This window comes from Rhinopithecus roxellana, chromosome 16 (assembly GCF_007565055.1).
Source record: "Rhinopithecus roxellana isolate Shanxi Qingling chromosome 16, ASM756505v1, whole genome shotgun sequence".
Classification (NCBI taxonomy): Eukaryota; Metazoa; Chordata; class Mammalia; order Primates; family Cercopithecidae; genus Rhinopithecus; species Rhinopithecus roxellana.
The window spans coordinates 15,366,363-15,625,150 of record NC_044564.1 but is presented as its reverse complement, the minus strand read 5'-3'; the positions used below and the strand labels follow the sequence as shown (position 1 = coordinate 15,625,150).

General features: G+C 46.9%; 4 protein-coding genes and 2 pseudogenes across 6 annotated transcripts; 4 read left to right on the top strand and 2 right to left on the bottom strand.

Moving 5' to 3' along the window:
• The first annotated feature begins 9,531 nt into the window (after positions 1-9,531).
• Positions 9,532-10,136, top strand: LOC104660550 (annotated as a pseudogene).
• A 12,188-nt stretch (positions 10,137-22,324) lies between these two features.
• PRDM12 (PR/SET domain 12) lies at positions 22,325-39,881 on the top strand. Its single transcript, XM_030920268.1, has 5 exons — positions 22,325-22,601; positions 24,352-24,542; positions 25,900-26,055; positions 35,464-35,575; positions 38,147-39,881. The coding sequence occupies exons 1-5, from the start codon at positions 22,379-22,381 to the stop codon at positions 38,557-38,559; spliced, it is 1,095 nt and encodes a 364-aa protein (XP_030776128.1). The 5' UTR covers positions 22,325-22,378; the 3' UTR covers positions 38,560-39,881.
• A 7,648-nt stretch (positions 39,882-47,529) lies between these two features.
• EXOSC2 (exosome component 2) lies at positions 47,530-59,157 on the top strand. The gene is made up of 9 exons (XM_010360951.2): positions 47,530-47,673; positions 49,796-49,897; positions 51,892-51,937; positions 52,475-52,564; positions 53,629-53,694; positions 55,123-55,191; positions 56,413-56,589; positions 57,329-57,457; positions 57,961-59,157. Exons 1-9 carry the CDS (start codon positions 47,552-47,554, stop codon positions 58,039-58,041), a joined length of 882 nt encoding a protein of 293 aa, XP_010359253.1. The 5' UTR covers positions 47,530-47,551; the 3' UTR covers positions 58,042-59,157.
• An 8,715-nt stretch (positions 59,158-67,872) lies between these two features.
• On the top strand, positions 67,873-248,251 carry ABL1 (ABL proto-oncogene 1, non-receptor tyrosine kinase). Of its 3 annotated transcripts, none has more exons than XM_010360952.2 (11): positions 67,873-69,493; positions 213,163-213,336; positions 213,902-214,197; positions 222,832-223,104; positions 232,758-232,842; positions 233,488-233,665; positions 235,491-235,675; positions 238,991-239,143; positions 240,654-240,743; positions 241,086-241,250; positions 244,531-248,251. In XM_010360952.2, exons 1-11 carry the CDS (start codon positions 69,358-69,360, stop codon positions 246,243-246,245), a joined length of 3,450 nt encoding a protein of 1,149 aa, XP_010359254.1. In that variant the 5' UTR covers positions 67,873-69,357; the 3' UTR covers positions 246,246-248,251. The 3 variants fall into 3 exon arrangements, with proteins under 3 accessions (XP_010359254.1, XP_030775419.1, XP_010359255.1); XM_030919559.1 differs by lacking the exon at positions 67,873-69,493 and adding an exon at positions 123,463-123,482; XM_010360953.2 differs by lacking the exon at positions 67,873-69,493 and adding an exon at positions 193,919-194,376.
• Positions 75,208-80,689, bottom strand: LOC115893983 (annotated as a pseudogene).
• A 5,060-nt stretch (positions 248,252-253,311) lies between the features above and the next one.
• QRFP (pyroglutamylated RFamide peptide) lies at positions 253,312-257,370 on the bottom strand. Its single transcript, XM_010360954.2, has 3 exons — positions 257,137-257,370; positions 256,257-256,541; positions 253,312-254,436 (listed from the first exon to the last, which is right to left on the bottom strand). Exon 3 carries the CDS (start codon positions 254,434-254,436, stop codon positions 254,026-254,028), a length of 411 nt encoding a protein of 136 aa, XP_010359256.1. The 5' UTR covers positions 256,257-256,541; positions 257,137-257,370; the 3' UTR covers positions 253,312-254,025.
• Between the last annotated feature and the right edge of the window lie 1,418 nt (positions 257,371-258,788).

The following is a 258,788-nucleotide window of genomic DNA, read 5'->3' as shown; positions in this document are numbered from 1 at the left end:
CTGTAATCCCAGTACTTTGAGAGACCAAGGCGGGAGGATCGCTTGAGCCAGGAGTTTGAGACCAGCCTGGGCAACGGAGTGAGACCCCACCTCAACAAAAAAAAAAAAAAAAAAAATTTTTTTTAATTAGCCAGCCATGATGGCGCACACCTGTAGTCCCAGCTACTTGGGAAGCCAAGGTGAGAGGATCCCTTGAGCCCAGGAAGTCGAGGCTGCAGTGAGCTGTCATCATGCCACTGCACTCCAGCCTGGGTGACAAAGCAAGACCCTGTCTCAAAAAACAAACCAAAAAAAAGCTGGGCGCAGTGGCTCACGCCTGTAATCCCAGCACTTTGGGAGACCAAGGTGGGTGGATCACCTAAGGTCAGGAGTGCGAGACCAGCCTGGTCAACATAGTGAAACCCCGTCTGTACCAAAAGTACAAAAAATCTGCCGGGTGTGGTGGCAGGCACCTGTAATCCCAGCTACTAGGGAGGCTGGGCAAAAGAATCACTTGAATCCAGGAGGCGGAGGCTGCAGTGAGCTGAGATCGCACCATTGCACTCCAGCCTGGGCAACAAGAGTAAAACTCTGTCTAAAAAAAAAAAAAAAATCTTGGCAACTAATAGTAATGATTGAGTCCAGGATTCTGACTGCTGCAGAGTGGCTTTGTCTGCTCCACTCTGAGTGCCCGGGACAGCCTGTGTGATGTGATAAAACGTCAGCTCAGCACTGACCCACTGGCTTCTCCTGGGTGCCCCAGAGGTCTCCAGGATATCACGAGCCCAGGGACCCTCACTGGTCCCCTGGAGTCAGATTAGCTAAGCGGCTGGGAAAGAACAATGCCCATGAGGCAGGTGAGCCAACTCTAAGAGCAGCCAGGACCATCCCCCAACCCCACTGCTGTGAGTAACCGATGTTTGGATGACAACTTGGTCCATGCATGGGTGGAGCAAGTTATTCAATACTGGCCCACAAGATGACATTTCAGGAATTCCTATTTCAAGCACATTTAAAAGGAGTCAAATCCTTGGGGTGTCTCTCTCTTTATCAGATTCTGTAACCTTGACTTCCCTGAGAAGCAACTGCCTTGGACCCTGACCAGGGACCAGGGCCCTCCAACCGTCCCAGCTGTCACTCACTGCCAACCATTCTGCTGAGCTCACAGCAAGCCCCAGAGATCCACACACCCTCCACTCACTAGGGTACAGTCAGGGTCTCCAGGCTGCAGCTCCGTGTTTCAGATAAAAGGACCAAAAACCAAAAAAAACAAGGTGAGCGGGTCGCAATGGCACCCACCTGTAATTCCAGCACTTTGGGAGGCCGAGGTGGATGGCTTGAGCTCAGGAGTCTGAGATCAGCCAGCCTGGGCAACATAGTAAAACCCCGTCTCTATAAAAAAATACAAAAACTACTGGGGCGTGGTGGCGCACATCTGTAGTCCCAGCTACTTGGGAGGCTTAGGTGGGAGGATCACTTGAGCCCCAGAGGTGAAGGTCGCAGTGAGCTGAAATCACGCCACTGCACTCCAGCCTGGGTGACAGAATGAGATCCTATCTCAAAATAATAATAATTAATTAATTAATTAGAAAAATAATTTTAGGGCCAGGTGCGGTGGTGGCTCATGCCTGTAATCTCAGCACTTCGGGAGGCCGAGGCCGGCAGATCACGAGGTCAGGAGTTCAAGACCAGCCTGGCCAACATGGTGAAACCCCGTCTCTACTAAAAATACAAAAATTAGCCACGTATGGTGGTGGGCACCTGTAATCCCATCTACTCGGGCAGCTGAGGCAGAGGAAGCTTAAACTCAGGAGGCCGAGGTTGCGGTGAGCTGAGATCACACCATTGCACTCCAGCCTGGGCGACAAAAACAAGATCCCGTCTCAAAAACAAAAAAGAAAGAAAAAGAATTTTAGGCCAGTAACAGCGGCTCATACCTGTATTCCAAGCACTTTGGGAAGCCAAGTTGGTTGGATCATTTGAACCCAAGAGTTCAAGACCAGCCTGGGCAACATAGCAAGACCCCATCTCTATTAGTAAAAAATAATTTTTTTTTTTTAAAAAAAGATTAGGTGGTGACATAAAGGGACAGTGGCTCTGTTTGTATACTTTTTTTTTTTAGACAGACTCTTGGTCTGTTGCCCAGGCTGCAGTACAGAGGCATGATCTCAGCTCACTGCAACCTCCACCTCCTGGGTTCAAGCAATTCTCCTGTCTCTGCCTCCCAAGTAGCTGGGACTACAGGTGCATGCCACCACGACCGGCTATGATTTTTTATTTTTAGTAGAGATGGGGTTTCACCATGTTGGCCAGGCTGGTCTCGAACTCCTGGTCTCAGATGATCTGCCTGCCTCGGCCTCCCAAAGTGCTGGGATTACAGGCGTGAGTCACTGCGCCCGGCCTTAAACATTTTAAAAAACAATTTGTAAGCATAATGTTTTTAAAAAACACCATGCACCACGCCCTCAAGTACATTATATGCTGCATTTTCTTTTTTCTTTCCTTTTTCTTTTTTTTAATTTTTATTTATTTATTTATTTTTTGAGATGGAGTCTCTCTCTGTCACTGAGGCTGGAGTGCCATGCCATGATCTCAGTTCACTGTAACTTCCATCTCCCAGGTTCAAGCAATTCTCCTGCCTCAGCCTCCTGAGTAGCTGGAATTACAGACACCCACCACCATACTGGGCTAAGTTTTATATTTTTGGTAGAGACAGGGTTGGCCAGGCTGGTCTCAAACTGGTTGGCCTTGAACTCCTGACCTCGAGTGATCCGCCTGCCTCAGCCTCGCAAAGTACTTTGATTACAAGCTTGAGTCACTGCGCCTGGCCAAAACTGCATTTTTTTTTTTTTTTTTTTTTTTTTTTTTTTTTTTTGAGACAGAGTCTCGCTCTGTTGCCCAGGCTGGAGTGCAGTGGCATAATCTCGGCTCACCGCAAGCTCCACCTCCTGGGTTCATGCCTTTCTCCTGACTCAGCCTCCCGAGTTGCTGGGAGTGTTACAGGCGCCCGCCACCACGCCCGGCTAATTTTTTGTATTTTTAGTAGAGACGGTGTTTCACCATGTTAGCCAGGATGGTCTCGATCTCCTGACCTCGTGATCCCCCCACCTTGGCCTCCCAAAAAAACTGTCTTAATTATTGTACCTTTACAGTAAGTCCTTCAGCTTTGTTGTTCTTCAAGATTGTCTTGGCTACTCCCAGCCCTTTGCATTTCTATACAAATTTTACAATCAGCTTGTTGATCTCCCAAATCCCATAAAAATATTTTAAATTTGCTGAGATTTTGACTGTGATTGCAATGAATCTATACATCAATTTGGGAAGAACTGTAAACCTAACAATGTTGAAGATTCTTTTGGACTTCCTATGTTAACAGTCAGATCATTTATGAATAATGATGGTGTTATTTTTTCCCTTCCCAATCCTTATGCCATTTGTTCTTTATATTGCTTGACTACACTGGCCAAGACCTCCAGTATCTTGTTGATTGAAATCCAACAGAGTCGTCATTCTGGTCTTGTTTGTAGCCTCAGAGTGTATGTTTAGCATACATTTTACCTGACACGGAGGTTTTCTTCTGTTTCTAGTTTGCCAAGAGTTTTGTCATGAATAGGTATTGAATTGTTTCAATGCTTTCCTCTGCATCTGTAGAGATCATCTATGATTTATCTCCTTTTTCACTTTAATATGATGAATTACACTGATTGATTTTCAAATGTTAAACCAGCCTTGCATTCCTAGAATAAACCTCATAATGGTTGTAATGGATTATCTATTTTATAGATAGATACATGGATAGATAGATAGATAGATGATAGGCAGATAGATAGATATAGTTGATATAGATATACATATTATATATATAATTGATTTGGTTTGCTAACTTTTTTATTAGGATTGTTGCATATACATTCATGAAAAGCATTGGTCTGTAAATTTATACCATATTTAATCAATTTATTCTCACACTGCCATAAAGAACTACCTGAGACTGGGTAATCTACGAAGAAAAGAGGTTTAATTGACTCACAGTTCTGCAGGCTATACAGGAAGCATGACTGGAAATCCTCAGGAAACTTATAATCATGGCGGAAGGCGAAGGGGAAGCAGACACATCTTAGCATAGCAGAGCAGGGGACAGAGAGCAAGGCATGAAGTGCCACACACTTCCTTTTTTTCTTTTCTTTTTTTTTTTTTTTGAGACGGAGTTTTGCTCTTGTTGCCCAGGCTGGAGTGCAGTGGCGCGATCTCGGCTCACTGCAACCTCTGCCTCCCAGGTTCAAGCATTTATCCTGCCTCAGCCTCCTGAGTAGCTGGGATTACAGGCATGTGCCACCACACCTGGCTAATTTTTGTATTTTTAGCAGAGACGGGGTTTCACCATGTTGGTCAGGCTGGTCTCCTGAACTCGTGATCTGCCTGCCACAGTCTCCCATAGTGCTGGGATTACATGTGTGAGTTACCGCGCCTGGCCCAAATGCCACACACTTTCAAACCATCAGCTATCATGAGAACTCACTCACTATGATGAGAATAGCAAGGGGGAAATCCGCCCCCATGATCCAGTCATCTCCCACCAGGCCCCTCCTCAAATTCAACATGAGATTTGGCCAGGACAAAAATCCAAACCATATCACCATTGAAGATGCCTAACAGGTCAACTTGTGCTACCACCTGAACTCATTTCTGGGCAGGTGTGTCTTCATTGCGAACATCCCCGTTGTGGAATGTTCTAACACTGGTCTTTGAAGTCATGCCTGTGGGCATCTGCTTTAGCGCCCTAAAGTTCATTTCTCAGTTCATTACGGAATTCCATGCTCAGATGCCAGGCAAGGTTCAGCAAATAAATCGTCTTGCCATGGCCAATGATGGTTCTTGTGCAGTTAAATCCACAACTAGGCCAGGTGCGGTGGCTCACACCTGTAATCCCAGCACATTGGAAGGTCGAGGTGGACGGATTACCTGAGGTCAGGAGTTCAAGACCAACCTGACCAACATGGTGAAACTCCATCTCTACTAAAATACAAAATTAGCCGGGTGTGGTGGCGCATGCCTGTAATCCCAGTTACTCAGGAGGTTGAGGTAGGAGAATCTCTTGAACCTGGGAGGCGGAAGTTGCGGTGAGCTGAGATCATGCCATTGGACTCCAGCCTGGGCATCAAGAACGAAACTCCATCTCAAAAAATAAAAATAAAAATAAAAAATAAAATAAAATCCTACTAATAGTGTTGAGTCACCAGCTATACCCAAGGCATTGTGCTCAGCCCTGGAGGATGGGGCATAAGTCACTTCTCCCTGCATGGAGCTTGTCTAGGAGAGGGACTTGTTTATATCTGGCAATGGTTAGTTAGCAATTCAACTTTATTTTTTTAATTTTATTTTTTTAGTGATCCTCCCACCTCAGCCTCCCAGTAGCTGGAACTACAAGTGTACCATACCCAGCTTTTTTTATTCTTTTTTTTTTTGTAGAGACGAGGTCTCGCCATGTTGCCCAAGCTAGTCTTGAACTCCTGGTCTTAAGGGATCTTCCCACCTTGGCCTCCAAAAGATCTGATATTACAGGTGTAAGCTACCACGCCCCGCCACGCCATTCAACTTTGAAACAAAAAAATTCCTCCTACACTTTCTCTTTGAATCTTCTGAACTTTTATTTTATTTTATTTTATTTTATTTTATTTTATTTTATATTTTATTTTAAAGTCTCACTCTGTCACCCAGGCTGGAGTGCAGTGGTGCGATCTTGGCTCACTGCAACCTCAGCCTCCTGGGTTCAAGCAATTCTCCTCTCTCAGCCTCCCGAGTAGCTGTGACTACAGGTGCGTGCCACCATATCCAGCCAATTTTGTATTTTTAGTAGAGACAGGGTTTCACCATGTTGGCCAGGATGGTCTCGATCTCTTGACCTCATGATCTTGATTCAAACAAATAAGCAGTTGTCAATGTCGACAGTTTTTGAACTGCTTACCTTGTTGTCTTGGAAACGCTGTAATAAAACTGGTTCAAGCTGGGCACAGTGGCTCAGACCTGTAATTCCAGCACTTTGGGAGGCTGAGGCAGGAGGATCATCTGAGGTCAGGAGTTTGAGATCAGCCTGGCCAACTTGGTGCAACCCTGTCTCTACTAAAAATACAGAAATTAGCAGGGTGTGAGGCCGGGCATGGTGGCTCACGCCTGTACTCCCAGCACTTTGGGAAGCAGAGGCAGGCAGATCACTTGAGGTCAGGAGTTCAAGATCAGGCTGGCCAACATGGTGAAACCTTGTCTATACTAAAAACACAAAAATTAGCTGGGCGTGGTGATGCATGCCTGTAATACCAGCTACTCAGGAGACTGTGGCAGGAGAATCAGTTGAACTGGGAAGGCAGAGTTTGCAGTGAGCCGAGATAGTGCCACTGCACTCCAGCCTGGCCAACAGAGTGAAACTCCGTCTCAAAAAACAAACAAACAAAAAAAACTACAAAAATTAGCCAGGCGTGGGGTCACACACCTGTAGTCCCAGCTACTCAGGAGGCTGAGGTGGGAGAATCACTCAAACCCAGGAGGTGGAGGTTGCAGTGAGCCGAAATCATACCACTGCACTCCAGTCTGGGTGACAAAGCAAGACTTCGTCTAAAAAAAAAAAACCAAAACCAGCATTCTCATTGTTGCCACTGATTGTGGCATATAGCAAATAAATCCTGTAGATGTGGACTTATAAATGTATTGCTATTTAGGCCAGCCACAGTGGCTCACACCTGTAATCCCAGCACTTTGGAAGGCCTAGGTGGGTGGATCATTTAAGGTCAGGAGTTCAAGATCAGCTTGGCCAATATGGTGAAACCTCCCCTCTAATAAAAACAAAAAAATTAGCCAGTTGTGGTGGCAGGTGCCTGTAGTCCCAGCCACTTGGGAGGCTGATGCAGGAGAATTGCTTGAACCAGGGAGGTACAGGTTGAGGTGAGCCAAGATCAGCACCACTGCACTCCAGCCTGGGGGACAGAGCGAGACTGTCCCCCCCCACAAAAAAAAAAAAAACCATATATATATATATACACACACACACAGACACATATATATATATATGTATTCATATATTTATCTATATATATATATTTGTATATTTATATATGGCTATTTAAATACTACTTGCTGGCCAGGCACAGTGGCTCACGCCTGAAATCCCAGCACTTTGGGAGGCCAAGGTGGGTGGATCACCTGAGGTCAAGAGTTCGAGACCAGCCTGGCCAACATGGTAAAACCTCATCTCTACTAAAAATACAAAAAAATTTAGCCGGGCATGGTGGCAGGTATCTCTAATCCCAGCTACTTGGAAGGATGAGGTAGAAGAATTGCTTGAACCCGGAAGGCGGAGGTTGCAGTAAGCCAAGATCGTGCCACTGCACTCCAGCCTGGTGACAGAGTGAGACTCCATCCAAAAAAAAAAAAAAAAAAGAAGAAGAGGCAATACATGCCACTTGCACTTGTATCCGTTTTCTATGGCTTTCTGCAGTTTGAATATGTTGTGTCTGGGTGTGAATTCTGTATGTGTTTGTTTTTTGTTTTGCTTGTGTATGTGTGTGTGTGTGTGTGTGTGTGTGTGTGTATGTGTGTCTTTCTATTTCTGGTATTTTTGTTGTGGTTATTTGTTGCTATTTATCCAGATTAGTGTTCTCTAAGTTTCCTGGATCTGTGGTTATCTGCCTGTCATTAATTTTTTTTTTTTTTTTTTTTTTTTTTTTTTTTTTTTTTTTGAGGCAGAGTCTTGCTCTGTCACCCAGGCTGTAGTGCAATGGGCAACATGGCGAAACCCCATCTCTACAAAAAGTACTACAAAATTAGCCTGGCATAGTGGTGCGTGCTTGCAGTCCCAAATACTTGGGAAGCTAAAGTAGAAGGATTGCTTGAGCCTGGGAGGCCAAGGTTGCAATGAGCCGAGATGGTGCCACTGTACTCCAGCCTTGGTGACACAGCAAGTACTAGTAAAAAACAAAAAACAAAAAACAAAAAACTTGAAAGTCGCCACTCTTATTATTTCATTATTAAAATTAAAAAAAAAAAAAAAAACTTGGACAAACTGAAAATCGATGAGTTTTCTCGCAGTTGAAACTTTTCTTGAAGTTCTCTGTGATTTCAGAGCCCTGAGTTTTCAAGGCAAAGCTCCACCCGAAGTCAGGAGAGACAGGAAAACCTGGAGAATCCCAGCGACATCTGCAGACCCGGAGCAGAAGCCACAGGAACCGGAACTGGGAACACAGATGGGAACTCGGATAAATTGCTAGAGGCTGAGTGTGGACTGGCATCAGAGGGACAAAATCCTCAAGTCTTCAGGCTAGGGGGTGCTCCACACTTTCATGGGTTTCCCTCCAGTAATCCCACTTGATTCTGTCGAAGATCCGGGGCCGGGAGCGGTGGCTCACGCCTGTAATCCCAGCACTTCAGGAGGCTGAGGCAAGTGAATCACGAGGTCAAGATACTGAGACCATCCTGGCCAACATGACGAAACCCCATCTCTACTAAAAATACAAAAATTAGCGGGGCGTGGTTGCGGATGCCTGAAGTCCCTGCTACTCGGGAGGCTGAGGCAGGAGAATCACTTGAACCCCGCAGGTAGAGCTTGCAGTGAGCCGAGATGGCGCCACTGCACTCTAGCCTGGCAACAGAGCTAGACTATCACAAAAAAAAAAAAAAAAAAAAAAAAAAAAAAAGATCCCACAGGCTCTGGCTGCGGTGGGGGTAGAGATCCTTGTGAAAACACTCAAAGCCTTCTAGCCAAGGCCCCATTCCAGGGGGAAGAGCTTTGCTTTGCCAGAGCCCATCCCAGGTAGGGGAAGGGAATACTCCTTCTAGCCCCCTCCATCCCCCTCCAGGCTTCGCAGAGAACAAGCACAGTGCGCAGGAGCCAGGTTGCAAGCAATTAGGTCGGGAAGGAACGTGAGCCAGAGAAGATAATAAGTAGCGGGGGAAAAGTGACGCCCCTGCCGGGATACTTGTGAATGTCGCAGCCCCAAGATCCAGGCCCAAGACAGGACTGACGACAGAATGTTCCCCCTCTCCCACACCTCACCACATCTACAAGCTGCGGTACAATCACGGGAGTCACAGGCGACAGAACTCAAGGCTCAGACCTCCCAAAGTCAGGAGGGAGACAACAATGAGGACAGTAGAAGACGTGGAGCCTCTGGCACCTGCAGCCGCAGCAAACACCTAACACCGCCCACCTCCTAGAAAGAGGATAATCTAGCCTGGGCCGGACGCAGTGGCTCACGCCTGTAATCTCAGCACTTTGGGAGGCTGAGGTGGGTGGTCGCTTGAGCCTAGGAGTTCGAGACCAGCCTTGGCAACGTGGCGAAACCCCATCTCTACAAAAACTACAAAAAAATTATCTGAGCTTGGTGGCACGTGCCTGTTGTCCCAGCTACTCGGGAGGCTGAGGTAGGAGGATCACCTGAGTCTGGGAGCTAGAGGCTACAGTGCCACTGCACCCCAGCCTGGGCAACACAGCAAGACCCTATCTCAAAAAATTTAAATAAATAAATATAAAATGCGATCGAGCGCTTTCCTTTCGCTGCTGCAGCCGCAGCCATGAGTATGCTCACACTTCAGAAGAGGCTCGTCTCTAGTGTCCTCTACTGTGGCAAGAAGAAGGTCTGGTTGGACCCAATGAGACCAATGAAATTGCCAATGCCAACTCCCGTGAATGCCAACTCCTGTCAGCAGATCCAGAAGCTGATCAAAGATGGGCCCACCATCCTCAAACCTGGGATGGTCCATTCCCGGGCTCGATGCCGGAAAAGCACCTTGACCCGCCGGCAGGGCAGGCACTTGGGCATAGGTAAGCGGAAGGGTACAGCCAATGCCTGAATGCCAGAGAAGGTCACATGGATGAGGAGAATGAGGGTTCTGCGTGCCGGCTGCTCAGAATCTAAGATTGATCGCCACGTGTATCACAGCCTGTACCTGAAGTTGAAAGGGAATGTGTTCACAAACCAGCGGATTCTCATGGAACAAGTCACAAGCTGAAGGCAGACAAGGCCCGCAAGAAGCCCCTGGCTGACCAGGCTGAGGCCCACAGGTCTAAGACCAAGGAAGCACACAAGGTGGTCCTTGAAGAACACCTCCAGACCAAGAAGAAGGAGATCATCAAGACTTTGTCCCAGGAGGAAAAGACCAAGAAATAAAAGCTCCCCCTTTGTACATACTGGCCTCCGTTATTATGTGGATCAGCCATTAAAATAAAACAAGCCTTTAAAATAAATAAATAAATAAATAAATAAATAAATAAATATAAAATGAAATAGACCCTCCTCACACTAAAGGCCTCTTGACCTTAGTTCCTGTCATCTGATACAGTATGTCTAGATTTCAACAAAAAATTTCAAGGCATGCCAAAAGGCAAGAAAAAAACACAATCTCAAGCCAGGCACCAAGGCTCACGCCTGTAATCCCACCACTTTGGGAGGCCAAGGTGGGCAGATCACTTAGCTCAGTAGTTCAAGACCAGCCTGGCCAACATGGTGAAACTCCGTCTCTACTAAAAATACAACAATTAGCCGGGTGTGGTGGTGGGGGCCTGTAATCCCAGCTACTCGGGAGGCTGAGGCAGGAGAATCACTTGAACACATGAGGCGGAGGTTGCGGTGAGACAAGATCACGCCATTGCATTCCAGCCTGGGCAATAAGAGCGAAACTCCATCTCAAAAAAAAAAAACAAAAACATGTTTTTGAAGCCTATCCTCCGCCATAAAAATCTGCAGCTGTGAAAATGCAGTTCTTCCCTCTGTGGTGGGGGGACTCTTAGCAGATGTGATGGCTCATGCCTGTAATCCCAGTACTTTGGGAGGCTGAAGCAGCAGGATCACTTGAGGCCAGGAGTTTGAGAGCAGCCTGAGTAAAACAGGGAGACCCCAATACTACAAAAATAGGTTTAAAAATTAGCTGGGTGTGGTGGCACGTACCTGTGATCACAGCTATTCAGGAGGCTGAGACTGGAAGATGACTTGGGCCCGGAAGGTCAAGGCTGCACTGAGCCATGATCACACCACTGCACTCTAGCCTGGGTGATAGAGCGAGACCCTGTCTTTAAAAAATCGTAAAGACAACGTAGTACCTATAGTTGATAATACCGTATTGTGTACTAAACAATTTAAGAGAGCAGATCTCAAGTGTTCTTACCAGCGTCCCACCACCAGCCACTGGCACACACACATGGGAGCTGGGGGAAGCTTTTGGAGGTGATGAATATGTTTATCACTGTGATTGTAGTGATGGTTTCAGGGCATATACATATGTTCAAACTCATCAAATTGTATACATTAGCTATGTGCAGCTTAATATATATTAATTATACCTCAATAAAGCGATTTTAAAAATAAAAATTAGGGCCAGGCACGGTGACTCACACCTGTAGTCCCAGCACTTTGGGAGGCCAAGGTGGTTGGATCACGAGGTCAGGAGATCGAGACCATCCTGGCTAACACGGTGAAACCCTGCCTCTACTAAAAATGCAAAATATTAGCCAGGCGTGGTGGCGGGTGCCTGTAGTCCCAGCTACTCGGAAGGCCGAGGCAGGAGAATGGCATGAACTCGGGAGGCAGAGCTTGCAGTGAGGCACGATCACACCACTATACTCCAGCCTGGGCAACAGAGCGAGACTCTGTCTCAAAAACATAAAAATAAAAATAAAAATAAAATAAAAATAAAAATAAAATAAAAATAAAAATAAAAATTAGACCGGGGCAGTGGCTTACACCTGTAATCCCAGCATTTTGGGAGGCCAAGGTGGGTTGATCACTTGAGGTCAGGAGTTCGAGACCAGCCTGGCCAACATAGCCAAACCCCATCACTACTAAAAATACAAAACTTAACCAGGCGGGGTGGCAGGTGCCTATAATCTCAGCTACTCAGGAGACTGAGGCAGGAGAATTGCTTGAACCCAGGAGGCAAAGGTTGCAGTGAGCTGAGATCATGCCACTATACTCCAGCCTAGGTGACAGAGCAAGACTCTCTTTCAAAAAAAAAAAAAAAAAAAAAAAGAAAGAAAGAAAGAAAGAAAAAAGAAAAGAAAAGAAAATTAAAATTATTTTTAAAAAAAACAAAAGCAAAAAGAAATTCCGGCCAGGTGCAGTGGCTCACGCCTGTAATCCCAGCACTTTGGGAGTCCGAGGTGGGAGGATCATCTGAGGTCAGGAGTTTGAGACCAGCCTGGCTAACAGGGTGAAACTCTGTCTCTACTAAAAATACAAAATTAGACAGGCATGGTAGTGCATGCCTGTAATCCTAGTTACTTGGGAGGCTGAGGCAGGAGAATTGCTTGAACCCGGGAGGCAGAGGTTGCAGTGAGTCGAGATCGCACCACTGCACTCCAGCTCAGGCAACAAAAGTGAAACTCTGTCTCAGAAAAGAAAAAGAAAAAAAGAAATCCCATGGGAAGGATTCTAAAATTCTGGCAAGCATCCCTCAGCATGGTGGGGGCACGGTCCACAGGCCCAGTTTGTGCAGGAAACAACACCTCATGGCCAAAACCCAGCTGGTTCTTCTTTGGCCTCTTGGTGCATGGACAGCAACAGCAAGGGACAAGTTCCCAGTAGCTGCTGGTGGAACTGACTCACCTTTAACTAAAGTCTCCAGTGACCAGGGGCTGCCAGGACTGGGCTGGCTGGGCACCGTATGACTCGCCCTTGCTCCATGCCCCCAGCTCCAGGTCCAGCTTGATGCATTGTGGGTGGGCATTAAATATTTGCATAATTAAAATAAATACATGATAAATCTGAGAGTCTGGTGTGTCCAGAAGGCTCTGGAATACTTGTGTCTTCTTGAACATTTAGAGCAGCAAAATTCCCTTTCGTTGTAACTACAAGTAATTGAACTGGTCTTCAAAGAAGTTTCTTCCCTAATTATCCAAGGTCTGACCCCAGACACAGAGGAGGGGGTAGGTGGGAAGGAGTTAAGGGGGTGGGGAAGGGAATCTAGAATTCCCTTCTAGACGTTCTAGAATCTAGAACATCTCCAGCCGGGCTCAGTGCCTCACGCCTGTAATCCCAGAACTTTGGGAGGCCGAGGTAGGTGGATCGCCTGAGTTCAGGAGTTGTAGACCAGCCTGGCCAACACGGTGAAACCCCGTCTCTACTAAAAATACAAAAATTAGCCAGTAGGTGTGCATCTGTAATCCCAGCGACTTGGGAGGCTGAGACAGGAGAATCGCTTGAACCTGGGAGGTGGAGGTTGCAGTCAGCTGAGGTTGCGCCACTGCACTCCAGCCTGGGCAACAGAGACTCCATCTCAAACAAACGAACAATAGAATTAAACATCTCTTTCCAGGCCAGTGTAACACACGTTTTCTGACATCTCAACAGTTCTGAGCATTGGACTCCCATGGGGGCAGAGGGATAAGCAGATAGGACCCCTAAGGGTTTTATTCTCTGGACTATGGAGAGATGGTGAAGGCTGAGGTCAACAGAGAGAGGAAGGGCACAGCCTTAGAGCGCATTTGAGACTCTCACCAAGCCTCAGTTTCCTCCTCTGTAAAAGTAGGCAAACACAGGGACACATCTCACAGAGTTGCTAGGAGCTGCCTACAGCCTCATGTGAATGTGCTGGACCCAATGCTTCACCCAGGAACAGAAAGGGTCTCGAGGATCAGGGCCGTTGGTGCTTTGCCCTCCATGCTGTTGACGGTTTGGGAGCTGGGGAGGTGGGGATGATATGGAAGGTGATGGGGAGGCACCTCACAGGGTAGACAGGTCAGAGGCTGGAGGGAGAGGCCAGGGGAGGCTGAGGCCCTGGCTTCAGGGAAGGGGAGGGAATGGAGTGTCTTCAGCAGGCCCAACCCACTGCAGCAGGTCCCTCCTGCTCCGATCTGGGGTCTGAGGACACGTCCTGCTGTTTGCGTCTACTTAGCCGGGAGCATTTATGACTGGGCTTCATCATCTCTTCCCACATCTTGACTGGGCCCCCGGGTTCTGAGGATCTGGGCTGCCCTGGCCTGTTGGCACTTTCTGGAGCTGCCATCTGCTTTGCTGGGATTCAGAGGCTCCCTCGTGCCACCCAGAGGAGGCAGGCAAGGCCAGAGCCTTTCACTGTACTTCCCTAATCTGTCCATGCCATTGTGGGTATGACATCTACCCTGTCATTCATTCACGGGCTGAGCATTCTCTGTGTGCCAGGCCCTGGTGCTGGCCCGGGAGACCAAGGAAGATTCAGACCAGATGCCTGTCCTCCAGAAGCCCCAGTCCTGACATGGGTCTGAAGGGACCACGGAGTTCATTTCTGCACACCTGGGCCTAGTTTCTGTTCAGTAAACAAAAGCTGCTCCCTGCCCACTGGAACAGGCTCTTGGGGTTGGCAGACAGCGCATGCGTCCCCCAAGTCATTGTTCCTCTGGCTTGGACAGCCCTAGCCAGGAGGTTGTAGTTAAAGTCCCAGCCTGGACTCAGGCTGCCTGGATTTCAGTTTCACCTCTCCTCTTTGCTTACTGTGTGTGACCAGGGGCATGTCAGTGACACTCTGTCCCTTCCTCCTCCCAGCCTCTAATGTGACGGCAGGACTGCAGCGGCCATTGTGTTGCCACGAGAACAGAAGGAACCTCAGGCCTCACATCCTTGAACTGCTGAGCCAAGGTCATAGACACACATCTACCTCTGTAAACTGTTAGGTGAAAAAGTAAATCTCTTGTGACAGCAGCCATCGGGGTCAGGTCCACTGTTGCTTGGGGCCAGAGGTGTTCCTGGATGAGACACTTAACTTCCCTGTGGCTCAGTTTCCCTTTCTGTGAGTTACAGATAATGACAGCAGCTACCTCAGTGTGCAGGGCTGAGGATGGATGGAGATACCCTAGGTGCCTAGTAATTTAATTGTTCATTATACGATGACTGTTGTTCTTCACTCCAGTCACTCTTTGTAAGAAAGGGCTCACAGACTCCTTGGTGTCCTGGTCAACTTTCTCAGCATGTGGTTTTGATTTCAGTATGTATTTACAGGTGATATTTGGTACCTACCTTTGTTCTTTTCATGTTTCCCAAAGCCATGTAGCCACGTGGTATTTGTTGCTGTTGTTTTTGTTGTTTTGTTTTTGAGACAGAATTTTGCTCTGTCGCCCACGCTGGAGTGCAGTGGTGTGATCTTGGCTCACTGCAGCCTCCGCCTCCCAGATTCAAGTGATTTTCCTGCCTCAGCCTCCCAAGTAGCTGGGACTACAGGTGGGTGCCACCACTCTTGGCTGATTTTTTGTATTTTTAGTAGAGACGGGGTTTTGCCATGTTGCCCACGCTGTTCTCAAACTTCTGTGCTCAGGCAATCCTGAACCCACCTCAGCTTTCTAAAGCGCTGGGATTATAGGCGTCAGCCACCACACGTGACCTACCATATGTTATTCTTTCTTTATTTATTTATTTTATTTTATTTATTTATTTTTTTTGAGACAGAGTCTCTCTCTGTCGCCAGGCTGGAGTGCAGTGGCGTGACCATGGCTCACTGTGACCGCCACCTCCCTGGTTCAAGTGATTCTCCTGCCTCAGCCTCCTGAGTAGCTGTGATTACAGGCATCCATCACCACGCCCGATTAATTTTTGTATTTTTAGTAGAGATGGGGTTTCGCCATGTTGGTCAGGCTTGTCTTGAACTCCTGACCTCGAGTGATTCACCTGCCTTGGCCTCCCAAAGTGCTGGGATTACAGGTGCAAGCCACTGTGCCCGGCCATATGTGATCCTTTAAATGTAATGAAGGTGCCCTCATTTTTTGTAAGTCAAGTGCATCCTCTCTCCTGCGAGCTTTTCATGCATCATCTTTGATCCTTTACAAAAACCTTCCCAGTGGAGGTTCTATTTTTATCTCCATTTTGCAGATGAACAAACTGAGGCTCACAGAGGACAAGTGGGTGCCTTGGCTCCTGGCCAGTAGTTGCTGGAACCAGACTTGGACCCATATCTGCAGGTCTCTGCAGCCCTGGGCGTTTCTTGATGGCCCCAGAGGACCTATTCACCTGGGGAGTGGTCTCTGGGGAGGGGACAGTAATAGGAATGCCAGTCACAAGCACCTTTTCACCATTCGCTTTGCAACTTGAGTGTGAGCTTATTCACCTGGCACATCAGGCATCACAAACAGGCCTGGTTATTGTTCCCACTCTACAAATGAGGTCATAGTCATTTCAGCAGGAGCCCTCAGAGAAAGCTGTCCAGAGAGGCCTCAGAGCCGCCAGGGCGACCTAGGAGAAGCTCTGGCCTACCAGGGTGCACTGCTTACAAGGTGGTCTGAGAAGGCAAGAACTGGGTCTGCCCTGGTCACTCGGTGCCCCCAGGGCCTTGTATGGGACCTGGTACACAGTAGGTGCTCAATAAATGTTTGTTGAACAACCTAATGATTCCCCTGAGGCAGGAGATGGTCTGGATGGCAGCAGGTGGCCTCAGGGAGCAGCAGTCAGGACACAGGCCCCTAACTCCAACCCCCTGTCTGCTCTGGGGCAATGCAGGGAGGACATTTCAGGTGGAATTGAGTGCAAGGTTCTGGAAGGCAGGAGGCTGCGGCAGGAGAGGTCGTGGAGGAAGGGCTGGGTGTGGCGTGGTAAGGGGCTCTGGCGGAAGAGGAGGCTGTGAATGGGTGGGGGAGGGCTCCTTCTGGCTACCCCTAGACCCACCAGAGGGGCAGGCAGCAGAGGAGGGTGAGCTGGAGGCCTGGAGGCCGGAGGGGCCAGGGAAGACGGACCGGGAGGGCATGATGCCTCTCCCAGACTCAAAACAGTCTGTCTTCTTCATCTGTTCCCTCCTGCTTTCCCCAGGACTCCTTTTGCCCCCACACCCCAGTCTCTCTGTAGCACCCTGTCGCTCCCTCTTGGTGGTCCAGCTCTTGAAAGCCTCTCCAGGCCTCGGGCTCTTTAGGAAGCCATGCCTCTCCCACTCTGCTTCCTTCATCTCGGCGTCTTTGTACCTCTGCGCCTCCGACTCGGCCTTTCATCTGCTCCCTCCACCCGGGTATCGCCTTGCCTCACTCTCCCCCCTCCAGTCTCACCCCCTCTGCTTCTAGAAGCCTGCGCCTCTGGCTTTCCCACCGCCCCTTCTCCTAGTGTCCCTGGCGTCTCTCCTGTCGGTCCCGCCGCCTTGATCGGCCTGGGCTGTGGTGCTGGTATCTCCGGCCTGGGGACCGGGGTGTGGGCGATGGAGGGGGGTTCGAGAGGCGCAAGTGAGGGGCTTCCCCCCTCCTCCGCCCCGGGGCGCCCGGGGAGACTCGCGCGCCAGTCACCTGCCAGTTGGGGCGCTGGCTTCGCGCCTATGCACTCCACGTGGGCGCCCCGTGGCGCGCCTTTGTCTCTACCGAGCCTCGAAGGCTAATTAGATTGGGCGGGGACGGAGGTGGGGTGGGAGACTGGGCCGCTGTCCCCATTCACCGCGCCGAGGCCGCCACTCCGCCGGCAGCCCCGCGCAGGCCCGGCCCCTAGTCACGTCTGTTGAAACCGTTCCTTCGGCCTCGCCCCCACCACCTCGGCAGCCCACCGGCACCTTTGTACGCGCCGACGGGGGCGCCCTGGAGCCCTGAACCGTCCTACGGGGAACAGGGGGTGGGGGGCGGGGAGCGGCGCGGGCCGCACGCGAGGAAGGAATTTCCTGGGCCACTGCGATAATGGGAACAAGAAAGATTGAGGCTCAGAAAGCCAGAGAGAGACGTGTGACAAGGAAGCGGAGAGGGTGTGAGAAGCTGGAGAGGGGGCCAGAGCGCCAGCGAAAGAGGGGAGCGCGGGGGAAGGAGGAAGAGAAGGAGAGGAGTAGAAGAGAGACGCGGCTGCTGGGCGCGCGACGGCAGCGGGCGGAGGAGGGGAGCGGACGAGAACCTGTGCGCGGGGGAAGCCAGGACGGAGGGCGGCACGTGCAGGGGAGGGTTGTCGAGTGGCTGCGCCCGGGCTGTGCCGAGGAGCCCGCGGGGGCGGCTGGACCGCGGGCCGCGGGACTCACGGACAGCGCGAGGCGGCACGGTGGCCCCTCTCCCTGTGCGGGGCTGGGGCGCGGAGGCTGGGCGGGGAGGGTGAGCGTCTGGGAGCGGCGCGGGCGCATTCTTCGCCTTTTCTTCCTCGGGCTCATTCCGGCCGATCGATACCTGCGCGGGACCTGCCCCCGCCGCTAATATCTTTTTAATGAGTTCGCCAGGCTTAAAGCGAGCGCGATCTGCCCTCCAGGGCGGATTTTCCCCCGGCAGATGTTTCGGGAGGAGGAGGCGCGAGGAGCTCCCGGGAGGGGGACAAATCTCTCCCTCCGAGGGGCCAGAACAGGAGACTTTCTTCTAAAGTTCAAAAGAAAGACGGGCTTTCACTCGGCCCCCAAAAATGTATTTCTCGGCGGACAATGGGCTTCTTTCTGCGCCTCTGAGAGCCGGCGGGGCGAGCGGGGCGGGGACCCGTGCGCTTTGGTCCGGCCTGACCGACTCGCACCCCCCACCCCCGCACCCAGGCAGGGGCCCCAGAGCTAGGGTGCAGGAGCCGCGAAGCCGGCAGCCCCTCCGAGCGTCCCCCTGAAGCGCACTGTCGCAACCTGGCCGTCCCGGAGCTGAGCCCCGGCGCACCGGCAAGAACGAAAGCGTCGTGCGGGCTGGGGCGCGGGGCCGGGGAAACCCTGGGCTGTCCCACACGCCCCCTGTCTCATAGGTGCCTCAGCCAGGCCGAAGGGACACGCGCTGGTGCCTCGAGGGGAGGCCGGACGGACCTCTGGGCTTGGGCCGCGGCCTCCTTCCCCTCGGCGCTCCGCCCTGCGCGAGGCAACAAGTAGAAATTAGCCGACCCTGGGTGGCTGCCGGGCCCTGAGCCTGTCTTGCCCGCCCCGGCCCGACCAGCCCTCCGGATCGCCCCTGCTCTTCTCCTCCACTTCCCCTTCAATGTCCCTCCGTGGGGCCGTCGGCCTGCGGCGGCTGCCCTCTCTCCATTCCCGTGGGCTCGGGGGAAGGGGGTACCCGGGCGGCGAGGATGACCTCCGAAGAGCCGCGGCAAATTGATTCGTTCCGCCCGGAGCCGGGGCCGCGTGAATGGGGGCCGGGGCGGCGGCGGCAGCGGCGGCGACGAGGATAAAGATGTTCTCCCTGAAAGGGGGAGGGGGCGCGGAGCGGGAAGCGGGGCCATTCACTCCTGGCCCGGCCCCTCGGGAAGCCGCGCCGAAGAAAGGGGGCCGAGGCCTATTCAAGTCCTACGAGCCGCCCACAATGGACCGATATACTGGGGGCCTCTCTATTAACGCCCATGAATATTAAAGAGATCGCCAAGTGGCGGCCAGCGGGCGAGGGGGGCGACAGTGCCTGCGAGCTCCGGCCCCGCCAAGGGAAAGGGGCTTTTGCGCGAGCACATTCCGCGCCGGGGCCCCGCGGAAAATGACAAAATGACAAAATGACATGGGTCATCCGCTGGGAAAGCCCGGACTGTTTCCCCTCGAAATCTCCTCCCGGGGAGACGCAAGCCCAGGGTCTTGCTCCCTATTTCAATGCACCTTGAGACTGGGCGCTACCAACAGGCTCCTTTTTCCCCGGGCGGGGGTCCAGGTGGGTTTGCGGCTAGAGCAGAAGCACAAAATGTGAGCACAGTGGAGGTCTGGGCGCACCAGCTGGGAGGCTGTTCTGGGCTCCGCTTCCGCCCCGCTCCCAGCACTGCTCCCCGGGTTTGACGGTCCGGAGGAGAGGAATGGGACTCCCTGGCAGCAGTCCGAGCCCGTGGTCACTGCGCCAGCGGAATCCAAGCCTCTGACTCTAAGCCGAGGTTCAGGACCCAAACGCTGCGCCCCAGCACGGAGGATGCACCCACCTGAGGGCTTCCCGCAGTGGGACGTGGCCCTGGAGAGGGCAAAATCCTAGGGATTGTCGTGGGGGAAAGTGATCTTACCCAAAGTGAGACCAAGCAAAGAAACCTCAGTTCACAAAGTCCAACTCAAACCATTGCACAGACAGGGACCCTGAGGCTCAGAGAGGAAAGGGGCAGTCCACCGGACACACAACACTCCTTATCCCCCTTTGGGTTGCTGGAGGAACTGAGGTCGCTGTCGGGGCTTGGGAGCTGCCGCAGCGCTTGGCTCCTGGCAGCGCTCCCCGAGGTCGTCTCCCTGGCTCCCAGCACTTTCTCCTCTCCACCTAGGTCTTCCTAGAAGCCAAGAAGTAGGCGCAGGTGAGGGTCCCCTGCAGGAGCCATCGGACTGCATACGTCCCCCTCAGACTCGAGCTCTGGCCAGGGAGCCGATGTGACCCGCCGGCTGCGTCGGAAAATGAGTGGAGGGTTCGGGGACCGTAACCCACCTCCCACCTCAGCAGGGCTGCCCTCTGCTGGCGCCCTGCCCAACCGTTCTGCCTTCTGCCAGGTGTTCCTTTCCCTGGGCGCCAGCCTCGGACGGACCCGGGCGCCGGGTCTGAAGGCCAGCTACCGCCGCCTTCCTCCCTTTGCGTGCCAACAGGGACGGGGGATGCCGGAGACTGCTGGCAGGAACTGGGGACCAGGGGTCTGGAGTCTGGCCGCCAGGTGTGAGGCCCTCTTAGCCAAGGCGCGTCCGGGTGGTGGAGGGGCCTCTATGCCAAGGGGCGTTAGGACAGGGTCTCGCTTATGGGAGGTCAGCTCGCTGTCCTTCCACCCAAGTCCTCCGCGCTGCGGAGAAGGTCTGGGGAGTCCACACCATCCAGCGGAGACTAACCCGCGAACCTGACCCACGCCGACAGGGTCCAGGCACCTCGGTTAGTGGCATCTGAAATTGTAGCCTTGTGGTGGGAGCCAGAAGTGCGGCAGGTGGAGTGAGCCCCCTCACCCAGCATGTCAGGGCCTGGGGTCCGAGGCTTGAGGCTGACGCTGGGGAGCGGAGAAACCTACAGGAAGCGGGGGCTTTCCGCCCGGCTCAGCAGCTCCCTGCTTCGGGAGAGGGGATCGCTGGGTTCCGAGGTGCCTCAAAACCGCTGCAAAGCAAGTCTACTCCTGGGGTGATGGGCAGGAGGAATAGAGGGGAGGAAGGGAAGAAGAGAGAGGCAGAGGAGAAAGAAAGAACTAGGAGGCAAGAAGGAAGGGGCGCCGCAACGCCACGGGCTTCCCGAAGTTGCAGCTCATCAAGGAGCCCCAAGGTCGAGTCGCAAGCCGAACCCGCACTGAGGCCTCTCGCGGAGCTGCCTGCAGTTTCGGAGGGACTTCGCTCTCAGGCACGCCTGCTCCCACGTAGGAAGGGTCTCGGGACCCCTTTCAATCCCCCTATATCCCGTAGGAAATTCTTTTCCCAGAGACAGGCTGCCAGTGCGATTCCCGTCCGCCCATCTCGACCCCGACCTGGCCCCGCAAGAGCCAGAAGCCTGACCGCCCACGAAGCTGTCTCAGGCCGGGACTAGCCCCAGCCCCGACGACGGCTGCAGCCCCGCCTCGGCAGCCCCGTGAGCCCTCGGAGGAGTTTCGCACCCGACTGCGCACAGGGAGCGAGTTAGTGAGGCCCGTTTGAAGCGAAGCGCCGGCTTCAGCAGCGCAGTCTGAGCAGGGGATCCGCGTGGCAACTGGGGCTGCGCGCGAGCTCGGGGCGACTGTGGTGGCCAGGGGAGTGCAGGGCCGGGGAGGGAAGGGGACGCGGGCCCTGGCCAGGGAGGGAGAGTTGTGCCGGGCTGGGCCGGCCGGCCGGGGCAACAGAGGAAAGGTGAACGCCGGCTTGGGCCAGGCAAGTGAGCGTGGATCCGGCCTGAGGGGAGCGCGGGGCCCGAAGCCAGGCGTCCCCTCTTGTCCAGCCCGTTCCCTGGAGTCCTGGCGAGCCTCGCCGCACCCCCTCCCCTGCTCCGTCCCCTCCTCTCCTCACAGCCGGCTGAGCCTCCCTCCCTGCTCGGCGCTTCCCACGGGGAGAGAAGAAAAAACAGGAGGGGGAAGGAAGGACCAGGAAGGGGAGGGAGGAGTGGAGGGGGACTGTTCGGAGCGGTCCGCGCGCCCCCGCCCCTCGCGCTCTCGCGACGAAGGCTCCTCAAGCCCGGCCTGGTACAACAAGTCTGTCCTCCGACGTCAGGGGGTCATTAATAACCAATTAGGAGGGTCACTGCGGCTCCTATAAAGGCGCTGAGATTTTGCCAAGGGGAAGACGGCCCCGGCCGAGTGTGCGAGAGGCTAGCGCGCGTCTGAGAGCCCCTTGCTGCCGCTTCCCTGCAACCACCCGCCTCTCTCCCACCCCGCACCCCCCGCACCCGCCTCCGCCTCCACCCGCGTCTCTCCACCCGCCGCGCCTCCTTTGCCATCTCTACAGATTTCACCATCTCTCTTCCTCTCTCCCCCTCGTTCACTTTCCTCCCAGTCGCCCCCTCACCTCCCGCTCCCTCCTGTGTCCTCCTCCTCTCTGTCCTCCCCCTGCTCTGGTTCCTTCTCCATCGCAGCCCTCTTCTCTCGCCCCTTGGGCTCCCCTCTCGCCCGCCCACCTCCCCCGTCGGCCCGGCCGTCCCCCGGTGCCGGGGAGCTCCGGGCCGCCCATGATGGGCTCCGTGCTCCCAGCTGAGGCCCTGGTGCTCAAGACCGGGCTGAAGGCGCCGGGACTGGCGCTGGCCGAGGTCATCACCTCCGACATTCTGCACAGCTTCCTGTATGGCCGCTGGCGCAACGTGCTCGGGGAGCAGCTCTTCGAGGACAAGAGCCACCACGCCAGCCCCAAGACGGCCTTCACCGCCGAGGTGCTGGCGCAGTCCTTCTCCGGCGGTGAGTCAAGCCGTCGGGGCCTGGCGCAATCCCTCCTCCGGGCGACCCCCATTCCCGTCCTGGCGATGCGCGAGACGCGGCTGGGATACCCGGCCTCTCTGCTCCTTGCGCCAACCTGGGCGCTCCCGGCGCTCCGTGCACCTTAGTTTCCCCATGGACCAAACAAGGACGCGAGCCACCAAGCCGAGGTGGGGCGCGGGGCAGCTCCGCAGTCCACACGGCTCAAGGACCGATCCCGGCGACCCCGTCGCTCGGCTCCCTCGCCCCCGCCGGCCCCTCCCTTCCCCTCCCGCGCTTGAGCTGGCGGGTTCCTGGCATTTAAAGCCTTACTAGGCGTGTAATAGCAGTTGACTCAAAAAGAAGGGGTTTTAAATTCATTTAGTTAACTTGGGCTTGACCCGCGAAAGTTCCCACTTAAACCAAGAACTTTAAAAGGCAGCCGGGGCTGGGGAGGGGGTGGAGGGAGGGCGGGCGGGGAGAAAAAGCCGCGGGGAGAGCGGGGGAGAGAAAGAGAGAGCGAGAAAAGTTTCTTTTCTTTAAGATGTCTCAAGTTCTTATTCCTCATTCATCAACCCGCAAACAATATCTTTCCCTGGCTCTGGCATCTCTGCGCGTCGCCCTCTTTTCCCCCTTTACGATTTCTGTTCCTCTCTTAATTTACCGTGAAGACTAATTCCACTTCCATTCACGCTATGTCAACCATCTAATCCCCCCTTTTTGTAAGGGGAATTCCTCGGCCCCTTTTAAACAAGTCCCCTCCGCATTGAGCTACAATTTACTGCTACAGCATTCTTCCAGGGCTAATGAATTTAGAATTAGCAATTTCTTTCGAATGGAGCCGAATGAATGCGATCACTTTAACAGCGTGACAAATTGCCGGCCGCGCCGCAATGGACACCGTTTAACCCCCCCCCCTTTCAGCCGGCCCGCTCGCCGGGTATTTTCCCAGGTAGCTTAGAGGGGAACCTTGTAAGACATGGAGGCCGCCCCTGTACGCCTCGCAGCTCCCAGCCCGGCCGCAGAGGCCCAACAGGAGAACCCTCGGGGAGCTGGGGGCCGCTGCGGCTCCTCCCCGCCCAGAGGGAAGACATCGGGGTTTGTCTGAGCCCGGGCGCCGCCCTCCCTGGCACCCCACGGCCTGGGAGCAGAGGGACTCGGGCGCGCCCGAGGTCACACAGCGAGCGCGGAGCCTAGCCAACTGCTGCGGGTGCTTCTTTGGCACCTCCAACACCTGCCAGCCCAAGGTCTGTCCCCAGCGCTGATCACGGCCTGGCTCCTCTGCCATTGCCCGGAGCCTGGACGCACAGTGGGCTCCCGGAACCCGACTAGGCGAAAGAGTCTCCGGTTGGCCTTCACCTCCTTGCAGGACATGGCCTCAGTTCTCCCGTGCATAAAACCGCTCGCTGCCGTTGGCTCATTAATTCTTAAACTTATCCGGGGCAGAGGGCGGAAGAAGTTGTGAATGCTTTGAGAATTCGCGGAGAGACTAAAAACCCGTTTCTAAAAATGATCCCCAACGCACCACTCCCTTTCCAGGGCACGGAGGGTCCCCAGGTTGCAAACAGAGGACAGGTCTTTGAGCCTCTGCACATCCGACTGCCCCCAACACCCGGGTGGCTTCTTTGGATTTGGGGCCGACTTGGGTTTGGCCGGTCTGGGCAGGACCGAAGCCGGGGTCCAGGTGGGGAAGGAAGGGCTGGTCCTCGGCTGCCTCGGTCTCTGACCTGTTTTCCTGGCCCTGCCGCCACAGAAGTGCAGAAGCTGTCCAGCCTGGTGCTGCCGGCGGAGGTGATCATTGCTCAGAGCTCCATCCCTGGCGAGGGCCTCGGCATCTTCTCCAAGACGTGGATCAAGGCGGGCACCGAGATGGGCCCCTTCACTGGCCGCGTGATCGCCCCGGAGCACGTGGACATCTGCAAGAACAACAACCTCATGTGGGAGGTATGCGCGCGCGGGCTGGGGCAGAGGGGCGCAGGGACCAGCGAGGGGAGCTGGCCGCGGTTGGGCCTGCGATGTCCGGCCATCGCCGCTTCCACCGGGCTGGGAGCAGCGGACACTCCCCGCCTGGACGCCCCTGAGCCGGGACTCTAAGCCACCCGAGCCTGGAGCTCGCCCCACCTCTAGGCACGGAAAATCCGACCCTCCTTCCCCGGGACACCCCGGCAGAGCAGGACTGTGGTTGGCTCCAGTTGGCAGATGAGGGCACTGAGACCCAGAGCAGTCAGGTGGCTTGCCCAGGGTCCCCACGTGCCCTCCCTCCAGGCTACCCACCAGCTACTTATATTCTTTCCCTGGCCCCAGAAGCAGCCTGGGAAGCCCCTCAAGGCCAGTCCTGGGCTGGGGGTGAGGTGGGGCTGGAAAGGAGAAGGCCTGGTGAAGGTAGAATGACCTTCACAATGACTGTGGCTGAGCTGGCACTGAGTCAGCTTCTGTGTCCCCAGCCTGCAGTCACGGATGACCTCAGCAGCCCATGCCTTACCGTTCCCTTTTTACCCAGAGAAACAGAAGCTCCAGGAGGCTTCCATCCTAGGCCTTTCCACCCATGACAGTGACAGTGCCAGGGAGGGCCACCCCTGTGCTTCCTCCTAACCTTGCAGAACGGGAAACCAGTGTGCCAGACTGGTGCACACTCTTCCTAATCCTATTCCCTCACCTGCTCTCCCACTCCAGGCCCCTCCTGGCAGACTCTGGAGAAGCCCAACTTTATATACCTGGGGGATGGCCCGAGGCCTCTCTTGACCTCATCTTCTCCCTTCTCTGGAGGGCTGGGCCACTAACCACATTCTCCAGTTGCTGAGTCAGGAAGTTGGGGTCAAGTATGACCTCCGAGTGGCCTTGGCAGCTCGTGTGAAGGGGTTTAGGCCAAACTGGAGTGCCACAGCGAGCCAGCCCTTCTCCCTGGGCTCCAGGATCCTCCCTCTCTGAGGTCCTGGCTGATGTTCCCAGTGCCATGGGGAGCACCTCTGCATCCCTTGAAATAGCTCAGGGCCACTTTGTCTGAGCAGTGATCCTTGGAGACCCTTTTCTTCTGGGGGTAGGGAGGACATGGCATCAGGAGCGTGTATCATGGTCAGCCCATAGGGCCTTGGAGACTGACTCCCTGTGGGCCACTTCCAATAGGGTAGCCTCAAGCAAGTCCCTGAACCTCTCCAGCCTTCCTTTCCTCAGTGGGAAAATGAAGCTTTATCCACTTCCTGGGGCTGTTGTGAGGATGGAGACTGTGTGTGTGGAAGTGCCTGGAAGATTGTACACATGGCATAGCCCTGCCTTACCTGGTCCTTGATCCATCTGTGCCCAGGTGTTCAATGAGGATGGCACGGTGCGCTACTTCATAGATGCCAGCCAGGAGGACCACCGGAGCTGGATGACCTACATCAAGTGTGCACGTAATGAGCAGGAACAGAACCTAGAGGTGGTCCAGATCGGCACCAGCATCTTCTACAAGGCCATTGAGGTGTGTGTGTGTGCACTGTTGTGTAGGGACCAGCTGGTAAACCCGGTGTGGGGAGGTGTGCAGGGCAGTGATGTCCAGGAACCACAGTGGACAGAGGGGGAGCTGACACTGGCCTTGCTGGTTTTGCTCAGGCCATGGGGCTACAGCAGACAGGTGGTCTCCAGACACCCCACTCTCCAGGTGTGTGACCTCCATGGGAAGCTTTCTGCTGCAGATCAGAAAGGATAGGGTTCTCAACTTGATGCCATTGGGAATGTTACGAGCATCCCAATAGTGAGGTCCCTGGATGTTGGCTGAGGGTGTCCCGATGTCCAGGGGTCACAGAGACACAGAGAAGCAAGATGAGGAGAAGCAGCCCAGGGAACGAGTTGGGGTAGGAGAGAGGGGATGTGTCTGAAGCCATTTAGCGGTCTGATGGCCCTCATTCTGCATGCATGGGCACCAGTGGCTTACGGCTCATGACTCCAGTCTCAGCAATGGCTTCCCGTGTGTCAGGCTTCTCCCAGATGCTGGATATGCAGTACGGTATTTAATCCCCACACAGCCCCAGGAGGAGGACTCTGTGATTATTTACAGTTTACGGACCAGAAAACCAGGTCTCCCTTGGTGGCAGCAGACTTAGGGGTTTTGCAGGCCATCTGGGGAGAGTGTTAGCACTAATAGCTGCACTTCCTGAGCCTTCTCAGAGGAGACAGACAGGGCCAGGAAACAGGCTGAACATGGTGGCTTATGCCTGTAATCCCAGCATTTTGGGAGGCCGAGGTGAGTGAATTACCTGAGGTCAGGAGTTCAAGACCAGCCAGGCCAACATGGTGAGACCTCATCTCTAATAAAAATACAAAAATTAGCAGGGCGTGGTGGCGGGCGCCTGTAATCTCAGCTACTGAGGAGGCTAAGGCATGAGGATTGCTTGAACCAGGAAGGCAGAGGTTGCAGTGAGCCGAGATCACGCCACTGCACTCCAGCCTGGGCGACACAATGAGACTCCATCTCAAAAAAAAAAAAAAGAAAAAAGACAGCAGGTAAATATCACTTCCTGTGGTGTGGCAGGGATGAGGCTGAGCCAGGAAGGTTCAGAGGAGAATGGGAAAAGGAGGGCTTCCTGGTAGGGCAGTGCTTGGGCAGAGGCAGAAAAGATCCAGGTATCTGGGCAGTGGCGGAGGGTACAAACCAAGCAGAGAGGTGGTCACCCGGGCAGGCCCACACTGGGACCCTCCAATGACAGCGTCCTTTGGCGGGAAATCTGGCCCAGAAGTAGAGGCAAGTTGCCCACCTACCCACCGGCTGCTGGGGGTAGACTGGTAGCAAGTGCTGTGCAGAGGCGGTCAGGCGCTTCCCACCACACTTCTCTGCTCCCCTTGGGGCAGGGCTGGAGCTTGATGGAGATTTTGGGGTGTTCTAGAGGAGCAGAGAGCGACTGACCTTCAGTCCATGTTCCATTTTCTCCCCAGGACTCAGACCCTGAAGCTCTTTCTAAGACCCCTGGGGGTGCCAGGGCCTAGTAGCTTCTGGGATGGGTTCCTTTGGTTGTCCCTGAATAACAAGGCCCTAGGGACTCTCCCAGAGGTGACAGCAGGGAGACTAGCCTGGGTCCCAGCTGAGGGGTGGTGCTTGAAGGAGCAGGAGGTGGAGGATAAAAAAAAGCTGAGCGGTTCCTGGATTGGGTTTCAAGTGAGGTAAGACGGCTGTGAGGCAGGGTGCAGAGAGGACTGAAGGTAGCGCAGGCCCAGGACAGAGGTGGCTCCTTGACCATCTGGCTGGGCCACCGCATCCTAAAATTGGCTTCCAGTGCGGCTGAACCCCACATCTAACAGAATGCACCCTTCCAAATCCTCACCCCACCATCCTGTCACACACATCTTCACCTTCATACCCTCCTTCCCAGCCATCCTGATACAGATGCGATGGAGGGCTCCCACCCATCCCCTCACCAACCCCATACACACACACATGCCCACACATGTGAACACAAGAGACAGACCAGAAACGCCTACATAATTTTGGCAAGAGGGCTCCAGGCTGAGGCAGATGTGGTGACCGGAGTCTCATCTTGCTGCGCAGGTCACACCGGCTAGAAGCCAAACAAAACAGGAAACACGAATAGAAATTTAGACAGAAATTCAGTCCAAGGGCAAAGAGGCTGAAGAATATCTTCAGGGAAGCAACTGGGTTTATAGGATTAGGAAAAATGGTCCTCTACATTCGATCAGGAATTTAAATTGAAAAAAGAGGATCAGGCAGAGCATGGTGCCTTACGCCTGTAATCCCAGCATTTTCAGAGGATGAGGTAGACAAATCACGTGAGGTCAGGAGTGTAAGATCAGCCTGGCCAACACGGTGAAACCCCATCTCTACTAAAAACACAAAAACTAGCCGGGCGTGGTGGTGGGTGCCTGTAATCCCAGCTACTCCGGAGCCTGGGGCAGGAGAATTGCTTGAACCCAGGAGGTGGAGGTTGTAGTGAGCTATCAGCAGCATTGCACTCCAGCCTGGCTGACAAAGCGAGACTCTGTCTCAACAACAACAACCAAAAAAAGAGGATCAGGACACACACACACACACACACAGACACACACACACATATACGATATAGGTATAGATATGTGATAACATATGTGATATAGACAGATCCACCAGTATGGCTGTCAATGCTTTTACAGAGTTAGCAAGACTTCTAAGAAGGGACTGTTTGCGTGAATGACAAGGAATCAAAATGCTATCCATTTTACTTTTAAAGTTGGATATATTTTTTGTGGTGGCAGGTTTCTCAAATCATTTTGTCACAATGTCAGATTCCACTTACCAGATAAATTGTGTGTCTGGGTGTATGTGGCCACCCTCGAGATGAGGCCGAGGCCCAGAGCTCACACAGTCCTTGTGGGCTAGACCAGAAGATGCTGCTGTTTCCCAGGCCACTCCCTGGACGACTTGGGAATCAATCGGCTGTTTATTCTGTGTGTGTGGGTGAGTTAGCCAAGGAGAAGGACCTCTGCTCTGATGTTTTCTTAAACTTTCTGCCACTCAGAACTGCCGCTCATATTTCATAACAGTAACCCATTACTTGTCAAAAATAGTAAGGAACATCTTTATTCAATAAGCAGAATATGCTATTGCTGCTCTAAAACTCTCCATAAATACAGAATAACAGCCTTCTCAACAGAGACGAAGGCAATGGGGTTTTTAGAGCTCAGGTAGTCAGTGGAGGCGCCCAAGCAGGGCGTGCATCTGGTTGGATCCACTGATGTGACCCCTGGGGAACCTCCCGGCTTACTCCAGTCACCGAATTGACTATAACTTCAGGTGCCTAAAATGACAGTTCTAGAAAGTACCTAGCACATAGCAAGTGGCCACTAAATGTTGAAGGATTAAAAGCGTCTTAGCAACTTTTTAATTTTTTTTTTTTTTTTGAGATGGAGTCTTACTCTGTCGTCCAGGCTGGAGTGCAGTGGTGCAATCTTGGCTCACTACAATCTCCGCCTCCTGGGTTCAAGCAATTCTCCTGCCTCCCAAGCAGCTGAGATTACAGGCATGCGCCACCATGCCTGGCTAATTTTTGTATTTTTAGTAGATTTCACCATGTTGGCCAGGCTGGTCTCGGACTCCTGACCTCAGGTGATCTGCCCGCCTCAGCCTCCCAAAGTGCTGGGATTACAGGTATAAGCCACTGCCTCTGGCCAACAACTTTTAAAAAAATAGAATCTGCTAAGCCCTCAGAGTGCTGCTGTCTGTTACTATCCTCATTTTTATCACGGTGAAACTGAAATGTTAGGGAGGTTACGGGAAGTTGCTGAGCTGCGATGGGAACCCAGGCCCATCTGAGCCCAGAGCTGGAGCGCTGAGTCACCATACCATGTGGCCTCCCTGGCCAGTATCTATTTGTTGGAACTCTATTAATTGGTGTGTCAGGACATCTGTGGTACAATGGAAATTGATGTTTGTCCAGATGGCATTGAGATCCTTTTACACTAGGACTTCAGACCCTGTGGAGAAGGGGAGGGTATTTGCAGTCTCCTGGGAGCATGTTCAGTGGCAGGATATGAATTTACAGCAGGAAAACAAACCCAAAATTCTCTCATTTCCAATTTATAATAAAAATTGAGAAAGTGAGGCAGGACAGACCTTCTGGGCTGACAGGGCCCAGAGAAGCACGTTGAGAGGGCATGTCCATTTGTCAAAAGAGACTCAGGCACTGGTATTCCAGAGTTCTGCTGATGTGGGTTTTGTGGTACAGGACTCAGTTCTTTTGGGAATTGCTTTGTTTGTTTTGTGTCCTGAGCCTTTTCCTGCTCCCCAAAAAAGTGAAAGACCAACCGATCCTGCTTCTCCAAGCCCCAGCAGAGAGCCTCGGTCTGCCAGGCCAGGCCTGAGTCTCAGCAGTAAAGAGTGCTCTGCACAGGGGGCCTGGAGGGCATGGTGGCTGTTCTTTGCATCCAGGCAGTCAGCTGGTGGGACCCCAGGAGCCTCTGCACAGTGATCCCAGGGTTCCAGGGAAGAAGCTGCAGGTTCCTGGGTTTCCTGGGTTTGGTAGTAGAAGGTTGTTGATGGCGGATGCCTGGGAGCAGGCAGACACCAGAGGCCTGGGCACTGGGCACAGAAGGGCTGAGAGAGACTCCCAGTTCCCAGCCTCTGGGCAGGTGGGGTTGCTGGCTTCTAGCTGTCTGGAAATACGTGTCATTCTCAATTCCAGCAGGCTCTTTTTTTTTTTTTTCTTTTGAAGACAATCTTGCTCTGTCTCTGAGGCCGGAGTGCTGAGCTCACTACAACCTCCGCCTCCTGGGTTCAGGTGATTAAACAATTCTCGTGCCTCAGCCACCTGGCTAGATGGGAGTACAGGCACGTGCCACCACTCCCGGCTAATTTTTTTTTTTTTTTGAGATGGAGTTTCGCTCTTGTTGCCCAGGCTGGAGTGCGGTGGAGCCATCTTGGCTCACCACAACCTCCGCCTTCTGGATTCAAGTGATTCTCTTGCCTCAGCCTCCTGAGTAGCTGGGATTACAGGCATGCACCACCACTCCCGGCTAATTTTGTATTTTAAGTAGATACAGGGTTTCTCCATGTTGGTCAGGCTGGTCTCGAACTCCCAACCTCAGGTGATTCGCCGACCTCGGCCTCCCAAAGTGCTGGGATTACAGGCGTGAGCCACCGAGTTTGGCCATTATTATTATTTTTTCTTTTTCTTTTCTTTTCTTTCTTTCTTTCTTTCTTTCTTCCTTCCTTTCTTTTTTTTTTTTCTTTTTCTTTTTTTGAGACAGAGTCTTGCTCTGTCTCCCAGGCTGGAGTGCAATGGTGCCATCTCGGCTCACTGCAACCTCTGCCTCCTGGGTTCAAGAGATTCTCCTGCCTCAGCCTCCCGAGTAGCTGGGACTACAGTTGTGTGCCACCACACCCAGCTAATTTTTGTATTTTTAGTAGAGACAGGGTTTCACTATGTTAGCCAGGCTGATCTCAAACTCCTGACCTCGTTATCCACCCGCTTCGGCCTCCCAAAGTGCTGGGATTACAGGTGTGAGTCACTGTGCCCGGCCTCATTTTTGTATTTTTAGTAGAAACAGGGTTTCACCATGTTGGCCAGGCTGGTCTTGAACCCCTGGCCTCAAGTGATCCACCCACCTCGGCCTCTCAAAATGCTGGGATTACAGGTGAGAGCCACTGCACCCAACCTGTAGGCTCTTCTTAATTGATTTTCTTGCTTTTAAAAAATAATGTGTGTGTGTGTACAGAAGTAATATGTGCTCATTATTTTTTAAAAAGTCAGAGGCATGATGTAGACGGCATCATGCTACTCTCCATGAACCTTAAGTCAGCATTTTAAAATTGTCTCAAAGTGGCAAACCCTTCAGGGGAAAGACAAGCAGCAAACCAGCGACAGTGGCTGGCATCCAGAGTGGCAGAGAGTGACTTCTCATTTTATACCGCGTTATATGTTTATACAATTTGGTCCATATGTCTGCATTGCTGTTTTAAAGTTTTAAATTCATTAGTAAAATTAATTTTAGTACATTAAAAGCGTTCTTAGTAAATAAATGACTCACCCTTATGCTGCAATTGTTGCCATCAGAGTTCTTATTTTATTTTATTTATTCATTTTTTGAGATGGGGTTCCACTCTGTTGGCTGGACTGGAGTGCAGTGGCGCGATCTCAGCTCACTGCAATCTTTGCCTCTCAAGTTCAGGCGATTCTCCTGCCTCAGCCTCCTGAGCAGCTGGGATTACAGGCGCACACACCACGTCCAGCTAATTTTTGTATTTTTAGTAGAGATGGCGTTTCACCATGTTGGCCAGGATGGTCTCAAACTCCTGACCTCAAGTGATCTGCCCGCCTCGGCCTCCCAAAGTGCTGGGGTTACAGGCATAAGCCACTGCACCCAGCCTACTGTTATTGTATTTATTTTATATTTAATAGTAGTTGTTTTCAATTAAAATTAAAAGGCTGATGTTGGCTTAGTATTTGATGACCCCCAGGCCTGGAGCCTGGAGGTGGAGTTCCACTGGGGGCTGGCTGAGCCTACCATCTCATCCCACATCTGTGCTGGAGGAGTTGGCTTCTCTTCTGGGGGAGATGGGGCTGGGAAGTGGGGGTACCTGCATGGGGCTGGTGTCCTTGGAGCATTCGGGCCCAGGCTGTGTTCTTGCTGGACACTGACGGCAGAACCCTGGTCACCCTGGGCTTCCACCGAACCAGCAGCCTCTGCAACTCAGCGAGCACTCCTGCGGAGAGCTGGACGTGCCAGAAACCGCTGCCATCTTCTCTGAGAGGTTGGTGGGCTCCAGGAAAACAATCACTGGCGCTTCCACGTCTCGATTATGCAAAGAGCTTTATGCATATGGCTCCGCTGCACCCCAAAAACCACTCAGTGTGGCCATGGCAATGTGAGGAAACAGGCCCCACGACGTGAGGCAACTTGCCCAAGGTCACTTGCTCAGCAGATGGGGAGCCTAGTGGACCCCAATATGTCTGACTCCAGACTGGGCAGGAACCCTCTGTGGAGCGTCTCCAGCGGTCTGGGGGAGGATGCTGATTGCTTTGGAAGAACCATGACATCAACGTGTCTGGTTTCATCCAAGACTGGAAGCCAAGGGTCGGGACAATGTTGGAGGTGACTTACAACCAGAGTCTTAGAGTTGGGGGGAACTCAGGGACCATGTTCCCTGACCCCCTCATTTGAGGAGCACAGAAAGGCAAAGTGACTTGCCTAAGGTCACACAGGGACCTGGTGACAGAGGGCTCATCTGCACCATCTCGTAGACAGATTTCCTTCACAATTAATTTATGTTAAATATTTCAATGCCATCATCTGCTTTTCTGGGAGGTTCACAAAACCTCTTCCTTCTATCCCGGTGAGGTCTGGAAAACAAGTAGAATTTTTAAAAATGTAAAAAAACAAACAAACAAAAAACCCAAATCAGAACCTCTTTCTTCTCTGCCCCTTTCCAGAAGAGGCCTCCACCTCTGACCTGCTGGCCTCCTGGACAGTGGTCATGACTATGAATGAGCAGAGAGGTCACCAGGACTCTGGCTGTGGTGCCAGATTGTAATCTGTCCACTTTCTGGGAGGCACCATCTAACTTTCTGTGGCTTCTGGGACTGCGCTTGGTGTTTCCACGTTGGCTTCTTGTCACTTACTGATCCTAAGGCTCGCCATGATGCCCCATGAACCATGGAGGCATGAGGAAATGGATGTGGTGACTCTAGGCTGAGTCTCAGGAGGATAGCTGTCGCCTAAGCCCCCTCACACCCTCCTGTTTGCACCCCTTCTCTTTCGACCTCCCCTTCTTCTTCTTCTTCCTTTTTTTTTTTTTTTTTTTTCTTGAGACAGGCTCTTGCTCTGTCATCCAGGCTGGAGTGGTCACCCAGGCTGAAGTGCAGTGGTGCAATCTCGGCTTACTGCAACCTCTGCCTCCTGTGTTCAAGCAGTTCTGCCTCAGCCTCCCAGGTAGCTGGGACTATAGGCATGCCCCACCACGCCTAGCTAATTTTTCTATTTTTTTGTAGAGACAGGGTTTTACTATGTTGCCCAGGCTAGTCTCAAACTCCTGGCCTCAAGTAATCCACCTGCTTCGGCCTCCCAAAGTGCTAGGATTACAGGCATGAGCGACCACGCCCGACCTCCATTTTCCCTTCTTTTCAAGGGTGAGCAGAGCTTGCTGCAACGGTCTGAGGGTCTTCCAGGCTCTGACCAGAGGAAGGAAGACGTAATGAACACCAGAGTTCTGAGTGTGGGCTCTGCAGGCTGAACCAAATAGACACAGAAGGGGCCTTGTCTCTGACCACAGAAGTCAATGCGGGATCCTGGCCTGGTTTCAGACACCTCTAGATGGAATCCCATGTGATCTTTTGTGCTTCAACTAATAAAGGACCCTCCAGGAAAACAAACCAGCTGTTGCCAGGGGGTGTCTGGGTTTCTCTGGGCACATCAGATAGTGGCCCCCAGGGGCAGGTGCCAAGGCCAGCACTTCCGGGGTCCAGGCCTCGGGATAGTGATAGGCTGTCCCTTCTCTCATATGCCCTGCCTGGCTAGGGCCTGGAGCTTCCCCACTTGGGAGGGGTAACTGGCTTCCATGAGAGGTCTGGCAGGCCCCTTGGGATGTCCTGGAGCGTGTGATATTTATGGCCAGTACCACCCCAAGAGCAGGCCCCTTACACCTCCCTGGATCATCACTGCAAAACCCTCTGACCAACATCCTTTGCCATGAGCCTGGGGCAGGTCATCCCCGAGAGCAGCAGAGCCCCAAAATCACTTGTGGGGTTCTCTGTCATTGACCTAGGACGCGGTGAACTGGACTCTGTGTAAGACAGTGTACCCCAATGTTTCTTGAGGTGGAGGTGTTCATCCATCCGAATGCTTCTTTTTTAGCATCTGCCATGTGCACGGAGACACTCAGAGCCCTGTGCTTGGTCGGGAAGTACCTGTGATGTGGGGTGTCTATGGCAGCTTTGGATAAGAGATGTTTCCAGAACATTATCCCCGCAGGGTGTAGCCAAGTACCCTAGGGTGCCCCACAGCCCACAATTCTTGGAAACATCTGGCTCAGCCCTGCAGCCCCAGGGGCTGGCTGACTCTAGTTCTCCTGCGTAAGAATTGCAAAGATTTCTAATTTTCCATCTTCCATTACTTCTGCTTGCTGTGAGGTGTCCATTCTGGTGCTGTCAGCTTAGAAGCTCTCCTGTGGCCAGAGCATGGACAGAGATGGCCTGGGCAGGGAGAGGGGGACAGAGGGGTTTGACACCCCAGGGTCTTCCGTGTTTATGCAGCTTGCTGGGACAGCTCAGTGGAAATGGGCCCGTGTGGCTTTCTCAGGGCTGAGACTGGGTCCAGGTCTCCTGACTGTGAAGGGGTGCTCAGAGATCCCCAACTCTCACCTCCCAGCTGCTGCCTCCCCGACCTCCTCTTGCCTCCCTCCCTGCAGATGATCCCACCCGACCAGGAACTGCTGGTGTGGTACGGAAACTCACATAACACCTTCCTGGGGATCCCTGGTGTGCCTGGGCTAGAGGAGGACCAGAAAAAGAACAAGCATGGTAGGTGTTCTCCATGGGGCCACTGAGACACAGACCCATGGAGAGGGGAGCCCAGGGAGGGGAGAGAGAGAATGAGAGAGGCAGGGAGGTTCTTGACCTCCGGGGACCTCAGTTCAATGTCTGGCAACATTGAGCAGATAAGACATACAGGTCCAAGGAGGCTGATGCCCCTGGAGCTGCCATATGGGCCGGGCATGGGTGGGAGATGGTCCTGCTGCTTCCTGGCCAAAATAGACTGCGTGGGGGGTATGTCGGGGAGACCAGAGAGGCAATGAGGTGTGACAGGAGAAGAAAGGGGCTGGGCAGCAGGAACCTGGATTGAGTTCTAGTTCTGCTGTGCAATCTTGGAAATGCCCTGTGCCTCAGTTTCCTCATCTGTAAAGGGAAGGTCCTAAGTAAGATAATCTCTAAGTTCCCTTCCGGTTCTGACAACTTGTATATTTCCTTGCCCTGTCGCTGATGTCTGGTGCAGGGTCTGGCACAGAGTAGGTGTTCGTATAAGCCTGTTGAAGGCAGGCAGGACAGACTGTGCCTGTGTGTGTGTTGCGGGGATGCGGCCCATCACAGCAGAGACCATTTGCTCAACAACTATTTCTTGCCAAGACCTGGGCTAAACCTTTGGCAGATATCATCCCACTGGATCTCCATAAAACCTCTGTGTATTTTTTTTCTTTTTTGAGACTGAGTTTCACTCTGTCACCCAGGCTGGAGTGCAGTGGCGCGATCTTGGCTCACTGCAACCTCTGCCTCCCAGGTTCAAGCAATTCTCCTGCCTCAGCCTCCCGAGTAGTTGGGATTACAGGCATGCACCACCATGCCCAGCTAATTTTTGCATTTTTACCAAAGATGGGGTTTTGTTATGTTGGCCAAGCTAGTCTTGAACTCCTGACCTCAAGCGATCTCCCCACTTCGGCCTCCCAAAGTGCTGAGATTACAGGTGTAAGCCACCGCACCTGGCCTGTGAAATTTGATTATCCATATTTTTATTTTATTTAATTTATTTTTGAGGCAGGATCTCTCTCTGTTGCCCAGGCTAGAGTACAGTGGCACTATCTTGGTTCACTGCAGCCTCAACCACCTGGGCTCAAGCTATCCTCCCATCTCAGCCTCCCAGGTAGCTGAGACCACAGTCATGCACCACCACACCTGGCTAATTTTTTAAATTTATTGTACAGATGGGGGTCTTGCCATGTTTCCCAGTTGGTCTGGAACTCCTGGGCTCAAATGATCCTCCTGCCTCTGCCTCCCAAAGTGCTGGGATTACAGGCATGAGGTACTGTGGTCGGTGGTCCTTATTTTTGGAGGATGAACCTGAGCTGGTGAGCTACTGTTTATTAAGTCCTTGCTCTGCAGCTGATGTTTTACAAACATTAATTTCTCTAGGCCGGGCATAGTGGCTCATGCCTGTAATCCTAGCACTTTGGGAGGCAGAGACAGGAGGATCATTGAGCCCAGGAGTTCCAGACCAGCCTGGGCAACATAGCAAGACCCCATTTCTACAAAAAATTTAAAAATTAGCCAGGTGTGCTGGCACGAGCCTGTGGTCCCAGCTACCCGGGAGGCTGAGGTGGAAGGATCACTTGAACCCGGGAGGTCGAGGCTGCAGTGAGCTGAGATGGCACCACTGCACTCCAGCCTGTGTGACAGAGCGAGACCTTGTCTCGAAAAAAAAAAAAAAACTTTTTGGGCCAGGCGCTGTGGCTCACGCCTGTAATCTCAGCACTTTGGGAGGCCGAGGTGGGCGGATCACGAGGTCAAGAGGTTGAGACCATCCTGGTCAACATGGTGAAACTCTGTCTCTACTAAAAATACAAAAATTAGCTAGGCGTGGTGGTGCACACCTGTAGTCCCAGCTACTCGGGAAGCTGAGGCAGGTGAGTCACTTGAACCCAAGAGGCGGAGGCTGCAGTGAGTGGAGATCGCGCCACTGTACTCCAGCCTGGCGACAGAGGGAGACTCCGTCTCAAAAAAAACAAAACAAAAAACTTTTTTCACTGATCCTTACTAGGCTTACGAGGGCGATGCTAGTAGTACCTCCATTTCAGGAAGGAGAAAACCGAGGCGCAGTTCCGTGGTACAGAGTAGGCACTCAGTAAATGTTTGTGGAATGAGTTAATGAAAGGTTTGGTGGGGGTCATCATAGTTGCTCCCCTTTACGGAAGGCCTGCTCCAATCCAGGCATCTCTCAGGCACTGGCTAAGGCAGGTCGGATGCTTAGCGCAGAGACCTTCCATAGACGTCTTTTCTCATCCTCTCGGGCAATCGTACGCCCGAAGAGGCAGTGCTAGGTTTCCATTTTACAGATGAGAAAGCTGAGGTTTAGCTAGGCTGAGTCGCTAAGTCTCCGAGATCTCGCATCGCGATCGTGAGTCCAACTCCTATTGGATCCCCCGCAGGGGGACCCTTCGCTGTCCCTCCTGTCCGTCTGCCACCGTCCAGGCAGCATCCGCCCTCAGGGTCGGAACCCCCCGGGCGGGGGGCGCTGGGGGCCCGGGCCGCAGGGCGCCGGTTCTAACGGGGCTGCTCTCTCCCTTTCCTCGTCTCCCTTCTCCCGCACCGCCCCGCGGCCAGAGGACTTCCACCCAGCGGACTCGGCGGCGGGCCCCGCGGGCCGCATGCGCTGTGTCATCTGCCACCGCGGCTTCAACTCGCGCAGCAACTTGCGCTCGCACATGCGCATCCACACGCTGGACAAGCCCTTCGTGTGTCGCTTCTGCAACCGCCGCTTCAGCCAGTCGTCCACGCTGCGCAACCACGTGCGCCTGCATACGGGCGAGCGCCCGTACAAGTGCCAGGTGTGCCAGAGCGCCTACTCGCAGCTGGCCGGCCTGCGCGCCCACCAGAAGAGCGCGCGCCACCGGCCGCCCAGCGCCGCGCTGCAGGCACATTCGCCCGCGCTGCCCGCCCCGCACGCGCACGCGCCCGCCCTCGCCGCCGCAGCCGCCGCTGCCGCCGCGCACCACCTGCCGGCCATGGTGCTGTGAGCGCGCCCGCTCCCGCGCCCTCGCCCGGCCCCGCGCGCTCCCGGGCCCTCGGCACCCCGGCCCCGCAGCGCGACTCGCCCTCCCGCCCAGACCCCTGGCCCGGCGCCCCCGCGGAGCCCCGCGCGCTGGAGCACTCCCGCCTCGGCCCGTGTCGCAGATGAGGACACTGAGGGCGGCGTCCCTCACCCAGGCCACGCAGCTGGTGCGGCTACTCGGCCGCCGCCTCTGGGAGTGGGTCCTCCTGCCTGGCCTCGCCCCCGTCTCCCTCCTGTTATAGAACCGGGCGCCCAGACCGGCATCCCCTCGTGGGTGCCAGGAGAGCGGAATTTAGAGCCCCGAGGATCCCTCAGCAGAGGAAGGGGAGTCCCCGCCTCCGCCACCGAGAGTCCTGTGCTTCGGAATGAAGGGAGGGCGACCTCCTTGTCCGGGTGCGGCCGGGCGCGGGGCTTGTGGGGGCGCCACCTCCTCTTCCGGCCCCTGGGACTGGTGTCCTGAAGTGTCGGGAGTCTTGATGCAACCTTGACAGGTGCGGGCTACTGGGGTCCATGGGCAGCCGGAAGAGACCCGGAGAGACCTGCATCTTCTGGGCCCTTCTCTCCTTTAGGCCAGCTTACCCCCAAACCTGGCTCCTGGGGATGGATGCAGAAGGAGCTCTTTGCAGTGCACCAGGCACGTTGAAAGTGGAGGCACAACGGAAATCCTCTGTAGGACCCCAAGCAAGACCCTGCACCTCTTTGGGCCTCAGTTTCCCCATCTGTAAAATGAGGGAGTTGGACCAATGACCCCTCCGCTTCAGCTGTGACATCATGCCTTGGAAGGCGAAAGTTCCCCCCAACCCCTTCCAACACACACACTTCAGCGAGAGGAGGGCAAGACTGGAACCGCTGCCCGGGAGGTTAAGGTGACACACCTACCGAGCCTGGCGATAGCTGGTTATCCGAGCTGTGCCCAGTCCCAGGAGTTCTGCCCCGTCTGCCCACACTTCCCTCGGTCCCTGCCCATTTCCTCAAACTCCAGCCGTGCGCGCCCTCTGGTGTCGCCTCTCACACTTTGCAGTCATTTACCAGGATTCCCGTGGGGCGTTTTGTAAAATAAAGAAAGTATAATATTAATGAAAAGTATAAAATGTATAGAGTTTTCAAGAAACTGTGTTCTGCTTCCAGAAAATGGTCACTTTAACCTTGTAAATATTTATCTAAAATGATATTTACAAAACTGTGATATATTATTATTTGATTGTATATGTACAACTGTAAATACATTTGTACCTCTCTTGTATTCTAAAATAAAAATTACTTGGAACATTTATCATTTAGCATCTGAATGGGTGGACACTTTTATCTGTATGAAGGAAATATAGAAAGTGTCTAGAAGCTGGAAAGGGGCGGGTAAGAGTTGTTCCACTTGCTGGTGTGTACAGGAAAATTTTCTTTGTCACAACTGGGGTGTCGGATCCCAGTGAGAAGGGTCACAGTGCAAAGCAATTGGAAATCTTGAAAGGGGCTGGGCAGATTCTGGTGTTTTCCAGCTGGCTCAAACATCAGTGCCTTACTTTGTAACTTCTTCCAAATATTTACCTTTTTTTTTTTTTTTTTTCATTTTGATGGTCAAGCTGAAGATGTTCAAGCAGCCAGTGGGAATGGACCAAGATGGCCACCAAGTGCCCTCCCAATGCTTAGACTGTCCAAATGTTCTGGGCACCCATTTCCAGACCCTCTTGAAGAAGACCAGGAAGCAGGAAGGCATCTAGTTAAAGCCAGAGGGCTTCATGGTTCCTATAGGGCCAGGCTCACCTCTCCTCTCCAGGAAGGAGGTGCATGCAGGGGAGTGTGAGTTCACACCTGTGCTCCAGCATACACCAGCTATGAGGGTGTCATCTTCCAACCCGCTGAGTGTGTGGCTTCCTGGCATCCCACAGGTACAACTCTGCATCTTCAACACACACGTGCACACATGCACACCTGCAGACACTTGGGAATTCACACTTGGACACACAGATGAGCCTCATTTGGAACTTCAGGGGTGTACTCCCAAAGACCCCCATACTTTGAGGGATTTGTCCTGCACCGTGGAAACTGGGGCACAGGCAGGGTTGGACACCTCATGAGTTCACTTGCAGGCCCCATCTGGGGTTCACTCCCTCAGGCCAGTGGGGGAAGTCACCTTTGGTTCTCCTCCCACTGGAACCTCACTTCTCCTTTGACACTCCACCATTAGGTTCCCATTGCCTCCGATGGCCCCTGCATTCCCCCCTCCCATGCAGCCCCCACCCAGGCCTCTTGTTCCCTTGACCAAAGTCTATCTGTCCTGAGTCCCCCTCCCTTGGATGCCAAGGGGTGAAGTGGCAGGTGGCTTGTCCTGCCCACATGTTGAGACTCCCAGGAAATAACTCTGGCTTCCTGGAGTAGGGGCTTCCAGAGTCAGATACTCAGAGAAGTCGGTGAGGCCCTTGAACAGAAATCTAAATTGTTCTCCATAGGTCGTTCTGGCCTGTGAAGTCTCAGCTAACAGATCCCAGGATCCCCATCACAGGCTCCAGAACCCACCTGGTGGTAGCTGGCTGTAACTGCAGACCAAGGTGCCTCTGCTTTGCCCACAGATCTGTTTCCATAGAAGTGTGCGGCCCCGGGTGCCAGGGCCTGGGATACCAGGGTGAAAGGATGTGACTTGTGGCTTGCACGCTGGAGGGAGGCATGATGCTGAAAAGCCTAACCTCTTACTTTGCTTGCATTTGCAGCAAAGGCCTGAGGCCCCTTTCCTGAGATTGCAGTCCCCCTAATCAAAGACATGCAAACACAGCCAAGGCAGTTTCTGTGGACCAGCCGTGGGCTTGGGGCTTTATTTTTATTTTTGAGATGCAGTTTCGCTCTTGTGGCACAGGCTGGAGTTCAATGGCTCACTGCAACCTCTGCCTCCTGGGTTCAAGCGATTCTCCTGCCTCAGCCTCCCGAGTAGCTGGGACTGCAGGCGCCTGTCACCATACCCAACTAATTTTGTATTTTTAGTAGAGATGAGGTTTTACCATGTTGGTGAGGCTGGTCTCAAGCTCCTGACCTCAAGTGATCCACCCGCCTCAGCCTCCTACAGTGTTGGGATTACAGATGTGAGCCGCTGCACCCGGCAGAGAGCTGTTTTAAGGGTCCTGAAATCTGACATGGTAGGCCAACATGGAAGTGACTGTCATGGAGAAAGATCTTTGTTATAGAAACAAGAGGCAGGGTGCGCCGTGCAGAGCCGCACAGGAAAGCACTGGGTTGGTCAGGAGGCAGAGGGAAGGAGGGGAAAACATGAGCAAGAGCCTTTATTGTGGTTTCCATGGGAAGGAATGGGTGAGGCAAGGTAAGCAGGCTTAGGATTGGTTGGTTTGACAACTGCAGCAGGTGCTGGGGTATAAGGACTTTCCCTAGTTGTCTGGTGTCTGGCCTTGGGATGATCAGGGCAGTTGGATACTGGTCCTGAGTAAGAGAGCCTAATAAAGGAGGTGTTTGTGGATGTGGGCTCTGGATTGGGTGGTGTGCGTTTGCAAGGGACCTCCTGGGTGAGTTGTTCACTATCTCCAGGAACCGGTTAACCCTGGGTGGGGCAGTCCCTCTGGGAAGAGCAAGGACCCAAGATCTCAAAGCATCTGAGTACAGAAGAGCAAAGGCACCGGGCGCGGTGCATGCCTGTAATCCCAGCACTTTGGGAAGCTGAGGCGGGCAGATCACGAGGTCAGGAGTTCGAGACCAGCCTGGCCAACATGGTGAAACCCCGTCTCTACTAAAAAGACAAAAGTTAGCCAGGGGTGGTGGTGGGCACCTGTAATCCCAGCTACTTGGGAGGCTGAGGCAGAAGAATCGCTTGAACCTGGGAGGCAGAGGTTGCAGTGAGCAGAGACTGTACCACTGCACTCCAGCCTGGGCAACAGAGCGAGACTCCATCTTAAAAAACAAACAAACAAACAAAAAAAAAAAACAAAGACATGCTTAATACAAGGGCCTACTACATATCAAGCACACATAGGAAACAGGCAGTGAACAAAATGGACAGTCTGGGTATTTGTGGGGTTCATATCCGGTGGGAAAACAGGCGATGAGCAGACAAAAAAACCTGTATTTTGTAAGTATATTGTGTTTTTTCAACAAATATTTTATAGCTGCCCTGTGTGCCAGGCCTGGTTCTAAGCATTGATATATGATGAACAGAACAGATCAAGTCGCTATTTTCAGCACATGCATGTTCTAGTGGAGGGAGACCACAATAAATGAACAAAAAAAAAAAAAAAAAGAAAGAAAGAAAGAAAGAAAGAAAGAAAGAAAGAAAGAAAGAAAGAAAGAAAGAAAGAAAAGAAAACAAAAAGAAAAGAAATTCAAGCACAGGCACGGTGGCCCACACCTGTAATTCCAGCACTTTGGGAGGCCAAGGCGGGCAGATCACTTGAGGTCAGGAGTTCGAAACAAGCCTGGCCATCATGGTGAAACCCTGCCTATCTGAAAAATACAAAAATTAACCGGGCGTGGTGATGGGTGCCTGTAATCCCAGCTACTCAGGAGGCTGAGGCAGGATAATCGCTTCAATCCAGGAGGCAGAGGTTGCAGTGAGCCGAGATCCGGCCATTGCACTCCAGCTTGGGCAACAAGAGCGGGACTCCATCTTAAAAAAAAGAAAAAGAAAAAAAGAAAAATCAGTGACAAGAAGTAAAACAGGATCAAGGGATAAAAAAAAGGACTGGAGAGTTATTCCAGATAAGGTGATCAGGGAAGTCTTCTCTGAGGAAGTGATGTTTGAGCAAGCCGTGAGTGCGGAGAAGGAGACAGCCACACAAAAGCCTGGGCGAAGAGAATTCATGCAGAAAGAGACCAGAGTAGCTGGGCGCGGTGGCTCACGCCTGTAATCCCAGCACTTTGGGAGGCCGAGGAGTGTGGATCACGAGGTCAGGAGATCGAGACCATCCTGGCTAACACGGTGAAACCCTGTCTCTACTAAAAATACAAAAAATTAGCCGGGCGTGGTGGCGGGCGCCTGTAGTCCCAGCTACTCAGGAGGCTGAGGCAGGGGAGTGGCGTGAACCTGTGAGGCGGAGGTTGCAGTGAGCCGAGATCACACCATGGCACTCCAGTCTGGGAGACACTGCAAGACTCCGTCTCAAAAAAAAAAAAAAAAAGAAAGAGAAAGAAAGAAAGAAAGAAAGAAAGAAAGAAAGAAAGAAGGAAGGAAGGAAGGAAGGAAGGAAGGAAGGAAGGAAGGAAGGAAGGAAGGAAGGAAGGAAGGAAGGAAGGAAGGAAAGAAGGAAAGAAAGAAAGAAAGAAAGAAAGAAAGAAAGAAAGAAAGAAAGAAAGAAAGAAAGAAAGAAAGAAACCAGAGTAAAGGGCCCTGGAGTGATGAGGAGCCTGGTGCTGTGGCACCGAGGGGAAGCCAGCTAGTCTTGAGGCAGGAGAACAGGGTCTGGAGGCAGGGAACATAAGGCTGATTCACACTGACTTTCTAGAAGTAAATCAAAAGGAAAACCCCAACTTTCCACATCCAAGTAACAAAAGGACCAGAGGCTACTCCCTTTGCAATCCCGGCTTTTCTGTGCGGCAGATGAAAAACTGAAAGTACCTCTAATCGGTCCCTTCTTCCCACAGCCAGTCAGGCTGCTCGGGGGGCCAAGTCTTCATTTGCATAGGAGTATAACTTTGTAACTTCACTTCAGCCTCTGATTGATCACTTTCCACAACCAATCAGATATTTGCGTAGGGCGTAACTTGTAACTTCAGCCTCTCATTGGTCACTTTCCACAACCAATCAGACTGATCACGGGCGGCTCCTTCATTTACACAGGGTGTACACCAAATAACCAATGGGAAGCCTTTAGAAGGTATTTAAACCCCAGAAACTTCTGTAAGGAGCCTCTTTAGTTTATTTGCTTGGGTCGTTCTCGCCCTGTGGAGTGTACTTTCATTTTCAATAAATCTCTGCGTTTGTTGCTTTATTCTTTCCTTGCTTTGTCTGTGTGTTTTGTCCAAGACGCCAAGAACCTGGGCACCCTCCACCGGTAACAGTCTGGCTGCAGCATAGTGAGTAATGCAGTGGGTTAGAACGAGCGTGAGGTCAGAGACAGGCAGGAATCTAGAAGTGTTGGAAGCAGGGAAGTGATTTAATCTGTTTTTAAAGCTCCCTCTGGCTGCTGTGCGGAGATTGAATGAAGGACAGAAGTAGAATTAGGAAGACAAGCTAGGAGGTTATCTCCCTGGTAAGAGATGCCATTGATCAGCCTGGGGCAGTGGCTGCAGAGATGCACAAAGTAGCATCAGTGAATCTTAGACCTTTTCCGCCACTGAAATTACATAGGGAGTTAAAACACGCACAGACTTCTGGACCTTACCTTTGTAGAACCTCATGAAAGGAAAATAAATCTTGGGGCCACAAAATCACTAAGCTAAAGGCAAAAGTAAGTCAAACTGGGAACTGCTTAGGGCAAACCTGCCTCCTGTTCTATTCAAAGTCACCCCTCTGCTCACTGAGATAAATGCATACCTGATTGCCTCCTTTGGAGACGCTAATCAGAAAAAAAAAAAAAAAAGCAACCATTTGTTTCTTATCTACCTATGACCTGGAAGCCCCTTCCCAGCTTAGAGTTGTCCCGCGTTTCCGGGCTGAATCAATGTTCATCTCACATATGTTGATTGATGCTTCATGTCTCCCCAAAATGTATAAAACCAAACTGCGCTCCAACCACCTTGGGCACATGTTGTCAGGACCTCCGGAGCTTGTGCCACAGGCACACGTCCTCAATCTTGGCGAAATAAACTTTCTAAATTAACTGAGACCTGTCTCAGATATTTGGGGTTTACAGCCTCAATGTCTAAGGAATCTATACTTTTTACAAGCCCCCTGGGATGTGCTGCTCTGTCTCCGGGTACCCACTTGTCTACTGGTGGTAAAGGGGTAAGCTCGGTGGCTCATGCCTATAATCCCAGGACTTTGGGAGGCCAAGATGGGCGGATCACTTGAGTTCAGGAGTTCAAGATCAGGTTGGGCAACACGGTGAAACCCTGTCTTCACAAAACAAATACAAAAAATTAGCCGAGCCTGGTGGCATGTGCCTGTAGTCCAAACTATTCAAGAGGCTGAGGTGGTAGGATTATCTGAGCCCAGGAAGTCAAGGCTGCAGTAAGCCATAATTGTGTCATTGTACTCCAGCCTGGGTGACAAGGACCCTGTCTCAAAATAAATAAATAAATAAATAAAGGTGCGTGTGATGATGCAGAAAGAGGATGGGGGAAGGGGAGTCTGCCGTTTTGGATTCTAGTCCCAGCTACAGGTCTGTTTGGGGGGCTCGGTGGCCCCAAGTGATCAGCAGGGATAGCAATGCCTACCTCGAAGATGGGCTGAAAGTGAGGAATACATAACATAGTATTTGTAATGCACTCAGCAAAGGACCAGCCGAAGCACTCGGTTTATGTTTGGTAAAGGGTGCAGGCTCTGGGGTAAATCGCGTGCAGTTGGAACACACATCGGCTTTGCTGCCATCTGCTAAAGTGAATTCCATTCCTTTTGGGGCCTCGATTTCCTCCTCCATAAACTGGTATCCACAATGCCAACCTTGTGACAGGCTCCATGAATGTGAACGCTGTGAGAATGCGCGGGGTAAAGGCGACATCTCTCCCTCCCGGGAAGAACTTGGATGGTGTCAGGCCTGCACTCTCGCTCCGCCTAGGGCCGCTCGCTGGGCCTGGCTTCCTGGCCGCTGGGCTACGCGGGCTCAAAGGACACCATCGCCCTCTTATGGCCGCAGCAGGACTGGACCAAGGGGCTGGGCTCTAGCGCCTTCCTCCAAGCACGGCGGAGGGCGAGGGTCTGGCCGCCCACTTACCCAGGGCCTTGGGGCACTAGCATTCACGTCATGGACTGCCTGGCAGGGCTGACTTTCTTAAGTGTGGTCGTGCGCCTTGCTTAAGTGGAAGAAATGCTGTCGCTTTGGAGATTTATAAAACAATTGGTTCGATGGATCTTTCTTCAGGAGGCAGACTTGGTTTACCTGCTTTACTGACCACAGCTGATGCAAATGATTTCATTTAATCCTCTTAGAGTCCCTGTGCATGGGGAATTACCATCCCCAATTAGTTTCTTGTGAATGCAGGGCAAGGAGAGGGAGACGGTAGTGGGGAACGGGGAGAAGGGGCGAAGGGTACGCTCCTATTAAAACGGAGCCGCAGCAAAACCCACAGAAACATCTGTCTGTTCCGTGCTGAATCCTTAGAACAGCGCCTGGCACACACAGAGCGCTCAACTCGCTGTGTAACTAAATGCAAGCCATCTTTGTATTATGTGTGCACTTCCCCTCCCTACCAAATATACCTGGCTTGCAAAGTTTGACCTATATTGTTAGACGATTTGTAACTTGTTTCCAAAAGAAATATTGGAGTAAATTAGCTTGCTTAAAGAAGTCGTTATGAAAGAACAGAACCAAGTGAGAAGTATCTGGAGCCCGATTTGGAGGTATAGATGATGATGCTGAGCCAGCACCCACGGGGCGGCAGCAATGTAGAATACTGGGGCTACTAGGAACCGTGTGGAAAGGGGCTCTTCTCTCTGTTCAAATGGTGTTTTCTGTAGATCCCATCTCTCATCCTTTTGAGCTCTCTCTTAGAAAATACCGGATTTCAGCGGCTTAGAATTGGACAGAAACTCAGAGGTCCGTTTCTTAATTATCGCTAACCCTTGTAAACAATAAATGGGATGGTGAGTACAAGACAGTTTTGGTAAAAAGTCACACGCCACACAACGTGAGATTGTGTTATTCCACGGGTGCTCCCTTGCCAATAGTAAACATGGCAGCTCGGCTCCCTTCCCTTCGGGTTCGCGTTATCGTTGCCAATTGTAAACATGGCCTCTAGGCCGTGAGTTCTCATTGGCAGCTGCTCTGAGTCCCCGCCCTTCCCCGCCCCTCCGAACGCGGCCAGGAGTTGCGGAGTCGGATATCGCGGCTCTCCGCTGAACTGCGCCTGCGCAACTCGTTGGCGCCAAGATGGCGATGGAGATGAGGCTTCCAGCGGCTCGCAAGCCTCTTAGCGAGAGACTGGGTCGCGACACTAAGAAACATCTAGTGGTGCCGGGGGACACAATCACTACGGACACGGGATTCATGCGGTACGTGGGGACTTGGGGGAGTCGAGGCTTCACAGAGCGGCTTCAGGGCTCTCTGCACGTGGTCCAGGCCTCGTATCCCTGTGTGTCTAACTCCCCGCGGGACCCCAGGCACTTCGTCTGCGCATCCTACTCGCCTCCCTTCCGAGCCTCGTATTTCTTGCCCCCTGCGTCTTGTGTGTCCCCTTCTGCATTTGTCTCAGCTCCCTGAAACCCTCCACTCCTGACCTCTGGTGGCTGTGACTTTTGGGTCTTCTGCCTGAGGTCCAAATCTTTGAGCCTTCCTTGTAGGAGACCTGGAAAACCGGGGAGAGTTAGGCGCAGGCTCTCTTTCCAGTTTTCAGCTCTCTGAGGGGACGGTGGGTGTTCTTGGCCGCCTCCTCTTCAGTTTAGAATCCGTAATTGTTCGGGCAAACAGTTAAATTGTGCTGAATGCACCCATTTATACACATTTGAATCTAAGGGGTGCAGTACAGTGTGTTGTAGTTAAGAGGACAGGCTCTTGAGTCAGACAGTTGGGGTTCCAGTCCTGCTACCATCACATCTTATTAGCGGCATTGCCTCTCCACGGTCAGTTTCCTCATCTGTACGATAGTGATAATAACAGTATGATACGGTAATGAGGATTAAATGAGATAATTATGTAAGAAAAGAAGTAAAACCAGCCATTATATCATCATCATAGATAACACTAGCGTTTTAACCGTTTTTTTCTGTACATGTATATATACAGGGGGCACAGCATTCATAGCATTGCCCTTTAACCTGTTAGTTTAAGGCTAGTGGATCCTAGGAAATTTTTTTTTTTCGTTTTTGAGATGGAGTCTCTCTGTCGCCCAGGCTGGAGAGCAGTGGTGGGATCTAGGCTTATTGCAACCTCTGCCTCCTGGGTTCAAGCGGTTCTCCTGCCTCAGCCTCCTGAGTAGCTGGGATTACAGGCACCTGCCACCATGCCCAGCTAATTTTTGTATTTTTAGTGGAGACGAGGTTTCACCATGTTGGCCAGGCTGGTCTCGAACCCCGGACCTCAAGGGTGATCTGCCCGGGATTACAGGCATGCCCAGCCCCTAGGACTTTTTTTTTTTTTTTTTTTTTTGAGACAGAGTCTTGCTCTGTCGCCCAGGCTGGTCTGCAGTGGCCGGATCTCAGCTCACTGCAAGCTCCGCCTCCCGGGTTCACGCCATTCTCCTGCCTCAGCCTCCCGAGTAGCTGGGACTACAGGCGCTGCCACCTCGCCCAGCTAGTTTTTTTTTTTTTTTGTATTTTTTAGTAGAGACGGGGTTTCACCGTGTTAGCCAGGATGGTCTCGATCTCCTGACCTTGTGATCCGCCCGTCTCGGCCTCCCAAAGTGCTGGGATTACAGACTTGAGCCACCGCGCCCGGCCGGAAATTTTTTTTTTAATGAGACGGAGTCTCACTCTCGTCCAGGCTGGAGTGCCGTGGCACAGTCTAGGCTCACTGCAACCTCCACCTCTGGGATTCAAGCAGTTCTCCTGCCTCAACCTCCTAAGTAGCTGGGATTCCAGGCGCACGCCACCACGCCCGGCTAATTTTTGTATTTTTAGTAGAGACGGGGTTTCACCATGTTGGTCAGGCTGGTCTCAAACACTTGACCTCGTGATCCACCCACCTCGGCCTCCCAAAGTGCTGGGATTATAGGCGTGAACCACCGCACCTGGCCAGGAAATCTTAAGATTCATTCTTTCAATAATGCTTTCAACATATATTTACATTTCGTGCAGTTAGGATATAACGGCAGAGTGAAAAATCTCTGTCCTGGTGGAATTCTAATGGAGAATGTTAGGCAATAATGCAATGGGGAAAAACGTGGAGCAGGGTCAATGGAATGTGGGGGGAGTGGCGGCAACGGGGTGGGCTGTGTTTCCAATGGCACAGTCAAGGTAGGCCTGCTGGAGAAAGTGACACCTGAGCAGACCTGTGAGGAGTGATTTCCAAGTAGCCAGTCTGGAGAAGGAGCACTGAAGGCAGAGGAAGCAGCCAGCACAGAAGCCAGGCTTTGCAGGGGGAGCTTGTTAGCTTTGAGGAACACATTGTTCTTGAAAGGAGAGAGGTCACCTCGAGTTACCCCTGGTATCCTTTCTTTGTATCTTTGCCTTGCGTCAGGGGCCACGGAACATATATGGGAGAAGAGAAGCTCATTGCATCTGTTGCTGGCTCTGTGGAGAGAGTAAATAAGTTGATCTGTGTGAAAGCTTTGAAAACCAGGTGAGAACAAAAGGTGTGTATTCCCTTTCTTGTGGCATCCAGGTTGTACAACCAGGCTTTTTCTGCCCCCTCCATATCCCCTACCCCACCCCTGCCTGCCCTGTCATGCTGTAAGTCTGAGATTTTGACCATGAATGTAGGTGGGGTGGTGCAGATCAGTGCAGGCTTCAGAGGTTTTCCCATGTTATGTCACCACTCCAAGCCTTGGTTACCTCCTCTGCAAAGTGAGTATAATAGCATGGCCTACTTCACAGGATTTTCTTTTTTTTTTTTTTTTTGAGATGGAGTCTCGCTCTGTTGCCGAGGCTGGAGTGCAGTGGCACAGTCTGCTCACTGCAACCTCTGCCTCCCGGGTTCAAACGATTCTCCGGCCTCAGCCTCCCAAGTAGCTGGGATTACAGGCACTCGCCACCACGCCTGGCTAATTTATTTATACTTTTAGTAGAGACGGGGTTTCACCATGTTGGCCAGGCGGGTCTCGAACTGCTGACCTCAGAAGATTTCCCCCCACTTGGCCTCCCAGAGTGCTGGGATTACAGACGTGAGCCACTGCGCCTGGCCTAGGATTTTCTTTAGAATTCAGTGAGATGGTGCATGTAAAGTATTTAGCACAGGGCTTGATACCTAGAAGCATTCAATGAAGGTTAGCCCCAGAAAGCAAGCCAGTGAGGTTGGAACAGAGTGAGTGAGGGAGAGAGTAGGGGCAGATATGAGCAGAAAGCTGAGGTGGACAGACATGGGCCTGCCTTGTAGCCAGAGTAAGCATTTTGGCTTCTACTTTGTGTAATCTGGGAAGCCCCTGGAAGGGGTGGAGCAGAGGAGGGACTTGATCTGGACTTAAGCTCACTGTGGCTGCTGATGGGAGATTGAAGGGGGATAGAGCAAGCTTAGGGAGGTGGATTAGGGACCATACTCATGATCTGAAGAGATGGTGGCTTCGACTAAGGTGGTAGCAGTGGAAGGTGGAGGAGTGATTGGAATCCACATAGATTTTATTTTCTGAGTGTTTTTTTGAAATCATGAAAAGTTGTTAGGTTTTGTATTCTTTGGGGTTTACTGTACATGGGACCCAGTCAACTGTGAATAGAAATAATTTTACTTTTTCCTTTCCAATTTGGGATGCCTTTTATTTCCTGCATATGTTTTAAGGGTAGAGCCAGCAGGATTTGCTACTGGACTTGTTCTGAAGTGTGAGAGAGAGAGAGGAATCAAAGAACTCTCCAAGGTTTATTGGCCTGAGCAACTGGGGATGGAGTCACCATTGACTGAGATGGGGATAACTCATCCCCTATCTCGGTTTGCTATGGAGGACTGGAGGGGGCTGCAAGAAAGCTTAGTTTTGGGCGTGATGCATTTGAAAATGCCTATTAGTCATCTAAATGGCAGAGTTGGGTAGCTGGCAGTTGAGAAGGATTTGGAATTCAGGAGAGTGGCACAGTGACAGCACAGAGTGGTATTTTAATGGTATTAGATTGAGTGGCCGAAAAGTGAAGAGGTCTAAGGACTTGGCCTCAGCACCGAGTACGTCTCATTAGAATTGTGGATGAGGAGCTAGCAAAGGGGCTTGAGAGGAGCGGGCAGTGAGTGAGTAGAGGTGACATGAGCAGACTCATGTGGTTGGCGTCTGGCTCAGATTTCCTTTCTCTTCCTTTGGCTGTTGCAGAACTCATCCATGTGCCACAGGAAAATGTGTCAGTGTCATGTTTTTCAGTGTCACGTAATTGAACAAAATAGGGTTTTTTTTTTTTTTCGGCTAAATGAACTACTTGGAATAGCGATTTGTTTGAGGATAGTTAATGGAGACTTTATACATGGAGGAATGTGTGAAGTTAGCAATTTCTGAAAATAAGTCCAGACAATATAGTTACATGAATTTGCTGAATGTGACGCCTATTCAAGGCTTTCACTCTGTTGAACCGACATCTCAAATGGTGTGTGGTCTTGTCAGACAGTCTGCTCACAGATGCACGAATCCCTTGTGTTTTATCTTTCAGATACATTGGTGAAGTAGGAGACATTGTAGTGGGAAGAATCACAGAGGTAACGTCAATATCAGATTGGTGTTTACAAAGTCGAGGCAGGCTGGCGATTTCGTTCATGGGACAGTCATTCCACTTGTAGTTACATGAAAAAGGCATTCGTTGCATTTGGCTATTGTGTGGCCTCTGATGTAAATATGTGTCTTGTTCGATTTGGGATTACTGGTTCTTTTTCTTTTTCTTTTTCTTTTTTTGAGATGGAGTCTTGCTCTGTTGCCCAGGCTGGAGTGCAGTGGCGCAATCTTGGCTCGTTGCAACCTCCGCCTCCCGGGTTCAAACGATTCTCCTGTCTCAGCCTCCTAAGTAGCTGGGATTACAGGCACCTGCCACCACGCCCGGCTAATTTTTGTATTTTTAGTAGGGTTTCATCATATTGGTCAGGCTGGTCTCAAACTCCTGACCTTAAGTGAGCCACCGCCTCGGCCTCCCAAAGTGCTGGGATTACAGGCGTGAGCCACCGCACCCAGCCTTACTGGTTACTTAAGATGTGAACTCCTGTCCCTGGAGCATGTGTCCAGGTGTGGAACTTGGCTTATAGGTTCAACAGAAGAGGTGGAAGGTGGAGACCAACTCCAGGCTGGATTCGGTCTTGCTGCTCTCGTCCATGAACCTTCCTGGAGGAGAGCTGGTAAGGGCTACAGCTGGGGCCATGGACTAGAGCCCAGTGGGGTGGGGGGAGCTGTGGGACCCTTTGTTCCACCAGAGAACTTTGCTTTACAGTGAGGTTACCCCTTTGACTCCTGTTTGTCTGCTGTGAAGTTTGCTGCCTGGATGTGTATGTAGACTTTTCACCCTGTCCAGGTCTCCCGAAAGAGGGAGCAGTTGGCATATGGTAGGATCAGCAACATCCATGGGGTGGGATCCCAACAGAGAGTTGGGGAGAGAAGCTCTTAGATGCTTGTTGTTAATAGTTTTCCTTTTCTGGACGTATCAGCTTTGCACAGTGAAGATGTTCCTTGGAAAGCTGTCTTTACATTAGTTTTTTGTGAATTGAAAGGCATTTGGTTATTCCAGACAGCCACAGTAACTAAGCCACAGCCTTTTGTAAAATACCATGGTTCACCTTTATCTTCAGTCCAGCATGTATTTACAGAGAGGCTTACTGTGCCAAGCTCTGTGCCGAGTGCCAAGCACGACTGAGTTCCCTAGCAGGGGATGTAAGATAACTGACCCAGTATCTGGCAGTAGAAGAATAAATAAGCTGTGGTTATACAAAAGGAGTGGTTAATTCCAGTGAGAGAAGCTCGTAGGAAAGACAGGCATTGGAGTTGATCCTGGAAGGATGGAGAGACTTTAAATGACTAGTTCAGGGAATGTGAGATAAAGGGAAATGTGTGAGCAGAGATATATGCAAGCAGGAGTTAGTCTGGTCCTGCCGGACCACAGAGAGCTGTCATGGAAGATGAGTGTGGAAATGTTGGCTGGGTGAGATTGGGAGGGGTCTGAATGTTCTTCAGAGAAGAGAGGGAAAGAGGAAGAGAAAAGGGCTGTGGAAAAGTCTCTTGAGATGGAAAGTCGTGATTATCACTCATTCCCCTCAAGTGGCTCAGGTTACCTACTTTTGCCATAGTTCTCAGTGTTTGAATATTGTGGTTGGCCTCAAAAATCTCAAAAGGAAGTGAAAGAGAAAGAAGCGATGGAGACCTTTCTGAGGATCTGGCTTAAGTAATGTTATTTCTTTGTATATTTCAGAGGAGAAGATCTGCAGAAGATGAGCTTGCAATGCGAGGTTTCTTACAGGAAGGGGACCTCATCAGTGTATCCTGTGCTTTGCACTGCAGCCTCTTCATGCTTTTCTGTGGGGCTGGGAAATGGGCCTTCCATTGTATGTCTCTGATGGAAGAACCATTAGACCAAGTGTCGGGCTCTGCTGTGTCCTTTCTCAGTCTCCTTAACTCAGGCGGACTCCCCAGCTCTTGTTCAGACCTGCTGCTAAATCATTTCTTTGGGTCTTGTAACTTATGGTAGCCTGTGCTTTAGGCTTTTGTTAATGATGTTAACTTTTAGCCCAGGGAGTGGAAGAGGTGTTGTTCACACCAAGATATTAATGACAGGCCAAGTGTGGTGGTTCATGCCTATAATCGTAGCGCTTTGGAAGGCCAAGGAGGGAGGATTGCTTGAGCCTAAGAGTTCAAGACCAGCCTGGGCAACATAGCAAGACCCCCTCTCTACAAAAAAATAAAAATAAAAAATTAGCCGGGCATGGTGGCACATGCCTGTAGTCCTAGCTACTCCGGAGGCTGGGGCCAGAGGGTTGCTTGAGCCCAGGAGCTCAAGGCTACAGTGAGCTCTGATCACACCACTGCATTCCAGCCAGGGTGACAGAGCAGGACTCTGTCTCTATTTTATGTTATTTAAAATTTTTCTTTTTTTTTTTAAGACGGAGTCTTGCTCTGTTGTCCAGACTGGAGTGCAGTGGCGTGATCTCAGCTCACTGCAACCTCCGCCTCCCGGATTCAAGCAATTCTGCTTTAGCCTCCCGAGTAGCTGGGATTAAGGTGTGTGCCATATTCTGGTAATTTTTGTATTTTTAGTAGGGACGGGGTTTCACCATATTGGCCAGGCTGGTCTCGAACTCCTGACCTCAGGTGATCTACCCACCTTGACCTCCCAAAGTGCTGGGATTATAGGCATGAGCCACCATGCCTGGCCTTCAATTTAATTTAATTTAATTTTGTTTTATTTTATTTATTTTTTGAGACGGAGTTTCGCTCTTGTTTCCCAGGCTGGAGTGCAATGGTGTGATCTCGGCTCACCACAACCTCTGCCTCCCGGGTTCGAGCGATTCTCCTGCCTCAGCCTCCTGAGTAGCTGGGATTACAGGCATGTGCCACTAGGCCCAGCTAATTTTGTATTTTTAGTAGAGACGGGGTTTCTCCATGTTGGTCAGGCTGGTCTGGAACTCCCAACCTCAGGTGATCCACCTGCCTCAGCCTCCCAAAGTGCTGGGATTACAGGCATGAGCCACCGCGCCTGGCCTTCTGTCTATTTTTTTAAAAAAGATATTCATGACAACCAAGGGGAGAGATGAGGTCACAGTGATGTCCTCTGGGTCTAAGATTGTTGAGCCTGGACCATTGGAGAGGGGAGGAAAAGATGGAGGCGTGGGGTCAAGGGGCAGAGGCTGCAGAGGACAGGACAGTGTGTGGCCGAGGCTACTGTTTGTTCCTTCATCACCCTGGCCAGGCTGAGGTCCAGGCAGTGTTCTCTGATGGAGCTGTCTCTCTGCACACGAGGAGCCTGAAATATGGAAAAGTAAGTCGGGCTCTTGATGTTCCTGTTTGCCTACTGAGATTGCAAGGCTCTTTCTGAATCCCTATAGCTCTCTGGAATTCTGGCCTAAAGAACCCCAGTAGCTAAGCATTAATAGAGGTTGGCATCCCACAAACTGATCGTGTTCCTTAAACATAACATCAGGGTTCACAGGTCAGGGTTCACAGGTCAGGGTTCACAGGGTCATGGGCCAGTAGCCTTGTAAAGAACAAGTTTTATCTTTTTTCTCCAGGGAGACTGACTCTTTCCTACAGAAGAGCCCCTCCAACTGTGGGCTGGGAGGTGCAGCTGTCTCTCCCTCCAGGGGGCGCTGCAGCTCAGTACTGGGGCCGGGGCTGAGGCGGTCCTGGGAACAAAGGGAGGCTGGGCCTGGAGAAACAACCCTTGGACAAGCGTCCAGTGAGTCCAGTGGATGTTATTGCTGGCAAAGCTTGCTCTGTCATCTGAGCCTCTAAATGGAATTTCACTGCTTTTCTTGTACGAGGTTGCATTGTTGAAGCTATTTATTATTTTAAGGAGAGCATACTTCCTAAAACAAATTAGGATTTACTAGTCTCTTAGCTTTATCTGGGTGAACATTTTTATTTTCTGAGTGGAACAAAAACCTCTTCCCTCAATGGAGTGGCTGCAGCCAGCCACGTTCGTGTACAGGGAGTAGGCAGAGGACTGCTGCAGTATGCTGACTTTCGCAACCCTGGGTCCCGTGGACTCGCCCTTGGCAGGACATGCACTTGAGCTGGCCTGCCAGGACCAGACATGGATTTGCACCCAGCTCCACCCAGCTCCTTACCTACCCAGAGGCACACATCTCACAGGCAAGATGAGTGTTTGGGGTTCAGGTATGAGCTAGGGTCCTGGAACAACACAGTGCTACTGGACTGGCAGGAGGCTCCAGCTCCCTCGTTGGCTTCAACCTTTCTAATGTCTGGCACATGAGTTCTGGCTTAGAGTCCAAGGGAGACTAAAGGGAAATGACAGAGAAGAGCATTGAAAGTCACCTTCTGCTGGGATATATGAATAGCCTCTGAGTCCCCAAGTGCTCTCTGCAAAAATGTGTACTATGGGTGTGCGTATAGGCGACAGCAGTTGTAAACAGGAAGGGCACCAATTTGAATATACTTAGGATGTGTATTCTGTAGTCTCCTTTTCATTCATCCCACTGATGATCCTGCAGTGACCTAGCTTTGTGGTGTATTTCTTTAGCTAGGTCAGGGGGTTTTGGTCCAGGTTTCCCCCTCCCTGGTGAAACGGCAGAAGACCCACTTCCATGATTTGCCATGTGGTGCCTCCGTGATTCTCGGCAACAATGGCTTCATCTGGATTTACCCAACACCTGAGCACAAAGAAGAGGAAGCAGGGGGCTTCACTGCAAACCTGGAGGTGAGCAAACACTGGCCACTGTCGGTGGGAAGGATGGGACTCAGTCTTTGCTGTGTTTTTGTGGCCAGTGAAATTGGTTGTTTTTAGCTATATTACTGCTGGAGGCTGAGTCACTTTGACTTTCCATCAAGGTGTATTCATGAACCGCATATTATCTTCTCTCTTCTAAGGAGATGAACTCGGTGAATGGTTTGATGTTTGTTGGTGGCGATGGCAAAGTTGCAGGGTAAAGCCGAAGAGCCACTGAAGAAGCCATTCTTTTTTCTGTTTGTTTGTTTGTTTGTTTGTTTGGTTTTGAGACGGAGTCTCACTCTGTAGCCCAGGCTGGAGTGCAGTGGCGCCATCTCGGCTCACTGCAAGCTCCGCCTCCTGAGTACAAGAGATTCTCCTGCCTCAGCCTCCCGAGTAGCTGGGATTACTTTCGTGTCCCACCATGCTCTGCTAATTTTTGTATTTTTAGTAGACATGGGGTTTCACCATGTTGGTCAGGCTGGTCTCAAATTTCTGACCTTGTGATCCACCCGCCTCGGCCTCCTGAAGTGCTGGGATTACAGGCATGAGACACTGCGCCCTGCCCCATTCCTTTTAATCTCCCTTGGAGTTAGCTGTTTGGTTGGTTTGGAGTTCCAGGGTGATATTTTCTGAGTCATAAGTAATTTACTTGTGATTTTCTGTGGCTGGTCACGTATTTTGGTCCTGTTTATATTTCCCTTCCCTTCTCCTCTGTGTCTCCTGATAGCCTGTCTCTCTTGCTGATCGAGAGGTGATATCCCGGCTTCGGAACTGTGTCATCTCGCTGGTAACTCAGAGGATGATGCTGTATGATACCAGCATCCTCTACTGCTATGAAGCATCCCTTCCACATCAGGTACTCTCCTCAGGACCTCTCGCTTCTTCACTGATCTGTGAGCTGCTCTGTTGTTTGCTCAGAGACAATATGCGTGTCTCCCCAATACTTTCCAAACATCCATCAGTATGAACTGGCCTCAAACAGCCTTAATGAGTGTCTAGTAGATCTTTCCCTAAGATTCTTGCAGTATTCTCAATGTGTAATGTCAGTCTTAAGGATTTTGGGGCTGGAGGTGTCAGGTGGGACTCGTTTATGAGAGCAACCTCGGACTGCATCTTACCCCAAATTTCAGCCAGCTTTTGGATGTATGTCAGAATAATTGTTCTTGTCGGCTACATCCCAGAGAATCTTGCTGATGTATCAGGCTGCTTGAGCAGATCATATCTTGTAACGCTTAGTCTCTGAGACATGAAAGGAATACAGAAAGTTTATGTTAACGGCTTGATTTATGTTTGGATTGGCTTGGTGGTCTGTTTATGGTTGGTTTCTCTTCTGAACAAATGCCTTTTTCCCTCTTTCAGATCAAAGACATCTTAAAGCCAGAAATAATGGAGGAGATTGTGATGGAAACACGCCAGAGGCTTTTAGAACAGGAGGGATAAGGAGGTGCTCCAGAAGGACAGGACTGTGGACCTTGCAGGAGTGAAGACTGTGATGTGTGGTCCCCATATGTGGCTCAGCGAAGACTCGAGAGATAATTACTTTGTCTGCATTGACAGCCCTGTGACTGCCTCCAGCCTACAGGCCTGCTTTCTCCTGTCCTAACACCAAGCCTGGGTGGCAGATGAACAGTACTCCCTTGGGTTGCCGGCTGAGTCCCAGCATTAGGGAATAGTTTGAGGTCTTTCAAAGTGTACAGTGTTCCAGTTGAATGGCCTCCCATCCTGGAATAATATGGAGAATCCTTTGTCTTCCACTCACTGTCATTCACAAGGCACAGTGCCCCATGAAATTGCCCCAGTAGAAAACATGGCATCCCTGACCCCCAAATGGTCTGTTTTGGCCTCCATTCCTATATCCTTTAAATGACTGAGAATGCAGCTGGTAAAGTTGGAAGAATAGTTAACCAAGCAGGCCAGGCGCGGTGGCTCATGCCTGTAATCCCAGCACTTTGGGAGGCCGAGGTGGGCAGATCACCTGAATTCGGGAGTTCGAGACCAGCCTGGCTAACATGGTGAACCCCATCTATACTAAAAATACAAAAAATTAACCAGGTGTGATGCGCACCTGTAGTCCACAGCTACTCAGGAGGCTGAGGCAGGAGAATCGCTTGAACCCAGGAGGCAGAGGTTGCAGTGAGCTGAAATCGCGTACCGCATTCTAGCCTGGGTGACAGAGTGAGACTGTTTCAAAAAAAAAAAAAAAAAAAAAACCAAGCAGACTTTTGCTTGGTTGGAATCTGATTTTCTGTTGCATATTCCTTATAGCCATACATGCGATTATGTCCGTACCAGGCTGCCTTAATCTGTCATGCTTGGAGGGTGACTTGTAAGATGCTGAATTATTCATAATAGAGTGAATGTTCTGGGTCCATGTACTCTGAGAAACATGAAGAAAATAAACTAAGAAAAATGGAGACTGGAAAAACAAAGATGTTTTCCTCCTATAATCGAAGTAGTAGTGCATTAACTTGTGGATAATTCAGGGTTAAAAGATAAAAAGACACCAAAGTTCTCGCTGAAGAATGTGAGAATTCCTGTGCATTGTTTTTTCTGATGACTATCTAAAGATAGTGCCCTGATGTAGGTTTGGGGGAGCATTTTTATAAAGGGTATTATGTGCCTGTAATCCCAGCACTTGGGGAAGTTGAGTGGGCAGATCACCTGAGGTCAGGAGTTCAAGACCAGCCCGGCCAATATAGTGAAACCTTGTCTCTACTAAAAATATTAGCCGGATGTGGTGGCACAAGCCTGTATGTAGTCAGCTACTCGGGAGGCTGAGGCATGAGAATCGGTTGAATGCGGGAGGCAGAGATTGCAGTGAGTCGAGATCACACCATTGCACTTCAGCCTGGGTGACACAGTGAAACTGTCTCAAAAAAAAGGCGGCCGGAGGTGGTGGCTTACGCCTGTAATCCCAGCACTTTGGGAGGCTGAGGTGGGTGGATCACAAGGTCAGGAGATCAAGTCCATCCTGGCTAACAGTGAAACCCCATCTCGACTAAAAATACAAAAAAAAAAAAAAAAAACATAGCTGGGCTTAGTGGCAGGCACGTGTAGTCCCTGCTACTTGGGAGGGTGAGGCAGGAGAATGGAGTGAACCCGGGAGGCGGAGCTTGCAGCGAGCTGAGATTGCACCACTGCATTCCAGCCTGGGTGACAGAGTGAGACTCTGTCTCAAAAAAAAAAAGGCACTATATGCAAGTACTGTCTTAACATACGTGGCGAACTATTTTTGTTTTTTTGTTGTTGTTGTTTTTGAGAGAGTGTCGCTGTGTTGCCAGGCTGGAGTGCAGTGGCTCGATCTCGGCTCACTGCAACCTCCACCTCCTGGGTTCAAGCAATTCTGCCTCAGCCTCCCAAGTAGCTGGGACTATAGGCGCCTGCCACCACACCCAGCTAATTTTTGTGTTTTTAGTAGAGACAGGGTTTCACCATGTTGACCAGGCTGGTCTCGATCTCTTTTTTTTTTGAGAGAGACTCACTCTGTGCCCCAGGCTGGAGTGCAGTGATGCTATCTCAGCTCACTGCAAGCTCCGCCTCCCGGGTTCACACCATTCTCCTCCCTCAGCCTCCCGAGTAGCTGGGACTACAGGCGCATGCCACCATGCCTGGCTAATTTTTTGTATTTTTAGTAGAGATGGGGTTTCACCGTGTTAGCCAGGATGGTCTCTATCTCCTGACCTCGTCATCCACCCACCTCAGCCTCCCAAAGTGCTGGGATTACAGGCGTGAGCCACCATGCCCGGCCTGGTCTAGATCTCGACCTCGTGATCCACCCGCCTCAGCCTCCCAAAGTGTTGGGATTACAAGCGTGAGCCACCGTACCCAGCCATATTTTTTGATGTTTATAGATGTCTTTGTTTTTGAAACAGAGACTCACTCTGTCACCAGGTTGGAGTGCAGTGGCGCAATCTCGGCTCACTGCAACCTCTGCCTGGGTTTAAGCGATTCTCCTGCCTCAGCCTCCCAAGTAGTTAGGATTACAGGCTAATTTTTGTATTTTTAGTAGAGACGGCGTTTTACCATGTTGGCCAGGATGGTTTCGATCTCTTGACCTTGTGATCCGCCCGCCTCAGCCTCCCAAAGTGCTGGGATTACAGGCATGAGCCACTACGCCCAGGTATAGATGTCTTAACATCATTGTTTTCTGTTCTTTTGTTCTGGGTGATAATAAGGAGCTGAGGACAGCTGAGGAAGGGCTTGGCAGACAAAATGCCTTCCGACAGAGCCCTAACTACTCCACGTAAACCTAGGACAGTCTCAATGCTAGTAACTTTGAACACTGCATTTGATAACTTTGAAATACAACTTGGCTCCTTTTCATTAAATGGTATGCTTCTTTATAACAACACAATAAACAACTTCTTACCTCACTTTCTTTTTTTGAGATGGGTCTCACTCTCACCCAAGCGATCATGATCATGGCTCACTGGAACCTCTACCTCCCAGGCTCAAGTGAACCTATCTCAGCCACCCAAGTAGCTGGGTCCACAGGCATGTGATGTATCACCATGCCTGGCTTTTTTGTTTTTTTTGTTTTTTTTGAGACAGGGTCATGCCCTGTCACCTAGGCTGGACTGCAGTGGCACAATCACTTCTTAAACTCCTGGTCTCAAGCAGTCCTCCAGCTTCAGCCTCCTGAGTAGCTGGGACTACAGGTGCTTAGCCACCACATACAGCTAATTGTTTTTTGTTTGTTTTTTTTGGTAGAGATGAAGTCTATGTTGCCCAGGCTGGTCTTGAACTCCTGACCTCAAGCAACCCTCCCGCTCAAGCCATCTTCCCACCTTGGCCTCCCAAAGTGTTGGGATTACAGACATGAGCCACCACGCCCTGCCTACTTTTTTTTTATTTTTACAATTTTTTTTGTAGAGACAATTTGTCACTTGTTGCCCAGGCTCAAGCGATCCACCCACCTTTGCCTCCCAAAGTGCTGGGATTACGTGTGTGAGCCACAACTCCTGGCCTCTTTTTTTTTTGTTTTTCCTATCCCAAGTTGTATTACTAGTTTGGGGGAGTTTGCAGACAATTGAATATTCTATAGGCTGTGCTGCAGCTTTAGATGGATCGACCTGTCATGTTTTTGAGAAGGTTATCCAGGCCATATACTTCTGGGGAGAAGGGAATGGCAAAGAGCCAGAGTCTGCGTCGTTTGGTTTTGTTTTTTTGAGAGACAAGGTCTCTAATCCAGGCTGGAGTACACTGGCATGATCATGGCTCACTACAGACTTGGACTCAAGCAATCTTCCTGCCTCAGCCTCCCGAGTAGCTGGGTTTGGTTTTCACCAGGGCCATATGTCAGCTTATTTACCCTCCTCACTCGGTGTCCCCTGGCCTGCCAGCCTATGCTGTTCAGCCAGTACCTGCTGAATGGTGATTACCTACTAAGTGGAACTAATAAAGGTCTATCTAAAAGCAATCTTTAGTGATTAGCTCCTTGCAGTGGCCCGCTAGAGGGCGCCATTGTTAAGTGTAATTCCAGTAGGTGTTTTTTTGGTTTTTGTTTTGTTTTTCCAAAAAATGGAATAAACAGATCTTTACCTGGGTACTGAATCCCTCTAGCAACTTGGGGTGTTGCTTTAACTGAATCACTTTTAATTAAAATATATGAACTTGAAGGGATTTATTCAATATTTGACAATATTACTCAATATTACTTTTTTCTTTTTTGAGACAAAGTCTTGCTCTGTCCCTCAGGCTGGAGTGCAGTGACAGGATGTCAGCTCACTGCAACCTTCACCTCCCGGGTTCAGGTGATACTCTTGCCTCAGCCTCCTGCATAGCTGGGACTACAGGCGCCCACCACCACGCCTGGCTATTTTTTTTTTTTTTTTTTTTTTTTTGAGATGGATGGTCTCACTCTGTCACCCAGGCTGGAGTGCAGTGGTGTAATCTCGGCTCACTGCAACCTCTGCCTCCCAGGTTCAAGCGATTCTCCTGCCTCAGACCTTTTGAGTAGCTGGAACGACTCAAGTTCCACCATGCCCAGCTAATTTTTTGTATGTTTAGTAGAGATGAGGTTTCACTGTGTTAACTAGAATGGTCTCTGTCTTCTGACCTCATGATCTGCCCACTTCGGCCTCCCAAAGTGCTGGGATTACAGAAGTGAGCCACCACGTCTAGCCGAATTTTTATATTTTTAGTAGAGATGGGGTTTCGCCAGGCTGGCCAGCCTTGTCTCGAACTCTTGAACTCAGGTGATCTGCCCGCCTTGGCCTCCTAAAGTGTTGGGATTACAGATGTGAGCCACCGTGCCCAGCCAAGCAGTATTTGTTTCTGATTGTCAGGCATTTGCCAGGCTTTGGATTCTAGTTTTTAAGCGTTAAAAGTATCATTCAGGGCCTATGTTCTCAGGACCTCTGGAGACTGTGCCTCGGCTTTTTAAAAAGCATCATTCTACAGTATTATACAGGGATTTTAAAAGTACAGTGCATCAGCTGGGGACGGTGGCTCACACCTGTAATCCCAGCACTGTGGGAGGCTGAGGCAGGTGGATCACCTGAGGTTGGGAGTTCGAGATCAGCCTGGCTAACATGGTGAAACCCCATCTCTACTAAATATACAAAATGAGCTGGGCGTGGTGGTGGGTGCCTGTAATCCTTCAGGAGGCTGAGGCAGGTGAATCACTTGAACCCGGGAGGTGGAGGTTGCAGTGAGCCAGGATTGTGCCACTGCACTCCAGCCTGGGCGACAGAGTGAGACTCTGTCTCCAAAAAAAAAAAAAAAAAGTACAGTGCATCTCTAGAAAAAAATATTAGAGTCTGGGCATTGGGCATGGGGCTCACCTAAAACGAGAAAATGACAAAGTGGAAAACTAGGGATAGGCCTTCAGATCAAATGCAGTTGACCTCTGCTGTGACTCCCAGCAAGCACAGTCCCAATCTTTGTGGAAAACCAAACAAGATCTAGTTTGATTCTCATTAACCCTGTCTCTGCAAAAAAAAAAAAAAAAAAAAAAAAATCGTAGGTGTGCTGGCATGTGCCTGTAGTCCCAGCTACTTGGGAGGCTGAGGCCAGAGGATCACCAGAACCCAGAAAGTTGAGGCTGCAGTGAGCTGAGATTGTTCCACCGCACTCCAGCCTGGCCAACAGAGTAAGGCCCTGTCTTCAAACAAACCAAATTAAACAAAAAACCCAAAACCCTTATAAAGTAAGCTGTGACCTCCATTTACCAGTGAAGAAATGAACTCAGAATTAAAGAGACTCGATGAAGCCCCTTTGCAGTTGTGAATCAGTGTAGATTGAGGCTCTAGGGAGGTGTCATAATTCTGTCCCATCCTCTAAAGGATGGGCTGGGCTGACTGGAAGTTTATGGACCCAGAAATGTAATTCCAGCATTGAGGCTGATCTTTTGTTTAGACTATTATTTTGTTTATTGTCCATCCCTCCATGTAGGTTCTGTGATGGCGAGGGTGGGCTTTTCCCCCCACCACTAGTGTCTTAGCACCTAAAGCAGTACTTCACGTACAGGTGTTCAATAAATACTTCTTAAGTGAATTGTTATTTATTTATTTCAAGACATGGTCTCACTCTGTCTCCCAGACTGGAGTGCAGTGGCGCAATCTCAGCTCACTGCATCCTCCGCCTCCCAGACTCAAGCAATTCTCCTGCCTCAGTCTCCTGCGTAGGTGGGATTACAGGCATATGCCACCACACCCGGCTAATTTCTGTATTTTTAGTAGTGAGGGGTTTCACCATGTTGGCCAGGCTGGTCTCAAAACTCCTGACCTCAAGTGATCCGCCTGCCTTGACCTCCCAAAGTGCTGGGATTACAGGCGTGAGCCACTGCACCCGGCCGTGAATTGTTAGTTTAAAAAACTGTGTATTGGCCGGGTGCGGTGGCTCATGCCTGTGTTCCCAGCACTTTGGGAGGCCGAGGCGGGTGAATCACGAGGTCAGGAGTTCAAGAGCAGCCTGGCCAACATGGTGAAACCCCGTCTCTACTAAAAATACAAAAACTTAGCTGGGCATAATGGCAAGCGCCTGTAATCCCAGTTACTCGGGAGGCTGAGGCAGGAGAATTGCTTGAACCCAGGAGGCAGAGGTTGCAATGAGCCGAGATAATGCTACTGCACTCCAGCCCGGGTGGCAGAGTGAGACTCTGTCTAAAAAAAAAAAAAAAAGTGTGTTAGGGGTTCTGATTTGACTGCTCAATTTTAAGCTAAACTAGAGAATAAAGAATGTGCACGGTGGCTCACACCTGTAATCCTAGCACTTTGGGAGGCTGAGGTGGGCGGATCATGAGGTCAGGAGATCGAGACCATCCTTGCTAACACGGTGAAACCCTGTCTCTACTAAACATACAAAAAACTTAGCCCGGCGTAGTGGCAGGCGCCTGTAGTCCCAACTACTCCAGAGGCTGAGGCAGGAGAATGGCATGAACCCAGGAGGCGGAGCTTGCAGTGATCCTGCCACTGTACTCCAGCCTGAACAATACAACAAGACTCCATCTCAAAAAAAAAAAAAAAAAGGAGGAAATAACTAAAGTATGAATGGGAATAAAAAGAAAACACAATCTCCAGAAGGAATAATTAGGATATAATCAGGATAAGATAAGGGATAAATAGCCCAAGTGCAATGGCTCATGTCTATAATCCCAGCACTTTGGGAGGCCAAGAGGGCGGATCACCTGAGGTCAGGAGTTTGAGACCAGCCTGGCCAACATGGCGAAACCCCATCTCTACAGAAATACAGAAATTAGCCAGGTGTGTGGTGTGTGCCTGAAATCCCAGCTACTTGGGAGGCAGGAGAATCGCTTTGGCCTGGGTGGTGGAGGTTGCAGTGAGCTGAGATCGTGTCACTGCACTCCAGCCTGGGCCACAGAGCAAGACTCTGCCTCAAAAATAAATAAGTAAATAATAAATAAATAAAATGGGTAAATAAAGGAGAACAAGGGCATTGACAGTTGAAGAATGACACTACAGATCAGAACTAAGATTGTCAGCCAGATAATTTTGTGAGAGAACAAAGCTAAACCAAATCACATCTGAATTTATAAATCCCAGTTCTAAACCTAGGCACAATTTTTCATGTTTTCCATTCAGTACCTTCCAAGTAACTAATTCCTATTGAAACCAGTATCAAAAGTGTCATCTTTCAATGCAGCGGAAATATTTCTAAAATACTTAATATAATAGCTGAATGTACAACACTCATCATGCAGCTGTTCCTCTGATATCAGCAGCAACTTGTGAAAAATCGGTGGTCTCAGATCAACAGGGTTTTTTTTTTTTTTTCTTTTTGAGACGGAGTCTTGCTCTGTGGCCCAAGCTGGAGTGCAGTGGCCGGATCTCAGCTCACTGCAAGCTCTGCCTCCCGGGTTCATGCCATTCTCCTGCCTCAGCCTCCCAAGTAGCTGGGACTACAGGCGCCCGCCACCACGCCCGGCTAGTTTTTTTGTATTTTTTAGTAGAGACGGGGTTTCACCGTGTTAGCCAGGATAGTCTCGATCTCCTGACCTCATGATCCGCCCGTCTCGGCCTCCCAAAGTGCTGGGATTACAGGCTTGAGCCACCGCGCCCGGCCTAGGGTTTTGATACTGAATGGTACAGTGGAAATTATGGGTTTTGGAGCAAGGTCAGTCTGGGATGAAATTGTGACTCTGTCACATATTGGCCTAGTGACCTTGGGTAGGTAAGTCGCATCTCTGTTTCCCCATCTGTATTATGGGGAATAGTTTTACATGCCTCACTGGACTATAGGGAGGATTACATGAGATAATGCAGTTTATGGAAAGTGCAAACAGTGCTGGGTGTAAAGTAGGCACTTTGATAAGTAGATCCCCCCTTAGAAACGGGATCTTGGGACGGGCGCAGTGGCTCACGCCTATATTCCACCACATTGAGAGGCCAAGGCGGGTGAATTGCTTGAGGTCAGGAGCTCGAGACCAGCCTGGACAACATGGGGAAACCCGTCTCTACTAAAAATACAAAAATTAGGCACGCGTGATGGTGCGTGCCTGTAATCCCAGCTACTCGGGAGGCTGAGGCAGGATAATCGCTTGAACCCGGGAGGTGAAGGTTGCAGTGAGCTGAAATCCTGCTACTGCACCCCAGCCTGGATGACAAGAGCAAAACTCCATCTGAAAAAAAAAAAAAAAAAAAAAAAGAGAGAAAGAAAGAAATGGGATTCCTGTCAGATGCATCGCTCTGGGGAGACGTGGAGAGCCAATAGGAACCAAGGAGCTTTTTAGTCGCAGAACATGGATTCTATCAGGTGTGGCTTTGGCACATCTAGGTCATTGGTTCTGTAGACTTGCTAAACCCAACCATCTGGGCATTTTCTCGGCTAATATAGAGGATGTTTTCATGTGAATACGTGTTCACCTGTGAAATGTTCATAGTCTTAAAGGTTCGTTCCAGGGCAAACATCTGATAGCGCCTGGCAAACTCAACAAATGCCTTTTCTGTAATGAGTAAGCCTCCTAATGCCCAAATAAATAGTTGAATTCGTTAGCAACATGTCGGATGTTTTCCCTATTTCTGTATATTTCTTCGCTAGTTGTTTTGTTTTGTTTTGTTTTTTGAGACGGAGTTTTGCCCTTGTTGCCCAGGCTAGAGTGCAATGGTGCGATCCCGGCTCACCTCAACCTCTGCCTCCTGGGTTCAAGCGATTCTCCTGCCTCAACGTCCTGAGGCTGGGATTACAGGCATGCACCACCACGCCCGGCTAATTTTGTATTTTCAGTAGAAAAGGGGTTTCTCCATGTTGGTCTGGCTGGTCTCGAACTCCCGACCTCAGGTGATCCACCCGCCTCGACCTCCCAAAGTGCTGGGATTACAGGCGTGGGCCACCGCGCCCGGTCCGCTAGTTCTAATATTTATGCTTTTTGGAGGGTGAAGGGGTTGAGAGGCATCAAAAACCTTGGCTTCTAAGAGCAAGCCACATTTTCTCCCTTAGAGACTGAAGGAAATCATCCGATTCCGGTTCCAGGAAAATCCAATCCGCAGTTTTTCCCTCGCTTTGTCCCGGTCTCGCTACTCGTGCCGGGGAGACACGGTCCAGCCGACGCTCGGCCGGCGAGGGTCCACCAGGTCCCAGGAAGGCGGGGCGAGGCCCAGCGGTCGGGGTCCGGGCGACGAGTCTCAATGCGGGAGGACACGCGCGGGTGTCGTGGGACCACAACTCCCGGCACGCACCGCGGACTGCGCCGAACACGGTTGGCTGGGAGATCCAGCCCTACTGCCCCCATCGACCAGTGGGACGGAGGAAAGAGGCCCGACCCGGATTCTCGGAGGCCAATGAGAATACAGAGGAGGCGGGTGCTTCCTTACCACTCACCTTGCGCTCAGAGAAGCCACATTTAAAAGGTCGTGCCGGGCCCGGCTTTCGCAGGCAGTGGGACCAGAGTCGGGACGCGCGGCGGTGTCCCGGGAAAGCGGCCCTGGGGGTATCCGGGTCCCCTCGAGGCGGGCTCCGGACGTCGTCGTGGGCGGGGCCGAGGGCGGGGCCTGGCCTCGTTGTGGAGCCGCTCGTAATCCATCATGGCGGCCGCGGGGGTCGGTGTCTGTGCCTGAGCAGCGCTGGAGCCGGAGCCGGTTCCCGGGTGCTGCGACTGAGGAGCCCCTCCGCTGTCCACGGCCCTACCGGCGGGGGGCGGCTGAGTCCCTCGGCGGAGCTCTGGGGATGTGACTGCCTGAGGGCGGTAGTGGTGTCAGCGTCCGGGGCCGGGGGAGAGGGTGTCTCAGGCAGAGACCCCTGGGCTTGGGGCAGCTGAGGCGGCCGGGCCTCCTCTACACGGCGCCCGCCTTCCGCTGTCTGGGCCGCCAGAGTATTTCGTCCCTTACAGCTGCGCCCCGGCTTTGGGACACTGGCGGTGGTCTGTTTCCCCCAGCTTGGGACACCCCGTTTTCCGAGGCGTGGAAGAGCGTCGCCCTGGAGTAAGCCGCCCGTGCCGCGCCCCGGCAGTCTCCCTCAGCCCCGAGCCGCCCCTTGTTCCGGATCCCGGCCCCAACTTTGGCCACAGGGCCCCTCATTCAAATCCCTCCCTGCTGTCAAGGGGTCTCCCCTTCCCCCAAGGTGGCTCCCGCGAGCCTCTAATGCCCTGACTTCTTCCAATGTCACCTACGGCCCCCTTAGTCTCAGCTCAGCCAAAAACTTTAATGCAAAGGAAAAGTCTGGATTGGTTCCACAGGCCTTTTAAAAAGCGGACTTAAAAGTTGCTGGCAATGCATTCCTTTTCGTCAGAGTCGAGGGCAAACTCGCTGAAATCTGGGTGACCCGTGTCCTTTTCCGGAGAGCAGAGCAGAGGAGCGAGAGCGGCCACTAGTTCGGCAGGAAATTTGTTGGAAGATGAAGAAGCTAAGATAGGGGGTTGGTGACTTCCACAGGAAAAGTTCTGGAGGAGTAGCCAAAGACGATCAGCGTTTCCTTTATATGTGGGAATTGAAATGGCTAGCATTATTGACCCTTTTCAGCATTCCCTGTGAATATTTCTGCTTAGGTTTTTCTTCTTGAAAAGAAATTGTTATTCAGCCCGTTAAAAAAAAATCAAGAAACTTTTGGGTAGCACTGCAATTATATTACTTAAAATTGGTAACTGCGAAAATAATTGGAACTCCTGCTTGCAAGTGTCAACCTAAAAAAAAGTGCTTCCTTTTGTTATGGAAGATGTCTTTCTCTGATTGACTTCAATTGCTGACTTGTGGAGATGCAGCGAATGTGAAATCCTACGTATATGCCATTTGCCTCTACGCTCTCTGACTGTTCTGGAAGATCGTGAACCCTCTTCTGGAAAGGGGTACCCATTATTACTTTATGGGGCAGCAGCCTGGAAAAGTTCTTGGGGACCAAAGAAGGCCAAGCTTGCCTGCCCTGCATTTTATCAAAGGAGCAGGGAAGAAGGAATCATCGAGGCATGGGGGTCCACACTGCAATGTTTTTGTGGAACATGGTGAGTTCTTTTCAAAATTTCTGCTCATTATTTTCCTCATGCATTCATCTTAGGCCTTCAAGGAACTTTGAACAATAGTACTTGCGACAGTTCCTTCCAATTCCACTTAATACATTTGTTACTTTAGTTATCTCTTAGTTTCTGGTGAAACTTAACTTTGTATAAGAAAAAGTTACTTTGTGAGTTCGGCTTTATTCAAAATCTATTTGAGTTGCTTATTTCTTGCCTGCTTCCTCTGCGAATTCACTGTTGACCTTGGACAAGCCATTTTACTGTTCCAGGGCTTCAGTTTCCTGAGGGGCTGGACTTCAGTGGTTTCTTAGGATGCATGGTTCTGTGATTCTGCTCTCACCGAAGTCAAGGGCTCTTCTGACATGCATGGATTCTTTACTGCTTTGTCTGCAGAGAGCTTTTATCATATTCTCAAAGTGGTTTGTTTTCCTGGTAAAGTTAAGAATCATAGATACTGGTTGACGCTAATATCCTTGACCTTTTCCATCATAAGTGGGACTTGAAAATACTCACTTTGGAGCCATGTGGGAAAAATCAAGTGGGGAGGCAGCATCCCTTTTGAGTTTTAGATACACAGCTTCTGTCTTACCTTACATAGGAGTAATCCCTTCCTCGTTGATGAAGCTTTCATTTTCTCTTCTCACTGTTTAGAGTGACATTTGGGCCAATAAAAGTTGTCTTTGACATTTTTATGAACATATTTGGCATTTGAGTGCTGACAGTATGTTTTATGTTCATGTCCAGTAATTCTGTGTGAAGTTAAAGCTAAGGGTCGGCTTACACTGATGTCTATAACCAATTAATTAGGGATACTGTTTGTACTGTTGCAGCCTGCCATTTTTCAGATTGTGCCCTTTATATTAAAAAATCAATTGAGACCACCTATCCTATAAGCAAACGTATGAAGTGTGCCAGTGGCTTATAGTTTGAAATTCATTCAGAAATACTTCTTTTTTTTTTTTTTTTTTTTTTTTTTTTTGAGGCGGAGTCTGGCTCTGTCGCCCGGACTGGAGTGCAGTGGCCGGATCTCAGCTCACTGCAAGCTCTGCCTCCTGGGTTTACGCCATTCTCCTGCCTCAGCCTCCCTAGTAGCTGGGACTATAGGCGCCCGCCACCTCGCACGGCTAGTTTTTGTATTTTTAGTAGAGACGGGGTTTCACCGTGTTAGCCAGGACGGTCTCGATCTCCTGACCTCGTGATCCGCCCGTCTCGGCCTCCCAAAGTGCTGGGATTACAGGCTTGAGCCACCGCGCCCGGCCCAGAAATACTTCTTAACATTGGGTGACTGCAGTCAACAAAGGCTTCTGTTGGATGAACTTGCATTTGACAGTTGAAATTTTACTTTCTTACACAAGAAAATATTCACTTCATCTAAATAAATCTGGGTGCTTTCATTTTACTTTGCCTTGAAACATTAATTCTATTTTAGCTTTGTTTTTAGGCAAGCAAATACGGTCATGTGTTATGTTATGATGGCTCCCAAATTCAGGATTTAAAAAGTGAATTATTTACATTTTAACTTGTGATGATCATGCACCTTACATAGTGAAAATTGGTACAGACTTTTTGGAGAGCTTTGGCAGAACTTATCAGAATTTGAAATGTATGTGCCACTGACCCAGTTCTCTCATTCCGGGAAGCTGATATAGAAAGCAGTGTAGTTCCCTACATGTCCCTGATATCCCTTCAGGGGTTGAGAGGCTAAAACTGTTTTCATGTTAATAGAGTACCAAGATCTTGTCTCTTTTGCTGTGTTGACGTTTGCACTAATGGTACAAAAGTAAAGCAGGTGTCTTAGCATGAATCAGGGTTGTGGCACCTAACTGTACTTGCAGTCATTGCATTCTTCGTGACATGCACTCACACTTAAAAAAATATATATATACACACACACATCCACTTTTCACTGAAAAATATCTTTTTTTTTTTTTGAGTCAGAGTCTCTCTGTGTCACCCAGGCTGGAGTGCAGTATTGCGATCTTGGCTCACTGTAACCTCTGCCTCCCGGGTTCAAGCGATTCTCCTGCTTCAGCCTCCCAAGTAACTGGGACTACAGGCACGTGCCACTGACACCTGGCTAATTTTTGTATTTTTTATTAGAGACGGGGTTTCGCCATGTTGGCCAGGCTGGTCCTGAACTCCTGACCTCAGGTGATTCACCCGCCTCAGCCTCCCGAAGTGCTGGGATTACAGACATAAGCCACTGCACCTGACCAGTTTTCACTGGAAAATACCTTGATGAAGCAGCAAAAATTATTAGTTTTATTAAATTTTGACCCTTGTGTATGTCTTCTTAATATTCTGTAGGTTAAAAAGGGAGGTATGCATCAAGCACTTATACTGTGTAGTAAAGTATAATGGTTATCTCCAGGAAAAGCACTTCGGTGATTGGGTTGCAAACTGAACTAGCCACTTTTGTCATGGACTACCATGTTTACTTGAAACTATGACAGTCTATGGTTATTCAAACTAAAAAGTGTATGAAGGAATCTTTCGAAGAAAACACCAGGTAGTATTTGTTGCCGATGATGAAATTTTAGCTTTCCAGTGAAAATTAGGATTTTAGATAATTTTTGTTTTTTTTCCTTTTCGAGATAGAGTTTCGCTCTTGTCCCCCAGGCTGGAGTGCAATGGTGCAATCTCGGCTCACTGCAACCTCTGCCTCTCAGGTTCAAGCGATTCTCCTGCCTCAGCCTCCCAAGTAGCTGGGATTACAGGTGTGCACCACCATGCCTGGCTAATGGAGAATTTTTATCTGCCACTGTGATATAGAGATTGGTGGTAATATTTACAGATACCATATTTTAATATAATGAAATGTATTATTTGGAAGATCCACATAAATCAGTAAATCAATATTTTCTTTTTTGTTTGTTTTTGAGACAGAGTCTTGGTATGTTATCTAGGCTGGAGTATAGCGGCACGATCTCAGCTCACTGCAACCTCCGCCTCCCAGGTTTAAGCAATTCTAGTGCCTCAGCCTCCCGAGTATCTGGGATTACAGGCACGCACCACCACAAGTGAATACTTTTTTGTATTTTTAGTAGAGACAGAGTTTTACCATGTTAGCCAGGCTGGTCTTGAACTCCTGACTTCAAATGATCTGGCCACCTCAGCCTCCCAAAATGCTGGGATTACAGGTGTGAGCCACCATGCCCAGCCAAACCAGTATTTTCTAAATGATCAATGCGTGATATAAAATCATGCACAGGTTAAAGATCCATTCAAAGTGCAAAATGGAGGCCAGGTGCCGTGGCTCACGCCTGTAATCCCAGCACTTTGGGAGGCCAAGGTGGGTGGATCACCTGAGGTCAGGAGTTCGAAACCAGCCATGAAATCTAGTGAGCTCTTACCTCTACAAAAATTTTAAAAATTAGCCAAGCTCCCACTGGAGCCAAAGAGTTGAGGCTGCAGTGAACCGTGAACACACCAGTGCATTCCAATTTGGGCAATAGAGGGAGACCATGTCTCTGGAGGAAAAAAAAAAGAATGCAGTTCATTGGTAGGGTTTCAGATTCTACATGGCACCCAGCCTTTAAGAAATTCCTGGCTAGGCCGGGCACAGTGGCTCACGCCTGTAATCGCAGCACTTTGGGAGGCCAAAGTGGGCAGATCACCTCAGGTATGGAATTCAAGACCAGCCTGACTAACATGGAGAAACCCAGTCTCTACTAAAAATACAAAATTAGCCGGGCGTGGTGGCACATGCTGTAATCCCCGCTACTTGGGAGGCTGAGGCAGGAGAATTGCTTGAACCCTGGGAGGTAGAGGTTGCAGTGAGCCGAGATCGTGCATTGCACTCCAGCCTGGGCAACAAGAGCGAAACTCTGTCTGGAAAAAAAAAAAAGAAGTTCCTGGCTGGGCGCAATGGCTCATGCCTGTAATCCCAGCACTTTGGGAGGATGGGGCAGGCGGATCACTTGAGGTCAGTAGTGCAAAACTGGCCTGGCCAACGTGGTGAAACCCCATCTCTACTAAAAATGCAAAAATTAGATGGATGTGGTGGCATGCGCCTGTAATCTCAGCTACTTGGGAGGCTGAGGCAGGAAAATATCATGAGCCCGGGGGTCAGAGGTTGCAGTGACCTGAGAAAGCGCCACTGCACTTCATCCTGGGTGACAGAACGAGACTCCCTCTCAAAAAAAAAAAAAATAGAAACTACCATTTACCATGTTTTGACGTAGCATCGAAGAACAATATCTACGGTTATCTAGAAAGTCTGTTTTTGGGGGAGAAAACAGTTATTTTCCAGTAATAAAAATATTTGTTTTTAAATGAATAATTATTTTTTTAAATTTCAGCATTTCTAATATGGTAACTATTGATGAGATAACCTACACAAACTAAGTCTCTTTGGGGCCTTCAGTGATTTTTCAAGAGTGTGACAAGGGCCTGAGATTAAAAAGTTTGAGGCCAGGCACTGTGACTCATGCCTGTAATTTCACACTCTGGGAGGCCAAAGGCAGGTGAATCGCTTGAGTCCAGGAGTTCAGGATCAGCCTGGGCAACATAAGACCCTGTCTCTACAACAAGAACAAAAAAAATTAGCCAGGCGTGGTGTCACACCTGTGTTCCCAGCTACTTGAGTGGCTGAGGTGGGAGGGTCACGAGCTTGGGAGGCCAGTGCTGCATTGAGCCATGATCATGCCACTGCACTCCAGCCTGGGTGACAGAGCAAGACCCCATCTCAAAAAAAGTTTGAGAACCGTTGCTGTAGAAAGTCTATCAAGAAGGCACATAGGGATGTTTGTTGCTAAAGTACTAACACTGAATGATGTCTGTGTTGTGGTGAATTAAAAAAGCAATTTGAAAATCATTCTTTATGGTATGGCCCCATTTTTGTAAAACAAAAATGTTTGTGTATGTCCAGGAAAAAAAGTATGGAAGGATTTTAGACCAAAATTTTTATCTCTAGGGACTTGAGCTTTAGGTGGAATAGGAGAAAACTTTCTCTTTTTGGTTTGTGTGATGTTCCAAGTGTCTTTTAACAACAAACTTGGGTTATCTTGTAATATGAAAAATACGAAGATTTAAAAACTGAGGCCAGGCGTGGTGGCTCATACCTGTAATCCCAGCACTTTGGGAGGCTGACGTGCGTGGATCACCTTAGGTCAGGAGTTTGAGACCAGCTTGACCAACAAGGTAAAACCCTGTCTCTACTGAAAATACAAAAATTAGCTGGGCATGGTAGCAGGTGGGTGTAGTTCCAGCTACTCGGGAAGTTGAGACAGGAGAATTGCTTAAACCCAGGAGGCGGAGGTTGCAATGACCTGAGATCGTGCCACTGCACTCCCAGCCTGGGTGACGGAGTGAGACTCCATCGCAAAATAAATAAATAAGTAAAAATAAAAACTGAATTGATGGCAGTCCAACCTGTCACTTTTTTTCAGATCCCTTTTTATGAAAGAATTTGCTTAAGTTCTGTCAAACCAATTTCTTTGGACCCTGGGTATTCTTTTTCTAAGGGAATACCATGTTATTTTGTGTTACAGATTGTTTGCAGTCTTTCATAGGCTGATCTTTCTAGATAGGTTAATATCCATGTAGGTTAGATTGAAAAACTTGAATTCAGAAATGTACAGTGTTGGATTAGACATGGATCTAGAAGCCAAGAATAGTATTGGTGGTGGTGGTTGTTGATGATGAATCTGAAAGAGTGGGCAGATGGCAACTTTTTGCCAGAATCATTCAGGGTCAAAGGGCTAGTCATATCTACAAGGGAAAAAAGGAAATCATGTTATTAAATATTTCATGCACCATATGTTCCTTTCAAATTTCAGTGGCTTGACTAAGAAACTTCACTTTTGGGAGAGTTGGTAAAACAATTGAAAGCATTTAGTAGTCAACTTTTTTCTTAGTGTTTCCTTGTTTCTTGAACATACATTTATTGAGCACAGACTATGACAGGTAGTGTTCTAGTCACTGATGATACATATATTTGTAAACGAAACAATCCCTGCCCTCCTAGAACTTACATTCTAGTGGGAGGAGACACATCATAAATAAGTTAAGTAAATAAAATACAGATTTGTTAGTGATATGTGCGGAGGAGAAGAATAACATAGAGAAGGGGACAGGGAATGGGGTAGGAGGTGTAATTTACTTTGAGGTGGCTAGAGAGGCCTGAAAGGGTGACATTTGATTAAAGACCCGAAGGAGGAAGGTGAGCGGCAAGCCCTGTTGAAATATGTGAAAGCATTTCAGGCCAAGGGAACCAGGATGCAGAGACCTGAGGCAGAGCTTGCTAGTTTCAAGGAGCAGCCTAGAGGCCACTGCAGTGGAGCAGAGAGCAAAAGGAGAGATGCAGGAGGTAAAATGGTGGGTGGGAAGAGAATGGCTGAAGGAGAGGGTGGCCTCATTGGCCATTTCAAGGATTTTGACTTGATTCATATGATGTGGGAAGGCCTTTGGAGAATTTTCCAAGGGAGCTATACTATCTGATGTATATTTTAATATTAAATAGAATCTCTCCGGCTGCTATGATCTGAAGGAGAACAAGGGAGCAGGGATTCCACAGGGGCGTTGATTGCACGGAGCCAGATAAGGGTGATGATGCTTGGACCAAAGTGGTGGCAGTGGGTGGAGGGTCAGAACCGACAAGATTTGCTCTCGGATAAGATGTGGGATATGGGGATGTGAGAGGGGCCAAGTGTGACTCTCAGGTTTTTGAACCGAATAACTGGGAGAATAGAGTTGCCTTTTGTTGAAATGGAGGTTGAGGCTGCAGTGGTAAGCTGTGATTGTGCCACTGCACTCCAGCCTGGGCAACACAGCAAGACCCTGTCTCAAAATATATATATATATATATATTTACTATCGGTTAAAACTACTTTATGGTTCTCAAAACTTTATTTAAAATAATAGAAACTTGATAAATCAACACTGTAGGCTGGGCGCTGTGGCTCATGCGTGTAATCCCAGCACTTTAGGAGGCCAAGGTGGGCAGATCACTTGAGGTCAGGGGTTCAAGACCACCCTGACCAACATGGTGAAACCTTGTCTCTACTAAAAATACAAAAATTAGTCGGCGTGGTGGTGCACACCTACAGTCCCACCTACATGGGAGGCTGAGGCGGGGGATCACTTGAACCTGGGAAGCGGAGGTTGCAGTGAGCCAAGATCATGCCACCGCACTCCAGTCTGGATGACAGAGCGAAGCAGAACAAAACAAAACCAACACTGTAATTCTCATTACTCTTTTTTTTTTTTTTTTTTTGAGACGGAGTCTCGCTCTGTCGCCCAGGCTGGAGCGCAGTGGCCGGATCTCAGCTCACTGCAAGCTCCGCCTCCCGGGTTCGCGCCATTCTCCTGCCTCAGCCTCCCGAGTAGCTGGGACTACAAGCGCCCGCCACCTCGCCCGGCTAGTTTTTTGTATTTTTTAGTAGAGACGGGGTTTCACCGTGTTAGCCAGGATGGTCTCGATCTCCTGACCTCGTGATCCGCCCGTCTCGGCCTCCCAAAGTGCTGGGATTACAGGCTTGAGCCACCGTGCCCGGCCTCATTACTCTTAAAATTATACTGAGGCCAGGTGTGGTGGCTCATGCCTGTAATCCCAGCACTTTGGGAGGCCAAGGCAGATGGATCATTTGAGCCCAGGAATTCAAGACCAGCCTGGGCAACATGGCGAAACCCCATCTCTACTAACAGTACAAAAAATTAGCTGGGCATGGTAGTATGTGCCTGTAATCCCAGCTACCCAAGAGGCTGAAGTGGGAGAATCACCTGAGCCAGGGAAGCCAAGGTTGCAGTGAGCCGTGATGGTGCCATTGCACTCCAGTCTGGGTGACAGAGTAAGACCCTGTCTCAAAAAAAAAAAAAAAAAAAATTATACTAAGTATCTGTATACATCAGAAGGTGGGAGGAAGTGCAATTATTGGATCCTATAGGCATTAAAGTTAAATTTGTCAGATTCTGGTTTTTTTTGAGGCAGAGTCTTGCTCTGTTGCCCCAGAGTGGAGTGCAGTGGCACGATCTCAGCTCACTGCAACCTCCACCTCCCAGGTTCAAGCAATTCTTCTTCCTACCTCAGCCTAATTTTTTGTATATTTAGTAGAGACAGGGTTTTACCCTGTTAGCCAGGATCGTTTTGGTCTTGTGACCTCGTGATCCGCCTGGCTTGACCTCCCAAAGTGCTGGGATTTCAGGCGTGAGTCACAGCGCCCGGCCATCAGATTCTCAAAGAGGTTATTTGAACAGGCCGGGTGTGGTGGCTTACACCTGTAATCCCAGCACTTTGGGAGTCCGAAGTGTGCAGATCACCTGAGGTCAGGAGTTCGAGACCAGCCTGACCAACGTGGTGAACCCCATCTCTACTAAAAATACAAAAATTAGCGTAGTGGTGTGTGTCTGTAATCCCAGCTACCCAGGAGACTGAGGCAGGGGAATCGCTTGAAACTGGGAGGCGGAGGTTGCAGTGAGCCGAGATCACACCATTGCACTCCAGCCTGAGCAACAGAGCGAGACTCCATCTCAAAAAAAAAAAAAAAAAAAGTTATTTGGAAAGATTACATCCATCTACTTAATGCTTGGGATTGGATTGTGGTACATGGACTGTGAAAATGCAAAATTTGAGGTATGTACTTTGTTTTAAAGACGGGGTCTGTCTTTGTCACCCAGGCTGGAGTGTAGTGGCACAATCATAGCTCACTGCAGCCTTGAACTCCTGGGCTCCAGTGATCCTCCTGCTTTGGCCTCCCAAAGCAATGGGATCACACATGTGAGCCACTGCACCTGGCCATGTATGTACATTTTTTATAGGCACACAATTGTTTCCGATAGTACAATACATTTTGTATGGTCTTCTTATTTTTCATGAAACCTTACCGCCCATTTTAATAAATTTGTAATGTAGAAGAAAACAGGCCAGGCGCGGTGGCTCACACCTATAATCCCAGCACTTTGGGAACCCAAAACGGGATGATCCTCTGAGACCAGGAGTTGGAGAGAGCAGCCTGGGCAACATAGTAACACCCTATTACTACTAAAAATAAAAAAGTTAGCTAGGCATAATAATGTCATGTGCTTGTCTAGCTACTTGGGAAGCTGAGGCAGAAGGATCACTTGAGTCCAGGAATTCAAGGCTGCAGCGAACTGTGATCATATCATTGTACTCCAGCCTGTGTGATGAAGCGAGACCCTATCCCTTAAAAGTAAAAAACAAACAAACAAAAAACAAACCTACTTAACCTTTTAACACTGTCTTCCAGTCCCACCTCCCTTCTGAAAGCATATTTTACATCTCTGGTCTTCATTAATTTTCTGTAACTTCTGCCCTTGTAACTCTTCTGCAAAACAAATGAATACGTAATCATATACTGCCCAGTAGTATTTCCTAATAGTTTTATGTGAGTTTCATGGAAGAGAGTGTTGAAACGTAGGTAGGTTTGTTTTTTATTTTTTAACTGGTTTTTAACTTTTTTTTTTTTTGAGATGGAGTCTCGCTGTGTCACCCAGGCTGGAGTGCAGTGGCACGATCTCGGCTCACGGGAAGCTCCACCTCCCGGCTTTACGCCATCTCCTGCCTCAGCCTCCAGAGTAGCTGGGACTACAGGTGCCTGCCACCATGCCCAGATAATTTTTGTATTTTTAGTAGAGACGAGGTTTCACTGCGTTAGCCAGGATGGTCTCGATCTCCTGACCTTGTGAGCCGCCCGCCTCAGCCTCCCAAAGTGCTGGCATTACAGGCGTGAGCAACTGCGCCCAGTCTTTTAAAAAAATTTTTAAGAGATAAGGTCTTGCTTTGTCGCCCAGGCTTGAGTACAATGATATGATCGGTGTTCACTGCATCCTCGAACTCCTCAAGTAAACTGTAAGCTTGTGAATGCAGGTTTCGTCTCATTTTCTATTTCCCCAGCATAATGCCGAATACATAGGCTCTCCATAAAAGAAAAATTCTTGATAAGAATTATATTAAATGGGCTGGGCGCGGTGGCTCAAGCCTGTAATCCCAGCACTTTGGGAGGCCGAGACGGGCGGATCACGAGGTCAGGAGATCGAGACCATCCTGGCTAACACGGTGAAACCCCGTCTCTACTAAAAAAAATACAAAAAACTAGCCGGGCGAAGTGGCGGACGCCTGTAGTCCCAGCTACTCGGGAGGCTGAGGCAGGAGAATGGCGTAAACCCGGGAGGCGGAGCTTGCAGTGAGCTGAGATCCGGCCACTGCACTCCAGCCCGGGTGACAGAGCGAGACTCCGTCTCAAAAAAAAAAAACAAAAAAAAACCCCAAAAAACTAGCCGGGTGAGGTGGCGGGCGCCTGTAGTCCCAGCTACTCAGGAGGCTGAGGCCGGAGAATGGCGTAAACCCGGGAGGCGGAGCTTGCAGTGAGCTGAGATCCGGTCACTGCACTCCAGCCTGGGCGACAGAGCCAGACTCCGTCTCAAAAAAATAAATAAATAAATAAAATAAAAAATAAAAAAAGAATTATATTAAATGGACTAAATGAGAAATTAAACTTTTTATTCACTTATAAGGAATGAAAGTTCTCAAATAGTTAACTTATTTTCTTATGTATCCTAGGACTTTTTATCTAGTTCCAGGGTTTCTTTCCCAATGAATAAACTTACATATGTTTATTTTATTTATTTATTTTTGTATTTTTATGAACCAGAACATTAATTGTGAAGCTACGTTTATTGAAATTCTTGGCTGGGCTCTGTGGCTCATGCCTGTAATCCCAGCACTTTAGGAGGCCAAGGTGGGCGGATCACTTGAGCTGAGGAGTTTGAGACCAGCCTGGCCAACATGGTGAAAACCCGTCTCTACTTAAAAATTAGCCAGGTGTGATGATGTACACCTGTGATCCGAGCTACCTGGGATTGTGCCACTGCACTCCAGCCTGGGCGACAGAGCGAAACCCTGTCTTTTAATTTAAAAAAAAAAAAAAAAGGCAATTCTTGAGATGAACTGGCTGCTGCAGCTGCCCTCTTGGGTTTAGGTGTTGTTCCTTTATGGAAATCCGTGCCTGAATCTGCGGTGTACATTTTTTAGGTGCCTCATTTGGTCCCAGTGGCCTTTAGTCTTTTAGCCTTGGCACTCCAGTCATACTTCCTCTTGCGCTTGGTGGGGTAGCCACATTTGCCGCAGGTAGACTTTGGAAGGTGATAGGCCTTAGAGCCACAGTGGCAGCACAACGTGTACGTCGTATTGCAACGCTTTTCAGATGATAAGGTTCCCTTTGTCATCTCCTTTCTGTGTTTATTTTTTTATTGGGTAAAATATACACGAAAATTACCATTTTAACGTGTTTAGGTGTGTAATTCAGTGGCATTAAGTATATTCACAGGGATGCAATCATCACCACTATCCATTTTCAGAACTTTTTCATCATCCTAAGTAGAAACTCTATAACCGTTAAAAAATAATATCCCATCTCCCTTTTTCCCCACCTCTTGGTAACCACTTTTATGCTTTTTCTCTCTATGAATTTGCTCATTCTAGGACTTCATATAGCTATTATAATACAATATTTGCCCTTTTGTATCTGGCTTCTTTCACTTAGCATTTTTTTTTGGGGGGGACGGAATTTCAATCTTGTTGCCCAGGCTGGAGTGCAATGGCGCCATCTCGGCTCACTGCAACCTCCTCCTCCCGGAGTTCAAGCGATTCTCCTGCCTCACCCTCCCAAGTAGCTAGGATTATAGGCATGTGCCACCATGTCCGGCTAATTTTGTGTTTTTAGTAGAGTCGGGATTTCTCCATATTGGTTAGGCTGGTCTTGAACTCCTGACCTCAGGTGATCTGCCTGCCTTGGCCTCCCAAAGTGCGGGGATTACAGGCATGAGCCACCGCACCCGGCCTCACGTAGCATGTTTTAAAGGTGCATCTGTTGTTGCATGTATCGGAATTTCCTTCTTTTTCTTTTTGGAGACGGAGTCTCGCTCTCTTGCCCAGGCTGGAGTGCAGTGTCGCAATCTCGGCTTACTGCAAGTTCCGCCTCCCGGGTTCATGCCATTCTGCCTCAGCCTCCCCAGCAGCTGGGACTACAGGCACACACCGCCACACCCGGCTAATTTTTTGTATTTTCAGTAGAGACGGGATTTCACCGTCTTAGCCAGGATGGTCTCAATCTCCTGACCTTGTGATCCGCCTGCCTCGGCCTCCCAAAGTGCTGGGATTACAGGCGTGAGCCACCGCGCTCGGCCGGAATTTCCTTGTTTTTTAAGGCTGAATAGTATCTTATTGTGTGTGTGTGTGTGTATATATATAGACACCAAATTTTGTCCATCAGTTGGTGGAACTTGTGTATGGTGTTTTTTTTGTTTGTTTTTTTTTTTGTGTGTGTGTTTTTGTTTGTTTTGCGACAGTCTCACTCTGTCTCCCAGACTGGAGTCAGTGATGTGATTGCCTGAGCCCAGGAGTTCAAGCTTGCTACAACCTTGACCTCTTCCTGGACTCAGACAGTACTCCCACCTCAGCCTCTCGAGTAGCTGGGACCACAGGTGTGCACTATCACCCTGGCTAATTAAAATAAATATTTTTATAGAGACAGAGTCTTGCCATGGTGTCCAAGCTGGTCTTGAACTTCTGGGCTCAGGGGATACTCCTGCCTCAACCTCCCAAAGTGTTAAGATTACAGGATTGAGCCCCCTTGTGCAACCTGATTTTTAAACAGTTTAAAATATATATATAATATGCATACAGAAAGGGGCACAAATTGTAAATGTACAGCTTGATGCATGATCACAAAATGAATCCTCCATGTTCCACTATCTTGCTCAAGAAGTAGAAAATTATGAGCACACCCCAGAAAACCTTGTGCCCTCTTCCAGTTTCACTCCTGCCTTCCTCCTCCTCAGAGTCTTACGTTTCAGCACCATCGATTAGTTTCCCCTGTTTTTGTTTGTAATATTCCCTTGTTATCCTTTTAATGTCTGTAGGGTCTGTGGTGACTTTTCCGTTCCTCATATTTGTAATTTGTGTTTTTTCTCTCTTTCTCTGTCACACACACCTTTTCAGTTAGTTTTGCTGAAGGTTTACCAATTTTATTAATCTTTTCAAAAAAATTTGTTAACTTTCTCAGTTGTTTCCATTTTATTGATTTCTGCTCTTTATTTTCTTTCTTTTACTTAAAATTTTTTTTGTTTGTTTTTAGAGATGGGGTCTCGCTATTTTGCCCAGGATGGTCTCAAACTCCTGGCTTCAAGCGATCCTCCTGCCTTGGCCTCCCAAGGCGCTGGGATTATAGCATGAGCCACTTGCACCCAGCCTACTTTGGGTTTAATTTGTTCTTTTTTTCTGGCTTCTTAAAGTAGAAATTTAGATTGATTCCAAACCTTGGTTGTCCAACATAAGCATTTAAAGCTGTGTATTTCCTTCTAAACACTGTGTTAGCTCTGTCACATAAGTTTTCATGTGTCATTATCAAAGTGTTTGATTTCCACATATTTGGGAATTCTAGATATCTTGGTTTCTAATTTAATTTCATTGTGGTCAGAGAACATCCTCTGTAAAATTTCAGTCTTCTGACATTTACTGAGACTAATTTTATGGCCCAGCATATAACCTGTCTTAGCGAATGTTCCATTTGTACTTGAAAAGAGTATGTGTTGTTGCATGTAGTTTTCTATAAACCAAGTTGTTTCATGCTTTTGTTTAACATCTTCTGTATTCTTACTTTTTATTTTTTACATATTTCATCTATAGCTTTGCTGAAGTTTTTTGGGGGGCGGTATCTCTCTTTTTTACTGAGAGTGATGCTGAAGATCAACAGCTATAATGATATATTTGTTTATTTTTTCCTTTAATTCTATCACTTCTTTTAGTCTTTTTTTTTTTTTTTTGAGACGGAGTCTCGCTCTGTCGCCCGGCCTGGAGTGCAGTGGCCGGATTTCAGCTCACTGCAAGCTCCGCCTCCCGGGTTTACGCCATTCTCCAGCCTCAGCCTCCCGAGTAGCTGGGACTACAGGCGCCAGCCACCTCGCCCGGCTAGCTTTTTGTATTTTTTAGTAGAGACGGGGTTTCACCGTGTTAGCCAGGATGGTCTCGAACTCCTGACCTCGTGATTCGCCCGTCTCGGCCTCCCAAAGTGCTGGGATTACAGGCTTGAGCCACCGCGCCCGGCCTCTTTTAGTCTTAAAAGCATTTATTCGGCTGGGTGCAGTGGCTCACACCTGTAATCCCAGCACTTTGGGAGGCTGAGCGGGTGAATCATAAGGTCAGGAGTTCAAGACCAGCCTGGGCCAAGATGATGAAACCCTGCCTCTACTAAAAATGCAAAAATTAGCTGGGCGTGGTGGCAGGTGCCTATAATCCCAGCTACTTGGGAGGCTGAGGCAGGAGAATCGCTTGATTCTCTGGCAGGTGGAGGTTGCAGTGAGCCGAGATAGTGCCATTGCACTCCAGCCTGGGCGACAGAGTGAGACTCTGTCTCAAAAAAAAAAAAAAAAAAAAAGCATTTATTAGAAAACAGGAAAGACTGAAAAAGTACAAGACAACTAAGCATGTAACTCAAGAAGCCAGAGAACCAAAGTAATCCCACAGTACACAGAAGAGAATAATAAAAATAAAAACAAATTAAGAATGGAAATGATCAATAAAACTAAAAGCTAACTTTGAAAAATAGTATTGATCTAGGCACACTTCTGGTAAGACTAATGAAGAAAAAGAAAAGGTACAATATTTAGAAAATAAACAATATTTAGAATGAAAATATAACTATAAATATTCTGTCAGTTTTTGCCTCTTTTTTTGTTTGTTTTCTGGAGACAAGATCTCTGTCACTCAGGCTGGAGTGCAGTGGCAATCTTAGCTCACTGCAACCTCCGTTTCCCAGGCTCAAACTGTTCTCCCACCTGAGCCTCCTGAGTAGCTGGGACTGTGGGCATGCGCCACCACGTCCAGCTGATTTTTTTTTTTTTTTTTTTTTTTGTAGAGATGGGGTTTCACCATGTTACCCAGGCTGGTCTTGAACTCCTGGGCTCAAGCAATCTGCCCTTCTAGGCCTCCCAAAGTGCTGGGATTACAGGTGTGAGCCACTGTGCCTGGCTGGTTTTTTTTTTTTTTTTTTTTTTTTGAGACGGGGTCTCGCTCTGTTGCCCAGGCCTGGAGTGCAGTGGAGTGATCTCTGCTCACTACAAACTCCGCCTCCTGGGTTCATGCCATTCTCCTGCCTCAGCCTCCCGAGTAGGTGGGACTACAGGTGCCCACCACCACGCCCAGCTAATTTTTTGGTATTTTTTTTTTTTTAGTAGAGATGGGGTTTCACCGTGTTAGCCAGGATGATTTCAATCTCCTGACCTGGTGGTATGTCTGCCTCGGCCTCCTAAAGTGCTGGGATTATAGGCGTGAGCCATGGCACCTGGCCTGTTTTTTTTTTTTTTTTCATAGTTTGTGTTTTTCTGCTGAGATTCACCATGTTTTCATTCATTAGGCCTATCTTTTCCTCTAGATCCTAGAAGGTATTTGTAATAAAGACCGTACCTGCCAATTTAAATATCTGAGTCATCTTGGGGTCTGTTTTTATTGATTGCTTTTTCTGCATAGTATAAGTCAGATTTTCCTGCATTTTTGCATGTTAAATAATTTTGATTGTATGCCAGACATGTGAGTGTTATATTGTAGGGATTCTCTATCTTGTTATCTTTCTTTAAATAAGTTTTCATTTTGTTTTGATAAGTCGTTAGGTTACTGTAGTTACTTAAATTACTGTAAGTTACTGGTTGTTAAGTTCGTTTGACCCTGCCAGGTTTGGTTTTATGTTTTGTTAGTATAGATTTATCCTCGGTCCAGACATCCGGCCCTTACAATAGAGGGTAGTCTTTAGACTTAATGCTTGGCCTTTTTGGGATCAAAACAAAATGACAAGTGCTCAGCAAAGTCTCTCCACCCTGGATGAACTGGTACTTGAATGTCTTCCAGCACTGTGAAACCTCTGTGTCTGTGCAGTTCTCAGCCTCACAGCCACTGCTGTCTGCTAAACTTTATAGAATCTGGAAGCCATGGACCCATAGGATGCCTCCCACCATCTTCTGCCTACCTCTATGTTCTATTACCCCACCCCGGCCCTCATCTTCTCTCAGATTTCTTGCCATACAAATTCTACCTGCTTCAGCATCCTCAAATCCAAGTCTTTGCTTCCTCAGTTCACAGAGATGGCTGCTATCAGTTTAGGTTTCATCTCCCTGCACTGTGTTTGGGAAGGTGCCCCAGGCAGGAAGTTGGAGGCAACATGCAACTGACCTTACGTTTTTCTCTTTCCTCAAGGGTCACAGCCTGTCGTCTTAATGCCTGAAAACAGTCATCTCAAATATTTTATTCAGCCGTACAATTGCTTAGGACAAAAGGATGTCTAATACCACTTTTACTGCATTATGGACAGAAGCAGAAGTTCAATTCTGCATAACTTTTTTTCTTTTTATTTTTTTGAGACGGAGTCTCACTCTTGTCGCCCAGGCTGGAGTGCAGTGGCATGATCTCGGCTCACTGCAACCTCTGCCTCCTGGGTTCAAGCAATTCTCCTGCCTCAGCCTCCTGTGTAGCTGGGACTACAGGCATGCACCACCGCACCGGGCTATTTTTTTTTTTTTTATATTTTTAGTAGATGGGTTTTCATCATGTTGGCCAGGTGGGTCTCGAACTTCTGACCTCAAGTGATCCACCTGTCTCAGCCCCCCAAAGTGCTGGGATTACAGGCGTGAGCTATAGCGCCCCGCAAGACTTTTTTTTTTTTTTTGAGACGGAGTTTTGCTCTTGTTGCCCAGGCTGGAGTGCAATGGCGCAATCTTGGCTCACCTGCAACCTCCATCTCCTGGTTCAAGTGATTCCCCTGCCTCAGCCTCCCCTTTAGCTGGGATTGTGGGCATGTGCCACCATACCGAGCTCATTTTGTGTTTTCGGTAGAGACGGAGTTTCTCCATGTTGGTCAGGCTGGTCTCAAACTCCTGACCTCAGGTGATCTGCCTGCCTCAGCCTCCCAAAGTGCTGGGATTAACAGGCGTGAGCCACTGCGCCCAGCCTCCGGCCAGACTTTTAAATGTGAGCCTTGCAGGTAGTTGTGCAGTATTATCTCCCAGCCTTAATTTGCCCTTCTTTGATGACTCATGAAGGTAAGCACCTTTTCATATGTTTACTGGCCATTTGAAATATTTGTGTACCTATGTATCTCTTGCTAGTTCACCTCTTTTGTCCATTTTTCTATTTATGTTTGTTCCTCATTGATTTTTAGGAGTTATTTATATATTCTCTCCTTTTTTTTTTTCTTCATTGTTTGAGGCAGAGTCTCATTCCGTTGCCCAGGCTGGAGTGCAGTGGCATAGTCTCAGCTCACTGCAACCTTGACCTCCTGGGCTCAAGCGGTCCTCCAACTTCATCCTCCTGTGTAGCTGGGACTATAGGTGTGCGCCACCACTTCTGGTTAATTTTGGTATTTTTTTGTAGAGTTGGGGTTTTACTGTGTCACCCAGGCTGGTCTCGAACTCCTGAGCTCAAGCCATCGGCCCACCTTGGCCTCCCAAAGTGCTGGGATTATAGGCATGAGCTACTACCCCGTGCCTACCCTGTGTTCTCTCAATACAGATCTTTCGTTGAATGTATTTATTATGACTATCTTCTTACACTTTGTGGTTCGCCTTTTCACTCTATTTATATAATTATAGACTTTGTGCTTTTTCACTCTCCCTTTTTTTTTTTTTTTTTTTTTTTTTTTTTGAGACGGGGTGTTGCAGTGTCACTCAGCCTGGATTACAGTGGTGGGATCTCAGCTTACTGCAACCCCCGCCTCCCGGGTTCAAGAGATTCTCCTGCCTCAGTCCCCTGAGTAGCTGGGATTACAAGTGCCCACCAACACGCCCAGCTAGCTTTTGTATTTTTAGTAGAGAAGGGGTTTCACCATGTTGGCCAGGCTGGTTTTGAACTCCTAACCTCAGGTGATTCGCCCACCTTGGCCTCCCAAAATGCCGGGATTATAGACATGAGCCACTGCGCCGGGCTGCTTTCTCACTCTCTTAATGGTGTCTTTGATAAACCTTAATTTTGACTTAGTCTAATTTAATCTTTTGTCGTTAGTACTTTTTTTGTGGTCTGTGTAAGAAATCTTTGTGTCTACCCTAAGGTCACAAAGAAGTTTCACTCTTTTACATCTTACGTTTATAGTTCACCTGGAATTGTTTTTTCTGTGATGGGTGAAGGTTCATTTTTTCCTTCATAATGACCTAGCTCTTTAATTGAAAAGAACATCTACTGCTGTGTAAATCAGATATACATGTATGTGTGGATCTGCCGGGGAAGTCCTTACCATTAATTTGTTGCCTTTGTCTGTCCTTGCACCAGTATTACAATGTATTACTGAGCTTTAAAATCAATCTTAATGCCTGGTAGAATAGGCCTCTTGTTTTGTTCTTCAATATTGTCTTGGCTTGCTTCTTTGTATTCCATATACATTTTAGAGTGGGTTTTATCAGCTTCCATACCCAATCAGAAATACCCTTAAGGATTTTCTTCTCTGATTGCACTAAATCTATAGGTTTCTTTGATCCTAGAAATGAATAATAGAATATAAAAAATTCTTACTGATGAAAGAATGCCATTTTGGGAGACTTTTTTTTTTTCTGTTAATGATAAAGGCTACATGATTCCTGTCAACTGTTTCAGATTTTCAACTTTCAAAATACCTGCTGCTGCTTTCCAATTCGCCTTTCTCTGTTCTTTTTTTTTTTCCAATTGTTCTTTGACACTCAGTACTTGTCCCTTGATAGTGGAGACCATGTTTATACATTTTCATGGATCGAACAGTATTTTTTTTAACAGACTAGCTACTCAGTGAATACGCAGTTGAATCTACTTGTTTGGCAGGTTCAGGCATTGAACAAGTACTCAGTGCGTGTTCTGTATCAGGTACTGTGTCAGTCTGGTGTAATAGAGCCAGGAGCAACATAGGCAACCAAAGGCTCTTTGTGTCTAATTTATATTCCTGAGGACCACCATTGGCCATCTGCTTGGAGGAATGGTTGCGGCTTGAATAAACAGTGTAGAGTGGGTCCAGGGAACTGGCTGAGGAAAGGGGACATTTACTCAACCTGATCTTCTTTGTTGAGCGATAGAGAGACCCCTGGTGGAGCCAGCAGTACCCTTTATCTATAATAGTTTGGTTTTCATTTTTTTTTATGTCAGTGGCTGCTTGTGACCCCTCCCCAAATCTGGTGGACTCATTTTCTCTGTGTATTTAATTTTTCTCCTGGAAGTGACTAACAGCTGCTTCTTAAGTCCTCATTCCTTTCTCCAGGTTTCCGACGCTGCCATAATTTGTTCTATCCACTTGGGATACTGCTGTAGTGGGAATATTGTTCCCGTTACCATCTTCAGGTTACGAACCTTTTCCCCAGCTTGTGGTCAAATCCCAGGGGTCTGATGGATCCCACTCATTTTAGGATGTGTATGTGAAGCTCACGTTACAGGCACAGGTTTTTTTGTTTTTTTTTTTTTTTTTTTTTTTTTACTGTGTCCATCTGTTCTTAGAGGAGCAAAGGCTAGCATGATCTTTAAACTCCTCCTTTAAGAGTACTGAATTTCTGCCAGGAGCGTGACTTGTTCCTCAAGTGTCGCTAGGTTAATTGGTATTAGCAATGAGGGATGAAATTGGGAAATCTTAAAAAGTAGAGAATTCCTTCAGATTTCATTCTTGAGAGGTAGAAAACAAGAAATAGAATTGCTAAACAAAGAAGGGGAATGTTTTTTAATAGAGATATTTTTATATGAGAATAAGAGGATGGGGCCGTAATCTGAGGATGCCTGTCTTGGTTGCTCTTTGGCTTAGTTGGGTCTTGGGTTGGTTTACTTCCTGTACAGATCGTGAGTTACTAGGGGCTGAATTTACAGTAATAGCTAAACTGATTGGAACCTTCACTTGAATAGAGTTTAGTTTTGGCATATTCACTTGTAGAGAAAGGAAGGCAGCCAACGCAGTATGAAGAGTTTAGTCAAAACAAACAGCTCCCAGATTTGCCCTGGTAGTGAATAGATTCAGCATAAATGTTTGCAGTTTCTACTTCTTCAGTATCATATGTAATTTATTGTTTTATTGATGATTCTGCAGCATCCTAGGTTGCAAAGAGTGTCTCTTGTGGATGTGTAAAGTTAAAAAAATTTTCTTTTCTTGTAGCAGGGTCTCAGTATTGCTCAGGATGGTCTTGAATTCCTGGGCTTAGGTGATTCTTCTGCCTCTGCCTCCCAGGTAGCTGTGAGTACAGGCATGCACCACTGTGCCTGGCTGTAAGCACTTTCATATACTTTTTTTGGGAGGTCTGTGGTATAGGTAGGATAGTCATTATTCCTTTCTTTCAGTAGGAAAACTTGTGCTTCAGGGTAGTAGTGTTTTTAGGGCTACATTGCTGAATAGTTTTAGAACTGTGGTTGAAATCAAGTGTCTCTTGACAGCTTGAGTGTTTTTCAATTGGGAACATTACTTTTTGAAGATAGACTGTATCAAAAAGTGAAAACATTACTTTTTGAAGATGCAGTTTGGAAACAATTGCATAATTGAAATGAGTGGGGTCTAGTTTTAGAATTTAATCAAAGTTTTAATTTTTTCACAATTTTGAGGTACGTTTTTAATACTCAATTGAGTATTCTTTTTTTTTTTTTTTTTTTTTTTTTTTTTTTTTTTTTTTTTTTTTTTTTGAGACGGAGTCTCGCTCTGTCGCCCGGGCTGGAGTGCAGTGGCCGGATCTCAGCTCACTGCAAGCTCCGCCTCCCGGGTTTACGCCATTCTCCTGCCTCAGCCTCCCGAGTAGCTGGGACTACAGGCGCCCGCCACCTCACCCGGCTAGTTTTTTGTATTTTTTAGTAGAGACGGGGTTTCACCATGTAAGCCAGGATGGTCTCGATCTTCTGACCTCGTGATCCGCCCGTCTCGGCCTCCCAAAGCGCTGGGATTACAGGCTTGAGCCACCGCGCCCGGCCTCAATTGAGTATTCTTATTCTTTTTTTTTTTTTTTTTTTTTTAGACAGAGTCTCACTCAGTCACCCAGGCTGGAGTGCAGTGGCAAGATCTTGGCTCACTTCAATCTCTGCCAGGTTCGAGCAGTTCTCCTGCCTCAGCCTCCTGAGTAATGGGATCACAGGCGTGTGCCACCAAACCTGACTAATTTTTGTATTTTTAGTAGAAACAGAGTTTAGCCATATTGGCTATGTTGGTCTCGAACTCCTGGCCTCAAGTGATCTACCCGCTTCACCCTCCCAAAGTGCTGCGATTACAGGTGTGAGCCACTGTGCCCATCCTCTATTGAATATTCTTACCCTTTGGTAGTTGGGTGTTTTGGTGTGTAACAAACATACTTTATGTATGCTCTTACGATTTATAATTTTATACTGTTAGGAAATTTTATAATTATAAAATTATTTATAATTTTAAAAAATCTATATATTGCCCTACAAGCTTTGTGGCAGTTTTAAGATTTATTTTAAAATTAAATTGAACATTTTTTTGTTTTGTTTTTTTGAGGTACAGCCTTGCTCTGTTGCCCAGGCTGGGGTGCAATGGCGCAATCTCGGATTACCGCAACCTCTGCCACCTGGGTTCAAGCAGTTCTCCTGCCTCAGCCATTCGAGTAGGTGGGATTACAGGCACCCACCACCACATCTGGCTAGTTTTTGTATTTTTAGTAGAGACCGGGTTTCACCATGTTGGCCAGGCTGGTTTTGAACTCCTGACCTCAGGTGATCCACCTGTCTTGGCCTCCCAAGGTGCTGGGATTACAGGTGTGAGTCACTGTGCTCGGCCTAAATTGAACACTTTTGAATAGATAATACATTTTCTAATTTAAACTACAAAACTACAGTACAAATGTGCATTTTCCGAAGCTTCCTTACGCCTCTGCCACTCTATCCTTTTCATTCTCCTACTCCTCTGGAAAGCGTTTTTTGTATTATTATTATTATTTTTTATCCTTCCAGTGTTCTTTTTTGCAAATACAAGCAAATATATATTTATTACACAAAAGATAGCATACAGTGTATACTGTTCTGTACCTTCTTTTTTGTTTTTCCCTTAATAGATCCTCAGGATCGCCCCATATTGGAATATGTATCTCTTCCTTCTTTTTATGGCTGCATTGAATTCCACTATCTTAGAAGTATAATTGGTTTTCCAACCAGTTCCCTTTCTGGACTTTTGGAGTGTTTGCAGTCTTTAGCTATTATAAACAGTGCTTCAGAGATAACCTTATAGCTGTGGGAGAGATTCCTAAAAGTCGGGGCACTGGGCTAAAGGGTACCTGCATTTGTCATTTCTGTTAGCAGACGGATTCTACTTAGTAGGTAGCTACCATTTTGTGTATGTCTGTGTGTGTATATATATATATGTGTGTATGTGTGTGTGTGTGTACATATATATGTGTGTGTGTATATATATATATATATTTTTAAGAAGGGTCTGGCTCTGTTACATAGGCTGGAGTGCAGTGGCATGACCTCGGCTCACTGCGGCCTCAGTCCTCAGGGCTTAAATGATACTCCTGGCTCAGCCTCTTTAGTAGCTGGAACTATAGATGTATGCCACTATGCCTGGCTGTTTACTGTATTTTTTGTAGAGATGGGGTTTTGCCATGTTGCCCAGGCTGGTCTTAAACTCCTGGACTCAAGTGCTTCCTCGGCCTTCCAGAGTGCTGGGATTATAAGCATGAGCCACCACACCTGTGTTAATATAGAGTAATAGAGATCTATATAGGTAGATATTTCCACATTTTCTTCCATAGACATTATTCTAGTTTACAGTCCCACCGCTGGTAATACAGAAGGTGCCTTCATCCCAAAGCCTAGCTAAGGGAGTGTATTGTCAAACTTTGGGACTTTTTCCAATCCAATATATGAGAAATAGTATTTTAGTGTGGTTTTAAATGGTAGCTTCCCTGTGAGTGCGGTTGAACATTCTTTTTTTGTTTTGTTTTTTGAGACGGAGTTTCGCTCTTATTGCCCGGGCTGGAGTGCAGTGGTGTGATCTCAGCCCACCACAACCTCAGCCTCCCGGGTTCAAGCAGTTCTTCTGCCTCAACCTCCCAAGTAGCTGGGATTACAGGCATGTGCCACCTCACCTGGCTAATTTTGTATTTTTAGTAGAGACAGAGTTTCTCCATGTTGGCCGGGCTGGTCTTGAACTCCCGACCTCAGGTGATCCACCCACCTCAGCCTCCCAAAGTGCTGGCTGGGATTACACGTGTGAGCCACTGTCCCCAACCAGATGAACGTTTTTAACATGTTTAAGGGAGACATATACTTATCTTTCTGTGAACCATCTCACCAGGTTCTTTGTGTGGTAGATATTTAAACAGGAAACTATGTAGGGCGTAGTTGGTTGCCTACATAGAATCCACTACCCTGTCTATGCCCCTTCACTGCCCAGGCATGTCACAAGGAACTGCCCTATCCCCAGCTCCAGAGGGCCTGCTGAGTAGGTGCTTTTTTCAGCCCTGCTTATATAATAGAATCTCCTCAGGAACTTGAAAAGACTGTTTCCAGGTCTACCCCCAAGGATCAATTTAATTGGTCTGGGGAAGAGGCCTGAATATCAGTTTTTTATTTTTAGTTTTTTAGTAAGGAGAGACTTTATTAAGATTTTTCTTTTTTTTTGAGATGGAGTCTCGCTCTGTCGCCCAGGCTGGAGTGCAGTGACGCGATCTCTGCTCACTGCAAGCTCTGCCTCCCGGGTTCACACCATTCTCCTGTCTCAGCCTCCCGAGTAGCTGGGACTACAGGCGCCCGCCACCTCGCCCGGCTAATTTTAAAAATTTTTAATAGAGACAGGGTTTCACCATGCTGGCCAGGATGGTCTCAATCTCCTGACCTCGTAATCTGCTCACCTTGGCCTCCCAAAGTGCTGGGATTATAGGCGTGAGCCACCACGCCTGGCCCGAAAAGGATTTTTCAAGGGGGAAAAAGGACTGTTGAAATAGGGAAGACACTCTGGCCATAAGGAGGTGTGCAAGCATCTTCTTTTTCAAAAAATGTTTTCCATTTTAAAAGTTTTTTAAATTTTTATTTTATTTATTTATTTATTTTGAGATGAAGCCTCACTTGGTCTCCCAGGCTGGAGTGCAGTGGCGTCATCTCAGCTCACTGCAACCTCTGCCTGTGGAGTTCAAGTGATTCTCCTGCCTCAGCCTCCCAAGTAGCTGGGACTACAGGCGTATGCCACCACACCTGGCTAAATTTTGTATTTTTTGTAGAGACGGGGTTTCACTAGTTTCACTGTTGTTTCATTATCATGTTGATGAGGAAAAAAAAAAAATCAGTTCCCTACTGGAGCTACTGTCTGTTTGGAATTTACACATTCTTCCATGTCCTTGTGGAACTTAACTCTTGTTTATATCAATTACCTTGCTGATTGATGGACCAATCATGGAAAATTAGTATTGTTTTATGTCATTTTGCTCAAAGCCCCAGTTTCCAAGAACCTATCAATGACATTAAGTGAGAACTTACTGTAGTTACTCCCTCCCCATTCAAAACAAAATTATTGTTTAGTGGATATAAGGAGAAAAAATTTTTTCCCTTAGATGTATCCTTCTGTGTGATATGTCTTTTTCTTTTGAGACAGGGTCTTGCTCTGTCCCCCAGGCTGGAGTGCAGTGGCACAATCTTGATTCACTGCAACCTCCACCTCCCTCATTCAAATAATTCTCCTGTCTCAGCCTCCTGAGTAGCCGGGACTACAGGTGCGTGGCAGCAAGCCTGGCTAATTTTTGTATTCTTTTTAGTAGAGACATAGTTTTACTATGTTGGCCAGGCTGGTCTTGCACTCCTGACCTCAAGTGATCCACATGCCTCAGCCTCCAAAGTGCTGGGATTAGGACTGAAACACTGTGCCGGGCCCGGTAAGTGTCTTTTTAGGCAAGCAGTGCTTATGTTGTTTGTTAGTGGTAAGCTGCCTTTGTACCTCTTGTGTTACCTTGACTGAGACATGATGTGATGTTTAGTTAGTAGCATCCTCCTCAGCACTGTCTTATTCACAGTCGTCAATCTAAATGCATAGTGCTTCCCGATCTTTTTTTTTTTGAAGGCTTTTAAAAAAAGTTTAATTGAGATATGGTTACAATGGAGAAAAGCCTTCAGGAAATATAAAAATAAAAAATTTTTAAGCTTTATTATAAAATCAACACACATTTTTGTAAATTATTCAGTCAAGGAAAATTGATTCAGAAAGCCATTTGAAATTCAATCAGCGTGATCAATGATAGTTTAACCCCTATTCAAATGAAAATTAATCCTCTCGTAGTCAAAGTAAGGAAGATGTAGGTACCCTAAGACCATTTTCAGGGTGCATTTGGGTTATATTACTTCCACATCAGGAACTCCTAATTACTGTATGGATTTTATAAGTTGATCCAACCATGGTATGACTTCTGTGGGTGCTGGTAAGTCCACATTGCTTTGTAATAACGTATAATCATGGCTGGGTGCAGTGGCTCATACTGTAATTTCAGCAGTTTGGGAGGCTGAGGTGAGAAGATTGCTTGAGCCCAGGAGTTTGAGATCAGCCTCTAACCTAGGGAGACCTCAACATAGGGAAACCCCATCTCTACAGAAAATAAAAAATAACAATAAAAGATGTGTAACACAGTATTAAAGTGAATCAGAAGAGTTACTAAGTTATGATCCTTTAATTGAATCGAAGTTTTTTGTTTAAATTGGCTTCCTGAGGAGTTTCCAGTAAATTAATAATGAATTTTGTAATTAATATTATGTTAATATTAATAGTTATTTTTAATCAGGTTACTGCCCTGCATGCCAACTTCCACTGAAGTGGGAATGTTTCACAGTGACTCAGTGGCCAATTAGCAAAGCTCAGATTCGCCATTTATTGAGAGATTCACATACACACAATCAATCAATTAAACATTCACAATGTGGTTATTAAAGGCACTAATTAGGGGAACAGTGAACCACAGGGTTGGCTCAGAAGTTCGGAGCACTGATGGACCCTCAAGTGGGTTGGAAGTCCCTTGGATGCTGGTAAGTGAGGAGTGGCTGTTCCTCTCCAAGAGAGCCCCTGGGCGGCAATTGTCATGCTAGGAGGAGGCCTCAGAGTTCTCATGGACCAAGATTCCAAAGGCGCCCCAGATGTCATCAGCTCCTTGCTGTGTGTATGATTCTCCACAGGTCTGCCCAGTGTCATGGTCTCAGCCAGCTCTTGACTCCATTTTCCATCGGTGGTGGTCCTGTGCCACAGCAGGTGTTGTTATCTCACCACCTTATTCTGTTAGACATATGTTTATCACTTTGAAGAAAAACAATTTTACTGCGATCTCAGTTGCCAGTCTAGTACACATGTGCTTATCATTGTTTGCTTTTCTTTTGAGACAAGGTCTTGCTCTGTCACCCAGGCTGAATTGCAGTGGCACGATCATGGCTTACTTCAGCCCCTAACTCCTAGGCTCAAGGGATCCTCCCACCTCAGTCTCTTGAGTAGGTGGGACTACAGGTGTGCACCACCCCATACCCAGATTTTTTTTTTTTTTTTTTTGTAGAGAAGGGTCTCACTATGTTGAACTCCTGGTGGCCTCAAGCAGTCCTCCCACCTCGGCCTCGCGAAGTATTGGAATTACAGGTGTGAGCCACTGCAACTGGCCTTTGCTTATCACTGTGAGGGGTAAACAGTTGCACGGTGGGCTTAATGCCACCTAACACGAGTGACTTCATGTTGAGACAGTTACATGTTGAGACAGTGGATCACAAATGATTATTACATAGCAATGAACGGCCACAGGTACATAGGCTAAGGCACAACATTCCTGCTTCTGGGATATCCTTTAGTCAAAGGGCTGGAAGGGTCCTGAAGGTTTGCCACTTCTCCGTGTTGAGGTACAGAGTTCCTAGACTAAGGGACTGGCTGCATTATTATGTGTGAGTGCTAGTCATGGTGCTTCCTGGCACCCACAAATGCTATAGCAGACACATGGTGGAGGGAGAGGAGCGGAATACCAGTTACCATGCTGGAGTAACAGTTACCGCACTGATACACCAGTTACCATGCTGGAGTAACAGTTACCACACTGGTGTACCAGTTACCACGCTGGAGTAACAGTTACTGCACGGATATACCAGTTACCATGCCAGAGTGACTGGTTTTTACCAAGGTCTTGGTTTTGACCGAGACCTTTGAGTTGTACAGAAAGGGCGAGACCATGCCTGTCCTCAGACTTTTCCAATCTAGTATAGAGAAAAACAGGAGCAAGATAAGAACAATGTACTGAAAAGGAAATTGGATAAGGACCTGGAAAAAGGGGTGAAGTGAGCTGGTTGGGATTGGCGAGTGCCACAGCTTCCTGCCTGTTGACAAATCAATGCTGTGGTGGCTGTGGTGTCTCTGACCCAGACCTTCTCAGGCAGGGCCTGGTGCCCTTTACAGAGCAGTTGTGAAGAGAAAGGAACCTAGCCATGTGACCTTTTGTTCCACAGATCTAGTCCTTTGCTGTAATGCGAGACTCAGTTGTCAGCCCACTGAGTCATGTATGTTCTCTGGTTGCCCCTGGTTTTGGCTGAACTCAAAGGGTGGCTATTTGTGAGGAGTATTGGTACTTTTTGCCACTTGTGTGCCCTAACTGTGCTGGATGCCATTTTGGGGATTATGCTCAGCAGTGAGTCACATAAGATGCACACATAGCTTTTCTGTGATTAATCCAGGACAGTGCCTTTACTGACATACTTCTGAGATGTACTGATGATGACTACATTTAAAGCTTTTTCTCCATTGGCTAGCAGTTGAGACCCATTTCAACAAAAGCGCTTCCATCTCTCCTGAAGTGCATTGGGAAAACTGGAGGGTATTACTAGATTTATAGATGATGGGCTGTGCTTTAATAACCCGTCTTAGCCAGACTCCAGGTTTTGGCATATATTGCGTACCTGTTATTGCTGCCATTGAGGACTTTCTCTGTGTTAGGCACTATGTAGTTTTCTTGACATATTTTTTTTTAAAAATAATGCTTTTGGTAACTTTGGTAATTTGGTAAACTTGGCAATTTGGTAAATTTGGTAATAAAGAGCCTTTATTCTTTTTTTTTTTTTTTTTTTTTTTTTTTTTTGAGACGGAGTCTCGCTCTGTCACCCAGGCTGGAGTGCAGTGGCCGGATCTCGGCTCACTGCAAGCTCCGCCTCCCGGGTTCACACCATTCTCCTGCCTCAGCCTCCCGAGTAGCTGGGACTACAGGCGCCCGCCACCTCGCCCGGCTAGTTTTTTGTATTTTTTAGTAGAGATGGGGTTTCACCATGTTAGCCAGGATGGTCTCGATCTCCTGACCTCGTGATCCGCCCGTCTCGGCCTCCCAAAGTGCTGGGATTACAGGCTTGAGCCACCGTGCCCGGCTAAAGAGCCTTTATTCTAAAGTGCAAATCTAAGTTTGGGGTTCAGTAGCTCAAAAATCTCTAGTGGTTCCCATTATATAGAGTAACAGTCTTCATTTTAAAAAAGGTCATGTACCCTTATTAGAATTTTGTGAGCAAAGAAACAAATATGTGTGTATCATATATATTTTTATATGTATATCAGATGTATGTACATTACTATATGCTACTAAGATACTTTATATTATATAATATATACTGTATATGATAATACTGCATATTATAAAGCATTCATAAAATGAAAATGAAGAAGATGAAACAAATTACATTGTAAATATTTAAAACTTTAAAATATGTGTTAGTGGTACAAAATTTTTTGTTAATGAGCAATGAATTTGCTTCACCTTTTAAAAAATATCTTGGTTTAGCATTTGTCATACAGCTATTTTAACATCTTATGCTAAAGTTTATTATTATTTTTTTTGTTTGGATGCAGAGTTTTGCTCTTGTCGCCCAGGCTGGAGTGCAGTGGCACGATATCGGCCCATTGCAGTCTCCATTTCCTGGGTTCAAGCGATTCTCCTGCCTCAGCCTCCCAAGTAGCTGGGATTACAGGCGTGCACCACCATGCCCAGTTAATTTTTGTATTATTAGTAGAGATGGGGTTTCGCCATGTTAGCCAGGCTGGTCTTGAACTTGTGACCTCAGGCAATCCCCCTGTCTCAGCCTCCCAAAGAGCTGGGATTACAGGTGTGAGCCACCGTGCCCAGCCTAGTTTATTCTTTTAACGGTGCTTGGGTCAGGTAGCCTCTAAGATGACCCCCAGTGATTCCCCACCTCCTGGTATTCCTGGCTTTTTTGCAAATGTCAATTTGGTCATAAGGTCTCTCTCTCGAGAGTGGCTATAGATTCTAGCCCTGCCCAGGAAAATAAGTTAGGTTCGAATGTGTTGGTCAGGTGAGACACAGGGCAGCACAGCAAGACACATGAAGTAAAAGAAGTATTTTTATTACTTACTGATCCCAGAGAGGAGAAAGAGAGAGAGCCCTGGGCCAAAACCTTTATTGGGAGTCCAGGGAGTTTCCCAAGTGGATTTCCTAGGGCTACTATGTTACCCAAGCCAATAGTTCTAATTGGTGGGTTTAAAGGGAGCGGGCACAAGCTCTGTGGGGGTCACGCTGTGAATGAGACATGGTCACTGTAGCATATTCATCTAGTACTTGTGGGGTCGGGGAACAAGAGGGGTGAGCCACATAGGTCGTATGTAGCTGTCCTGTAAAGAGGTAGGGGAGGTGGCCATCAAGAGGCATGGTGTTAGGCAGATGTCTGGAGTGACCACATTGAGGGATTGGGAGGGGGTGTGTTTCTATGCTCCCTTAAGGATAGTTTTGGAAACAACATGCTTGCTGCATACAAATATTCAAATATTTTATCTTTAAAACAAATTTTAGTACTGGTAACATTTATTAACTTTTTTTTTCTGTTCTCTGATTTTCTACTCAGCTTTTACATCAAAGCTCCTATCACAACCCTTCTTTTTTTTTTCTTCTTTTCCCTGAGACGGGCTCTCGCTGTTTCGCTAGGCTGTAGTGCAGTGGCCACAATCTCAGCTCACTGCACCCTTCGCCTCCCAGGTTTAAGAGATTCTCCTGCCTTGGCCTCCTGAGTAACTGGGACTACAGGCGCATGCCACCATGCCCAGCTAATTTTGGATTTTTAGTAGAGACGGGGTTTCACGACGTTGACCAGGATGGTCTCGATCTCTTGACCTCGTGATCTGTCCACCTCGGCCTCCTGAAGTGCTAGGATTACAGGGGTGAGCCACCACGCCTGGCCCCTTCTTATTTTTGTAGCTTGTCACATGATGAATGCTTTTTACCCTGTGGGAGACCAAGCCTTTGAGTAATAGTTTGCTTTTATTTTTTTTTAATTTATTTTATTTATTTATTTTTTTGAGACGGAGTCTCGCTCTGTCGCCTGGGCTGGAGTGCAGTGGCTGGATCTCAGCTCACTGCAAGCTCCACCTCCCGGGTTTACGCCATTCTCCTGCCTCAGCCTCCCGAGTAGCTGGCCCAATAGTTTGCTTTTATAAACCAGAATTCGTTCTACACATAGAAGGATAAAACTGTCTTTTCTCTCTATTTTCTTTGCTATTCCTTTTCAGGAAAGAAATTACAGTAGAATTGGTGGCCTAATGATGTAATTGCCAAAGTTTCATTCGAGGTTTTGGGGTAGAATGTTTTTCACCTGTTTGCTTTTATCTGTGACAGAATGGGCAAGGAGTACCGGTAGAGTGGTGAGAAGGGTATTATCCCTTCCTGGGAACCTTTTTTTTTTTTTTTTTTTTTTTTTTTTTGAGGCGGAATTTCACTCTTGCTATCCAGGCTGGAGTGCAATGGCGCGATCTCGGCTCACTGCAACCTCTGCCTCCTGGGTTCAAGCGATTCTCCTGCTTCAGCCTCCTGAGTAGCTGGGGTTAAAGGCATGTGCCACCACACCTGGCTAAGTTTGTATTTTTAGTGGAGACGGGTTTTCTCCATGTTGGTCAGGCTGGTCTTGAACTCCTGACCTCAGGTGATCTGCCTGCCTCAGCCTCCCAAAGTGCTGGGATTATAGGCGTGAGCCACTGTGCCCAGCCCTGGGAACCTTTTAATTGTCAACTGTGTAGGTGTTCATGCTGGCCTGCAGAATAGAGTGCTTACTGTCTGATTTTCAGTTTTCTGTAGAAGGAAAAAAAAATCAAACCAACAATAGCAAAACTCATGATACCTCCTGGTCTCTCTCTTCCTCTCCTCTACTTGCATATTCTGGTCTATAACAGGAAATGGAACCTCCCAGAGTGAGGGGAAAATAACCTTCACATTTAGGTTTCTCATTCTAAAGTTCTTTCTTTCAGATTTTAGCCTGAGTTCTTTTAATAACAGACCTCAGCTCTTGTTCTTTGAAATTCATGTGGAAAAATGTTTATCAGTGTTGAAATCTGACTTTTTTTTTTTTTTTTTTTTTTTGAGACAGAGTCTCGCTGTGTCGCCCAGGCTGGAGTGCACTGGCCGTATCTTAGCTCACTGCAAGCTCCGCCTCCCGGGTTCACGCCATTCTCCTGCCTCAGCCTCCTGAGTAGCTGGGACTACAGGCGCCCGCCACCTCGCCCGGCTATGAAATCTGACATTTTTTTAATCTCATGAACTCCAGAATTGTCTGATTATTAAATTCCTGCTTACTTGACTGTGACTATAATTCTACTTTCAAAAGAGTAGAATGGGCCGGGCGCCGGGCTCACACCTGTAATCCCAGTACTTTGGAAGGCCGAGGCAGGCGGATCACCTCAGTTCAGGAGTTCGCGACCAGCCTGGCCAACATGGAGAAACCCCGTCTCTACTAAAACTATAAAATTAGCGGGGTGTGGTGGTGGGGGCCTGTAATCCCAGCTACTCAGGAGGCTGAGGCAGGAGAATCACTTGAACCCTGGAGGCAGAGGTTGTAGTGAGCCGAGATCACGCCATTGCACTCCAGCCTGGGCAACAAGAGTGAAACTCCATCTCAAAAAAAAAAAAAAAAAAAAAAAGAGTAGAATGTACCCCTAGCAAATTGAAGATCAAATAAATAAAGTGGACCTGGAAAAGTAAGACTTGCCATTGTGTGTCAAACCAGACCTTGCCAGCTGTGGGCTTTATACTTACGGACTCAGAACGTGAATGGAAGCACAGACTCTAGAACATGTAGGAACTGTTATCCCTTGCCAGTTTCATGCTTCACTGTCCATCTCTTGGCCAAATAGGGAGACAAGGGTGACATTAAAATCATGGGTTTATCTGAATTCAAATCTCAGCTGATCACTTACTAGCTGTGTGACTGCGACACCAGCAAAACATCCCACTGCAGCTTATTTCCAAGCCTTTCCAAGGTCTTCTGGTCAGGGCAGTTTAATGATTTTTTATACTAGATCTTGAGCACTAGCCATTTATTTTCTCTTGAAGCAGTGGTTTATAGTAATACATTGTGCTAATTTCTTTTTTGGTTCTTTATCAAGTTCAACACAGTAGCTTCTGTTGCTTGAGTTCTTGTAGTTATGAGGGGAAATTAATGCTGATGACCAGTATTTGAGAATTAAAAACCTCTGTTCAGAAAGGCAATGCAGAGTAGAATAATGAACGGATACTATAAATGACATATGTTGACACTGGGGGGTGAGTATAAATGAACAGTATTAGGTTTCAATCTCTGGAAATTGAAAAGCCCATTATTTAACCTAAAAATGGTCATGGCTCAAAAACAGAATTATATGCCATTTCCTTGCTAACGTTCCAGAGCCTGCCCCTTCCAAGGATGATAGGGCTAAAGCCTGGTCCACTAAGTTGTTGTCAGTCGCATGGGCTTTAGAGTATGTTGACTTCATCAAACATTTACTGTTTACAAATATTTGCTTCTAGCTCATATCCTGACACTTAAAGCCACGTGATCTTGTAGAAGTCACTTAGCTGATAAGGTAAAACTGAGTCTGTTTCTCCATCTGTTGAATGAGGATGGGGATAGACTCTTTCTTTGCTCTCTCCCAGGCGGGTAGATCAGGATGAGCTGATGTCTGTGAAAGAACTTTGGATACTATAAACTGCTTGAGGAATGTATGGGGTTATTATTTTATGAAATTGTTGATTCATCTTCATAATTTGAGATATAAGGTCTCTATTCCATTGCTAATGCTTATGGAGGATTTTCTCGCTTTCTTAAAAAATATTGCCAAGGCCAGGCACAGTGGCTCACACCTGTAATTCCAGCACTTTGGGAGGCTGAGACGGGAGGATCACTTGAGCCCAGGAGTTTGAGACCAGCCTGGGCAACATGGAAAGACTCCATCTCTACAAAAATTGAAAAACAAAAATTATCCAGGTGTGGTGGTGCACGCCTGTGTTCCCAGCTACTTGGGAGGTTAAAGAGGAAAGATCACTGCAGCCTAGGAGGTCGAGGTGGCAGTGAGCCGTGATTCCACCACTGCACTCCAGCCTGGACAACAGAATGAGACCCTGACTCAAGAAGAAAAAAAAAAAAAAAAAAAAAATATATATATATATATATATATATATATGTGTGTGTGTGTGTGTGTGTGTGTGTATGTATGATATATCTCTAAGTATAATTATATACTTAGAGGTGGGCTGGTAAAGCCTTTTTCATTACGGATTTTTCCGTTTATTTCTTCTAAGTTTTGTCAGTTAAACAGCAGGGATAAATTAAAGGGGAGGAAAAAAAAAACCCCATCATCTTTCCTTTCCTCCTTCCCTCCCTCCCTCCCTCCTTCCCTCACTCCCTCCTTCCCTCACTCCCTTTCTTTTTTGACAGTCTCACTGAGTTGCCTAGGCTAGAGTGCAGTGGTACGATCTTGGCTTACTGCAACCTCCCCGTCCTGGGTTCAAATGATTCTCGAGCCTCAGCCTCCTGAATAGCTGGGATTACAGACATGAGCCCCTGACCTAACATGGTTCTTTTTCTTTTTTGAGACAGAGTCTCACTCTGTCACCCAGGCTGGAGTGCAATGGCACGATCTCGGCTCACTGGAACCTCCGCCTCCTGGGTTTGAGTGATTCTTCTGCCTCAGCCTCCCGAGTAGCTGGGATTACAGGCGCTCGCCACCATGCCTGGCTAATTTTTATATTTTTATTAGAGATGGGGTTTCACCATGTTAATCAGTCTGGTCTTGAACTTCTGACCTCAGGTGATCTGCCCCTCAGCCTTCCAGAGTGCTGGAATTACAGGTGTGAGCCACCGCGCCTAGTCTACATGGTTCTTTTTCTATTCAGCTTTTTTGGTAGGACTGAGGTAGTTGTAGGGGAGTGTTGATAGGATAGCGAAGAAATTTTAACCTTTGTTGAAAATATGCAAGACACTGTCATAATTTGTTGTTGTTGTTGTTGTTGAGATGGAGTCTCGCTCTGTCGCCCAGGCTGGAGTGCAGTGGCCGGATCTCAGCTCACTGCAAGCTCCGCCTCCCGGGTTTACGCCATTCTCCTGCCTCAGCCTCCCGAGTAGCTGGGACTACAGGCGCCTGCCACCTCGCCTGGCTAGTTTTTTGTATTTTTTAGTAGAGACGGAGTTTCACCGTGTTAGCCAGGATGGTCTCGATCTCCTGACCTCGTGATCCGCCCGTCTCGGCCTCCCAAAGTGCTGGGATTACAGGCTTGAGCCACCGCGCCCAGCCAATAATATTTAAGAATATATAAATGTTACCATTTTGCACATGTCCTTTTGAAACTCACTTTTTTTATTCAGCTTTTTTTTTTCTTTTCTTTTTTGAGATGGAGTCTCGCTCTGTTGCCCAGGCTGGAGTACAGTAGTCCTACCGGCACGTGCGACGACACCCGGCTAAATTTTTGTATTTTTCGTAGAGGCAGCGTTTGACCATGCTGTCCAGGCTGGTCTTGAACTCCTGACCTCAGGTGATCCACCTGCCTTGACCTCCCAAAGTGCTGGGATTACAGGCGTGAGCCACCATGCCCAGCCAAAGGTACTATTTTTAATGGGAATGGGTTTATTACAGAGTATTATATAGCTAACAGTTACGGGGAGGGCTGAAAAAGCAGATTCTTGGTTGGGCTTCATGAGTTATTCCCAGACAGAACGGCCTCACAGACCTGGGCCACTGAGGAAGCTGCAGCCTCTTCAGGAATTGGGAATGTGTCAGCTGTAGAATCTCTGCCACAATCAAGGCCTTACTGCTCCTGGCTCCAGAGCCAGGTGTGGTCAGCCAGCAAAATTGATGTCCTGCACTCTGCTCCTCAACACCCATGAAGCCAGTGCCTGGACACAGGACTGCTCGTCCTGTCTCGGAAAACCAAATGCTTCCCAGCTGGGCTTGCCCACAGCAACGGCAGAAGCAACAGATGTGTGCTGGGCCTCCCATCTGCTTTCCAAATCTCATGTGATTGTATCCAACTTGCAGACCCTAAATCACATTTAAACTATAGGTGCAGGGGAGTTGGTGATGTGGCTTTTAGATTTTCAGCCTCTGCACTATAAGAAGAGAAGAGACCCTGGAAGGAGGATGAAATGGCTACGGAGTATACATCTACCGTATTCACTCCAAGTTCTTAACCTGATATGAAGATGTATGGGTATAATATAGGGAGGCTTTGACCCCTGTAATTTTATGCACACTCGGGAATGTGCACAAGAACATTTTTCTTTCATTAGATTCTCAAAGGGGATGATGACCCAACAAAGGCTAAGCACCATTAACCAGATAAATTAAGTGATTAAGTGCCCAGATTCTGAAGGCAGGCAGGCCTAGATGTGAATCCTGTCTCTGCTTCTTAGCTGTTGTGAGATCTTGAGCATGTTATTTCACTTCTGTAACCCTTAATTTTCTCATCTTTAAAATAAGGTTCTGAGGATGCTTTTATGGAGGTTTCATGGTACCAGCATCCTACTGGGAACTGTAATTCCTGCTGCCTACCAAATATCTAGAATATCTTTGGCTTGGCACTCAAGGTCATCTCTGAAGTAGCCCAAACATGCTTTCTTGCCCTCCTGCAGGGTTGCTGTGAGGGGAGTATAGAATGCCTGTATGGTAAATGCCTGGTAGAGTGCCTGGCCCCCAAACAACCAGTAAGTCGTCTTCCTTCCCAAAGCTAGTTACTGCATGTATGTATGTATTCATTCATTCCTCAGAAGAACATGGCCAACATGAAACTTAGGGTGTGCTGCTGCCATCTCTGTTAAGAATACCCCTTGGTGGCCGGGTGCAGTAGCTCATTCCTGTAATCCCAGCACTTTGGGAGGCTGAGGCAGACAGATCACTTGAGGCCAGGAGTTCGAGACCAGCCATGGCCAACATAGTGAAACCCCATCCCTACTAAAAATACAAAAAATAGCTGAACATAGTGGTAAATACCTGTAATCCCAGCTACTAGGGAGGCTGAGGCTGGAGAATCACTTGAACCAGTGAGGCGGAGGTTGCAGTGAGCCAAGATTGCGCCATTGCACTCTAGCCTGGGTTATAAAGCAAGAGTTCATCTGGGGGAAAAAAAAAGCTGGGTGCAGTGGCTCATGCCTGTAGTCCCAACACTTTGGGAGGCTGAGGCAGGTGGATCACGAGGTCAGGAGATCGAGACCATCCTGGCTAACAAGGTGAAACTCCGTCTCTACTAAAAATATAAGAAAATGCTGCAGAAGTGAACTTGGCTATTACTTCCTCTGTTCCCACTGCATGCTGTGCTATTGCTGTGTTATTTATCACAGCGGTGTTTACTGTCTTATACTTGCCTCTCTCTCATCTCCTCTTTTTTTTTTTTTTCGAGATGGAGTCTTGCTCTGTCGCCCAGGCTGGAGTGCAGTGGTGCGATCTTGGCTCACTGCAACCTCCGCCTCTTGGGTTCAAGCAATTCTCCTGCCTCAGCCTCCCAAGTAGCTGGGATTACAGGCACATGCCACAACACCCGGCCAATTTTTGTATTTTCAGTAGAGACAGGGTTTTACCATGTTGGCCGGGCTTGTCTTGAACTCTTGACCTCAAGTTATCCACCCACCTCAGCCTCCCAAAGTGCTGGAAGTACAGGCGTGAGCCACCACGCCTGGCCTCATCTCCTCTTAAATGTCTTTAGAGCGAAGATTATATCATAACCCCAGCATCTAGTATAGTGCCTATTACATAGTAGATTTTCAATAAATGTTTGTTAAATGCATGATTGAATAATGAATAAAGAAACTGGGTAATGTTTTTAGCTTGGAGGAGAGAAGCCTAAGGGAAGATGTGTTCGCTGTTTTGAAAATATGTACTGTCGCCAGGCGCGGTGGCTCACACCTGTAATCCTAGCACTTTGGGAGGCTGAGGTGGGAGGATCACCTGAGGTCAGGAGTTCGAGACCAGTCTGGCCAACATGGTGAAACCCTGTCTCTACTAAAATACAAAAAATATTAGCTGGGGGTAGTGGTGGGTGCCTGTAATCTCAGCTACTTGGGAGGCTGAGGCAGGAGAATTGCTTGAACCCAGGAGGTGGAGGTTGCAGTGAGCTGAGATTGCACCACTGCACTCCAGTCTGGGCAACAAGAGTAGGATTCCATCCCCCCCCCCCCCCCAAAAAAAAAGAAAAAAGAAAAAAGTATTTACTATCATGTAAAGGGGAGTTGGTCTCACCCTACACTGCTTTGGAAGGCACAGTTAGGAGCTGTGGATGGAAGTCACAAAATAAGGCACATTTGGGTTCGGTATGAAAAGATCTTTCAGATATGAGAGCAATCAAGTAATGGGGTGTCTTGGAAGCCAGTGATTATTAGTCGTTGGAGGTATTAAAGGAGAGGCAAGATAGGAAGATATAGATGGAGTCTGAATGCTGTGCGGGACTTCTCAGCACGCTTCCTTTTCTGAGTGCTTTTAACAAGCGGACTAGGGAATATTAAGGATAGGGCCTCTGCTCTCACGGAGAGTGTTGGCTGCTCAGGGAGAGAAGATATATTCAGGTGGGAAAGGGCAAAGGGTGTTAGGAATGGCTTCGTTGGGATATTCAGAGGAGTATGTGGAGTAAGGCAGGAAAGCATGTTTGGGCTTCCTCAAAGATGACCTTGAGCACAAAGCCAAAGATTTTGGAGATATTTGGTGGGCACCGGGCATTATAGATACCCAGTAAGATATTAGCACCACGAAAGCTCCACAAAAGTGTCCTGAGCACCTAGCACAGTACTTTGCACGTGGTAGATCTTCAATAAATAGTTGTTGAAGGAATTTGTTAAAATATCAGAGCTGTGATTTAGGAAAATTATTCTATAATCTGAATTTAGGTTGGGAGTGGGAAGAAAAATCCCCTTAAGTAGGACCTAAGAAGAGCCTGAAGAAAGGCGGAGGACACCAGTAAGCATCTTGGATGTGGGATTGTCCGAGGGGAGAGAGGTGAAAATCATTCCATGACCGTGAGTCTGGCGACTAGAAATGGGAGTGACATTCACAGAGCAGGGTGGTTCCCTGTAGTTCCTCCTCGTGCCGAAGGTGAGGCTTTGCTTGTCGACCTGCTTCGGTAGTAGCATTGACTTACCAGTCTCTGTGCAGTGCCCCTCAGTGCTTCTGCATATGTGTTGCTCACTCATCACTATCTGCATGTTCATGGTCTCTGGAAAGAATCAACTATAATGGTCAGAATAATTGCTGGTAGGATGTATTTCCTTTGAGTTCAGCAAGACGTGCCCCCTCACATGGTGTTCCTGTTCATTCATAAGGCTGTAATAGTGTGTGAGTTGGGAGACCCTTTTGACCAGTTCCCCTGTTTTCCATCTTGGAAAAACCAGAACTCTGTTTCCTTGAGCAAATGACCTTGCCACCGACCCCAAAGCTCCTTTTCCTGGGTTTGTGGGGGTTGGTGGAATCCTGGCAGTCTGCCGCTCTTCCTGGCCTCCAGAGATCAGGACTGTGACCTTCCATTTGCAGACGGCAATTCTAGCTGTGAGGCTGGTTGCCAAGAAGGACGAGGACACAGTTCAGGGCCTGTCCTTCAGGAGCTTCCGTGTGCAGCAGCAGCACTCTATAGTATCATAGATGAATTTTTGTCAAAACACAGAGAAAAGTTGATTACACTTCTCATTTATTAAAAAAAAAAAAACAGACTTGATAGCATAGTAGATGGCCCCTTATATAAACCACTTAGTATTATTTCAAAGGAAGCAAGTCTATGAGAAAGGGGGCAACCACTTTACTCATAGAGAACAGGTTTTTAAATGAAAAGATGAACAAATCCAAATGCTATGGTATTTATACCGATTTAGAAAGGCAGTTGACTTTGGGAGGCTTTGTTTTCTCATTTCCCTTTTCTCCTTGACATTTGACAGACCTGGTGAGCAGAGAGCTTTCCCATTCGGTTTTCCTGGAGAAAGCTGACTCTTGGGCTTCCTGCATTTGTATGGAAGTTCTAATTTTTTTTTTTTTTGTCAAATGAAAGGTTGCCTTTCATTTGTTCAGATTTCCTACACACAGTTGCAGCAATCTTTAGATTTCAAATTGGCTAATTCTGTGGGTCACTTAATTCTTCACAACTTTTAAAATATTTTGAGTCTTTACAGCAAAATTGGTGCCTTTTTCAGCTATTTTTCGGCATTGCTATATTCCAAGCCATTGAGCTCTGTTTTACTCTGACATTTTCTCTTCACTTTTGGATTCTGCTCACTGTGTTTAAGGCAACTCGATAGCATTTTCCCAAAAAGGAGAAGTTAGGGCTAGTGTGAGTTGAGGGGAAGGGGATGTTTCTGTTGTTGCTCCTTGCTGAGTATCTTCAGATATCTAAAAGAAACTTGTAACACAGTGTCAGCCTGACACTGGCCTTCACAGCATCAGCCTTGGTTGACTGTGTTCTAACAGGGATGCCTTATCTGTATCCTCTTTAACTTGGCTATAAGAAGGTTTTGGAGAATGTATATCTGAGGGTGTTTTAAAAGAAAATGGAAACAAAGCTCCTTTTCGCCTTGAGCACATGGTTTGGAATTTGGGCATTTGGAATCCTTCAAGCCCCCCTCCTGGGCAGAGCTGGAGTCCCCTTAGGGCACTCTCTGTCATCTTCACTACACAGCTGTGCTCCAGAGCAGGGAGCCGATGGAAAGGGGGACCCAGACTATTCCATTCTGCAGAATTCCCTTCCGGCCTCTGTGAGAAGGCAGTTTGGGACCCTTTTAGAAGTTTGCTTTGTAAGTCAAGAACCTGAGGCCTGCTGTGTTCATATTCTCCGAACTTGGTGAGAATGAGGTACTTTAAGATAGGCTGTAAGATCAGCAGCATCAGCCCACCTGGGAAGAACTCCTCTGACTCCTGGAGGAGAAAGGCAGATGGGGGAAGCATTCAGTCCTATTTTCCTATTGAAAACCGAAATTGGCCAGGCACAGTGGCTCATGGTCTGTAATCCCAGCACTTTGGGAGGCCAAGGTGGGAGGATAGTTTGAGACCAGGAGTTTAAGACCAGCCTGGGCAACATGGTGAAACCTGGTCTGTATAAAAAAATACAAAAATTAGCTGGGGTGGCCGGGCACAGTGGCTCATGCCTATAATCCCAGCTACTTGGGAGGCTGAGGCAGGAGAATCGCTTGAACCAGGGAGCCGGAGGTTGCAGTGAATCAAGATCATGCCACAGCACTCCAGCCTGGCAACAGAGAGAGACCCTGTCTCAAAAAAAAAAAAAAAAAAAAAAAAAAAAAAAAAAAGCTGGGGCATGATAACGCATGCTTGTTGTCCCAGCTACTAGGTAGGGTGAGGTAGGAGGATTGCTTGAGCCTGGGAAGCAGAGGTTGCAGTGAACTAAGATTGAACCACTGCACTCCAGGCCTGTTTTTTTTTTTTTTTTTTTTTTTTGAGAGACAGCGTCTCGCTCGATACTGTCACCCAGGCTGGAGTGTAGTGGCGCCATCTTGGCTCACTGCAGCCTCTACCTCCTGGGTTCACGCGATTCTTCTGCCTCAGCCTCCCGAGTAGTTGGGACTACAGGCACACACCACCACGCTCAGCTAAATTTTTCTGTGTTTTGTTGTAGAGATGGGGTTTCACTGTGTTAGCCAGGCTAGTCTTGATCTCCTAACCTCATGATCCACCCCCCTCGGCCTCCCACAGTGCTGGGATTACAGGCGTGAGCCACCGCTTCCAGCCAGGCCTTTTGTGTGTGTGTGTCTCAAATAGAAAGAAAACCAAAATTTTACTTGAAAGACTGGAGAAAGTTGATGAAGATTTTGAGAAAGTGAAGAAGTCATGGCCCCTCCAGGGCACACCCAGGTGCTGTCCCTTCTTTTCTCCACAGTTCTCTTAGCTATAAGATGGGGCTTATAATAATCTCTTCCTTGAAGAGATGTTGTTAATAGTACTTAGATGATTTGCTAACTTCTATCAAGCACTTACTCTGACCTAGGTATCGGACTGGGTGCTTAACGTATCTCTGTTGTGTTTTGCATATATATATATATATATATATATTTTTTTTTTTTTTTTGAGACAGAGTCTCGCTCTGTCACCCAGGCTGGAGTTCAGTGGTGTGGTCTCGGCTCACTGCAACCTCCACCTCCCGGGTTCACGCCATTTTCCTGCCTCAGCCTCCTGAGTAGCTGGGATTACAGGCGTGTGCTACCATGCCTGGCTAATTTTTGTATTTTCAGTAAGGCAGGGTTTCACCATGTTGGCCAGGCTGCTCTCAGAACTCCTGACCTCCAGTGATCCACCCACCTTGGCCTCCCAAAGTGCTGGGATTACGGGCATGAGCCACTGGAGACAGAGTCTCGCTCTGTCACTCAGGCTGGAATGCAGTGGTGCAGTCTTGGCTGCAACCTCCACCTCCTGGGTTCAAGCAATTCTCCTGCCTTAGCCTCCCAAGTAGCTAAGATTACAGGTGTGCGCCACCATGCCCAGCTAATTTTTGTATTTTTAGTAGAGATGGGGTTTCGCCATGTTGGCAAGGCTGGTCTTGAACTCATGACCTTAAGTGATCCATCCACCTCAGCCTCCCAAAGTGCTGGGATTACGGGCGTGAGCCACCGTGCCCAGCCCTAATTCATTCAACTTTGGAAGCGTTGGTTGTGAGATGTGTGGTTGGGTGTTGTCATGGAGAAGAATTAGGCCCTTTCTGTTGACCAATACCGGCTGCAGGTGTTGCAGTTTTCGGTGCGTCTCATCGATTTGCTGAGCATACTTCTCACATGTAATGGTTTTGCCAGGATTCAGAAAGCTGTAGTAGATCACATAGGCAGCAGGCCATCAAACCGTGACCATGACCTTTTTTTGGTGCTAGTTTGGCTTTGGAAAGTGCTTTGGAACCTTTTTCGGTCTGATCACTGAGCTGGTCATCGCTGGTTGTTGTATAAAATCCACTTTTCATCACACATCACAATCTGATCAAGAAATGGTTTGTTGTGTAGCGGAAGAGAAGACGACACTTCAACGTGATTATTTTTTTGATTTCCGCTCACCTGATGAGGTACCCACTTACTGAGCTTTTTCAACTTCCCAGTTTGCTTCAAATGCCAAACGATCGTAGAATGGTCAATGTTGAGTTTTTCAGCAACTTCTCTTATAGTTGTAAGAGGATCAACTTCTGTGATTGATCTCTCATTGGTCGTTGTCAACTTCTGATGGCCAGTCACTGCACTCCTCATCTTCAAGGCTTTCGTCTCCTTTGTAAAACGTGTTGAGCCACCACTGCACTGTACGTTTCATCAGTAGCTCCTTGGCCAAATGTGTTGTTGATGGTGCGAATTGTCTCCGGTGCTTTACAATCCATTTTGACCTTGAATAAGAAAATTGCTCAAATTTGCTTTTTGTCTAACATCATTTTCACAGTCTAAAGTAAACGTAAAATAAACAGCAAGGAATAAGTCATTAGTAAAAAAAAAAAAAAAAAAAAAAAATATATATATATATATATATATATATATATATATAAAACGAGAAATGCCCATTGAAATAATGGATAACATAACCACATTCATTTAAGAATGTACTTGAATATCAAATGGCAAATTCCAACAATGCAAAAACTGTGATTCCTTTTGCACCAACCTCATACTAGCTACGCATCTTTCTACTGAAACTGGCTAGAGACCATGTCTCAGTGGTGGAGCCAGTACAGGACGCTTCACATTTCTTCCCCTAGGACACGCTGTCATTGTTTAGGTTTCTTGTTTTGTTTTTTCCTGAAACAGGGTCTCACTCTGTTGCTCAGGCTGGAGTGCAGTGGCACAATTACAGCTAACTGCAGCTCCAGCCTCTTAGGCTCAAGTGATTGTCCCACCTCAGCCTCCCAACTAGCTGGGACTACGTGCTTGTGCCACACTATTAGGTAATTTAATTTTTTTTTTTTTTTACTTTTTGTGGGGACGGGGTCCCACTATATTGTCTGGGCTGGCCTGTAACTCCTGGGCTTAGGCAGTCCTCCCACTTCAGCCTCCTAAACTGCTGGGATTACAGGTGTGAGCCACTCCACCCAGCCAGTTCTTTAGTTTTAAAGATTTAACCTGGTTGAAATGTGGCTAGTCTCCTTTTGCTTGGGTCACAGACCAATTTGGGTTGACTTTGCCATTGCCTTACCTGCAGATCATGGTGCTGTTGGGATGTCATTTTGCTGTACCGAGGGTAAACAGTAGCTCCCTCCTTAACATCCGTCCTTTAGTGTAGGACTTTGCTATTAAGAACTGGAACACTGTTGGCCATTAGGATTCCTATTCCTTTTGGGTTTGTAATAGAAGCTACTGTCCCCCTGATCATTACTGATTGAAACAAGAAATCTGTTGTTCCTGGATTTCTTTCAGTTGTCTTAACATAGACCCTTCCAAGTCTCACAGATGTCAAGGGTTTTTGAAAGTAGCGTGTATTCTGATCTTTTTCAAGTGGCTGCATCACTGACCCTCATAAAATAACTGAAAATATTGGGAGATGACTTTTCTGCCTAAATGTTAGGAAACTAAATTCTTAGTATACTCCTTCTCTAGTTGTTAAGGAAGAAAATTTCTCTTGTAAACTTTTTGGGGGACTAGATTTATTTCCTCCCCCACTTTTCTTTTTTTTGAGATAGAGTCTCGCTCCGTTGCCAGACTGGAGTGCAGTGGCGCGCTCTCGGCTCACTGCAACCTCCACCTCCCGGGTGCAAGCGATTCTCCTGCCTCAGCCTCCTGAGTAGCTGGGACTACAGGTACATGCCACCACAGCCAGCTAGTTTTTGTATTATTTTTTAGTAGAGACGGGGTTTCACCATGTTGGCCTGGATGGTCTTGATCTCTTGACCTCGTGATCCGCCCACCTCAGCCCCTCAAAGTGCTATTTCCTCTCCCTCCCCGCTTTTTTTTTTTGAGAGGGAGTCTCGCTCTTTTGCCCAGGCTGGAGTGCAGTGGCGCGATCTCGGTTCACTGCAAGCTCCGCCTCCTGGGTTCACGACATTCTCCTGCCTCAGCCTCCAGAGTAGCCGGGACTACAGGCATCCACCACCATGCCTGGCTACTAACTTTTTTTTTGTTTGTTTTTTGTATTTTTTTGTATTTTTAGTAGAGACGGGGTTTCACCGTGTTAGCCAGGATGGTCTCGATCTCCTGACCTGGTGATCCATCTGCCTTGGCCTCCCAAAGTGCTGGGATTACAGGCTTGAGCCACTGCGCCCGGCCTATTTCCTCCCATTTTTATGGCCATTCACAGCCTTTGGCATACATTAAAATCTGATCATTGACTTCTAGGTGGGAGAGTGGTATCTCTCTTTTCTCCTCATGTTAAGTAAGGACTTAGTCTGTAAACCTGCCAGTCCCTCCCTACCCTGAAGCCTCCTATGGTCTTTTCTCTCTTCCTTGTGAAGGAAAGGTCCCTCTTTTAAAGCATTATTCAGACCAGAAGGAGGAAAATCAAGACATGCTGAAAAACCCCTGTTTTAATCAACTCGCCTTTTAATTTTTTCAAGAGTCATTATTAGGCATTGGAAGCCATTGACCTTCATCAAACAATGAGCGCAGTATTTCTTTTCCGCATCACGCATGGTGCTACTCCACTGCTATGGTGTGATCAGAACACCCACATTAATAGGAACGTTGCTTCTCTGAAGTAATTTGAATCTTCATTTAGTAGACTAACCATTTTTTCAAATTTTGTTTTTTAATATATACGAAAGTTACAGGTTTCTTTTCTCTTTTATTCGACAAATGAAAGGGATTTTATTTTCATTGCAATAAAAAATAAATAAACGCTCATTATTTAATAAGAAAATTCACGTCTGGGCTCAGTGGCTCACGCCACTCCCTGCACTTTGGGAGGCTGAGACGGGCAGATCACCTGAGGTCGGGAGTTCGAGACCAGCCTGACCAACGTGGAGCAACCCCATCTCTACTAAAAATACACAATTAGCTGGGTGTGGTGGTGCATGCCTGTAATCCCAGCTACTCGGGAGGCTGAGGCAGGAGAATTGCTTGAACCCGGGAGGCAGAGGTTGCAGTGAGCTGAGATCATGCCATTGCACTTCAGCCTGGGCAACAAGAGTGAAACTCCCATCTCAAAAAAAAAAAAAAAAATTCACACTTACAGAAAGAGATGCTGAAGAAGGTAACAGTCGCCTACAACCCCACCACCAGAGATAACCACCTTGTGGTAACATTTCAGATTTATTTCTCTGCCATAGCCACTCTTGTCTGATGAAGGAGGGTTCACAGTAGATATGCTGTTTTTGTTCATTTGCCTTTAAAAATACACATATGTATTGTAAATATTCTTCTGTGCCATTGAATATAAAACATGGTAATTTTTAATTTGGTGTGCATTTTTGGGAAACTTGTTTATAGTGACTTTCAAACTGAGCATTTACAAAGAAATTAACAGTTGTTGGGTGTGTCGAATGTGCAGGATTTTGCTGAGCACTTTACAGAGGTGTCTCATCGAGTCCATCACTTCCTGTGGGCTTGTGCATTAGGCTCCTTACTGATACTCCTGCTTTCAGTCTTCTTCCTCTGCAACTTATTTTTCATATGAAGACCTGAATAATCTGGCCGGGCACAGTGGCTCACGCCTGTAATCCCAGCACTTTGGGAGACCAAGGCAGGCAGATCACGAAGTCAGGAGATCGAGACCATCCTGGCTAACATGGTGAAACCTCGTCTCTACTAAAAATACAAAAAATTAGCTGGGTGTGGTGGCGGGTAGTCCCAGCTACTTGGGAGGCCGAGTTTGCAGTGAGCCGAGATCTTGCCACTGCACTCCAGCCTGGTGACAGAGCGAGACTCCGTCTCAAAAAAAAAAAATAAGAAAAGAAAACCTGAATAATCTTTCAGGAATGCAAATGAGATCATGTTTCTCCTCTGCTTAAAACCTTCCAATAGCTTCTCCTTCCATGTCAAAAAAAAAAAAAAAAAAAAAAAAGAAGCCAAACATATAACCAATATCTGGCCTAGGTCCCAGCATCGCTTCATGTATCGTTGGTCTGTCTTTCCGTTTCTTCAGTATGACATTTGTTTCAGCCTCAGGGTCTTTGCACTTCCTTCTGGTTCCCCTACCTGGGGACATTTAGATAATTGCTTTTTTTTTTTTTTTTTTTTTTCCATTTTAGGTCCTAGTTCAAATTGAATCCAAGTGAACTGACCCCATAATACATGTTAATTGTGAAAAAAATTTAAATTTAGCAAAGTCAAGAACAGAGCGTGTCACTCATGACTCTACCATCTACTCAACATTTTTGTGATTTTTGTTTTCATTTAATTAATTCCATTTATTCGTTCTCTTAACACAGTGCCTATAATATGCCAAGTATATTATACTGGTGTTAGGTTAGGCTATAATATTAAAAAGGACAGTCATGGTTCTTGCCCTTGAGGTCTGTTAGAGCAACATCCCTTCTGTGGAGGAGGCTACATGGTATAATGGTTAAAAACTCACACTCTGAAGCCAGGCTAGGAACGTACAAAAATCCTGGTTCTACCCCTATCAAGTTGTATGGTGGCTCCTTATACTCTGAGCTCCATCAGTATTAGCTACTTATTTCTGTGTAACAAATCACCTCAAAATATAACAAATACATATTATTTAACAGTGTCTGTAGATCAGGAATTCAGAGGTGGCTTAGCTGAGTGGTACTAGCTTGTGGTCTCTCATGAGATTGTAGTTAAGATTTCAGCTGGGACTGCAGTCATCCGAAGGCTCAACTGGGGCTGGCAGGCCACCTCCAAGGTGGCTCACTCACAGGGCTGGCGAGCAGTGCTGGTGGTTGACAGGAGGCCACAGTTCCTTGCCACATGGACCACTCCACACGCTTCTTGCATGTCCTCACGACATGTAAGCAGCTTTCCGCAGAGCAAGCAATCCAAGAGATCACAGGGTAGATGCAAGATGTCTTTATAATCACAGATGCTCCCCTGCTGTTCTGCAGTATCCTGTTGGTTCCCCAGTCTACCCTATTCAGTGAGGGAGGGCACTCACTCAGCAAATGTGCTGGGAATCAGTGGGGGCATTTTGGAGGCTCGCCACTCACTGTCTATAAAGTGAGCATCATAATGCCACCTATACCGCTACCACCCCTTATCAGCATAAGGGGAACGTGAACCTAACATAATGGGGGCAGGGATCGGGCAGAAGAGGCTTCCCAGAGGAGGAGACTCTTAGGCAGAGACTGGGCTGCTGAGCAGGCGTTCGGGAGGTGAGGATGTTCCAGGCTGAGGGGAGGTGTGTGGGAAGGTCCTGAGTGGGTAGGTACTGCCTGTGGTAGCGCGTGGCCTGGAGGGGACAGCAGGGTGGACCAGGATCAGGGAGGCCAGGACACACTCATCACTGTATCCTTGAGGGAGATCTTTCTTCTCTAGGAATATAGCTGAGCTTACCCCAGAAACCAGGGGAGAAAATAGGAACCAAGCTTTCTAGAATACGTTTCTTCTGTGAAATGAGGTTTGTGTGTAGGAGGCATCTGTCCAGAGCTGTTCAAGTTTTATTTCATTATTGCTGGAGGGAACTAACTCTGGTCCTGTTGGTTGGGACTGAACTGTATTACTGACCCTTTCCCATGTTTAAAGTTCCCCCTTCCATTAGGGGGACTATGCTTTGTGCTTCTTCTTGTAACAATGTGTTTAGCTTATTTAGCAGCATCAGATTATTCTTCTGATGTATGCATTCGATAAACCTGGACGCCTATGCAGATTTCTTTTTCCTGGTGGCACTGTGTTTTCTTTGGCTTGTTATGCCTAAGGTCAGATATGTTGTGTTTTGGGTCCCTGACACCTTGGGTTTGGATGAATAATGTCATTTAAGAGGAGGCAAGTAAAAGGCCAGGCGCAGTGGCTCATGCCTGCAATCCCAGCACTTGGGAGGCTAGGGCGAGTGGATCACCTGAGGTCAGGAATTCGAGACCAGTCTGGCTAACACGGTGAAACCCTGTCTCTACTAAAAATACAAAACTTAGCTGGACGTGGTGGCGCGTGCCTGTAATCCCAGCTAATTGGGAGGCTGAGGTGGGAGAATCACTTGAACCTGGGAGGTGGAGGTTGCAGTGAGCCAAGATCATGCCATTGTACTCCAGCCTTGGTGTCAAAGCAAGACTCTATCTCAGAAAAAAAAAAAAAAAAAAGAAAAGAAAAGAAAAAAAGAGGATACAAGTAGAATTTGTAGTGTGCTGATTAACCAAAGTCACTCTAAAGACAAGTTCCTCCACCCTTTTCTTTTTGGCCAGAGTTGATCATTTTCAGAATTCATTTTGTCAAGATGTTTTTTTATTGTTAAATATAAATAATATGCTTTCCTCTGGACTTTTAAGACTTCCAGAAATTACATGCAAACATTTGTGCAGTCTCATGTTTGGTTATTGGTTTTTGGGTTTGCTATTTTTGGGCGAGGAGGTCCATATCCTTCATCAGCTTCCCAAGGGGGTTTGTTAGCGGTACAAGGGGAGGCTTTGGTTTGGTTATGACAGTGCTATAGCCAACAACCTGGGGACCACCTGGGTGCTGCTCCCCACTTCAAAACATGTAGCTAGCAGGATGGAAATCCTGTCTACGTGGAAATCCATGTGGTGTTGGATAGGCCATGATTCATTTCCCTAAGCCTCCAATGCTTCAGTTGTTTGTAATTTTTCTCCCAGAATCTTCATGATCCATTTTTGTACATTCCTATGGCCTTATGATGAATTCCTAGAAGTGAAATTTCTACATCAAAAGAATAGAAACTTTTAAAGGTTTTTGATAGATATTGCCAGTTGCCCTTCTGGGAGGTCTACTGTACGTGTGTGTTAACAGTGACGAATCAGTATTCATTTTTTTTTTTTTTTTTTTTTTTTGAGACGGAGTCTCGCTCTGCCGCCCAGGCTGAAGTGCAGTGGCCAGATCTCAGCTCACTGCAAGCTCCGCCTCCCGGGTTCACGCCATTCTCCTGCCTCAGCCTCCGGAGTAGCTGGGACTACAGGCGCCGCCACCTCGCCCGGCTAGTTTTTTGTATTTTTTTTTAGTAGAGACGGGGTTTCACCGTGTTAGCTAGGATGGTCTTGATCTCCTGACCTCGTGATCCGCCCGTCTCGGCCTCCCAAAGTGCTGGGATTACAGGCTTGAGCCACCGCGCCCGGCCTCAGTTCTTTTATAAGGGAGGAAATGAAAGTCATTTGGTGGCGTACAGGCACAATTAGACCTGACAGCCTTTGTGTTTCTCTTCTGTCCTGTAGGCCCTCAATTCCCTTTACTGCTTTCTTCTTTATGTTACAGATTTAATGCTTGAACACATATTGAAATTTTTGAAAGTTACCGTGAATCTAATGGAGCATAATAGGCACGTTTTCTTAATCCTGGCAATGACCAAACTAATCACTCGTTTGTGGTGGCTTGGTGGAAAAACAGTTTGTCAGCAGAATTTGGAAAAGAAACAGTCACGAGGACAGGGTGTTGGTCTCATATTTGAGTGCTTCCCTGAGGAAAGAAAAGATAAAGGGAAGAATTGGGTGAATTCATCAGACTGTATTTGGCAGATGGAGATGAAGTGGGTGCAGGTCATCGCCCACGACCTGTTTCCCAGGCTTGCAGAGAAACTGCTGCTCAGGAGCTTGTGACTGTGAGGGCCCCGGGCCGTGGCATGCGTTGGTGCGCTCTCAAGAATGCGGCCGTGGCACTCATAGACACATACCAAGCAGCCTCGGCCCCCAGTGCCCCTGCCAGCCTGCTCATGGGCATACTGGATGACTGGAGCCTGGAAAGCGGGTCTTGCTGGGCAGGACAGATGCCTTACTGTCAGCCCAGGAAGAGATCCGTGATTGCAGACAGACTTCTGAGTAGGGCCCTGAGGAAGGAAAGAGTGGTAAACATGCAGTGAAGGGCGGCCCCACCAAGGCTGTCTTCTGACAGGGAGTTGGAGGGTGCAGGTGCTGGATGTGTTTCATTGGGATACAGATGAGTGTGCCCCGTGGTTAGGAAGATGAGGAAGTGTAGGCACTTGCAGGGCCTTTTCTTTTGAGTTAGTGAGTTCCCACCAAACGTGGCCTTGTCTGTTTTTGATGCCTAAGGACTTGGGGAGAAGGCCACAGCCTGTGACCCCAGCATTATCCCCCCTGGGGCCTTGCCACCCTCTAGCTTTCATCCTTGACTCCTCACTTGCCCTCTCTTTCTCGCCCGATACAGCAACAAGTGCCTAGAATACATCTCACACCACCCACTGCTCTGCTGTCAGGGCTACCACCCTGGCCCCACCTGCCTTGCCCTGGCTCTGATTTGAAAGACTTCCCAGCCTCCTGTTGCCATCTGTGTCTGCCCTTCTTTCGCCAGCAGAGAGACCTTCCCTCAGAAACTTACATCAGATCTTTTCACTACCCAGTTTCCTGTCCCTCAATGGGTACCCATCTCAGTTAGAGTAGTAATCAACTTCTCTCCACAGCCTGCGTGGTCTGGGCCTGGTTTCCCTCTCAAATTTCCCTCCTGTCACTCCCTTTGTTTACTGTCAGTGCTTTTTCCTCTTAAGGCTCCCTGGGCCCTGCCCTTCACTCAGCTTCTGGTGCCTGGCTCTTTCAGACCCATGCAGGCCCCAGCTCACATGGCATCTTTTTGGAAAGACCTTCCCTGATGGCCCAGGCCACAGTACCCACACCAGCATCAGCTCTTTGTCCTCTTCTCCTTTTCATTTCTTTGCAGCTCATGCCATCTGAAACCACCTCATTGAATTATTGATAGATCTGTTTGGAATGAGCGATCCCATTCTTCTTAAAGCTCACGTGGCCTCAGAATGCCATGTTGCAGTGGAGAGTCCGACTTCTTTTTTTTTTTTCTGAGATGGAGTCTCACTGTGTTGTCCAGGCTGGAGTGCAATGACGCAATCTCTGCTCACTGTAACCTCCACCTCCTGGGTTCAAGTGATTCTCGTGCCTCAGCCTCCCGAGTAGCTGGAATTACAGGTGCCTGCCACCATGTCTGGCTAATTTTTGTGTTTTTAGTAGAAATGGGGTTTCACCATGTTAGCCAGGCTGATATCAAACTCCTGACCTCAGGTGATCCACCCGCCTTGGTCCCTCAAGTGCTAGGATTACAGGCGTGAGCCACCGCGCTTGGCCTGACCTCATATTTGAATACCAAGTTTTAGTTCTGGAGGAGCTGCAGGTTTTATGAGAAGGGAAAATGTCTGATTCCTCAGAGGAGCCACAGGCCAGCTCTCCAAAGTAAAGTGCTTGTGTGCATGTGTGTGCACACTCACACGTACACACATGTTCACAAATAGGGCATCTCTTTTAAACGGAAATGGCCACCTACATTTGAGAAAATAAAGTTTCATGCAGAAGAAAATGACACGTTAATCTCAATCATCAAGATTTAGACTGATGGGAATTCTACACAACAAATGACTTGGTTTAATTAACATGGAAATTGCGAGAAAAAAAATGAAGTGGAACCTATGGATTTAAAAATTAGGAAATTTTAAGATTTCCATAGTAATTTTTTAAAAACAATATTTTACTTCCAAAACCCTGCATTTTCACATGGGAGCTATCTGCTGGAGCTGAGTGGCCACTGCTCTCTTGAGCAACATCACCCAGATGAGAGGGCCCCCGTCCCCCCCACCCCCCCATACCCTCCTATGTGTACAACTTCCTGAACCCTGTAAGCATTAGAGCTTGCAGCCCCCCGCTTTTTCTGTTTCCTTCTTGATGGGAAGACTGGCAGCAGGATTTACTTGGTTGCTACATTTGTGAATTTGTAAAATAATTCATGCTTTGCTAGGTCTGTAACTTCTTGGGAGGCTTGGTGTGCACTGGCATTTAGCAGCAACTCAGAGCTTATGGAAGACTGTCACTGGCAAGAGCAAAGTCCCCCCAGGACAGAGCCAGTGACGACTAGCTGTGTATCCTCAATCTGATGGAGGTGGAAGTGAGGCAGCAGCAAGGAGCAGAAACAGGAAGCTTCCACTGATGACCACCCTGCCCCCAGCTAGGCTGAAAGGCCTCTCCAGAGCCCTTGCATCAACCTGGCTTTGCACTGGTAGGGGGGGTGTTGCTTGTTACAGCCGGAGAAGAAGAAAGATAGTAAATTACATGACGGCCAAGGCTCTGTCTGACCCTGTCTGCTGTCGTGTTCCTGGCACAGAATAGTCTCTGCTGAAGGAACGAATTAGTGCATCTTTCCAAGCCTTGGAGGACCAGTCTATAATAGGCCCACCCTATAGGGTCTTTGTGAGAATAAATTAAAACCTCTATGAGAAACCTAACTAAGGACAATTGGAAATAACTTAAATATTTGTTAATTGGGAAGAGCTAGATAATTGTGGCTGTCATTCTGTACAACACTCTGTGACTGTTAAAGAGATAGAGGTAGTTTTATGTGGATTGATGTGTTCAATGGGTTCAATGGAAAAGCAAGGGTAATATAATCCCATTTATACAACAGAGAAAAATTGGGTCTGTAAATGTGTTGAGAAAGGTCTGGCGATAATGGTTATCTTTTGAGAGTGGAATGGATCGGGGTGGGTATGGCCTGGAGATGTGAGGGGGAATTTTTCACTCTTTATTTCACATACATCTGTCATTGGCACAGAAAATTAAGCAGTAAACCTAAAGAAACAATAGTGCTTGTTATATAGTTAGATCAATAAATTGTAACTATTATAAAAGGTAGTTATAAAGTTAGTAAGGGCCAAAGGTCTAACTAGAGTAGGTCGGTTATAGAGAAAAACAGTTTAATCAGTTGTTGTTTAACTTTTATGGAATGTAACTTCCTTAGCTTTAATTTGGGGAGCCAAACTATGGCCCTAGTCTTTTTTTTTTTTTTTTTTTTTTTGAGCTGGAGTTTCGCTCTTGTCCAGGCTAGAGTGCAGTGGTGCTGTCTTGGCTCACTGCAACCTCTACCTCCTGGGTTCAAGTGATTCTGCTGCCTCAGCCTCCCAAGTAGTTGGGATTACAGGCATGCACCACCATACCTGGCTAATTTTGTGTATATATATATATATATATATATATTTTTTTTTAAAGTAGAAATGGGGTTTCACCATGTTGGCCAGGCTGGTCTCAAATTCCTGACCTCAGGTGATCTACCCACCTCGGCCTCCCAAGGTGCTGGGATTACAGGTGTAAACCACTCTCCCTGGCCCCTAGTCTTTTACTGTATTGTATTGTATTGTACTGTATTGTATTATTATTATTATTATTATTATTTTTTTTTTTTTTTTTTTTTGAGATGAAGTCTCGCTCTGTCACTCAGGCTGGAGTACAGTGGTGTGATCTCGGCTCACTGCAAGCTCTGCCTCCCAGGTTCACGCCATTCTCCTGCCTCAGCCTCCCGAGTAGCTGGGACTGCAGGTGCCCGCCACCACGCCCGGCTGATTTTTTGTATTTTTAGTAGAGATGGGGTTTCACCGTGTTAGCCAGGATGGCCATGATCTCCTGACCTCGTGATCCACCCGCCTCAGCCTCCCAAAGTGCTGGGATTACAGGTGTGAGCCACTGTGTCCGGTCTGTATTGTATTATTTTTTAATCAGGTTTATTGTGGTATAATTTACATATCGTAATATTCCCCTTCTTTATTATACTGTTCTATGGATTATGCAGTTCTATGGACTTTGACAAATGCATACACTTGTGAAATTGCCACCACTTTTGAGATACAGAACAGTTCTATCACCCCCTAGAATTCCCTTGTGCAGCCCCTTTGTAGTCATCCTTTCCCTCTTCTCCCAGCTGCTGGCAACCCCTGATCTGTTTTTTGTCTCTGTAGTTTTGCCTTTTCCAGAATGTCATGTCAATGGAATCATATAGTCCGAAGCCTTTGAATCTGGCTTCTTTCATTCAACATAATGGGTGAGGAGTCAGCCACGTTGTTGCATGTTGTCCATAGTTCCTCCTTTTGTGTCTCTGAGTAGTATTCTCTTGTATGGATGTACCACAGTTTGTTTTTTGTTTTTTTTGTTTGTTTGTTTGTTTTGGAGACAGAGTCTCGCTCTGTCGCCCAGGATAGAGTGCAGTGGCGTGATTTCGGCTCACTGCAACCTCTGCCTCCTGGGTTCCAGCGATTCTCCTGCCTCAGCCTCCTGAGTGACTGGGATTACAGGCGCGCCACCATGCCGACTAATTTTTGTATTAGTGGCGATGGGGTTTCACCATGTTGGTCAGGGGGGTCTCGAACTCCTGACCTTGTGATCCACCCAGCTCGGCCTCCCAAAGTGCTGGGATTACAGGCGTGAGCCACTGCGCCCAGCCCACAGTTTGTTTATCCATTCACCAGTTGAAGGGTAGTGCTCCAGGGTCCTAGACCACAGAATTCTGGCTTTGTTATCTTTATTTCTACCAGTCATGCCTCTCTCTCTCTCTCTCTTTTTAAAAACCCTAGAAGATTATTAAGATTTATAAGACTGGGTGTGGTGACTCATGCCTGTAATCCCAACGCTTTGAGAGGCCAAGGCAGGAGGATCACTTGAAGCCGGGAGTTCAAGACCAGCTTGGGCAATGTAGCAAGACCCCATCTCTACAAAAAATTTAAAAATTAGCCAGGTGTGGTGGTACACACCTGTCGTCCCAGCTACTCAAGAGGCTGAGGCAGGAGGATCGCCTGAGCCCAGGAGTTTGAGGTGATAGTGAGATATGACTGTACCACTGCACTCCAGCCTGGGCCACAGCATGAGAGCACTTGTCTCAAAAAATGTTTAAAAGATTGACACTATAGTCTTTTTCAGAGTCTCCATAGGAAAGGAGCGGCACGAAATGCAAATTATTTGGAGGTTTTGGAGGTTTCGAACTTTTAATTATTTGACACATATAGTGCTTCCTGTGTGCAGGCACTGTTCTAAATGTTGCTTTCAAACATTTAAAAGTGCTTAGAACAGTTACAATACATAGTAAATGCTATATATCTGCTTGTTAAATAAAAATTTAAGATTTACAAATAATTTGTATTTCACATAGAAGAGGTGTGGGATAATATAAACAGGCAGGAGACCAGGGTTGTAGACCCAAGTACTATCACATTCCCAGCCTACCCCTTAACCTAGTCCCTTGGGTGAATTATTGACTCTGGATCTCACTTACTAACATATGAAAGGAAGTTCATAATCTGAATCCTCCTGAAGGAATAGATAATATCTCAACTTTAATATTTGAACTCTAAAGTTTGATCAGTATAAAAGTAATGTTATAAAATGTGGCTATATCTGTTTATTTTAAATTGTATTGCGTCTGGATAATTTGTTTTTTCCTTTTTACAAGTATATAACACCCTATTGGGATCTGTATTAAAAGTGTACTAAAAACATTCACCACATGGTGGTGCTCCCTTAAAAAGCCAAACTAAAAATTACAGGCCAGCATTGAGTATTAGGCATGGAGTTGATAGGGGCAGCTAGAGTGCCAGTATGTATGTATGTATGTATTTAGAGACAGGGCCTCACTATGTTGCCCAGGCTGGTCTTGAACTCTTGGCCTCAAGTGATCCTCCCACCTCAGCCTTCTAAGTAGAAGGCTTAGATTCTACATTTATAGGTTTATATTCTACATTTGTGCTTTAAGTTTTAGGGAAGTAGGGTCCTGTCATTTTATTAGCTTGATAACTTATACAGATGCCAAAATATAGGAACATTTGTTCTTTCTTAGGCACTACGACATATTCATGTACGTTAACTGATGTCATACTTTTTAAATGTTCCAAATCTTCACTTCACAGAAGTTTATGTGCTTGACAGGAAAAGAAAAAGTACATCTGTAAGGAAAATATGATAGATATTTCTCCTTCAAAAACTGGTGTTTTTATTTATTTATTTATTTATTTATTTATTTATTTATTTTTAGCCTAATGTGTTCTTAAGTCATACTGGGATAGCAATACACAGCCTAAGACAAGCTGCAGTATATTTTCCTTGGTCAGATGACTTTTTGTTTTTCTTTTTTTTTGAGACAGAGTGTTACTCTGTCACCCAGGCTGGAGTGCAGTGGCACAGTCTTGGCTCACTGCAACCTCCTTCTGGGCTCAAGCAATCCTCCCACCTCAGCCTCCTGAGTCGCTGGGACTACAGGCACGTGCCGCCACGCCCAGCTAATTTTTGTATTTTCAGTAGAGCTGGGGTTTCACCATGTTGGCCAGGCTGGTCTCAAACTCCTGGCCTCAGGTGAGCCACCAGCCTCGGCCTCCCAAAGTGCTGGGATTCCAGGCATGAGCCGCTGTACCCAGCCAAAAGTTGGTGTTTTAAAAAAATGCGGCCGGGCGCGGTGGCTCACGCCTGTAATCCCAGCACTTTGGGAGGCCGAGGCGGGCGGATCACAAGGTCAGGAGATCGAGACCACGGTGAAACCCCGTCTCTACTAAAAATACAAAAAATTAGCCGGGCGCCATGGCGGGCGCCTGTAGTCCCAGCTACTCGGGAGGCTGAGGCAGGAGAATGGCGTGAACCCGGGAGGCGGAGCTTGCAGTGAGCCGAGATCACGCCACTGCCCTCCAGCCAGCGGGACAGAGTGAGACTCCTTCTCAAAAAAAAAAAAAAAATGCTTCCTGGTAACTGCCTTAGAGAGAATAGTGTTAACATTTCAGTTCTGATTCTCTTGAAGCACAGTATCCCTGCCTTTTAGATTTGAAATGGATATTTCTAAGCATTTGTGACTGGCTGGATTTCAGTCATTTACGTCAGAACACTGCTCTGGTCAGCCCACCTGCATCTTTGGTAGAGAGATATCTCCCAAACATACAGTTTCCCTGAAGGATTTTCATTCCTGCATATGCTCATCAATTCACTTGCCAAGCATTTACTGTTTGTCCACATGAGTACAAGGGCATTGAGCTTGTGCTATTGTAGACTCACAGATGGTCATGATTTTCAGGAATTGAATAGAGAAGATGAAACACTGAGACACTGGATTCAAATGCTAGGCCTTACTGGGTTTATGTTAGTAATAGACACACGAAGAATTATAGCGGTTGAGAGGAAAGAGACATCTCCTCACTAGGGTGATTGGTCAGGGGAAAAGATGGGAGTGGTTTTTGGTGGGAGAAGATGAGGAGATGGGATCTGGGCATATGAAGAGGCATGGGGTACTGAGGTGGAATTTCACCACACCCCAGATCTGTTGTAAAGAGGAAAGGGTACAGGCAGGAGACACAGAATCTGGCCAGAGTGAATGTCCTGAGCAAGGGCATGGGAAGAGGAAAACCCAGGGGCACAGGGATTAGGTGAGGATCCAACTCTGAATGCTTGCCCAAGGGGCTGCACTGTTGGGGATTTTGAGTGAGATGGGGGCAAACATGATAGACGAACTTCGGGGACAATTTAGCATTGTCTTCAAACACAGGTATGAGGAAGACTTTTGCTGGTGATAGGACAGATTAACTATCCTGAAAATTGACCTGACAAAAATACTTAGACCTGATCCCTAAAATATAACAAACATCTTTTTTTTTTTTTTTTTTTTTTTTTTTGAGACGGAGTCTTGCTCTGTCACCCAGGCTGGAGTGCAGTGGCCAGATCTCAGCTCACTGCAAGCTCCGCCTCCCGGGTTCACGCCATTCTCCTGCCTCAGCCTCCCGAGTAGCTGGGACTACAGGCGCCGCCACCTCGCCCGGCTAGTTTTTTGTATTTTTAGTAGAGACGGGGTTTCACTGTGTTAGCCAGGATGGTCTCGATCTCCTGACCTCGTGATCCGCCCGTCTCGGCCTCCCAAAGTGCTGGGGATTACAGGCTTGAGCCACCACGCCCGGCCACAAACATCTTTTTAATGAATAGCTGAACTTGCAAGAAGAAAGGTAAATCCCCAAGGCCTATAAAATAAAAGATGAGCTGGCTGGGCGCGGTGGCTCACGCCTATAATCCCAGCACTTTGGGAGGCTGAGGCAGGCGGATCACCTGAGGTCGGGAGTTCAAGACCAGCCTGACCAACATGGAGAAACCCTGTCTCTACTAAAAATACAAAATTAGCTGGGCGTGGTGGCACATGCCTGTAATCCCAGCTACTCGGGAGGCTGAGGCAGGAGAATCGCTTGAACCTGGGAGGTGGAGGTTGTGGTGAGCCGAGATTCTGCCATTGCACTCCAGCCTGGGCAACAAGAGTGAAACTCCATCTCAAATTAAAAAAAATAAAAAAATAAAAAAAAAGATGAGCTGAAAATAAGAGAGATAAGCCAAAACTGTAAGTGTCTTGACATTGTTTGCTAATTTCAGTAACCAAGATGCTTTTTTCCACCAATGTTTTGTTTTTGTTGCTGTTGTTTTGAAATAGGGTCTTGCTCTATTGTCCAGGCTGAAGTGCAGTGGTGCAATCATGGCTCACTGAAGCCTTGACCTCCTGGGCTCAAATGATCCTCCCACCTCAGCCTCCTGAGTAACTGGGACTACAGGTGTGAGCCATCATGCCTGGCTAACTTTTTTTTTTTTTTTTTTTTTTTTTTTTTTTTTTTTTTACTTTTTGTAGAGATGGGGTTTTGCCATGTTGCCCAGGCTGGTCTTAAACTCCTGGACTCAAGTATCGTGTTTCAGCCTCCCAAAATGCTGGCTCCCCAATAGTTTTATTGAGGTATAATTGACATAAAATAAGCTGCACATATTTAAAGTGTAAATTTGATAAATTATAAATTATATGTATATGTCCACAAAATGATCACAACAATTAAGGTAGTGAAAATGCCCATCCACTCAGAAGTTTCCTTATGATTCTTGGTAATTCTTCCCTGATTTACCTCCTTCCTGGTCCAATACTTACTGTTTTCTGTCACCATAAATTAGTTTTCATTTATATAAAATTTTAGAAAATACAGTAATATATGCTATGTGCTCTTCTTTGCCTGACATAATTATCTTGAGATTCATACATGTTTTTGGATCAATAATTTGTTCCTTTTTATTGCTGAGTACTATTCCGTTGTGTGGATGTACCATAATTTGTTTATTCATCTGTTGATGAGCATTTGTTTCCCTTTTTGGGCTGTTACAAATAAAGCTACTAGAACATATATGAACAAATCTTATTTTATTTTTTGCCTTTTTCCTACAGTATGAACAAAACTTTGCGTGGACATTTGCTTTCTTTTCCCTTGGGTAAACAGGAGCATGACGGCTGGTCATATGGTAGATGTCTATGACACTTGAGTCTTAAAGGCTGTTTGGGGAACAGGAGATACAATCTTGGGCCTGTGGTAAACAGGGACTTGGAATTCAGACCACCCTATAAAGCTAAGATCATTGATTGGCTACACTTTTAGCAAAATGATAGACTAGAAATAATAAGCTGTTGGCAGAATATTTAAAAAAGAAACTTGCCAGTCATGGTGGCTCACGCCTGTAATCCTAGCACTTTGGGAGGCTGAGGTGGGTGGATTGCCTGAGCTCAGGAGTTCGTGACTAGACTGGGCAACATGGAGAAACCTCATCTCTTAAACAAACAAACAAACAAACAAACAGAATTAGCCGGGCATGGTGGCATGCACCTCTAGTCCCAGCTACTTGGGGGGCTGAGGCTGAAGTGTCGCTTGAACCCAGGAGGTTGAAGCCGAAGCTGAGATTGCACCACTGCACTCCATCCTGGGTGACAAAGTGAGACCCAATCTTTAAAAAAGAAAGAAGAGAAGTCAGGAAGGGAGGGTGGGAGGGAAGGAGGAAGTGAGGAAGGAAAGAAAACAAAGAGAAAGAAACTCGTCTGATTTGGTCTGCACTTCGAGTGAGAGGAAACAAAAACCTCCCCAGATAACTTTTATTCTAAGCATGCCTTCTTTTAAACTTTGTTTGAATTTACCTGGCCTCTGTAGTTTGTGAAATTCTGAGAAGAGACATTATTTTAGAGAGATCCTAGGTTGCTAGAGTTCCTAGTTAGCTGGCAGAAGTCAATACATATCCTCTTGGACTATGTCTATCTTTATCTGAGCCTTAGCACCAGATTCCCAAAGATAAAGCTTCTCCAAACGTGATCTCACAATTTAAAACTAAGAACATGAGAAAATAAACAACCTTGGATCGCAGAGCAGGAAAATGAACAGTAGAACTATAGTACTTTATAATTTTAGATATAAAAACTATCAGATTCAGAACATAAAATACTGGTTTAAAAACATTTAAATAAATAAAATGTGAAATAGAAAAGAGGTAAGGACTAAAATCCTATGAAGAAAAAGAGAAGAATTGAAAAAGAACTAAACAAGAAATGAAAACTACAATCAGTGAAATTAAAACTTCAGTGGATGGGTTTAACAAGTTAGACACAACTGAAGAGAGATTTAGTAAACTGAGGGATAAAGCTGATGACATTATACAAAATGCAGCATAGAGAGACAGAAGTCTAAAATATAAGCCTATAAGGAGAGAAAAAAGAAGATCATAGAGATAACAGATGAGAGGCAGTATTTGAAGAGAGATTGCTAAAAAAATTTCCAAGAATAGTGAAAACAAGAATCTTTAGATTCAGGAATCAGAGCAAATCCCATGTGGAATTAAAAAAAAAAAAGAAAAAAGAAAAGCCTTATCCAAATATAAGGCTAATAGAACACCAAAGACAAAAAGAAGATCTTAAAAACAATCAGAGAGAAACTGATTACCTCCCAAGGACCCCTATTAGACTGAAAGGAGACTTCTCTACAGCAATGATGGAAACGAGACAGAAAACAGTGGAATAGTATCTTAAAAACGCTGAGAGAAAAATTATTGTTAACCTGGAATTTTAAACTTAGCTAAAATATAATTTAGTAATGAGAGCATGATAATGACATTTTCAGATTAAAAAAAAAAAACTGATGCCTCAAGCATGCTCTCACAAAGGAACTTTTGTACTTTTAAGAAAGAGAAAATGATCTGAAAAGGAAAAATGTCTGCAATGCAAGAAAGAATAGTGAGGGAAAAGAAAAAGTGGAATGAATAGAGAATTAGTCATGTGGTATCACATGGCAGCTCACTCAGGAAAGATAAAACTGGCCCTGGTGTAACAGAGCTGAACTTCAGAGTCCTGAGTCCTGTTAATACTGGATCCTCTGGGAAATTCAATTAAGTGAGCTTCACGTTAACCTAAAAAGCTGTAGTGAGGCCGGGCGTGGTGGCTCATGCCTGTAATCCCAGCACTTTGGGAGGCCGAGGTAGGTGGATCACCTGAGGTCAGAAGTTTGAGACCAGCCTGGCCAATGTGGCTAAACCCCGTGTCTACTAAAAATACAAAAATTAGCCAGGCATGGTGGCTACTCGGAAGGCTGAGGCAGAGAATCACCTGAACCTGGGAGGCGGAAGTTGCAGTGACCAGAGATCATGCTACTGCACTCCAGCCTGGGCAACAAAGTGAGACTCTGTTTCAAAAAATAAAAAAAAAAAAAAAAGAAGCAGCAGCTGTGGTGAATCTTTTCTTGAGGTCTTTGAGGGCTGCCTGTTGGTGGACAGGCTGACGTGAAGTTAGTAGCCCTGGAGGAGCTGGGGGGGAGTTGCAGAGCTAGTGTACACAAGCTACAGAAACCACAAGTGAGGTGCCCTTCTAGAGCTCTTTATTCTTTGTTTGATTTTAATTTGAGACGGGTTCTTGCTATGTTGCCCAGCCTGGTCCCAAACTCCTGGGCTTAAGTGATCATTCTGTCGCAGCCTCCCAGAGTGCTGGGGATACAGGTGTGAGCCACCATGCCTGTCCTCTTCACTCTTATTAATTTAATGTTAGTTTTCCTAGATCTTTGTCTTTTTTTCTGGATTTGGGGAGATTTCTTTCCTTGAGTATTTTTCATTTATTTTCTATTAATTTTTTATTTTGGCAGTCATACTTTTTAACTACCACAGCTCTTACTTATTTAAAATATCATTTTCCTAGTATCACATTCTTGATTTCTGGGCATATAATCTTTATGGGTCTCTCAGAGGATATGAGTTATGGTTTTTTGTATTTTTTTTTTTTTTTTTTGAGACGGAGTCTTGCTCTGCCGCCCAGGCTGGAGTGCAGTGGCCGGCTCTCAGCTCACTGCAAGCTCCGCCTCCCGGGTTCACGCCATTCTCCTGTCTCAGCCTCCCGAGTAGCTGGGACTACAGGCGCCCGCCTCATCGCCCGGCTAGTTTTTTGTATTTTTTAGTAGAGACGGGGTTTCACCGTATTAGCCAGGATGGTCTCGATCTCCTGACCTCGTGATCCGCCCGTCTCGGCCTCCCAAAGTGCTGGGATTACAGGCTTGAGCCACCGCGCCCAGCCGGTTTTTTGTATTTTGCATTATCTCCAGTTTCCTGAATTATCTGTTACCTTCAGGATAATCTGTTCATCTTGGTCTTTTTCTGTGATGCTCTGGGCTTTCCTCAACAGTCTGGTAATCCTGGTTGTCCATTCATGCTTAAGAATGGGAATGGAAGGGTTGTTGGGAGTTCTAGATACGTGGGTGGGGTTGTCCATTGACTGGTTTCAGTATTGGACTAATGAGTAGGGGAATCAAGGAACCTCTCAGGGCTTTGTGTTGGGACACTGACACACTGCATTAGTACTTTCCAAACTTTATGTTCTTCAGAGAAGACCCCTCCTTGCTGGGGTTGAGCGGGTGGAGAAGTGGGTCAGGGGTGTGCCTTGGCTGGCTGCCGCTTCATATACAGATGTATAATCCCCTGATTTCCCCTGCCCTCTGTGCCTCACTCTCTTACTCGCCTCTACTTGCCATTTTCGTGTTTGGGGCTCTTCCGGGCAGATGGGCTTTGCTCCTCACCTGTGAAGTCCTCTGCTCTGCTTTGCCAAGCAATGCTTGCCCATCCATTTTCAGATCCCTCCAGTTTTTTTAAGTATCTTGTATGATGACAGCTTCTTTCTGTTCTCCCCATTGTTGTGGTTTATACCTTTTTTGCTCCTTGGCTGTAATTTAAAGGGGTCACCGGCAGGAGCTGGATGAGTGCGTGTGCTCAGTCCACCATCTTGACCGGGAGCCCCAGAGCATCATTTAATTCCTGTGATATTATGGATTCCTACAGGTAGGAAAAACATAGACCATTCAACCAAATATACTTTAACCCCTAGAGATTTAGCTTTAACTTGTTTAGAATTGTTTAAAAGTCTCTTGTATTTTGTAATTTTTTCATTTTCTCCTTGAAAGCAAAAACATTTGTGGCAAATAGGGAAGAAAAACTTTCTAGTTAATTGAGAATTAGGATAAGTGAGATTTAAATATTATCAGATACTGGTAAGAACTATGGCTTTTAAAAAGTGTCATCTTAGAATCAGTTTCTAATTACTTGTTCACAGAAGAGTCCTGCAGCTGTGAGGTGATCACAGCCTTTGGCCTAAGCCGCTGCCAGGTGAGTGAAAGCCAGGCTGGAGTCACAAAGTGGTAGTGACTGCACCGGAGATGTGTGTGCCGTTTGTTAAGATGATTCGAATGGTAGTTATGGCAACGAAGATCCACAGAGGGAGAAAGAAAGAGATACTGGAAAAGCAGCAGCACAGTTTAATAACAGTCATCGTTCACGATGGCAAGGTTGTTTACTATAAAAATTCCATCCTTCTTGCCTCTGTGCTGCCCTCCACCATTTTTTTGCTTGACATTAGAGCTTGCTGATTTATGGCATAACACAGTACATTTCACCTCTGAAACAAAGTCTGTAAAGTCTTGAGATATATTAAAGTCTTTATTCCCCAATGCTAAAGACCTCATACTGTTTAGCCCTCTATACATTTAGCCCTTTATGCTTGGGGAGGGGGCGGTTATAAATTTCTAGAGGGAAATGGATTGGCAGTGGTATGTCTGATGGTGAAATGCCTTGACTAAACAAACAAGGCTGCTCCAGAAACGCACACACAGCAAACATATATGCCATATAAGTAACGTGTTATTTGGGGGGTTACTTTAGGTTTAAAACAAATGTCATACTCTTGATGCTTTTAGGTAGCTATTATCTTGGTAAGGATAAGACAGAAATATGGTGAAGTTGCATCTAATTTTGAGGGATACTGCAGGCAAACCTGACAGCTAGCTTGATTACTAGAGGTTTAATTAGTTACAGCTGCTCTGCCATTGTATTAATTAGAGCCACCCTGCCTTCAAGAACCATGGATGCCTTTTTTAATTTGGATGTTCTTAAAAAGAACACTGTGTGAAAGTGAGCAGCGCTAGGCCGGGCACGGTGGCTCACGCCTGTAATCCCAGCACTTTGGGAGGCTAAGGTGGGTGGATCACGAGGTCAATTCAAGACCAGCCTGGCCAAGATGGTGAAACACCGCTTCTAAAAACTACAAAAAAAATACGCCGGGTACGGTGGCAGGCGCCTGTAATCCCAGTTACTCTGGAGGCTGAGGCAGGAGAATCGCTTGAACCCAGGCAGCGGAGGTTGCAGTGAGCACCACTGCACTCCAGCCTGGGCAACAGAGTGAGACTCTGTCTCCAAAAAAAAAAAAAAAAGAAAAAGAAAAGAAATTGAACAGCCCTAAATGTGAACCACTTCAAAAAAAGCAAACACATTTTCCTTTGGTTTTTGGAAGGAAGCCATACGGTGAACCAGGTGATGCTGAAGTTGTCTGGATCCAGGCCATGCAAATGTAGCCACTTTTACCTTTGTGATATTGGGGCTGATCTTGGAGCTCTCTGGATCTGACCAGTCTCCAGATGAAAAGTCTTGCAGCTTTCGTTTTTGGATAGTGCTCACCTCATATCTGTACTCATACCTGCTATTTCTAGGCGTTGTCCCCTTTCTCCCTCTTCCCTCATCTCCCTCTCTCCTCTGCCTGGCTGATGCCAGGAAGGAGGAGTTTTCTTTTATTTAGATAAAAAAAAGTTGAGAGGAGGGAGCTCTAGATATGTGGGATACTCAGCACTGGAGACATTTGGGCTGGAATTCTTGTTTCCATTCTTTTCTTACCATATGACCAAGTAAGTCCAAGAAAGTAGATTGGACTCTGAGTGGGCAATGAAGGTGGAAATGTGGTCCTAAAGAGAACGGGCAAATTAAGAAAAGATTGCTTTAAGATGGTCAAATTGTTTTGCCTGTTGAAGAAGGTGATCAGACCCTAATGAAATTGAAAATGAGGAGAGTATTCCCATCTCCTGCCTGGTCCTAGCGACTCTGCAAATGGGTGCCTGATTGGTCTGTTGGCTCTGAAGCCAGCCTTTGCTGGATGTATTCAGCCTGTTTTGAAGTTGTGCAGAGAACCTCACTTGCGTCATTCTGAAGATGCAGTGAGTCAACGCAGTCCCAAGAGAGCAGTAATGGCCCCAAACAGAAACTTGGAATGAAAAATAGCCATGGATTTAAAGACATAGCACGTTCTTCCTATTACTTCATTTGGTAATGGTAAATTACCAGAAAACCCTCCTTAAGTGGCGTACCTTAAACACATGTAGAATGATTTTTTTCTTTGCTTTTCCCATTTAGCCTTTTGAAACAGGATACATAGTAGGGTGATTGCTTTGAGAGGGCACTGGTTCAGTAATTCTCTACCTCTCACTTGCCTGCCTGTGTCCCCATCCCCACCCTCAGGCAGGCAAGCCCTTTTAGCTGCTTTTGGACTCCTCCGGCAATGTCACGGTAGTTTTCTTTGAACATTCTTGACCCTCTGTCATGTTGACATGCGTTTGGATTTTCAGTGGAGAAGAATTGCCAGAGAAGAATCTTCCTGTAATTTTAACCATTGACCATATTTATATATGCAGTTTCAGCTTGACTTTTAAATTGATAATCTTTTCATAGAATTCCAGATAACATCTTACTGTAACAAACACCAAGGGGATTATCCAAGTTCCTATTTGAAAATATGTCTTTCATATTAGCAGATTTACCAGCTGCATTATTATCTATTAGTGTGTACTGAAAGTATATTATTTTGGCTTACTTTGAGATTAGATAATTCCCAATGGAATTTTCCCCTTAACCATCTAAATCTGTATTGCTTTTTTCCCATTTAGTCTCCTAAACAGTGAGGCTTCTGGGCAGGAAATGAAAGAAGAGGAGGTAATATAGAATAATGCAGTGACTTTCAAGCATTGTGACCTGTGTGAGGAATACATATTCAGTTATGACTTAGCATTCACATATGCACACATACATATACGTATACACATCACATTCCCGTGTATGCATATATGTACATATACAGCTGAAGAAGGCCTGTGGATTAGTGCTTTTCCTTATTGTGGAGCATAGTGATATTTTCTTTTTCTTTTCTTTTTTTTTTTTTTTTTTTTTTTTTGAGACGGAGTCTTGCTCTGTCACCCAGGCTGGAGTGCAGTGGCCAGATCTCAGCTCCCTGCAAGCTCTGCCTCCCGGGTTCACGCCATTCTCCTGCCTCAGCCTCCCGAGTAGCTGGGACTACAGGCGCCGCCACCTCGCCCGGCTAGTTTTTTGTATTTTTAGTAGAGACGGGGTTTCACCGTGTTAGCCAGGATGGTCTTGATCTCCTGACCTTGTGATCCGCCTGTCTCGGCCTCCCAAAGTGCTGGGATTACAGGCTTGAGCCACCGCACCTGGCCTTTTTTTTTTTTTTTTGAGATAGAGTCTTACCCTGTTGCCCAGGCTGGAGCGCAGTGGCGCGATCTCAGCTTACTTCGACCTCCACCTTCCAGGTTCAAGCAGTTCTTCTGTCTCAGCCTCCCATATGCCATCATGCCTGGCTAATTTTTTTGTGTTTTTAGTAGAGACGGGGTTTTGCTGTGTTGGTCAGGCTGGTCTCAAACGCCTGACCTCAAGTGATCCGCCCGCCTTGGCCTTCCAAAAGTGCTGGGATTACAGGTGTGAGCCACTGTACCAGGCCGATATTTTCTATTTTATTTCATTTTGAAAAAGATAGGCTGTGACTCATTAGTGGATCTCATGAATAAGAATGGATCCTGACCCAAGTTTGAAGAGACTGGCAAGGGTAAAGAGCATGGGACTCCAAAGTTTGTCTACCCAGTTTTAAATCTTGGCTTTCCCCTTAACTTGGGTGGGATCACACCATTAACCATGTTACCCCTCTGAAGCTTTGACTGCCACATCTGTGAAATGTGAATGTTGATAGCACACACCCACCTCATAGGATTAATGAGAACATGCCAAGATACAATGTGCTGAAGGTATTCGCATGTCTGCTCAGAGCCCCAGCAAATGTTAGCTGCTGCTGCTGCTGCCACCGCCGTGGTGGTTACTGTCCTTACTAAGATGCTGCAGCTGGATTGGCTTCTTGGGAAATTGTGGAATTCTGTTCCCTGAGGATGTTGGGAAGGACAGATTGTACTTACCAAGAGCATTTATTGTTGTTTTTATTTTCTTAAACATTTCCAATGAAAATCGTCAAACCTATAAAGTTGAAAGAACAATGCAAAGAACTACCCATATGTCCCTCACCTAGATTCATCAACTCTTAACACTTGCTATCTCTGTTTACATAGAAACATTTCCCTCTTACCAATCCACCTGGAAGCTGGCTACATATTCATGATAGCCGAGAACAAGAACACTCTATTACACCATCACATTATTGCCACACTTAAGAAAATCCACATTGATCCAGTAACATTATTGGATATACAGTCCATATTCGGGATTCTCCAGGTATCAGTAATATTTTAAATATGACCCATTCAATGAATTTAAGATGGATTAGATGGCCTATGGAGTTATTCATGGATATGAAGACTTCTGTGAAGTAAAAAATAACCATCCAGTGTTAAGTGTAACTCTCGTGTGGAATATTAAATCAATTGTGTATTTTTTTGGCGTCCTTGATGTGAACTCTAGAGAACTGATGAAATGGAGGCTGTGATTGCTCCGTGTTAGCTTGGACAGTTAGCTTGGCAGTAATCACAAGAGCTTTAAGGAGTGCATCCTTTGCTAGTTCATAAAGATGTATTCTGATAACGGGGGACCAAAAGGATATATCCTGAAATGTAGTCGAGCAATAGATTACATTTGGATTTGAATGTAAGTGGCTGTGAATTAGAAATTTTTTTTGGAATTAGAAAGTGTCTAGGTAGGAATGTAAGGTCTGCCCTCAAATTAAGAAAAGACTGTCTTCTTTTTTTTTTTTTTTTTTGAGACAGTGTCTGGCTCTGTCGCCCAGGCTGGAGTGCAGTGGCCGGATCTCAGCTCACTGCAAGCTCCGCCTCCTGGGTTTACGAGGAAAGGCTGTCTTCTAAGGACAGAATTTAGGGTGAACACTGGGGAAGTTTGTGCATGTGTTTTTTTGTTTTGTTTTGTTTTGTTTTTGAGATGGTGTCTTGCTCTGTTGCCCAGGCAGATCGTGCAGTGGCGCGATCTTAGCTCACTGCAGCCTCTGCCTCCTGGGTTCAAGCGATTCTCCTGCCTCAGCCTCCTGAGTAGCTGGGATTACAGGCGCCCACCACCATGCCCAGCTAATTTTTGTATTTTTAGTAGAGACGAGGTTTCACCAGGTTGGCCAGGCTGGTCTCAAACTCCTGACCTCACGTGATCCACCCACCTTGGCCTCCCAAAGTGCTGGGATTACAGGGGTGAGTCACTGCACCTGGCTTGTGCATGTGTGTTTTTCAAAAAACATACACAAGGTAAGGAAATTCAAGCAACCAAAAACAAGACATTCAATAAACAATAAGTCCCATCTTGCTAGTTTCTTCTGTATTTCTTCAGGGCCACTTTAATTGATTCTAAAATGTACATTATTTGCATTTTTAAAAAATCTCTAAAATCAGCATATATCTTAAAAGCAATATAATGCCATGGTTTAATTGGCACATGATTTGGTGATACATAAAATACAGGCACCTCTTGCAGTGGCATCTTTGATTTGAGGAAGTATAATATTCTATGAATATACAAATTTCTGTGTTTTTTTTGTCCCCCCAACCTCTGCCCTTTTAAAGACACATAGTAATACAGTGGGGTTATAGGTTTATATACTACTACTTAGCTGTGCAGAGAAATTACAGCATTTTAAAAAAATCACCGATCTGTCTTCCTTATGTCATCATCTAGAAATGGGGAGAAGCAAAGAATGGTATTTTGGCCAGTTAATAAGGTCTGATATTCTTTTGGCTTAAACAGTATCTTTTGGGTAAATTCTGGATTTTTTCATATATCCTGCTGTCCCCCGTTAAAAACCAGCATCTGGTCTTGGGGGATTGTGAGATCTTGCGGAGGTGAGGGAGGCCCTTGCCTATGCTTGCTGCCTTTGCTCATCTAGTCTGCTTTGGTCTGGTCCCTGGGCCTTTTACAGGTATGCCCTTAAGTGCGGTTGGTGATCTTGCATTTTTTTCTTTTGTCTCCATCAGGGCCAGGGAACTGTCCTTGCTTCCTTTTGGTACATTCACCCTGTGGCAGATGTCATGGCTCTCAAGTTGAACTTCACTCTCTTTCTTACTAGTTAAGCTACAGGAGGCTTAGAGTGCTAAAACCAAGATCCTTCCCCTGCCTTATCAGGCCATGCAGCACTGCCATTTTATTCTGTAGCCATCTGTTGGGATGGGTGGAAGGTTGCGTCTGCAAGGTGGTCTCCTAGAGTTTCAATTAGGAAGTGGGACAAAAGCCCCAGTGCTGTCTCTTCAACCTGATGACCAGTCTGCCCTCTCTCCACCTGTGCTAGTTATCAGTTTCTAGCTTGTTATCTCCAAATCCATTCTTCTTTGCCATGTTCCGTGACACAGGAACTGGACTCTGTCAACGGTTTTCCTTTGCTTGCTGGCGAGGTGTTAGGCTTTGTCAACAGAGTGCTGGAGGGATACTGCAAGGCCATGGTGGGAGGAGGGTGTCCTTTCCCGCTGTGCTGATTTTCACTGGGGAATATCACTGGACTGGCGTGCAAGACGCCCAGAAACACGGAGCAGCCATCATAGACAGCCCAGTGGGTGGTACCGTGGACCAGCTCCAACCACACACACCCTGCAGAGAGTTTCTCCACCACATGGTGGGCTGCTGCCCTGGGCCAGCTCTGGATCACGCCCTCTGACAAGCATGTTTGCCACCGGCATGCTGTGTGTTCCTGTGGAGCTGCCCTTTCTGAAAAGTCTGAATCTCAGCTTTGGGGTTGAGGGAGGCTCTCCTAAGTTGTTAGTTCCTCCCTCTTCACTCTACCTGCCCTTTTTAAGACACATAGTAATATAGTGGGCTCTAAGTGGTAGACACTTTGTTCATTTGCTACTTCTGTACCCGTGAGTCCTCTTTTACCCTTCTGTCATTTATTAAAAATCTTGGCCGGGCGTGGTGGCTCACGCCTGTAGTCCCAGCATTTCAGGAGGCCAAGGCGGGCAGATCACTTGAAGTCAGAAGTTCGAGACCAACCTGGCCAACATGGTGAAACCCCATCTCTACTGAAAATAATCCCACCTACTTGGGAGTCTGAGGCACGAGAATCACTTGAATCTGGGAGGTGGTGACTGCAGTGAGCCAAGATCGTGCCACTGCACTCCAGTCTGGGCGACAGACTGGAACTCTGTCTCAAAAAAAAAAATCTCCTATGGGACTTCAGTCTGTAGAGGTGATTGAGTGATGGCACCGGAAGGCCAATCCCAGTAAAAGAAAATGTTTATTACTTACATTTCCCAGAGGGGAGCATGCTGCGCCACGCCACGCCACGCCACACAGCCCAAGCTCAATTGACTCCGTAAGAATTCATTACAATTTGAGCTGTTTTCCCGTCACCTGTTGACATGGCAGCCTCATCTTCCTCCTGTGCTCTGTGAAGGGTCACAGGGTTTGCATGTCCCATTTCTCCTTGGAGGGATTTGTCACTCATTAGAATCCAGTTCACCTGATTGCTTTGTAGCCTCAGCTCTCTGATTAGCTCAATAAAAGTTACGATTTTGGCTGGGCACAGTGGCTCACACCTGTCACCCCAGCACTTTGGGAGGCCGAGGCGGACGAATCACAAGGTCAGGAGATCGAGACCATCCTGGCTAACACGGTGAAACCCTGTCTCTACTAAAAAAATCAAAAAATTAGCCGGGCGTGGTGGCGGGCACGTGTAGTCCCAGCTACTCTGGAGGCTGAGGCAGGAGAACAGCCTGAACCCGGGAGGCAGAGCTTGCAGTGAGCTGAGATTGTGCCACTGCACTCCAGCCTGGGCAACAGAACGAGACTCCGTCTCAAAAAAAAAAAAGGAAAAAGAAAAAAAGAAAATAATAGTTGCGATTTTGTTGATTAGTTGGCTTTTTCTTTTTGTTGGGTCGAAAATGATGTTCTCTTATGGCTTTCTGCATCTTAAGCAGGGTAGTAGAACTCTATTTCTTCACCTGTCCCACAGCAGAATTGTGTAAGTAAAATAAAATTTAGGTTCTTCACACATCAGTGCAGTTTGCTAATACAAATACTGTATATATATTCTGTTTTCCACATCCACCATTGGTTTAAGCTTGAGCACCCCTTTTTTACTTTGTATTTCGAAATAATTTCAAACTTACAAAAAATTTACAAGAATTCTACAGAGAATTCCTACATGTCCTTTACTGAGTTTGAGTCATCAATTTTTAACGTATTGCCACATTACATTTGCTTTATCATTTCCCCCCTTTCTATATGTGTATGGGTATAAAATTTGTTTTTCTGAATCATTTGAGAGTAGGTTACAACATTTTGCCTTTTTATCCCTTAATACCTCAAGTGTATTTTGTAAGAACAAGGATCTTCCCTTATGTAAGTACAGTATAATTATTAGCTTTAGGAAATTTAACTTTGATAGAATACTTTTATTTAACCTAAAATCTGTATTCCAATTTCCTCAATTCTCCCAATAATGCCCTTTCTAGCAGTGACCCCCTTGGGCGTAGGATCCAGTCCAGGATCATGGATTGTATTAATTTGTCATGATCTTTAATATCCTGTAACCTGGAACAGTTTCTCGGTCTTTCTGTCTTGCGTGACATTGGTATTTTTCAGGAACATGGAGCAGTTATAGTATAGAATGTTTTTCAATTTTGGCTCAAACATTTCAGTTTCAGTTTGTTCGATGTTTCCTTACTATTAGATTACTATTAGATTCAAGTTACACATTTCTGTTTTAGAATATTACAGAAGTAATGCTGTATCTTTCTCTTGGTATTACATCCAGTTGCATACCTTGTCTTTCTGCCTGTCGTTAGTGATACTAATTTTGATTATTTAGTCAAGGTACTGTCTGGTTCCTTCATTGGATAGTTGCTAGTTTTCCTCTTGCATCTATTTTTGTTTTTGTTTTTTCCCCTTAACTTTTTCTCCTTGTGATTTCCTGAAACTGCTTGCATCTAAAAAGCAATCTGTGGGGAGACATTTTGTGACCATATAAGTAACCTGCTCCTCATGAAACATAAAATACAAGCCTCGAGTTCTTTTAAGAGTGGAGAAAGGGATCAGTGATCCAAGACCATTTCTCGTAAAGCTAATACCTCAGAGAGGCTACACCATCAGAGAGAAAATGTACTGGGGAGAAGCACCTTATACAGTATCAACCAGAAAGGAATATTTCTGTCTGAGCTTTCACTTTGAATTGAGGGGAAAGAAAAAAAATCACACGAGAACTTGTGGCTGCTGACCAGCTGCTCCCACATGGGTTTAAAAACTGGTTTTATCCTATCTATGTGACCTCCGATAGCTGCAAGTTGGAAATCTTGATTTAGAGTAAACTCAGGTTTTTACCGTCTCTGGGTGCTTGACAAAAACATGTTTAAGTCTTCCCTAACTCAGCGTTTCCATAGATCATTGCAGCCAATATGAACACACCAAAAAAGGACATACACACACACACACACACCCCCGAAACAAGATATCATGAGCAAGAGTCAGTAGAAACAATAGTTGTTTCTGACGATTTCAGATATTGGAAATATTGAATATAGACTATAAGTTAATTTAGTATCTTTGGGGAAGCAAAAGAAGGAATTGAAAATATGAGGAAAGAAAGAGATACATCAAAAACAACCAGGCAATTTTATTTTTAAAAATCAAATATAATGTTCAGAAGTAAAAAGCATAATCATTGAGATAAAAAATTTATGGATGGGTTAAATCTTAGAAACAGCAGAAATGAGAATTAGTAAACTAGAAGATACGTCTGAAGAAATAACACAGACTGAAGCTTATTGAAACAAAGGGATGTAAAACATGAGAGGCTCAGAGATATAGTGAGAAGGTCCAGCTTATGTCTAATTGGAGTTCCAGAAGAAGATGCTACAGGGAATGGCAAAGAGATAATATTGAAACAGATAACGAGTGAGAATCTTCATAATTGATCAACAACAGATCTTTGTCTGTCATTTGCGGAAGCTAGCACAACAGTTTTAAATGGAGGCCCATAGGCCATGTCTAAATATTTAAAAGTTACAAATGTGACACACTGTAAAATGAAATATGTCTATGCTCCTACCTTGACAAATATGTCTCTATGATAATCTAGAAGATGAGGTTTAAGTGTAGAGTTCTTGAACTCCACAGAGCTCTACGTTGGCACGTAGCAGGAGAGTGAGCCAGACCTTTGCCTGTGACCCCCCACCCTTTTGTCTTTCTTCCCCCAGCTTTATCCATGCTGTGAGGGGCCTCATGTGCACATGTGTACATACTTCAGCCTGCATATCTAAGCTCTGTTCACGCTCCTCACAAGCATGCTTCTAGGTGGCAACTCTGGCCTATGCCCATATGCTGGTGCATTCTACTTTATTTTAATTTAATTAATTTATTTATTTAGAGACAGGGTTTCATTCTGTTGGCCAGGCTGGTCTGATCATAGCTCATTACAGCCTTGAACTTCTGGACTCATGCAATCCTCCTGAGCAGCTGGGTCTACATTAATTACCATGCCTAGCTATTTTTGTTTTTATTTTTTGTAGCAACGGGGTCTCGCTGTGTTTCCCAGGCTGGGTTTGAACTCATGGCCTCAAGCAGTCTTTCTGCCTTGGCCTCCCAAAGTGCTGGGATTGCAAGCATAATCCACCGTTCCTGGCCAGCATTCCACTTTCATAATAGACCTGTGGAAAAGGCCCATGTGAGTCCTGAATATGGGCATGGATTCAATTAAGTAGGGAATTCCAGGATCCTGGATACCTAGAATATGGTGATCAGACTCAGGGTGGGTGCAACTCCTTGGGCCTTCAGACCCCTTGCCGTGTGGGGAGAGGTGGAGTCTTTTAAATTATAGAATCTAGGGTAGGGGCCTCTCTTGGAGTAGGTTCTAAGGGTGGTAATGAGAGACAGAAGTTCTCTGGTTCAGGAAGCCCATCAAATTCCAAAGCAGCAAAGAAGGAAAGGAAAGAAATTCATGTCTAAACATATCAGTAAAGCTGTGAACCTACAGAACATCAAAACCAGAAACAATTCTTAAAAATAGCCAGAGAGAAAAGACAGATTACCTACAAAGGAACAACAATTAGTATGCCAGCTGGCTTTTCTGTACCAAGAGTGGAACTCCTGAAACAGTATTTTCAAAGTAGGCAGTGAAAATAACTATTGATCTAGAATTGTGTAGCCATGAAACAGTCTTTAAAGAATGAGAATGAAGTGAAATAAAGATACTAGATAAATAAAAACAAAAAGAATTTACCACTGAGAATTCGTCACTGTGATGGTTAATATTAGGTGTCACCTTGATTGGGTTGAAGGATTGTTTCTGGGTGTGTCTGTGAGGGTGTTGCCAGAGGAGACTGACATTTGAGTTGGTGGACTAGGAGAGGAAGACCCACCGTCAGTGTGGGTGGGTAGCATCCAATTGGTTGCCAGTACAGCTAGAACAAAGCAGGCAGAAGAAGGTGAGATAAGCTTGCTGAGTCTCCTGGCTTCCTTCCTTCTCCCATCCTGGATGTTTCTTCCCACTCTTCCTGCCCTTCCACATAAGACTCCAGGTTCTAAGGCCTTTGGACTCTTGGACTTATACCAATGGCTTGCCAGGGGCTCTTGGGCCTTTGGCCACAGACTAATGGCTGCACTGTTGGCTTCCCTGGTTTTGAGACTTTCAGACTCGGACTGAGCCACTACCAACTCTCTTTCCCGGCTTGTAGAACTCCTATTGTGGGACTTTGCCTTGTAATAGTATGAGCCAGTTCTCCCAAATAAACACCCTTTCATATATCCTATTAGTTCTGTCCCTTTGGAGAACCCTGACTAATACCATCACTAAAGAACATCCTCAAGAAGAAAGGAAATGACACCAAGAAGGAAGATTTAAAACTTAAGACAACATTAAGTTGATACAGAGAGATGCATTAACTTGCCTAAAGATCACACTTGGTTCAGAACCAAGCCTAGACTTAAACCCAGACAGGATGCAAGAAAGAAATCCAGTTAACAACAGAATTTCATTTTCACCCAGGAAGTAGACACAGGGTCCCTTGGGGCTCATTTTGGGAGAAGGCCTACATTTTTGCCAGGACACACCATCACTTACATGTCGAGTCTTACAGCCTCCAGGACTTTAAGCTTCCCATTGCTAATGTGTCATTTTTCCTTTCTCTTGCCACTGAGTTGCTTGCTCAACTGGAGTATTTTACTTGCTGCCCTTCAAGTGGTCACATTGTAGCTCGCATGGAACATAAGTAAGTCTTGGCAGTGTTGCCAGGAGCAGGATGACTTTAATTTCATTCCTCCTGATCTTGATGCTGTTTTTTCCCTTTCCAGTTCCCATCAGCTACTTCCTGCCCCTAGTGGTCCTATGAGTCCTTTAGTTCTCCCCCTTTCTCTGTGACACACCAGGAGCCATGTCAGATGTGATTTCTGACCTGGGACCCTGAATGGCACAAGGAGAAATAGTACTGAATTGGGGGAGGGTATAAGAGAGTTTAAGATGCGTGAAAAATGTTGAGTAGGATAATTCAAGAGATAGTTGAAATAATATGGTACCTTTTGTTTACGTCACCATACTTGGCAAATTTGATCATATGTCATCTCATTTGATGTCTTTGAGATGACAGATGTTGTCCCTATTGTAGAGCTAAGATCCTCAGAGAGATTAAGTGACTTGCTTGTGATCACTGTTAGAAAGTAGCAGAGGCCCAGAACTACCCCTTGCAGCTGCTTTCTAGTTTCTAATCAGATGTTTTTTCACTAACATGATCTTGCCTCTACAAACTGATGACTTACAAAATGCTGCTAAAGGATATTACTTTTTATTTTTGAGACAGAGTTTTGCTCTTGTAGCCCAGGCCAGAGTGCAATGGCATGATCTCGGCTAACTGCAACCTCCGCCTCTGAGGTTCCAGCAATTCTACTGCCTTAGCCTCCCGAGTAGCTGGGATTACAGGTGCCCGCCACCATGCCCAGCTAATTTTTGTATTTTTAGTAGAGACGGGATTTCATCATGTTGACCAGACTGGTCACGAACTCCTGACCTCAGGTGATCTGCTCACCTCCATCTCCCAAAGTGCTGGGATTATAGGCATGAGCTACAGCTACCATGCCTGGCCAAGGGTAATACTTTTTAATCAGCCATTAAGATTCATATGGAATTTGCTTATTTTTAGTATTCCTGTCAGTATTGATGGATTTCTTTAAGTTTTTCCCATAGATCTGTTTGCCCCTCACCTCCCCAGCTCCTCCAGCATCTGCCCCCTTTCTTCCCCACACATATTGTGATGTCTAACCTGGGCCTCAATTATCATGAATTTTAAATTGGTGGTATCCATACTAATCAGGATTTCCTGTAATTGGAACATTCTTCACACTTTTGATATTTGCTGAGATTGTCCTCTCCATGCATTTTAGAAGTTTCAGACTATTTCTTCTGAGAAATAACTAGAGTCTGTGCAAGCTGTGTTGCACATTTTGACTGCAGGTTTAGTACTGAGTGTTTCTTGCTTGAAAAGAGGCGATAAACCAAGTTATTGAGTGCAGTTTCAAGCCCAACACTGTCCCATAGATCAGAGGTCCCCAACCCCCAGGCCACAAATGGTCTGTGGCCTGTTAGGAAACAGGCCATGTAGCAGGAGGTGAGCGGCAGGTAAGCAATGAAACTTCATCTGTATTTACAGCTGCTCCCCATAGTACTCATTACTGCCTGACCTCTGCCTCCTGTCAGATCAGTGGCGGCATTAGTTTCTCATAGGAGCACGAACTCTATTGTGAACAGTGCATGCGACGGATCCAGGTTGTGTGCTTCTTATGAGAATCTAATGCCTGATGATCTCTTATTGTCTCTTATCACTCCCAGATGGGACTGTCTAGTTGCAGCAAAACAAGCTCAGGGCTCCCACTGATTCTACATTATGGTGAGTTGTATAATTATTATATATTGTAATAATAATAGAAATAAAGTACATAATAAATGTAATGCACTTGAATCATCTCAGAACCACCCCCCACCCCCACCCCCAGTCTGTGGAAACATTGTCTTCCACAAAAGCAGTTCCTGGTGCCAAAAAGGTTGGGGACTCTTGCCATTGGATCATGACACATTACTATCTTGTTGAATTAAACGTTGCAAACTGCAATGTTTGTAACTGCCTGTAGGTCATTTTTTATTTATTTATTTTTACCTGTGAGCCCACATCCATAAAGTTAGCAGAATATGTCATAGTCAAGAGATTTTGCTTTATGAACAGCCGATTTAGTTTGCTCACAAGCTTCGAAAGAACCTTTTTCCAAAGGCCAAGTTTAAGACACCTTAGACCATAGAAATATGTGTATTTCTTGGCCGTTCGATCATTTGAAGGCCAGATTTTATCAAAACAAATGAATCAGTTTTTCCTTCCTTCATCATTCCCTAATTGGTTTCCAAAATAAAATGATTAGTGGCTGCGTTTCTCAACTGCATTGTTTTGATTACAGTCTTACTGGTTGGATTGGGTGATACATTGGGAAATGCTTTCATAACTGGTGATCACTGTTGACTGCGTTACATGACTTCATAAAGGCCCAGATATGTTGCCTCGAGAAAGTCTTTGAAGGAGCAAGCTCGCTCTTATGCTTTTGTTACTAAGTTAGGGAAAATGATTTTAAATAATGGAACCTTAGTTATAATGTAGGTTCCACTCTTCTTGAGATTTGTGTTACTTTTTAGATATGACAAAAGTGTGCCTTTTTAGAGTTCCTCTTACCCCAGGAACAATGGATTCGCTTGGCTTTCAAATGGCAGAATATGCTGAGTATTTCTGACTGCAGGTTTCTTTTTTCTGGTACCCTCAAAAGTGCACCGTAAATAGCAGATTAATCTCCCTTTCGCTGTCTGTGAGTCCCTTCGTGTTTCTTCAGCACTGCTTGATATGACTGGTATGGAGGCATAAAGCTGGCTAGCCTAGTTAGTGTGACCCAAGTGGTTTCTCGTGAGCATCCACTTGCACTGCAATTGGGCCTTTTGTCCATTGGTGAACTGCTCCTTGCCTTGCGGTCCTGTAGCTAGTTTGCCACTGAGTATTTCCATCATAAAACAGGAAGGAATCATTACCCTGATGTTATGAAGTGGGTGGTTTTAAAATTCCACTTCAGATGGCACTGACCTTTCCTTAATACAGCTGGTTTCACTTAATACATTTTGTTTAAACAAATCCTGTTCCTGGAAGTGGTTTCAGAATAGTCTGTTCCTTGTAGCTGTTCCTTTGCTCTTAATTTTAAAAGTGTTTTCCCGACAGTATTGTTTGTGCTTGCACGACAGATTAGAAACTTCTGCTTGCAGTCATCACACTTATGAATTACGTTGTGTCCAGATGTGATATATTGATGATTGTATTCAGTAGCTTGAAGGTTTAAGTGATAACTTTATTTTGCAAAACTGACCAAATTACTTTGTTGCTTAGGTGTCTCCCCTTTAAGGGATTCTGATGTCTAGCAGTCTCAATGGACAAAACAGATAAAAGAGAGAATGAGTATTTTTCAGTTTGTAAACATGAACAATTCTTAACAAAAAAGCCAGAGCTGGACTAATTAAATAATCAACACGTTTTAAAGTGGGATAGACATTTCTATTTTAGGTATGATACCACAATATTTAAATTTTAGGAAAGACTGGATAGAAATATAAAATATTAGTAGTCCTGCTCTGACTTTTCTAAAACAAGTTTATATTACTTTATTTTAAAATGTTTATGAGAGTACCTTTAAAAATTGGGATTTATAGGCTGGGCGCAGTGACTCATGCCTCTAATCCCGGCAGGCCGAGGCTGGCGGATCACCTGAAGTAAGGAGTTCAAAGTTAACACTGTGAAACCCCAGAGTGCTGGGATTATAGGCATGAGCCACAGTGCCCGGCCCTTTTTCCTTTCTTTTTGTTTTTGAGTCTTCCTCAGTCACACAGGCTGGAGTGCAGTGGCGCACTCGGCTCACTGCAGCCTCTGCCTCCTGGGTTCAAGTGATTCTTCTGCCTCAGTCTCCCGAGCAGCTGGGACTACAGGCGCCCGCCACCATGCCCAGTTAATTTTTTGTATTTTAATAGAGATGGGGTTTCACCATGTTGGCCAGGATGATCTCGATCTCTTGACCTCATGATCTGCCCGCTTCTGCCTCCCAGAGTGTTGGGATTACAGGCGTGAGCCACTGCACCCAGCTGACAGTGGATTTTCTTTGTTTTCTCCTTCATCTGAAGATGTCTTCCCTTTGCCTTCATTTTTAAAGGATATTTTCTCTGGGTATTAGAATTATAACTCAAGAGTGTAGAGGTTGCCGGGCGCGGTGGCTCACACCTGTAATCCCAGCTCTCAGGGAGGCAGAGGCGGGAGGATAGCTTGAGCCCAGGAGTTTGAGACCTGCCTGGGTAATACAGCGAGACCCCGTTCTCCACAAAAAGGAAAAAAAAAAAAAAAGACAAAAAAAGAGTATAGAGGTTGACAAGTTTTTTGGTATTGGTTTAATTTTGGGTTGTGTCCTTTTTGTTGTTAGCTTTTGTTTTTGCCCCTTGTAGATGTTTCACTGTCTTTTGGCTCATGTGCTCCAATGAGAAGTCAGGCCTTCATTGGGTCCTTGTGCTCGTCTATTTAATGCCTGTTCCCATACCTGCCCTTTCTATCTTGCTGCTTTCAAGATTTGCTCTTTATCTTTGGTTTTGGAGTATTTGACTATGAAGTGCAACCTGCTTTGTTTCTTCTTGGTGTACATTCAGCATCTTGCATCTTCAAATATCTGCATATCATGAAGTTTGGGCAGTTTTTGGCTCTTGTTTCTTCTAAATTTTTTCTGAGTCTTTGTTCAATTTTTTCTTTCAGTCTTTTTTTTTTTTTTTTTTCCGAGATGGTCTTTCTCTGTTGCCCAGGCTAGATGGTACAGTGGTGTGATCACGGCTTACTGCAGCTTTGGCCTCCTGGGCTTAAGCCATCCTCCTGCCTCAGCCTCTTTGAGTAGCTTGGACCACAGGCACACACCACCACACCCAGGTCGTTTTTTTATTTTTAGTAGAGACAGAGTCTTGCCATGTTGCCCAGGCTGATCTCGAACTCCTGGGCTCAAGCAGTCTGCCTGCCATGGTCTCCCAAAAGGCTGGGATTACAGGTGTCAGCCACTGTGCCAAGCCTTTTCAGTTTTTTTATCTCTCTTCTTTACCTTGGTTAATTTCTACTCATCTCTTTTGAAGTGCACATACCGTCCTTTTCTTTGTCCATTCAGCTGAGTATATCCAGTGAAATTTTTATTTCAAAAAGTTAATTTTTTTCAGTTCTAGAATTGCCATTTAATTGTTTTTTGTTGTTCCTATTTGCCCCATTGAGATTTCCTACTTCTTTGCTGAGATTTTTATTCATTGAAAACATGCCTTGTTGAGCATGTCTGCTTCATTGAGATGGTTATAATAGCTGCTTAAAATCTTTTCTTTTTTTTTTTTTTTTTTGAGACGGAGTCTCGCTCTGTCGCCCAGGCTGGAGTGCAGTGGCCGGATCTCAGCTCACTGCAAGCTCCGCCTCCCGGGTTTACGCCATTCTCCTACCTCAGCCTCCCGAGTAGCTGGGACTACAGGTGCCCGCCACCTCGCCCAGCTAGTTTTTTGTATTGTTGTTGTTGTTGTTGTTGTTGTTGTTGAGACGGAGTCTTGCTCTGTCACCCGGGCTGGAGTGCAGTGGCCGGATCTCAGCTCACTGCAAGCTCCGCCTCCCGGGTTTACGCCATTCTCCTACCTCAGCCTCCCAAGTAGCTGGGACTACAGGCGCCCGCCACCTCGCCCGGCTAGTTTGTTTGTATTTTTTTAGTAGAGACGGGGTTTCACCATGTTAACCAGGATGGTCTCGATCTCCTGACCTCGTGATCCGCCCGCCTCGGCCTCCCAAAGTGCTGGGATTACAGGCTTGGGCCACCGCACCCGGCCTAGTTTTTTGTATTTTTTGGTAGAGACGGGGTTTCACCGTGTTAGCCAGGATGGTCTCGATCTCCCGACCTCGTGATCCACGCGTCTCGGCTAAAATCTTTGTCTGTTCCAACATTTTGTTGATCTACAAGTTAGACTGGAGGTTGAATTAATTTGTCCCACTGTTTGATTCTCTGTATGGTGGATAGTTCTGGATTGTTTACTGGACTGTATGAATGTCAAATTCTGGAAATTCTAGATTCTATTACTTTTCTCTAATACTTGTTTGGTTTTATCAGGTAGTTTTCTTGGCTGGGTTTGAACACAAATGTGTTTCTCTCTGAGATCTTTAGTCTGTAGCTGAGCTGCTTTGTGTCTGTCCCATGCGTGAGTGGCTCAAGGGTCAGTCAGGGATGTGATTGTACAGGGATTGGAGATCTTCCCCTGTCTCTTTTCGTGCTAGGATTACTTCACTCTCATTTATTTATTTATTTATTTATTTATTTATTTAGAGACAGAGCTTTGCTCTGTCACCCAGGCTGGAGTGCAATGGCGCGATCTCATCTCACTGCAACCTCTACCTCCTAGGTTCAAGGGATTCTCCTGCCTCAGCCTCCTGAGTAGCTGGGATTACAGGCATGCGCCACCACGCCCAGCTAATTTTTGTATTCTTGGTAGAGACGGGGTTTCATCATGTTGGCCAGGCTGATCATGAACTCGTGACCTCATGCTCCATCCGCCTCAGCCTCCCCAAGTGCTGGGATTACAAGCGTGAGCCACTGCACCCAGCCCACTCTCTTTATTATTCATAGTTTCCTGGCTTCCGTTTTCTGATTCACATTGCCAGAAATGCTATGAGTTTTTCTATGCATGTTTCTGTCATGTCTGTGCATGACATAAATCATAATATCCTAAGACACAAAATTTTTAAAGGCAATAATTTGGAAACATACAACAGTAAATAAAATGGTTATAGAGACATAACTTTAAAAAGTAGAACATTTTGTTAAAATGGTTCCTGAATCTGCTGGAAAATTCAGATAGTTAACAAAATATTTTGATGATAAAGAGGAAAGGAATCTGTTATCTGGAGGTAGAATAACTTGGCCATTTTACAGAAAGGAAACAAATTCTGATTTCACTTTTTGTATATCACCCATTTGACAATTTTCAATAAAAGGTTTATTGAAAATTGAATAAATTTATTAGCATAAGCCAAGATTGCAAGAATTTTTTTTTTTTTTTTTTGGTGCTGTCGCCCAGGCTAGAGTGCAGTGGCACAATGTCGGCTCACTGCAGGCTCCACCTCCTGGGTTCATGCCATTCTCCTGCCTCAGCCTCCCAAGTAGCTGGGACTACAGGCGCCCGCCACCACACCCAGCTAATTTTTTGTATTTTTAGTAGAAACGGGGTTTCACCTTGTTAGCCAGGATGGTCTCGATCTCCTGACCTTGTGATCTGCTCGCCTTGGCCTCCCAAAGTGTTGGGATAACAGGCATGAGCCACCACGCCCGGCTCGGTCTCGAACTCTTGACCTCAGGTGATCCACCCGCCTCAGCCTCCCAAAGTGCTGGGATTACAGGCATGAGCCACCACGCCCGGCTATAACATTTTCAAAGTGGCACATTTTAATATGAATAAACCTTCATATTAATGTGAGGCACACGCCTGGCCAATTGCAAGACTTTAAACACAACTCCTTATTCAGATTCATCATCTGTAGGCCTTACAAATCCAGACATGCAGAGTTAACTTTCCTCAGACCTGTTATTAATACATTTGCCATTAATAGTTTACATTCACATTTATCTTTTTTTATCTATTATCATTTATAAACCTTTGAATCAATCTTAACATACTTTTTTTAGGTATGTGTTTAGTATATAAAAATATATAATTCTGTGGGTAGGTGATAGGATTCAAGCTTTTAGCTAATTTTAAAATATCATTAATTGTATCAACACATTAAATAAAATTATATCTATTATATTGATTTACCATCTTAATAAATTAACAGTTTCCTTAAGGAGAAAAGCAGACAAACTACATTTATCATTTTATATACATATTTCAATTTCACTGTAACCATTTATATTCACCAATTGCAGAGTTCAAGTTTATAAGCACAAAAGAAAACCAAGAATTGTCTAGCTTTTTTTAATGAACATACGTTTTATATCACTTTAACAAATTTCAGGGTGGCAAAATAAGCTGGATATAACATCATTCAAAGAAATTTTCACTTCTAATAATCTGTAAGTATTTTATTTGTAAAAATAAAGAGGGAGGGTAACTTAAAACTACATATAGTGGCCGGTGTTTGGACCTTTTTCCTAATTAGAAATTGTCCATGTATCCAAAGAGTATTTATTAACTCAGTTTATTATGAGTTAAAGAGATCTTAAAGTTGAGTAAACACCTGGAAATTAAAACTTAGGCTAACACATCAAAGTCTTTACGACTTGAAGCATTTTAAGAATTAATGAGGCAAGGCATGCACCTGTGGTCCCAGCTACCCAGGAGACTGAGGCAGGAGGACTGCTTGAGCCCAGGAGTTTGAAGCTGCAGTGAGCTATGATCATGCCACTGTTCTTCAGCCCAAGAGATTGAGTGAGACCTGTCTCTTAAAAAAAAAAAAAAAGGCTGGGTGCAGTGGCTCTTGCCTGTAATCCCAGCACTTTGGGAGGCTGAGGCAGGTGGATCACGAGATCAGGAGATGGAGACCATCCTGGCTAACACAGTGAAACCCTGTCTCTACTAAAAAAATACATAAAAATTAGCAGAGCTCGGCCGGGCGCGGTGGCTCAAGCCTGTAATCCCAGCACTTTGGGAGGCCGAGACGGGCGGATCACAAGGTCAGGAGATCGAGACCATCCTGGCTAATACGGTGAAACCCCGTCTCTACTAAAGAATAAAAAAAACTAGCCGGGCGACGAGGCGGGCGCCTGTAGTCCCAGCTACTTGGGAGGCGGAGGCAGGAGAATGGCGTGAACCTGGAAGGCGGATGGCGTGAACCTGGGAGGCGGAGCTTGCAGTGAGCTGAGATCCGGCCACCGCACTCCAGCCTGGGCGACAGAGCCAGACTCCGTCTCAAAAAAAAAAAAAAAAAAAAAAAAATAGCAGAGCTTGGTGGCGGGCATCTGGTACTAACCAGCTACTTGGGAGGCTGAGGCAGGAGAACGGTGTGAACCTGGGGGGTAGAGCTTGCAGTGAGCCGAGATCACGCCAGTGGCTCACACTTGTAATCCCAGCATTTTGGGAGGCCGAGTTGGGCAGATCACCTGATGTCAGGAGTTCGAGACAAGCCTGACCAACATGGAGAAACCCCGTCTCTACTAAAAATACAAAATTAGCAGGCGTGGTGGCACACGCCTGTAATCCCAGCTACTCGGGAGGCTAAGGCAGGAGAATCGCTTGAACCTGGGAGATGGAGGTTGCAGTGAGCCAAGATTGCACCATTGCACTCCAGCTTGGGCAACAAGAGCCAAACTCCATCTCAAAAAAAAAAAAAAAAAAAGAAAAATTCACGAGACTAAATCATTTTAAAAAGATCTCTTTTATTATAGTTTCTTTCAATTAAACAGTTTTATATTTTTGAAATTTTAAGCAATTTGTGCAAACGAGATCCTATTGGACCTATAAAACTAATGTAGTTAATTTGGAAGTTTTAAATCACGAGAAATTAAGCCCAAATCTTGGGTTGATTTAATTATTGTGTTAACATTGTTTTTGTATCATAATAAAATCAGAAGGATGCATACAGTTGTTTCTAAGCTAATAGTAACTTCTATTTCTAGTCCAAAGAGTCATCTATCAAAAGCCAGCTCTTATTAAGTAGGGGGATCAGGAGGGAGGTCTCTCGGTTAAACAAAGTTATTGACTTGTATTTAGACAGGCAAGACAGAGTATCTCCTCATGAGGTTTTCTTTTAACCTTTTTGTTCTGAAGTTAGTATGTCTTTTAAGTGAATAATCTTGTTTATAACAACTTTTTTTTTTTTTTTTTTGAGACAGAATCTCGCACTGTCGCCCAGGCTCAAGTACAGTGGCACGATCTCGGGTCACTGCAACCTCCACCTCCTGGGTTCAAGTGATTCTCCTGTCTCAGCCTCCCGAGTAGCTGGGACTACAGGCGCGTGCCACCACTCCCGACTAATTTTTTTTTGTATTTTTAGTAGAGACGGGGTTTCACAATGTTGGTCAGGCTGGTCTCGAACTCCTGACCTCGTGATCCACCTGCCTGGGCCTCCCAAAGTGCTGGGATTACAGGCGTGAGCCACCATGCCTGGCTATAACAACATTTTCAAAGTGGCATATTTTAATATGAATAAACCTTCTATAGTCACATGTCCAGAATCTTTTTTTTTTCTTTTTTTTTTACAGAATTTCTTGACTGTTTATTTGTACTAGGTATTTCTTCAGTATATTCATAATGACAGAACAATTGTTTATGATTGATTGATCTCCAAAGTTTCCCAAGAAAAGAGAAAAAGTGGGAGAGGAAGGAAGAAAGAAGTGGGCAGAAGTTGGCTTCAGACAGATAGGAAGGGCCAATTCCCTTCTCTCTTTAAGGAGGGGAGAAGACTTAGATGCAGGGAAACTCATTTTGACATGCCAGCTCAAACCACGGAAGTCAGAGTCAGTTCAGCTGGTTTCAGTAGTAACTCAGGACCTTGACAATTCTGTTAAGCCATGTCCTTTAAAAGCCAGCTCTTATTAAGTAGGGGGATCAAGGGGGAAGCCCTTCAGTTAAACAAAGTTACTGACCTGTCTTTTAGACAGGCAGCACAGAGTATCTCCTCATGAGGTTTTTTTAACCTTTTTGTTCTGAAGTTAATGTGTCTTTTAAATGAATAATCTTATTTATAACAACATTTTCCGAGTGGCAACTGCAGTTTCAGAATGGTGGAATTATACCAGTCAGAGAGAGATGCAAATGATTTAAAATAGGAAGAAAGCAGGTGTTTGGCCTAGAGGACCAGGTTAAGAAGACCCCATGAGAGTTACAATAGTTAGTGAAAATTGTGCTTCTGCAAACCTCATGTCTACAGAATCTGGTCGAAGACCAGACGCCACCAGGTAAAATCCCAGCAAACTCTTCAGCAGTAGATGTCTATCACCATCCTTAGGAAATGGGTCTATGGAAGCTCACTGTAATACCATTTGCTTAACAGGTATACGAAGATAGATCAGATATAATTTCAGCCCCCAAGGAGCTCACAGTCTGGCTCTTCTTTTGAGGCAAATATTACTAAAGTTGTTGCCTTTATGGTGAGATGAATCTGCCTTGGAGTCAATCCAAGGTGATTTAATTACTGTAGGTAGTTGTACCAATAAGGCTTGTATCCCAGAGAATTCCATATTGCATTCAAGCTTGTTAATAAGCCAGGCCAGCTCTATTTCCTGTGAGGACTTTTAAAAAAATTGCATTCACACATTTAAAAATTGGCATAAGCTGGGTACAGTGATGCACGCCTGTTGTCCCAGCTACTTGATAGGCTGAGGTGGGAGGATCACTTGAGCCCTAGGAGTTCAAGACCAGCCCGAACAACAAAGTGAAGTGAAGACCCTGTCTCAAAAAAAACTAATTATGACATAAAATGTTATATGTCTTAATTTATGCAAATATAAGTATATACTTTTAAATCCCATTCTTACACACAAAAGCTAGCATACTGTGTAATGTATTCTGGACCTATACACCTTCATTTTTTTAACATAACAATATGTCTTGGAGATATTTTCCTATTTGTCTATAGAAAGTCTCATCATTATTTTTAAAAATTTGTTTTTGGCCGGGCACGGTGGCTCACGCCTGTAATTCCAGCATTTTGGGAGGCCGAGGCGGGCGAAACACGAGGTCAGGAATCCGAGACTAGCCTGGCCAACATGGTGAAACCCCATCTCTACTAAAAATACAAAAAATTAGCTGGGCGTAGTGGCGGGCGCCTGTAATCCCAGCTACTCGGGAGGCTGAGGCAAGAGTATCGCTTGAACCCGGGAGGCAGAGATTGCAGTGAGCTGAGATCATGCCACTGCACTCCAGCAGGGTGACAGAGTGAAATTCCATCTTAAAAAAAAAAAAAAAAATTTGCTTTTATTTTTCATACCTGCATAGAATTCTATTGTGTGTGTACGCCATCATCCAGTGGTCTTCAGACTTATCCATGTGCTCGTAACAATTTGTTTTGTTTTGAGACACAGTCTTGCTCTGTTGACCAGGCTAGAGTGCAGTGCTATGATCTCAGCTCACTGTAGCTTCCACCTCCTGGGTTCAAGAGATTCTCACGCCTCAGACTGTTGAGTAGCTGGCACATGCCACCATACTTGGCTAATTTTTGTATTTTTAGTAGAGACGGGATTTCACTGTGTTGGCCAGGCTGGTCTTGAACTCCTGACTTCAAGTGATCTGCCCGCCATGGCCTCCCAGAGTGCTGGGATTACAGGCTTAAGCTACCGTGCCTGGTCTTCTAACAGAATTTTTAAAAACTGTATTTACCCCCTTGCACATTTAAATTGACATCTAAGATTTTTATTATAAGTTTAAATAGTTGTAAAGGATGTATTTTCTATTATATTTTATACATTCCTTAATTTTATATATATATATATATATATATATATATATTTTTTTTTTTTTTTTTTTTTTTTTTGAGATAGAATCTCACTCTGTCACCCAGGCTGGAGTGCAGTGGTGTGATCTCGGCTTACCGCAATCTCTGCCTCCGGGGTTCAAGAGATTCTCCTGCCTCAGCCTCCCTAGCAGCTGGGATTACAGGTACCCACCACCATGCCCATTTAATTTTTGTATTTTTAGTAGAGATAGGGTTTCACCATGTTGGTCAGGCTGGTCTCGAACTCCTGACCTCAGGTGATCCCCCCACCTCAACTTTTCAAAGTGTTGGGATTACAGGCTTGAGCCACTGCACCTGCCCGCCCTTAATTATAACTTTTAAAATTTTTGCAGATGCAGATTTATATAAATTGGTAAGCCAGTTCTCTTTATCAAATAAACTGGTCAAAAAAAAAAAAAACAAAAAAACAAAAAAGCCACACACACACACAGATTAACTAGTCAAACACAGATTTACTTTCTGTCAATAACATTTTGACTTCATTTTCTAAATCAAATAAGCATGTTAACCTGGTATTGCTGTGACAACCTTTATCCTAATTTCTTTTCTTTTTTTTTTTTTTTTGAGATGGAATCTCACTCTTTCACCCAGGCTGGAGTGCAATGGCGCGATCTCGGCTCACTGCAACCTCCACCTCCCAGGTTCAAGCAATTCTTCTGCCTCAGCCTCCCGAGTAACTGGGACTGCAAACGTGCACCACCACACCTGGCTAATTCTTGTGTTTTTAATAGAGACAGGGTTTCACCATGTTGGCCAGGCTGGTCTAAAACTCCTGACCTCAGGTGATTCACCCACCTTGGCCTCCCAAAGTGCTAGGATTACAGGCATGAGCCATCGCACCTAGCCTTTTTATCCCAATTTCAAGACGGGTGAGTAGGTGGGTAGGTAGGCAGGTAGGTAGATAGTTATGGCTCTCAGACTTGCCTTGCATTCATCTTTTACGTAAAATAAGACAGTGTCACCTTGAACACTTCTGTGGTGAGATCATTTAGTCTTGTAGCTGTAAACTCCAGCCATACTCTGATGACTCCCACATTTATAAATCCCAGATTTGTATACTCAACTACTTATCTAACAGGTCAAAACTGAACTCTTATCATTCTTAACCACATTTGTGTCCACACACGATTGGCTAAGCTAATGGGGCTCAGATTTACCCTGTCACCTTAAACAACTGTAAAACTGGAGAAAATGTGTCAAATAATAACTGAAGTTATTATATCTAAGGTGATTAAGGACAGTGTATCCTGAGACCGGAGAGATAGAGCCCTATGATTGCTCTGATTTAATGCTCAGAGAAAGTTTCCAGACTGCAGTGCGGGGAGAAGGAACATTAGCAGTCCCCAGCAGCCTCTCCCCATTGAAGAGGTAAAACTGAAAATCCAGGGCAGCCAGGGAAGCTAGAGTTCACAGGCAGAGAAACAAAGAGGCAAGAGATGCACAGAGAAGAGAACACTGGACTGGAGATACACAGGGAGCCCACTCGAGTATTTGGTTGAGTACTGATCAGTGCGTGTGTGTGAGGAAACCCCTTATGTCCAGGGAAGGAACCACTCAACAGGATTAGAGAGAACCATTTTTGGAGTTCACACAGGGCCAGAAATAGTTCCTGTTCCCAGTATCAGAGTAGAAAATTTCATGATTCAGGGGTATTGATTGTACGAGTACTCAGAAGAGTTGTATTAGTGAAGGTTCTTGAGAGAGAGAGAAAGAGAGAGAGAGAGTGTGTGTGTGTGTGTACGTGCACGTGTGAAGAGATTGATTGCAAGGAATTGCCTCGTGATTATGGAGGCTGACAGGTCCCAAAATCTGCAGGGTAAGTCAGCAAGATCTGGAGACTCAGGAGAGCCAATGGTGTGGCTATAGTCCAAAGGTTGACAGGCTCAAGACCCAGGCAGAGCCAATGTTTTGGTTCAAGTCCAAAGGCAGAGAAAAATTGATGTCTCAGTTTGAAGGCAGTTAGGCAGGAAGAATTCTCTTCTACTCAGGAAAGGGTCAGATTTTTTGTTCAATTCAGGCCTTTAACAGATTGAATGGGGCTTACCCACATTAGGGAGGCCAAGCTGCTTTACACTGTCTGCCAGACTAATGTCTGACCAAAGATCTGAGCACCTATGGCCCAGTCAAGTTGATACATAATGTTAATCATCACAAAGATCTTGCCTCAATAGTTGGGAAAAATTAATCCTAGAATAAATGTTCTTCTGGTCTTGCTTAGCAAAGGTTAAGAGCAAGACCAAAAAGATCAAACCATTTCCAAACAAAAGCTGAAGAATATTTTTAGGGATACAAAACTATCTAGGATCCAGTGTGGTAAAATGCACAATGTTTACCAGCCATTCTAGAATTACTAGGTATGAGTAGAAGTAGTAAAATACAAGCAAAAACTGACCAAAAATGAGACAGATGATATAAGTAGTACATTACAGACATTAGTCATTAGTCATTATAATTGTATTCCATGTATTAAATAAGCTAAAGAAAAGATTCAATATGTTAAGTAAAGACATGAAAGATGATGACTGGGCATGGTGGCTCACGCCTGTAATGCCAGCACTTTGGGAGGCCAAGGTGGGCGGATCATCTGAGGTCAGGAGTTTGAGACCAGCCTGGCTAACATGGTGAAACCTCATCTCTACTAAAAATACAAAATTTAGCCGGATGTGGTAGTGCGTGCCTGTAATCCCAATTACACGGGAGGCTGAGACAGGAGAATCACTTGAACCTGGGAGGTAGAGGTTGCAGTAAGCCAAGATCGTACCACTACACTCCAACCTGGGCAAGAGAGCAGGATTCGTACCACTGCACTCCAACCTGGGCAAGAGAGCAAGATTCCATCTCCAAATAAAAAAAAAAGAAAGGTATAGAGATGAAAAATACACTGAATGAAGACTCTCAGAATAAACATTGCACAAGTAAAGATTTGTGATTTTGAAGACTTAACCATAGAAACTATCCAAAAAGAAGCAGACAAAAAAAAAAAAAAAAAAAAGAAACCCTGAAAAACGTACATGAACACAGCATCAGTGAAGTGAGAGACAACATCAGGTAGCCAAATGTATGTGGAATTGGAGTCCCTGAAGGAAGGGAGGCATGAGGGACCAAAAAAAAAAGAAAAAAGAAAAATGGCTGAAAAATGTCCAAGTGTAACAAAAGCAGTTAACACAAAGATCCACGAATCTTGAGGAACTGCAAGCACAGGAAACATAAAGAAAAACAGAAAAACTATATGCACATCCTAAGCAAATTACTTAAAACCATGGTTTAGGCCGGGCGCGGTGGCTCAAGCCTGTAATCCCAGCACTTTGGGAGGCCGAGACGGGCGGATCACGAGGTCAGGAGATCAAGACCATCCTGGCTAACATGGTGAAACCCCGTCTCTGCTAAAAATACAAAAAACTAGCCGGGCGACCTGGCGGGCGCCTGTAGTCCCAGCTACTCGGGAGGCTGAGGCAGGAGAATGGCGCGAACCCGGGAGGTGGAGCTTGCAGTGAGCTGAGATCCGGCCACTGCACTCCAGCCTGGGCGACAGAGCGAGACTCCGTCTCAAAAAAAAAAAAAAAAAAAAAAAAAAACCATGGTTTAAAGTGGCCGAAGAAAAAAGATACATTATATACTTAACATCAGGGTGACACCAGATTTCTCATTGGAAACAATGTAAGCCAGGTAACAGTGGAACAATATATTTAAAGCAAAGAAAGAAAACAGTTGTCTACCTAGAATTCTTTTCTCAGTGAAAATGCCTTTCAAAAATGAAGGCAAAATAAGGTCTCTTTCAGACATTAAAAAAAAAGGAAGAATTTATTACCAATAGATATATAGTACAAGAAATATCAAAGGATGTTAATTAAAGCAGAAAGAGAATGATACCTGGTAGAAAACTGGAACCACAAGGAGTCCCAGGCTGCAGTGAGCTATGATCGCACCACTGCATTCCAGCCTGGGTGACAGAGTGAGACCCTCTGTCTAAATAAACAAACAAATAAAAGAAAACTGGAGCTATAAAAAGAAATGAAGACAATGCAAAGGGTAACTAAGTGGATAAATACATAAGATATGTTTTCTTTTTGTTTCAATCTCATTAAAAGATACGTCTTAGAGGTAATTACACATTATAGCATTTATAACTTATGTAGAAGTAAAGCTTATGACAATAGCAGCACAAAGACTGCGAGTGGGAGAACAAGTATCCTCTTGTAAGCTTTTCACACCACATGTGAAGTTGTATAATATCAGTCAAAGGCAGGCTGTGATAAGTTAAAGATGCGTATGATAAACTCTATAGTAGCAGTTGTAGCTAATGAGTCAACAACAATAAAAAGTTGTGATAAAAATCTTTAAATCATCCAAAAGATGGCAGGAAAAAAACAGGAAAAGCAAGCAGAACAGATGTGACAAATATGAAACAAAGAGCAAGATGGTAGGTTAAAATTCGTATCAGTAATTAATTCATCATTAAGGACCGGGCAGAGTGGCTCACACCTGTAATCCTAGCACTTTGGGAGCGGGGTTAGGAGGATCACTTGAAGCCAGGAGTTTGAGACCAGCCTTGGAAGCCAAGTGAGACCCCATCTCTACCAAAAAAAAAAAAATTAGCCGGGTGTGGTGGTGTAGTTCCTCTCAGGAGGCTGTGGTGGGAGGATATCTTGCGCCCATGAGTTTGAGGCTGCATTGAGCTCTGATCACACCACCGCACTCCAAGGTGACAGCGAGACTTTTTTTGTATCTTAAAAAAAATCCTCATTAAAAGCAGACATTGTGAGATTGGATAAAAAAGCAAGACCCATTCATATTTATATTTATATGCTGTCTACAGTTATCCCACTTTGAATATAAAAATACAGATACATTAAAAGCAAAAGAGTGGGAAAAGATGTTAATATGTTAGCATTAATGAAAAGAAAATCTTAGTGACATATTAAACAAACTATATTTTAAAATGAATGTCACCAAGATAAAGGAGAATTATTTCATAATAATAAAGAGATAAATTCATCAAGACATAATTCTAAATGTTTATGCATGTATTAACAGAGATTCAAAATACAAACTTTTCAAGGAGAAATAAATTTATAATTATAGTTTTTTTTTTTTTTTTTGAGATGGAATCTCGCTCTGTCACCCAGGCTGGAGTACTGTGGCTGAATCTCAGCTCACTGCAAGCTCCGCCTCCCGGGTTCACGCCATTCTCCTGCCTCAGCCTCACGGGTAGCTGGGACTACAGGTGCCGCCACCTCGCCCGGCTAGTTTTTTGTAGTTTTTTTTAGTAGAGACAGGGTTTCACCGTGTTAGCCAGGATGGTCTCGATCTCCTGACCTCGTGATCTGCCCGTCTCGGCCTCCCAAAGTGCTGGGATTACAGGCTTGAGCCACCGCGCCCGGCCTATAAGTATAGTTGAAGGTTTTAACAACTGTCTCGCAAAAACTGATAGAACAAGTAGACAAAAATCAATGAGGATATAGAAGATTTGGGCAATGTAATCAACTGACTTGACTTAATTGATGTTCAGTAGAACATTCGACCCCTAAACAGCAGAACACACATTCTTTTCAAGTGCATATGGAACTATTTCCAAGACAAATCATTTTCTGGGCCATTTAAAAAGCTTCAGTAGGCCAGGCGGTCAGGCGCGGTAGCTCACGGCTGTAATCCCAGCACTTTGGGAGGCCTAGGCAGGCAGATCACCTGAGGTCAGGAGTTTGAAACAAACCTGGCCAACATGGTGAAACCCTGTCTCTACTAAAAATAACAAAAATTAGCTGGATGTGGTGGTAGGCGCCTGTAATCCCAGCTACTCGGGAGGCTGAGGCAGGAGAATCGCTTGAACCGGGGAGGCAGAGGTTGCAGTAAGCCGAGATTGCGCTACTGCACTCCAACTGTGCAACAGCAAGACTCCATCTCGGAGTAAAAAAAAAAAAAAAAAAAAAAAAAATCCTCACTGAATGTAAGCTGATTCAGTTTGTAGAAAGTATGATTTCTGGCCGGGTGCGGTGGCTCACGCCTGTTATCCCAACACTTTGGGAGGCTGAGGCAGGCGGATCACGAGGTCAGGAGATCGAGACCATCCTGGCTAACACGGTAAAACCCTGTCTCTACTAAAAATACAAAAAATCATCTGGGCGTGGTGGCACTTACCTGTAGTCTCAGCTACTCAGGAGACTGAGGCAGGAGAATCGTTTGAACCCGGGAGGCGGAGGTTGCAGTGAGCCAAGATGGCGCCATTGCACTCCAGCCTGGGTGACAGAGTGAGACTCTGTCTCCAAAAAAAAAAAAAAGTATGATCTCTGGCCACATTAAATGAGGAATTAATAACAGAAAGGTATCTGGAAGATCTTTCAAATATTTGGAAAATAACATAATTTTAAATCACAGGTCAAAGAAAAAAATCAAAAGTGAAGTTAGTAAGTATCTGGAACTGAATGAAGGTGAAAGTGCCACATAAAATTTGTGGGATGGAGCTAAAGAGAAATTTATGTAGTACAGATGGTCCCTGACTTATGATGTCTCAACTTATATTTTTCAATTTTATGATAGGTTTTTCAGGATGTAACCCAATTTTAAGTCGAGCATCTGTATTAGAAAAGAACAGAGGTCCCAAATCAATGACCTTGGGGTCCCACTTTAAGATATTAGAAAAAAATGAAGACTAGTGAAACCCCATTATTAAGCAGAAGAAAGAGCCAGTGTGGCCAAGCGGGGTGGCTCACATCTGTAATCTCAGCACTTTGGGAAGCTAAAGCAGACAGATCACAAGGTCAGGAGATCGAGACCATCCTGGCCAACATGGTGAAACCCCATCTCTACTAACCATACAAAAATTACCTGAGCGTGGTGGCGCTTGCCTGTGTAATCCTTGCTACTCAGGAGGCTGAGGCAGGGGAATTGCTTTAACCAGGGCATCGGAGGTTACAGTGAGCCGAGATCGTGCCATTGCACTTCAGCCTGGCAACAGAACGAGACTCCGTCTCAAAAAAAAAAAGAAGAAAAGAAAAGAAAAGAAAAAAAGCCAGTGTGGAAATCAGTGAAACAGAAAACTAGTACAGAAATCATGAAACCAAAAGCTAGTTATTTGAGAGAACAATGAAACTAATAAACCTCTATCCAGACTGATCGGGGGAAAAGGGGAAGACGGTGACTGTAATATCAGGAATGAAAGAGATGGCATCACACAGATTCTAAAGATATTGAAAGTGTAATAAGTGAATATTGATCAGCAATCTAGAAGAAACAGATTCCTTGAATGACACAAACTGCCAAAGTTCACTCATCTAAATAGCCCCAAATGTGTTCAAGATACTGAGTTCGTAGTTAAAAACCTTCCCACAAGGAAAACTCTAGGCCTGGGTTGCTCCATGGGTGAATTCTACCAACGATTTAAGGAAGAAACAGTATTAATTCTATACAACCTTTTCAGAAAATAGAAAAGGAGGTAATGAAACTTCTATCTCATTCCATGAAGTCAGTCTGATACCAAAACCAGACAAGGACATTACCGGAACAGAAAACTAGACCAACATCCCTCATGATTCATAAAATTTTAGCAAGTCCACTTTAGCAAATCAACAACAGATCCCTGTGATCATCTCAGTAGATGCGGAAGATGCATTTGGCAAAATCTGATGTCCGTTTCTCATAGGCAAATTAGGAATGGAAGGGAATTTTCTCAACCTGATGAAGGGCATCTATGAAAAACCTTCAGCTTACGTCGTATTTCATGATGAAAGACTAAATGCTTTCCACCCCTAAGATCAGAAACGAGGAAAGGAAGTCAGCCATCACTGCTTCTACACGGCATTGTACTAGAGGCTCCAGTTTGTCCAGTATGGCTAGGCAAAGGAATAAAAGACGTCGAGATTGAAAAGGGAAAAGCGAAGTTGTCTTTATGCTCAGATGACATGATTGCCTGTGTAAAACAAATGATGAAATCTACAAAAAAGCTACAACAACTGATAAGTGAATTTAGCAACTTGTAAGATGTAAATTGAATGTAAAAGCAGCTCTATTTGTATATACCAGCAACAAATTGGAAATTGAAATGAAATAAGAGTACCATTTACAGTAGCATAAAAAATACTTAAGGATCCATCTGGCAACAGGTGTGCAAGACCATCATAATGAAGGCTACAGAATATGGCGAGGAATTAGAAGGCCTGAATTAATGAAGAGATCACTAAATGTATAGATTGGACAACTGTAAATGTCACGTCTATCCCACATAATGTATAGAAGCAACCCACTCCAATAAAAATCCCAGCAGGTTTTTAGTGAAAATAAATCAGCTGATTCTAAAATGCATGTGCAACAAAGGATCTAGAGTAGCCAAAATAAGCTCCTCTGTCTGACTTGAAGTCTTACTATAAATGAAAATAATCAGACAGGCTGGGCATGGTGGCTCATAACCTGTAATCCCAGCACTTTGGGAGGCTGAGGCAGGTGGATCACCTGAGGTCAGGAGTTCCAAATCAGCCTGGCCAACATGGTGAAACCCGATCTCTACTAAAAGTACAAAAATTAGCTGAGCATGATTGCACACGCCTGTAATCCCAGCTACTCTGGAGGCTGAGACAGGAGAATCACTTGAACCCGGGAGGCGGAGGTTGCAGTGAGCTGAGATCATGCCACTGCACTCCAGCCGGGTGACAGAGTAAGACTCTCTCAAAATAAATAAATAAAAATTAAAAAATGAACTTCGTATTTTGTCCCCAAATCTGATATAGTCACTTCTTCCTTTGTTCAGTTAAACCCAGCTTCATGTTTCTGCTTGTCTAGGCCAATAACTTTGGGGATCTTCCTTGACTCTTCTTTTTCTCTCAAACCCTGCACCAATCTTTCAGATACCTGTAACTTCAGAATCTATCCAGGTCATACCCACTTTTCACAACCTCTGCTTGTCCAAGCCCCTGTCATCTCTTACTTGGATGATTTCATTAGCCTTCTGGCCGGGGTCCCTGCTTCTGCTGGTATTTCCTTAGTCTCTTCTCCCTACAGCAGCCAGAGTTAATCATGTTAAATGTCATATTTCTGTCTCATCTCAGCTGCAAACCTTCCATTGTCTTCCCAGCTCCTTCTAAATAAGCACCAGAGGCCAGGTGCAGTGGCTCACACCTGTAATCCCAGCACTTTGGGAGGCCGAGGCGGGCAGATCACCTGAGGTTAGGAGTTGGAGACCAGCCTGGCCAATGTGGTGAAACCCCATCTCTACTAAAAATACAAAAATGAGCTAGGCATGGTGGAGGGTGCCTGTAATCCCAGCTACTTGGGAGGCTGAGGCAAGATAATCACCTGAAGCCAGGAGGCAGAGGTTGCATTGACCCAAGACTGTGCCACTGCACTCCAGCCTGGGCAACAAGCGCGAGACTCCGTCTCAAAAAATATAAATAAATAAACAAATACCAGAGCCCCAGCAGTCACCTGTGAGGCTTCACCCCATGTCCCCACCCACTATAACCTCTGCCTTACCTCCTTTTACACTCCTTCTTGCTGACTCTGTTCCTTCCACATTGGCCTCTCTGCTCTTGCTTGAATGATCCCCAGTCATCCTCCCTGCCCAGGGCCTTTGCACTTGCTGTTCTCTCTGCCAGGAAGGTGCTTCCTCCATAGTTCACTTCACCTCCTTTGGGTCTTTGCTCAGTTGTCATCTTCAGTGATGGCTCTTCTGATCACCTTATTGAATTTTTACTTTTTAATTAAAAACTTTTTTTTTGTAGAGATGGAGTCTATGTTGCCCAGGTTTATCTCAAGCTCCTGGACTCAAACGATCCTCCTGCCTCAGCTTCCCAAAGTGCTGGGATTACAGGTGTGAGCTATCGCACCTGGCCCCTGATCACCTTATTTAAAATTGCAGTTCCCAGCCCCCAACCCCAGCATCCCTGTTCCTCTTTTTTTTTTTTTTTTTTTTTCTTTGAGACAGAATCTTGCTGTGTCGCCAGGCTGGAGTGTAGTGGCACAATGTTGGCTTACTGCAACCTCTGCCTCCTGGGTTTAAGCGATTCTCCTGCCTCAGCCTCCTGAGTAGCTGGGATTACAGTTGCACACCACCATGCCTGGCTAATTTTTGTATTTTTAGTAGAGACGGGGTTTCACCATGTTGGTCAGGCAGGTCTCGAACACCTGACCTCGTGATCCACCCACCTCAGCCTCCCAAAGTGCTGGGATTATAGGCATGAGCCACCGCGCCTGGCCCCCAATTCCTCTTAACCTGCTTTTTTTTTTTTTTTTCTCCCTATCAGTTGTTACCATCTTACACAGTTTGTAATTAACTAATTCTTTTTGTTATTTGACTTCCCCCACTAGAATGTGAGCTCTGGGAGGGCAGGGACTTTTTGCCTGTATTTTACCGTCATAATCCTAGAGCCTAAGATAGTACCTATTTCTTAGTAAGTACTCAGTAAGTGTTTGTGGAATACTTTCTTTTCCCTTTCTTCCCCTTCCCCCTCCACTCCCCCTTCCCCTCCCTTCTGTTCCGTTCCCCAGTCTCTCTCTGTCACCCAGGCTGTAGTGCAGTGGCATGATCTTGGATTACTACAACCTCTGCCTCCCAGGTTTAAGCGATTCTCCTGCTTCAGCCTCCCGAGTAGCTGGGACTACAGGCCTGCACCACCATGCCCGGCTAATTTTTGTATTTTTAGTGAAGACGGGGTTTCACCATGTTGGCCAGGCTGGGCTTGAACTCCTGACCTCAAGTAATTCGCTTGCCTCGGCCTCCCAAAGTGCTGGGATTACAGGCGTGAGCCACCACGCTCAGCCGTGTTTATTTCTTTTTTTTTTTTTTTTTTTTTTTTTTTTTTTTTTTTTTTTTTTTTTTTTTTTGAGACGGAGTCTCGCTCTGTCACCCAGGCTGGAGTGCAGTGGCCGGATCTCAGCTCACTGCAAGCTCCGCCTCCCGGGTTCACGCCATTCTCCTGCCTCAGCCTCCCGAGTAGCTGGGACTACAGGCGCCGCCACCTCGCCCGGCTAGTTTTTTTTGTATTTTTAGTAGAGACGGGGTTTCACCGTGTTAGCCAGGGTGGTCTCGATCTCCTGACCTCGTGATCCGCCCGTCTCGGCCTCCCAAAGTGCTGGGATTACAGGCTTGAGCCACCGCGCCCGGCAGCCGTGTTTATTTCTTAATGACACTTCGCAGCTTTTCTCTCACGTCTTTCCCTCTAAAGTGATGTATTCTCAGCTTGGCCTGTAATTCGGTGCCCAGGACTGTTTAAACCCATGGGGACACATGAGGGGCATTCCTCTCCTGTGTGAGAGGGAGAGGGTGATTTTGAAAGCAATATCAGGAAAGGAGAACTGGCAGGGATGTCCTCGGACAGATCAGTTTTAGAAAAGCTTATGTATGACATTGAGGATCTGAAAGTTGTTTCCTTCTTTAAAAAGATACCTGCATACTTCTGGAAAAGTTTTGTGTACTCCCATCTAGCCCTAAATATATCCCATTTTGAAGGCCAACCTGGAGTTTAACTTAATGATGGACACTTTTGTTATTTAAACAGTGATACAGTGACACCACACACACACACGGAGAAATATGAGTGTGTATATATATATGATGTATATTTCCTTATATAAAAGAGTAAATGCATTTCCAATTTTGACAGATGTTGAATATTGCCAAGTGCCCCTTATGGGGCTCCTTGAGAATAGGAAGTCAGAAATGCAAGCACTAAGCAGGCCTAGAAGCTAGTATTCCTTTAGTGACGTGCAACTATACAGGAGAGTCAAAGACAATTTTGTCACCTTCAGTAGTCAAAAGCTGCAGAATTAATTGAATGGTGCTCTTAGTCCTTAGGAGACTTGTATGCACCCTCATCTGTATGCAGCTTACTAACAGGAGGGTGAACACCCAGGGTTCTGGGCACTGTTTTTCATTAAGTTTTCTTGCTCGTTTGCTCTGAAAGTGATGAGATACAAGCCAGGTTTCCCAGTTACATCCAGCCAGGCCTGACTGTCCAGCTTCTTCATATGAGTTGCTAGACACCTGCCCCTTGTCCTGTGACCCAAAGGCTCCTAAATCCCTTTTGTGAAGTGTTGGTTGATTATGGATTTTAGGGGAAGCCAGTCTGGTGTCTGTAGATTAGCAGACTTACTCTTTCTAGTCAGTAAATTGTCAGTGGTCATTTTCTAAAAGCCCTTGACAAGAAGAAGCTGAGGAAAATTTACTTGAGACCTTACATTAGGTGACAGCCTCAGGCAGGATAGCTCAGCGCAGCCATCTAGTTCAGCCTCCATTTTGCGGATCAGTGAGGTTGGAGTGAGGATGTGCCTCACCTAGACTCTCAGAACCTACTGGAACCCAGGACCCTGCCCTCCTGCATGACTTCTCTCTATCACCCACAGCTGCCTCTCCATGGCCACCAGCGCTCTCCCAGACAGGTGAAGAGAGGTTTGTATTAGAGAAGGACACATGTAGCGTGGATTTCTACCACGTTGGGTGACAGTGGATAAAGCTACTTGTTAGTGCTGTTCAGACTTCTGGTCTGTATCCCACTTTGAGTCTCATAGGGCAGAAAGAATCAAGAGGGAAAGACTGGGCAAGGTGGCTCATGCCTGTAATCCCAGCACTTTTGGAGGGTGAGGTGGGCAGGTCACTTGAGGCCAGGAGTTCGAGATCAGCCTGGCCAACATGGCAAAACCCCATCGCTACTAAAAATACAAAAATTTGTTGGGCACGATGGTGCAAACCTGTAGTCATAGCTACTCAGGAGGCTGAGGCAGGAGAATCACTTGAACCAGGGAGTCAGAGGTTGCAGTGACCCAAGATCACGCTACCACACTCCAGCCTGGGCAACAGAGTGAGACTCAAGTCTTGAAAAATAAATAAGTAAATAAATAAGTAAAATAATTAAGAGGGAAAGAAACCAAATGGGCATAGATCACAAACACTCCTTTAGGACGATTTGTATAATTCCCAGTGACCAAATCACTCAGAGTGCAGCGATAGAGTCCCCTCTCACAACTCCTAAGAGGTGCCACTCCCAGGGAAGCACCAAGCCTGGGCCTTACCAGTGGACTTTCTGAGGAAAGAGGCCTTGCAGAAGGAAAATGGTGGTGGAGGTGTTTAACTTCGTGTGTGTGTATGTGTGTGTAAAACACTCATACGGAATTAACCCTCTTAACTGTTTTTATACATCCGTTGGATTAAGTACATTCCTACTAATGTGCAACCATTACCATCATCCACCTCCAGAACCCTTTTCATCTTGCAAAATTTAACACTATACCCATTAAACAATAACTCCCCTTTTCCCTCCCCCAGCTCCTGGCAACTACCATTCTGCTTTCTGTCTCTATGAGTTTGACTATCCCAAGTACCTTATATAAGTAGAATTAAACGTATTTGTCTTTTTGTGAGTGTCTCAGTTCACTTACCATAATGTCTTCGAGGTTCTTCCATGTTGTAGCATATGACAGAATGTCCTTCCTTTTAAGTCTGACTGATGAAGGGATTTACTTCTTTCATTTTTCCTGTTTTGTTTTCTTTTCTTTTTTTTTTTTTTTTTTTGAGACGGAGTCTCGCTCTGTCGCCCAGGCTGGAGTGCAGTGGCCGGATCTCAGCTCACTGCAAGCTCCGCCTCCCGGGTTCACGCCATTCTCCTGTCTCAGCCTCCGGAGTAGCTGGGACTACAGGCGCCCGCCACCTCGCCCGGCTAGTTTTTTGTACTTTTTAGTAGAGACGGGGTTTCACCGTGTTAGCCAGGATGGTCTCGATCTCCCGACCTCGTGATCCGCCCGTCTCGGCCTCCCAAAGTGCTGGGATTACAGGCTTGAGCCACCGCGCCCGGCCTTCCTGTTTTGTTTTCTATATGCCTTATAGCTTTTTTGTCTCTCATTTCCTGCATTACTGTCCTTTTTTTTCTGTGTAGTTGATTTTTTGTAGTAAAACATTTAAGTTCCTTTCTTATTCCTTTTGTATATATTCCGTAGCTATTTTCTATGTAGTTACCATGGTACTGTGGTTTCAGTGTGTCCCCCAAAGTTCACATGTTGGAAACTTGATCTCTAATGCAGAGGTCTTGGGAGGTGGGGCCCAATAGGAAGTGTTTGGGTCCTGGGGCCACCACCATTACGAATGGATTAATGCTGTGGGAGGAGGAGGGGTCTGTTATCGTAGGAATCGGTTCCTTATAAAAGGACGAGTTTGGTCTGGGCGCAGTGACTCACATCTCTAATCCTGTACTTTGGGAGGCCAAGGTGGGCAGATCACTTGAAGCCAGGAGTTCAAGACCAAAACCTGGGTGAAACCACGTCTCTACAAAAAATACAAAAATTGGGCCGAGCGCAATGGCTCATGCCGGTAATCCTAGCACTTTGGGAGGCCGAGGCAGGCAGATCACGAGGTCAGGAGATCGAGACCATCCTGGCTAACACAGTGAAACCTGGTCTCTACTAAAATACAAAAAAATTAGCAGGGCATGGTGGTGGGTGCCTCTGTAATCCCATCTACTCTGGAGGCTGAGACAGGAGAATGATGTGAACCCGGGAGGCGGAGCTTGCAGTGAGCCGAGATTGTGCCACTGCACTCCAGCCTGGGTGACAGAGCGAGACTCCGTCTCAAAAAAAATACAAAAATTTACCAGGTCTGGTGGCACATGCCTGTAGTCCCAGCTACTCAGTAGGCTGAGGTAATGGGAGGATCGCTTGAGCCCAGGAGGCAGAGGTTACTGTGAGCCAACATTGTGCCACTGCACTCCAACCTGGGCAACAGAGTGAGACCCTGTCTCAAAAACAACAAAACAAAAAAGGATTAATTTGGCCTCCTTTTCTCTCTCTTACCCTCTTTGCCATTCTGTCATTGATGATGAACCCTTGGCCAGATGCAGTCCCCACGTCTAGGACTTCCCAGCCTCTAGAACTGTGAAAAATAAATTTCTGTTCATTGTAAATTGTCTAGTCTGTGGTATTCTGTCGTGGCAGCACAAAACACTAAGATAGAAAATAGTTCCAAGAAGTTGGGCTGTTGCTATAACAAATACCTGGGAATGTGTTCGTGGCTTTGGAACTGGGTAAGGAACAGAGGCTGGACCAATTTGGAGGAGCAGGCTAGAAAAAGCCTGTATTGTCCTGAACTGAGCCAATTTGAGAGTGATTCTAGTGAGAGCTTAGAAAAAGAGAACTGTAGGGAACTATGGAACTTCCCAGTGATCACTTAAGTGGTTGTGATCATAATGTTGATAGAAGTATAGACAGTAAAGGCCATTCTGATGAGGTCCCAGGTAGAAATGATGAATTCTTATTGGAAGCCGGATAAAGGCATTCCTTGTTATATATAAAGCCTTGAAGAACTTGGGTGAATTGTATCCATGCCCAAGGGCTTTAAGGAAGGCAGAATTTAAAAGTGATCAGCTAGGATATCTGTCAGAAGAAATTTCTAAGCCAAATATTAAGGTGCTATGTGGCCTCTTTTAACTGCATACAGTAAAATGAGAGAGAAAAGAAATAATTTAAAGACAGAATTTATAATTTATGAGGGAAGCATAACATAAAGATTTGGAAAATTCACAGCCTAGCTAAGTAAAGAACAACAACAAAAAACATGCAGGGGCGTGGCCAAGTGACCCTCTGATAAAGGAATTAGCATGGCTAGAAGGAGTCCAGGTGCTATACATCAAGATAATGGGAGAACAACCCAGAAGCCATTTCAAAGATCTATGAGGCAGCCCCGAGAGAGTGGCCCTAGGCAGCTGTGGAAAATCAGCATTTGCTGTCCAGTGCTGCCTCAGGTCTCTGCTCACAGCATTCTGGCCCAGTGGCCCTCAGCCACCCAGCCAAGGCTCAAGCAGGCCCAGGTGCAGTTAGTTCATGCTGCTGCTCTGGAGGGTGCAAGTGGCAAGCCTTGGAAGCATCTATGTAGTGCCAACTCTGCAGGTGTGCAGAGTGCCTGGACTGGCAGCCTCCACTGAGATTTAAAAGGATGTATCAGGCCGGGCGCGGTGGCTCATGCCTGTAATCCCAGCACTTTGGGAGGCCGAGACGGGCGGATCATGGGGTCAGGAGATCGAGACCATCCTGGCTAACACGGTGAAACCCCGTCTCTACTAAAAATACAAAAAAAAAACTAGCTGGGCGTGTGGTGGGCGCCTGTAATCCCAGCTGCTCGGGAGGCTGAGGCAAGAGAATGGCGTGAACCCAGGAGGCGGAGCTTACAGTGAGCTGAGATCGCGCCACTGCACTCCAGCCTGGGCAACAGGGCAAGACTCCGTCTCAAAAAAAAAAAAAAAAAAAAAAAAAAGGATGTATCAGATATCGTGGGGACCCAGGCAGACATAAACCACAGGGGCAGAGCCATCACAAAGAGCTCCCACTACAGCAATGCCTAGTGGAGCTGCAGTGCTGGAGCTGCTGCTCCAGACCCCAAAACTGTAGCACCACCAGTAGCAGCTCCATCCTGGGCAAGCTGCAGGCACAAGACTAACACGTAAAAGTTGCAGCATGAGCTGAGCGCAACAAAGCCATAGGGGCAGGACTGCCTGAAACCTTGGCCTCTTGCCCCACTAGTGTGCTCAGAAGGCAGGAACATGGAGTCAAAAAGATTATTCTCTTAACTTAAGGCTGTTTGCCTTGTTAGGTTTTGGACTTATTTGGGACCAGTTACCCCTTTCTTCTTGCTTATTTCTCACTTTTGGAATGGGAATGTGTATCCTATGCCTGCCCCGCTATTGTGTTTTGGAAAAAGATAACTTGTTTCCTTTCCCAGGCTCATGGCTGGAGGGAATTTGCCTTAGGATGAATTGTGCCTTGAGTCACCCATATCTGACTTAGATGAAACTCTGGAATGTTTAGTTGATGCTGGAACAAGTTAAGACTTTGGGGGCAATTAGGATGAAAGGAATGATGAAACTCTAGAGCTCCGAAATAGTACTGTCACTCAGATTTAGGTGGGGAGACAGATTCCTGGTGCTTCCTATTCTGCCACCTTCCCAGAATCCTTTCCCCAGGAAAATAGTGTTTTTATTGAGATATAATTTACATACAGTAAAATGTACCCATTTTAATGAGCAGTACTGAGTTTTGACAATGCATACAGTCATGTAACTACCACCACACTTGAGATATAGAACCATTCCCTGTCCCCCATGTTTCCCTCGTTCCTTTTTTTTTTTTTTTTTTTTTTTGAGATGGAGTCTCGCTGTATTGCCCAGGCTGGAGTGCAGAGTGGTGCTATCTCAGCTGACTACAACCTCTGCCTCCCGGGTTCAAGCGATTCTCCTGCCTCAGCCTCCCAAGTAGCTGGGATTACAGGAACGCACCACCACACCTGGCTAATTTTTGTAGTTTTAGTAGAGACAGAGTTTCACCATCTTGGCCAGGCTGGTCTTGAACTCCTGACCTCAGGTGATCCCCCCACCTTGGCCTCCCAAAGTGCTGGGATTACAGGCGTGAGCCACCACACTGCTCTCCCTCATTCTTTTGTTGTCAGTCATCCCCCCAGCCCTGGCAACTGCTGCTCAATTTTGCTTATTACAGAATGTCATATAAGTAGAATTATAAAGTATCTAAGCTTTTAAGTCCTAATGAGTTTAAGATCTGTAAAAAGTAAAGTAGAGGTTCCTCTTCAAAGACTTTCCTCCCCATCTAATTAGGAATAAATAGTAACTTCTCTTAGAAGCAAAATTTATTCAAAGACCTGTGCTAACATTCTTAAATATCTGCTAGCCGTAATAAAGAAATCAATGTACTTTATATTCCTAGCTCTCACAATTTAGCCTAAATATTTGCCCTGGCATGCTTATACTGGTCCAAGCAAGCATTAGGTCATAGCCTGTTCCTCTTCCTTATTTAAAGGCTTTTTTTATCTTTCTTAGCACTCCACAAGTTACTTCCTCCTTCCTTTGTTCTCCTCTGCCTTTGCTGCTTTTAAAAAGTTCTAAGTTGCTAGCCAATCAGGACAAATACAGAATGTGAAGTCCCGTTCCAGCCAATGGAAACTGGACACAGCAGTAGGGTGGACGCATCAGGTGATAAATGAGCCTGTCTCCTTTGTTCAGTGTATTCTCGTGGCAAAACTACTGGTGAGTGTACCCTTTCTGCAGAAAGTAAAAAATGGCCTTGCTGAGGAAATTAAATTTATGTTCAACTGCTATTTTTTTTTTTTTTAGACGGAGTCTCGCTCTGTTGCCCAGGCTGGAGTGCAGTGGCACAATCTTGGCTCACTGCAAGCTCTGCCTCCCGGGTTTACGCCATTCTCCTGCCTCAGCCTCCTGAGTAGCTGGGACTACAGGCGCCCGCCACCTGGCCCGGCTAGTTTTTTGTATTTTTTAGTAGAGACGGGGTTTCACCGTGTTAGCCAGGATGGTCTTGATCTCCTGACCTCGAGATCTTCCCGTCTCAGCCTCCCAAAGTGCTGGGATTACAGGCTTGAGCCACCGCGTCCGGCCAAGTTCTTTATGGCACCAGGGAACAAGCATTTCTAACAGATCCATATGTGTCGCTGCATGTAATCAGTGGTTCATTCCCTTCTATTGCTGAGTAGTGTTCCATTGTACAGATGTACCCCGTGTATTGATCCATCCATCCACTGAAGGGCATCTGAGTTGTTTCCAGTTTTTTGTGATTATGAGTAAAGCCACTGTAAGCATTCACATGTAGGCTTTGGTGTGGACATAAGTTTTCATTTCTCTTTGGTAAATAATTAGGAGTGGAATTGCTAGGTCATAGCATAAGTATATGCTTAACTTAGGAGACACTGCCACGCTGTTTTACAAAGTAAGGGTGCTGTTTTGCATTACTACCAGCAGTTCACACCATATGCATTCACACCAGTTGCTCCATTTGGTCTTCGTTCTGTGACTTGTCTCCATTCTCTTAACAGTATCTTTAGAACAGCAGAAGTTTTTGATTTTGATGAAATTCAGTTTATCGGGCCAGGCTGGGTGGCTCACTCCTATAATCCCAGCACTTTGAGAGACCGAAGAGGGTGGATCACTTGAGGCCAGGAGTTTGAGACCAGCTAGGCCAACATGGCACAACCCTGTCTCTACTAAAAATATAAAAATTAGCCAGGCGTGGTGGCGCATACCTGGAGTCCCAGGTACTCGGGAGGCTGAGGCAGGAGAATCACATGAACCCGGGAGGGAGAGGTTGCGGTGAGCCAAGATTGTACTGCTGCACTTCAGCCTGGGCAACAGATCAAAACTCCATTTCAAAAAAAAGAAAACGAAAATTTCGGCTTATCAGTGATTTCTCTTAAGGTTCATGCATTTCGTATTATAGCTAAGAAATCTTCACCTAACTCAAGTTTACAAAGATTCTTCTGTTTTTTTTTTTTTAGAAATTTTACAAGTTTTAATTCAACTTTTAGGCTTATAATTCATTCCACATTAAATGCTGTATGTGGTGCCAGGTACTGCTTTAGAGTCATCATTTTGTATAGGGGTTTCGGATGTTCTAGCACCATTTGTTCAACAGACAGCCTCTTTTCATTAAATTGCCTTTTCACCTTTGTGGAAGATCAGTTCAGCCTTATGTATGGGTCACATATGTTTTTAATTGATTTCTAAATTCTGAAAGGAAAATGATAAAGAGGAAGATTGTTTTACTGTATCTGCATTTCCCTTTTCTCCCCTAAGAATATTTTCCTAACACCGGCAGGCAGAATTAACCACTCTGGGCTCCTGTAGCTATTGTGCATATATTTATGATTGAGTTTTTCTGGCCTTGCAATTATTTCAGTGTCTGATTCTCCCTCTCCCCCAGCCCCTTTTTCAAGACTGTGCATCCTTGGAGGTCAGAAATTGTCTTATCTGGCCGGGCGTGGTGGCTCATGCCTCTAATCCCAGAACTTTGGGAGGCCGAGGCGGACGGATCACGCGGTCAGGAGTTCGAGACCAGCCTGGCCAACATAGTGAAACCCTGTCTCTACTAAAAATACAAAAATTAGCCAAGCGTGGTGGCGTACGCCTGTAGTCCCAGCTACTTGGGAGGCTGAGGCAGGAGAATCGCTTGAACCGTGAAGCGAGGAGGTTGCAGTGAGCCAGGATCACGCCACTGCACACCAGCCTGGGTGATAGAGCGAGACTCCATCTCAAAAAAAAAAAAAAGCAGAAATGTTCTCATCCTTTTTTGTCATCTTCATCACAGCTGGCTCTATAATGTTTGTTGAATGAAAGGGCCATTTCCAGATCTCTGATAAGTCAAGCATTTTTAGGAGAGCTAAACCAGCCAAGTGAGACCAGGAAGTAAAGAAAAATACCTTTTTTTTTTTTTTTTTTTTTTTTTTTTGAGACAGGGTCTCCCTGTGTTGCCCAGGCTGGAGTGCAGAGGCACGACCTCAGCTCACTGCAACCTCCACCTCCAAGGTTCAAGCAATTCTACTGCCTCAGCCTCCCGAGTAGCTGGGACTTCAGGCACACGCCACCTCGCCCGGCTACTCTTTTTTTGTATTTTTAGTAGAGATGGGGTTTCACCATGCTGGCCAGGCTGGTCTCGAACTCCTGACCTTGTGATCTGCCTGCCTCAGCCTTCCAAAGTGCTGGGATTATAGGCATGAGCCACCGCACACAGCCGAAAATTCCTGGTATGGACATGTTATACCAGGTGTTTTGGTCATTGGTGGGCTCTCAGCTTCAGAAGACACCTGGCTTCTCTACACCCTATCTTTGGTGACTTCTGCTTGTTGGACTTCAGTCACTGCAGTTCACAAGTTTCAGACTCATGAAATATTTATTGTTAATTCCAACATTTAATTGATTGCTTCTTTTTCTCAGCACTTTGGAAACATGTTTACTACCTAGAAATTTTCCTACAGTAGATTTTTAATTCTTAACATTTTGATCTTAACCAATTTACCATGATACTTGGTTTCCATGAGAGATTTAACATTTGGAACTGTACTGCCCGTAAGATGCATGTGGGGTCATGGTATGTATTTGGGAACTCTACAAATGGCAGCCCTTCATGCCTTTGCAAAGGTTGCAGGTTGGAAAGCTGCCATTACTTGTGAGGGCGTCCAAGTGCTTCCTGTGAATGGTAGATGTATTTCTGTGCCTCACTGTCTTCACTGTGCTGGATTGCTGGCTCTCTCAGATGTCTTTATTTGAGTCAACCTGTATTCCATCTCCTTACTCCCACCCAGTCTTGATCATCTCATTTGTGTATATACAACCTTCCCCTCACACACACTTCTTTGCAGAAGTTTCGTTGCACTGGGCGTTGAGAGGAGAGGCGTCAGAGTTGGGTGGAATCATTTCAGGCTGACTCTCCAGACGTGGCTCTCATTAGAACAGTAAATAGGCTGAAAACCAGCAACACATACAGCACGGTCTTTCTGTGTTCGCAGCTTGGAACTGAGCAGCCGTCACTGGGTGCATTACTAATTCTTTGTGTCATCATTTGTATGACATCCAGTTAGAAAAAGGTGTTAAAATCATGTAACATATTGCATTTTCCCCTTTTTTATTAGCAGTTCTACTGAGGTGTAATTTATATGCCATAAAATTTACCATTTTAACGTTCAATTCAATGATTTCTACTAAATTTAGAGTGTGCATCATAACCACAATCCAGTTTTATTTTTATTTATTTATTTTTTTGAGACAGAGTCTCACTCTGTCACTCAGGCTGGAGTCCAGTGGCGCAATCTCGGCTCACTGCAGCCTCCGCCTCCCGGGTTCAAGCAATTCTCCTGCCTCAGCCTCCCGAGTAGCTGGGATTACAGGCACGTGCCACCATGCCCAGCTACTTTTTTTGTATTTTTAGTAGAGATGAGGTTTCACCATGTTAGCCAGAATGGTCTCAATCTCCTGACCTCATGATCCGCCAGCCTTAGCCTCCCAAAGTGCTGGGATTACAGGCGTGAGCCACCGCGCCTGGCCCCACAATCCAGTTTTAGAACATTTCCTGCATCCCCAAAAGATCCCTTTTGTCCCTTTGCAGTAGTCCCGCTCCTACTTCCAGCCCCAGGCAACCACTCATTTGCTTTTTCTTTTTTTTTTTTTTTTTTTTTTTTTTTTTTTTTTTTTTTTTTTTTAGACGGAGTCTCGCTCTGTCGCCCAGGCTGGAGTGCAGTGGCCAGATCTCAGCTCACTGCAAGCTCCGCCTCCCGGGTTCACGTCATTCTCCTGCCTCAGCCTCCCGAGTAGCTGGGACTACAGGCGCCGCCACCTCGCCCGGCTAGTTTTTTTTTGTATTTTTTAGTAGAGACGGGGTTTCACTGTGTTAGCCAGGATGGTCTCGATCTCCTGACCTCGTGATCTGCCCGCCTCGGCCTCCCAAAGTGCTGGGATTACAGGCTTGAGCCACCGCGCCCGGCCTCATTTGCTTTTTCTATAGATTTGTCCTTCCTGTATGTTTCATGTAAATGAAGTTTTATACAATATATGACCTTTTGTGACTTTTTTCTCAGCATGTTTTTGAGGTTTATCTGATTATAGCATGTCTCAGTACTTTGTTCCTTTTTATCGCTGAGTATTATTCCATTGTTTGGATATATGTTTTCTCTATTCATTCACTAGTTGGTAAACATTTGGATTATTTCCACTTTTGGTCGTCATGAACAATGTTACTATAATATATCCATGTATCAGTCTTTGTGTGGATATACATTTTCATTTCTCTAGGGTAGATTTTTATTTTTATTTTTTTATTATTATTTTTTTTTGAGACGGAGTCTTGCTCTGTCATCCAGGCTGGAGTGCAGTGGCTGGATCTCAGCTCACTACAAGCTCCGCCTCCCGGGTTCACGCCATTCTCCTGCCTGAGCCTCCCGAGTAGCTGGGACTACAGGCGCCCACCACCGCGCCCGGCTAGTTTTTTGCATTTTTTTAGTAGAGACGGGGTTTCACCGTGTTAGCCAGGATGGTCTCGATCTCCTGACCTCGTGATCCGCCCGTCTCGGCCTCCCAAAGTGCTGGGATTACAGGCTTGAGCCACCGCGCCCGGCCTAGGGTAGATTTTTAGAAGTATAATTGCTGAGTCTTTTCTTTTTTTGAGACAGAGTTTTGCTCTTGTTGCCCGGGCTGGGGTGCAATGCTGCCATCTCGGCTCACTGCAGCTTCCACCTCCCAGGTTCAAGGGATTCTCCTGCCTCGGCCTCCGGAGTAGCTGGGATTACAGGCATGCGCCACCACGCCCAGCTAATTTTTTTTTTTTTTTTTTTTTTTTTTTTTTTTTTTTTTTTGAGACAGAGCCTTGCTCTTCACCCAGGCTGGAGTGCAGTGGCGTGATCTCAGCTCACTGCAAGCTCCGCCTCCCTGGTACACGCCATTCTCCCGCCTCAGCCTCCCGAGTAGCTGGGACTACAGGCGCCCACCACCACCCCCGGCTAATTTTGTTTTTGTATTTTTAGTAGAGACGGGGTTTTACCATGTTAGCCAGGATGGTCTCGATCTCCTGACGTCGTGATCTGCCCTCCTTGGCCTCCCAAAGTGCTGGGATTACAGACCTGAGTCACCATGCCTGGCAAATTTTGTATTTTTAGTAGAGACGAGGTTTTACCATGTTGGTCAGGCTGGTCTCAAACTCCTGACCTCAGGTGATCCACCCACTTTGAGCCACCACGTCTGGACGAATTGCTGTCTTACAGTAAGTTTATGTTTAACTTTTTAAGAAACTGCCAAACTATTTCCTAAAGTGACTGTACCATTTTACATTCCCACCAGCAATGTGTGAGTGTTCCATTTCTCCACGTCCTTGCCAATAGTTGGTTTTGTCTGCCCACCTACCCCGACCCCTGCTTTTTTTTTTTTTTTTTGGAACAGAGTCTTGCTCTGTCACCCAGGCTGGAGTGCAGTGGCCGGATCTCAGCTCACTGCAAGTTCCGCCTCCCGGGTTTACGCCATTCTCCTGCCTCAGCCTCCCGAGTAGCTGGGACTACAGGCGCCCGCCACCTCGCCCGGCGGCTAGTTTTTTGTATTTTTTTTTTTTTAGTAGAGATGGGGTTTCACCGTGTTAGCCAGGATGGTCTCGATCTCCTGACCTCGTGATCCGCCCGTCTCGGCCTCCCAAAGTGCTGGGATTACAGGCTTGAGCCACCGCACCCGGCCGACCCCTACTTTTTGTTGTTTTTTTTTTTAAAGACAGAGTCTTGCTATGTTGTTCAGGCTGGCCTGAAACTCCTGGGCTCAAGTGATCCTCCCACGTCAGCCTCCCTAGTAGCTGGGACTGTAGGCACGTGCCAGTGTGCCAGGGGTTGTCTTTTGATTATAGCTATTGGAATGGGTGTGAAGCAGCATCTCATTGTGATTTTAGTTTCCATTTCTTGAATGACTAATGATGCCGAACATCTTTTTATGTGCTTATTAGCCATTTGTATTTCATATTTGGTGACCTGTCAATTCAAATCTTTTGCCTGTTTTTTTGGTTTTTTTATTAAGTTTGTGCACCTTTTATTGAGTAGTAAGAGTTCTCTGTATTGTGGGTACAAGTTTTTTTTTTTTTTTTTTTGAGACGGAGTCTCGCTCTGTTGCCTACGGTGAGTACAGTGGCACGATCTCAGCTCACTACAACCTCTGCTTCCTGGGTTCAAGCAATTCTTCTGCCTCAGCCTCCCAAGTAGCTGGGACTACAGGCGTGCGCCACCACGCCCAGCTAATTTTTGTGTTTTTGGTAGAGACAGAATTTCACCATCTTGGCCAGATGGGTCTTGAACTCCTGACCTTGTGATCCACCCACCTCGGCCTCCCAAAGTGCTGGGATTACAGGCGTGAGCCACAGCGCCTGGCCTTCCAAGTTCTTTATCAGGTACATGATAGCACATGTAGCTTTTTATCTTCCTTACACCAGTGTGAGTTTATAGAAAGGAAAAGGGACAGTTAATAGTAATCATAATAATGTTTAATATTTGAATGTTTTTTAGGAGCTGGACACTGGGCTGCGTGTTTCACAGGGATGATTTGGGTCACTCTTTAATTTTCTAAAGGTTATAGGAATGTTTCAAATACCTGCCCTTCTGTTAACAGTTTTCAACGGAGAGAGAAAACAAAAGATTGATTTGGGGAATTCTTAGGTTAATGCGAGTTAGAACTCAACTTTTAACATTATTACCATAAGTACTAAATGGCTGTCACAGACCCAAAATAGGAGCGATTCAAACAAGCAAGATGCTTCTTTCTGTAACAGGCTGACAGTCGCAGTCCTGGAGGGGCACGATGACTCCTCAAGGTCAGACACCTCCTGTCCCTTACTCTGTAAGGCACAGCTTCTACCTCAAGATCCAAAATGCCCACGCCAACTGCCGTGGGCCGTCGCAGGCAGTGTACACCAGAAAGAGGAAAGTGGACACCAGAAAGAGGAAAGGGACTGCGTGCCTATTGCTTTGAAGAACCTGACCCAGAAGTCTTACACAGCACTTTTGCCCACATACCATCACTTAGTCATGTGGCAGTGGCTGGCCGCAAGAGAGTCTGGGAAATGAAATCTTTATTCTGGGGTGGTGTGTCCCATCTACAACTGAGGGGTTAAGGCCTAAAACTTAGGGGTTGAAGGCAAGAGAAAACACAGATGTCAAGAGCCAGTGTTGTATGGCTTCCAGGGTCCTGTATGGGATTCCTGTTCATTTTCATCAAAGAAAGTCTAGTTGATATGCAGTTGTTGGCCTAAGTGTTATTGAGGAGTTAATTTTACTGTTAAATTACACCAGAACATTTGTCATATGAAATAACTGTAAATATGACTGATTATTGCCTAGCGTATTGTAGTTCTCTCCAGAGACACAGGAACCAATAGAGTCTGTCTATCGGAATAGATATGCTCAATGTGTATCTTTTGAAGAGATTGATTATAAGGTATTGGCTCCTGAGATGATGGAGCCTGAGAAGTCCCACAGTCTGCTCTCTGCCAGATGGAGACCCAGGAAAGCTGCTGGTGTAGTTTGAAGGCCTGAGAGCTGAGGGCCAGTGATGTGGATTCCAGTCTGAGTCTGAAGGTCTGAGAACCCAGAGGGCTGAGGGAAGGAGAAGATCCATGTCCCAGCTCAAGCAGTCAGGCAGAGGGAGGGTAAATCCAACCTTCCTTTTTCTGTATTTTTGTTCTTTTTTTTTTTTTTTTTTTTTTTTTTTTTTGAGACGGAGTCTCACTCTGTCGCCTACGCTGGAGTGCAGTGGCGTGATCTCGGCTCACTGAAAGCTCCGCCTGCCGGGTTCACGCCATTCTCCTGCCTCAGCCTCCAGAGGAGGCGCCCGCCACCACGCCCGGCTAATTTTTTCTATTTTTGGTAGAGACTGGGTTTCACCGTGTTAGCCAGGATGGTCTCGATATCCTGACCTCATGAGCCGCCCGCCTCGGCCTCCCAAAGTGCTGGGATAACTCTGTCTTTTTGTTCAAATCAGGCCCTCCCAGCCAAAGTGGGGAGGGCCATCTGCTTAGGCAGTTCACCAATTCAAATGCTAATCTCTTCTAGAAACACCCTCACAGACACACCTGGAAATAATGTTTAATATCTGGGCATCCTGGGGGCCTAGTCAAGCTGACACATACAGTTCACCACCACACTTGGGGAATATGAAAATAACTTAGACATTAAATTTGATTTTGGTGTTGCTGTAAAGAATATAGATCTTATGCACCAGCTCATAGGAGAGGTGGCAAACAAAGAGGACAGCTTTTACCAGGTTGCCTTTGAAAGCAAAACTCTGCTTTGCTGTTTTGTTTTCAAGTGGCTGCATGGCCACTGAGCTAGCCCTTTCCTGCCATCACCACAGTGCCACTTAGTGAACAGTTTCTCCAAGGTTAACTGTAGCTGCTCTTGTTCAGTTAATATGTAGTTCTGGATTAATATGCCACATCTGTCACTTAAAGGAAGAAAAAGAGCAGTTCCGTTTAGAGATCCCATTGCTCTTCTAAGCAGTCATTTCTAACAAGTAGAGGGAAGAAATCTTCTGGTTCCATTTGTCCTTTGTGTGTGTTGAAAACCTTGACAACGAAACAAATTGGTACTGAATGGTTTGAAGAAATAAACATTAACTCCCCTTTAGTATTTCATTTCTAGGGTTTCAAGCCTTGGTAACAATTACCAAGAACTTTGCTTTCGTAGGGTACAGCTCTAGGCTGCTGACAGGATGTTCATACCGGAGGAGCCTATACTTTTATAGCCAGTTCCAACTGCCCCAGAGATATCTTGGATAAACACTGGCTCCTCCACTGCCTCCTAATCCCTGCTGGGTTCTACACTGTGGGGAGGTTTAGACAACTTGTTTTCTTTCCCTTTTAGCCCTTCTCTCTATACTCGCCTCCAGCTGCCTTCTTCCCCCACCCCCAAATGTAATGTGATCTCCTAGGCCTGCTCTGCTGCTTTCGCAGATTCTTTTAGTCTTAGAGAAAGAGAGGAAAAGATTAACCATTGGTTTACCAATTCAAAGTGAACGACACTTTAAACAAAAGGAGCTTGCCAATAACCAGGCTTGGGCTTTTTCTTTTACCAGTTCCTCCTGCTTGGCTGACTTTACGTCATTATAAATCTTATCACACAGACAATAATTTGAAGGCTTTAGGGTTTTTACAGCATTGCTGTTTTCGATTGCAACAAAGCTGTAACATTGCTATTTTCCATTTATTTGTTTTATAGGTACCTTAATCTTTCTTCAATATTCAGATTAAAAACAAACAAGACGTACAGTGATTTAAAATACAATTATTTGGTATTTATTTAAAAAGTTAAGGTAAAGGAACAGAGACATTTCATGAAACCATGGCAAAATCTCTTTAAGTTGAATTCAAGCCCTTAGAGTTTAATAAGAATATTGTAAACCATTTTTGCTTAATAATATTTCTGTTTATCATTAAACCTTGAGGTACAGTGTTGTAACTGGATTTAAGAATTTAGACTTTTGTTGTTTCTTCACCACCAGCGAAATGAAGATTTAAAACCTATAGTTTGCAATAAATTTTAGTTTTTCAGCCTAGTGTCCTAAAACTTGTCTGTCATGGGTACCTAGTAGGTGTCATGCAATGGGAAAGGGATCTAACAAGGGAGTTTGAAGACAGGGGTTTTCCTTGCCCTGCCACTAACTTGCTATGTGACCTAGTGCAAGTTATATAACCTATCTGTGTCACAGTTGTCTGAACTGCAATACGGGGAAAATAAATTCTTAAAATGACAATAAAAAGATTTATTTATTTATTTTTTGAAACAGAGTCGGCGCAATCTCGGCTCACTGCAGCCTCCACCTCCTGGGTTCAGGCGATTCTCCTGCCTGAGCTTCCTGAGTAGCTGGGATTACAGGCACACGCCACCACGCCCAGCAAATTTTTGTATATTTGTAGAGATGGGGTTTCGCCATGTTGGCCAGGCTGTGCTCAAACGATCTAGCCGCCTAAGCCTCCCAAAGTGCTGGGATTACAGGCATGAGCCACCACGCCTGGCCTATATATATATATATATATATATTTTAAGTGAAGATGTGTAAGGACTAAAGGAGCCCAAAGGAGACAGTAGGGGATAAGAAAGGCAAAGAGAGGGGTAATAGATTTAGCAGAACTAAGGATGCCAAAACCTAACCTCTTCTGAGAGAGACCCTGATGAAGAGTGACCTGGTTTGCCTGTAAGAATCTGGGGAAAGCTCAGAAATTAGAGACATTAGTGCCACAGAAAGCAGGGGGTGAGGCCTGAAGCTGAAATCAAGGGGATCAATTGAAAGCCTGTAAAAAGAGGGTTTAGATTCTTCAAACCCCTCTCCAACCCCATATAGTCAGATGACCACCTCTCCTTCCCACCTACAGGAGACCAGAGGCATTATGTTGAGAAATGCCCTGTAGAGGCTCTGGACTCAGGAGCCTGACCCCCAGCATGGGTCCAGGTAGGCCATTGGCTGAAAAATAGTGGCGTGGGCAAAGAGCAGATTTTTTAAAAGTCTGCATCTGAATTCCCAGCCCTCTTCTAGTACCTGCTAGCCAGGGGCCTAATAGAGAAGAGATTGAAATATTCTTTTCTAGAGGGAAAAAGTTGAATGACCCTAGAGAAAAGCCCTATAGATACCAACATTTAGGGATTCTCTTGAAAAAGCGAGTTCACCATCTCCTTTCACTGAAGCCTTCCAGTGGCTGTGCCCCTTCCACGCATACAAAACTAACAGTCATCTTTTTAGTTGCTCATTCATAGACAGTGAATGGCCAGCCAAATTTCTCTAGGCATTAAAGGAAAGTCTCTAACCTGATATTAATAGATAAAGGGTAAAACAAATAGCAGAAAATAGGAACTTGGTAGAACTAAAGACAATGCAGGCAACAGAAGAAGAGTTCAAAAGAACAATTCAGGCTGGCTGCCGTGGCTCACGCCTGTAATCCCAACACTTTGGGAGGCCAAGGTGGGCAGATCACCTGCGGTCAGGAGTTTGAGACCAGCCTGGCCAACATAGAGAAACCTCATCTCCACTAAAAATAGAAAAATTAACCGAGTGTGGTGGCAGGCACCTGTAATCCCAACTATTGGGAGGCCGAGGAAGGAGAATTGCTTGAACCTGGGAGACGCAGGTTGCAGTGATCCGAGATTGCGCTAGTACACTCCAGCCTGGGTGACAGAGTGAGACTCTGTCTCAAAAATAATAAATAAATAAATAAAGCTATACACTTCCCACAAAACACTGTGCTTTAAAAAAAAGAACTACTCTGGCCGAGACGGGCGGATCACGAGGTCAGGAGATCGAGACCATCCTGGCTAACACGGTGAAACCCCGTCTCTACTAAAAAAAAACTACAAAAAACTAGCCGGGCGACGTGGCGGCGCCTGTAGTCCCAGCTACCCGGGAGGCTGAGACAGGAGAATGGCGTGAACCCGGGAGGCGGAGCTTGCAGTGAGCTGAGATCCGGCCACAGCACTCCAGCCTGGGTGACAGAGCAAGACTCCGTCTCAAAAAAAAAAAAAAAAAAAAAAAAAAAAGAACTACTCTTTGCTATCCTCAGAGAGAGAGATTGCAAATGTCAGAAAACAGGATGCTTTTAAAAACAATAACAATCAGAATAAGAATGAATTATTTTTCTTTTATTTATTTTTTTCTTTTTTCTTTTTTGAGACATGGTCTCTCTTTGTCACCCAGGCTGGAGTGTAGTGGCAAGATCACAGCTCATTGCATTCCCAACCTGCCTCAGCCCCCTGAACAACTGGGACTACAGGCACACACCACCACACCTGGCTAATTTTTTAATTTTTTGTAGAGAGATGGGGTCTCACTGTGTTGCCCAGGCTGGTCTTGAACTCCTGGGCTCAAGTGATCCTCTTGCCTCAGTGTCCTAAAGGGCTGGGATTACAGGTGTGAGCCACCATGCCCACCAAGAATGAATTGTTTAATATTAAAAACATTATAGCCCAAATTTGAAATCCAACAGAAGATGTGGAAAATTGTCTCAGAATATATTGGGTTGGTACAAAAGTAATTGGGGCTTTTGCCATTTTAATGACAAAAACTGTGACTACTTTTGCACCAACCTAACAGAACATAAAGACAAAGAAATGGACTATTGAGAGAACTATAAGAGAGAACAGGTAAGAAAATTAGAAACTCTCGGGAGGCTGAGACAGGAGAATTGCTTGAACCCAGGAGGCAGAAGTTGTAGTGAGCTGAGACCACGCCATTGCACTCCAGCCTGGGCAACAAGAGGGAAACTCTGTTTCAAAAGAAAAAGAAAAGAAAATTAGAAACTCAATCCCAGGGCTTTAATATCCTTTTTATAGGAATTCCAGAATGAAAACGGAAAAAAATAATGATAACAAAGAAACAAATGAAGGAGAAATTAGGAGACATTAAATGTAAGGAGAAATTTCAGAGTTTAGTGAAGTGAGTATTTTCCAAAACTAATGACATAAATCTCTGAATTTATGAGTGCCCAGAATAATATATGAAAGAGACTCACTCCAGGCCATATCATTGTGAAACACCAAGAACATTAGAAGATCCTAAAAGTTTCCAAAGAGAAAAAAAGCAAGTCATTTTCAGGAACCAGAATGGGATTGCATCTCTAAACAATACTTACTGGAAACTAGATAGTAGTAGATAAATGCCTTCAAAATTCGTTTGGGAAAATTATTTTCAACCTGAAATTCTATACCCAGACAAACTGTCAGGGTAGAAGAAAGGTATTTTTTTAGACATGCACCCTCCCGCCCCACCTCTGTGAAGCTACTGGATGATGAATTCCAGCAAAATGAAGAAGTTAAGTCAATAAGTAGAACTGAGAATATTTGAAATGTTTTAGTGATTGGAAAAAATATCACTAGATATTTGACAGATCTTTGAAGTATTTGAGGGACAATGGTAATAGGTATATAGAAGACTGGTTAAATGAAAACAAGGCAATATCTCTAGGATAAACAAAGTTGTATAATAAAGGAAACATTCATAGTATATTATTGGCTAAGCAGTGAACAATATTTACATCATCCTAGTAATGTAAACACTGACTATTGATTTATCCCCCAAATTGTGATTTTATTGTTTTGGGGGGTTATGGATGGTGATAGTATAATACTGCTGTCGTAAGTTAATAGATAATGGATAAATCTAATGAATTCAGAAAGAGCAAGATGATGTTATTAGCTAAAATCTGAAGGAGGCTGTCTCTGGGGAAACAGACGGGGGAATGGGATTGCTGTTTTTTATTACCAGATTTTTACAAGACTGTTTTTAGCCTTTTTTATAAGACTTTTAGTACTGTTTGAGTTTTAACCATGTTATGTATATTACTTTGATTAAAAAGAAAAATTAATTTTAAAAAATGAGCATACTAATACTATTAATTCTCTCCTTCTAGAGAAAAATAGTTAACAGTTAGGTTTAGACTTGTTAATTATAAAAATATAGTAAAGTCTTACTGTAATGGGATTTTCTAGAAAGCAGATTTCCTCTAAGGCAGTTCAGATTTGCTCCCCAGCTGAGAATTAGAGCCTGGAAATACCAAGAGGACTAACAGAAAAATCATTGTCATTTGAAGGACAGTCATCTGTGCAGCCTGTGCACGAAATCTTGGGTCTGAATTAGGTCCCCATTCAGGATGCAGGAGTGTGGGGTTTGTGTTTTGCTAAAGCTGTGGTTGCAAACCTTTGCTTTAGGATGAAAGGTGGGGCTCTCTGTCACGTTTGAACCTTAGTTGCTACTCCTACCTCATAGCTAGTGTTTCTTTCTCATCATAGAATAAATTGATTTCCTTGTCTCTTGGAAAACCTCCAGACTGCTTTCTGGAATCATTTTCATATAGCATGTTTGTTAATTTGAACTCTTGCCTGAGTCCCAGTAAGATGTAGGCAGGAACACAGACCTGACACAGGAGTAGTCCTCTTTTGGAAATAACAATAGCTACTGATTATCGAGCACCTTCTGTGCTTCGGGCACTCTCCATACATGATTCCTAATCTTCATAATAACCCTGTGAGATAACTGCTCTTATGACTACCTCCCATTTTTCAGATAAGAAAATTGAGGCTCTGAGAGGTGAAGTCATTGCCCATGGCCCCACAGTGAGTGGCAGATCTGAGACTCAGCACTAGCCTTTGTGACACATAACTCGTGACCAGCAGGTAGTGCTACCCGATTGAAAAAATGTGAGACTTAAAGGGATGCACGTGTCCCTATACAGTGGCAAAAACTAGTATGACGGAAATGATATTTTAAGCTATCTTATCCTTTAGTTGGACATACACTAGACCCACAGAGCTAGAGGACCTACCTGGCAGGCTCTCACTGGACAGTGTTTGCTGAATCAGAGAAAGTGGGCTTTGTTGGCATTTGCATGTGAAATAGTGTGCACATACCTCAAGATCTTTGCTGTTCTCCCCCTAAAGCTACTAGCTGTGCTGGAAACAGTGAAGGCGTCGTCCAGACCTGGGGTCATCTGGTCCTGGGGTCCCAAGCCAGGCCTCCGGTCAGGTTCATCTGTCTCTGTTCCACCTGCACTCACACCCAGTCCTGCTGCTGAGAGATGGAGCATCCACATCCTGAATCCTGCCTCCTTCCCTTGACCCACTTCTATGGTGGGTGCCTGCCCAGCTTTTCAATAGGGCTAAATTCCAAATTAAAAAAAAAATTCAGTGTCTCTCCTCTAATCATCCAAGAAGAGTCTTCTTTTGGTAAGTTGTTCTAGAGTTATGCATATCTTAAATTCGGAAATTGCCTTCAAATGACTTAAATTTTAGAAATATCCATTCCTGTTTGTCCTACTCCCAGTGAGAATAAGCAACTCTTCCCTCTTCCAAAACAGCGGATTTCTTTTCTTTTTTTCTCTTTTTGAAACGGAGTATTGCTTTGTTGCCCAGGCTAGAGTGCAGTGGCGCAATGTTGGCACACTGCAACCTCCACAGGTTCAAGCGATTCTCCTGCCTCAGCCTCTCGAGTAGCTGGGATTACAGGTGTGCACCACCACGCCTGGCTAATTTTTGTATTTTTAGTAGAGACGGGATTTCCCTGTATTGGCCAGGCTGGTCTTGAACTCCTGACCTCAGGTGATCCACCCACCTCGGCCTCCCAAAGTGCTGGGATTACAGGCGTGAGCCACCGCTCCTGGCCCCTAAACAGTGGATTTCCGTCTTCCATATGCATGCAGATCAACTTCAGATCCAGCCCATTGCACATATCCTGATTCTAGACTAGAAACCAAGACTCGGCATTTTAAGCAAGCCCCACATTATTCAAAATAGATTGTCCATGGATTATACTTTTAGAAACATTGTTCAGATCCCATGCTTTAATGTAATTGGGGATTTTATCCTTTCCTTCTTAACATTCCTTTTTTTTTTTTTTTTTTTTTTTGAGATAGTCTTGGTCTGTCACCTAGGCTGGAGTGTGTTGGCGTGATGTCTGCTCACTGCAACTTCCGCCTCCCAGGTTCAAGCAGTTCTCTGCCTCAGCCTCCCGATTAGCTGGAATTACAGGTGCCCGCCACCACGCCCAGCTAATTTTTTTGTACTTTTAGTAGAGATGGGTTTTCACTGTCTCAAAAAAAAAAAAAAAAATTATTAAATAGCTTGTTCCCTGAATTACTTTCTCCTAAGATATGTTTTCCCAACAGTTAATGTTATTTATTTCATCTTCTGATCTTACTTATATTATCCACCTCTCACTTAAATTGGAAATTTTCTGCCATTTTACAAAGTTCAAGACCTTTCTCCTTTACTGTCTCCTGGCTGTGTGAACTTGGACAGGATACTTCCCCCTCTCCCTCCAGTCAGTTGTTACCTGTGAAATGGAATTAAACTATACAAAATCATTAGGTTGCTGTGAGGCTTAAGAGTGACTGGCACATAGTACATGCACATTAAAAGTATATTTCTTCCCAAACTAATGCAACATAGCAAAAAAGTTAGTTCACAGTCTTTAATTTCTTTCCTTTCCCTTTCTTTCTTTTTAAAAAGTCTTTTTAGCTAATGGCTTTTAGGTCTTCGGCTGATAAGAAGGAATCCTTCTTGGGGTATTCTTTTGGTAAGAAGATTGAAGCTCTCCTTTATTTGCTTGTAACAGAATGCTCTTCATATCTGGCAAATGAGTTTCAAAAGCATCAAAACCTGGATCTGGAAAGAATAGGCCAGGTTTGATACGATAGTGTAGAGTTTGGCAGTTCTTTCAGTGTTCATTGCCACTAATTCAGTGTTTTGTTAGATCTGTTGATGTATGGTTTTATACCTAAAAAAGATTTGGAAAAAGTTTATAAGCATTATTCATTTTAAGAGGATAAGATCATTTTAGACTCAGGAGCAGAATATTAGTAATAATAATTAGCTTTAAAAAATAAACTTATATACCAATATAAAGTACAGCACAAGGCAAGCAAATATCTCGGCCTGTATTAACAGACAGTATTGAAGGATATGGCTAGAATTTCCAAAATGCCTAATAATGTGTAATTCTTGGCATTAAGCTGCCAATTTGAATATGGCCCTTTAATATGAAATGCTATATAATGAAAGACTTTTTTATCGTCTGAAACAAGGCCCCTGAACTTTCTAAAAGGGCAACAAAACAGACAGATAATGTATTTTTTCACTTGTTGGTACTGGTGGCACCCTTTTGAGTTATTTTTGGCATTATGTGTAGAGGTTGAAAGATTCAAGACAACACTAAACACGTTAGCAGTCACCACATGCAGGCTGTCCAGCAGAATAACAGCGCCTCCCAGATCATAGAAAGCATCCAGAGTCACTGCACCCATCCCCTGGGGACCCTGTCATCCTGCATCTCCAGATGATGAGAGCTGCAAACTTCCCTGATGGTGCTCTCTTGGATGCTCATGAGGCCTCATCTGGTACCACGACTCTAGCAGTAGGTCCATTCAATTGCAGTAAAAATGCATGTTGGATGTTGATCAGAATTTGGCAGGACACACGTGAAAAGTTAATGACATCCTGGCCGAGAACCCCTGTGATATACACTAGTCACATTCAGTCCAGTTGGAGTTTTTATGTGCAGTTTTTGGCAGAGCTAAGTGAAGATCTTGTTACTTAGCTGTTCCTGATGTACTCAAGATACTCTGGTTTTTGTCCTTACAGGATAGGCTAGAAAGTAGCCAGGGTCTCATAACCAAGGCTTTCTCTGAAACACGTAATGACAGTGCTAGGTATTTGACCAAAGATATCCAATGCTTTAATCCACTTGGAGTTTATTCTTGGTGTGAAGGGGCAACATCATCCACTGGTCAGGACCCTGATCCTTGGAGCCAGGCAGACCTGGGTTGAGTCCATCTCCGCCTGTTTCCAGCTGTGGGCAAGGTGTTTGACTTCTCTGAGCATCTGTGGGTTTTTTTGTTTGTTTGCTTGCTTGTTTTTTTAACCTGAAGAATTGGGATAATCTGTTTCCTCACAGGGTAATTGCGCAGATGCAGTAATGAAGGTAACATGGCACACGGGAAGAGTTCGATACATGTCAGCTCTTACTCTTTGTGGCTAGAAGATGTGGACTAAACTTCTCCCTTTTGCAGTTTTGTGATTAACACCATTTATGAAATAAATAAATGAAATAAATTCCTTTTCCTGCCATGAGGGGAACTTACCTGATTTTACTGAATTATTTGGTGCCATTGGGTTCCTTACCGTTTCCCTCTGACCTAGATTTCTGGGTCTGTGCCAATAACACGATTGTGATTGCTGCTACTTTATAACATTGTCTGTGGTCAGTCCAAACAAGAGTTTAAAAGAATTGAATGAAATGGATTTTAAATAATGATTCCTCCCCACCCTCACCCCGTGGCACTCGGCCAAAGGAAGGGGGAAAGTTCTCTGTTAAAGAAAATGAATCAGAGAAGAGGCTCAGACCTTGCATCTGAAAATTCTCATTGTGGGGACTAAGGCTTCTCACTGTGAACTCACACCCGTCTGTTTGCAGCCTGACCTCACATCCTGGTCTGGGTGTGCGGCCTGACCGGAGTGTCGTCCGCCCGTGTGGTTGTCCTGTGGGTGCCAGCTCTGACTTCCTCCCCAGACACCCACTGCCTCAGCCTTAATCACAGGACGCGCGTTGAGTAGAAATGAGACCAGTTAGTATTGGTAACTGCAGAGGAATTTGCATTTTCACCAGCGTCCTCGGGTCAGAGGGTTTGCCTGGCACCGCGCACCGGGAAATTCGCCAAATGCGGTGCAGGTTGGGGACGCCCCAGGCCCCGGTGGAGTTGCGCGCGGCTTCTAAAGTGGAGTGGAGCAGGCCTGCATCCTCCCCGCCGGGGTTGGGACTTCGCTTCCAGGCGGAGAAAGACCTCCTCCGGCCACGCGCGGCCTTCCCCCTGCGAGGATCGCCATTGGCCCGGGTTGGCTTTGGAAAGCGGCGGTGGCTTTGGGCCGGGCTCGGCCTCAGGAACGCCGGGGGCCCCAGGGTGTGGACGGGCTCGGCCAGGAGGGGGTTAAGGCGCAGGCGGCGGCGGGGCGGGGACGGGCCTGGCGGGCGCCCTCTCCGGGCCCTTTGTTAACAGGCGCGTCCTGGCGAGGCGGAGACGCGGCCGCGGCCATGGGCGGGCGCGGGCGCGCGGGGCTCCGGTGAGGGCGGCCTGGCGGGGCCGGGAGCGCCCGGGGGGCCGCGCAGGCCGAGCCGGGCCTGAGCCGGGCCCGCGGACCGAGCTGGGAGAGGGGCTCTGGCCCCCGACGTCGCTGGCGCGGGAAAATGTTGGAGATCTGCCTGAAGCTGGTGGGCTGCAAATCCAAGAAGGGGCTGTCCTCGTCCTCCAGCTGTTATCTGGAAGGTAAGCCCGGGCCGCGCGAGTTGGGCTGAGTAGTCGCGCGCCCTCCCGCTGCTGCTGGGACCTTCCTAGGCCTCGCCGCCCGCGCGCTCCCTCCTGCGCCCTCCCCGGGGCTTCTTTTTCTCCTTTCTCTTCTCCTCTCTTTTTCTTCTCTTCTCCTCTCTTCTTCTCCTCTTTTCTTTTTTCTTCTCTGTCTCTGTCTCTCTCACTCTCTGTCTTTGTCTCTCTCTCTGTTTCTCTCTGTCTCTTTCTCTTTCTCGCGATGGCTCCTAGGCACCGCCGGCGGAGCGTGGCCCCCAGCCCCGGCGCCAGCCCAGGGAGAGCCGCGCCGGATGGTGACGGCGGCGTCCGGGGCCCCACACTGCGGGCTCCCCCGAAAAAGTTTGAGAAAGTGAACTCGACAGGCCTTAACATCCCTGGGATCCCACGTTATGGAATTTTCACCGTTAGTTGGAACTGTGTGTTAAAAAGATCGACCCGTGTTTGTGAAAACATGCGATTTCCATTAAGCATCATGTACACAAGGAACACCACTCTACCATTTATGGATACAGAATTTCAAGTGATCTTTCCATCTCCCCCACCCCCATCTTATCTGCAGACCACGAAGAGATCTTAGGAATTCGCTGACTTTTCAGGGGAAGAGAGAGAGATCACAGCCCATTTAAGAAGGCGTTTCCAAGGAGTCCCCCAGAGTACTGGGGTGTCATGTTCGGTTCCTTAAGTGAAGCTCAGGGCCACGGGGGCTTCACTTTTGCGTTCTTTCTACCTGCTCTCCTTCTTTAATTACATGTGTTTTATTTTATTTTTCTTTCCTGTTGTAGTCTTTAGTTTTCTAAATGGAAAAAAGTAAATTAAGGGTTATGGGTCTTCACTTTCGCTGCTTCTAGGTGGCTATGTAATTGATCTGATTTGAGACTAGTGCTCCCAGATGGTTGCCTTCAGCGGAAAGACTGTGCTTTAGAGATGGGGTGGCACTTGTTCTTCTCAGTTATTTTCATTTAAGACTTAAAATATAAGAGTAGAAATGTGGCCGGGCGCGGTGGCTCACGCCTGTAATCCCAACACTTTGGGAGGCTGAGACGGGTGGATCATTTGAGGTCAAAATTTCGAGACCAGCCTGGCCAACATGGTGAAACCCCATTTCTACTAAAAATACAAAAAATTAGCCAGGCTTGGTGGTACACGCCTGTAATCTCAGGTACTCGGGAGGCTGAGGCAGGAGAATTGCTTGAACCCGGGAGGTGGAGGTTGCAGTGAGCCAGGATCACGCCACTGCACTCCAGCCTGCGTGACAGAGCAAGACTCCGTCTCAGGAAAAAAAAAAAAAAAAGAGTAGAAATGTGAAGCTCACTTTAGAGCAAGTAGGATTTCTGCTAGAATGCCATGGTTTTCTTTTTTAAAAAGCAGGAGAAATAAAGAGGGCTCATTAATTTTATAACCTATTTTTCTTTCCTTAACCTCTGACTCTACCCTGAATGCCTGCTTGGAGTCACATATGTAGCTCACACTAGTGATGTGGATGAAATGTGTTTGCCCTTCTTGCCACAGTTTGTGTACCTCACTTCTCTTCTCTTTCTGGGATTCCGGGGGCTGAATGGCCCAGAGAAGGCTCATCTAGGTGGAGTGGGCTCACGAAGCCCAGCATTTGGAGGGTGGAGATGGTTTATTTGTCCCGAAAAGTTGACGTCTGAGCAGTCCAAATCATCTTCGGTTAATACATCGCTTATTTTTTCCAAGTTGCTCAAAATTCTGAGCACATTCTCATTTACATCTGTAGCGAGTTAGTGTTAGGCATCGTCATCTCCACTTTGCAGATGGGTGTCTAAGGCAGGGATGAATGGACTTTTGTAACTGCAAAGCTGGAGCAAAGTTTAGGTCACGGCTTTGCCACGGCATTGTTTTGTTTTCCTGGGAGTAAACTGGAGATTTAGTATGGACCTGGCTGGTTTAATTATTGTTTTGGGGAAAAATCTAAAACATCTTATTCCAACATGTCTTGAAATGAATTATAATGTTGACTCTCAGGTCTCAAAAAAAAAAAAAAAGTTCTAGTACAGCAGACTGCCTTGGGTTAAGCCTTCATCTAGGAAGGTGTCACTCTGGGAATTCTTTCTTACTGAGTTTTCTTCTTTTCGTTGTTATATTTAATTAGAGAAAGTAAATGGAATTATTTTGTGGTTGGTAGACTTTAACAAGCCTCAGTGATTGTCTCTTAAAGACTGAAAGTGCCATTTGTCTTTTGGGCAAAATAGTTCCTAACATCTGGATAAGTAATCCAGGCTTCCCACTTTCACTGACAGCCTAAATCAGCCAATCAGTGTCAGTCCGTCAGTGTTTATTGACGCCCTCTCAGGGTCCCAGGCATCCCATGTCAGGCAGAGAATTGAATGAGATCAAGTTTTTCATCGTTCTATCAAAGAAGCTTCCACCATAAATGCAGTTTGATGGTGCATGCTACCTGCTACTCAGCCTAGCTGTCAAAGCAACATTGGTAAACAAAGATGGCTAACAATTATTAAATGCTTACTGTGTGCCAAATACTGTTTCATTACTCTATGTGATCTAATATACTTATCTTTCATGATAGCACTATCATTATTTCCATTTTATAGATGAGGAAACTGAGTCATCAAAAGGTTAGGTAACTTGTCTAGGGTCACAGAGCCAGTGAGTGTGGGTACTGGGATTTGAACTCATGCTATCTGGCTCGGGAGAGCCCACTTTTAGCCACTGGATGCTCTTCTGATTGTGACAATTTGTCTTTTTTGGAATTCACTGTGGTTTTTAAAATGGTATCTCCAGCCAGAAACTCCTCCAATTAATCCCTGAAATATAAGAGTAGTCTCTTTCTCTCTTCTAGAAACCTGATCCTGGCAAAATGATTAGCTTTAGCAGTAGGATTAAATTTTTTTAAATGTATATAAAAATACCTGTATGTAAGAAATCCTGAAAGGGTATTTAGTGATAAGTAATTCCCTCTCCTATTCAGTTTCCCCTCCTAGAGGTAATCACCCTGGAGTTTTATGTGTGCCCTTCTAGAAATACTGTGTGCACATATAAGCATTTATAACATGTGAATTTTGCTCTCCAACTTTTTGTGAAGATGCGTGTTTATAGCAGTATCTATTTACCAGGAGCCCATTTCGCTTTGCAATCTTCGGTCTACTTTGAACACTGAATTATCTGATTATTTCTTTCCCCTGGAAACGTCAAAGAAAACATGAACACTAGCCTTTTGAATTCAGGGTTTTCTTTTCATTTGATTTTCATTTGTTCATGTGTTTGTATTTACATACATTGTGCATGAATATTGTACATGTATGTGACAGTTGTGTACTGTAGAATCAAATACTATTGTCTGTGAACTGCACTCTTGAACTTTTCGTTGTTGTTGTTGTTGTTGTTTTTGGTAATAGGATCTTGCTCTGTCACCCAGGCTGGACTGCAGTGGCACAGTCACAGCTCACTGCAGCCTTGAGCTCCTAGGCTCGAGCAGCCCTCCTACCTCAGCTCCCCAAGTAGCTGGGGCTGCAGGCACATGCTACCTGGCTAATTTAAATTTTTCTTTTTTTTTTTTGTAGAGACAGAGTCTCACTATTTTCACTAGTTTGCCCAGGCCAGGCCAGTGTTGAACTACTGGCCTCAAGTGATCCTCCCACCTTGGCCTCCCCAAAGTGCATCCCTACAGGCATGAGCCACTGCCCTCAGCCTGAACTTTCGAAAGTTATTTTAAGGGCCCACTTTTAAATGCTTCTTTTCAGCAGCTAACTTTCCAGCGGATGCTTCATGTGGTGCCAGCCCTACATATTCGCTTTTAGAACTTGAGCTTTGGAGAAGCTTATGCTTGCTTTCTGCTCTCTCCTGAGGTCATCAGATACTTCCCTTGTTCAGTAACAAAGGAAGTGAGACTCTTTCTGTTACCTAATAAAAGGCCAGTCCGTCCATTTCATTTTGGGTGCTATTAACTGACCATTTACGATGTCACAGGCTCCGACCTGAGCAACTCATGTACAGCCTCGCTTCATGTTCACACCAGCGCTCTGAGGTTTCTAGAGAAGAGGAAAGGCCCCAGTTTAGGTGGCAGTACTTTTCAGTTTGGAGGCAGGAGATGCCAGTTTTCCTCTGACCTCTCTGAGTTTCCATGTTTTTACCTCTAAGACAGAGAGACCATCCTCTGTTCAGCCACCTTAGAGGATTGTTTTGAGGGTCTATAAGATGATTGAAGGAAAGCTCTGAAACCGATAAGAGTTAAATGTATGTTTGTATTATGTTGATAGGAGATTCCTCTGAGATGCTCTTTAGTCCAGGCAGGTTTATGGCTCCCACAGTGTTCCTAGGTCCCATTCTTCTGCACAGGCAGGCAGTTCCTGAGTCAGCCAGCCTGGACCCAGATGCCATCTGTGCTCTTGGCTGGTCTTGCGCATTCACTGAGGTTCACTGTACCTTGGTGTTCCCATTTCTAAAATAAGGGCTGTAGTGATCCCTACCTCACTGAGTTGTTGAGAGACTTCATGTAAATTGTTTAGCAGAGAGCCTGGCACAGAACAAGAGCCTAGCAGAAAAGTAAGTTGTTATTTTGAGCAAATATTTAGCGGCCTAAAATGATGGCTTTACCATTTTCTCTAATAGTTGAAGTGATGATAGAATTGAGCTGATTCCACCCATAGTTTTTCTTGTTAATGAAACGGTTTGTTTCTAAGTTTGTTTTGATGCATATAATTAATACTTCCTGTCCTTGATTTTTGGCTGAAAAATTTCTTCTCTTCCTCTAACCCTCTGTTATTCCCGTAGTGAATATTTTAATTGTGGAAGAGAAATTCCCATTGGCTCATGGTTGGCATTTTATTTCTCCTGTCCAGAGACAATATTTCCACAGCCTCAAACATGAAAACTGAAAATCTGGTGCTACTTATCACCTTGTAAAATCAAGTCATTGTAATCGTGCCAGTATAATCACTGATCTGAAATAAAAGCAGAAAAAAAAATGGATAGCTTCTTTAAATATGTAAGAACTAAAGATCAAATGGGACATTGGAAGACCTTGACTTTTCCTCCGTAATGGTGGATCTTAATTAAACACACAGAAGAACAATTTATAAAATAATTTCATAGGTTTGTTCTTCTTTAGTGTCACTTTTTAAAACTATCTTTTTTTTTTTTTTTTAATTTAAAAAAATAGAGATGGGTCTCACTATGTTGTCCAGGCTGGTCTCGAACTCCTGGGCTCAAGCAATCCTCCCACCTCAGCCTCCCAAAGTGCTGGGATTAAAGGCATGAACCACCTCACTCAGCCTAAAACTGTCTCAAAAGTAGACAGCATAATGAACTCCCATGTGCTTACTATATGGCTTTAACAATTATCAGCTTATGGCCAGTCTTGTTTCCTTACATAGTGAAGTCACAGTTTCAAAGCTATTAGGAATAGCTTGCTAATTATAATTACTTAGTTTTGATAGTGTAACTTTGTCCTCAGATGAGTAGAATGGTTACTGTGGAACAGGGGTATCCAATCTTGACTTCCCTGGGCCACATTGGAAGAAGAATTGTCTTGGGCCACACATGAAATACACTAACACTAACAATAGCTGATGAGCTAAACAAAACAAATTCCACAAAAATCTCTCTTTTTTTATTTTTTTTTTTATGTTTGAGACGGAGTCTCACTTTGTCGCCCAGTCTGGAGTGCAGTGGCACGATCTCAGCTCACTGCAAGCTCCGCCTCCTGGGTTCATGCCATTCTCCTGCCTCGGCCTCCCAAAGTGCTGGGATTACAGGTGTGAGCCACCGCACCTGGCCAAAAATCTCATAATGTTTTTAAGAAAGTTTGCAAATTTGTTTTAGGCTACATTCAAAGCTGTCCTGGGCCACATGCAGCCTGTGGGCCATGGGTTGAACAAGCTTGCTCTAGAAATTGGTTTTCAGACCAGGCACGGTGACTCACGCCTGTAATCCCAGCACTTTGGGAGGCCGAGGCCGGTAGATCACTTGAAGTCAGGAATTCAAGACCGGCCTGGCCAACATGCTGAAACCCTGTCTGTACTAAAAATACAAGAAAGTAGCTCAGCGTGGTGGCAGGTGCCTGTAATTCCAGCTACTCAGGAGGCTAAGGCAGGAGAATCACTTGAACCCTGGAGGCGGAGGTTGCAGTGAGCCGAGATCTCGCCATTGCACTCTAGCCTGGGCAACAAGAGCGAAAATTCCATCTCAAAAAAAAAAAAAAAAGAAGTTGGTTTTCAAATCCTACTTTCTTTACCATGTTACACCATAAATATTTTTGTTATATTGCATGTGTTGAATACTGGCGATAGGGAAGACAGAGAGAAACAGGTGGGAAGAAGAGAGGGAGGAAGGGGAGACAGACAGAAGGGGGAGATCTATAGAGACAGAGACTGAGAGACAAAGACAAAAAGGTTGAGACAAGAAAGGGAAAAAAACCCAAGCTGGGAGGGAAGGAAGACTGACAGAAGGGGGACAAAGAGGAAGAGGACGGCCAGTGGGGCTGGGGTGGGTGGGTACGGAGAGAGAATGAGAGCAAGTGAAGCACAGGAGACAGTTAGATGATGGGCAGGCAGCTGATGTATGGATGAGTAGCTGGAGGGAGAGGCCATCAGTAACTTCACGTCTCTGTTTCCATTCCTGCCCTGAAATGCCTTCATAATAGAGTCTACCTAATAAGGTTATAGGGATTCAGTGCAGATGAAGTGCTGGCGCTCGGTACGGAATCAGTCAGTATTAGCTATTATTCTTTCACGTGAAGTTGCATAAACTTTAACCTCATTACTCTTAAATTCTCTATAGAAACCTAGTCTTTATCTGTCTTAGAAGCCCTCAAATGTAGCTAATAGTGTTGTACATTGAATACCTTAAAATTGTGTTTAAAGACAGGCCATGAATAGAATTAGGCATTGCTTTTTGAAGCCAAAATACCATGAGGTGGGGAGGGTCATGTTCATTTACCCAGATCAGCAATAAAAATACTGATGGCTAACAAGGCTTTCTGGGGAAATTGGGTAGCCCAGTGACTCTGGTGTCAGCTGACGCAGGAGTCCATGAAGACATGTTAAAAGAAGAGGAAATGTGAAATGAACGCTTTCAAACCATCCATGGTTGGCAGCAGAAGGGGAGGCCTTTCAGTCTGTTGCAAATGGCCTGTGACAATAAAAATGCCTTTGTGGGTATTAGCAGGCTGACTCTGGACAGTTTGGATCTGCGGCCAGTGCAGGAATTCCCGGAACCTTTTGGGAAGGTGTCCGGGGGAGCTCACTGTGGTGTCTATTAGGAATCTGGAGCAAATCCTATTTCTTTTGAAAGCACAGAGAACTGTGTTTTTACATTATACCTTTAGGGTTTTGGCCATGGTTTATATTTCATTCAAAAGAAATCATTGCATTCCCTAGGCTTTTATATAGGTTTTCCTGGTCAGATTGCATTTGTTTTTCAACTTTACTATCTGTCATTATTGCTATTCTTATTACAGGTTAACAGATTATTAAACTGCATTATTCAGTACCTTGTTGCTAAAGACAAACAAATGCAGGGTGTTCTGCATCTGAGTTCACCCAGCAGTGCTGTGTCGTTGCATTGCACCGAGCAGGCACAGAAGGCTCTGAGATACGAGGGCTTGGTCTCTACCCCACAGGAGTTTACATTGTGGCGGCAGAAGACAAGACGTGGTGTAAGATAAGAGAAGGCGCGGTTGTTCTGCAGTGAGCATCCCAGTGTCAGGTGCCACAGTTGGCATCCATGCAGAAATTCTCTGCATGCGGGATTCATTGAGCCCTCCCGACAGCCCAACTAGGTTGATGCCATGCCATTGTTGCCCTGTTGTGCAGTTGAGAAACTGAGGCTCAGAAACAAACATCTTCAAGACATGCTGGTGCTGAGATTTGAACAAGGCTTGTCCACCAGAGCCCATGCTTATTGTACTGCAGGGGACATGTGAACAGATTGCTTACTGGGTGATAGATGCAAGGTGGTGATAGAGACAGATACCAGGTACCCCAATGGGTTAAAGGAGAAGCAACCTGTTGTGGGTGAGGTGATGGGAGAAGGAAGGACCAGTTAGAGAAGGTTTCTGGGAGATAGGGAGGCCAGGAAGAGCAGAAGAGGCTGGGGAGGGAACTCTTGGGAGAGTAAATGGTACTTGTCACAGAACAGTCAGGAGAGGCAAGCAACAGGAGGCCTGGGGGATCTGAAAGGAGTTTGGGGAGGTTGGTGTGGAAAGCAGGGGTAGAGGGCCAGATGCTCCTAGACTCAACCCTGAAGGGCCTGGCATGCCAACCTACTTCAGGAGCTCAGACTTTTACTATAGTGGCGGAAGGAATAACAACCCCAGCCATTTTTTGAGGGCCTGTGCATGCCTAGGCCCTCAAAAACATGTCCCATGTTAGCTACAAACTGCCAGCTAGCCTACAAAACACATCATGATCCCAGCATTGCCCCCCATGACACTGCCAGTAAGTGGTAGCTGACCATTGGCAGACAGGGCCACCTCCCAAGCCCGTGCTCTCTTCTGCCTCTCAGCTGGCAGCCATCTCTAGGGGATTTGAAGCAAGAGAGTGACCTGGTCAGGTCTGCATTTGAGAAAGATGGCCCTGATAGTAGGGAGTGGAGGTGGAATGGCCAAAGGGGGACCCAGCCAAGGGTGTGGTGGAGCATGGAAAGGACAGAAGCGATGAGAGATTGAGGAGGAAAAGTGCCAAGATGCAGGGTGGGAACTGACAGAGGATGACTTCCAGCCTCGGTCCTGACATGGGCGTGAATGGCAGGTGTTCAGAATGGCCTTGAAGATAGTAGCATCTCTATTTATGAGTGGCTTCGTACTCCATTTCCAGTAATTGGAGACTTTTTCACCATAGATTCTTAGAAGGTGACACAATTTTTTTTTCCCCCTTTTTGGGTGAGGGAGAGGGACAGGGACTGTGCATCTTCAGAAAGGTTAGTATTTGAGGCCAAGGCAGGCAGATCGCTTGAGGTCAGGAGTTCAAGACCAGCCTGGCCAACATGGTGAAAACCCGTCTCTACTAAAAATACAAAAATTAGCTGGGCGTGGTGGTGCGCACCTGCAGTCCCAGCTACTCGGGAGGCTGAGGCAGGAGATTCGCTTGAACCCGGGAGGTGGAGGTTGCAGTGATCCAAGATTGCGTCACCACACTCCAGCCTGGGCAACAGAGCCAGACTCTGTCTTAAAAAAAAAAAAAAAAAAAAAGAAAGGTTAAGATTTGGACTGTTGATAGGGATAGGAGTTAGGATGGAGAATTTTGTTTCTTAAAAATTGTCTGGCTAAGACGTTGTCATGTAAAAGATTCCAGGGGAAATATTTAAACCTTGGACTAATTTAAATAACTTTATTTTTATTTTTATTTTTTATTTTTTATTTTTATTTATTTATTTATTTATTTTTGAGACGGAGTCTTGCTCTGTTGCCCAGGCTGGAGTGCATTGGCCGGATCTCAGCTCACTGCAAGCTCCGCCTCCCAGGTTCACGCCATTCTCCTGCCTCAGCCTCCGGGTAGCTGGGACTACAGGCGCCCGCCACCTTGCCCGGCTAGTTTTTTTGTATTTTTTAGTAGAGACGGGGTTTCACTGTGTTAGCCAGGATGGTCTCGATCTCCTGACCTCGTGATCCGCCCGTCTCGGCCTCCCAAAGTGCTGGGATTACAGGCTTGAGCCACCGCGCCCGGCCTAATAACTTTATTTTTAAAGGAGGTTTCTCTAGAAACTCATTTAATGTACTGCCTATAATGGCTATAAGTGGAAAGTAATAAAACTGCATTTATTTTAAAAGAAAATTGCATAATTTGGACTTCTCACTAATTTATCCCAGTCTCCTTTTTAGGCTCTTCCTGTGAGAATGCTGAGGTTTTATTGAGCCAATTCCTTAGTACAAGAGTTGTTAACCTGGAAGACCCTGGGAGTCTGGGATAGAATTCAAGGGCTCCATGTCCTCTGATGGGAAAAATTAAAACTTTATTTCACTAACCTCTTACTAAAATTTAGCATTTCAGTTTTTTAAGAACACAGGTAACAAACCACGGTAATATTACAGTGCTTGTGACTGTCTCTGGTAGAAACCAGGTATTTCTTTTTTTCTTTTCTTTTCTTTTTTTTGGTTGGGGGAACGAATTTCACTCTTGCCACTCAGACTGGAGTGCAGTGGCATGATCTTAGCTCACTTCAGCCTCTGCCTCCCAGGTTGAAGCGATTCTCCTGCCTCGATCTCCTGAGTAGCTAGGATTACAGGTGCCTGCCACCATGCCCAGCTAATTTTTGTATCTTTAGTAGAGACAGGGTTTCACCATGTTGGCCAGGCTGGTCTTGAACTCCTGACCTCAGGTGATCTGCCCACCTCAGCCTCCCAAAGTGCTGGGATTACAGGAGTGAGCCACCACGCCTGGCCAGAAACCAGTATTTCGTATCAGGTAACAGTTGTGGTTATTATTCACACCACTACTTTGAAATGACACAGTTGCTACTGGATCTTGTTATTTAATGTGCAAATAAAGACACAGCTATTTAATACATTAATAAGAGCTATATTACAAGTTTTTAAAAGTATTTTGAGAACTGTTTCAAAAAATCTTTTGAAGACTGTTTTCCTTTGCAATCCTCAGTATTTTATTTTGTGCATTTAAAAATTCATTGTGAGAAGTCCCTAGGCATCGCCTGCTGCCAGAGGGGTCCATAGCACAACACAGTAAGGATCCGCACCTTAGTGGCCTTGGCGTGGCGGGCTGGCCGTGGGTCCCTGGTGAATCCTCCTTCCCTTGTGAGGCACTGTCTTGTTCAGGGTCCCCTTCCTCATCCCTGTGAGCTCACCCCCTCAACTCCTGGCTCCCACTGTCTGTGCTCTTAGACTTAGAGACTCATCCACAGGGCTGGGCACGTGGCTCACATCTATAATCCCAGCACTTTGGGAGGCCGAGGTGACTCAGATTCGAGACTAGCCTGGCCAACATGGTGAAACCCCATCTCTACTAAAAAAAATACTAAAAATTAGCCCAGTGTGGTAGTGGACGGCTGTAATCCCAGCTACGCAGGAGGCTGAGGCAGGAGAATCACTTGAACCTGGGAGGGGGAGGTTGCAGTGAGCCGCGATCGCACCATTGCATTCCAGCCTAGGCAACAAGAGCGAAACTCCATCTTAAAAAAAAAAAAAAAAAAAAAAAAATTCATCCACAGGACAGCGCTGGCCTTCCATTAGACTTCTGCTGTTGAGTCTGTAAGTTTTCAGGAGCTGTGTTTCTCCCACGAGGAGCAGGCGCTACTGCTGGTTCTTTACGTCTTTCCGCCACTGCCCTGCCTCTCCCTGCACCCTAGCAGCTGACAGTGTTTTGGGGTCTGAAGATAACACAAAAGCTGTGTTCAGTTAAACGTATGTCTCTGTGTGTGTGTGTGTGTGTGTGTGTGTGTGTGTGTGTGTGTGTTTTAATAATTTTAACTTCTCTGGGTGAAGGTGTAAATTTACAAAATAAAGGACCATGTAGAAATAGATAAAATGACTTTCATCAAGCTCAAAATGTGGGAAATAATACTTTTCCTCTAAGCTCATATTTTGAAAAGTTGTGTGAGACTGTTATAAAATAACTTGAGAATAGTCTGAGCATGATCTCATCTGTTGGAACGGAGTATGAAATAAAACACGAAGCCTCTTTTTAGAAGGATCTGTTTTATAGATTTTTAAATTACAGAGATTCCTTGAACTGGAGGATAATAGTGAAGGACCCACAAAGGAAATATGAATAAAGCAGCACAAGTTTAAATAATTGAATGTGAGCAAAATTAAAGGGAACGTTTGTCACGTCTGACATGCTCCATCTCCTATCCCCCCAACACTGAACCATCTCCAAGAACCTTCCGGAGAGCCCGCAGTGTGAACAGTAATGAATGCTCCATAGCTGGCCGCCTTATACTCTAGTAGGAACTATGATGTTGGGCACAAGTGCCAGCAGGAAGGTGGGAAGCTTCCTGGGGATGTTTTTCCTGGAGGTCAAGTCCCCCGTTGGGCTGTGAAGTAGCCGGTGCTGGGGTTCACGGGCATTTCCCTTCGCTGACTCTTGGCCGGTGTCCGGCGTAGCACCAGCAGCCCCTGGAGTCTAGGCCAGATGGGCCATGTCCGAGAATCTTCTGTCAACATTTTTGATCAGTGACTCACAGCTTTGAGAAAGGATTATTTTTATATAAAACCATCTTTTAATTGTACTTTAAAGACCCAAACCATTTTCTTAGAATACTGTCTAAACAAGTTAATCATGCACAGTTCCAGTGAATTCTGTGGCCTGCTTCTTATCAAATTTCCAAATAATTTTATACTCTCATAGCCAGAGCCAGTGCTTTTTAGAGGTTTGAGGCATTTTTTAGATGTCACTGTTCTTGGTGCTCAGCTAGCTAATTAGTGACTTTTTCTGAGTTTAGTTGGTGAGTGGAAACCTTTTTGTTAACATGATGACAAAATAACAATATGGTTTTAAGTGGAGTGAGAGGCACTTTTGAAGATCCAGATCTTAAACCTATTTAAAGTATGACTCAGAAAGGAGGCTGCAGAAAATGTTCACTAAAAAAAGTAAGAATAATAGCAGATGCTAAAATTTATTTCCCAAGACAATAGCCAAAAGATCTTCTGGAAGAACAGAAGAAGGGAACTATTTGGGGCATCTTTTTTTGAATGAAGCCTTTGGGCTTCTTTAGGGGATCTCATTTCCTAACAGAGGGACCGGTGGAAAGTTCATGTCTTAAGCAAGAAAGATTTAAGTACTTTCTGCAACTTTGGCCTTGTAAGCTGTGAGCATTTTTAAGGTTGACGAGCATAGTACACTATGAAATGAAGCAAGTAACTTGGCATTTATACACTGTGAGTCAATTTTGACATCAGCCTGGATTGGGAATTGACTGGAAGGTTTTGGTGTTGGACTGTGGCTATGCTTCAGTGTCTCGGTCCAGAGGCATGCATGAGCAATACTTCCCTTTGGGCTTTGGCCATTAATTTATGGAATAGAGCAAGAACTGGAGAGGAAAGTTGAGAGACTGCCTTGGATCGCCTGATGTCCTGTTGAATCAAAAAGCAGTGGGAGGCCCTTTCCTTCCTAACAAAGCCCTCATCCTCTTGCATAACATTCCCAGCATCTGTCGACATGTTTGGGACCGTCCCACTTTAACCCACACTTCAAGTGGATGGCCACCTCTGGGCAGGGATCTGCATTCTGCTTATTCCAGGTGTTTTCCAGGCCACTTCCCCGATTATGTAACTTTGATCAAATCCAGATGTGTCAGAATGTTTGATAGAAGAGGTCAAATGGCATTTGAGAAGAAAAGCATTTCTGTATTCATGACTTCGGTTTAATTTCCTGTGTGGGCCTGGTCTGCCAAAGTTGTATGCTCATGGCCACGAGGTTGACGCACCAGAGGGAGGCACACAACTGCCTTTTCAAGACAGCCTGAGGGAAGCCTCCCTCCCCAGCATGTTTTTTCATGTTAAATTATCAGTTATGTAAGTTTAGGGCCAGACACGGTGGCTCACACCTGTAATCCCAGCGCTTTGGGAGGCTGAGGTGGGTACATCACTTGAGGCCAGGAGTTCAAGACCAGCCTGACCAACATGGCAAAACCCCGTCTCTACTAAAAATGCAAAAAAAAAAAAAAAAAAAAAAAGCCAGGCGCAATGGCTCACGCCTGTAATCCCAGCTACTCAGGAGGCTGAGGCAGGAGAATCATGTGAACCTGGGAGCCGGAGGTTGCAGTGAGCCGAGATGGCACAACTGCACTCCAGCCTTGGCAATGGAGTGAGACTCCAACTCAAAAAAAAAACAAAAAAAAATTTTTTAGTTGGCTTCTATTAAAGTTTTTCTATGTTTGTCATTGTTTTCTGGTAATAAAAACAATCCACATTTATTGTGAGAAATATACCGTAATATAGAAAAGTATAAAGAAAATTTAAGGCCAGGCGCGGTGGCTCACGCCTGTAATCTCAGCACTTTGGGAGGCTGAGGCGGGCTTATAACCTGAGGTCAGAAGTTCAAGACCAGCCTGGCCAACATGGTGAAACCCCATCTCTACTAAAAATACAAAAAAAGTAGCCAAGTGTGGTGGCGGGTGCCTGTAATCCCAGCTAATCAGGAGGCTGAGGCAGGAGAATGGTGTGAACCTGGGAGGCGGAGCTTGCAGTGAGTGGAGATCACACCACTGCACTCCAGCCTGGGCAACAGAGCAAGACTCCGTCTCAAAAAAAAAAAAAAAAAAAAAAAGACTCAGTAAAGGAAGATAACTTTTTTTTTCTCTTGAGACGGAGTCTCACTCTGTCGCCCAGGCTGGAGTGCAATGGTGCAATCTTGGCTCACTGCAAGCTCCGTCTCCCAGGTTCACGTCATTCTCCTGCCTCAGCCTCCCGAGTAGCTGGGACTACAGGCGCCCACCACCATGACCGGCTAATTTTTTGTATTTTTAGTAGAGACGGGGTTTCACTGTGTTAGCCAGGATGGTCTCGATCTCCTGACCTCGTGATCCGCCTGTCTCAGCCTCCCAAAGTGCTGGGATTACAGGCATGAGCCACCACGCTCAGCCAGGAAGATAACTTTGAAAAATTACTACAGAATTAGGTGTAAGACAACTGTAAATGATTGGAATGGATTACAGAAATCTAGAAAGCTTCGACAGTGGGAATGCATAGTGAATGGCTCTAAGTTCTCCCTCCATCTGTAGGAAATTGAAGCTGGAAGTGAGATGATACATTCATTATAGGGAGGACTTACAGAAGAAAACATCAAGCTCTAATCACATGTCCACATTTCATTCTGTTCATTTATTTTTTGTAACAGCTTCACTCTGTTGCCCAGGCTGGAGTGCAGTGGCATGATCTCAGTTTACTACAACCTCTGCCTCCTGTGTTCAAGCGTTTCTCGTGCCTCAACATCCTGAGTAGTTGGGGCTATAGGTGTGTACCACCACGCCCAGCTAATTTTTGTATTTTTGGTAGAGACAGGGTTTCGCTATGTTGGCCAGCCTGGTCTCAAACTCCTGACCTCAGGTGATCTGCCTGCCTTGGCCTCCCAAAGTGCTGGGATAACAGGCATGAGCCACCACGCGCAGCCCCACATACCTACATTTCAAAGGGCAGTCTTTAGCCCTACAGTCAAGACTACCAAACCAACCTTTAGCCCTACAGTCAAGACTACCAAACCAGTGTACACTAGATGGGGGTGGGGATCACTTTTTTTCTTTTTTTTTGAGACGGAGTCTCGCTGTGTCACCCAGGCTGGAGTGCAATCGTGCGATCTCGGCTCACTGCAAGCTCCACCTCCTGGGTTCACGCCATTCTGCCTCAGCCTCCCAAGTAGCTGGGACTACAGGCGCCTGCCTTCATGCCTGACTGATTTTTTGTATTTTTAGTAGAGACAGGGTTTCACTGTGTTAGCCAGGATGGTCTCGATCTCCTGACCTCGGGGATCACATATTTTAATAAAATTGATAATCCCTAATAGTGATGGCGCTAGGTGTACTTTTAGAGCCAATGTAAATACTCGAGAAAGGGGACCTAACGTATGACTAAGCTTCTTCCACACTCTAGGAGATGGCAGTATTGCAAGACTCTGTTGCTTGAAATTATCTTTGCCCCCACCATTCAGAAAAATTACCAAATGTTATAATAATGTAATTTTGGGACTTATCCTTTCAGAGAAACAGTTCCTGAAGGTTGACTTCAGTTAGTAGTACAGAAGCTAGACTTGAAGACCTTTATGATTTATGTTCTGTTGGTTTATCCCAAAGAGATATTTTAGAGCACATCCATTTCTGAAAGTTCTCTGGTCATATTTCCAGAAGTTTAGGCTAGTCTCTCAGGTGGGTTCTTTTTTTTTTTAAAGAGAATTCAGAATCAGGCCCACCCCTGAGATGGTGTTATTACCCAGGAAAGAATGTGTGAGGATCCTCTAAATCCATAGAGAAGGAAAACTAAAACATAATTTTGTTACTATTTGTGTTTGGCTCAAGCATCTGGTAGATCCTTAAGTTCTTTTCAAATTATAGTGTTCCTCTCTCTTTTTCTCTTCTTTCTTTTTTTTTTTTTGTTTTTTGAGACAGAGTCTTACTCCATTGCCCAGGCTGGAGTGCAGTGGCGCAATCTCAGCTCACTGCAGCCTCACCTCCCCGGTTCAAGCAATTCTCCTGCCTCAAGTCTCCTGAGTAGCTGGGATTACAGGCACCCACCACTAATTTTTGTATTTTTGCCCAGCTAATTTTTGTTTTTTTGTTTTTTTTTTTTTTTGAGACGGAGTCTCGCCCTGTCGCCCAGGCTGGAGTGCAGTGGCCAGATCTCAGCTCACTGCAAGCTCCGCCTCTCGGGTTACGCCATTCTCCTGCCTCAGCCTCCCGAGTAGCTGGGACTACAGGCCCCCGCCACTTCGCCCGGCTAGTTTTTTGTATTTTTTTTTTTAGTAGAGACGGGGTTTCGCCGGGTTAGCCAGGATGGTCTCAATCTCCTGACCTCGTGATCCGCCCGTCTCGGCCTCCCAAAGTGCTGGGATTACAGGCTTGAGCCACCGCGCCTGGCCAATTTTTGTATTTTTAGTAGAGATGGGGTTTTGCCATGTTGGCCAGGCTTGTCTCGGATCTCCTGACCTCAGGTAATCTGCCCACCTTAGCCTCCCAAAGTGCTGGGATTACAGGCCTGAACCACCACGCCAGGCCTCTCTATTTAAGATCATAAAAATTACTAAACATCATAATGACATTATTTGGGATTTACTCTTTCAGAGAAACAGTTCCTGATGGTTTACTTCAGTTAATGATTTTATTGTTATTATTTATTTATTTATTTATTTATTTTTTTTTTTTTTGAGATGGAGTCTTACTCTGTCTCCCAGCTGGAGACGAAGTCTCACTGTGTCTGCAGGCTAGAGTGCAGAGACGAGATCTCAGCTCACTGCACCCTCTGCCTCCCGGGCTCAAGCGATTCTCCTGCCTCAGCCTCCTGAGTAGCTGGGACTACAGGCACCTGTCGCCATGACTGGCTAGTTTTTTCTATTTTAGTAGCGACGGGATTTCACCATGTTACCCATGTTAGTTTCGAACTCCTGAGCTCAGGCAGTCTGCCCGCCTCGGCCTCCCAGTGTTCTAAGGTTATAGGCGTGAGCCACCATACCCGGCCCAGTTAGTGATTTTTAAATTGTAGCTCCTTAAATGAGTAATTTGGATTTCACTCCACAATGTTCTTAAACTGTTAAGATCTACTTTAGGTGATTTGATTTGCTGGTTTGCAGGAACCCGTCTACACATTGTCTTTAGCACAAAAAAATTCTGGAGGGTTTCAGCCCTGTTAAAATTAAAAAAGACAAGAAGAAACTTCAGAAACAAATAATAACCTATTTGACCCTGTAATGAATAATATTCACACATTTTCTAATTTAAGAGCTCGATTGATTTCCAACTTTTAGAATCTGTTTCAGACAAAACATGGAAGAGTTTAGTAACAGTTTTTTCTATTCTGTAATAATAATTTGTACAAGGTAAAAAAAAAAAAATGTACAGAAGATCATATTTGAGGGTGGCCGTGGGGGCAAGAAAGCTGGAAGGACGGGTAGGATGTTAATAGCCTTGTCTTGTGAAGTAAGTCCTTCAGAGACACTGTCCTAGCTGGAAGAACAAGCAGTGAAGGTGTGTGTCTGTTGCTGAAAATAGGGCTCCAGTGATCTAACTGATATTTAAGAGAGGTGGGGGTGATCACCAAAAAAACAGCTCTGCCTCTGGGAGCAGAGAGGACTGGGATAGAAAGTATTTATCTTTCATATTAAGCCCTTCTGCACAATTTGATTTTTCTTATTTATTTATTTTTTATTTTTTTCCTTTTTTGAGATGGAGTCTCACTCTGTCGCCCAGGCTGGAGTGCAATGGCGCGATCTCAGCTCACTGCAACCTCCGCCTCCCGGGTTCAAGCGGTTCTCCTGCCTCAGCCCCACGGGTAGCTGGGACTATAGGCACGCGCCACCATGCCCAGCTAATTTTTGTGTGGCTAATGAAGACGGGCTTTCACCATGTTGATCAAGTTGGTCTCAAACTCCTGACCTCAGGTGATCCGCCCACCTTGGCCTCCCAAAGTGCTGGGATTACGGGCGTGAGCCACTGTGCCCGGCTACAACAAGAAACTTTCACTGCATATTTTAAGCAAAGGCAAACGCATATGTGGTAGACTGTTTTAATTTGACTAAACTCATATTGAATCAATGAATTTTAAAAGCTCAAACTATTGGGGAACAATAATTACCACCTTGGAATGAAAATACTTAATGTTTTCCACAAGATTTAGTAAAGGAAGATTTTTTTTAAAAAACCACCTTGGCCGGGCGCGGTGGCTCAAGCCTGTAATCCCAGCACTTTGGGAGGCCAAGACGGGCGGATCACGAGGTCAGGAGATCGAGACCATCCTGGCTAACACGGTGAAACCCCGTCTCTACAAAAAAAATACAAAAAGCTAGCCGGGTGAGGTGGCGGGCGTCTGTAGTCCCAGCTACTCGGGAGGCTGAGGCAGGAGAATGGCGTAAACCCGGAAGGCGGAACTTGCAGTGAGCTGAGATCCAGCCACTGCACTCCAGCCCGGGCGACAGAGCGAGACTCCATCTCAAAAAAAAAAAAATAATAATAATAATAGTATGTATGTATGTATAGATGTTAATAAATGAAATAAATTAGGAATGTATAATGTTGGAAACATAAATATTTTTGCTTCTGAGAATAAAACTAATTTTTTCTCCCGATTTTCTCTTGCTTTTTCTTTTTTCTGTTCCCCCCTTTCTCTTCCAGAAGCCCTTCAGCGGCCAGTAGCATCTGACTTTGAGCCTCAGGGTCTAAGTGAAGCCGCTCGTTGGAACTCCAAGGAAAACCTTCTCGCTGGACCCAGTGAAAATGACCCCAACCTTTTCGTTGCACTGTATGATTTTGTGGCCAGTGGAGATAACACTCTAAGCATAACTAAAGGTAAAAGGGTTGTGGGCAGCTAGTGGTGGTTGCAGGAAACAGAGATCTGGGAATTGCGGCTTGACCTGCCACCCTTTGCTCATTGAAGGAGCAGCTTTGAAATCTGGAATGCAGGGATATCCAAAACAACAACTGCATGTTTCTAAGGGAGTCGCCTCTCCTTAGAGGAGTTCTTGTGCAATAGCCCTGAGCAAAAACAAAACTTGCCCTATGTTTTATACTGAAAAGGACAGCTGAACAAAATACTGAATGCAATTTTTCCCCTAAGAAAAAGCATTATTTCCCTAAAATGTTGTCTTATATTAGGAACCGAGCACTTGAATAAACATAATTGATTATAAAAACTGAGGCTATATACTTACCTGTCTGTTCTGTACGAACAGGAAGCTTCAGATATAAATGTGTATTCTCATACACTTATAAATGCATATCTTTCAGTGGACTTGTTAAAATGAAATTGGTATTTAGGAATTTGGAAATCTTTAGTAGTTACACAAGAATCAATGAAAAAGAATGAAGCTGGTTTCCAGAACTGATATGTCTGATTTGGTTCCTTTCTTCTAAGGTGAAAAGCTCCGCGTCTTAGGCTATAATCACAATGGGGAATGGTGTGAAGCCCAAACCAAAAATGGCCAAGGCTGGGTCCCAAGCAACTACATCACGCCAGTCAACAGTCTGGAGAAACACTCCTGGTACCATGGGCCTGTGTCCCGCAATGCCGCTGAGTATCTGCTGAGCAGCGGGATCAATGGCAGCTTCTTGGTGCGGGAGAGTGAGAGCAGTCCTGGCCAGAGGTCCATCTCGCTGAGATACGAAGGGAGGGTGTACCATTACAGGATCAACACTGCTTCTGATGGCAAGGTAGGGGACCCTTGGCAGGGGGGCTGATGGGCCCGGGGCAGGGGAACCCAGAGGTCCTGGTGTCGGATTAATAAATTATTGCAGGAAAGCTCAACCAAGAAGATGTTTAAAGAATCTTTCAAGTAAACAGTAGGAGTCATTCCATTAGCCTTATGAAGACCCTTTATTGAGGATCGGTTCTGTGATATTACAAGTTCCTGGGCCCAGTATGATTCTTTTATTGTCTTGCTAGAGTTTTGTTGTTAGCAAGTTACTTAAAATAGGAGGAATATCTGTTGGGTTTCGGACACACTTTTTACAATAAGATTCTTCCTTAAAAAAAATATTTTATAATGATAGTAATCATCCTCAATTAGAAAAATTCAAATAATAGATTAGCTTTCCCAGAGCGAAAGACCACTTTAATATCCCCTCCCCCACAGAAGCCTGGCATGTGGGCTTCTTCCTGCAGATGAACACATTCATGGAGAGGTGTGTGGACATACGTGCATATACACATACAGTTTTCAGTGAAAACCAGGATCAGACCCACAGCTTAACAAACCCAAAGCGTATTGTTGTAAGGGAGGTGGTGTATATGATTTTGTGGTCTTCATATAAATAGTCCTTCAGAGTCCATAAAGAGAAGGGAGGAGTTAACATTGACTGAGATATCGCTGTAATACCTGCATCTTTGCATTAAAGAAAAGGAGGCATAAAGAGATCTTGCCGATATCAATGTAGTGAGACATTGATGGAATAGGCTTGGATCCCACAGTCTGGTCTATTGCACCAGGCTGTAGTTGAGAGGTACAGTGTAGATAGATGGATTGGTGTGGTCCGGATGGTGTATGTTTGTTTTCAGTTGTTTTGTTTTTGTTTTTGTTTTTGTTTTGAGATAGAGTCTTGCTTTGTCACCCAGGCTGGAATACAATGGTGCGAACTTGGCTCACTGCAACCTCTGCTTCCCGTGCTCAAGTGATCCTCCCACCTTAGCCTCCTCAGTAGTTGGGACCACAGGCGCACACCACCACACCCAGCTGTTGTTTGTTTGTTTGTTTGTTTTGAGATGGCATTTTCGCTCTCATTGCCCAGGCTGGAGTGCAATGGTGCGATCTTGGCTCACTGCAACCTCTGCCTCCCGGGTTCAGGCGTTTCTCCTGCCTCAGACTCCCAAGTAGCTGGGATTATAGGCATACGCCACCACGCCTAGATAATTTTGTATTTTTAGTAGAGACAGGGTTTCACCATGTTGGTCAGGCTGATCTCGAACTCCTGACCTCAGGTGATCCACCTGCCTCAGCATCCCAGAGTGCTGAGATTACAGGCATGAGCCACCGTGCCCAGCCGTTTTTGTATGTTCAGTAAAGACAGGGTCTCGCCATGTTGCCCAGGTTAGTCTCAAACTCTTGAGCTCAAGCAGTCTGCCCTCCTTGGCCTCCCAAAATGCTGGGATTACAGGCATGAGCCACTGAGCCCAGTCTATATTTTTTTTAATAGTATGTAATGCATGCAAGTGGTTATAAAAATTCAAAAGAACAAGATGAATTACAGTAAAAAGTAGTCATCTCCTAATTCACTTTTCCTGCGCAGAGGCAAGCACTGTTACTAGTTCCTTCCAGAGTTACCTGGACATAGATGGATGGTATATAGATGTTTATATGGATGTTTATATTCAAAAAGGCACACAAATGATGCATGCTCCAGGCTGTTCTGCATCGTGCTTCTCCTGTGTGGTAATACACCTTCGAGGCTGGGCGCAGTGGCTCAAGCCTGTAATCCCAGCACTTTGAGAGGCCGAGACGGGTGGATCACGAGGTCAGGAGATCAAGACCATCTTGGCTAACACGGTGAAACCCCATCTCTACTAAAAAAAAAAAAAAAAAAAAAAAACTAGCCGGGCGAGGTGGCAGGCACCTGTAGTCCCAGCTACTCGGGAGGCTGAGGCCGGAGAATGGCGTAAACCCGGGAGGCAGAGCTTGCAGTGAGCTGAGATCCGGCCACTGCACTCCAGCCTGGGCAACAGAGTGAGACTCCGTCTCCAAAAAAAAAAAAAAAAGATAATACACCTTCGAGATTGTTTTATGGCAACAGGTTTAGAGCTGCCTCATCTTACCAGTAACTATGTACCATGGATGGACTCACTTATTTCAGTAGTCCCCTGCTGGTTGACTTTTAGGTTGCTTCCAATCTTTAGTTATTATAAATAATGCTGATATGAGGTGGCTTTCAAACCTTTTTAAAAATCTTGGTCTGCTGTAAGAAAAACTCATTTTACATCACCACCCAGCCCTCACAATATAACAAAAGTTTCATAAAGTCTTACCTACCTTTACTGTATGTAACGCACTCTGATTTTGTATTTCATTCTGTTCTGTTTCATTTTTTTAAAAATTCTGGTTGTAATCCACTAAATTTATTCCATAGACTGACTAGCGGCCCACGGCCTGGTTTGAAAATTTGCTGCGCGTGCTTCTTTGTGTGTGGTGTAAGTGTATGTAGATAAGTCGCTAGAACTGATTGAAGGTTATGTGCATTGCCAAGTCACCCTCTATAGAAATTGTACAAATTTGTTCTCCCACGAACAATCCACAAAAGGGCTTGTTTCCCCTTAACCCACACCAACAGTTTATTATTAGATATGTAAAAACATCTTTGTCACTCTGACTGGTAAAGACTGGCATCTCATTATGTTGAATATGCATGTGGCATATTTTGAGTCATCTTTATGCCATTTAATAAATTCATCTTTTTCCTACATGTTAGAAATATACCAAGTGTATATGTGTATCTAGGCCTGTTGACCTCTCTATTCTCTTCCATTGGTCTGTCTATCTGTATGCCAGTACCAAACTTGTAATTACTGTAACTTTATACTGTGTTGTGGTATCTGATAGGCTAGTCCCCACTTAGCTTTTTAACGTTTTTTTTTTTGTGTGTGTGGCTGTCTTCACACATTCACTTGTACCATATGAATGTACATATACTTCCTTTTTAAATGTTCTTATTTTTCTTCACATCCCAAAGTCTTCTGGCTGAAGTCCTATTGCCCATATCTGATGCTTTCCACCACTGCAGAATTCTTTAGTACCAACACTGCAGTGTGTATGTCGGACAACAGAGCCTGTTGTCCATGTGTGACTAGACATGGGCCTGTCAGCTTGCTTTTTGGGTTATTGTTCTTATCCCGGAGGTGGAGCTCTGTCCTTCCATTCTGAGGGATGTACTTGAGGGCATTGGGCCCTTTGAAAGAGCCTTCAGACCACAAGGGTACCTTTCTAGTGAATCAGAACACCAGGGTGCACCACCCATGGGGGGTGATTTTCTGGAGCAGACACCTTGCTTCGCATCTGTGCTATTTATCCAAGGCAAGTCATGCTGCACCAAGATAATCACTTGAGGTTTGCACTGAATGGGATAATGGTTTCTTTTCCCTAGAGCTGTTTAATCAGCAACCTTGGAACAGATGCAGGCAGGCATGATCTAGTGTGACAGCTCATTAGCTCTAGGGGTTGGTCTAAAATACTGTTCAAAGGGGCAAGGAAAGACCTGCATATGGGATACGTGATTTGCAGAATTTGAGATTCATCCAAAGAAGGAGAATCTGCCTAAGAGGCCTCTGTCTAAAAGCTAGTATGTGCCAGGTAGGTTTGTTTCATTCCAGGTAGAGCACAGGGAGCTCATCTGACTAGGCAGTGTCCACTACTGGGCAACACATCACACTTTCCTTGGCGTCTTGCCTCCTCCCTCCCCTCCTGGCAAAGACTCTCCTATCAGCTGTTTGGGCACCTGGGGACTTCTGAGCCCACAGCGTCATCCAGCAGACCTTCTGCGGAGGTTCCTTCCTGTGAGGGCCGCACTCGAGGAGGGTGTGCTGGGTGAGATCGTATCACTGGAATGAGTGGACATCGTTAGAGGGAGCTCCCACAGCTATGTGTGTGACCGCGTGGCTCGCCGCTGAAAAATGCTGCTCACATAGCAGAACTTTGATGCAATCCTTTTTGGATTTCTAAGGGGAAAATTTAAGACTGATAGGAGGAATAGGCTGGGGTTGAGTAAGTTTGGTTCTTATTTTTAAATTAGTTCATCTTGGCCGGGTGCGGTGGCTCAAGCCTGTAATCCCAGCACTTTGGGAGGCCGAGACGGGCGGATCACGAGGTCAGGAGATCGAGACCATCCTGGCTAACACGGGTGAAACCCCGTCTCTACTAAAAAATACAAAAAACTAGCCAGGCGAGGTGGCGGGCGCCTGTAGTCCCAGCTACTCAGGAGGCTGAGGCAGGAGAATGGCGTGAACCCGGGAGGCGGAGCTTGCAGTGAGCTGAGATCCGGCCACTGCACTCCAGCCTGGGCGGCAGAGCGAGACTCCGTCTCAAAAATAAATAATTAATTAATTAATTAATTCCTCTTTAGAAAACAACTGAATTTAGAAGATTCTTCTATAAGGCCCCCAAGGATTTCTTTCTGCTTCCTCCTGATTGGCTCTTATTTGCCTCTCTCCTCATGTTCTGAGCTTTTCAGCAGCCCTTGTGGCTCATCAGTCAGCCCAGGACCACCAGCTCGGAGCTCAGAGTTGGGGACTGGGAGTTATGAGCTGGACTCTTGAAGGGGCCAATACTAAAGTGAGCTATTGCCATTTCCTAGGAGCCTTGACAATCTCAAAACTCTTTGGATACCCTGGGATTTGATTGTCATTTTTCTGATACTTTCCCAAAGTTGTAACCCTCCGTCGACATAGCGGAATTGAAGATTGATTTTTCTTCACCACCTCCTGCCTAAAATTCTTAGTTCTGAATGTTTGTGTCCACACCTCATTGACTTCTGTGAGATGCCCCTGTCACGTTCCTCGATTCCTTCTAGTCCTTAATAGAGTCTTTCATTTCCTTGAAAGAAATTTGCCGAGGTGACAGTTATTTTCATGGTCTGCTGAAGTGACAGATCCAGTGCCCTAAACTTCAGCCGAGTGGCAGGAAGGGATCATTTACACAGCCTCTTGGATGTTTAAAGTTTACCCGCCCTGACAGTGGCTCAGCAGGCATAGGCCTCCTGGTGAAAAGCCGAGCACATGGCTCACCTGTTCCAGTGAAGGAGCTTTGGACCGTTCTTTTGTACTGCAAGGCTTGCCTTCCTGCTGGTGTCTGAGCAGCTCTCGGGGGAACTTGCTTCCTGGCTGAGCAACCTGTAAACAGTATGTCTGAGGTGGGACTCCCGGGCCCAAGGCAGCCAAAGGTTGCACAGTCTAAGCTCTGTTAGCCTGTCAATGTGGCTGTCAGAAGAAACAGTTTCTTTTTTTTTTTTTTTTTTTTTTTTTTGAGACAGAGCCTCACTCTGTCACCCAGGCTGGAGTACAGTGGCATGATCTTGGCTCACTGCAACCTCTGCCTCCCAGGTTCAAGCGATTCTCCTGCCTCAGCCTCTCAAGTAGCTGAGACTACAGGTGCCCACCACCATGCCCGGCTAATTTTTGTATTTTTAGTAGAGATGGGGTTTCACCATGTTGGCCAGGTTGGTTTTGAACACCTGACCTCATGATCTGCCCGCCTTGGCCTCCCAAAGTGCTGGGATTACAGGTATGAGCCACTGCTCCCAGCAAAACGCTGTTTCTAAGAGTTTCTTTGACAAGTCCTATCCTTCAGGTTCATGCATGATTAGGAAGAGGCAGCAGCCCTGGCTGAGCACCTGAGTGTTAATGGAACCAGATGCATAGCAAAATGACATGGTATTCATGACACTGACTTGACTTTCTTCCCTGAACATGCCACGAATTCCTGATGATCACACAGTTCCCCAACAAATGCTGCTCAAAACCTAGAACTAATCAGGAGCAAGCACCAGCCTTGACTGTTAGTGGGACACGGGGAAGATGGCTGTGAACCGAATATGCAGTACCTTTGAGGGAGAATGGTTTTAATATTTAGGAAGTGTCAGTATGTAAGTTTTATGTTGAAAAATGAACTAAGTCAAAGGTCTGTAAATTTAATTATTGAAAAGGATAAAGTTGGGCCATTCAGTGAAACCTCCTATAACTGAAATCTCTAACACAGTAGCCAATGGGGGAATCAAATGAGCCCAAGAAATTCTGCATAAACTAGGACTTAGGGGAGCCATTAGCATTCCACGCTGGAGTGAAGGAACCAGATCCGCCAGTTGGGGAGCACTCCTTTGAGGTCTGTGCTTCCTGCTCCGACGGGAGAGAGGGATAATGAGACTTGCTCCCAGGTGCCCTGCCCTGGAGCCCAGCAGGCCACACGGGCTCTTTGACCCTGTACTGTGCCAGTGAATTCCAAGGTGGGAGTGGTGCTCTGATTCCAGGAATGTCTTGGGATAGTTTTTCTCACTTCTCTAGACTCCTTGGTAGGGAGCACACCATCAGCGGAGCTAACCTGAGAACAGGAGTTGGAGCACTTGCCACCTGCAGTGAAGTAATTGGACAGCTGACAGACTTTTCCAGAGGGTCAGGGATTGGGAGCTGACCCCAAGTCCCGCTCCATTTTCTTTGTGTACAGCACTTGTGTCTGAAGAGAGTGAGTGGATGTGGCTGTGTGAGTATGAAGCTAACGACAGCCCTCAGCAGTGCCGACTTCCGCTCCCCGATGCATTCCTGTGCGCACGTTTGCGGGTCTGAGCGTGAGTCATGGTCTGCCCCTAGAGCAGTTCACTCAGAGGCTTCTTCTCTTCCGTGCTCTCAAGAATAAAAGTGGGGCTGCCATGTCCTATAAAGTCTTGCCATTCAGAGGCCCTGTCTTGCAGAGGGATAAGCCAGTGTCACCAGGCCACAGTCCTTACACCAGGAGCAAGTTCCTTGTCTTTCTGGACAAGTTTTGCATTTCTCAGAATTTTATTTTAGTAAGATTGTTACCAAAAGATTATAACCCCAAAGTGTGTGCCTTTGGCTTGCCTAAGTTTTTGGAATTCACTTGTGTTATCTCCCCAAGCAAAACAAAAGAAAGAGAAACCTTCCTATTGACAAATCCTTTTTACCTTCTTGAGGGTTGTCAGTGGGACTAATTTGCATATTTCTTTGCTACTTTCTTTTAAAAACATTTTTCTTATTTACTATTACAGACATACAGTAATGGTGCCTGACATAACCCACAGCCAAAGGCCTTGGCCTTGCTGCGTGTATTTCAGGCTTTTTCTTCCCTTTTCTTTTTTTTAAGTAATAAGATACTACAGTTGTAGTCGGGTGCACTGGCTCATGCCTGTAATCCCAGCACTTTGGGAGGCCGAGGCAGGCAGATCACGAGGTCAGGAGATTGAGACCATCCTGGCTAACACGGTGAAACCCTGTCTCTACTAAAATTATGAAAAATTAGCCGGGCGTGGTGGTGGGCATCTGTCGTCCCAGCTACTCAGGAGGCTGAGGCAGGAGAATCGCTTGAACCCGGGAGGCAGAGGTTGCAGTGGGCCGAGATCGTGCCATTGCAATCCTGGGCTATACGGCGAGACTCCGTTTCCAAAAAAAAAAAAAAAAGATACTACAGTTACAGCTAAAGCTTGATCCTGTTCCCTTTTCTCCCTCACGTTCCAAGCATTACCACTGTCCCAAATCTGTTCCTTCTTCCCACGTCTTTGCAGTTTGGGCAAGTCTTCTGAACGCCTAGTCGTGATTTTAAGTCTTCTTTCCACCCTCAGTGAAGGGTGGCTGCCCTGAGCAAGCCAATAGATTCAGTTATGTGCCTGGAGTCCAGATGTTTTATGTAGATTTTCCTGTGGAATTGTTTTTGGTAAGGAAGTATTCCCTTGCCACACCAATGAAAAGAGAAGAAAACAGGTAGCTGGCACCCCCTGCATTGTTGCTTTCTGCCAGCCTGCTCCTTCTCCTTCCTCTCCATCTCTGTTGTGTCCAGATGCAAACTCTACATGGAGGGTTTGACCCTAGGTCCTCACCTGCTGTGGCTCTCACACGGGGACTGAATGCTCATGTGTTGTAAATCCTTCCTTTTGCTTCCTCGTGTTGGATGTGTTTAGTGGTTTTCATCTTCTGATCACTATTTCATTCTAGGTTTATCCCTTTTAAATTATAAATTAAATCAATTCTTTGCTTTTCCTACCAGCAACTACCCACCAAGTTCTACTGTGTGTTAATTTAATCAACAGTTGTTTATTGAGTACTTACTACCTGTTGATTTCCTGTACTCAACATTGGAATGAAAACAGCTTAAGGCTCTGCTTTCATGAAGCTTCCATGCTATTAGGTGGAGACAGACAGTAATTAAGCAGATAAACAGGAAATTATGAGCTAGTGGTGGGTCTGTTGCTGAGAAGTAAAGACAGGTGGTAGGATGACCCGTGCTGCATGATGACTTTAGACTGGATGGTTGGGGAAGACTTCACGGACATTAAAACTGGCCTTGGAACGGGAAGCAAGAACTGGGCATGGAAGATGAGGGGTTGGGAGATTTCAGGCAGAGGGAGCAGCAGCAGGTGCAGAGGCCCTGAGGCCCTTTATTGTGTCTTTCTGCTTGAGCAAGTAACTTAGAGCACACGTAGAGAAAGACAGCAGAAGTGGTCTCCTAAACTCTGTTCTGTGTGGAGAGCTGCTTATGTGAGGTTTAGCTGTGCAGTGAATTAAGGCTCAGCCAAACTGGCTCACGGGAGCTCTTTGAGCTTGCTTGTCTCTGTGGGCTGAAGGCTGTTCCCTGTTTCCTTCAGCTCTACGTCTCCTCCGAGAGCCGCTTCAACACCCTGGCCGAGTTGGTTCATCATCATTCGACAGTGGCCGACGGGCTCATCACCACGCTCCATTATCCAGCCCCCAAGCGCAACAAGCCCACCGTCTACGGTGTGTCCCCCAACTATGACAAGTGGGAGATGGAACGCACGGACATCACCATGAAGCACAAGCTGGGCGGGGGCCAGTACGGGGAGGTGTACGAGGGTGTGTGGAAGAAATACAGCCTGACGGTGGCCGTGAAGACCTTGAAGGTAGGCTGGGACCGCCGGGGCCGCCCAGGGTACTTGGCGGGGTCAAGGTGTCTACTGGCATTAGGCGATGCATCTGCCCGGAAGCCTACCTCCCGCCTGCTGTCCAAGGGCTTCATTGGTGCCACGGAAATGACTTTTCCGTCTTACATCATCCTTGTGTCTTTGTAGGAGTGGAATCATTCTCATAGTCCGAGTGTATTTCCACATATAGTGAGAGCTGACAAGCACGGAGGGGTTTTGGTGTAAAAAGATTAGTCATTTGGAGAAGTTTTTCTCATTCTATGGCAAGATTATTTTAAAGCTGTGGATTTCCATGCTGTTCGTGCGGCATGGAGATCACTTCCTACTGAGAGTTAAGGAGGAAAAAAAAGATCTCTGAGTTTTCAAAGATTTAACCAAAATGCATTTGATTCTTCTGTGGATTTTTGTTGGCTGATTTGGAAGGCAGGTGCCCTGGGCATCCCCAGTGGGTTCCAATTCTGCAGCTGCCCAGACTCCTGCAGGCAGAGGTGGAAGTGCCCCCGCTAGAAAGGCGTCCAGGAAACTCGATTTTTACCAACTCAGATAGTCTGGTCTTTCTTGTTAACTGGGACTTTACCCTCTCCACTAATGAATAGTGTTTGTAGTTTCCAGGCAGGTTTTTTTCTTCTTTTGAAGTTCTTTGAAACCCTTAGGACGCCAAGGGAAAGACGTTTTCATTTTCAGCCCTCTGCGTTCTTCAAAATGTGTTCCAGGCTTTTCCCTGTGGCGAGGGTGTCCCCTAGTGTTGACTTACGTTATTTCCACTTGTTTTAAATGAACTTTGATTACCTTGACCTGTGCACAGAAATCAACAGAGGGAGCCCCTTTTTAAAGCTATTAGAAAAGAACGGAAACATCCTCTGGGAAAAATAGAGCTTAATTTGTGCGTGTCTCAGAAGTCAGGTGCACTCATTGAGACTGGTTGCAGCCACATGCCTGCCTTTTAGGGACTCTCTGACTGACCTGATGCCTTCACCCAAAGACATAGTGAAATGGGAAGTATGATTTCTGGCTGGTATAAAGTGGCTGCTTTAGAGAAGATATCACATTCTTTAGTCCTGGAAACCAAAGGTGGCTCCCTGATCTCTTATTCAACACGTGCCTGTCTTTGGGCAGGACTGGCACTGGGGTGGGGGCATGGGTTGGGTTACGTTAAGGACGGACCCTGGATATTTCTCAGATAGGACTCTTTTCTTTTCTTTTTCTTTTTCTTTTTCGTTTTGAGACAGAGTCTTACACTGTTGCCTGGGTTAGAGTGCAGTGGCATGATCTCAGCTCACTGCAACCTCTTTTCTCTTCTTTTCTTTTCTTTTTCTTTTTGAGACAGAGTCTTACTGTGTTGCCTGGGTCAGAGTGCAGTGGCATGATCTCAGCTCACTGCAACCTCTTTTCTCTTCTTTTCTTTTCTTTTTGAGACAGAGTCTTACTCTGTTGCCTGGGTTAGAGTGCAGTGGCATGATCTCAGCTCACTGCAACCTCTTTTCTCTTCTTTTCTTTTCTTTTCTTTTTGAGACAGAGTCTTACTCTGTTGCCTGGGTTAGAGTGCAGTGGCATGATCTCAGCTCACTGCAACCTCTTTTCTCTTCTTTTCTTTTTCTTTTTGAGACAGAGTCTTACTCTGTTGCCTGGGTTGGAGTGCAGTGGCATGATCCCAGCTCACTGCAACCTCTGCTTCCCAGGTTTAAGCAATTCTCCTTCCTCAGCCTCATGAGTAGCTGGGATTACAGGCACCTGCCACCACACCCAGCTAATTTTTGTATTTTTAGTAGAGATGGGGTTTCACTATGTTGGCCAGGCCGGTCTTGAACTCCTGACCTCAAGTGATCTGCCTACCTTGGCCTCCCAGAGTGCTGGGATTATAGGCGTAAGCCACTACGCCCGGCCCTGGACTTTTTCTTAATTGAATAAATATTTATCAAGTTCCTCACTTCTATTTGACGGTTCCTGGGCTCAACACTGGGATTAGAAAATGAATGGGACAGAGTTCTTCACCTGAGGCATGGCGTGGTCCAGGTAGTAGAAGCAAGAATTGCAGCGCAGCAGTTCTCCGGACACCACCAGGGGGTGAACAAAGGAGGGACTGGGGGGCTGTGCAGGTGCCCCAGCTCCTTGGGTTGCACAGGGTTGAAGACCAGACCCAAAAAATGGGGCCTTGACTGACTCAGCAAACTGAGAAAGGCCTAGATTTCAGCACACTTTTACCAGGATTTGTAAAATGAAGGTAGGTTCAAAGCGCAAAATACACTAGATTTCAACCAGTAAAGGCTTGTCTGAAAACTTCCAAGATCAGGTTGCACAACTTGACATTTGAGGAAATGCTACTTCAGTAGATGGTGCTGTGGCATTGTTTTCTGAACAACTGAAGGGGGCCAGGCGTGGGGGCTCACGCCTGTAATCCCAGCACTTTGGGAGTCCGAGGTGGGTGGATCATGAGGTCAGGAGATCAAGACCATCCTGGCTAGCACGGTGAAACCCCGTCTCTACTAAAAATGCAAAAAATTAGCCGGGCGTGGCGGCGGGCGCCTGTAGTCCCAGCTACTTGGGAGGCTGAGGCAGGAGAATGGCGTGAACCCAGGAGGCGGAGCTTGCAGTGAGCCGAGATCGCCCCACCGCACTCCAGCCTGGGCGACTGAGCAAGACTCCGTCTCAAAAAAAAAAAAAAGAAAAACCAACTGAAGGAGGACACTCCAGAGGAGGGTACCTATTGGAGACCAGTGTGGTTTGGGGGGTGGGTTTCTTATATATCACTGAATCTAAAGTGGGTGCCTTTCAGAATGTGCTTTACTAATAATGTGTTACTCTGCTTTTAATTATACTTCTAATAATTTTTCCCAAGAGCCTCATTAACTTACGATCTCACAGTTGGTAAAGAATTACAGGATGTCATTGCGTGGATTTCTGTGGGCAGTCACCTGGATTGGTATCTAATTAGGGAAAAGGCAATATGTCCCTTTCTGGTGGTGTGTTAACTGAAAATACGGTACTAAGCAACTGCTAAATAAATCAACCCTCCTTCCTCCTGGCCATGTGCAGAAACATCCCTGCAGTATGTTGCCTATTTGCCACATAAGATTAGTGTAAATATTGGTCATTTACCTTTGCTATGGAAGCTGAAATTGCCGGGCATGGTGGCTTACACCTGTACTCTCAGCACTTTGGAAGGCCAAGGCTGGTGGATTGCTTGAGCCCAAGAGTTCAAGACCAGCCTGGGCAACATGGCAAAACTCTGCCTTTACAAAAAATACCAAAAAAATTAGCCAAGCCTGGTGATGCATCTGTAGTCCTAGCTACAGGCTAGGACATGGGAGGCTGACATGGGAGGATTACCTGAGCCCGGGAGGTTGAGGCTGTAGTGAGCTGTCATCACGCCACTGCATTCCTGTCTGGGCAGCAGAGTGAGACCCTGTCTCCAAAGAAAAAAAGAGCTGAAATCCTGGAGTGGATTCTAAATCATGGCAGTAGCTAACGTTCAGCTTTCATCGTGCCCTTGCTGTGTGCCTGGCAGAGGCCTCTGTGCTTACTACGCATTGCATCTCATTGAATCCTCACAACCTTAAGATCCTTCCAGGGTTGAGCATCCTGAACCCTAAAATCCCAAATCCTAAATGCTCCCAAATCCAAAACTTTTTGAGCACCGGCATGCAGCTCAGAGGAAATGCATATTGGAACATTTCAGATTTTGGGTTTTCAGATTTGGGGTGCTCATCTGGTAATATAGTGTGGAGATTCCCAAATCTGCAAAGATCCGAGCTCTGAAACACTTGTAGTCCCAGACCTTTCAGTTAAGGGACATTCACCCTGTATCAATATTTTAATGCTGAGAAAATGGAAGAGAGAGAGGTTAAGTGACTGGCCTGGCATCACACAGCCAGGAGTGGCAGCATCAGGATTTGAACCAGGGCACTCAACTCCAGAGCTCATCTCTTCTTTTTTTAAATTGAACCCAGGTTCTTATTTCTCGAACACTATAAAAAATGTACATAAGCCACAGTTATGCCTTTAAAAAAAATCACCTTTTCCCCCACTCTCCTCCCATCCAGCTTGTTTGCTATCGCTGGCTTCTCCAAGGACAGAGCCAGAGTCCTCCTTTGCCAGCAGGGGGAGCAAGGGCCTACTTTTAACCATGACTCCATAGTGAACAAGTAAAACAGCCTTGGGTCATGTACCTTTCAGGCAGAAGGAAGAAGGAAGAGAACAGGAAAAAAGGAGGACACTAGGCTGACCCCTACAGATGGGAAACTGGAATTACAGCAAAGGTTCATTGGGAACTGCACCCTTGAATTTTGACAGTATTGGGCAGGACATAGTCTTGCTATCTGTGTTAAAGGGAGGATGTGCTTAAGAAAACCAACAGTCAAGTGCAAGAAGCTCTAATTTTTTTGAGGTGGGGGAATGGGTTCTCACTATGTTGCCCAGCTGGCCTCCAACTCCTGGCTCAAGCAGTCCTCCCACTTCAGCCTCCTGAGTAGCAGGGATCACAGACTTGTGCCACTGTGCCCAGCTAAGAGCCAGCAATTTTTAAATGAGCTGTATTCGCAGTTTGTACATCAGTGTTTTTTTGTTTGTTTGTTTGTTTTCTGTCAATCAGTTCTCTAAGTAATAGAATTTGGAAAAGACCACTGGTGATCGAGCTGTGGCATTTAGCTTGACTCATGAGCTAACTGACAAATTTACTAGTTAAACAGTGGAAAATAATGTACAGGATGTATTTTTTTGAATAGGTTATCCTGCCCTCGAGTTCTGTGTCTTTCCTGAGTCCGCATATGTGACAAACGGATCTCTGTCTTCTGTTGTCCACATCATGTGTCTTGGCAGTTGTTCCTTATTGATACACATAAGATTGTCTTGTTTTTGTATGGATATATTTTAACATGTACCAACTTTAGTGGGCCTTTGTCTTATTTCCAATATTTTGCTCCTCTAAACAGCAGCACAGGGATTCCCCTCATTTGCATGTATGTTAAACTGTCCTGGTGGGTCAGCTTCCTGAAACTACCGGATCAGGGACCATGTGCATGTATGGCCTTGACCATACTGCCAGAGCACCTTCCAAGGAGTTTGTGTCATCAATTTGCACTCCCCAGTGGTGTTGAGAGAGTGCGCGTTTCCTCCACCCAGCACAGTGTGTTTCGGTTTTATTTCTCCCAGGAAATGGGTGTTACTTGGGAAGCTCCAGAAAGAAGCCGAGAAGAAGGGCAGTCATACACTTGGCAGTTGTACGCAGTGGCTCTCTGGCTGCACAAGGAGGGCCACGCATAGGGAGAGAGGCCATGCAGCTCAGAGCCTGCTGTTGCCAGGTTGCACTTACTCTTGAAAGACAGGCATTCCTTGCAGTGGGTTCTCCTCTGGCCAGGGAGATGAGTTCTGGGGGCTCCTCTGCGAGGTGGTCTCTCATGGGCTTTCCTCTCGAGCTTCAAGTCCCACCTCTGGAATATGAATCGCCTTCCTCAGTCTAACTCTGTCCAGTGTTTTGTTTTGTTTTGTTTTGTCTTGTTTTTGAAACGGAGTCTTGCCCTCTTGCCCAGGCTGGAGTACAGTGGCGCCATCTCAGCTCACTGCAAGCTCCGCCTCCCAGGTTCAAGCAATTCTCCTGCCTCGGCCTCCCGAGTAGCTGGGACTACAGGTGCCCACCACCAAGCGCAGAGAATTTTTTGTGCTTTTAGTGGAGATGGGGTTTCACTGTGTTAGCCAGGATGGTCTCGATCTCCTGACCTCGTGATCCACCCTCCTCGGCCTCCCAGAGTGCTGGGATTACAGACGTGAGCCACGACACCCGGCAGGCAGTCTCTTCAGTGTTTTTAGCCATGTTGATCCTGATTCATCTGATGGGTGAAGGAATATTGGAAATAGGGATAATCCCTGTGGTGTTTCACTGTGCCTGTAACCTCTCTCACCTAGCATTTGGTTAACCAGAAACAGATGTGGAAACTGATCTATCGGTAGATAATGGCCCTGCTCAGGGAGAGAGATCCCTGCTGAGAGCGAGCCATTGAGAGCCTGCTACACAGAAACTGCTGGAAGGCCAAGCCATTTCTTTTTTTTTTTTTTTTTCCCCAGAGTTTTACCCAGTTGCTCAGGCTGGAGTGTAGTGGCGTGATCTCGGTTCCTTGCAGCATCCTCCTGGGTTCAAGCAATTCTCCTGCCCGAGCCTCCCCAGTAGCTGGCATTACAGGCTTCTGCCACCACACCCGGCTAATTTTTGCATTTTTAGTAGAGACGTGGTTTCACCATGTGGCCAGGCTGGTCTCAAACTCTTGGCCTCAAGTGATCTGCCTGCCTTGGCCTCCCAGAGAGGCCAAGCCATTTCTAAAAACAGGGCTCTTTTTCATGCTGTAGAATACTTATGCTTGAGGGTGAGCAAAAAGGAGGAAACTGATTAGAAAATACCTGTGAGGGCTGGGCATGGAGGCTCACACCTGTAATCCCAGCACTCTGGGAGGCTGAGGCAGGCGAATCACAAGGTCAGGAGATCGAGACCATCTTGGCTAACATGGTGAAAACCCGTCTCTACTAAAAATACAAAAAAAATTAGCTAGGTGTGGTGGTGGGCGCCTGTAGTCCCAGCTACACGGGAGGCTAAGGCAGGAGAATGATGTGAATCCAGCAGGCGGAGCTTGCAGTGAACTGAGATTGTGCCACTGCACTCCAGTCTGGGCCAGAGTGAGACTCCATCTCAAAAAAAAAAAAAAAAAAAAATACCTGTGAGATGTTGAGTCTAGGCGAATGCATCTGTGAGTAGACAAACAACCCTAGTATTCATTAAAGAACCAGCCTTTGTTTTCTATGAACTGTCTGTTCTGTCTGCTCAGGAATAGAGATAAACTGCCTTAATAGTAATAAAAGCAAGCACCGCTGAGTGAGCACTGGCCGCATTCCAGGAACTGCTCTTGGCACTCTGTGCACAAGGGAGATACTGACATTCTCTCTGTTGTGCAGATGAGAAAACAGACTCAGAGGGGTTGAGTAACTTACCATGGTCACACGGCAGCAGAGCTAGGTCAGTATAATTCACAAGTCATTCTCTTAACCCCTCTGCCGTACCACCCAGAATGTTCATTTGCATCTGAGCCAGCCCAGTCAGTCCATGCAAAGAGAGGCCAGTTGACCCATGTCCCTCCCTAACAAGCACAGAAGAGACCAGGCTGAAAATTCATAGCTTTCACTCAAAGTGTTTCCTTCACCCTCATTCATCCAAGTTAGTTTTATTTTACTATATAAAGAGAATTCTCTTCAACAAAACGATAGGAAATTTTTTAATGAAAGTAAAGGAATGTCACAGAATTGCATCAGGATATTTCCAGTTTAACACAACTACAAATGTAGGCTGTTTTGTTGTTGTTGTTGTTTTGGTTTTCTATTTTGAGATGAAGTCTCACTTTGTCTCGCAGGCTGAAGTGCAGTGGTGCAATCTCAGCTCACTGCAACCTCATCCTCCCGAATTCAAGTGATTCCCCTGCCTCAGCCTCCCAAGTAGCTGGAACTACAGGCATGCGCCACCATGCCTGGTTAATTTTTTTATTTTTAGTAGAGATGGGGTTTCAACATATTGGCCAGGTTGATTCTGAACTCAGGTGATCCACCTTGGCCTCCCAAAGTGTTGAGATTATAGGTGTGAGCCACCGTACTTGGCTGCTGTTGTTAATAGTTAAAATTATAAATTGAACAAGGTCTGATTCCAGCAGGGGGAGACAAATTCACATTGATTTTTCTGTAAGAAAAGGAATTATTCGTACTTTCCTCTTGTGTGTGTTTTTGTGTATGTAAGAGAGAAAAGAGACAGATGAGAAGAGGGCTGCCTTTGAAAGCCATGTTCCTTTTGCATGTACATGCCTGTCAAGATTATTACTTGGTCTTTTAGAAGAGGGTCAGTAGCTATAAAAGCAAATGGTATTTATGAAATGATTTCATTGTGTGTGGTTTATTATGTGGTCTTCAAAAAAGAAAAACCCCACTTGTTTAGAAAGCTTCCTTCGAGAGCTACTTTTTAACCATATTGTTGATCAAGCAAGATTCTTAAAGCCCCAGTCCTGTACGTGAGCAGCATTGAATCCCCAGATGCTGGCAGGCGTTCACTGTCCAGCCTTTGACATTAGCATGTCACCCTGGTAAATCAAAGCACTCCATGCCAAAAACAGCATGGTCTGCTGAGCACGTTACCGAGCAGAGAGGGCTCAGAAGAATTAAACGGCCAATGGGGTGGCGGCAGGGGTGAGCTCTTTCCCCCTCGGACAGCTTGGCACGGTGACTACCAACGAGGTTTAATTGACATTAAGAGCAGCTCACCATTTTTAAAGAGCAATAAATTGTTTCCAAGTTTCAGCCTCTCGGAGCCCTGAGCTAAGAGATAATGGGCTGACACATAGCCTCATTGGTCACGCTTCACTTGTAAACAGGATTGGCCAAAGCAAGAAGGCTGTAAGTAAAGGTTGGCCCGTCCTCTGGAAGCCTCCTCCACAGCAGGGTGGGGAACTGGGGCAGCCACAGCAAGCAGGACCGTCAGGACACTGTGTCTCCCAAAGGGGCCAGAACATATAAGGTTCTACGTTTAACAGAAAGTTGATCAAGCCTTCCTCTTTGGGGAGCCTAATTTTTAAGCCATTCACTCTGTTTCCCTGCACAGTCTTTCTCTCCAAACTCTGTTGAAACTTGGAGGCATCTCGCTTCCTCTCTTGGCCTCTGTAGCCAGGTTTTCGCAGCAAACAGACCATATCATTTAACACCCACCTGCTTCTTGTTCTGATGGTTGGCTCAGTGGACAGTTCCATTTTTTAAGTCAAAAAGAGGCTTAGTGATGTAAGCCAAGGTCAAGGCTCTGTGTGATGGGCTCTCCCCAGGGCTCAGTGCCACGGCACTTCAGACTTGACCCCAGACTGAAAAGATGAGAGGACCTGTAGAAGTCACGGCCTGTCTGTGCTGGGCCCATGCTCCTATCTTTTACTCCCCCTTGGCATTTAGATACTGTGGACTTGTTAAAATATGACATGTACTGATGATCCTTGTGAATTTGTTGGTAGGGGAGCTGCTGGTGAGGATTATTTTAGACTTTGAGTAATTGACCTGACAGACAGCGATGACTGTTTCATTAAGAGCCCACAACCATGTGCCAGGACAGTTCAACATCCTCTGTTGCTACCATACTTCGAGACTTCGTTCTTTGTGATGCGGTATCTCTTTCTTGTCATCAGGGTCTCTTCCCTATCAGATTCTTCAGGTGATGTTTTTTAGGCTGAGTGTGTTAGCACCCCTTGGAAACCAGGTTCCCCGGGGAAAGAGTGCCATGTCTGTGGTGTTTGCCCGTATAGCTCTCCCATGCCACCATGAACTCCAAGAGGTGGGGAAGCACATGTGGCCTGCCTAGCAGGCACCAGAAGCAGGTTCTCCATACATGCAAGCCAGCTTTGCCCTGTTGCCCTGGGGGAGAATTGAAAAGTTTGTCCCCAAAGGGGAAAATTCTTTGTGCCATCAGGTTGCTGTTCAGCTGTCATGGAACCTGTTTGCAACAATGTGGCTGTCACAAAAGGCAGCCCAGGACAAGTGTGCATTGAAGCTCCATTTTGCATTAACCATTCAAGTACTTACCCACTGAAAAGCACTTCCTGAAATAATTTCACCCTCGTTTTTTCCTTCTGCAGGAGGACACCATGGAGGTGGAAGAGTTCTTGAAAGAAGCTGCAGTCATGAAAGAGATCAAACACCCTAACCTGGTACAGCTCCTTGGTGAGTAAGCCTGGGGCTCTGAAGAGAGGGTCTCACACCACACCTCCAGGGTGACACAGGCGCTGCGGAAGAAGCACAGGTGGCTCACTGCATGAAGCTCGTTGGAACACTTGTGCTCTGCTGACGTTCAACCGCCAGTAAAATGAGGCCTGTATAGGATGGATGTGTGCGTGTGTGCATGTACGCACATGTATGTGTGAGAGACAGAATGTGATTATTTTAAGTGGATACCTAAAAGCAGTCAAATGCAAATCTGAAATTAGTTTCTGAAACTTGGGCATTTTCCAGAGTGTTCTCACTGAAGTGATTCTGTAAGTAGACATATAACCATCAGACATAACCATTCGGGGGTAAACTGATGGTGGTGAAGATGATTTGAGGCAGGGCCAGGTCTGCTTCTGAATTCTGTGGCAGCCTCTCCCTGTGTACATTCAAGCTCACTGGCTTGAGAAGAAGCAAAGAGGCTGGCCACGTCCCTCCCACATGAGCACAGTCTCAGGACACGGGTGCTTGGGACCGTGTTGGAAGTCGGGCCCAGGACTGAGGGGCAGAGTCAGAATCCTTCAGAAGGCCTTTTCTTTAGACAGTTGTTTGTTCAGTCGGGAGCGGAGCCACGTGCTGAAGTCCTTGGTATCTTGTTGGCAGGGGTCTGCACCCGGGAGCCCCCGTTCTATATCATCACCGAGTTCATGACCTACGGGAACCTGCTGGACTACCTGAGGGAGTGCAACCGGCAGGAGGTGAATGCTGTGGTGCTACTGTACATGGCCACTCAGATCTCGTCAGCCATGGAGTACCTGGAGAAGAAAAACTTCATCCACAGGTAGGGGCCTGGCCAGGCAGCCTGCACCATGGAGTCGCAGGGCGTGGAGCCGGGCAGCCTTTTACAAAAAGCCCCAGCCTCGGAGGTCTCAGGGTGCAGCTTCTAACCTCAGTGCTGGCAACACATTGGACCTTGGAACAAAGGCAAACACTAGGCTCTTGGCAAAGCCAGCTTTGGGCATGTGTCCAGGGCTAAATTCAGCCAGGCCTAGACCCTGGACCAGTGGAGCAGCTAATCCCCGGAGTAAGAAATATTTCATTTTTGAACCATTTTGGGCTAAGTGGAATATTAAATGAAGTTCATAAAAGACATCCTTCCTAATAATCACAGCCCCTCTGAAAGAGAGTGCTCATTGTTCCTCCGGGGCCAGCGTCCATCAGTAATGGCCTCTTCCTGGGAGCCACTGGCATTGCTATTACACAAACTCATAGGAACAACCAGTACGTGGCTTTTGTTTTTTAGTGTGTGTGGTTTTTTTCCTGCTTTCTCTTTATTATCTTTTCATTCTCCACTTGCTGTCCTCTGGTTCAGGGATGTTTCCACAATTGTCAGAATTGTATATATGGAGATCTAAATTAAGCGTCTTTGCTGTTTTAAACCCTGAAGTGTTTTGACCTTCAAATGTTCCACAATTATCTCGGTCTTCAAATTCTTTGCTGGTGGAAATGGCTTCCTAGCAAAGCGACAGCCTGTGCAGGACAGTGCCTGATGGGCTTTGCTGGCGTCTTTTATATGAGATGTTCTCCACACCACCGCTGTGACCTTTCCTACCCAATTAGCTCAAGTATGAAACCTCTATATGAGATATCGTAGCAAGGAATAAGGGTAGCATGTGTGAAATGCTGGCGGCTCCTTGTAAGACAGATTTTCTATGCTCCACGAGAGCCTGATCCAGATACCCCTGGCTTTCAGGAAAGTGAACCCTCTGATGCTGCAAATTGAGATTGCTTGACTTCTGGTTTGCTTGGCACGGCCGGGTCTGTTCCTTCTTCATTCAAGCAAACTTAAAATGCTTTACCAAAATCCTCTTAGGCACAACTCTTCTGTATTTAATTTCACTCTCGTTGGTGATGATCAGGCTATCTCGTGCAGCCATCGCCTCAAGCTGCTGCCTCCTGTCATTCCCCTCTTCCCGCTTGCCTTGTGATTTCATGGTTAATGTTCATGAACCAAAGATTAGACTCCTACCTCCCTGGGAGAATCAGGAAGTGAGAGGAAACAGATGATACAGGAGAGAGTTTTTGGGATACATTTGGGTACGCATCAGGATGAAAGAGAGAAGTAGGAAACACAGTTTGGGTAAAGAATGTCATGGGCTTTGTTTTATTTTGTCCCATCAAGTCTGGATAGGACAAGTGGAGATGCACTCTGATAGAAGTTTCTTGCAATCGAGGACTGGGCTAAGCGTTTGTCTCTGTGCCTGGCATTGAGTAGCAATAACTGCACTTACTATTCTTGACACATCAATCAAAGCATTTAGCATATAAATTAATTACACTCACAGCAACCCTAAGAGGTGGGTGCCTTTATTATTGTCTTCATTTTACGGATGAGGTAACTGAGTCCCAAGGTAATTAACTTGCCCCAGGTCATGGGGCCAGGGAGCCCGCTCCCAGCACCAGCCTCTCGCAATGTTGGGATCTATCTCAAGGTGTGTTTGCTGAGAGGCTGGCACTGTGTTAATTGCAGCGGGCATTAATACAAACTTCCAGGGCACTGGACTCAATCTTCCCATTGTCAGCATTGCACCTTTGCTCAACAGTGGTGGATTTGTGAAGTGGAAAGTTGGCAGGAGCTCTCATGGGTGGACATTTTTCTTTCTTAGAGATCTTGCTGCCCGAAACTGCCTGGTAGGGGAGAACCACTTGGTGAAGGTAGCTGATTTTGGCCTGAGCAGGTTGATGACAGGGGACACCTACACAGCCCATGCCGGAGCCAAGTTCCCCATCAAATGGACTGCACCCGAGAGCCTGGCCTACAACAAGTTCTCCATCAAGTCCGACGTCTGGGGTAAGGGCTGCTGCTGCACTGAAGTGGTCCTTCCTGGCTACGGGAGGGTTTTTTTTTTTTTTCTGCCTCTTTCTTGCTCTTCCCTTTCTTTTCTTCCTTTCTTTTTGTTTTTTTGAGAGGGAGTCTCACTCTGTCACCCAGGCTGGAGTGCAGTGGTACAATCTTGGCTCACTGCAGCCTCTGCCTCCCAGGTTCAAGCAATTCTCCTGCCTCAGCATCTTGAGTAGCTGGGATTACAGGCGCCCGCCACCACGCCCGGCTAATTTTTGGTATTTTTAGTAGAGATGGGGTTTCACCATGTTGGCCAGGCTGGTCTAGAACTCCTGACCTCAGGTGATCCACCTGCCTTGGCCTCCCAAAGTGCTGGGATTACAGGTATTAGCCACTGTACCCAGCCACTTTTTTTTTTTTAAACCTTTGGCTTGAGGTCCAAATATGGTGCACAGTGTATCTGCTGATCTGTCTGTTAAAACAGTCTCCTCTATGAGCCCCCTCTCCATGTCTTTATTTCCCTTGCTGTTTGTTTACTGAAGAAACCATCATTTGTTCCGCAGAGTTTCTTATGTTCTGAGTTTTGCCCATTGTCTCCAGTGGTGTGATTTAATGTTCCTCTGGCTTCAGTATTCCTAGTTAAGGGAGGCTGAATCTGGACAGCCTCATCACATTCAGGTTTGACTGTTTTTCTTTTAGTAAGAGTGGATCAGAAGAGATGGTGTGCCCTTCCATCAGTAGACATAAAATGCTTGATTTTCTTTCTTTTTGTTTTTGTTTTGTTTTGTTTTTTGAAACGGAGTTTCGCTCTTGTTGCCCAGGCTGGAGTACAGTGGCACAATCTCGGCTTGCTGCAACCTCTGCCTTCCGGTTTCAAGTGATTCTCCTGCCTCAGCCTCCTGAGTAGCTGGGATTACAGGTGCCTGCCACCACCCCTGACTAATGTTTGCATTTTTAGTAGAGGCAGGGGTTTTACCATGTTGGCCAGGATGGTCTCGAACTCCTGACCTCGTGATCTGCCCACCTCGGTCTCCCAGAGTGCTGGGATGACAGCTGTGAGCCACTGCGCCCAGCCCCAAAATGCTTGATTTTCTATCTTTTTAAAATTTTTTTGAGTAATTTTTAGCAGTTATTGATGTACAGTGCCTAGATCCAATAGTTTACTAGGTGTTGCCAGATGGGAATTCCCTAATTCTGTCATTCCTCTTCAGTTGTTAGTGGAATACTTGTATGAGGAGAAACGGTTCCTCATCTGTTTGGTTACTCAGTGGTACAGTTCATATAGGAAGAGCAGGATCAATTCTTGCTTCTTTGGTTTTATTTACCAGTTTTTTTTTGTTTTTTTTTGAGGCGGAGTCTTGCTCTGTCTCCCAGGCTGGAGTGCAGTGGCTGGATCTCAGCTCATTGCAAGCTCTGCATCCCGGGTTTACGCCATTCTCCTGCCTCAGCCTCCCAAGTAGCTGGGACTACAGGGGCCCGCCACCTCGCCCAGCTAGTTTTTTGTATTTTTTAGTAGAGACGGGGTTTCACCATGTTAGCCAGGATGGTCTCGATCTCCTGACCTCGTGATCCGCCCATCTCGGCCTCCCAAAGTGCTGGGATTACAGGCTTGAGCCACCGTGCCCGGCCTTTTACCAGTTCTTAAAATAACAAATTAGTTTCTTTTTTTTGGAGACAGTCTTGCTTTGTCACACAGGCTGGAGTGCAGTAGCGTGATCTCAGCTCACTGCAACCTCCGCCTCTTGTGTTTCAAGCAATTCCTCTGCTTCAGTCTCCCAAATAACTGGGATTACAGGTGCCTGCCACCACTCCTGGCTAATTTTTTTTGTATTTTTAGTAAAGATGGGGTTTCACCATGTTGCCCAGGCTGGTCTTGAACTTCTGAGCTCAGTCTGCCCGCCTTGGCCTCCCAAAGTGCTGGGATTATAGACATGAGCCACCATGCCCTGCCACAGGTTAGTTTTTTTTTTTTTTTTTGAGATGATGTCTCCCTCTGTCGCTCAGGCTGGAGTGCAGTGGAGTGATCTCAGCTCACTGCAAGCTCCGCCTCCCGAGTTCAAGCAATTCTCCTGCCTCAGCCTCCTGAGTAGCTGGGACTACGGGCGCCCGCCACCACGCCCGGCTAAATTTTTTTTGTATTTTTAGTAGAGACGGGGTTTCACTGCATTAGCCAGGATGGTCTCGATCTCCTGACCTCGTGATCCGCCCGCCTCAGCCTCCCAAAGTACACAAGTTAGTTTCTTAATACCCTTCAGTGGTGGCCAGTTAGGTTTTTGTTGTTGTCATTTGTGGTATTATTATGAACTCTCAGATTTATATATATTTGATGTGTTTCAATCCACTGCAGTTATTTTCCCTGTTGATACTCAGATTGTCTCATTTTAGCCAGTGGGAACTTCACATTAGCTCCTAGTCATTTTGACATTACCTGTGTAGTTTTCTGTGACATCCATGCCCTCAAATGACAAGATTATTGCAGGTTCATTCTGTGCCCCAGGCCTGAATCACCCGTTTCTCCAAGGAATCTTATCCTTTAATGGGAAATGGAATTTCAAGGCAACAATCTGAGATTTCAAAACTTTGGAAGATTTCATAAGATTTTTATGAAATGTTTAGAGTTAGAAGGGGCTTTGGAGATAGTCTTGTGCACCCGGAAAGCAGTGGTGGCCAGTTAGGCACAGAGCTGGTTGGTCACAGAGCTATGAGTTAACATGGCCGGCTGACTTCCAGTGCCAGTTTCCTTCTACCACATATCCCAGCAAGATGGTCACATTACCTAAAATACCCCACAGGGTCTGATAACTCATCTTCTGCCCTCCTCCGGCATGTTTGTCTGTGGGGTAAGTTTACTGAGTCTTGTTCTGTCCTGGTCTTCTTTTTTTTTTTTTTTTTTTGAGATGGAGTCTTGCTCTTATCGCCCAGGCTGGAGGAATCTCGGCTCACTGCAACCTCCGCCTCCCGGATTCAAGCGATTCTCCTGCCTCAGCCTCCGAAGTAGCCGGGACGACTGCTGTGCACCACCACACCTGGCTAATTTTGTATTTTTAGTAGAGATGGGGTTTTGCCATGTTGGCCAGGGTGGTCTTGAACTCCTGACCTCAAATGATCCTCCCACCCCAGCCTCCCAAAGTGCTGGGATTACAGGCGTGAGCAACTGCACCCGGCCTTGTCCTGGTCTTCTGATGATAAAGAGCCTGGTAAAATGTCAGCTTGGGCTGCTGCTGGGGCCATCCCTTCTGAGGTCTGCTGCAGATGTAACCGATTTTAAATGTAGTGTAGCGAAATGCTACACATCTTGAACAGCCTCTTTCGGTTTTCTTTCAGCATTTGGAGTATTGCTTTGGGAAATTGCTACCTATGGCATGTCCCCTTACCCGGGAATTGACCTGTCCCAGGTGTATGAGCTGCTGGAGAAGGACTACCGCATGGAGCGCCCAGAAGGCTGCCCAGAGAAGGTCTATGAACTCATGCGAGCATGTAAGCCTTCCTCAGCCTGTTCTCACAAGCATATGTGGGCATTCCAGGAAATTCCAACCATGCAGGAGTGTGTACACAAAGTTGAAAGTTTTTCCATGAGCTCTCTCCATTCCAGTTCTTCAGAAGCAGCTAATGTAGCCATTTGATACCTATTGATCTTTATTTACAGATAGATAGTATGTGCGTGACTTGTCTTTTAAAGCAAAAATGGTATTGATAGATACCAAACCTGGGTGTATTCCTAAATACAGATTCCTGGGCCCTACCTTCAGACCTTCTGCTATAGTAACTAAGCTCACGAGGTGAATTTTTTTTTTTTTTTTTTTTTTTTTTTTTGAGACGGAGTTTCAACGCTCTTGTTGCCCAGGCTGGAGTGCAATGGCACAATCTTGGCTCACTTCAACCTCTACCTCCCTGGTTCAAGTGATTCTCCTGCCTCAGCCTCCCGAGTAGCTGGGATTACAGGCATGCACCACCACGCCTGGCTAATTTTGTATTTTTAGTAGAGTTGGGGTTTCTCCATGTTGGTCAGGCTGGTCTCCAACTCCCAACCTCAGGTGATCCGCCCGCCTCAGCCTCCCAAAGTGCTGGGATTACAGGCGTGAGCCACTGCACCCGGCCGTGGGGTAATTTTTATCCAGTTGTTTTTTACTAATTCCATATATGTTATCTGTACTGTGCACACACAGGATGTTTTCATATATCTTAGAAGGTATTTATATGGCCATTTCTTACACTGTTTTCCCACATGTCCATGTATTCAGATCTCTCCCTCTCCCCACCTCTTATTTATATGTAGCTGCCCAACACTCCATTAAATGATTTCACTCATTCATCTGGTCCTCTTGATGTGCATTGGTTGTTTTACACATTTGTTTGATTTTTGCCATTATAAATAAAGCAGAAACAAATATTCATGTACACGAATCTCTGGGCACTTTGGCTGGTATTTCTAAAAGTTGAACTGTTGGTTCAAAGAACTGTGTGGATTTTAAATTTTGATAAATTTTACCAAACTGTTAAAAAAGGTTGTGCCATTGTATACTCCAATTAGACGGGTATGGGAGTGACTGCTCCTGGTCCCCAGTACTAGGCTTTTTTAATCTGTTTAGTCCTCATGTTAGTCTCATTTTCACGAGAATTTCTTTACTTCAGACTTTGATAATCATGAAGAAAGAATGAGATAGAAGGTGAGCTGTTTGAAACGGCTTAGTAATTTTCTACACCTACTAGAGTGGGGCTGGGAAAAATATATTTGTAAATGCAGCTCTTGCTGTCACTGTCTCTCTGGGGTTTTACAGTCCATATTCTTGCCAGCATCTAATGTCTTTTCAAACTCTTAATGTCTATAATAGGACATGATGACATTCGTCATTTTAACTTGTTGCAGCAAAAGATGGTTAGCAGAATTGGAATGCTACTTTCATTCTAGACTTTTCCTTGAAAACTGCTAGCCCTGTATTGCCAGCCAGATCTCATGGATGATCTGACTTGGGTTTCATCTGTCCAGGTTGGCAGTGGAATCCCTCTGACCGGCCCTCCTTTGCTGAAATCCACCAAGCCTTTGAAACAATGTTCCAGGAATCCAGTATCTCAGACGGTAAAGTACCCGTCCCGGGGTACCTGCAGTGGAGTGAAAGGGTGGCCATGGGGTACTGCAGCCTGGGTCATTCAGTTCACTTCCTGGTGGAAGTTCACAGACCAGCCTGTCCTAAGACCAGAAAGCTGGGCAGAGGTGTGGAGTGTTTTGCTCTCTCGTCTGCTGCAGCCCTGCAGAGTTCTGAGAAATGCTAAGGGCTGTTTCTCCAGCATCCACGTGCCTTGTCTTTAGTTGTGTGCAGATGAGCACTGTTATCTTACAAAGAAAGAGAACCACCGTACCAATCCAACACCAGTACTGATGGCTACTGGATTTTTGTTTCTGTCCCTGTGTGATTCTTAGAAGTGGAAAAGGAGCTGGGGAAACAAGGCATCCGTGGGGCTGTGAGTACCTTGCTGCAGGCCCCAGAGCTGCCCACCAAGACGAGGACCTCCAGGAGAGCTGCGGAGCACAGAGACGCCACCGACGTGCCTGAGATGCCTCACTCCAAGGGCCAGGGAGAGAGCGGTATGTCCCCCACTCCCCCGAAACCCCGCTGCTCTTCCCCTCCCTGCCAGAGGCTACATTCAGGCCAGCATAGGCCAAAGGGAAGCTGTGAATGGAGTCCACACAGAAGTGCAGCCACAGCCTGTGTCAGTGGTTCAGCTTTGGAAGGAAGAAGGTTCTCCTCTCCCCACCTGCCTCCTGTCCCCTCCCTCTGGGAGTCCCTGAGGAGCCATAGGCTCCAGCGGTCAGTTCAGTCCCATAGGCAGAGGTGCTTCTGAAGCCCACCAAGGAGCTAGCCCATCTCCCACCTGTTACCTGTGGCATCTGTGGTTGCTGTCTCAGAGCAGATGCAACAATAGTAATCACTAGGCTGCGTGATGAGCAGCTCAGGGTGAAAGCACTGATGTAACAAGCTCGCTGCAGCCAGGCGGAACCAGGACATGCCTGTGGACAGAGCCCGTGTCCTGGTGGTCTCTGGGAAGAACATGTTTCTGGTGCCGTTGCCTAGGCAAGCGAGGAAGTTGGGATCAGCTCAGGAGGGTCTCAAAACACTAGCAATAATACTATTTGCCAACATTTATATAGTGTGCCTACAGGCCAGGCTCTGTTCTGTGTTCGTGGTTGGCCCCCAGAACCAGCAATCCAGGTTCTGCTGCAGACCAGCTGAACAAAAGCATTGAGGGGTATATTCATTTGTTTTCATGCTGCTAATAAAGACATATCCAAGACCAGCTAATTTATTAAGGAAAGAGATTTCACCAACTCACAGTTCCACATGGCTAGGGAGGCTTCACAATCATGGCTGAAGGCGAATGAGGAGCAAAGCCATGTCTTACTTGGTGGCAGGCAAGAGCTCTTGTGCAGGGGAAGTCCGCTTTATAAAACCACCAGCTCTCGTGAGACTTACTCACCACCACGAGAATGTGGGAGAAACTGCCCCGTGATTCATTTATCTCCACCTGACCCCACCCTTGACACGTGGGGGTTATTACCATTCAAGGTGAGATTTGGGTGGGGACTCAGCCAAACCATATTGGAGGTGGGGGCTAGGCCAAGCATCTGGGTTCATAGAGGATCCTGGGGATGGCAATAGTGGACTCCATTCTAATGGACCACAGACTGGGTACAGGTGAAGGGACCGGACAAATCCCCACTTCATGGAGATTTATGGTGGGATGTTTACTGATAGCAGAATCTATAAACCTGAGTTTTCTTTATCATGTACTCATATTAGTTAAAAAAAAAAAAAACTGAACATACAGCCCATATATATGGTATATAAAATACATACGTCCACTACCGTAGGAGTATAGTGTGTAATGTACCAAAACGCACATTTCAAAGGCTTGCATGCTAAATAAGTCCAAATTAACAATACTTCACCCCCCGCTGGGTCATCTCGCTCACCCCCTTGGAGGTTATGGCATATAGACTGTCCAGAAGCTTCCACCCTCCCTCCTCCTGTTGGTTTTCCTGATTTCAGGTGGCTGAGCAGTAGGGGGAGGCCTCTGTGGGAACGCTGTGTGATCAGCAGTCATGTTCATTTATGCCCGTCAGTCTCATCTGAGGGGTATTTTGATGGTGATCTCTTGGTGAGTCGAGGGTGTCAATTAACTGCTCAGTGCTGAAACCGAGTGGTGCATAATTCATTGCAATTTCACTCTCCTGGCCTCCTTCCACTAGATTAAAGTTCTGAGAGGGCTTTGGCGTTCCCTGATTCAGATGTCCCACGTGCTGCCTTGGGTTCTGATAAATGCACACTGGTACCTCTGTTCTGAGTTACAGGTGCCAACAGAAAACCTCTTCTTGCAAGCTGACCTCTGAGGGAAAATTCTGTTATTCACTAGCAGGAGCTTGGCAACACCAAAAAGTTTTTTTTTTTTTTTTTTTTTTGAGAAGGAGTCTCGCTCTGTTGCTGGGCTGGAGTGCAGTGGCGTGATCCTGGCTCACTGCAACCTCTGCCTCCCAGGTTCAAGCAATTCTCCTGCCTCATCCTTCTGAGTTAGGTGGGACTATAGGCGTGTGCCACCATGCCCAGCTAATTTTTGTATTTTTTAGTAGAGATTGGGTTTCACCATGTTGGCCAGGATGGTCTCGATCTCTTGACCTCATGATCCGGCCGCCTCGGCCTCCCAAAGTGCTGGGATGACAGGTGTGAACCACCGCTCCTGGCTACCGAAAAGATTTCTTATAAGCTATGATTCATATTTAAAGAGTGCCCATTAAAAAACTGTTGGCTGGGTGTGGTGGCTCACACCTGTAATCCCAGCACTTTGGGAGGCCAAGGTGGGCGAATCATGAGGTCAGGCTCCCTTGGCACAATCTGGGGGCTGCCCCCACCCCATGCTCCCAGAGGAGCACCCAAGCATCTGGGCTCAGACAGGCCTGGATCTGATAACCGGCTCTGATGCCCACCATCCATGAGGCCAGGCAAGTAGTCCCTCCTCTCCGTCTGTTCTCAGCTTTCTCACTTGTAACCGTGCTACAGCGCTGTTGTGAGAATACACAGCAGATGACGTTGTAAAGGTGAAGCACGTGTCACGTTCCTCTCAATAAAGCCATCATTGCTGTTAGGATTGTCGTTAGCAAAGGCTTTGGGCCGGGTGCAGTGGCTCATGCCTGTAATCCCGGCACTTTGGGAGGCCAAGGCGGGTTGATCACCTGAGGTCAGGAGTTCGAGACCAGCCTGACCACCATGGTGAAACTTGTCTCTTCTAAAAATACAAAATTAGCCAGGCGTGGCAGCAATCCCAGCTACTTGGGAGGCTGAGGCAGGAGAACCGTTTGAACCTGGGAGGCGGAGGTTGCAGTGAGCTGAGATTGCATCACTTCACTCCAGCCTAGGCAACGAGGGAGACTCCAACTCAAAAGAAAAGCTTTGGTCTCTTGCCCTGAAGATGGGAACAAAAAGCTGGATGGCCCTGGCCTTTTCATCCCTACAGTGGTTTCCTTTAAGGCAGCAGTCCCCCCACCCACCCACATCACTCTCTGGTGAGTAAAAACAGTGACAAGGCCAAGCAAAGGGTCAAAACCTGTGGCTCTCCTGCCAGCCAGCTAGCCGACAGGCCTACAAGGAGTTCTGGGAATAAGGGGCTATGTCCCACTGTGGGGAAGGGACAATGGGCCATTATGCACAGGAGATAAGAAGGGTTGACCTTTGACAATGTTTTTGTTTGTTTTGGCTGGAGTGCAGTGGGGAGATCTCAGCTCACTGCAACCTCTGCCTCCAGGGTTCAAGCGATTCTCCTGCCTCAGCTTCTGGAGTTGTCTGGAGTTGTCAGCTCTTCCCCTTGTATTTCAGAGCCTCTGGACCATGAGCCTGCCGTGTCTCCATTGCTCCCTCGAAAAGAGCGAGGTCCCCTGGAGGGCGGCCTGAATGAAGATGAACGCCTTCTCCCCAAAGACAAAAAGACCAACTTGTTCAGCGCCTTGATCAAGAAGAAGAAGAAGACAGCCCCAACCCCTCCCAAACGCAGTAGCTCCTTCCGGGAGATGGACGGCCAGCCGGAGCGCAGAGGGGCCGGCGAGGAAGAGGGCCGAGACATCAGCAATGGGGCGCTGGCTCTCACCCCTTTGGACACAGCTGACCCAGCCAAGTCCCCAAAGCCCAGCAATGGGGCTGGGGTCCCCAATGGAGCCCTCCGGGAGTCTGGGGGCTCAGGCTTTCGGTCTCCCCACCTGTGGAAGAAGTCTAGCACGCTGACCAGCAGTCGCCTAGCCACTGGCGAGGAGGAGGGTGGTGGCAGCTCCAGCAAGCGCTTCCTGCGCTCCTGCTCCGCCTCCTGCGTTCCCCACGGGGCCAAGGACACAGAGTGGAGGTCAGTCACGCTGCCTCGGGACTTGCAGTCTACGGGAAGACAGTTTGACTCGTCCACATTTGGAGGGCACAAAAGTGAGAAGCCGGCTCTGCCTCGGAAGAGGGCAGGGGAGAACAGGTCTGACCAGGTGGCCCGAGGCACAGTAACGCCCCCACCCAGGCTGGTGAAAAAGAACGAGGAAGCTGCTGATGAGGTCTTCAAAGACATCATGGAGTCCAGCCCGGGCTCCAGCCCGCCCAACTTGACTCCAAAACCCCTCCGGCGGCAGGTCATGATCGCCCCTGCCTCGGGCCTCCCCCAAAAGGAAGAAGCTGGAAAGGGCAGTGCCTTAGGGACCCCTGCTGCAGCTGAGCCAGTGACCCCCACCAGCAAAGCAGGCTCAGGTACACCAGGAGGCACCAGCAAGGGCCCCGCCGAGGAGTCCAGAATAAGGAGGCACAAGCACTCCTCTGAGTCACCAGGGAGGGACAAGGGGAAATTGTCCAGGCTCAAACCTGCCCCACCGCCCCCACCAGCAGCCTCTGCAGGGAAGGCTGGAGGAAAGCCCTCGCAGAGCCCGAGCCAGGAGGCGGCTGGGGAAGCAGGCCTGGGTGCAAAGACAAAAGCCGCCAGTCTGGTTGATGCTGTGAACAGTGATGCTGCCAAGCCCAGCCAGCCAGGAGAGGGACTCAAAAAGCCCGTGCTCCCGGCCACTCCAAAGCCACAGTCCACCAAGCCATCGGGGACCCCCATCAGCCCAGCCCCCGTTCCCTCCACGTTGCCGTCAGCATCCTCAGCCCTGGCAGGGGACCAGCCATCTTCCACTGCCTTTATCCCTCTCATATCAACCCGAGTGTCTCTTCGGAAAACCCGCCAGCCTCCAGAGCGGATCGCCAGTGGCGCCATCACCAAGGGCGTGGTCCTAGACAGCACCGAGGCGCTGTGCCTGGCCATCTCTAGGAACTCAGAGCAGATGGCCAGCCACAGTGCGGTGCTCGAGGCCGGCAAAAACCTCTACACGTTCTGCGTGAGCTATGTGGATTCCATCCAGCAAATGAGGAACAAGTTTGCCTTCCGAGAGGCCATCAACAAACTGGAGAATAATCTCCGGGAGCTTCAGATCTGCCCGGCGACAGCAGGCAGTGGTCCGGCAGCCACTCAGGACTTCAGCAAGCTCCTCAGTTCGGTGAAGGAAATCAGTGACATAGTGCAGAGGTAGCAGCAGTCAGGGGTCAGGTGTCAGGCCCGCTGGAGCTGCCTGCAGCACATGCGGGCTCTCCCATACCCGTGACAGTGGCTGACAAGGGACCAGTGAGTCAGCACCTTGGCCCAGGAGCTCTGCGCCAGGCAGAGCTGAGGGCCTTGTGGAGTCCAGCTCTACTACCTACGTTTGCACCGCCTGCCCTCCCGCACCTTCCTCCTCCCCACCCGGGCTCCCTTCTCCATCTCTGTCCTCGAGTTGTATCTGTGGAGTTCCTGCTCCGTGGACTGCAGTCAGCATGCCAGGACCCGCCCCGCTCCCACCCGGTGCTCCAGACTGAGCTCTCCAGGCCAGGTGGGAACAGCTGATGTGGAGTGTCCTTTTCATTTTTTCTCTCTGGAGCCCTTCCTCCCCTGGCTGGGCTTCTCCTTCCACCTCTCCAAGAATGGAAGCCTAAACCGAGGCCTTGTGCATCAGGCCCTCTGCCTGCACTCCCTGACCTTGCCTGTCCTGTGCTGAAGACATGTTTCAAGAACCACATTTCGGGAAGGGCACACACAGGCATGCATCACGGCTGGTCACTCTGCCCTCCGCTGCTGCCCGGGGCGGGGTGCACTCGCCATTTCCTCTTGTGCAGGACAGCTCTTGATTTGGGTGGAAAACAGGGTGCTAAAGCCAACCAGCCTTTGAGTCCTGGGCAGGTGGGAGCTGAAAAGGATCGAGGCATGGGGCATGTGCTTTCCATCTGTCCTCTCCACATCCCCAGAGCCCAGCTCTTGCTCTCTTGTGACGTGCACTGTGAATCCTGGCAAGAAAGCTTGAGTCTCAAGGGTGTCAGGTCACTGTCACTGCCAACATCCCTCCCCCGACAGAATGGAGGCAGGGGACAAGGGAGGCAGTGGCTAGTTGGGTGAACAGCTGGTGCCAAATAGCCCCAGACTGGGCCCAAGCAGGTCTGCAAGGGCCCAGAGTGAACCTTCCTTTCACACATCTGGGTGCCCTGAAAGGCCCTTCCCCTCCCCCACTCCTCTAAGACAAAGTAGATCCTTCCAAGGCCCTTTCCTTTGGAACAAGACAGTCTTCACTTTTCTGGAAGCATTTCAAAGCCCTGCCTCTCTGTAGCCGCCCTGAGAGAGAACAGAGCTGCCACCGGGCACCTGCACACAGGCGGGAGGAAAGGGCCTGGCCAGTGCTGGTCCTGGCTGTACTCTCTAACTGGGCGAATGTCTTATTTAATTACCGTGAGTGACATATCCTTATGTTCTGTGGGGGTCATCAGGGAGTGTTAGGAAAACCACAGATGGAGCCCCTGACTGAAAGCCTCGAGTGTTTCACAGAGCACGCCTGCCATCTTCTCCCCGAGGCTGCCCCAGACTGGAGCCCAGGTACAGGGGCTATGACTCTGGGCAGGGACCCGGGGTCTCCTGGACCTTGACAGAACAGCTAACTCCAAGAGCAGTGGGCAGGTGGCCGCCCCTGAGGCTTCATGCTGGGAGAGCCAGGAGGAGCCGCCTTCCCGCCCCCCATGCTGCCTCGTGCCAGCAGTCTCGCACAGGCCCTAGCTTTATGCTCATCACCTAAACTTGTACTTTATTTTTCTGGTAGAAATGGTTTTCTCTGGATCGTTTTATGCGGTTCTTACAGCACATCACCTCTTTGCCCCCGACGGCTGTGACGCAGCCTGAGGGAGGCACTAGTCACCGACAGCGGCCTTGAAGACAAAGCAGAGCGCCCACCCAGGTCCCCAGACTGCCTGTTTCCATGAGGTACTGGTCCCTTCTTTCTGTTAACGTGACGTGCCACTATATTTTACACGTATCTGTTGGTATGCATCTTTTATAGACGCTCTTTTGTAAGTGGCGTGTACACAGCGCCCTGCCCTGCTCCCTCAGATGCCTGTGGTGGCTCCTCTGCTTCTCTGGGTCCAGTGCATTTTGTTTCTGTATATGATTCTCTGTGGTTTTTTTTGAATCCAAATCTGTCCTCTGTAGTATTTTTTAAATAAATCAGTGTTTACATTAGAATCCTTGGCAGATTGATTCAGCCTGTGATCCTGCCCTGTTGTTCTGAGCCTGTGATGGGGGGACGGCCGGGATATAGTGGGTTCCGGTTTTCCCGACAGGGCTGGGGTCCGGCATCAGGTCTTAAGAGCAGAACGGTGGCAGGTTGCCCCCAGCTACCCAGAGCCTCGACGGCCTGGGTGCCCACAGCCATCTTTCAGGCACTTGCCCTGCTATGCTTTGACCCTTCCTGTACCCTTGGCACTTACCTGCCAGCACCACTGCCAGGCATCACTGGGAGTGGGCTGTGCCACCATACAAGCCACATCTGACTGGCGGTGTCAGGCTGTCACAGCGACATGGAAGTGGGGTGAGGAGGTCAGGTCCTGTGCTTCTTGCTGACTGAGGGCAAATCCCTCCCCACCTGCACCTGTTCTCTCTCCACCTTTCTGCCCTAAGCCCCCAGGCGCCCTCACTCACGTTCCTTGAGCCAGGTGTTTTAGATCTTTATGTGGATGAGAAGGAGCGGAGGTGTGCTGGCCTTTGGGGCCTGGGAAGGCCATCTCAGACTGAGCCCCACCACCCTTTCCTGGCTTAGTCCCCACCGAGCTGACAGCTTGGAAAGGGGCAGTTGGGAAGTGAGTAGCACTCTCTGATAATGATACTGATCAGGCCAGCAGGTTTTTCAGGGGTGCGAATCCTGCTTAACAGAGCATATGAAGATCACAGTGCAGTGAGGCTCCCCTTGAGAGACCTGGAGTGAGACGTGCTGTGCAGCAGGTGACAGGTGGAACTCCAGCTGGGCCGGGGCTGGTGGCGCCCGCCATAGGGCGCTCACAGTGAGTGGCTATGAGCAGTGCCAGGCACCAGATTCTCCCCTTTTCATTTTACAGGGACAAAACCAGGCTGGGGCCCCCAGTTTCCTTGTCAGTTGAACCATAGCTGGCCACCAGATCCACCAAGCCTGGGGCTTCTCAGGGCTGTCCTTTGAATGGCTGCTCCTCCCAGGTCTGAACGAAGACATAGGACAACTCTGGTGACAGCCACAGCTGGTAGCTACTTCCTTGTGTCAGATGTGGACTGTCACCCTGCCCTCCCAGAGCTAATCACTGAGGCTGTGTGTCCAGAGTCATGTCCAGAGTCAGCTTCTGCACGTGAGGCCAGTTGGCCACACTGGGGCAGTGTGGAGGAAGACGCCTCTCATCTCCCGAATGGGCATCTTTCATGGGTGTCACCTGAGCTTAAAAAGCTTAGTTTGGTCTAGACATTCTAAGACAGTGGTTTCTTAACCTTTTCTGGGTCACAAAACCTCCTGAGAACCTAATGAAAACTGGTTCCCAACCCCAGAAAAATACACCTATATGCACACACCCAGCAGTTTCCAGGTCATTTCGAGTCCTGCCTTCGAGGTCCATTGTTATTATTTATGAAACACCAGCCTGAGGTATTAGACATTTTTGTAAAAGGCCAGGCAGGGTGGCTCATGCCTGTAATCCCAACACTTTGGGAGGCTGTGGTGGGTGGACTGCTTGAGGCCGGGAGTTCAAGACCAGCCTGGGCAACATAGACCCCATCTCTACAAAAAATACAAAAACGCGCTGGGTATGGTGGCATGCACCAGTAGTCAAGAGGCTAAGGTGGGAGGATTGCTTGAGCCCAGGAGGCGGAGGTTGCAGTGAGCTATGATCACGCCACTAGACTCTAGCTGGGGCAACAGAGTAAGTCTCAAAAAAAAAATTTTTTTTTCCTTTTTTTTTTCTTTGAGACAGAGTTTTGCTCTTGTCTCCCAGACTGGAGTGCAATGGCGAAACCTCCGCTCACTGCAACCTCCGCCTCCCAGGTTCAAGCGATTCTCCTGCCTCAGCCTCCCAAGTAGCTGGGACTACAGGTACCCGCCACCACACCCGGCTAATTTTTGTATTTTTAGTAGAGATGGAGTTTCACCATGTTGGCCAGGATGATCTTGATCTCTTGACCTCATGATCTGCCCAGCTTGGCCTCCCAAAGTGCTGGGATTATAGGTGTGAGCCAGCACGCCCAGCCCACCACTTTTTTTTTTTTTTTTTGGAGACTGAGTCTTGCTCTGTCGCCCAGGCTGGAGTCCAGTGACGCCATCTCGGCTCACTGCAAGCTCCGCCTCCTGGGTTCATACCATTCTCCTGCCTCAGCCTCCCGAGTAGCTGGGACTACAGGCGCCCACCACCACACCTGGCTACTTTTTTGTATTTTTAGTAGAGACAGGGTTTCATCATGTTAGCCAGAATGGTCTTGATCTCCTGACCTCGTGATCCACCCACCTCAGCCTCTCAAAATGCTAGGATTACAGGCGTGAGCCACCGCGCCCAGTGAAGCCCACCACTTTTTTTTAATGAAGGAGTTTTTGTTACTGTCTTCCTTTGACAGGTAAGGAAGCTGAGAGGCTCAGAGATGTCAAGCAGCTTTGCCAAGGTCACACGGCATGTACCAGCTGGTGCCTACCATGGCAGCCTAATTTGTAGACAGTGCAGACAGCCCCAACAAGACCAGGAGAGAGCTGTGCCCAGGGCCGGATTCCTCCCTCCACAGTGGAAAAGCAGCAGCCAAATATTATAGCCAGCCCAGCAACTTGGGCGGCAGAGATCATTTACAGGAGGCCTTCCTGAATGGAGTGCCCTGGGGAAGCAAACCCTAAATGTCCTCGTACAAGAAGACATTAGGTGAAACCAGACTGACCATAGTGTCCCTGTCAGCACTGCCCTTGTCCCTGGGGGTCACCTCACGTCTTGCTCCCCTGCCCCCACACTCCAGTTGATACCACTGCTGTAATCAGGGAACTCTCTGAGCTCTTTTTCTGGGAGGGCATTTCTGAGGGGCCAAGGAGCTGTGGATTGGAGGAGCACCAGCAGCACGGGGCATAACCCCGTTCCCGCCCAGAATCTGGAAAGTACCGTGTCAGGTTTGGGCTCTTCAGTGAAATGTGTCAAGCAGCGTCTTTGGCACTGGGCAAAGTTAGGACGAGGTGGTTTCCCTCTTGATGACTATAGCAGCTGTCTGTGGCTGGCTGCCCCCAGGAGCCTGTTTTGCTTGGGGTTTTTTTCTTAAATATTTTTATTAATATTTCAAACATACAGGAAAAGACAAATATTTTCCATTCATCTTGATAGCTAAATACCTTTAGATCTACACACCAAGATGAAGACCGCCTTGTGTCTTGGATAAATGTAATGAGCAGATGCAGGCAGCTCGCAGCTGCTCTGGGCTGAAGCAGTTGGAACTGCCGGGCCAGGTGGAGTGGGCCAGCACCGCTCAGGGGAGCTTCATCTCTCTGCTTCCAAAATAAATGTTTTCTGGAGTATCACCTTCACCCTCCTGGAGAGGGGTAATCTTACCTGTGGTGGAGAGAGCGAGGGCTGAGGGGGCACTGGGGTGGCATGAGAGGCCCAAAGACCTTGACAGACACGGTGGGCTTGGCAGCGGGGCACGGGGTTAAAGAGGAAGCTTAGCCAAGCCCAGCGGGAGTTGATTTGACAGCAGTGCCCTTAGCAGCTTGATTGTTCGGATTTTCAGGGCTATTGAGCTCAAGTGTACAAGCAAACTGGAAAGAATAGCTTTGTTGGGTTTTTTAAAATGATAAAAGCATAATGACAGCATATCCACTGCTTTGAAGGCGTCCCCCACCCCCGTGTTCTTTATCTCAGGTTTCTCCATCAAGGTTAATCTAATCCTGCTAAATTAACAACCAGCCAGCGCATCCCCAAAGAGCCTGTGGAATGTGCAGGGTGGTTCAGCCTCGGTGTTCTCTATAAAGTACTGGCCGTGGGTGACTCCTTGCTCAGGGTGCAGAAGTTGGCAAGTGACGGGTGGCCAGGGGACCTTGCTTCAGGATGTCCCTCTGCCCTCAGCCTGCTGTGTTTCACCCGGTCTCTGGTGAGCACATTCTCGGGCTGCTTTGCGTGAATGAGCCAAGGGAGGGATTGATCTAGCTTACTGCCTCCCCCTCCCTTGAGTCAAGCAGAATGGGGTGCATGAGCACACCTATGGTGAGCGGATCTGTTCACCCTGTGCCAGGGCCGTCCTTAGAGCAAGGACCCCGGGGATGTGTCCGTCCCCATCAGTGTCATGTTAGCAAGCGGTGACAACATCCCTTTGCAGGAGGCATCCTGAACCACTGTGTCCTCGGACAATGGCAGAGCCCAAGAGAACAATGTGCCCCACACCCCCACCCCCACCAGCCTCAGGAATCATTGTCTTGTCCCCATCACAGCAGCCCTAAGACTCAGGACACATGCGCCAAGCCGAGGGGTCCTCAGTGTCTGTGTGGGAAGCGGTGGGGAAGCGGTGAGGAGCTCCTGGAGAAGGCGGCAGCTTTCATACTGGGTGATGTTCTGACTCCAGTGTTCTTTCCCATCTCAGCACCCATTCTGCTCCCCAGTCAGGTTGGTTCTTTGTGGCTCAGATCTGTCACCCCTTAATGAAGTGGCTTTCTGGCTGCCAAGGATTGAGAGCTGCTACTGAGGAGTATAAGTCACTAATAGCATGGAAAACACTGTGAAATACTCCAAGGTGCCAAGCTGGGCCCAGCCCAGTGTGGTTCTAAAAGGCTAATAAAAATCCACCAATTAATTGTGACAGCTCAATGGGAAATTATTCAATTGTGAACAGGGGCAAGCTGCAGCTCGAAAGGAGGAGGGGAGGGGTTGCCATAGTAACATCATTGTAAGTTCTTGTCTCAGCAGCGGAAGCCAGCCCGGGAGTGAGCAGCATCCGACGGCTGCCTCTGACACGGGATGGGATGCAGGAGACACCAAAGGCGCGTTTGAAACGGATGCTCTGCCTGGCCTCAGGCCTGCAGCCACTCCCGGCTGAGCGTGGGCTCTCCCTGGCGCAGAGAAATTGTTTTCCGAATGCTCCTTGCTCTTAGGAAACCTGGGAAGGAGCAGCTGAGTGGAAGTGAAAAGCACATGTATTGTGTTCCTCTGCACCTTTGACCAACTGCCAGTTACGGGAATCTAGGGGAGGGGTGTTTGGGTCCAGGGAACAGGAGCTCCATCTCCCCAAAGGCAAGGCACCCAGAACCCGGACTGTGGGGGCCGCCAGCATTCCAGTATGGTTTTGCAGTTGTCACAACTTTTATTTGAAAAGATACACACGACATATTCTGATTTTGAACAAGTGAAATGCAACCTTGCTATAGCAAAAACGTATTCCTTCCCAATGCATCTCCCAGGAGACTCCTGGCCGGGCTAACACTGGGCTGCGGAGAAGGGCCGCCGTCAGAGGGAAAGGCACACCACAGCAGGGGCTTCTTGCCAGGGGGATCTGGTGCTAAAGGGATGGAGAAGGGGATTGGGTTCTTTTTTCCCGTTTTTAACTTTCAGAACCATCCTCTGTACCCAGTGGAATGTACTCATTTGCAGTCTGATGTCAGCTGCAGTTGTCCCTATAGACTGTCACAACTTTGATTACCCAACTGTAAGCCCTCAGCCCGCTGCCTGACTCCGCTATTCACATTCATGGCCCCTCAGCTCCGTGCCCCTGGGGCCAGGGGGCTGCTCCGAGTCAGAGCCCCAGGGGAAGAGAGAGGCTGGGACGACCGAGGAGCCAAGACAGCCTCCTTTTTGACACTGCCTACTTTTTCGCTTCAGCAAAGTTGGAAGTCAAAAGTAAGCACACACCTGACCTGTCCTACCATGGATCATTCATCGTAACCATGCCTACACCATCTGGGTGTCGTGGTCTTTGAGACTGGGGGAGAAGGCAGGGGTGAAGACAATGGGGGTGAGTCCAAGAAGCAAACCCTTCCAAGGCATCCTGGCCCTTCACCGCCGACCGAAGCGGAAGCTGAAGCCGCCTTTCTTCCTGCTGTAGCCATTGAGCTCCTCAGCCAGGTTCCCTAACAGGCCGCTGGCCTTCACTCCTCCGGCAGGGAGGAAGTCGTTGGCCTCACTGCCTTCATCCTGCCTCCCGTAGCGGAACCTGCAGCCAGCATGCTCTCTGCCCGATGTCTGTAGCCCCCTGGCCATGACAAGCAGGGCCTGTGGCGGTGAAGCTCTCAGCCACCGAGAGGAGCCCCACACAGAGTGGGGTCGGGGCCCCTCGGCCAGGTCGGCCCAGCTTTCTCTGGCTCCAGTGCCACCCATGGCGTCTGTGGGCTGTCTTCTGTCCAGTAGAGGAAAGCAGGTGCCCAGCGGCAGGAGGAGGAGGCAGACCAGGGGGTAGGACCTTACCATCTGACCCAGAGGAAAGAGGCAGAGTTACAAGCTGCACATGTGGCCAAGCGCAACTCACCAAAGTGTTTCCCGGCCAGCATAGGTGTGAGCAGGGGGTTCAGCTGAGGCCGGCTTCCGAGCAATGCTGGGACTAGGCCACTGTTTTATTAGCAGGATCTGGAGGTGACTGTACCAATTAGGCCGGTTCTTTTCCTGCATTCCCCATGATCTGCCTGCCTGGGCAGCTGAGCACTGTAAATCCACCACTGCTGGATGGCAGAGCAGTGCCCAGGCGGCCCCGGGAGAGTCAGCAAATGTATGCTCATTTTTCTCTTATTATAAAATAGCCATACCATTGCAGAACTGTGGGGTGGAAAGTTAAAAGCATCAATCTCCCTTAGTTTTCAACTTAATACTAAATGGGTCTAGCTATGCCGTTTAGCTGGGACATCCTGCTAATGTCTCTTTCACGTGGGAACCAGTTGCTCCTGGAAGCCAGAAACAGATTTGATGGTCCTGGCCTAATTCGGACACACACCTGGGAAGGAGCGTGCAGACGCCGCTGGGGCCTGGGCACCATAGGTCTGCCAGGCTCCGAGCTAAGAGCTCTCACGTGATTGTACTTCATCTTCTTAGTCATCCTGCTTGGTAGGTCCTGCCAGTCCCACTTTTTCAGGCAACAAAACTCAGAAAAACTGAGATTGTGCCCAAGCCACACAGCTAGAAAGTGGAGGCTCTGAATTCACAATTGTAATGGCCGACGGCTTCTTCAAGAAGCGTACGTATCTCCTAGGTCCTCCCAACCCTCCTGTTTCGCAGGGGTGGTGTCAGGCTCAAACAGCTGAGGTGACTTGCCCCAGACCTCATGGCCTTATCAGTGCCAGAGCTGGAGTTCAGTCCCAGATCTAACTGGGCTTGACTCAGGAAGGCATGCCCCAAGTCCCTACTCTACTCCACATGGCACTCGGGGTATCTGAAACCCATCCTCCTGGAATGAACCTGCCTTGGAAGCACTTGCTCCCTTGTCTGGCAAAGGAAGCCTTTTTCACAATGACTGCGGGGGAGCTGGAGCTGGCTTGTCCTCTGCTGAGTCAAACTGAGGCTAGAATAGAGAGCACCGGCCCTGGAGAAGACAGTACAGGAGTCCCCAGAGCCCTTTCCAGAAATGGCTCCCTTGAACACATTTCAAAGAAGTGAGCTCAGCCAGGAAGCTTTCTAAAAAATAATAAACGCAACCCCAATTTCTACCCGAATCCAGTTCCTCTAAGCTTCTCTCGTCCCCCAGGGATGGAGCAACCTCCCTCACCACCAGGAAAACCTTCCCATCAGGGCACAGAGTGGGGCTTCCACGAGGTGGTTTTCTGCAGGGACCCAGCCCCATTCCCTCCTCACAGAAAGCACTTTGCTGACTGTGATGTGGACTGGGGACCGTTCCATCCTGGTGGATAAATCCGCCTGGGAGTAGCCGCTGGGTGTCTAGAAAGGAGACATCCTGACACAGCAGGCCCTGGACCCCTTCACCCCTTGTAAGGGTTCATGCACCCCTTTGAGAATCTGGTAGAAACGGGGGGTGTTCATCACTGGAAAGGGGGCCCCAGCGCGAGTCAGGGCTTCAGGCCCCGCAGCAGGGAAAGCACAAGGGTAAGGCTGGGTCCCAGCCCTGGCAGGGCAGCCATGACCAATCTGTGCTGCTCTGGGCATTGGCAGGTGAGGCACTGGTGTTCCCTCTCCGGGTCCGCCCTCCCTGTGCTTCTCTGTGCCCTCTGACTGCCCGTGCCTGGCTCCTGCCCGGGCAGGGCCTGAGCTGGAGTTCCTGCTGGGGACAGGGCAGCTGTGCTCACCGTGTGGCTGGGACTGCTCCTAGGAGGGCTGGCTGGTGGATTCTGGGGCTCCGGGGCTGGGCTGGGCAGAGCTGCTCTGGGTCCTCGTCCAGGAGGCAGGGGCCCTGGGCTCTGCCTGCTTTATATGGCCTGCAGCGTGCTTGCTGCTGTGCCAACTGCCTGCTGCGCATTCCTGACCCTGGGATTCCATTGGGGACGCTGGTGGTGAAGGGGGCCGTGCTGACCGCATTGATTAAAAAAAAACCAACACAGGATGTGGTCTGATGAGAGGGCAGGCGGGCTGCCCTTTGGAGGAGAGCGGACAGCATCATTAACTGCAAATTGCGGGCACAGACCCTCGAGTCCCTTGGTGGGGGTTCCAAGCCCACCCTTCATCACCCTAAGGGTCCTGCCTTTGTTGGGTCGGCCCCTCACTCTCTGGAGAGGACATGGGGTGGGTGGACATCTACCCCCGACACACCTGCCCCGCTAGCAGGATGGCTCCCATGGGCAGGAAAGTCACAGAAACCCACGAGGCCCGTGTTTCAGAGGCACAGGACTGTGCGGCTAAGCCAGGTGCACCTCCCCAGCAGGTAGAGCCCTCGGTGGCATGTTCTCCAGGAACCAACCAAGGGGGCACCGCAGATGCCCCGGACAGCAGTGGAGCATTTGCCTGTGGCCCCCAGCCCCTCCTGCCCCGTGCCCTGGGCGGCCCCCCACTGTCGCTGAGGGTCACCTCTGGGAGGCCAGCGGGAGGACCCAGCCTCTGCTCCTTGCCCGGCAGAGATTCTCCCTCCACTGAAAGCAGGCAGGTGGGTGATGAGGCGGCCCCACCTCACCACGGTCGGAAACAGCACAGAGGACCTCCCCCAGTCCAGGGGCCCTCACCCAGCTGACCTACCCCTGCATCTGGGGTGCTGGGGGGTCAGAAGTCGTGGGAATAGAGAGCCTGTGGACACTTCCCCAGCGACCTGAGGAAGGTGTTGGAATCTCGACCCCCCTTCAGGGCTGAGCGCCCAGGTTCGAGCGGAGGGTCTGTGGATTGAAGCTGGTGACTGAGCTGTGCTGGCCAGAACCGGCTTCCATCCCCCAGGCCAGGGCTGCCTCCGATGGCCTGAGGTGCCCCTGTCCTCTGTGTGTGTGTGTGTGTGTGTGTGTGCGCGCGCGCGCGCGCTTGTGAGATGGGAGGTGTGGTGTCCTTCTGTCTCCCTGCTTAGTGCTGGTTGATTCAGACAGCGAGTGCCGGTTATCCATGGGGTGCCTCTCAGGGTGGGTCCCTACCATGCTGTGAGTCTGAACCGGACGCCTGCCCTCTGGGTGCCTCAGTGCCCTGTGGTGTAAAATGAGGTTCAGGTTCCCAAGCTGTGCTTCGCAGAATACCTCAGGAATGGCCATGGAAGTTGGGGAGGGTAATGTGGGGTCCAACCCCGCAGGCATCTCTCTGTCCCACAGGCACCCCTCTCCCCTACAGGCCACCCCTCTGCCCTACAGGCACCCCTCTGTCCCAAAGGCCACCCTTCTGCCCCACAGGTACCCCTCTACCCTGCAGACACCCCTCTCTGCCCCACAGGCACCCCCATACCCCACACGCACCACTCTACCTCGCACGCGCCCCTCTGCCCCTCAGGCCAAGCCCCACTTTCCTGTGTGTGACATGTTGGGCTCCCAGAAAAGGTTCTGCTTTGAAATCACCAGGGCCCAGAGTCCTCTTTCAGGACTGAGGTCTGTGGCTCTGAGTGGTGGCCACAGAACGTCCTGCATGTGAGGGGCGGGTCTGGGGTGGGAGCAATGCTGGGGGTGAGGATGAGGGTCCCCACATGGCCCACATGTTCCCCAGCCTTAGGTCCCCGCCTGCCCCCAGCAGACCGGGGTGCCTGGAGCCCGTCAGGTGTTGGATTTGGCACCAAACCTGCCGACTCCAGGGCCTTGCCTGGTCCCCTCCACCCCTGGCCCTTCCTGGGCCCCTGGAAGCATCTGGGTTCCCCCATCTCTTGAGCAACTGGGGGATGACAACTGTGCCACTGTTTCTGCCACCACCAGCCCAGGTGGGCAGGGTTGGGGCTGCCTGGGAGCACAGGGTGGCCGGGGCTAGAGCAGTCCAAGAGTGGCAGTGCCCATCGGGGCAGCTTCCAGTGCTGGAGGCTTTTCATGCTGTCGGGTAATGCAGGGAGGCGAGGTGCCAGGGTGGTGGGGCTGGTGGTGCAGGAAGCTGCTGGGGGTGGAGTCCGTGGGCCACCCCCGAAGCCTGTGGGGTTCCCTGGGAAGCTGTCCAGACACAGATCCAAGCCAGGTCCCCGCACAGCCAAGCTGACCAGCAGCGCCTGCCCAGGATTCTCAAAGTGAGGAGGCTGGAACTGGGGTGACAGTGCCTGGTTGTGCTAAGCCCAGGCCCTGGCTCAGCTCACAGACCCCTCCCTTCCAGCCCCCTTTAACCACATGTCACTCCCGAACTGGGTTCCACACCAGACTCAGCCACAGCCAACCTCCACCTCACTGAGCTTCCGATTCCCCGCCTGGCTGGGGATGACCGCAGTGCCTGTGTGGTGGGGTGGG

Coding starts and splice junctions, on each gene's coding strand:
- PRDM12 (XM_030920268.1), top strand. CDS start 22,379: ATGATGGGCTCCGTGCTCCCAGCTGAGGCCCTGGTGCTCAAGACCGGG. Junction 24,543..25,899: donor ACAACAACCTCATGTGGGAG/GTATGCGCGCGC, acceptor ATCTGTGCCCAG/GTGTTCAATGAGGATGGCAC. Junction 26,056..35,463: donor TCTTCTACAAGGCCATTGAG/GTGTGTGTGTGT, acceptor CCCTCCCTGCAG/ATGATCCCACCCGACCAGGA.
- EXOSC2 (XM_010360951.2), top strand. CDS start 47,552: ATGGCGATGGAGATGAGGCTTCCAGCGGCTCGCAAGCCTCTTAGCGAG. Junction 47,674..49,795: donor ACGGACACGGGATTCATGCG/GTACGTGGGGAC, acceptor GCCTTGCGTCAG/GGGCCACGGAACATATATGG. Junction 52,565..53,628: donor ACCTTCCTGGAGGAGAGCTG/GTAAGGGCTACA, acceptor TGTATATTTCAG/AGGAGAAGATCTGCAGAAGA.
- ABL1 (XM_010360952.2), top strand. CDS start 69,358: ATGGGGCAGCAGCCTGGAAAAGTTCTTGGGGACCAAAGAAGGCCAAGC. Junction 223,105..232,757: donor TGGCCGTGAAGACCTTGAAG/GTAGGCTGGGAC, acceptor TTCCTTCTGCAG/GAGGACACCATGGAGGTGGA. Junction 233,666..235,490: donor AAGAAAAACTTCATCCACAG/GTAGGGGCCTGG, acceptor TTTCTTTCTTAG/AGATCTTGCTGCCCGAAACT.
- QRFP (XM_010360954.2), bottom strand. CDS start 254,436: ATGGTAAGGTCCTACCCCCTGGTCTGCCTCCTCCTCCTGCCGCTGGGC.